Raw genomic sequence first — 288358 nt, 5'->3', positions numbered from 1 at the left:
CAAGCTACACCTGTGCCCAGTTTTTTTTCCAACATTCAAGTGATAATGGACATAACCTTTGACCACATACTGGACACATAACATATTTGTCAAGTCACCCACATTTGTTGGATGTTACCCTCTTTTTAAAGAATTTTTTTTTTTTATTGGTTATTGATGAAAATTACAGTAGTACAGTACATGATTGAACGACACATTGCAGAATATTATCAAGAAATTACAAGTCACCATCAGTCAATAGCCTTCAAGACACATCCCCCAACAATCTTTCCTGTCTGTGCATTTCCATTTCTACCGTGGGTGACACACATATATCTCCCCTGTGTTTGTTCCAGCGGGACCACTTCCTATCCCTTTTCTTAGGGCATCCCCTTGCCTTGTAGACCTCCCTCTGTGCCAGCATACACTGGTCCATTTCTTTGCCCCACAAGGTGACACGAGGCAGGGTTTTGTCCCCCCAACCCTTAGCCACCTCTCTCTTTGCCATTGTGTAACCCAATGTAGTGAACTGTTGTTCGATTTCCGTTAGTTCTGTGGCCTCCCAAATGTTTAGCAGTCCTAGTCGTGGGGTGAGAATTATTTATTTTCCTACTGCAGTGGACATATGAGTTGTGGCTCCCTCCCCGAGGGGGTGTACCTTGGGGCACGTCCACAAGGTGTGGTAAAACGTGGCTTGCTGGCCACACCCCCTTTCACATCTATCGTCAGGTTTAGCCCTATTTTTGCCAAAACTGTCCCCGTTATGTATGAGCGGTGAAATATTCTAAGTTGGATCAGGCGTAATTTCTGAGTGATGGCCGCCTCACGTGGGGACATCAGGGCTGACTGCCATTCTTCATCCTATATAGGGCCTACATCATATTGCCAGCGCTCCCTGAGCTTCGAGAGGGTATCTGGAAGGTTGTTACTCAATTTTTTATAAGTTAAGGAAGTTGCCTTCAATCTAAGAGGTTCATCAAGCAGGCGGTCTTTCAGAGAGGAAGATTCTGGTATATCTGTAAAGGACGGAAAGGCTGCCTATAACGCGTGTCTGATTTGTAGGTATCGGTAAATTTCCCCCTGAGCCAATTGATACTTACCTTGGAACTCACTAAAGGTCAATATCGCCCCCTTTTTAATCAAATCTCCCACTGTAGACAGCCCAATGAGGTCCCATTTATCGCACCCGGCTGATATCCCAGCCTCTCCAACTTCTGAGCGAACCAAAGTGGCGTGGCTAACGATAATGTGTCTGTCCATCCCAGTCGAGACGTGACAATGCGCCAAATATCCAGCGTGTGCTTAGTCGGCCGAAAAAACTTCCCTTTATTTTTCTTATCGGTGGTGTACAGAGCACCCAAATAACCAGAACGGTCAGTCTGATATCCAGAGCATACGCTGGGTCATCTGGTGGGTAATATATCCAATGGTTGACAGTCACCAGATGCACCGCCCAGTAATAGCGCTGCAGGTCTGGGAGGGCTTTGTCCCAATCCTATCAACTTTTTGTCAGTTTCTGCCTAGCAAACCTAGGGTCCCTCCCATCCCATAGCAGCATGGTGATCTCACCCTCAACCGCTCTGAAATATGAATCTGGGACTTTGTAGGGGCAGTTGAGGAGAACGTAGAGGAAGCGAGGAAGGGCTACCATCTTAAAAAGCGTCGCCCTCCCCACCAGAGTCAAGGGTAGGGTCCTCCAATGCTTAACATCTGCACGCAATCTAGCCAGAGGCGGAGCCAAATTTGAGTCATAAAAACAGGCTGGGTCCAAGATAACAAAGACCCCTAGATATCGAAAACCATCAGTGGCTACCGTTATCACACTTTGTGCTGGGAGACGCGGCACCTCTCCTTTCAGCATGAAAAGGACTGACTTGCACCAGTTTATAGCAAACCCCGAGTATTTACCAAAGTTTGTGAATATTTCTACGACAACACTGATCGACCTATATGCAGACCCCCCAGGATGTAGCGGCATGAATTAGCAAATTTAGCGGCACAAAAATCGAAATTTAGCGGCACAAATATGGAAATTTAGCGGCAATTTTGCGGCATTTTATGTGGCCATTTTTCCTACAACAAACACAAATATCTTACTTTTTTTGTTATTTGAACATGAAGCACACGCACACACCCCCACACACATCTTCTACCATCTCTCTCCTTTCTACCCGCTCTCGTGCCCTCTTCTCTCTTCCCCTTCTGTTTCCTCACTCCCTCTTCTTCGACCGCTCTCTTCCTCCCTGTCCTCTCTCTCCATTCTCTCTCCCACATTTCTGTCTGTCTCCCTCTTTCGCTTTTCTCTATCTCTTTCTTATCACCCCTTTCTCCCCTCCCTCCCCTCCCTCCACACTCTCCCCCTCTCTCGCCCGCATCTCTTTCCTTCATGTCCCCTTCCTATCACCCACACCTTCTCTTTGCTTCTTCGCTCTCCCCATTTTCCAACTCCTCTCTCCTCCTTATCCTCTTTCCCTGCCTTACCTTCACCTCGGTTGTGCTTATCTCCTGCTTCTCTCTCGCTGCTCTCCCACCTCTCTTTCCCAATTATCTCTCTCGCTTTCTCTCCCACTCCTTTTTTCTCTCTCTCCTTACCCTGTCCCTCACTGACCTCTCTCCTTCTCACTCTCACTGATCTTTCTCACTGCCCTTTCTTTCCCTCTCTCTCCCTCATTCACCTCTATCCCTCCCTCTCTTTCTCACATCACTCGCTCTCTGATTCTCTTTCCTCTCTCTTCCCTTCTTTCTCCTCACCCCGTCCTCCATATGTCACACCCCATTTCCTTCTGTTTCTTTTTCCTTTCTCTCTCTCCCTCTCTCTGATTCCGTTTCCTCTTTCTCTCCCTCCACTCTCCTTTTCCTCACTACCCCCTAGCTCTGTATCTCTTACCCTCTCTCTCTCTTTCTCCTCAATTCCCCTTGTTCCCCTCACCCATCCTCTCCCTCCCTTCTCTCATTCTCACCCCCTCTCCCGCTCTCTGTTTCCCTTTCCTCTCTCCCTCCACTCTTTCCCCTCACTTCGGCCTCTCCCATTTTGTATCTCATACCCTCTCTCTTTATCCTCACTTCCTTCTCTTCCCCTCTCCCCTCCCCACCCCGCTCTGTAACTCACCCCCTCTTCTTGTTTCTCTTTCCTGTGTCTCTCCCTCCATTCTCTCTCCTCACCTCTCCCTGTTTTGTATCTCGTAACCACCCCCCCTTTCCATATGACAACTACTGCCTATCCCTCCCCCGGGTGCTACAAACTGCTTGCCAATGCTTAATGTTTCCAGCCTCATTTGCCACCCCTTACAAATGAGCTCCCAATATCACTCCTCCGATTGCCTCGCTTCTTAAATGGAGAAAAAAACACAAAAGCAGCTGTTCTGCCGTTCGAAGCCATCCTGGGTTTATTTAGGCGCTTCCATTACAACCTGGACGTGGACGCGCTGCTCGGAGCCGGAAGCTCGCCTGTTGGGCCAACAAAGGCTTTGTCTGCTCCCAGCAGGCGAGACGAGCAGCCGCGTTCATTATCACCCGCAGCATTATTAAGAATCCTCCATCAGGCCCCCTAATATCCGGCTGCAGAAGAGGGTGCAGTTAAAACCCTTGCTCTCAGTTAAATCACTACCGTACCTCATGCCTGCCTGAGAGCCTGCCGTGGTGCACCACGCGATCATGTGATGCATCTTTGCGACCTAGTCAGACCCCCCTCGACCTCCTCGCTCCTTCTCGCCGCAAAATCTAAGGCGTAAACGGCGTAAACGGCAAATTTCGCGGGCTTTTGCCCAAATATCGCGGCACTTCCACAGATCGGCCGATTTCGCGATTTTTTTGCAAATCGCGAAATCGCGATAAGCTGGAGGGTCTGTATATGGGTATGTCAAGTACAGAAGGATATCATCTGCAAAGAGCGATATGCGGTCTTCCACATCATTTGCCCAGCGCATGCCACGTACCAGCACGTCTCTATGTATCCAGGCCGCGAGTGGCTCCAGTACGAGGGAAAAGATCAGCGGGGATAACGGGCATCCCTGCCTCGTACCCCTACGAAGTTTGAACGTCCGGGAAGTAAAACCGTTCACTCTCACCTGTCCTAACACCCCTGTATATAAGAAGCGTATCCAAGCCACAAATTTGGGGCCTAGCCCTGCCCTTTGCAAAACCTCAAATAGATATGACCATTCTATGGAGTCGAACGCCATAGAGGCGCCAAGGGATAATATCGCCACGTCTTCTTCTATGTATGGTCGTCTAGCCAAGACGTTGTGTACCTTTCGCAAGTTGAGAGCCGTGTTACGCCCTGGCATAAAGCCAGACTGGTCTGGATGGACTAAAGGAGTGATAACCGTCGCTAATCTATTCGCCAAGACTTTCGCCAATATCTTCGTCTCCACATTTATCAATGAGATCGGCCTGTAGGAGCTACAATCGTCGCTCGGTTTTCCTTGTTTATAAATAACTACTATAGTGGCCAGGCGCTGGTCTATGGGCAGCTGGCCCCTCTTCAAACTCTCCTCATACATGGCTTACCCTCTTTTTACTGGCATTCACTCACCTATCAAACACAATGCCTCCATAGATTTTAAGGGGTTACCCTTTTCTTAAACCTTGAACACCTTCTGAAACAAAATGTGTGCTCTATTCATCTCAACAGGGCCACCCTGTTAAAGACTTAACATGACCCACTATTTTAAATCAAGAGTTTGACAGGTATCCATTTGCCGTGGATAAGACTTCCCCAGTCAGGCCCTAAGGATAGCTTGTTTCTCATTTTATATTGTTTGAAAACAGGGAATAGTCTCCCTCCCCATATCCTGTGGGGCAATCTAGATTTTAGCAAAGGGGAGTGTCTCTACCAGCAAGTATGGTGAGCAGTGACAGATTTTGGGCCCATTTCATCACATGGTCAGATCACGTTTTTGCTGATCGTCACAGGTTATCATTCGGACAAGTATGATATTGTTTTATAAAGTAAAATTAACTTTGTCACATATTATTTTCTGCTTAAGATATTACTTTATCTTCTTCTTGAAAACAACGAGTGTCTTGTATAAGTGATACAATTGGATGAGACAAGTGTGCCTTCATGGCCAAATAGAGCCTATCAACTTATTTCAGTAGAGTTTTTACGTCCTGGTGTAAGCCAGGGACCTACTGGGCACTTGTAATCTGCTGAAACATGTCAATGGATTTGAGATGTCAGAGTTAATAGTGACCCAGAACATCAACTCCAGTTTTTTAACCTTATCTTTGGGTTCCAGAATAAAAATGTCTCAGGATCCATCCATAGGACAATTTTAGCTACATGATTTCCCTACACCACTACTAAATAGCAAGTGCTCCCAGTTCACTGTTCAAGCCCACACTGACGATACATCACCAGTGTGCGACTCAGTGATGAAGCATGTCACAATGGTGGGTGAGGGTCTTTAAATTAAAAGAAAATATTTTTCTTCCTCTCTCTTTTTTAGGTCAAAGCCTACCAGACAGCACAGCTGTCTGGTTTGCTAACATCTTCTTGTGGGCATTCTCAAAGCTTCCCTGAAAATGAATTCCACCCATTGCATAGCAAATGCTTTGTGGTTTGTAACTCACATTTGCTTGCTTTCTATTTGCTGACTTTATTTGCTTTCGGCAGTCCAGCTTGAGTTTGTCTGTCCAGCGGTACAGTGCTTGTTTACCACTATAACCTTCCGAGTGCTCATTTTTTTATGTAAGCACGCCTTTAAATTTTGTTTGTATCTTTTCACATTTGCTGTGCATTCAAAAACAAAGGTCAAAAGTGAGCCTCTGTCTTCCAAAAGAGCTTGGACTTCACTTTTCTTTCTCTGACTTCAAAGTGAGAGAATTTATGTGACAATGTTGATGTGAAACTAAATATTTTTTAGCACACAACAAAATGAACTATACCCAAATTTCAGAATATATAAAAATTTTGAAGGTACAAGTTATGTTTTTTGTGTAAATTCTAAGGTCTCGTGGAGGCAAATATTGAAATATGATCAAAACACATCAACACACTAGATGATGACATTTCCTCACATTATTGTTTGTGCGCAGTAAAACTGTATGTCTGTGCAATTGTACTGGTAATTTCAATTGAAAATGTTTTGTCTGTAAATGCAGTGAGCTACCACACCATGCACACTCTGCATTATGCCACCCCACTCTGTACCACTCCACTCTGTAACACTCTAACCTATTTTATGCTCTTCTATTCTACAACACTCCAATCCACTCTATGACATGCCGCTCCATTCTATGACACTCCACTCCACAACATTCCAATCTACTCTACAACATGCAACTACACTCTACGCCCCTCCACTCTAAGACACTCTACACTCTACACCATGCCGCTCCACTCCAAGTCATTGTACTCTACACTATGCCACTCTCCTCCATGTCCCTCCATTGTACCCCACTCCAATCTACCACACTTCGTCCCAATCCACCCTACTTCACTTCACTAAAATATACCACAATATACCACACTCCAATCTACACCACTCTACTCCATCCAGTCTACCTCAATCTATCTCACTCCACTCTACCCTAATCTATCCCACTCTACTCCAATATACCACACTCCACTCTACACCAATCTGCCTCACTCCACTCTTATCTACACCATTCCAATCTACTCAAATCTACTCCACTCCACTCAATCTACCCCACTCCACTCAATTCTAGCCAAATCCCTCCTACTCCAATCTATCCCAATCCACTCCACTCCACTCCGAATCTACTCCAATCTACACCACTCCAGTCTACCCCAATCCACCCCATTCCACCCCAATCTAACCCACGCCACTCTAATCTACCCCGATTTACTACACTCCTCTCCAATCTACCAATACCACTTCAATCTACCCCACTCCACTTCAATCTACCCCACTTTGTTCTACCCTACTCAGCCTACCCCACTCCACTCTAATCTAACCCAACCTATACCACTCCAGTCTACCACACTCTACCCCACTCCAGTCTACTACAATCTACCCCACTACAGTCTACTACAATCTACCCCACTCCACTTCAATCTCCCCAGTTTACCCCACTGCAATCCGCCCAATCTACTCCAATATACCCCAGTCTACCCCACTCCACTCTATCCCAATTAACCCCCACTCCACTCTTCAACAATCTACCATTCCCCAATCTACCCAACTCAAATCTACCCTACTCCACTCCAAAATACACTTCTCCAATCCAATCTAATCCATCCACCTCAATCTACCCCATTCCACCCCACTCCAGTTTACCCCACACCACTCGACCCCAAGCTATATCACTTAAATCTACTCCACATCCATCTACCCTACTCCACTACAATCTATCCCAATTACCACACTGCATTCTACCCCAATCCACACCACTCCACTCTATCTCAAGCTACCCTACTTTACCTTATACTACACCAATCTACCCCACTCCACCCCAATGTACCCAACTCCACCCCATTCCACTCTACTGCAATCTACCCCACTCCACCCTAATCTACCCAACTCCACTCCATTCCAATCTACCCCAATCCACCCCACTTCAATCTACCCCAATGCACCACACTCCATCACAGTGCACCCCATTCCAATCTACCCAAATCCACCCCAATCTAACCCACCCACTCCTATCTACCCCACTCCACTCCATTCTTCCACAACCTACCCCACTCCACCCTTATCTACCTGACTAGACTCCACTCTAATCTACCCCGTTCCACTCCATTCTACTCCGTTCCACTCCACTATATTCCAATCCTCCCCAATCCACTCTACCCCACTCCTCTCCACTCTACTCCAATCCACTCTACCCCACTCTTCTCCACTCTACTCCAATCCACTCTACCCCAAACCACCATACTCCACTCTACCCCATTCGATTCTACCCCTCTCCAATGCACCCCAATCTACTCCAAACTACACCAATTTAACCTCTTCGCTGCAATCTACTACACTCCACTCCAGTCTGATCCTCTGCACTCCAATCTACCCCTCTGTAGTCCACTACAATCTACCCCAATCTATCACACTCCAGCATACCCCAATCTGCCCCACTCCCCTCTACCCCAATCTATCTCACTCCAATTAGCCCAATCTATCTCACCTCACCCCATGCCACTAACATTTAGCCATGCTAAACAGCAACCACACTGGTGTACAACATGGCTAAAACACATTGCCAAAGCCAATAGGTCTTGAATAGGCAAGATCTGTTGGCTTTACCTGTGCTTGTTTGTTTGTGTTATTATTCTTGGAGGGCATCTCTGTAGATCAGGATCACACCTCTCTTTTAAATTTTTTTGTGTATACTTAACCAATGGATACCACAGGCTGACCTGTCAACCCTTTCTGGATCCAGAATCGCCATTACCCGTATTTCCTGTAAACAGTGCCTGCTGTGGACTTCCTCACTGCTGCTCCTGGGCAGACCCCTTCAAGTGTATATCCTTGCTGCTTGTGATCAGTGCATGCCTTGGGCTATACCCCTTTTGCTCCCAAGAGAACATTTTAGACCACGTAACACTGGCTGCATATAATCAGTCCATGGTATAGCCTGCCCTAATGTCGCTTTTGGGTGGATCCAGTAGAAAATTTACCTCGGCTGTCTGTAACCAGTGCAGGCCTACTGTCCATGCCCTGAGTGTATTACATTATGCAGGGGTGGCAGCCAGCAGTGTTTTTGAAACATTAGTATCACTGGATCACAATGAGAGTGGTCTACAGGCCCTATCGGTGTAAAGTTCCACTGTAATGAAACCAAGAACCTTACATTGACATCCTGCGTGCATGTTGTGTGTGCGTGTGTGTGGAGTGCATGTGTGGCTCATGCATGGTAAAAGGACTCCGTATGTTGGGTGAGTCTGAGTACTGGGGCCAGTAGGACCCACTTCTTGCCCCTGGTTTAGCAAGGCACAAGATGGAGTAGGAGGATAGCTTCACTCAGAAAGTGGAGGTTTGCTGCCTGCATTCCTATGGTTGGAATATGGAGACCCAGACACTGAAGTGAAGAGGATGGAGACAGGCTCCCTTTAGACCTTATATGAGGGCCTTTTTAGTTAAGTACTGCAGATCAGTCCTTCCACAGCACTATTATTTGGTAGATGGTAGAGGGTGAGGGTTGGGACTAGAGCTTCTATTGTTCAAGGTGAAGGAGCTTCTAGGCAGGGCCTGCTCTTTTGTCTGTCTCTGATAACTGTTCCAGGAAGGCGGATGACAACCCAGTGCAAAGAGCTCACACCTTATTATGCCTAAATTGTGAATTCTTCTCATTGCAGCCAGTCTTAATTCTACCTTACGTGAGAGCCATCACTTTGCACAAAGGCTGTGTCTGAGGAACAGCTAGAAATTACATTTGAAAGAGAACCAACCTACATGAGGTCTGAAGCTTCAGGCAGTGGGCCACATCCCCTATCAGGAAATTGTGTATAAAGTGGGATCCAAACCACCCATTTTGCCGCACTTCTACTTTCTTCTTGACCAATGACTGGAGGGCTCCACAGAGCACTCAAGCAGGGCTGATGTCTTCCTGAAAGACAGTCTCCAAAAGGTCACGGAGTATCACTGTAGTTTAACATTTTCTGCTGGAGGAGTTGAGGGTCTGCTTAAGGAACCTAGAAGCCTGCCTGCTCAGAAAGTGATGAGACACTTCCTGGGCCCGCTCACAGCCACACCCGAGCACTTCACAGGTCTTTAAAAGACCTTGTGCATGTTAATGGGGCTTTGTTGTTGTTTGACCCCTTCTAAGAGCCCCTGCAGCTCGACTCTGCCGATTGCCTAAAGATTCAGCCCCCCCGCCACCCCCCGAAATTTTCTCTTAGCCCCCTACCCCCGAAATTTGACTCTAGTTGCGCCTCTGGCTGCATACACACAGCAAGCAACAGCAAGGAAACCACAGGGCGGAGCCTGCACTGGAGGACAAGCTATGCAGGTGAGCGGGTGAGCTCGATGTGCCTGCATGGGACTATTTATTTGAAAAAAAATGATAAAAACATTGAACTAGATTGCTCATCGAGTCAGCGATACCCTTTTAGCCATCCTCACGAGTCTAATCTTGCTGAATCCATAGAGGGCTATGGGTGGTAATACAGGGATCTTGAACCTAACCGAAGGAAGAGTGGTTGCCAGGAAGGTGGGGCAGGGTTTAGCGCTCCATTGTTGGAAAGCAGCTTACAACAGCCCTATGTATCATAGCCATGAGACTGTGTAGTATTTAGTACTGCTCCAGTACCTTCTTTTTCATGAAGTTCAAACGCTGGATGGACATTGTGGTATTGTGTCTGATGGTTGACTGTTGAGTTTTGTGATCTTGTCCTCCTCTCGACGTCCTTGAGGCCCAGTTTGTGGAGCCTTTGTAGGATGGATCCCAGGAAAGCAGAGGCAAATGGCTTCTGCTTGTTCAACCAATCGCAACAATACATTAATGTAAAATACCGTTGCAATCTCCTCTTTTTTCCAATACACACTTGGATGCAGCTACCTAAGACAGTATAAGAGCACAATTCTTGTCACTCATGCTCAGCAACAAAGTGTATCTTACATAGGCCACCCTGCAATTTAACACTCTCCCAGTCAAGCACTGTTTCACAGTGAAGCACACTATCCACCTTCTAATGTGACTGAAATCTGCCTCAGAGGTATGAAGTGCTATATAACTTCAATTACAACACAATTCCAGACGTAGGTGCTATTTGAGATTGAGAAACAGGTCAGATCATTTTATTTTCTCTATGTGCCCACTATATGTTACAAATCCCAGCCTGTAGATGTTTTTAGTAGCACATTGACGGCCCAATTATTTCAGCAAAAAAGTGTGTAATCTGTTATACAAAAAAAATTGGTATGACATTTGACTTGCATGCCTCAACTCTGCATTTTGTTGGCTCACTCTGCAATGGTTTATTTGTGGTTATTTACATTTCACGACAGGATAGTGACCAGGTGTTACCGTCTACCTAATCTCCATGTTTCCATATCTTTCAGCTTATCCTCACGCATGACATTTATTGAATTATCTACAAACCATTTCCACTAAAGCCTTCCACCTGTCATTCATTTTCGTGAGTTATCTGCATCAAGCAATCATCAGTGAGCATTCTGGAAATGGCTCCTTTCACTTTGAAAAAGACTCTAGAGTCTTCCTGAATATCCCAGCAAACAAGTTGTAACCATTGCCAGTTCGTGTACTGATTGGAACAGGGTTTCAGCAGCTACTAGCCAATCCGCATGGGGCTAAAGACGCTTTCAAGCCATTCAGTGCTTGGTTCCTAGGTTTAAAGTATTTTTTGTCCAAGAAATAGACTTTGGGCCTGATTATGAGTTTGGTGGTGTGGCAGCAGGACGCCATGCCAGCGCCCCGCTGCTACCCCGCCAAACTCGTACTGAGATCGACTACCATATTCCGAGTGGAATATAGATCGGGCGGTCCTGAATTCGTGGCGGTGTATGTAAGCCTTAGAAAGGCAGTGCCGTGGGACCGCCACAGGGTACTCCTGCATGGCATGGGCTGTTAAGTCCATACGGTGCAGGAACTGGGGGTGCATGCATATAGGGGGCACAACATGTGCCACCTAGCATGCATTCCCTGGCCCAGAGGTAACAGGGTCTCTGTAGGGGCCCCATTAGTTTCCTCACTGCCATACTTTTTCATGGCGGGCTCACCCCTATGAAAAAAGTGATGGTGAGGAAACTTGTAATATGCTTGACGGTGGCAGCTAATTTTAGCACCAGCACTAGTGAAAGCACAGAGGTAAACTGTATTGTTGCAAATACGATGGAGCTCTGCGTTTTGGAAATGTCGGAGCGTGGTGCTGACAAATTTGGCATATCCAGAGCTCTGGCATTTCCTTTCAAATATGCCCCACAGTCTTTACTGAGCACTGGAGTTAAAAGTGCAGTCTGAATTTTCTCTAGCATTTTCTTGCTTTGTAAGCACGGTTTTGATGTTGATTTGTACTTAAATTTCAGTATGCTTCCAGTATTATTTCACTATTAACGTTTTCTATTAATCTAGTCCTGAAAGTGACGTTGATTCATAAATCACATAGACAACATTGTAAGTATTTTGCCTCAAACTTCTCTGTATGCTTCAGTCATCGGATTCAGGCTATTGTGACTAGTGATCTCACGTCTGGATGATAATTATGCTCATTGACTGTGTGTACCTTAGAACCTTATACACAGACACCACCAAACAATCAGGAATGCTGTGACAACATTCGCTGTGAGCCACGGGACCAAATTACCCTATAATTTGTGGAATGCATTGGCTTCTTTTCACCCAAAGAGTATCTCTCAAGGCCCTTTGGGTTACCCACCAACAGTGCTTAATTTGAGCCTGTAGTTTCCGGTGATCGGCACTGGCACTCGGGGGCACATTATCAAGCATGGCGTTAACATTATCGCCTATCTAGCAGCAGAAAACTGATGCTAAAGCGGCGATAATGGGCTTGATAATATGCCGTAGAGAATTCCCATAGAAGCCCATGTTCACACCAGAACATGGCCTTCTATGGGAATACACAAGGGCGTATTATCCAGCCCATTATCGCCTCTTTAGCAGCAGTTTTCTGCTGCTAAAGCGGCGATAATGTTAACGCTGTTTCTTGATAGTATGCCCCTCAATTCTTAGCAACAGCGCTTGTAACAGTCTGCCACATGGTGGCGCTGTCTGCTAAATGTGGGTATGAGCACAACAACAGCTGTTTATTGATTGAATATAATTTAACAATCACTCATATGTGCCACCCAACCCATTCTTATAGCTTTGGGGGTCTTGAATATTATGAATTGTCACACTTGTGGGAGTGCAATGGTTAGTAGCTGTGTGGGTACTGTCATTAGCAGTGCTGGCAGAGGCAATGGACGGTGTACGCTGCCGTGTCCTCCTGATGAGGGCCCTTGAACTTACAGTTTTTCAAATTTCCACTGCCCACCAAGCCCTACATGGGAGAGTGAATTTCTCCAACCAAAGGATGTTACACATCTATTGGCCCAGGAGGAGCTGTCACTTAAAAGTCTGCCTCTGATGTGAAACCCCTAACAACAAAACGAGCTACCACTGACGCCTAGAAAGAGCAGAAATTAGGACTCCCCCTTCAATCTGAATTAGAATAACGATGAGCATTTTGTCTTCTCCAAAGCTCTCAATTTCTGGCTGTAGCTGTTTGCAGACTTCTGAAGACAATGCCTACCCATTGCATTCGGACCAGATATCTATCACCAAGGGGCTATTTATGAGAGCCCTGTGTCACTTTTGCACCACGTAAAGTGATACATGCATGACGCAGGGCTATCATTCTGATTTACGAATCCACAGAGAGCCACCCTGGGTGGCTTTGAGTGTCCTCATAAATCATGAGGAAGGCGAGGCAACACAAATCGCTGAGCCGCCTTACGCTGCACCCGGGAGGTGTTCCATGGGCGTTCCGATAGCTTTTGCCATGAAACACGTATGAAATTTGATGCTGCCCCAGATTTACAAAAACTTGGGGAAACACCAGATGCACAAGCCTCCCGTGGTGAGGCATAACGAGGAGAAATATGTTTATTTCTCCTTGTGTTTTTCTCTTTCTGTGTGTGCTGCATTATACAGCAGACATACAAAGAGGAAAGCACATTTTAGGATTGTTTTTGTGCAGGAAGGTTCCCTTTCCTGCACACAAACAATCCTGCATGCAACAGAGGCACCCTTGCACCATTGTTCATCGGTGCCTACATTGGCCCTAGGCTTCCAAAATTGCGTCAGCACACAGAGAAGGACAGGAATGCACCATATTGTATGTATGTATGTATGTATAGGCATTTATATAGCGCACTACTTACCCGGAGGGTCCCAAGGCGCTTCGACCGCTGCGAAACCCTTCCTGGCTTCCCTGAGAGATGGTCCCTTAATGGGTATCTCCAGGGTGAGACCAAGCATCCCCGGCGGTCTGGTGGGGCCGTTAGTGAAGATGAGGCAAGCTATTGCCCAGAGTTGCCAAGTGTGATCGCTGATCAGAGTGGGCACCGAAGCGAGAGAATTATCCAGCGACGGCTCGTGGAGGGAGTTACGGTGGGGCAGGAGGGCGGGGAGGGGGAGGGGCAGGGTGGAGGTTGCTAAAAACCGGCATATGGATAATTGCAGGTAAGTAAACAATTTAATTAATAAAACGAATTTCGTAGCTCGCACTGCATTGCATTTTGCGATGCAAGGCGCACTACGAAATTCGTTTTATTAATTAAATGGTTTACTTACCTGCAATTATCCATATGCCGGTTTTTAGCAACCTCCACCCTGCCCCTCCCCCTCCCCGCCCTCCTGCCCCACCGTAACTCCCTCCACGAGCCGTCGCTGGAATTATCGAGTCCGCTGACCCTGGTCCAGAAACCTGCCGCGCCGGGAATCGAACCCTGGTCCCGGCTCGTCCTCTGCTCTCGGGTCTGCCGCCTCTAACCAGTGAGCCACACTGCCCTGCACTGCCCTATGCCAAAATCCCATTAAATAAGCCCCCAAATGTGTCCAAAGCTACTTTTGTTAGCCGCGATTCCTATTTATTTTTAGCTGCGCTCACAACTCACAGTGCCACAATCTCAGGACATGACTGACAATCAAGGTGGCACCCAACAATGACTCAATCTTCACACGGCTGCACAAACATACAACTAGTGTACACATGCATAGCAAAGTGTACCCTCAAGATTACTTCCTTCACTTCTTCCATCTGCGATACACTGTGTCAAGTCTAAAGCAACATGACTGTAGCACTTCTCCAGCTGTCACTCAAACAGCATCCTTCACTCCACATTTAGTTGCACCAGCCAAAAACTGTGTTATTTATTTATTTTTAGTTTATATTACTTTTTGTAGGACGGAGTAGGCCTCAAAGGCGCCAAAGTGCTGTACAAAAACAGGGCCTGCAACACACTAGAAGTAGGTGCAGTGCAAAAACATATTTACAGACCGGCATGTATACATATAATATGACAATCAAAGGAGGTAAAACATGATGAGGCACATAAAGCATGAAAGAATAGGGATAGGTCCTTGACAGGTCCTTGCAAGGGCATTCCATCACAGTCTGTAACTCTGAGCCATGCTTATACAACAATTAAGGTGTAACAGCATAACAGATTGAGTCAGGACAGCTTGACAGGTAGAGATATGTGAGAGGTCCTTACATGCACAGAGGATTTTATGGTATTACTGTAGAAGATACAAGTCGTGATTAGGCATAGAAAAACATAGAATAGTCAGAATTAGCCAACAAGAAATAGCGAGTGGGTGTTTGCAGGGTGTATTAATGTGAAAATAAGAATATTAAAGCGGAGATTATAGGTCTATATCAGTGTCACAAGGTCACGATGAGCATAACTTCTTTAGACTAATTCTCAGTTGAGAAATGTTCAAGTGGACATTTGAAAATGTTATGAGGGGAGCTGTCCTCGGGGTTTGGGATAAAAGTGAGTTCCATATTTTGGGGACTGCTCCAGGCGAGGTCTGTTTCAATGGTTTGAGGCTTCAAGACTTAAAGCACTTTTGCTTCTGTAAGAGATAGCTCCCAGAGGGTATACAACGTTTAGCACGCATTTTTTACCACGCACTACCATTACAACGCAGGCATTACCACGCATACCATTACAACGCATTGCGCTGGGGGGCGCTCTAGGATAGGGAATAAGTTTAATTTTACATCCAACACCTTCCCTAGTGTCCACGGGGACTGGAGTTGGAATATAAAATTATACTTACCACTATCCAGCACCTCAAAGCGCTATGCGTTGTAACGGTATTCGTTGTAAATACCGCGTTGTAAAGGTATGCGTGGTAATAGTATGCGTGCTAATGTCATACATCCCTCCCAGAGTGATTTTTTTTATTTTTTTTATGAAAGGTATTTGTGTACATGGATTGCCTTATAGGTAAATCAGGAGGTAAACCTGTGGTAACATGTTTTGTGTAAAAGCCATTAGAGATCCTTTAGCAATAGGGTGGCTGTGGTCTTTACCACAAGTGGCAGCAACTGTGCAACTACCTTAGTGTTGCCTTTAGAAGTACAAGGCTGACTTAGGGAGGGCCGGTCAGCAGGGCACTTCCAGAGAGTGAGTATTCTATTAGGAATTTGGGTTTAAAAGGCGTTTACATTCATGGTTGGGTGTGAAGGATTTTCATTATGTTAGGTAGAGCTGTACATCTTTATCCAACTGAATAATGTATTCTTCTATGTCTGTGGTTCTTAGCCGTTTCTCGCCTGTGGACCCCCACACTGCAATATTATTGCTTTCTAAGCAGCTAAAGACCACCCTGAGTAGGCATCGCAGTCTCCCTGGAGGTCCCCGGACCACAGGTTATGAGCCAATCTAGATGAAGTCTCATACGACAGGCAAATCCCAAATATTTGGTTGTGTTTACAAATAACCGCCAGTTCACTCCCTGGGACAAGGAGGCAACCGTGTTTGTATTGCACATCATGTGAGGAGGAACCAAGTAAGAACTTCATTATAGAAGCGTTTCAGCTTAGTTCAAATTCAGACATCCACGTTTTGAATTTGTGTAGCCATGTTGAAAGAAACTGGACACCTTGAAGCAATTCCTTATTGGTGGCAGTGGTGCATGTGTGCTTGATAAAACCAATCTATTCATTTTTTCGAATTCTTCCACATATTTACATTCTTTAAGTGGACTCTTATATATATAAACGACCCCTGAAATAACATTTGAACTTTTTCAAAAAGTTAGAATTGAAAGTTTGCTAAACACAATGCGATTCTTTGCAACTTTTGTCTTCTGTCGACTGGGCAAAATACAACAGATATAGAAAAAAAAAGGTTCTCTGTCGGGATACATTCACCAATTCTTTCGTAGTTCGTTGTACCACAAAGTAAAATTAAACAGTGGACAGCCTGGCATTTAAAAATTAAAAAACAGAGATGAAGTGCAGTTGGATTTTCTGAAACTATAATAATGGTTCAAATGTCTAAATAAGTTGGTGTGTTGATATTATAGCACTTGCCCTATGCAAATATTTAAATGCCCTGTGACTGGGTTGTGGAAGTATTTGTACAATATTACTTGACATGGTTTGTTTTTGGATAAATGAGAATGGCTGCCCAATAAGATGACGTGATTATTGTTGATGTAATAATTGATGACTCTATCCCAACAGAGAACCTTTTTTCTAAATCAGTCGCAAGCTTCATTTGAAGTGGCATACATTCAGATGGGGGGGAGAATCATACATGTAAAAATATGATGTAATTTTGTAATACTGTTTTCAAGTGTAACGTTCTCTGTCGATTCATTATAACTTCACACTCTAGTTGCCTTTAACTGCTGCTAGTAGTGTGCATAAATACTTCCGGTAGGGCGGGACACTGCTCTTCTGACATGTCACATATCCCTGCCCTGTCCCATTTGAGATCTCACGCCTACTTCCAGCAGCCGCTTGAACAGTAACAAAAGAAACCAGCAACCGCCGGGGGTTCTTCCTGGTGTCTGGAGTAATGAGTTACAGACCACGGGCCCGGGACCCGGTTACTCATTCACCAGGTCTTTAATAAACTCCTCGAGGGCTGCACTAAATCAGCAACGGGGGGCTGGCGGAGCAGACCGACTCCATCCGGCCGCGGCCACTACAGAGGCCCCCAGCAGAACGTTTAATGGAGTTCACTTCCGGTTTCACACGCTGCAGCGTTCAACCGTCCAAAGTGTACTGCTGCCCATGCGTGCAGTGCAGAGCTGTGAGAGCCTCTGTACAGGCAGTGCCAAGGAGTGCTCGTGCACGCCATTTATACGCAGCTTCAAGTTCTTTTATATCTTGAAGCGAGAAGCCTCTGAACTGAAGTGCGCTGCTTAGAGCTGCCTCCTATATGCAGTGAGGCGCGGGAACGAGTAAATACAGTGAAGAGAGGTTTCATATGAACAAATGTTTTAAGGGGTATGATATGTGCAGTGCACAAAGGCAGGGAAGCAACTTGACCCAACCTTCGGGGAGGAAGGGAAGAGCTAACACTTCCAGCAAGTGTTGTGGGTCAAGAATTTCAAGCAATGCAGGCAGAGGTCTTTATAGCCAATATGAGCGAAAGAAGTGACAAGCTGAAGCTTTGCAGTTTAAACACATTGGACAACCCAATATGATTATGATTAAAAGTTTAAAGAAGGAGATCCAGACCAATTATACTTTCTTTGAAAATTGCACCACCAGCGGCACATGGGCAGCCGGATGCAGAGGTCAAAATCGGAGTTCTATCCAATGCTTTCCTAAGGAGACGGGGGTGCCTGGAGCCAAGATTTGGGGATAAGTTAAGCACGGGAGGCCACAAAGCAACACCAAACATACACCACCAGTGGCACCGTGCAGCTGGGTACAGGGTGCAAATTCGATGTCGGGCGCCCAATTCTTTTCAATAGGGATTCTTCTTTAGGCAAAGAGGCTACAGGCGTGGCACCAGAGGTTGCAGGAGAAAGACCACTGACAGCAGAGGTAAGTTGGGATGTAGGGGCACCATTGGTTCAGGTCACCAAGGCCCTGGGGCTTCGGGTGCAGGGGTGCCTTTCGACGTCAGAGTCTTCTTACCAGAGCCGGTCGTGGTTGGGGGAGCCTCTGGATTCACACTGGAGGCACCGTCATGGAGGTCAGGAGCGGTCATCCAATGCTGGACACGAGGTCAGGGTAGCTGGGGAGACTTCACTACAGAGGTGAACCACTCAGGGTGTGGATGTCAGGGGCAGAGTGGTGGTCAGAAGACACGGATCCGCATGGATCCGGGGTCTTTGGAGTAGGTTTTTTCTAGACAGGCCCACTGTCCACAGGAGATTGGAGCCTTTTTCGAAGGCAGCAGCCTACCCAGGGGTTTCAGAGTCACTGGCTGCAAGATAGGTCACAGGATTACAGAAGCTGGAGACAGGCCGATAAGGCTGGGGCCAAGGTAGTAGTTGTCTTTAATCTTTTCTGCAGGGTCATCTTATTTCTTCTTAGGTCATCATAGATCTGAGTTTCAGGTCTGGAGGAGCCACCTAAAAACTATTTTAGGGGAGAAGCAGGTAGAGCTAATGGGCAACTCACCTGGGGTGACTACAACCTCTATTAGGCAACCCTCCTGTGGGGGAAAAGGGGGGGCAATGACCTAGCCCTGATTTGAGGGTCTCCCCATTTTCAAGATGGCAGGACTGAAAGTTGTGCTTCACCTCGCCGCCCCCATCTTATGGGTGGGGTCGACAGAGGTGGGTACACCTCCTATTCTTTTGAATTTTTCACGCTGGTTTTCCCACCCAAAGTGGTGGTGTAACCCAGGGCTGCCATCTGCTGCTAGCAGGAGAGTCTGGGGTCACATTACAGAGGTGGCAGGCCTTTGAAGTTCCCCTCTCAAGGACTGGCCCATCCTAGTGGAGGAGGCATGACGCCTCCGCCCAGGATGTGCATTTTGTCTGCTCCCAGAGATCAGGGGCTCTCCGACCAGGGGTCTAGAAACATGTCTGGTGGCGGCTGGCTGCCTACAGCTGGTCAAAGGCAATGCCAGGGTTGGTAGGTTTTCAGGGAGCACCTCTGAGGTGCCCTCTGAGTACACGTACAATAAATTCCACACTGGCGTCAGTAAGAAGTAGCTTGGTACCAAACACTCCTATGTTAAGTGAAACCATCATGGTGCTGTGGAAATCAACTTGTTGAGTTTCCAGCCCATGTTCTCTCTGTGGCTACCCTGGCACTTACAATATTAGAATATGGACCCCGATATTGTAGGGGCATATCTGCTCATGCAGATATGCCCTCACCAGTGGTATAGTGCACCCTGCTTAAGGGTCTGTGAGGCCTGCTAGAGGGGTGACTTATCTATGCCTTCAGGCAGAGTGCCATGTCAACTTTATAATGCCCCCCCCCAGGGGCATGCAAGCTGCAAAGTCAATGGCATGGTACATGAGGGGGGGTCCCAGGGGTCGCTCTTCAGCTATTAGGCCCTAGGAACTCAAAGTAGCATTTACTATGGACTTATAGAGGGCAGATGACTCATTTACTGTTAAATGGATTTTAGAAGACCTGCAAAATACCCCAAATGCATCAGAGGCTTCAGCCCCTGCCCAGCCCTGAACACCATGGGGCATATTTACAAGGGCATTGCACCACTGGAGTGTCACTTTTTAGGATTCTCCGGTGGCGTTATGCCCTGCTCCCTATTTACAAAGCAGCGTTAAGCCACTTTGTGTGCCTTAATGCTGCTTTGTAAATATCGTACCCTTTCGTGCAGGTTTCTGTGTGAAAAGGGCATGCAATTGGTGTTGCTGAGGGTATTCCACCGCAACACCCATTGCTTTTTGACACTGCCCCATATTTACAAGGATGTGTAAATCTGAGCAGTGGCAAAAATGAAATGGCAGGTGTTAGATTCGCGCAAGAGGGAGAAATACATTTCTTTCTCCTTGTTTTTGCTCTTTCTATGAAGGAGCACATTGCCTTTAAAGATTGTTTATGTGCAGGAAGTTGTACCTTCCTGCACATAAACAATCATCCCTGCAACACAGGCACCCTTACACCATGGTGCAAGGATGTCTCTGTTGGCGCTAGGCAGCGCAAGGAGTAACAGAGGTGTGTCGTATTTTTGTAAATACGGCCATTCCCGCGTTTTTTAAAAAGACGTCGCGTGGCGCAGCTACTTTGCTTGCAGCGCCCAGCTGTACCATTTCTTTGTAAATATACCTCCTGTGTCCCCGAAGCTAACGCTGCACAACCTGGGTTACTGCAGACGATGGAGACGGTGGTGGGGGTGGCCTAAAGCCCTTTCAGTCCGATGGGCGCTGCGCCCCTGCAGAGAGTGCAGAAAAAAGGCCTCGCGCTCCCAGTGCTGATAGAGGCGTCATACATACAGCCCGCAAACGGAGCCCTTAGAAGTAAATGTAATATAGGCCTCTTTCATCAATCCTCAAATACACCATTCAACAGCCTGTCACCTCTGCTGGGCCTTCAGCCTGTTGGAATGTGCTGAAGTGGCACCTTCTCATTCCTCCTGTGACCCGGGACATCTTTGGCATATCCCGAACTCCCTAACCTGACCTGGAGTCCTCCAGCCCCGCCCCGCCGGACAGTCTGGGTGAAACCCTTCTAGAGTGCAAGGGTCTTGCCCTCTCTGCCCTGCCCAGCAGATAAGGGGAACCTGAGCTGTACCCATGCAGCCTTGCCAGCCCATCCCAGCAGGCATCTGCCTTGAATCACCAGCAACTCCACAAGTTAATAAGATAGCCCAGCGGGTTCGGCGGTCTTCAATCTGCACGCCAAGTAACGACTTGTTGTGCTCACTGTCGCCATTGCTGTTTTTAATGATCAAACATAAAAATATCCTATGTGCATAGGGGCGAAATCTTCCAGACAGTTTCCCTTAAATTGAGTACAAGTGAATGTATGTTGTTTTTAACAGTCTTGCACGGGCTGAACTTTATAGGAGTAATAAGAAATCCAAACTTGAATTTAAATCCAAAATTGTCTGTTGAAAGCCTTTTCAATAAACACAGCTAGGTTAGCACCCCATAACTGCCAAGTGACCCTCTTTAGCGTGACACTGTCAGCCATCTCTGTCCTAGCTAATAGGACTTTGCATGCTGGGATTTGCTTTTCCACATTTACAATGCGGGAAAGTTAAGAGTTAAAGACGAAAGAACACACCCGATAACGCCAAGTGCTGTGGAGTGAAAAGCTCACACTTCCTGAGGGTTTCATACATGACATGATGTCAAATGGCATCCATGAGCACGCATAGGGTCGGAATCTATAGCCAATGAGCATCAAATGGTGCAAAGAAGGGATAGATGTATTTTCGATTTTGAGCTAGAGTCTCACCTCATCTTATAAACAAGGTCACAATGGCCGCTACCTCACGCAGCAGAATTCTCCTACAGTGTCCGTGATCTGTCGGCCTGGTAATACCCACAACCATAGACACACGTTTGCAAGTGAAAGCAACAACGGACCAAGTAATTTGGCACATCTTTTTTTATTTATGTTTTGCATACGGGCAGGGCTTTAAGAGCAAATGGAAAAATGGGGAGCGGGATTGGGCTCTCAAAGGGGTGTGGGCTGTGTAATTAAGGGCGTGGCTTACAAATGTAAACTAAGGGGTATATTTACAAGCCCCCTCTTGTGTCGCTCTTGTGCCGCACACCGTGCTGCAATAGCGATGCAACTCAAAAATGAGATTTATCAAGCCATGCGAGGCCCCCTTGCATGGCCTTGAGTGGCTTCATAAATCTCGTGTAAAGCCACATAGTGTAAATCGCTGCAGTGACTTACTCTCTTCCTACACTACATCCATGGATTTTGACACTTCCCCAGATTTACCAGAAGTGATACACCTGGAATGCAGCAAAAACCTACATCTCCAGGCGCAACAAGGAGAAATATCTATATTTCTCCTTGTTTTTCCCTCTTTCTATTTGCGCTGGAGAAAGCACACATAGAAAGAGGAAAATGCCTCAGGGGACAATCCATCTCACAATGGAGGCATCTTTGTGCCATGGTGCAAGGGTGCCTGCCTGGGCACTAGGCAGCCAAAGTGGCGCCAGCGCAGGGGAAAAGGCAGAATGCATTGTATCCTATTAAATGCAGTGCATTCCTGCCCTATCCCTGCAGGGGCGGCTCCTCCACGTGGGCGGAGGAGAGTCGCCCCACTGCTTTATCGCAGGGCGAGAAGCAGAAACATAAAATGGTATTTTAAATACCATTTTATGTTTCTGCTTCTTGCACTGCAAGAAAGCAGAAGGGTATACCTGGTTGGGGGCAGGCGGGTGGGCGGTCCTGCAGGAGTCCAGGGGAGGAGTGGCTTGCCCACTCTGAGTGCACTGACTGTGTGGTCGGCTGCATGCAGCCTACAAAGAGAAAATGGCCTTCCCGTAGACGCCTGTGGGGTCGGCGTCCTAGCCAATCACAACGCTGCCATTGCAGCGTTGTGATTGGCTTAGGGGAGGGTGCCTTCTTCCTGTATAGAGAGGCGAGAGGTGACGCAACGCGACGTGGGACCGGAGGAGATGGTAAGTTTAATATATATATATTTTTTTAAATTAAATTAACACCCTCCCCGCACGACCCGCCCACCCATGAGGCTTGCCAGCCGTAACTGTTTCCCTGTCAAACAGTGTAGTGCAGAAAGGTGACATGCAGTGCTGCACTGTGGAACTATCTCGTAAATCGGGCCAGTGGCGTAGCTTTGCCTTTGGCTGTCTGTGTTGGCACCTGCATTTGCCGCCCCACGACGGCTGTAGGTAAGAGCAGGGGGTGCTGGTGATCCCTCGCACAGCTGCAGGTAGGAGCAGGGGAGAGAGTGGTGATCCCGGCGTTTTCCGCGACGACCGCAGGTAAGAGATGGGGTGGGGGAGGCCGCTGCCCCCAAGACTCGTGCTGCCCGGGGCAGACTGCTCCCCCCCTTGCTACGCCACCACATCTGGCCCTAAAGATCTGTACTTAGGTAGTTGCTTTTCCTGAAGGAGGATGCGCGTTGGCAGAAAGTTCCAAATCTCTGTGCCGTTGCTGGCAAGAGGAGTGCTTTAAATTCAATCTTTTCAAGAACTTGGAGGTTTAAAGGTGGAAGACGGGTTTACTTCATGAGGATCTGTGCCTTACACAAATGATCTGTTCATAATGCTTATGAGGTGCAGGGATCCCCTTTGGAGCGTGTTCACACCAAAATAAAGATGCCATAATAATTTAGAAAAGTTTGCTTGAGAGGCATTCATGGGGTATGCAGGTTTATTGTCTTATGGGTGAGGCTAACCGTTTTGTGGGTTGGTGTAAGAAAGTGGGTTTCTGTTGCAGTAACCCCCCAACTTTTTGCCTGATACCTGATGTACTTTTCCTTGGTGTCCCCTGTGTCCCTGCCAATCAGGTACCCGGGACCTGTGTTCCTTCCCTAAAAACTGTACTAAAGCCTAAACCCAATTGGCATCTCTGGCCACATGTCAGCCCCTGGTAAATGGTACCCTAGGTACTCAGGGCATTGTGACCAGAGAAGACCCCTAAGGGCTGCAGCACTGATTGTGCCACCCTTAGGGGCCCTGTACCCTGACACACACACACACACTGCCTTTGCAGGATGAGTGCCCTGGTGCAATACTGTAGTAATGGAGACTACACTGGAAGTAGGTTCAAGTTGATTTATTCACAAGAAGAACAGCTTAACAACCACAGGTAGCAGGAAATGTCTTCATACCCTCAGCCAGGCAGTAACTGTTACAATCAAGGGAAAACACTCTAAGCCCCACAGACCATTCTAAATGACATGATACCCTCAGCCAGGCAGTAACTGTTACAATCAAGGGAAAACACTCTAAGCCCCACAGACCATTCTAAATGACATGAAGTGATTCCAGATGACAGAGGGTCATGGAATGACATGGGAAGATTCTAGATGACATAAGGAATACCACAAATACTAAACAAAGAGTTGACATGGCACACATCCCTGTGTGCCATGGCCACAAACCCACTGCCCTGGCATACATCAGCCACCCCTCTAGCTGGGTGCCCTATGCCAGTGGTGTGGAAACCGGTGCATGAGCCCTGTGCCCCTACAGTACCCAGGGCCATTCCTGGGCACTGGAAGTGCAGTGATGCCATTAAGAGCATATGGTGTTGGGATGTTGTCATTACGAACTCCACAGCACCATAATGGCTACACTGAAGACTGACAAGTTTGATATCAAACTTCTCAGCACATTAAACCTACACTGATGCCAGTGTGGGATTTAATGAAAATGCACTACAGAGGCATCTTAGAGATGCCCCCTGAAAACCTAACCTACAATCCGCGTCTGGACTGAGAGGCTGCCAAGGTTGCCACACAGCAGACATGTTGCTGGACCCCTGGGTGGAGACTCTCTCCTGGGCCTGCAGTAATGCACATCCTGGGACGAGGTGCCAAGCCTCCTCCCCCAGGATGGACAGGGGAAGCTTCAAAGGCATTCCACCTTTGTGAGCCTCTCCAAACCACTTGCTGTACTCAGCAACTGGCCCCCTCGAGTTCTGACCCCCACTCTGGCGGGAAGTCTGGCGGGAAACCCTCCGTCAGGAAAGGGGGTGTGCCAGCCTGTGCCAACTGCACCTCTCAGGTGGGAGAGGCGAGGTGAAGCACGACTCTGGGCTACAACCATCTTGAGGATGGGGAGCCCTACCCACTCATAACTAGGCTCCTGCCCCCCTCCCACAGGAGAGGAGCAGGGTAGGGTGTGTACCCACCCCAGGAGAGGGACATATTGGTCCCTGCCCTCACCCTACCTGTAACGCCCCTAAATTTAGTATTTAGGGGCACCCTGAACATTCTTTCCTCAGATCCAGATTACGAAACAAGTAAGAAGAACAAGGAACAAGAAGACCTGCTGTGCAGCTGCTAAAAAGAGGAAGACACCAACTGATTTGGCCCCAGCCCTACAGGCCTGTCGTCCCTCGAACCTGCTCCTGCTAAACCCCGGCGCCTCCAGTGGTCATCAACCTCAAAAACCCTGGAGGACCTGACTGCCTTGTGACTCTGACCACCTGGGTCTCCCACGAGCAGTGGTACTGCTCAAAGCAAGTAACAAGCCCTGGCATCAGCCCGGAACCGCAAACCCTGCCCACTCTGTACCCGCCAAGCCTGGCCTGTGCTGGAGTGAATCAAGACCCTGAGTACATCCCCCCAATGATTCTGACCTGGAATCCAGTGCCCAAGGACCCTCCTCAACGAACCGACGACGCCTGCAGCCTCAGGACAAGGGACCCCTCCAACCGCGACCAGCAGGGGGTAAGATTTCCCGACCTCAAATGACACCCCTGCACCCGACGCCCCACGGCCCCCTGTGCCCAACTCTTGGGTGCCTACCTATCCTCCAAGATCCTAACTTACCCCTTGAAGTGTTGGTCGATCCTGAAGATCCTCCGTCCCTGAGCCTGCAGCCTTTGTTCCCTTTTCAAGATCTCCATTGAATAACATTGAGCGCCCAACGGATAAAAAAGCACCCTGCACCCAGCCTCCCGAGTGCCCCTGGCAGTGCAACCTTTGTCCTGATCTACTTCCCCATTTGCCCTGAGCAAGTGACCAGGAGCCCAGCTTCCACAGCCTCGTGGCCTGCTAGCCAGCAGCCACCAACCGAAGGCCTCTGCCTCACATTGGATAACATTGGGCCTAACTACCTCTGCATCCGGCTGCCCCAGTGCCGCTGAGGGTGTACCAACTGTACCTACATGTCCCAGGGAGACCCCTGAGTCTATGCCCAAAACTTTAACTCTGCCAGTCGAGTACTTACCCAAAAGCCGATAACTCACTTTTTTTCCATAGGGTAACATGGACTGGTTTCACTTGTAAATTCTTCTAAGTGTGGAGCTTTGAAACTTTAAAGTATTCATCTAAAATCAGCCGAACAAAGAATTCCGATTTACTCACCTGTTATTAGGAGAGACCTCAGTGCTGCATCTTTGAGCCCAGTACTGACCCTGAAAAGTAATTCTAACCGTACTTACCAGTAACCTGAATTTTCTTCCATAGGAAACTATTGACTGTTTTTCTGTGAAATTTCTTCTAAGTGTCGATTTTTGCAAACTACAAATATTCTTTAAAAATCGTACCAACTACCAAAACGTAATTACTTACCTGTTTTAGGTAGAGGTCCCAATGCTAAACCTAGGAGTCCAGCACTGGATTACAAAAGTAACGAGAACATACTTTATCTGCAATTTAAACTTCCTTCCATAGGATAACATTGGTCATTTCAGTAGAAAAAGTTTCTGTCAACTTTTAGAATACAATAAAATTCCTTAAAAATCACTACTGTAGCCAAAACACTTTTACATAACTTTTTACAGCTCACGTCCCAGGACTGAATATAGGATCCAGTCCTGTGGTTAGACAAGTAATCTACAAAGTAACTAAGTGCATTTAACAGAAATTCCCATTGAGCTCAATGTTGCATTGTGTTTGAAATTGTGTTGACCATTGCAACAAGCTGTAACTATTGCATTCAAAAAGTCCATTGCCTATTTGAGAAGCATTTAACTAAAGTAACTCATCCTGAGAAAATATATTTTGATACCTTGTTGGTTCTAAAATAAAACAACTATATATTTTGATACACAACAATTGGCCTAGAGTTCAGTTCTTGAGTGTGTGAGACCATTTGCTGACTGAGTCTGTACAACAAATGCTTTACACTGTCCTCTGATACTATCTTACTGCTCGACCAAGCTACCACTTTAGAGAGTAAGGTTATATCTAACTTTAGCCTCTGCCATACCTGTTATATGTTATATGTTATGTTCCAGTATATACAGAGCCACTTTCTTACAGTTGGCATGCCTCTAATTGCAGTCAGTTCATGAATGCCTGTATAGGTCAGAAGCGCTCATTTATTTTAGCGCCTGCTGTGTGCTGGACTGCTGAGTGAAGGAAAGCTTTAAGAGGTGTAAGTCAGACTGTAGGGATGCCTGCGAGTAGTGTATTCCCTTATTTAATCATGTGAAAATTGCTCGTACTACAATTTTTAGATACTTCCTATAATGAAAGTGCCTGCCGTTTTATGTGACTTTAAATTTAGAAATTTTGGCCATGGACTTGATGTGGGCATCAAGCTTGAATTTCGGACACATGATGAATCCTGAGGATTTGTTAGTGGTGGTGATTTGGGGCTCAATATCAATGCTGCTCAGCTGATCTTTCCAGGCGTGTAGGGCCCTTGTTTGGGAGAAAGGATGAGAAATTCAGATTTTTGTATAATGAGCTTCACCATCATCATCTTCATCCACAACTGTACATCATCAAGGCATGAAGTTAAAGTGTTTAGCCTATGTGCGTACTGCATATAGATGTGTAAAATACCTGAACAAACCAACACAAGTTAATTTGCATGTGAAAGATCTGAAGTGCTTGCTGAGGGCTCTCTGCCAGAGGTCTTCAGGAAGCAGCAGTCACATAACCTCAAAGAACAGCCCATTTCCACGCTCAGAGGACATGTCAATTTTTCCATAATGTGTCTCGATTCCTGACCAAGTGAATAGTTCTTGGACGAACACCAACTAAATTCTGGCCCAAAGGAAATCCTCTGAGCGTTCCAGCGGCTGCCTCATATTCATCAATCCTCTACCCGGCCATTCCCCAACATTGACGATGTATGGTCCACCGAGCCATATCCGAGATGGGACTGTCAGTGTCTTCTTGTGACAAGTGTGCTGGGTCCTTGGTATGCGATGAAAGCTGAGCATTCAAAGCCTTCTTGACTTTCCAGGGTAGTTTGATCAAGCAGTTATGGCCCATCTTTTGCAGGACTGGTATTACAGTAAGGACAAAAGAAGACGGCTACTACATGGTGCCCCCACAATAGGGCACAATTAGGCACTGGGGGCATATTTACAAGGAAGTGTCATAGCACAGAGCTGTGCCAAATTTGGCAGCACCGCGGTCCGTTAATTCCAAAACGCAGGGAGGTTCTGTATTTACAACAATATGGCGCACCCCTGTGTTTGAACTAGTTTTCCCTAGTGCTGGCCAAGACAGGCACCCTTGCACCATAGTGCAAGAATTCCTACATTGCAGTGAATGATTGTTTATGTGCAAGAAGATGTATTTTCCTGCACATAAACAATCAATAATGGGGATTTGTTACTTCTATGTGTGCTGCAGAAAGCAGCACATATAGAAAAAGTAAAACGAGGAGAATAAAGGTATTTCTCCTTGTTGTGTCATTCTAACACCTGTTATTTCATGGCGTTAGTTTTTGGCATTGTCTCAGATTTACACAACCTTGTAAATCTGGGCAGCGTCAAAATGCATGGGTGTTGCAGTGGAACGGCCTCAGCAACACTCAGTGCACACCCGTTTCACGCATAGTGATGCGTGCAAAGGGGCCTTATTTATAAGGCAGCGGTAAGGCTCTGAAAATGGATTAGCACTGCTTTGTAAATATGGAGAAGGGCATAGCGCCACCAGAACGTTGCTAAAAGTGACGTTCTGATGTGACTATCCCCATGTAAATATAGCCCCCAGGTTTAAAGATATGGTTTTAAAATTGACTTGTCAGTAGGGAAAACACTGAACAGACACAACGTTACTTTGGAGAGTGCTACACAAATTGTTGCAGCAAAGCTAAGCTGAGCAGACGCGTTTGTGAAAGTTGCGATCATTTTTAGCATCACATCATTAGTTACCCAAAGGACTGAATGACCAGGAAGGAAGGGTTATTACTTAGAAAAAGAAATAACACTTTAGTAACCTTTTAAAATCACCAACCAGAAAAAAAGGAAAACATACTGAAAATCAAATCACAATCACAAAAGGATATTTAAGTTACAACTTTAAATATAAGGTTCGCAACACTTTGCTGTTCACAAACCACTGGTCACAAAATATAGGGATTGCGATCTTCTTCGTTCATAGGAAACCAAATAGGCTATTTTTAATCTGTGCAGTTTCAGCACCACAGATAGCTCTTCGACTATCCTGAGTATATATATATATATATATATATATAAATATATATATATATATTTATATATATATATATATATATATATATATATATATATATATATATATATATATATATATATATATATATATATATATATATATATCCATACTAATATAAGTTCAAATTCAAGTTCAGGGATTTATATAGCGCACTACTCACCCAATGGGTCTCAAGGCGCTTGGGGGAGGGGGGGTTCAAATTTTTGTCGAATAGCCAGGTTTTAAGTTCTTTTCTGAAGGAGATGTGGTTTTGAGTAAGGCGGAGGTGAGTGGGGAGTGAGTTCCAGGTCTTGGCAGCCAGGAAGGAGAAGGATCTGCCACCCATGGTGGATTTTCGGATGCGCGGGACTGCGGCGAGGGCTTGATTGGACGATCTAAGTTGGCGGGTGGGTGTGTAGAAGGACAGTTCAGTGTTGAGGCATTCGGGTCCTAGTTTGTAGAGGGCCTTGTGTGCGTGGGTGAGAAGACGGAATGTAATTCTCTTGTTGACGGGAAGCCAGTGGAGGTCTTTTAGGTGTCCGGTGATGTGATCTTGGCGAGGGATGTCCAATATGAGTCTCGCTGATGAGTTTTGGATGCGTTCGAGTTTTTTCTGTAATTTTGCAGTGATTCCGGCGTATAGTGTGTTACCATAATCCAGTCGACTCGTGACCAGTGCGTGGGTGACAGTCTTTCTTGTTTCGAGGGGGATCCAGCGGAAGATCTTTTTGAGAATACGAAGTACGTTGAAGCAGGAGGATGAGACTGCGTTGACTTGTCTGGACATCGTAGAGAGAGGAGTCTAGGATGAAGCCCAGGTTGCGTGCGTGGTTTGTGGGTGTGGGTGCTGTGCCCAGAGCGGAAGGCCACCAAGAGTCGTCCCAGGCAGAGGGGGAGGATCCTAGGATGAGCACCTCCGTTTTGTCTGAGTTGAGTTTTAGGCGGCTATGTTTCATCCATTCAGCTACTTCTTTCATGCCTTCGTGAAGATTGGTTTTGGCGGTGTTAGGGTCTATGGTGAGGGAAAGGATTAACTGGGTGTCGTCGGCGTAAGAGATGATGTTAAGGTTGTGTTGACGCGCGATGGAGGCGAGTGGACTCATGTAAACGTTGAAGAGGGTGGGACTGAGTAATGATCCTTGTGGTACTCCACAGATGACTTCAGTGGCCTCTGAGTTGAAAGGGGGAAGTCGGACTCTTTGAGTTCTCCCGGCGAGGAATGAGATGATCCAGTCCAAGGCTTTTCCTTGTATGCCGATCTTGCTGAGGCGTTTTATAAGGGTGCTGTGGCAGACTGTGTCGAAGGCGGCGGAGAGGTCGAGTAGGATGAGGGCCACTGTTTCTCCGTTGTCCAGTAGCGTTCGGATGTCGTCTGTAGCTGCGATGAGGGCGGTTTCGGTGCTGTGTTTGGCTCGGAAGCCGGACTGTGAGGGGTCGAGGGAGTTGTTGGATTCAAGGAAGGCGGTGAGCTGGCTGTTGACGGCTTTCTCAATGACTTTGGCGGGGAAGGGGAGGAGGGATATGGGTCGGTAGTTTTTAAGTTCAGAGGGGTCTGCTGTGGGTTTCTTCAAGAGGGCGCTGAGTTCGGCGTGTTTCCAGCTTTCTGGGAAGGTGGCAGAGCTGAACGAGCAGTTGATGACATCACGGAGATGGGGTGCGATGATGGAGTCAGCTTTGTTGAAGATGTGGTGGGGGCAGGGGTCGGTTGGCGAGCCAGAGTGGATTGAGTTCATTAGGCGGATGGTGTCTTCGGTGGTGATTGGGTTCCAGGCGCTGAGGTTATTAGTTGGCGGTGTAGGATCTGAGGGGGGTGGGGAGGTTGTTCGCAGGGAGTGTTCTCGAAGCTGTTGTGAATGTCGGCAATTTTGTTGTAGAAGAAGGAGGATAACGCATCGCAGAGGTCTTGGGAGGGAGTGATGTCGTTAGATGCTGCGGCGGGGTTGGTGAATTCAAGCAAGCCGGGCCGACGACGGCTGAAATGCCAGAAACCGGTCCCCGGTAGCTTGTCTCCTTTCTGGTGAAGAATTGGCTTGGTAGTTTAGTCTGCCCTGTTCCCATGATGCACTGGGCTAGGGACAGACTGATTTGCATATAGCCAGGTTCTGAGCTGGGATGGTGCAGTGAGATAAATAACGGTGATGGATCAAGCCCTGATCTTTGGACTGGGTAAGAGTGGTCTGCTTAATTCAGACACTCTGTTCATCACCACCCCCTTTTCTGAATCGTTTTTGTTTTGGCCACTATAGGCGTGGCAGGGTATACTCAGACATGAGTCCCTTTCTCACTGCACCATCAGGATTCAAGCAAGCCGGGCCGACGACGGCTGAAATGCCAGAAACCGGTTCCCGGTAGCTTGTCTCCTTTCTGGTGAAGAATTGGCTTGGTAGTTTAGTCGGCCCTGTTCCCATGATGCACTGGGCCAGGGACAGACTGATTTGCATATAGCCAGGTTCTGAGCTGGGATGGTGCAGTGAGATAAATAGCGGTGATGGACCAAGCCCTGATCTTTGGACTGGGTAAGAGTGGTCTGCTTAATTCAGACACTCTGTTCATCACCACCCCCTTTTCTGAATCGTCGTTAGATGCTGCGGCGGGGTTGGTGAATTCTTTGACGATGTTGAAAAGTTCCTTGCTGTTGTGGGCGTTGTTGTCGAGATGATCCTTGAAAGCTGATTTCTTGGTGGATCGAATCAGTTGGTGGTGTTTTGAGGCGGGTAATCTCAGGAACCACAGCACCAACCACTACACCTAATACAGCGTTGGAAAGGGCAGTTGCAGCAGAAGGACATAGGCTATGCAGACGCCCACCATATAAATTTAAAAGGTAAAAGAACCGTGCCAGCAAAGTAGTCCCTTGTGGGCGTGTCTGCGTTGTGCTGTGGGCGTGTGCTGGGGGCGCGACAAACGCTGGGGGCGTGTGGTACGTTCTGCCCTTCATGCCATGTCTCATAGCGTGTGCTAATCCCACTCTGCTCCCTTTAAATACCCCTGCACCCCATAATCATAACCCACCCTTACTCCTTAAAATACCCCAACACCCTTAAACACTAACCCATCTTAACCCTATAAATATACCCTGTACCCCAAAACCCAAACCTATCTCTAAACCCTAAAAATACCCCTGTACCCCAAAACCCAAACCTAGCCCTTACCCCTATAAATACCCCTGTACCTCAAAACCCAAACCTAGCCCTGAACCCTAAAAATACCAAGGCACCCCAAAACCCAAACCTACCCCTGACCCCTAACATACCCCTGTACCCCAAAACCCAAAACTAGCCCTGAACCCTTAAAATACCCCTGTACCCCAAAATCCAAACCTACCCCTGAACCCTAAAAATACCCCTGTACCCCAAACCCCAAACCTAGCCCCGAACCCTAAAAATAACCCTGTACCCCAAAACCCAAACCTACCCCTGAACCCTAAAATACCCCTGTACCCAAAACCCAAACCTAGCCCTGAACCCTAAAAATACCCCTGTACCCCAAAACCCAAACCTAGCACTGAACCCTTAAAATACCCCTGTACCCCAAAACCCAAACCTACCCCTGAACCCTAAAAATACCCCTATAACACAAAACACAAGCCTAGCCCTCAACCCTAAAAATACCCCTGTACCCCAAAACCCATACCTATCCCTAAACCCTAAAACTACCCCTGTACCCCATAACCCAAAACAATATCTGAACCCTTATAATACCCAAACACCCCAAAACATATACCTCAGTACCCCAAAACATATATCCTATACCCATACTTACCTTATCCAAACATTTAAAAAAAACATGCTTTTACCATTCATGCATTTACAACGAATTTCGTTGTAAATGTATGTGTGGTAAAAGCATATAAAATGTAATACCATGCGTTATAATGGCATTGCGGAGTCATGGTACTTTAGTAATGAAAGCATGCGGAGTGATGGTATGCGGAAAGAAAGTTGCGGAATAAGCAGAGCTGCATGATGATTGGCTGTCAACTGTCTGTCAACACTCCAAACCAGGAAGTGTTGGAAGCCATCTTGTGCCTCTGTAGAACCGAGTCACAAGAAAACAGGGGAACAAAGGTGAAAACAAAGAAAAGGGGGCAGGGTAGAAAAACCTCACCCCCTAGGCCTGCTCAGGGGGTCCCATAAGGACCCCCAAGGCCCAAAAAAAAGTAATAAAAAAAAAAATCACGGGGTACGCGTACACTGCCGATCCCTCAAAAAAAATTAAGGCACCACTCTGCAAACGCGCCCCCTGGCGTGTTTACAGAGGGTGAACTAATTCCCCTTGCATATTGGGGTCCCTGGGGGCCAACTAGCCCACCAAGAACCTCCAGTGTGCACCAGGGAGCTGCATTGCAGAGAGGTGTAATGAGGCCACGGCCCTTTTTACTACACTCTGCAAAGCAGCTCCGTGGCACTTGCTGGAGGTACCCGGTGAGCTAGTTGGCCCCCAGGGACCCCCAGTATTCAAGGGAAATTACTTCCCCTTTTGCAAACGCACCAGGTGGCGCGTTTGCAGAGTGGTGCAGGGAGGGGGCAGGGCTTGAGGTGACGGATTGCACCACACTGCAAACGAGCCCCCCCCATGCGCGTTTGCAAAGGGAGAACTAATTCCCCTTAAATACTGGGGGTCCCTGGAGGGCAACTAGCCCACCAGGAACCTCCAGTGTGCGCCAGGGGGCTGGGTGGCAGAGAGGTGTAAAAAGGGGCATGGCCTATTTACACATCTCTGCAAGGCAGCCTCCTGGCACATTTACAGAGGGGAAACTAATTCCCCTTGCATATTGGGGTCCCTGGGGGTCAACTAGCCCACCTGGACACCTCAGTATGCAAGGGGACTTAATCCCCCAACTTAGAACGCGCTATGGGGCGCGTTTACACAGTGGTGAAGATAGGGGGCGGGGCTTGAGGTGATATGTGTGCAAACATGCCCTGTGGCGCGTTTTAAGTTGGGGAATTAATTCCTCTTCAATTCAGAGGTTCCCTAGGGGCCAACTAGTCCAACAGGTACCTCCATTAAGCGCCACGGACCTGCGTTGCAGCGTGTTGTAAAAAGGGGTCGTGCCCTCTGAACACCTCTCTGCAACACAGCTCCCTGGCGCATACTGGAGGTACCTGGTGGGCCCAAAGAGTCCGCCTCCCCCCATTCAAATCAGAGGCCACCGAAGTCATCTGCGGTGTACCACAAGGATCATCACTCAGTCCCACCCTCTTCAACGTTTACATGAGTCCCCTCGCATCCATCGCGCGACAACACAACCTCAACATCATCTCCTACGCAGACAACACCCAGCTGATCCTCTCCCTCACCAAAGACCCAAACACCGCCAAAACCAATCTACATGAAGGAATGAAACAAGTAGCCGAATGGATGAAGAACAGCCGTTTAAAACTAAACTCGGACAAAACGGAAGTCCTCATCTTAGGATCATCCCCCTCTGCCTGGGACGACTCATGGTGGCCACCGGCCCTGGGCACAGCACCCATACCCACAGATCACGCACGCAACCTGGGCTTCATCCTAGACTCCTCCCTCTCGATGACCAGACAAGTCAACTCCGTCTCATCTTCATGCTTCAACGTCCTTCGCATGCTCAAAAAAATCTTCAGTTGGATCCCCACCGAAACAAGAAAGACAGACACCCACGCACTGGTCACTAGCCGACTGGATTATGGAAACACCCTCTACGCCGGAACCACAGCCAAACTACAAAAAAAACTCCAACGCATCCAAAACGCCTCAGCCAGACTCATATTGGACATCCCCCATCAAGCTCACATTTCCGGTCACCTGAAAGACCTCCACTGGCTGCCCGTCAACAAGAGAATAGCGTTCCGTCTCCTCACCCACGCACACAAGGCCCTCTACGACCAAGGACCCGAATGCCTCAACACACGACTGTCCTTCTACACACCCACCCGCCATCTACGATCATCCAATCAAGCCCTCGCCGCAATTCCGCGCATCCATAGATCCACCATGGGAGGAAGATCCTTCTCCTACTTAGAGGCCAAAACCTGGAATTCTCTCCCCTCTCACCTCCGTCTTACACAAAACCACCTCTCCTTCAGAAAACAGCTAAATACATGGGTATTCGATAAGTAATGCACACACCCTCCCTCAAGCGCCTTGAGACCCTCTGGGTGAGTAGTGCGCTATACAAATCCCTGACCTTGAACTTGAACTGGTGGGCTAGTTGGCTCACAGGTGACCTCAGGATTGAAGAGGAATTAATTCCCCAATCTAAAATGCCCCACAGGGCGTGTTTGCACACATGTCACCTCAGGCCCCACCCCCTTCCTTCACTATTGAGCACAATATTCTTCTAAAATCAGCGGAACTACGAATTCCGATGTACCCACCTGTTATCACAAGAGACGACAGTGCTTCATCTTTGAGCCCAGTATGGACCCTGAAAAGTAAATCTAAGCGTACTTACCAGTAACTTGTATTTCCTTCCATAGGAATCTATTGTGTGGTTTTCACCAGAAAAGTTTCTAAGTGTCTATTTTTGAAACGTAGAAATATTCCTCTAAAATCCGCCGAACAACGAATTCCGATTTACTCACCTGTTATCAGGAGAGACCTCAGTGCTGCATCTTTCAGCCCACTACTAATCATTAAAAGTAATTCTAATCGTAGTTACAGTAACTTGTGTTTCCTTTCTAGGCTAACATTGACTGGTTTCACTTGGAAATTTTTCTAAGTGTGCAGTTTTGGAACTTAAAAAAATTCCTAAAAAATCATTCGAACTATGAATTCCGATTTACTCACCTGTTATCAGGAGATACCTCAGTGCTGCATCTTTCAGCTCACTACTATTCCTGAAAAGTAAATTTTACTGTTCTTACCTGTAACTTGAATTTCCTTCCATAGGATACCATTGCCTGCTATATAAAATATATATAAATTAAAAAAATATTTAAAAAAAAAATAAAGATATTACAGTTTCAATATTTTTAAAAACGCTCTTTTTCAATTTATATTAAAAATATGTAATGTAATTTCAAAAATAAAATATCTAAAAATAAATACTTTAAAACAATGTAGTAAATTAGTATAAAAAATATAACAATTAATACATTTAAAAATTATCATTTACAAAACCTTTGAAATTCACTGAAAAAACCATAGCTTTCAGCCACGTTATAGTTAGGAATTAGCATTTAAAAAACCTTAGAAATTCACTGAAAAAACCATAGGTTTCACAATTGTTATAGTTAGCTGAGCATTTCACTCATACAGAACCATTGAAATTCCCCCGTTATAGTTAGTTCAGCTAACTATAACTTGCACACCCGCAATGCACTGCTGATGATGTCACATATTACATCACTCATGACATGGTCGGTGACATCTTTCATGACATCACTGATGACATCCTAAATGACATCACTGATGACATCACTGATGACATCATCCTTGTGAAAGAGTGGCAGACCTCCTCTCACCCTAATATAACCTTTGATACACACATTCAAAAATAGAACCTAAAATGTTCAAAAAAATAGAGATACCATTACCAGTTAGAACAACCTATTCAGTAATTCCAAAATCTACATACACATCTACTCATTCACAAATAGTTCTATATAGTCACTCATACATGTACTCACTCATCATATGTACTCATACACATATACATCCTGTTACACACCTACACATATACATCCATTTACTTGCATATACAGCACTACACACACCACTACACCTATTTCTACAGAAACGTACACATACTTACTCTCTAAAACAATTAGTTATAGAAACACATACTTATTTATATAGGAACTCTTCAAATCTGTCACTGTCATATATCCTTACTTATATACATCAATACTCACATATACTAGTTTAAAACATATGTACTTACTCATAAAGACACTATTGAGGTAGTCATTTACTCACTAACACACCCATACACACCCTCTTCCACCCATACAGTTCTGCACACTTGCTGTCTTCAAAACACGTACAAACAGTGAGTCAGTCATTCATGCACCTGTGCGCTAAGTAATACCCCCATCAAACCATAAAGACACTCATTCTGATACTCAAAAAACCAACTAATAACCCATATAGACACTCATGTAGCTACTGACTAACCCATGCAGCCACTTATACACAAATTGAGACACTGATACAGATATTTACATATTTAAACATTATTCGCTAATACATGTATTCACTAAGATATACTTAATAAGTCAGTTATACAATCAATTTTACAAATAAAAACATTTAGACACTTATTTACCCATTTATTCTTCCATCGACCATTAAATATACATATATAAAAAATATTTATATTTCAGAAAGACACACATTCACTGGATGATGTCATCAGTGATGTCATTTGAGATGTCATCAGTGATGTCATCAGTGATGTCACTGACCATGTCATGAGTTATGTAATATGTGACGTCCCAGCTAACTATAACATGTGTGAAACCTATGGTTTTTTCAGTGTATTTTTAAGGTTTCTTAAATGCTAATTCCTAACTATAACGTGGCTGAAACCTACTTTTTTTTGAGTGAATATATATATATATATATATATATATATATATATATATATATATATATATATATATATATAAAATTTGGGAACCCAGGATATCTGAGTTGATAGCTCAGGATCCCCGAATTGTGGTCTGAAATATTCAAACTCCTGCCCGAAAGGACAGCCAACAAAGCAGAGTCAGTTGCCCGAAGCATTAAGTGTCCTTTTCTTGGATTGTTTGTTTCATCCAAGTAATCCTAATAGTCGGCTGGTCACAGAGACTATCTATTGGTTCAGAAGAATAGCCTCCTGGGGGTTTTAAGGATGCAGTTTAACCGTTGAAGGGAGTCAGATTCTGCTCTGACCATAAGATGAATTTGGGGTGTTAGCTTAGAAAGCAAATTGTATACAAAAGGCCTTTTAGCCCAGAGTGTTCAGCTCTGGACTTGGCTAGCTTTCGTGACAATTTTGTGCTGAGGTCTACACAACCATGTGGTGTCAGAATCCTCTCCTTAAACAAATTAGTGACATTTTTTGAAGCACTTACGCCGAGGTGCTCGGAAGATGCTTCTACTCATGCCACACTAAATGAAGGCTAGTTCATGGAGGAGGGGGCATGATGAAGGGGCCCATATAAAGGAAAGCCAATCTTGGAGCAAGGGCGAGCAGACCATCAGGCAGAATCATTACTTTCTTAGGACATAGAAAAAAACAAGAAGGATGAGACAGATGAACTGAACAGTGACAGAACATTGTGTTTGTAGATGCTTTCCTCAACTTGTGGGGCGACTGGAGGTGCAAGGCAGATGCTAAATCACTGGGTTGTGTTAGCAGGAGGCACTGCGAATGCTCCAGAAGAAAGTACTGAACCACTCGGAATAACTGTGGGAACTAATAGGACCGTAGGGCTGACTGAACCTCAGAACATTTATCCTTGTTAGTTTGGTGCATATTTCTTGCTCCTATTAGTTCCTGTATGGATAGGTGGTCATGTATTTACACTCTTGTTCACCACCTGCTCTCTGTCTGTCTGACTGCTCTCTTCTAGTTGGGGGTTTGACTCAAGAACATCTTTGGAAAAATGAGGATTGAGGGTAGCTCTTGTGACTTACTGCCAACAATTTGAGTGCACAGACAATTGAAATGCATGTTGGATTTTGTCATAGGCATGTGGTGTGTGTAAGTATTTGTTTCTCTGGTTCAATCAAAGCTTACGAGTGGTTGGTATGGTCCTGGTATATGGAAAATTGACTGGTTATCTGGCACACAGCACCGATAATCAGGTAACTACCGATTGACAACCACCATTTCACCTGCGAATTCTGACCAACGACATTAAATTCTACAATCTCATTGCTTGATAAAAATATGCGGAGTTGAATTGACTAATGATAGGAAGTTAAATGAAAGTGTAATAATAGACTTCATTCTGAATGAAATCGAACTGTGTTGATTTCTATTTTATAAATCTGCGTACTGAATTGCATGATGTATAACTATCCTATAATTAAATCACTAGTGACTGAAATTTTGGTTAAAAATGTGTTGTGTCCTGTACACTTATGAATGTTTTAGAGTTCCCCTAATAGATCACATACTTGTTGCGAAGTCAACTTGACGGTGCTGTAACAGAATATGGTTTTCAAAATAACATCTGAAACAAATATTATTTACAAAAATATTTCCCCTTTGGTCTTAATAATGGACAATCTACAGTGAATGGAACAATATGTTCATAAAAGATATTCTGTGTACGATATTTATGTCAGATGATATTCCTGTTACAATATACTTACATACAATCAGCTTACTCAGTCAACAAGCTAGAGGGTGCCCGAGCTCTTGTCTTTATATTTTCCAACATGTTTGGTGCATCGGCATATGGTTTTGTGGTTTAGGCAGTGGCGGTTGGCAGGGAACAGGGTGGCGGGGCGGGTGGTCGGGGAGAAAAAAATAAAATGAAAAAATCTACTTACCTTTTGCCAGCCGCCGTCTCTCCTCTTCGGTTCCTTCACACGCTGCACGGCCACCAGCTGTGTGTGTGCACCTCGCCTCGCTTCTGCCCGCAGCCTCGTTGAGCCTGCCTCACTGACCCCTGCCCCTCCGCCGCTTTTTCGTGTGCTGTATAACCTTTTTTCTCCCATCTGCCTTATTTGCCTTGTGTATCTTTTTTTCTGCCTCCTATTCGTTGTATTGCCTGTGTAATCTTTTTTTTGTCTCCCATTCGTATTATTTGCCTTGTCTTTACCAGTGCTGTCCCCCTGCACGCTGTTGTTCTAGCTTCTATTATTGTAACCCAGTCCCCCTGTGCCTGCCCGCCCCGCTCCCCGCTTCCCGCCGCCGTGCAAGCGGCCACGCCCCCTTTTCGTTTTGTGCCCTCCCCGCTCCCGCCTCCCAGCTGCTCCTTCCTCCCTCCCACTTCGCCATAAATGGCGACCGCGCGTACGTGCAGCGGGCGCGCCGATTGTGCGCCGAAGGTGCGCCAAAGGCAAGCCTGTCTGCGCCCGCCCGCGCCTGGACCGCGCCCAGCGCCAGGACGCCTGGCCCCCACCGACGCAAGACAACCCGACAAACCTACGACGCCGCCGCCCTCAACGCTCTCAATACCGGCCGAAGGCCCACCTGCTGCCGGGCCGCCCCGAAACGCTTCCACGGACCCTTCACCTGCACAACCTGCAAGTTCACCTGCCTCCGAACAGGCACCGCACCCGCCAAGCCAAACTCCAGCAGCGACCTCAAGTGCATCCTGCTCAACACCCGCTCTGTTCACAGACACGCCGTCGAGCTCTGGAACCTGCTCGACACAACCTCTCCAGACATCGCCTTCCTCACTGAAACATGGATGAACGCCTCCTCAGGCCCCGACATCGCCATCGCCATCCCGGATGGATACAAGATCATCAGGAGGGACCGCGTCAACCAGACCGGAGGAGGAATCGCCATTGTCCACAAGAACACCATCCGCATCACAATGACGCCGACGACACCTTCACCGCCGCCGAACACCTCCACTTACACTTCCAGATTTACACCAACCCAAAGACGACCCTCAGAGGCACCCTCATCTACAGACCCCCAGGACCACGCGCACACTTCAGCGAAGACATCACGGACTTCATCAGCCCACACGCCCTCCCCTCCGCCGACTACATCCTCCTAGGGGACCTCAACTTCCACCTGGAGAACCGCAAGGACCGCAACACCGTAACCCTGCTGGACAACCTCGCCAACCTCGGACTCAAGCAACTGGTCAACACCCCCACTCACCAAGCCTGCCACACACTCGATCCCATCTTCTCATCCAACAAGCACATCGCCTTCAGCCACTCCACCAGACTTCACTGAACCGACCACAGCTGCGTCCACTTCAGCTTCAAAAAAACCACCATCCACCACCACCCGCAACAGATCCCTTACAGAAGCTGGAGCAAGATCACCGCCGACCAGCTCACCACCTCCCTCAGCCAAAACCCACCGGCCAGCACACCGGACCCCAACGAAGCAGCCCACAACTTCACGCAGTGGCTGACCGCCTGCGCCAACTACCTCGCACCACTGAAGAACCCTCCCAGCAAATCCAGAAGCAAGAAGGCCCCCTGGTTCACTGATGAACTCAAGGACTCCAAGAAGACCTGCCGCACCCTCGAGAAAGCCTGGCTCCTCGACCGGACCACTGACAACATGACCGCCCTCAAACACGCGACCCGCAAGCACCACCAGCTCATCCGCACCACCAAGAAGAAATCACTAAAGGATCGACTGGACAACAACGCCCACGACAGCAAGGAACTCTTCAGCATCGTCAAGGAGTTCTCCAACTCCAGCACCGGCAACATCGACATCACCCCTTCAAAAGATCTCTGCGACTCACTCGCCTCATTCTTCCACCGCAAGATTGCCAACATCCACAACAGCTTCAGCGCACCATCCACGCACCCAACCGATGAACCAACGCACCCCACCGCCACCCTCCGCACCTGGACCACGGTGACCACCGAAGACACAGCCCGCGCGATGAACACCATCCACTCCGGATCCCCGACTGACCCCTGCCCCCACCACGTCTTCAACAAGGCCGACTCCACCATCGCACCCCAACTTCGAGACGTCATCAACACCTCCCTCGACACCGCCACCTTCCCGGAGAGCTGGAAGCACGCCGAGCTCGGCGCCCTACTGAAGAAACCAACAGCAGACCCCACCGACCTCAAGAACTTCCGCCCCATCTCGCTCCTCCCTTTTCCTGCCAAAGCCATCGAGAAGATCGTCAACATACAGCTTGCCGCCTTCCTCGAGACGAATGGATCCCTCGACCCCTCGCAGTCCGGTTTCAGAGCCAACCACAGCACCGAGACCGCCCTCATAGCAGCCACTGACGACATCCGAGCCCTGCTCAACAACGGGGAAACAGCGGCACTCATCCTCCTGGACCTCTCCGCAGCGTTCGACACTGTCTGCCACCGCACCCTAGTCCAACGCCTCAGCAACACCGGCATCCAAGAGAAGGCACTGAAGTGGATCATCTCATTCCTGGCTGGAAGAACACAGAGAGTCCGCCTCCCCCCATTTCGATCCGAGGCCACTGAAGTCATCTGCGGCATCCCGCAAGGATCATCACTCAGCCCCACCCTCTTCAACGTCTACATGAGACCTCTCGCCACCATCGCACGCCAACACAACCTCAATATCATCTCCTACGCCGACGACACCCAGCTGATCCTCTCCTTCACCAGAGACCCCGACACCGCCAGAACCAGCCTCCACGAAGGGATGAAAGACGTCGCTGAGTGGATGAAGAACAGCCACCTGAAACTGAACTCAGACAAGACGAAAATCCTCATCCTGGGACCATCACCCTCCGCCTGGGACGACTCCTGGTGGCCCCCAGCCCTGGGCACCACCCCCAAGCCTACAGACCACGCAAGCAACCTGGGATTCATCCTGGACTCCTCCCTCTCGATGACCAGACAAGTCAACGCCGTCTCCTCTTCATGCTTTCACACCCTCCGCATGCTCCGCAACATCTTCCGATGGATCCCGACCAAAACCAGGAAGACGGTCACCCAGGCCCTCGTCACCAGCTGACTGGACTACGGAAACACCCTCTACGCCGGAACCACAGCCAAGCTACAGAAAAGACTCCAACGCATCCAGAACGCCTCCGCCCGACTCATCCTGGACATCCCCCGACGCAACCACATCTCCGGCCACCTGAGGGACCTGCACTGGCTCCCCGTCAACAAGAGGATCAGCTTCAGGCTCCTCACCCACGCACACAAGTCACTCCACGACCTGGGCCCCAAGTACCTCAACGACCGCCTGACCTTCCACACGCCCATCCGCCAGCTTAGATCTGCCAGCCTCGCCCTCGCCGCCGTACCGCACATCCGAAGAACCACCGCCGGAGGCAGATCCTTCTCCTACCTGGCGACCAAGACATGGAACACCCTCCCCATCCACCTCCGGCTGACCCAGAACCACCTCTCCTTCAGGAAGCAACTGAAGACCTGGCTGTTCGAGCAGTAGCAAACCCCCTCCCCAAGCGCCTTGAGACCCTCCCGGTGAGTAGCGCGCTATACAAGTGTCATGATTAATTGATTGATTGCTTTCTCGTCTGCTTCGGTAGCGGAAGGAAACAGGTAGCACACAGGCTCCCGCCCCTAAGTCAATCACACCGCTACAATGCAGAGTTGTGAATGGTTTGAGCACAGTGGTTCGTGGCTCAGACGGGGAATGGGAGCCTGGGCATGTTCCTCATCAGGCTGTGTAATGCAGTCTGGTGGGGAACATGCAATTTGCACATGACTGTTTGGTCAGCACAAAAGGGTTGGACAAGCATTCATGCCAACTTAGGGAGTGCAAACCACTCCCCCCTGTGACCTCACTCACTCCCGCCCCATCCTAACCCGGCGCGTAGTGACAAACAAAATGTTAATAACAAAGTTATTATCATTTTATTTTTCTATGCACTAATCTTAAAGCAGAGGGGCGACGCTCCTGCGCCTTAGCGGAGGAACCACCACTGCATTTAGGGACTGCTGGAGTGTAGATACCTTGTAATAAGAGATAGAAATATATTTTTCGGTCTCTTCTAGTGACAAGCCTTGCACCTTACTTTCTAACCAGCTGATGTTTAGTAATAAGCAGTGTGTGCATCCAGTGAACAAAGCACTGCAATACGATAGTTTGTATGTGTGAAGGTCAATTAAGATGTTTGCGTTGCCAGTGGCAGCTGCTACCCAACGGGGTGGGTTGGCATGGCGGGGGGAAAGAATGACAAATAAATTGCACTTACCTGGGTATTGCTGCTGCCGCCGAAGCCGCTCCTATGTCCCTCTTCTTACAATAAAACAGGAGGCACCCAGGCTCCCAGACTCCCCTAGCCAATTACGACGCAGCTGTCATCAGCATAACAGCAGCGTCATGATTGGTCTGAGCACAATGGGTTTGCTCTCAGACAGGGACTGTGAGCCTTTGCATGTTCCCCACCCAAGCTGTGCAATACAGCCGAGTGGGGAACATGCGAAGGGCGCATGACAGTTTGGCCGGCTCAAGATGCATGCACACTTAGAAAGTGCCCGCCACTCCTCCTCCTGCTCTGAACAGCCCGGCCCTGCCCAGCCCCACGCCTAAGCCAGTACGAAAAAATAAAATGATAATGACATTGCATTATTATCATTTTATTTTTCCTTTTTGAACTGCTCTGAGAGCGGTGGGGCGACGCTCTTCCGCCTTAGCAGAGGAGCCACTGCTGGTTGCTGCAATGGAAGAACAGAGGCTATTGTTCGACCGGAGGTGGGTTGCGGCAGCAATCCAGTAAAAAAATACCCTTCTCTCTGCAAAATACTGCGTCATCAACAATGTCTGGTTGGGTCACATATGACATCATGGACTTGAAGACTCCAATGTAATGTCTGGTTGGGTCACTTATGACATTATGGACTCGAAGACCCTAACGTAATTCCTGGTTGGGTCACTTATGACATCATGAACTCGAAGACCCTAACGTAATGTCTGGTTGGGTCACATGACATCATGGACTCGAAGACCCTAACGCAGAGGTCTTCAAACTTTTTGATGCCGAGACCCCCTTGTAAAACCTTTTTAGGCGTAAGGACCCCCTTCCGACAAAAGATTCTAGAAACTGGTACTCCTCATCATAAACAACTATCGACAACCATAAATGCGCCTGTTAGACCTCATCACATCCATCCATCCATCATTCATCCACCCACACTTCCACACATCCATCCATCCTTCATCCATCTACCCTTTCCTCCTTCTATCCATACATCCATCCTTTACCTATCCACCCGTCCATCCACACACCCACCTTTTCACACATCCATCCATCCATCCATCATTCATCCATGCAACCTTTTATCCATCCATACATCCATCATCCATCCACCCTTTCATCCTTCCATCCATACATCCATCCTTTACCTATCCACCCGTCCATCCATTCATCATTCTTCCACCCACCTTTTCACACATCCATCCATCATTCATCCATGCAACCTTTTATCCATCCACCCTTTCATCCTTCCATCCATACATCCATCCTTCATCCATCCTCCCTTTCATTATTCCATCCATATATCAATCCACCCTTTCATCCATACATCCATCCTTCATCCACCCACCCTTTCATCCATCCATCCACCCACCCATCCATCATTCATCCCCCACCTTTTCACACATCCATCCATCATTCATCCATGCAACCTTTTATCCATCCATACATCCATCATCCATCCACCCTTTCATCCTTCCATCCATACATCCATCCTTTACCTATCCATTCGTCCATCCATCCACCCATCATTCTTCCACCCACCTTTTCACACATCCATCCATCATTCATCCATGCAACTTTTTATCCATCCATCCATCCATATATCCATCCTTCATCCATCCACCCTTTCATCCATACATCCATCCATCCTTCATCCATCCACCCTTTCATTATTCCATCCATATATCCAGCCACCCTTTCAACCATACATCTATCCCTCATCCACCCACCCTTTCATCCATCCATCCACCCATCCATCATTCACCCCCCACCTTTTCACACATCCATCCATCCATCATTCATCCATGCAACCTTTTATCCATCCATACATCCTTCATCCATCCACCTTTTCATCATTCCATCCATACATCCATCCTTTACCTATCCACCCGTCCATCCATCCACCCATCATTCTTCCACCCACCTTTTCACACATCCATCCATCATTCATCCATGCAACCTTTTATCCATCCATCCATCCATACATCCATCCTTCATCCATCCACCCTTTCATCCTTCCATCCATACATCCATCCTTCATCCATCCACCCTTTCATTATTCCATCCATATATCCATCCACCCTTTCATCCATACATCTATCCTTCATCCACCCACCCTTTCACCCATCCATCCACCCATCCATCATTCACCCCCCACCTTTTCACACATCCATCCATCCATCATTCATCCATGCAACCTTTTATCCATCCATACATCCTTCATCCATCCACCTTTTCATCCTTCCATCCATACATCCATCCTTTACCTATCCACCCGCCCATCCATCCACCCATCATTCTTCCACCCACCTTTTCACACATCCATCCATCATTCATCCATGCAACCTTTTATCCATCCATCCATCCATACATCCATCCTTCATCCATCCACCCTTTCATCCTTCCTTCCTTCCATCCATACATACATCCTTCATCCATCCACCCTTTCATTATTCCATCCATATATCCATCCACCCTTTCATCTATACATCCATCCTTCATCCACCCACCCTTTCATCCATCCATCCACCCACCCATCCATCATTCATCCCCCACTTTTTCACACATCCATCCATGCATCTCTGTGCCTCCCTGCTTGGGGGGGGGGGGGGGGTGGCAGCCGGCTGTGAAAACATCTCACCATGAAGAACAGACTCTCAGCCACATTTCTCCTGCACAGGCGCCAGGTATGAGGGCTCGTGGGACTTGAACCAATGATATGATTGTAATGTCCTTCTGCTGTCCTTCTGCTGTTTACTGTGTATTTGTAAAGCGCTCTGATACCTATGGGTTAAACTAGCGCTATATGAAACGTTAAAAGTAAAAATAAACCCACAGCTAAGTCCATTGAACTCAAAGGGCTACAGCCTCCTCCCCCACCCCCCTCCCCCCTCCAGCTCCTGTATGTCAGCCTGGCTGAAACAGCTTGGACACACACAAAGGCACACCAGAGTACTATCACAGGTCTTTAAAAGACCTTTACTTGTTAACGAGGCTTTGATGTTTTTCACACCTCGGTGTGAATTAGGCGGCCTCCGCCTTGAGCACCCTCGATCAGCCCGACGCCAGGAACTGCACTCTGGCAGAATCTGCGACCCCCTTCCCAGGACTCCACGACCCCCCTGGGGGTCGCGCCCCACAGATTGAAGACCTCTGCCCTAACGTAATGTCTGGTTGGGTCACTTATGACATAATTGACTGGATGGCCCTTACGTAATGTCTGGTGGGGTTACTTATGACATCATGGACTCGAAGACCCTAACGTAATTCCTGGTTGGGTCACTTATGACATCATGAACTCGAAGACCCTAACGTAATGTCTGGTTGGGTCACATGACATCATGGACTCGAAGACCCTAACGTAATGTCTGGTTGGGTCACTTATGACATAAGTGACTGGATGGCCCTTACGTAATGTCTGGTAGGGTTACTTATGACATCATGGACTGGAAGGCCCTAACATAATGTCTGGCTGGGTCACTTATGACATCATGGACTCGAAGACCCTATTGTAATGTCTTGTTGGGTCCCTTATGACATCAAGGACTGGAAGGCCCTTACGTAATGTCTGGTGGGGTTACTTATGACATCATGGACTGGAAGGTTCTTACATAATGTCTGGTTGGGTCACTTATGACATCATGGACTCGAAGACCCTATTACAATATCTGGTTGGGTCACTTATGACGTCATGGACTCGAAGACCCTATTGTAATGTGTACTTGGGTCCCTTATGACATCAAGGACAGGAAGGCCCTTACGTGATGTCTGGTGGGGTTACTTATGACATCATGGACTGGAAGGCCCTTACATAATGTCTGGTTGGGTCACTTATGACATCATGGACTCGAAGAACCTATTGCAATGTCTGTTTGGGTCACTTATGACGTCATGGACTCGAAGACCCTATTGTAATGTCTAGTTGGTTCCCTTATGACATCAAGGACAGGAAGGCCCTTACGTAATGTCTGGTGGGGTTACTTATGACATCATGGACTGGAAGGCCCTTACATAATGTCTGATTGGGTCACTTATGACATCATGGACTCGAAGACCCTATTGTAATGTCTGGTTGGGTCACTTATGACATCATGGACTCGAAGACCCTATTGTAATGTCTGGTTGGGTCCCTTATGACATCACGGACAGGAAGGCCCTTACGTAATGTCTGGTGGGGTTACTTATGACATCATGGACTGGAAGGCCCTTACATAATGTCTGGTTGGGTCACTTATGACATCATGGACTCGAAGACCCTATTGCAATGTCTGGTTTGGTCACTTATGACATCATGGACTTGAAGACCCTATTGTAATGCCTAGTTGGGTCCCTTATGACATCAAGGACTGGAAGGCCCTTACGTAATGTTTCGTGGGGTTACTTATGACATCATGGACTGGAAGGCCCTTACATAATGTCTGGTTGGGTCACTTATGACATAATGGACTCGAAGACCCTATTGCTATGTCTGGTTGGGTCACTTATGACATCATGGACTCGAAGACCCTATTGTAATGTCTAGTTGGGTCCCTTATGACATCAAGGACCGGAAGGCCCTTAGGTAATGTCTGGTGGGGTTACTTATGACATCATGCACTGGAAGGCCTTTACATAATGTCTGGTTGGGCCACATATGACATCATGGACTCGAAGACCCTATTGCAATGTCTGGTTGGGTCACTTATGACATCATGGACTCGAAGACCCTATTGTAAGGTCTAGTTGGGTCCCTTATGACATCAAGGACAGGAAGGCCCTTACGTAATGTCTGGTGGGGTTACTTATAACATCATGGACTGAAAGGCCCTAACATAATGTCTGGTTGGGTCACTGATGACATCATGGACTCGAAGACCCTATTGCAATGTCTGGTTGGATCACTTATGACATCATGGACTCGAAGACCCTATTGCAATGTCTGGTTGGGTCACTTATGACATCATGGACTCGAAGACCCTATTGCAATGTCTGGTTGGGTCACTTATGACATCATGGACTCGAAGACCCTATTGTAATGTCTAGTTGGGTCCCTTATGACATCAAGGACAGGAAGGCCAATACGTAATGTCTGGTGGGGTTACTTATAACATCATGGACGGGAAGGCCCTTACATAATGTCTGGTTGGGTCACTTATGACATCATGGACTCGAAGACCCTATTGCAATGTCTGGTTGGGTCACTTATGACATCATGGACTCGAAGACCCTATTGCAATGTCTGGTTGGGTCACTTATGACATCATGGACTCGAAGACCCTATTGTAATGTCTGGTTGGGTCCCTTATGACATCAAGGACAGGAAGGCCCTTACGTAATGTCTGGTGGGGTTACTTATGACATCATGGACTGGAAGGCCCTTACATAATGTCTGGTTGGGTCACTTATGACATCATGGACTCGAAGACCCTATTGCAATGTCTGGTTTGGTCACTTATGACATCATGGACTTGAAGACCCTATTGTAATGCCTAGTTGGGTCCCTTACGACATCAAGGACTGGAAGGCCCTTACGTAATGTTTCGTGGGGTTACTTATGACATCATGGACTGGAAGGCCCTTACATAATGTCTGGTTGGGTCACTTATGACATAATGGACTCGAAGACCCTATTGCTATGTCTGGTTGGGTCACTTATGACATCATGGACTCGAAGACCCTATTGTAATGTCTAGTTGGGTCCCTTATGACATCAAGGACCAGAAGGCCCTTAGGTAATGTCTGGTGGGGTTACTTATGACATCATGCACTGGAAAGCCTTTACATAATGTCTGGTTGGGCCACTTATGACATCATGGACTCGAATACCCTATTGTAATGTCTGGTTGGGTCACTTATGACATCATGGACTCGAAGACCCTATTGTAAGGTCTAGTTGGGTCCCTTATGACATCAAGGACAGGAAGGCCCTTACGTAATGTCTGGTGGGATTACTTATAACATCATGGACTGAAAGGCCCTAACATAATGTCTGGTTGGGTCACTGATGACATCATGGACTCGAAGACCCTATTGCAATGTCTGGTTGGATCACTTATGACATCATGGACTCGAAGACCCTATTGCAATGTCTGGTTGGGTCACTTATGACATCATGGACTCGAAGACCCTATTGCAATGTCTGGTTGGGGCACTTATGACATCAAGGACCAGAAGGCCCTTAGGTAATGTCTGGTGGGGTTACTTATGACATCATGCACTGGAAGGCCTTTACATAATGTCTGGTTGGGCCACTTATGACATCATGGACTCGAAGACCCTATTGCAATGTCTGGTTGGGTCACTTATGACATCATGGACCCGAAGACCCTATTGTAATGTCTAGTTGGGTCCCTTATGACATCAAGGACAGGAAGGCCCTTACGTAATGTCTGGTGGGGTTACTTATGACATCATGGACTGGAAGGCCCTTATATAATGTCTGGTTGGGTCACTTATGACATCATGGACTCGAAGACCCTATTGCAATGTCTGGTTGGGTCACTTATGACATCATGGACTCGAAGACCCTATTGCAATGTCTGGTTGGGTCACTTATGACATCATGGACTCGAAGACCCTATTGCAATGTCTGGTTGGGTCCCTTATAACATCAAGGACTGGAAGGCCAATACGTAATGTCTGGTTGGGTCACTTAAGACATCATTGACTGGAAGGCTTCTTTCATAATGCCTTATTAATAGTGATTTATGACTTAGTAATTTAGAGGCTTAATTATTTTTCCCCAGAACTCCTTTCAGTTAGAATGAGAAGCTGCGGTTCAGAGCGCCAGTGTTTCAATCCTCCTGCAGTAGCGCAGGAAAGGGGTGCGGTGGGTGCGGGCCGCCCCGGGTGTCATTACCGAGGGGGGTGACAAAATGGCAAAAATATGTGTTTTAAACGCATACTTTTGCAATTTTGTCAAGCCGGTGGTGACAAGAAATTTTCCGCGCCTGGTACCACCTGACCTTGCTACGCCTTGTCCTCATGGACCATGATTGCTTAAAAAAGTATAACTGATGGTCATATAAACTAGTTTAAAAAACATTAGGATTTTCAGACTTGGCTGAAGGTTGAGGTTCTGAGTAGCAGAGCCAGAAAACGTGTGCAGTGGCCGCCTGTGCCTCAGGCCGGCTGCCAAGGACCACCGTATTTGGTAGTGCGGAGGTGATCTGGCCCGCCGTTAATCGAGGAGGAATAATATTATGACTTTAAGCTGTAAACATGGCTATTCCAGACTTCTGACAATGTGTTTTTTCACTCTTTTATTTACTAAGCGGAGGAACTGCTACTACGAATCACTTGTAGCTTAAGGTGGAGGGGAGGTTAGTTTCGCTGATCTTTGGTGAGAACAAGATCTGGCAGATTCAGTACCGCAAGAAGAATACACGCATTGGCAAAGCCAATAGGTTGGCCTTGGCAAACCGGTGAATTTATGTACTTATTGTAAGCATGTGATAGCTATTGAAAATGGAAAATTAATAAAACAGTAATGAAACATAAAAAATGTGACAATGTCTAAAGGTGTGTGCATGCTGCAAAAAGACAAGTCAACGCTATGAATATATTTTTTTAAAGTACATGAAAGAAGAGCTCTACCTACGAGCCCGAGCACTGAAGTGAACAACTTTCTAGGTTTTCATGCACATGCACCAATGCAAAATCCCACAAATGTCTCAAGGCCAGAGCTAAAAGTAAATGACTGGGAATTTTAGGGTTTTATAAAATCTCATGATTCCAAGAAAGGTACTCTTAAAACAAGCTTTGGCAAAGGCTATAGGTCTTGCCAAACTAAGAGCTATTGTCTTTGCCAATGTCTTTTAGCCATGTTGTAATGCAGCATGGCTGCTGTTCAGCATGGCTTAAAATTAGTGGCGTAGTGTAGAGGAGAGTGGCATAGTGTGGAGTGTAGTGGCATAGTGTAGTGTAGACTGGAGCAGTTTACAATGGAGTAGCGTAGAGTGGAGTGGTCTAGTGTGGAGTGGCATAAAATGGAGTGGCATAGAGTGGAGTGGCGTAAAGTGGAGTGGAATAAAGTGAAGTGGCGTATAGTAGAGTAGGTTAAAGTAGAGTGAGATAGAGTAGAATGGCACAGAGTGGTGTAGAGTAGAGTGGCATACAGTAGAGTGGCATGAAGTAGAGTGGCGCAGAGTAGCATAGAGTAAAGTGGCGTAGAGTGACGTAAAGTGGAATGGGGTGGCATAGAGTGGCTTGACATAGAGTAAAGTGGTGTAAAATAGAGTAGAGTGGTGTGAAGTACAATGACATAGAGTGGCACAGAGGAGAGTGGCATAGAGAGTGGTATATTGTGAAGTGGCATAGAGTGCTTTAGAGAGGCACTGTGTGGAGTGGAGTGGCATTGAGTAGAGTGGTGTAGAGTACAGTCTAACAGTGTAGAGTGGCATACGGTGGAATGTAGTGGCATAGAATGGAGTGGCATGGAGCAGAGTGGTTTAGAGTGGCCTAGAGTAGAGTAGAGTTGCTTAAAGTGGAGTACGGTGTTGCAGAGTAGAGTAGTGTAGAGTTGAATGGCATAGAGTGGCATAGAGCAGAGTGGATTAGAGGAGAGTGTTATAGAGTGGAGTGGCATAGAATGGCATAGAGCAGCATTGAGTGGAGTGGCAGAGAGTAGAGTGGCATGGCATAGAGTAGAATGAAGTAGAGTGGTATGGAGTAGAGTTGCATAGAGTGGAATATCATCATGTAGAGTGGCATAGAGTGGTACAGTTATTGGTGTAAGTAAGTAACATTTAATTAGAGATGGCAGATAGGGTGAAAGCAACATAAATAAGAAATCGATTGCCTGTGTTAAAAGTAAGAAAGCACATTGCACATCCAGAAATTATACAAAACACTTATAAATTGAACACACTAATGTGCTGCAAAAACACGAGGAGGAACAAAGACAAGGAAGGGAAGCCTACGGAAGCTAAGCAATCAAAAGATTGCAAATGAGAGTGACAACAAAAACAGCTCATTTTATGCAGCAGGTGAATTGTAAAAAATATGAATCGCAAAACACAGTGCATATGCTGTGTAGTTGGGACTGAAAAACAAGCTAGGGTTTCCAAATAAATACTGTGCTGCCAGCAAAGAGCCCCACATTTCTGACAGGATGACTAAGGGCTTAATCCGTTCTATCAAAGGTAGTGTACACCCATCCAAAAATGTTCTGCTTTTTATCAGGAACTTTATAATCAGCCCTAAAATTTCAAAATGGTGGGGTCTCTGCAATACCTTCAGGGTTGTAGATTGCCTGCTCTGGAGGAGACGCATGCCTCATAAAGATATTAGACATAAGGACATTTTGCCAGCTTCTTTTTATTACCCTCAGGTAAGGAAGCAGGGGAAGACACCATTTCATTGGAATTTTACAAAGTATTTAAGAATTTATTTTATTTATTTATTTATTTTGAGAGTTTTATACAGCGTGAACTAGACCCTTGCAGGTGTCAGAGCGCTTTACAGGGTAGCGTCTTAGTTACATAAAAACAACGTCAATAGCATAAAGTTCACTGAAAGACAATGGAAATGTAGTCAGCCAATCAATGATACACAGTATATGATACAAAACAAAGCGTTCACTGAATAACAAGCATAATATATATACAATATCTAAGATCACTGGCTGGGCAGTGAACATTATAAAGTTCCAGGTGGAGGATACATGGGTCACCAAATGTTACTAGCCTCTGCTCAGGTGAATTTAGCCATGAGGAGTGATTTTACTTCTTTTTTGAAGAATGTAATAGATGGATTAAGTCTGGTTTCTGGGGGTAGAGCATTCCAATTCTGGGCGCCATCCCTGAAAATGTTCGGTTATACGTTTTTTTCTTGTTGAATCTTTGTGGTTTCAGTAGAAGGTTGTTAGCATTTCTTAAGGATCTAGCACCACAAGAGGACACCATTTTCCATGCCAGATAGTTGGGTGTATTGTGATGAATGGCTTTATGACTCATACATGCTATTTTCAAATGAATTCTGTCTTCAAAAGGTAGCCAATTAAGGGATTTTAGGTCAGGGGATATGTGGGAACTTGTTTTGGAGCCCGTGATAAGCCTCGTTGTGGCATTGATTGAAGCTCTTAGGGGGGGCGTTGCCGCTCTGGGCAGGCCACAGAGAGAGACACTACCGTAATCCACTCTCGAGATGACTAGAGCTTGAACTGCCAGTTTGAAGTCCTTATCCGGCAGAAAAGGTTTCATTTTTCTCAAAGTGTTTATCTGAAAGTTTGCTCCTTTTGTTGCGTTGCTAATGTGTAAGCATGGGCGGAAAATCCGTTTCGCTCGCGGATTTTGCGGATTTTCGGTAAATTCGCAATCCGCGAGATTCGCGAATCTCCCGCAAAATCCGCAAATCCGCGAGCAGCGGATTTTGCTCGCACTGTTCGCGTGAGTTCGCGGCTTCCCAGTACAACTTCGCGCCCCGCGAATAAGCGCTAAATTGCAGAAATACGATTTTAGCAAAACTGAAACTACTTACCAGGTTCAAAAGTTCAGGCTCATCATTAGTAGCCATTTCCTGTAGTGCTTCCTGAGGGGCCCCTCCAGAGTTCAGTTGCCAGTTGCAACTATTATGTGACCCTGCTCTGAACCTCAGAATAGTTACACATATGCCACAAAGGTCCTGAATTACAGCTAAGGGAGACAAGCAGGAGCCAGGCTGGAAGTTCAAATCCATTAATCAGCCCCTAATTCATTATTGTCAGTTGGGGCAGGGCAGGTGTTGTAACTAATTTTGCAACAATGAAAGCACTTAGCAAGTGCAAAAGATCACTAATCAGGAAGCACTAAGGAAGCAGGTGCCAGCTAAAAAAATATTCTGTGACACATTAATCAGCCCCAAATTGATTCAGGTCACTTGAGGCAGGGAAGGTGTGCTTGCGTTGCCACAATAATGTACACTGACTGGACAACCAGAGGGTGCTGTGATGAAACAGAGGGTGGCATGGGTGGGCCAGAGGGTGGCATGAGTAGTCAGAGAGTGGCAGTGGTGACAGAGAGTGGCAGTGATGAAGAAGAGTGTCCCAAACAGGCTGGACACGTAGAAACAACAAGTTCGCGAAACTTGCGACCCGACAGGTAAGTTCGCGTTTTGCGACATTGTACAAAACCCTCGCGAACTGGCAGAAACCCGCGCGAACACAAAAAAAAAAATCCGCAAATTCGCGAGAATTCGCGGATTTTGCGGATTGCGAGTTCGCAAATCCGCAAAATTCGCGATCGCGAGATTCGCAAAATTCGCCCATGCTTACTAATGTGTTTTTGCATGTTGAGGTTTATGTCCAGAGATATTCCCAGTGAATTTGCTGAATTAACTATGAGGGGTTGGCAGTTGAGGGCCGTAAGGTTTTTGATCCAGTCTTGCATTCTGGGTACTTGGGCAGGGGGAGCGATGAGGAGGAATTCGGTTTTGAGGGCATTCAATTTTAGATGATTTTCTGCCAGCCATGTCTGAGTTTTTCAGAGAATATTGTTGTGCGGCTTGATGTCATCTAGGGTATGGATCTTCATGTATAGTTGTGTGTCGTCAGCGTACATGTGGTATTGCACATTGGGTGAGTAGAGAATTTCAGTGAGGGGTTCCATGAAAAGATTGAACAATGTCGGAGATAATGCAGATCCTTGTGGGACTCCTAAAGTGACTGGAACCGGTTTGGACAGGGAGTGATTGACCTTGAATCGTTGTGATCTGTTTTGGAGGAACAAAGTAAACCAACTTAGAAATGATCCACCTAAACCCATTCTGTGTTTCAAAAGTTCTATCAAATTATCATGTTTGACAGTGTCAAAGGCCGAGGTAAGATCTAGCAAAATGAGTAAGCAGGTCCCGTTCTGATCTAGGATTTGTGGGGTGTCGTCAGTTATATGGGTCATGGCCGTTTCAATGCTGTGCCCTGCACAGAAACCTGATTGGTATTTGTTGAGTAGGTTACACTGTTCAATATGTCTTAGCAGCTGGAGGTGTACACATTTTTCTGAGAGTTTGGCCAGGGAAGGGATGTTGGATATAGGACGGTAATTGTTTAAATCTGCAGCGTCAGCTTCTTTAGAATGGGGGATATCTGCCCGGCCTTGAGAGTGTCTGGTATGCAACCTTGAAGTAAAGAGTTATTTATTATCTTAGTCCAGAGAGGTAGCAACAGCTGGGTGAAGGCTTTTACAAGGTTTGCTGTTAGAGGATCAACAAAGTGATTGGCAGGATTTAAGGCAGTGAGCATTTTGAGAATAGATTCTTCATTATGACATTGCCTCACCTTTTTTTAGTGTTATTCCGAATATAGAGGCTGGTGGTGAAGTACCTGGCTCTTGGAAGACAAAAATAAGATATTTTTTTAAATAAAAGTAAACCACCAGATGAATGAGGCTCATATCATCCTACATCTCTTATTAACACTGATGCAAAGGTATTTGCAAAGATTTTAGCAGTTTGGCTTGCTCCTCTTTTGTCTAACCTTGTTTTGCAACAACAGCATGATCTTATACCGGGCCTGGACACACTGGTCTTGTTAATACTGCTGTTGCTGCATTCGATGTAGCCGAAAAATCTGGTTTAAGAATCCGTTTGAGCCTTTTAGATGTTGAAAAGGCATTTGATTGTGTAGTGTGGGACTGCCTTTGGGAGACAATGGCAGCTTTTGGTATTGGTGACCGCTTTCGTAAATGAGTGCAATCATTATACAGGAACCCTAGACCTCCACTGGACTACACAGAGACATCTTCTATACCCTTTCAGATCTATCTTGCACCTGGCAGAGGTGTCCTTTATCACCTCTTCTATTTTCTCTATATATGGAGCCATATTTGGCTTCCTTCATTGGAATGACCAAATTCATCTCTGGTAACAGCGAACTTAAAATCACAGTGTATGCTGATGATGTGGCAATTTACTCCTACAATCCATGAGCCTCCGGCTTTCGGCTATATTCAATGACTCAGCTGGCAAAGCCTGGTCTCGCTATGGGGTTGAGCTTCTAGGGCACCTCTTTTGATCTTAATGGGTTCCATAACTTCCATTCATTTTCTGAGCTTCAGGCTTCTTTCGATCTTCTTCATTGTTTCTTCTTTAAGTACCTGCAGATTAGGGATATCTTTATGACTGGGTGGAAGCTTATAACTGCTCTGCTAGGTTATGAATGACTTTCTTTGCATAAAACATCAAAGAAATAATTAATTAGCGCAATCTATAGAGGGCTCTGCCAATACTGGGTCAACGATAGTCTTAGTCTAGCTGCTAAGTGGAGTACGGTTCTGTCTGAAGAAAATGTATCTATGTATACCATACCATACTAGACAACACTATGCCATACCAACCATGCTGTCCAATGACACACCATACCATATCATATTATACAACGACAGGCCATACCACAGCATACCATACCACCCACACTATGTAATCACAGGCCACACCATACCATACAATTATGCCATGCCATACACACTCATTTTTGGGGATCAGCACTTATTTTTAATGAGCAGAGAGCAAGAGCTGGAAAAATACACAAAGGCAAAAGAAGAAGGAATAGAAAGATGAAAAACCCATCACAAAGAGAGAAAGTAGGAACCCGAAAGAATCAGATAAAGAGAAAAGAGGTGTCTGGTAGTGGATTTAAGAAGTTGATGAAAGACTGCACAGCCTTGGTTTTCGGCGTGACATGCTGTGAGAAGATCCCACAGATACTTATTTGTCGTCCACTTGATGTAGGTCTGACTTGCACTCTTATAACAGAGGCCGCCTGTAGACTGGAGATTGGAATTCATGCAAGGTTTGCTGCTGCTTCATATTGAATTTTGCAGTTGCCAGAGACATATATGACAATTATTTGCTTGTTTATAAAATATTAGCAAATTGGAAAGACTGCACTTTATTGCTTGTAAATGTGTAGGCCTCAGGAACAAGGCAGCTTTGATAACAGCAGTTTTGTGGCAACATCCGTAAACTATGAACTTCATTATTAACTGTCTTAGCAGCAAGGCAGAGGGAAAGCAGGAGGGTTAAGAACACACTGCAAAGGTCTGTGTGTTAAACTGCTGTTCATTGATGCGAATGGCAGGGCTACCTCAGCATTTCATCTTTGTAAGGTTTATGAAAGTACTAATGAGTTTTATGAGGTTTATGTGCAGGAGAGTCTCAGAAGGAGACTGGTTTCTTCTTCAGTCCCACAGCACCAGGGGACATTAATGAAATCCACTTCCTGGATACCAGGAGGTGTCTGTTTCTGCACCAGAGGCACTCATGGTCACTAACTGACCAGTTTTCTACCGGCACCACCGGTATTTTAATGGTACTGTTGGGGCGAAAATAAACATAATCACCTAAATCAAATATTATTCAAACAACAAAAATAAATGGAAATCTCTTTAAATGTGTTCTAGAGCTGACTTAATGACCAATGACTAATAAATAAAGTAAAGAAGAACAGAAAAGTCATATTACAAATGAAAACATACACTTTTGTTTAAAGTCCTATTTAGTGTCACATCCAGGCATTTGCAGGCTAGTAAAACAACAACAATTTGCCAGTATTTTTCTTTAGGAAAGGTGGCAACGCTCGGGTCACTGTGGCAGCAAAGGGGCAAGCTCAAGAACCATTAAGGCTCCCTCATGCATCTAGATTGGTTGGGTTTAGGTCAAGTAGCAACTTCCATTTCAATAGGATCAGGTTAGGAACAGGGATGCGAGTCACTAATGTGCCGGAGGAAGAGGATGTGACATCATGCACCCTCTGAAACCAAATGATATCACAAAGTTGAATGCTTGTGGCCTTGCCCCATTGCTAGCCACTCGTACTTATTGCTGCTGAACTGGTGGAAGGGCTAGGAGACTAAAGAACAGAGTGTAGACTAAGATCCTGGGGTGGCAAGGGGGTGACCGTGTTACAAATTGAAAGCAAAGACAACATTTGTTACCTCTGGCTACCACTAGTAGACATCCATGATTATGAACTGTTCCTATTCCATTTTTATGGTCTGGATTGACAGCACAGCTGTCACCAGAAAATTATATCAGCATCACTAGAGATGGGCTTTGGCTCCAATCACATGTGCCAGCGCTATATAAAACTTCTAAAACAAATAAATATTGGGACCCAAAAGTACATGGTTTGATTGGGCAGAAGTGGTGTGCTTCCACAAAATAAGTGCACACCATTTATGCAGCTGGGAGCATTTATTTATTTATCCAGCTGCCTGAAGTCGAACTTTCAGGGGCACACACATGGAATTGTAAAGCTATAAAAGCGTCTTAGATAATTAGATAATTGATGGTGTGTTTCCCTGACAGTAGCACAGATGGGAGGAGGGCATGCATTAACCTACATGCATTTTAGGTCTGGCCTGACAGTGCAACTGCCACCTGACCTTTTATCCTACACCAATAGCACTCTACAGTTCTTTGCTTCTAAAGAAATACATATCTATTCCCATGCCATTTACTTCTAATTCTTCACATTATCATACAACATTCCTTTAAATACATACCTGTTGGCATTGCCAGTGCTTGTTTTTCTACTTTGGTGACCTCTCTGTTCCAATGGAGCAGACCAACAGAAAAATCTTGGTTCACAAAGGTTTGTTTCATTAGTATTCAAATACTGGTAAAAAATGTCTTACATCTGGAAATCCAAGAATAGGTGGCACCTACGCCTGGAGGGCATCAACCTAAGGTAGACTGGCCATTAATTGAAGGGAGCAAAGGTGCGCCTAGCTAACTTCCTTGGAAGTTACACATCTGGGCACCAGCTATTTTAGTGCATCACTACCACATGTGCTCTCTATCCTTCCTTGCGACTCCATAAGTACGGATTTGTCTTGGCAAAGACAACATCATACACTCCTGTGTCATTCACGTGTATTTCTGAACCTGGAGTGTCCTGCATCAGCTCTCTGTACCACTGTCTTGGATTCAAACAAAACAAGCAAACAATAGAATCTAAAAGACAAGCTTGTCAGTGCCTGTCTGTGGTTACAGTGGCATTCGTGGTTGTGTTTGTAGAGGGGGACGTGGTATGAGTTTGGAGATTAGGCTGCAGCCTAATCATGTCTAGGTTGTTGGTGACATCCCAGGCAGTCCTGGGATACATTATCAGAAACATGACCCAGAATGCTTTTATCAGCTAACGCGTCAACCACTGTAATTCATGAAAAGTTACAGACTAAAGCGCATACTTACTCTGTTGTTTCTCTATGCAGCACAATCAAGTAACTGAGCACACCTTTCAATATAGGCCTCAATGTGAGCTGAATCAGCATTAGCTGCAATTTCCCTAAATTAGTGAATCATGCTGGATTGAAAGTGATGGTAACTGTGTGTGGCTCACTGGTTAGAAGCGGCAGACCCTAAAGCAGAGGTCTGACCCGGGACCAGGGTTCAATTCCCGTCGCGGCAGGGTCTTGGGCTCAATGTCCACGGACTCGATAATTCTCGCCTCGGTGCCTACTCTAATCATGGGTCCCTCCCTGCAACTCTTGGAAATAGCTTGCTTAATCTCCACAACGGCCCGAAAGCTCTGGGATGCCTGGCTTCCCCTTGAGGGTGCCCAGTAGGGGGCATCTCACAGGGAAAGCCAGGAAGGGTTTCACAGCGGTATACAGCGCCAGGATGCCTGTCTGGTGATAGTGTGATTTACAATTATACACACACACACACCCACACACACACACACACACACACACTAAGAACCTCATCTACAAGAAAAAGATGCAGCGCAGTGCCGCAAGCCATTTAACTGCGCCATGCTGCGTTATTTTCAAAGCACAGAGGTGCTTATTATTAACAGCTATACAAATCATCCCTGTGGTTTACCCTGCACTGTCGCACAATTGGCAGCCATGCACCAGCGCAAGCACCCTTGCGGCATTTTGCAAGGGTGCCTGCACTGCTGCGATGATTGTTTTTGTGCAGGAAGGAAGATCTTCCTGCATACAAGCAACCATTAATGGCATTTTCCTCTTTCTATGCATGCTGCAGAATGCAGAACACATGGACAGAGGGAAAAAAGGAGAAATAAAAGTATTTCTCCTCGTTGCGCCATAGGATTCTGACGCATTCCCAGTTTTACAGAATGTTGTAAATCTGGGAACGCATCAAGTTCCGTGGATAGTGCGTGGGAACACCCACAGCAATACCCATGGAACGTCTCTTTCACACAAAGCAATGCGTAAAAGGGGCTCATATTTACAAGGCTACGAAAAGTCACGCAAGGTGACTATATGACCTTGTAAATATGTGCAAGCCCATTGCGCCGCCAGTGTGTCAAAAAAAGTGACGCACCAGCGGCACAATGGTCTTGTAAATAAGCCCCTAAATTCCTGCATGAAAATGCAAGCTCCTCACACCAGCAGGCAATGGGCTCCAACCTCATCACACTGTCTATACATGAGGCCCAAACTCATCCCACTGCCTGCTTACACAAAGGTCCTCATAATGAATATCTATGTACCCCAATACCCCACTTGAACTGCTAATGTTCCCCAAGATCATCAGGCTGTATGTATGTGTACAAAGCTCCTCACACTGTCTGTCTCTGTGTCCAAATTCTTCATAGTCGTTGTCCAACTGAAACAATCGCCTCACACTATCTTCATGCTCCAAGTCAACTACACTGTCTGCCAATGGCTTCCTGCTACTCCTGCTTTCTGCTTATGTTCCTCAAGCTAACCTCTCAGTATGCACAAGCTCATCTCACTGTGTATCTCTGTGCCCCAAAGTTGTCATACTTCCAGACCATATCTCTGCAATGCCTATGTGCCACCAGGCTCCACACATTTCCTCTTCATGTTACTCCGGGTTCCCACAATGCCCATCTATTTGTCCCAAGCTCCTTACATGTCTTTTCACCTGCTTCAAGTTTCTCATTCTATCAATGTGACAGAATCTTCCACTCACCTTCATGTTCTCCAAGCACCCAGCAACGACGAGAGCCTGAAAGTGGAACAGTGACTTTTGCTTATATTATCACATTGCTGTCATTGTAGTAAATCAAAAAGCATCTATCATGATTTGGTTGGATGACAAATTGGGCAACCTATCATGGAGCTTTTAAAGTCCCTGCAGTACAATACAAATATTTGTTAATATCGAAGATACATCAGAACTGACCAGTAACCCTGTGTGTGACAGGGCTTCAAAATATGATATTTATTGCCATCTTAAATTCACTCTAGAACAGATACACCGCATTGAATCCTCCTGGACTTTTCACTTTTTGGACTACATGGTCTATGGACTACTGCCAGGAGGAAGTCTCACTACCAGAGTCTCACTCACTGTAAGCTCTGGCAGTAATTTGATTCTAGCTTTTGAATCACCCTGATGGGCCAATTTAATTAATCTGCTGCCTAGCTGGAGGATCCTCACATCATAAAGCCCTTTGAAAATAGTCAGGCCTGGTCCTGGGAGAGGAAAGGTTATGGACAGAATCTGCATGGGCTGATTACTTTTCAAACTGCACCTGCCCAGGAAGGCTTAAACCCAGAGAAACCGAGAAAGGGAGCAAGACCTCAGGGGCCAGCCACAGGAGTGGCTGCCATTTGACATTTTGGAGAGAAGGGACCAGCCAGCTGTGGCAAGTAGAGGCAGGGATTAGGCTCTCAGAAAAAGTCTTTCCACTAACCACTTGATGGGACCATCTTGGAAATTTCAGAATGTTGTGCAGAAGTTTTGAGACAGTGAAGGAGTGATGATGTGTTAACTTAAGATTGGGCAAAGGTGGCTACCTCCTGGATCGATGAAAATGTGGGGGAGAAGCACACCTTTTCTATAAGTTTTAATATGATATATTTTTAACTTTTCTTTGTTCGTATTACTCATATGCGTGCAACAGTGGTAGCACGTTTGTCCTCACGTGCCTAATACTGAACCTTCCTACCTTGAGTGAAATCACACCCGACCACTGTGCACTGTTGCAAAACTATTTTAGTTTTATTCTCCAATTCTGATTTGATAATATATTTTCGAAATCATAAACAAATATAACATGTACAATTTTGTTTTCAACAAATCAATACATTGTTTTCATCATTTTTAGTTATTGACTGTTTACATTTTTTAACTCATTTAACAGCAGAACTGATGTTTTAAGAAAATTAACAGAAGGAAAGCATAACTGATTTTACAGACATATATATTCTGTTGCACTTTTTCAAAAGAATGCCTGATGCATTTCGAGCCTAAAGTGGCTCTTCTTCCGGGGCCTGAAATCTGAACAAATAAGACATATTTGTTAAATGAAAAACTGTCCGGCAGACAAGGGTCCAAAAGTTATGTGGTTAGATGTCTTTTCGTTCTAGTGCTCAAACTGAAAGAATGTGTGTTAAAAGTGATGGGAGACCTCCACCTATTTACCCGTGATCCCTGAAACTGTTAAAACTGACGATAGGGCTTACCCTCCTCGTGGTGACACTGAATCTTGCTCTAAAACGAGGGAAATAAACGATTTTGCACAACATAAAAACCTCTAACGAAAAAACGAGTCTGCACACAGCAAGTTACAACTTCAAAGTACGCTGCACTCACCCTCTACCTCATAATCTACCTTTCTCACAATTTATGAGAATCAAAAGAATTTGCTCGAACAATGCAGATCTTGAAAAACATTTGGATATTCAACAGAGAAAATACGAGGAAAGAAGATACCCTGAAGAAATATTGGTCAAAACAAGGGAACACATAAAGGCATGCAATAGAGAGACATGTCTTTGTCTCAAAATTCTCTACAAGCTCCCAAAAAATCTAAAATATAGTGAACCGACATTGGGCACTCCTGCAAAACAAAGGAGATTTCAGTGGAATTTTTGATCAAAAACCAATTTTTGCCTACACCAGGGCGAACAACCTGAAAGAACTAGTAAAAACAAAGTTGAAACAAAAACAGATTTCATCTTACAAAGGGATGAAAAGATGTGGAAATTGCGTACATTGCAACAATGTCATAGTAGGTACATCCTTACATCATTCACAAACGGGGAAAACCATACCATTATTTCATAATACAGATTGCAATTCAAACACTCTGATACATAAAGTGCCCATGCGGGAAACTTTACGTTGGTAAAACAGAGCGTAAATTAAAAGTGAGGATCACCGAACACAAAAGTATCATTAGAAATCAGTCCACCAAAAGTCCTCTAGCAGTGCACTGGATGGAGGCTAAGCATGGCATAGCCCAACTACAGTTTTCAGTACTAGAACAAGTTCAACATTTTGAAGGTACAGATCTTACTAGATCTCTCTTACAGAGAGAAATTTATTGGATAAAAAGGCTAGGAACACAGGATCCCAAAGGGTTAAATGAAAAAATTGATTTTTCATGTTTTCTATGACAATGTATATTGGTTTTTGCACCATGAAAAAATGTATGTAGTACTGGTTTCTCCGTTATGATTTCATGTTCAAAGAGTCTCATTATGAAACAAGTACTTTCACTTGCATCATCATTCTTTACCCCATTCCGACACACTGCATGTTTTTTCACGCATGTTTTTTTACTTTTCGTTTATTATGTTTGCGCCGCTTGGATAGAGTATTCTTGCGCCGCTTTAAACAGAGTAGCCATTGAACCATCGTGTGCTTTAAACTGTACAGATTCGCCGATCACGTGACCATAGAGTAGTGAGGAAGTAAGGCCAGGTTCGCCGTTCAGTCAACGTTCTAGTTTCTGGAAAACGGGAGGAAGCAAAGCGACTGATTGATTGGTCAAAGATCCCACATTAGGGGCGTAAAGATGGAGGTTACGTTCTTGCATTCAGCAGCTTGTTGTAAACACAGCGCCAGTCGAGACGGCAGAGAAGCAAGTGGAAGGAGCATTTAAGGTACACGACAAGCCCAGGGGGCTCAGCATTTTGCAGATAGATTCAGTTTTAGATCAGGCCCTCTAAGTTTGTGTTTAGCTTTTCCAGTAGAACCATCTGTTACAGCTAGGAAAACGGACAGACCAGTGATTTCTTACTCTGTTGACAAACAGGTTTTTAGATTTGGGGGTCTCTAGTTGGCACAGGTAGGTACTTGTGACAAATAGGTACCCTTGCCTCTGGTCAGGGTAAGGGGGTACACTCCTAAAATAACCCCCTGCTCACCCCCTTGGTAGCTTGGCACGAACAGACAGGCTTATCTCAGAGGCAGTGTGTAAAGCATTTGTGACCACATACAGTAACCCAGTGACAACACTACAGATGGACACTACACAAAGTTTTATATCAAAAATAAGTATACTTTATATACATTAAACACAAGACCATAAACGACAAAAATACACAACACTGTTATTTTAAGATGGTAGATTTAGCTTAGTTTAGTTCAGTTCTTCAGATGCGACACTTTGCGTCAATGTACCTTGCGATGCGTTGCGCTTCCACGCCAAGCAATGTCGCAGCGAGGGAAATGCGGCAAAGTTCAGGTGCAAAGAAATAAAGACGTAAAGATCTTCTAGATGCGGCACGCTTCTCCAGGGATGTGAGAAGTTCTCGGGTCGATGCGTGGACTGCAGCGATGACACCCTTATTCAGAAGCGCGACGGCAACTGCGACACTCTTCTCCCACGATGCATGAAGCTTCCGCACAATGTGACAACTACAGCGGCGACATCCATGATGCGATGGCAGCGGCGACATCCATGATGCGATGGCAGCAGCTCCGACGGCGGTGCGCTTCTCGGGGATGCGAGGCACTTTTCTTCTATGCGGTGCAGTGCGACAGTTCGAGCGGCAACGCCCTCGCTCAGAAGTGCGATGGCAGGCACAGCGATGGCGACACGCTCTGACCTCGTTGCTAGACTCTTCTCCTTGATGCGTGCAATATGACAGCTACAGCGGCGACACCCTCCTTCGGAGTTGCGACAGCAGCAGCCGCGACGGCGACACGCTTCCTCTGCGTTGCAAGACGCTTCTCTCGATGCAGTGCAATACGAAAGCTAAAGTGCTGACATTCACAATGCGACGGCAGCGACGGCGACACGCTTCTGCTTCGATGAGTCGCGCTTCCAGCTCCTTGCAAAGCGCAGTTCCTCAGAAGAACCAAAACAGCAGCAGGCATATCCACAAGAACTCTGGGGAGCTGGGGGTTGAAGTCTGTTGTCCCTGAGACTTCAGCAGGAGGCAAGCTCTTTTCCAAGCCCTTGGAGATCCTTCACAAGTTGAAAGCAAAGTAGACAACGTTCCTTTCTCCTTCCTTTGGCAGTAAGTCAACCACTGCAGGCCATTCCCCCAAGCAGCACTTCAGCTTGGGAATAGTCTCTCCTCAGTTTCTTCAGATTCCTCTCCTCAGTAAAGGTTTCTTCTTGTAGTCCAAAAGGGGTCTAATTTCATGGGATCAGGGTCCCAATATTTATACCCCAAAATCCTTTGTTCTCTGAGGGGAGGGGGGCCTTTGCCCAGTCCAAACCAGTTCTGAAGCACTCTGTTTACCAGACTTCTCCTTTACTTTCACAGTGCAGGGCAGAAAAATCAGACGCCCCACAGGAGGTGAGCCAGCATTGTGGAAGGCAAGTACAGCCCTGGAGCACTTTGTTGACAGGACTCCTTCTCTTCTTTCAGTGTGCAGGGCAGAGACATCAGCCGCTCCCCAGGAGGTGGAGCCAGCACTGTGGAAGGCAGGCACAGCCCTATTCAAGGTTCAGGTGCAACTCGTCCCTCCCATGTAGATGCAGATCTCTCTATTCACCACTGGGCTGACTTATCCTGTTTCTTGAAATCCCCCAGCCCTGTCACTCACAAAACCAGACAAAGGAATACACAACCTAGCAGAGGCAGGCTTTGGATAGTTTGACAAGCAAATACCTACTTTCTAAAAGTGGTATTTGCAAACACAGAATGTTAAAACCAACTTCACTAAAATATGCATTTCATCATTCTGAGTTCAGGCATACTAAACTCGAATTTCTACCATGTTCTCTGAATCAGTTAGAATTATAAAATGTAATCATTCTAACAGCCCATTCTGGCCTATGGAGAACAGGTAGCCTTGCAATAGTGAAAAACGAAAATGGCTTTAATTCACTATTAGGACATGCCACACACATCAGGGCTTTTCCAACCTTATACTTGCAATGCATCCTGCCCTTGGGCCTACAATAGGAGTGACTGATATGAAGAAAAGGGAAGGTTTAGGGACTGGCAAATGGGTGCACTTGCCCAGTCAGCTTGACAGTACCAGACTGCATGCAGGCTCTGCAATGGCAGACCTTAGACACATTTTACAAGGCTGCTTCTGTGGGTGGCACAACCAGTGCTGCAAGCCCACCAGCAGCATTTGGATTTACACGCCCTGGGCACACTCAGTGCACTAGACTAGGGTCTGACAAGTAAATCAAATAGCCAAACATGGAACCCCTGATTCATACATTAATTTACAATAGGAAGAGCATATGCACTTTAGCACTGGTCAGCAGTAATAAAGTGCCCAGAGTCATAAAATAGCCAACAACAGGTCAGAAAAAATAGAGGAGGAAGGCAAAATGTTCAGTGGTAACCCTGCAAAAAGGGCCAAGTCCAACACAGGTGCTTTGCAAGTGACTAAGAAACTGCATGACCTGGGGTATAAAGGCAGGGAGGGCACTCTGACCTAGGGTTGTCGGGAGGCACTGCTGAAAAAGACCTCCAGCCAGGAAGAAGTTGCCAGGCACTCAGACAGGAGACAGGCCCTGAGCAGGCAGCTACAGGGCCGAAAGGCTGTCCATGAACTCACTCTGATTGGAGTTAGAGCAGTGAAAAGGGAAACTAACAAAAGAATAAAGACTTTTAGAGGTGAAGAGGTTGCAGACCCAAAGTCCCGGGGGCTTAGCCTACACCAGGAGTCATTGGAGAGCAGAACCATTCAAAACAGGCTAATTGGGCCAGAGAGAACAGTGCAAGAAGATTGGCCCCATGAGGGAGCATAAGCCATCCTGCTCCCTAAACTCTTGGAACTCCCTGGGGACGGTTAAGGACCCAGGGGGAAAAATGGTAGGAAGGGGGTCACGTGGCATCACTCCTCATTTTCTTTATTTCGCCCCGGGCAATCCCCATTGCTCAGAACAACAAAATGGATTATGAAAGTGAGCACCACCAGGCTCTTTGACTAAAGTGCAGTTGGGGTCCTTCATCTCCCTGGGGACTGAAAGAGCAGCCTCGAGACTCCCGCGGCAGACCAAAGCCGTAGGAGTATAGATGGGTGCTTTCCCTAGCCCTCTAAGCCCATGTCTGAAAGGGAGTAGTGTTGGAATTGGCATTTTTAACAGGTGTATTTCCTGACTTTTTGCTATTTAGCTTCCTGTTTTTGACTCCGTTTTTGTTGGTTTAGTTTCCCTGTGCACTTTTTCACTGCTATTCTGTGCTAAAGTGCAAGTGCTCCTACTGTAAATTGCGCTATGATTGGCATATTTGATTTACTAGTAAATACCTAGTACAGTTAACTGCGTATGCCCAGGGCCTGTATATCAAATGCTACTAGTGGGCCTGCAGCACTGGTTGTGCCACCCACACAAGTAGCCTTTCAAAGGTACCTCAGACCTGCCACTGCAGTGCTTGCTGCAGTTTTAACTGCCATGTCGACCTGGCAAACTGTACCCACTTGCCAGGCCCACACCTTCCCTTTTCTTACATTTGGGCACCCCTCAGTTAGGACCAAGGTATCCCATGGGCTGGGGTGCAGTGTATTCGAAAGGTAGGACATGTAGCAGTGTGCTTTACATGTCCTGATAATGAAATACTGTGCATTTTGTTTTTCACTATTGACAGGCTGTCTGTCCTAAAGGTTAACATGGGAGCTGACGTGCAACATCTTACAAGTGTAACTTTCCATTTGGACAAGATAGAGAAATGGAGTTTAGGCTCTCTAAACTCAGAATTTACTAGCACATCTTTTAGTAAAGGTGGTTTTTAAATTGTGTTTGAAAATGCAACTTTTATAAAGTGACCATTTTCTTGCTTAACCATCCTGTATGCCTCTGCCTGTCTGTGTATTCGCCGTCTGGTTTTGGAGTGACAGGAGCTGGTGATGTGCATTCACACTAGACTGTCTTGTGGGGTTTTAGGTGTTTCACTAGCATCTTATTCTGTGTCTGCTCTGCACAATGCTGTCTCCACCTCCTGTAGTGAAGCTGGACTAGAGAGGATAGAACTGGTTTTTACTGAACTCCGAGACCTTTTGCCTAAAACCTTACAGGGAAAAGTAGCATAACTATTGAGACCCTGGCCCCATAACTTAAGAACTCATTTGGACTAAGGAACCTGTCAAGAATAAGAGCTGAATAAGCTGTGAGGAGGAAATGTCATGTCCGTTAGGTTAGTTCTATCATGTACATACCGATTACATACATTGCGCATCCACACAACATAACAGTATTACACAGGTGACCTTTTAACCAGTAGCTTACTTCTGTCTCTCTGATATCAGGCTCTTGGTACCATATCTTAATCCCTGTACCTGACGTTCACAAAACATGTCCCCAGGCACGGTAGATTTATTCTGTACAAGGGTCACCACTCTTTTCATTCATGGCCAACAGCCAGCTGCATATGATCATGTTTGTTTAGAAAAGTATTAGCAGGGGATTAGTAAATTTTTTCAAAACCTTGTGATTCTAGAAAAACCCTGGAGTGACCACTTTAGTATAAAAGACTCTCACTCCTCCTTACCAAGGCAGAGGAAGAATTCCTTCCAGGGTGGACCGAGACTCTGCAGGCTGATCCTTCAACAGGCAGAGACCTGACATCCTTTGCGCGGTGCCATCCTTGCCACAGAGACGGGGTCCTTCATTAAGAACCACCAAGTGAGGGGTTAGCAATTCCCTGGGGAATTTTTGGCTCCATTAGGCCCACTTACACATGCATGCTTCACCTACACATCTAGGCTAGGCACGGTTAGGTATGATATGCATCGTAGGAGTACGCCAATGCTATTGTTTAATGTAATATGCTTTTATTGATCTTATTAGCACTATGGTAGAAATGTATCTACTTTTTACAATATTGGTACTAGCGATTACATTTGTCTGATCCTGTCTTTTGATTGTTGCAGCTAACATGTTTCGTACTAGACTGACGCTTGAACAATAAATAATTATTGAAACCATTCCAATCGTCATTCTATGTATTCTGAGAAAATTAAGCATGTGTGACTGAGCGAAAGGTACTGTATTGTTTCCATGATACCTGAGGAATAAGGGTTGTCATGTTCAGTGGTTGCCAGAAACTACCTACCACAATGTATAGTACATGGGGGTGGTAGTGGCACTGTAGAGCTAGCAGGTCTAACGGCTGACTCATCCTGTGGGATTATCCATTGTCTGTCTGCACACCAAGCCCTCAGTTTAGGTAATACAAAAAGCGTAGGTCCTGGGGGGTCCTAGGAACTACCCAACAGAACTACCACTTTGCTGTGGTGGCCTGAAGTGGCTGCTTCTGTCTTGAGCAGTGAAAGAACTGGACAGGACTTTCTGAATTCTTATTTTCCTGAGTTTCTCCATGAGCTTGAGGTAGATCTTGCCTCCTATTCTCAGGAACAGCAAAGACTTCAAGTTCATCTGCTACGAGCACTGGGAACTGTGTGTTTTGTGCTGCAACAGAAGAAAAAGCAACCTGACGCCGTCAACAATGCTGCTGCCCGCTCCATGACCTGTTAACACCGCAGAGAGCCTCACCCCGCTTCACACTGCAACCCTAGTCTCACCGATGATGCTCCACACAGACATTGAAGCTGCGGCTTGGACCGTGGCCTGAGGGCACCGCTCATACTTTACTCTACAGACGGTCCCGTCCCACTTCGCAGCCTTGGCCTACCAATGCCAGTGTCATAGACTCCAGATCATCTACTGATGACAGCGCTTGAGCAATGACGATGAAGCTGCTTGCACTGTGACTTGCCAGCACCACAATGAGCATCACAGCACCGCAGCCCTGGCCTCACCAACGCTGCTGGATGCCGGAACCTACACCTGCTGACACCACCTCTTCGGAACTCGGCACAAGGTCCACAATGCCCTACAGTTACAAAGTACTGATTTTGGGTCTTCCCGATACCATAGCTGCCTCGCGACACCGCGGTCAGCCTGAACTGTTGGATTTGTTTGATCACGATGCCCCGGACTGAGCCATTAACTTTAAGAAACTGTACTTTAAGGTTTTTCTCGAAATATTCATATTTTGATCACTGTATGTTGGATTTTTATCTTTTTTTATCTTGTTTTACATAGCTAAATATTGGTTATTTTTCTAAAACTGGTGTGGTGTCCTTTTGTGGTGTTTTCATTATATTACTATGTGTTATGTGCAAATGCTTTACAAATTGCCTCGGAGATAAGCGTGACTGCTCATGCCAAGCTACCAAGCAGGTGATCAGGGGTTACTTTGCGACTGGAATCCACTCACCCTGACTAGAAGGAAGGGTCTCTACTTGGACAAGGTGCATACCAATACCAACTAAAGACCCCCATTTCTAACAAGCAGACACACCAGATCATCTGTTTTCACAAACGGGAAGCGCAAATGTGAAGAGGTGGGCAAGAGAACTGCTGTCTCCTTCGCCAGCACTGTGGAGTACAGCCAGATGCGAGGGTTCACTGGGCAGAACCTCAGCAATATCAGCCTCGATTGCCTGACTGGGACCAGATACCCAATATTTTAAAAAGCCACACACAAATGCAAGGAAAAAAGGAAAAGCCCACAGTTATAACAGAGTGCACTGTGTGCCAAACAGTTGAGCTGAACCCCACCTCCCATAAGCCATTGCAAAAGGCTGAAATTTTGCATATTTCTCTTGGTGGTGTCTCTGAGAAAGCATGTGCACCACCCACAAGTTGGAAATTGTTCTGGTGGCTACCAACAGGTGACCTGCAAACGGTTTTAGAAAATGTCCCTATCTTTCCCTTGGGGGTCTAATTAGTGACCCTTGGAGATATTTGTTTAGTTTGTAAGTGTTTTTGGAGGTTGTGTTTTTCTCTTGAAGCAGGGTGCAAACTCACTGTTCCTAGAAAGTTGGAGTGGAGAGGTAGCTTTAACTAGAGAGTTTCCCTCAGTCCAAGTGAGATCGCTTGAGAGGATCTGGATGGGGTTTAGTGAGGAAATTAATATTGGTCTCTATGGGGTGAGTGTAGCCCTTGAATTCCAGGGCAATTTTTCACAAATAATATTTAATATGCGTTCAGTGGATTTATTATTTTATCCCGTATGAATCCTGTATAAAGATACTACGATCCTCAGTAGTTTTAATGGTATAACAAGGAGCTGCTAGTTGGTGACGGCGTAGTGAAAGTGAATAAAGTGAACAAATAGTGTACAAGTGTTATATCCAAATATATACATGGGACTAATATGGATAGTATGATGTTATGCATGGCACCCGTAACACGAATGTTTGAGATCCACATTTAAATAATAAAAAACAGTCCACAGTAGAAATGTTGTCGACGTTTCGACCCTCAGTGCTAAAATAATTACAGACGGGTCATCATCAGGACGAAGTGTTGTAGGAGGCACCAAACTGACTGTGGCAGGAGTCCTACAGTCTTAGGTGTCTCTGATTCGATAAGGACACACATCTGCCTTATTACGAAAGACAAGCAGTTGATGTTAAGACAAAGAGATATAGGAAACGGAGTGAGAGTCAAGTTTTTTGTTCCCTATGCGCTAAATCATATGAGTAGAGTGTGTCATTATTCAAAGCAAGATTCTGATGATCTTGACAAAACAAGTGGCAAAAGAAGAGATACTCCCCTATGTCCGTGCCTGGGCGTGCGCCGCCTTAAGACATCGGTGGTGCAGTGCTTGGCAAACCAATGCACTCGAGCCTTATTCCTCAGCTGACCACTTTGGTGAGAGGCAAACACAATGTCAAAGTTGCAGGAAACGGCATTCTGATGCTTGGATATCATCTTACTACGTCGTCAGTTTTAGTGAGGAGATAATGTTGGTCAGACCCTCACTAGTGAGTTATTAGAATGAGTGGTAGGCGGTGTTTTAGAGGGAGCCAGTGCAATTTATACAAAGGAGCACTTGTGATGTCGTTGTTATCTCTCAATGTGGTGAGTTTTTTTTTGAGAAGTAGTATTTCATGTTAATGGATTTATGCGCTGAATAACGGCTGTGGGGTGAACATTGATGGGATGCTTCACAGCCTTGAAGAGGGCTTTTTCTTCAGTCTTTGCTTTCAGGAAAGTTTTGATCTCGTGAATGGGCTGCACTTTGTTAATGTGTTTTCTTTTAAATCTAGTTGAACAGCAACCCACGGTATGGCTTATGAGTAGTTCCTGTCAATCAGCAACTAGTGTGCCAAATGTCAAACAGCTTCGTTGGTCACTGAACTCACTAAACCTTGGTTTTCAGGGTTTTCCAAGATAGATTATTTAGTGCATTTACCAGCTGTGGTATCTGATCTTGTTTTAGCTGGGAATGCGTGTGATCAGGACTCCTGGGCGTCTTTCTAACACTGCATCTTCAGTTTCAGAGTTGTTTTAGCAAGCTGACTGCTCTGTGTGCTATTCCTCGGTTTCAATCACCTCGCTTGACCCACTGAAGCCAGGCAGGAGCTCATTCCCGCCTTTCACGTGTATTCAATTTTATGATCCATTATTTTTATTTGAGTAGATTAGTCTACAAATTACATCATTTGTTTTTAAACGTCTTTCGGTTGCACAAACGTCACCGCTATATTATGAAAGAAGGGTTGCTATGGTGATATAAGGATGATGATTTCCTATCTGAATAATAATCTATGTTTTGCTCGGGAGACAAACAACTATCCCAGACTTTAAAGATCCGCTATCAATGTTATATTAGGATAAACTAGAACTGTTGGGGCATCCGCCTCTCTTTAGAAATAAGAATAAAACACAATTCCACCCATCAGAGTGAATGTGACAAACAACACACCACCATCCAAAACACAGCATCTCCCAATACTCTAAGCTGCATCCTTACCATTCAAAACACAATCATCTCCCAATACTCCAAGCTGTGTCCTTACTATCCGGAGTTCAGCATCTTCAAATATTCCAAACTGAGTCCTTACCATCCAGAACGCAGCATCTACCAATACTCTAAGCAGGGTCCTTCCCATACAGAACACAGCATCTCGCAGTACTCCAAGCTGCGTCCTTACTGTCCAGAACACAGCATCTCCCAATACTCCAACCTGCATCCTTACCATCCAGAGCACAGCATCTCCCAGTACTGCAAGCTGCCTCCTTAACATCCAGAGCACAGCATCTCCCAACACTCCAAGCTGCATCCTTACTGTCCAGAACACAGCATTTCCCAATACTCCAACCTGCATCCTTACCATCCAGAGCACAGCATCTCCCAGTACTGCAAGCTGTATCCATACCACCCAGAACACAGCATCTCCCAATACTCCAAGCTGCGGTCTTACCATCCAGAGCACAGCATCTCCCAGTACTGCAAGCTGTATCCATACCACCCAGAACACAGCATCTCCCAATACTCCAAGCTGCGGTCTTACCATCCAGAACACAGCATCTCCCAGTACTGCAAGCTATAACACAGCATCTCCCAATACTCCAACCTTCATCCTTACCATCCAGAGCACAGCATCCCCCAGTACTGCAAGCTGTATCCATACCACCCAGAACACAGCATCTCCCAATACTCCAGGCTGCGGCCTTACCATCCAGAACACAGCATCTCCAGTACTTCAAGCTGCATCCTTACCACCCAGAACACAGTATTGCAAATACTCCAAGCTGCATCCTTATAATCTAGAGCACAGCATTTGCCAATACTCCAAGCTGCAACCTTACCATCCAGAGCACAGCATCTCCCAATACTTAAACCAGCATCCGTACCATCCTGAGCACAGCATCTACCAGTACTCCAACTGATGACTTACCATCCAGAAGACAGCATCTCCCAATACTCCAACGGCATCCTCACCATACAAAACACAGAATCTCTCAATACTCCAAGCTGCATACTTTTTTTTTTTTTTTTAAACTTAGTTTTTATTGCAGATGCACAGATATGAAAAGGGTGACAGCGGTAGCATAATTCAAGCATGTCAAATACATTCCGGATATATGTCTTACAGCCCCCAACGTTACATCGACATATAGTCCATAAAGCAGTCCGATTAAATCTTCGGGTTACACTCAGCGCATCCCCGCCTCAACATAAGCAGAGGGTGCAGTTATCATCTGGGCATCCACTTTTCTGTTTTATTTTAATTAAACTCCCCCCCCCCTCCCTCCCTCCCCAACAAGTTCAGATGTGAGTGCAACGTTAGCAAAACAACCGCTCAGTCAAGGTCGAACAGCACAAGCACAGTAGGGGCACCTACAGATCTCACCTACCCCGACTCCTCCCTCCTCCCGCCTTTCCTGAAGCCCATGGCCAGAGAAAACACTAGGCATGCATAGCGGAGTTGATATGTAGTGTCCCTTCCCATCAAGGTCTTCCCGCCGATCTCCCCCCTCCCCCAGCCCCAGGTCCTCCCACGGGTTCTCCCCCCCCAAGTCCACCATCGAGCCCATGGTAGTGCCGCCATTTTGACCAAACCTTTTTGAACTTATTCGGGCATCCCCTTGATTTGTACGTCACTCGCTCCGCCGCCATGTAGAGGTCTAATCCCATTCTCCATTCACCCACAGTGGGTATCGTCTCCGCCCCCCAATACTTGGCAATGTCACGTTTTGCCACTACCAGGGCCAATGTCAGGAACGTCAGTAAAGGTCGGGGGAGGTCTACATCATTGGTCATGCCCAATAGGGCCAGCTTAGGCTCTTGGTCGAGCGACACGGACAGGACCTCCTGCAGTTCGATGAAAATAAGTGTCCAGTAGGACTGTATTTTCACACAAGTCCACAATATGTGGAGGAAATCCCCACCCTCCTGCTGGCATCTCAGGCACCTATCGTCCGTTGTCTTCCCCATTTTAAATAACCGCACTCGGTCAAAGTACGTCCTATGGAGTACGTTATATTGAATCAGGCGCAGTCGAGATTTTATGGCCACCTCCCTTGGATGCATAAGGATTAAGTCCCAGTCAATGTCCTCCAGGTCTCCCACCTCTCGTTCCCAGACGGCCCTAAGCTTCACCAGATCCCCCAGCATGTTATTTGTGAGGGTTTTATACGTGAGCGACACGGCCTTGTGGGGTATCTGTTCCTGCAGCAGTCTGCCTTCTAGGGGTGCGTACTCCGGTAGGCCCTCAAGATTCAGAGCCTGTGCCCTCCATGCGTGGCGCAGTTGAACATACTTAAAAAATTGAGAGCGGTGGAGCCCATATTCTGTCCTTAAGGTGGCATAGGGTTTTAGCTCCCCTCTGGCGACGACATCTCCCACCGTGGAAATCCCAATGTCGTCCCACTGCTTGAATCCCTTAAGTTTGTGAAGTTCAGAGAGCCACGTGCAGTGCCAGAGTGGGGTCTGCCGGGTGGGTTTCCTATCCCAGCCCGTACGTCTCATCGCCATTTTCCAGGCCCGGAGAGTAATATGCGTGGCCGGGAGTAAGGAACGGCTCGCCGCGCCACCGTATAGGTAGGAAAGCATCGGGCGTGAGGCCAGTTTGGTGCGTTCCAATGCATACGTCGGGTGGTCTCCGGGGGCGTGGAGCCAATCGTTAATGGGGGACAGGTGCTCCGCCCAGTAGTACGCTTCAAGGTTTGGTAGGGAGATACCTCCACTGTATTGGTGGCGTTGCAGGGTGGTCAGTGCAATCCTCGGCTGCTTACCCAACCATATGAAAGATCTGAGGTCAGCATGCATTCTACGGAGGAGACTGTCTGGTATTTGATAGTATTCGTTCTGCAGGGCATACAAATATTTGGGTAGCACGATCATTTTGTACATCGCCGCCCTACCCAGGAGTGTCAGAGGAAGTTGGCGCCACCGGGCCATATCCGCCGCGGAGTTCACCAGTATTTTCTCAACATTTTTGAGAAGTGACCGGTGCCTATCCAGCGTGATGAACACTCCTAGATATTGGAAGCCGTCTGTGGATACCACCAGTCTGTCTGGGAGGTCCCCCTCACTCGCGTCCCCTTTGGGGTCAAAAAGGACGGATTTGTGCCAGTTTACTGCGTAGCCGGAGTGACTACCATATTCGTCCAGGTCTCGGAATAGTTCAGGCACAGAGGTTTGCGGGGCTGTGATATACAGGAGGACATCGTCCGCATACAGGGACAGTTTCTCCTCCGGGCTGTCCGCAGTAGTAAGGCGGAAGCCGGAAATCCTCTGATTTTGTCTGATTTTGGCCGCCAGTATCTCAATTGTCATCGTAAAGAGTAGCGGTGATAGGGGACACCCCTGCCTGGTGCCCCGTTGGATCAAGAATTCTCGAGAGAGTCTCCCGTTCACCCGCACTCTGGCTCGTGGGTTGGTGTACAGCAGGCGAACCCATCCAAGCTGCATACTTAATATCCAGAGCACAACATCTCCCAATACTCCAAGCTGCATCCTTACTATCCAGAGCACAGCATCTCCCAATACTCCAAGCTGCATCCTTATCATCCAGAGCACAGCATCTCTCAGGACTCCGAACTGCACCCTTACCATCCAGAGCACTGCATCTACCAGTACTCAAAGCTGCATCCTTACCATCCAAGGCACAGAATCTCCCAGTACTCCAACTGCATACTTACCATCCAGAACACAGTATCTCCCAATACTCCAAGCTGCTTCCTTACCATCCAGAACACAGCATGTCCCAATACTCCAAACTACATCCTTACCATCCAGAGCACAGCATCTCCCAATACTACAAGCTGCATCCTTACTGTCCAGAACACAGCATCTCCCAATACTCCAACCTGCATCCTGACCATCCAGAGCACAGCATCTCCCAGTACTGCAAGATGCAGCCATACCACCCAGAACACGGCATCTCCCAATACTTCAAGCTGTGGACTTACCATCCAGAACACAGCATCTCCAGTACTTCAAGCTGCATCCTTACCATCCAGAACACAGTATGGAAAATACTCCAAGCTGCATCCTTATCATCCAGAGCACGGCTTCTCCCAATACTCCAAGCTGCAACCTTACCATCCAACTCCAATAAAGAGAGGGTTTTTCCCAAGCAAACCCAGAAAGGACTGGGAAATGGCACAATCAAAACAAGAAATTCCTTTCTGTGTGTTTAAACTCTTGTGTTCAAATTAATTACAGAAAACCATTTGTTTAGACCAATTTCAAACTATACATAGCCTTATATAAACATTTTGACCACAACATAAACGTGTGTGTATCTTTGTAGTTTTTATTAAAAGAAGTTTAGGTTTAAAATAGATGCATATTTGTTCACAATACATTAAAATCAGTTACATATATTATTCACAGTGACAACATGATATTCAATTCTTATACAGTTTATATTCCATCAGTACATATTTCACAATACACATCATTCTAAAAAAGAATTTGTTGTACATAAAGGAAAGTCCGTATGTCGACACGTTTCGGTGCTTCGTTTTTATGGAACACCTTCCTTAGGACAGAATGATTTAAAAACATCAAATCTTCTTTTTCTTGTTAATATTAATCCTTCGGGTACCAGATGAGTATCCCTGGGGTCATAATAAATGAAGAACCTCAAATTCAATTCTCTATTTCATCAGAGAATTGGATGCATAGTGTGCCGTGCTTTACTTTAGACTACACTGGTCTTGCAATTCTCAGGCTTTATCAGTTCTCGCCTTTGATGGCAGGGGGGTATTTTTCCTACTCTGTTGTATCCCAATTTAATCCCTCTTTTGGCTTTAAGTGAATCCTGTATGCCTTTAGTGAATGAGGCAGCGGTTCTCCTTCCCGGTCTCCCTGGTTTCCCGAGTAAGACCTTACCATCCAAAACACAGCATCTCCCAATACTCCAAGCTGCATCCTTACCATCCAGAGCCCAGCATCTCCCAATACTCCAAGCTGCATCCTTACTATCCAGAGCACAGTATCTCTCAATACTCCAAGCTGCATCCTTATCATCCAGAGCACACCATCACTCAGGACTCTGAACTGCATCCTTACCATCCAGAGCACTGCATCTACCAGTCCTCAAAGCTGCATCCTTACCATCCAAAGCACAGCATCTCCTAGTACTCCCACTGCATACTTACCATCCAGAACCCAGCATCTCCCAATACTCTAAGCTGCTTCCTTACCATCCAGAACACAGAATATCCTAATACTCCAAACTACATCCCTACCATCCAGAACACAGCATCTCCCAATACTACAAGCTGTGTCCTTACTATCCGGAGCACAGCATCTCCCAATACTCCAAGCTGCGTCCTTACCATCCAGAACACAGCATTTCCCAATACTCCAAGTTGCATCCTTACCATCCAGAGCACAGCATCTCCCAACACTCAAAGCTGCATGCTTATCATCCAGTACACAGCATCTCCCAATACTCCAACCTGCATCCTTAAAATGCAGAGCACAGCATCTCCCAGTACTCTGAGATGCATCCTTACCACCCAGAACACAGCATCTCCCAATACTCTATGCTGCAGCCTTACCATCCAGAACACAGCATCTCCAGTACTCCAAGCTGCATCATTACCATCCAGAACATAGCATTGCAAATACTCCAAGCTGCGTCCTTACCATCCAGAGCACAGTATCTCCCAATACTGAGAGCTGCATCCTTACCATCCAGAGCACAGCATCTCCCAATACTCCAAGCTTCATCCTTACCATCCAGAACACAGCATCTTCCAATACCCCAAGTTGCATCCTTACCATCCAGAACACAGCATCTCCCAATACTCCAAGCCCCAACCTTACCATCCAAAACACAGCATATCCCAATACTCCAAGGTGCATTCTTACCATCCAGAGCACAGCATCTCCCAATACTCCGAGCTGCATCCTTACCATCCAGAGCACAGCATATCCCAGTACTCCGAGCTGCATCCTTACCATCCAGAGCACAGCCTCTACCAGTAGTCCAAGCTGCATCATTACCATCTAGAGCACAGTATCTCCTAGTACTCCAAATGCATACTTACCATCCAGAACACAGCATCTCCCAATACTTAAACCTGCATCCGTACCATCCTGAGCACAGCATCTACCAGTACTCCAACTGATGACTTACCATCCAGAAGACAGCATCTCCCAATACTCCAACGGCATCCTCACCATTCAAAACACAGCATCTCTCAATACTCCAACTGCATCCTTACCATACAGAACACAGCATCTCCCAATACTCCAAACTACATCCTTACCATTCAGAGCACAGCATCTCCCAATACTGCAAGCTGTATCCTTACTATCCGGAGCACAGCATATCCAAATATTCCAACCTGCATACTTACCACCCAGAACACAGCATCTCCCAATACTCTGAGCTGCGTCCTTATCATCCAGAACACAGCAACTCCCAATACTCCAAGCTGCATCCTTATCATCCAGAGCACAGCATCTCCCAACACTCCAAGCTGCATCCTTACCATCAAGAACAGATCATCTCCAGTACTCCAAGCTACATCCTTACCATCCAGACCACAAAATTGCAAATACTCTAAGCTGAGTCCTTACCACCCAGAGCACAGCATCTCCCAATACTCAGAGGTGCATCCTTACCATCCAGAGCACAGCATATCCCAGTACTCCGAGCTGCATCCTTACCATCCAGAACACAGCATCTCTAAAATACTCCAAGCTGCAACCTTACCTTTCAGGGCACAGCATCTCCCAGTACTCCGGGCTGCATCCTTACCGTCCAGAGCACAGCATCTACCAGTACTAAAAGCTGCATGCTTACCATCCAGAGCACAGCATCTCCCAATACTCCAACTGCATACTTACCATCCAGAACACAGCATCTTCCAATACTCCAAACTGCATCCTTACCATCTAGAACTCAGCATTTCCTAATACTCCAAACTACATCCTTACCATCCAGAGCACAGCATCTCCCAATACTACAAGCTGTGTCTTTACTATCTGGAACACAGCATCTTCCAATATTTCAAGCTGCGTCCTTACCATTCAGAACACAGCATCTCCCAATACTCCAAGCTGGGTCCTTACCATACAGAATACAGCATCTCCCAATACTCCAAGCTGCGTCCTTACCATCCAGAACACAGCATCTCCCAATACTCCAAGCCGCATCCTTACCAACCAGAGCACAGCAAATCCCAACACTCCAAGCTGCATCCTTACTGTCCAGAACACAGCCTCTCACAATACTCCAACCTGCATCTTTACCATCCAGAGCACAGCATCTCCCAGTACTCCAAGCTGCATCCTTACCGCACGGAACACAGCATCTCCCAATACTCCAAGCTGCGGCCTTACCATCCAGAGCACAGCATCTCCCAATACTCAAAGCTGCATTCTTACTATCTCAAACACAGCATCTCCCAATACCCCAAGCTGCATCCTTGCCATCCAGAACAGAGCATCTCCCAATACTCCAATCTGCAACCTTACCATCCAAAACACAACATCTTCCAGTACTCCAACTGCATGCTTACCATCCAGAACACTGCATCTCCCAGTACTTCAACATGCATCCTTACCATCTAGAGCACAGCATCTACCAGTACTCTAAGCTGCATCCTTACCATCCAGAGCACAGCATCTCCCAGTACTCCAACTGATTACTTGCCATCCAGTAAACAGCATCTCCCAATACTCCAACCGCATGCTCACCATCCAGAACATAGGATCTCTCAATACTCCAACTGCATCCTTCCCATCCAGAACACAGCATCTCCCAATGATCCAAACTACATCCTTACCATCCAGAGCACAGCATCTCCCAATAATGCAAGCTTTGTCCTTACTATCGGGAGCACAGTATCTCCCACTATTCCAAGCTAGATCCTTACCATCCAGAACACAGCATCTCCCAATACTCCAAGCTGAGTCCTTATCATTCAGAACACAGCAACTCCCAATACTCCAAGCTGTGACCTTATCATCCAGAACAAGGCATCTCCCAATACTCCAAGCTGCTTACTGCCCAGAACAGAGCATCTCCCAATACTCTAAGCTGCATCCTTACCTTCCAGACCCCAGCATCTCCAGTACTCCAAGCTGCATCCTTACAATCTAGAACACAAACTTGCCAATACTCCAAGCTGTATCCTTACCATCCAGAGTACAGCATCTCTCAATACTCAGAGCTGCATCCTTTCCCTCCATGGCACAGTATCTCGGAGTACTCCAAGCTGCATCCTTACCATCCAGAACACAGCATCTCCCAATAATCCAAGCTTTGTCCTTACTATCGGGAGCACAGTATCTCCCAATATTCCAAGCTAGATCCTTACCATCCAGAACACAGCATCTCCCAATACTCCAAGCTGCGTCCTTATCATCCAGTACACAGCATCTCCCAATACTCCAACCTGCATCCTTAAAATGCAGAGCACAGCATCTCCCAGTACTCTGAGATGCATCCTTACCACCCAGAACACAGCATCTCCCAATACTCTATGCTGCAGCCTTACCATCCAGAACACAGCATCTCCAGTACTCCAAGCTGCATCATTACCATCCAGAACATAGCATTGCAAATACTCCAAGCTGCGTCCTTACCATCCAGAGCACAGTATCTCCCAATACTGAGAGCTGCATCCTTACCATCCAGAGCACAGCATCTCCCAATACTCCAAGCTTCATCCTTACCATCCAGAACACAGCATCTTCCAATACCCCAAGTTGCATCCTTACCATCCAGAACACAGCATCTCCCAATACTCCAAGCCCCAACCTTACCATCCAAAACACAGCATATCCCAATACTCCAAGGTGCATTCTTACCATCCAGAGCACAGCATCTCCCAATACTCCGAGCTGCATCCTTACCATCCAGAGCACAGCATATCCCAGTACTCCGAGCTGCATCCTTACCATCCAGAGCACAGCCTCTACCAGTAGTCCAAGCTGCATCATTACCATCTAGAGCACAGTATCTCCTAGTACTCCAAATGCATACTTACCATCCAGAACACAGCATCTCCCAATACTTAAACCTGCATCCGTACCATCCTGAGCACAGCATCTACCAGTACTCCAACTGATGACTTACCATCCAGAAGACAGCATCTCCCAATACTCCAACGGCATCCTCACCATTCAAAACACAGCATCTCTCAATACTCCAACTGCATCCTTACCATACAGAACACAGCATCTCCCAATACTCCAAACTACATCCTTACCATTCAGAGCACAGCATCTCCCAATACTGCAAGCTGTATCCTTACTATCCGGAGCACAGCATATCCAAATATTCCAACCTGCATACTTACCACCCAGAACACAGCATCTCCCAATACTCTGAGCTGCGTCCTTATCATCCAGAACACAGCAACTCCCAATACTCCAAGCTGCATCCTTATCATCCAGAGCACAGCATCTCCCAACACTCCAAGCTGCATCCTTACCATCAAGAACAGATCATCTCCAGTACTCCAAGCTACATCCTTACCATCCAGACCACAAAATTGCAAATACTCTAAGCTGAGTCCTTACCACCCAGAGCACAGCATCTCCCAATACTCAGAGGTGCATCCTTACCATCCAGAGCACAGCATATCCCAGTACTCCGAGCTGCATCCTTACCATCCAGAACACAGCATCTCTAAAATACTCCAAGCTGCAACCTTACCTTTCAGGGCACAGCATCTCCCAGTACTCCGGGCTGCATCCTTACCGTCCAGAGCACAGCATCTACCAGTACTAAAAGCTGCATGCTTACCATCCAGAGCACAGCATCTCCCAATACTCCAACTGCATACTTACCATCCAGAACACAGCATCTTCCAATACTCCAAACTGCATCCTTACCATCTAGAACTCAGCATTTCCTAATACTCCAAACTACATCCTTACCATCCAGAGCACAGCATCTCCCAATACTACAAGCTGTGTCTTTACTATCTGGAACACAGCATCTTCCAATATTTCAAGCTGCGTCCTTACCATTCAGAACACAGCATCTCCCAATACTCCAAGCTGGGTCCTTACCATACAGAATACAGCATCTCCCAATACTCCAAGCTGCGTCCTTACCATCCAGAACACAGCATCTCCCAATACTCCAAGCCGCATCCTTACCAACCAGAGCACAGCAAATCCCAACACTCCAAGCTGCATCCTTACTGTCCAGAACACAGCCTCTCACAATACTCCAACCTGCATCTTTACCATCCAGAGCACAGCATCTCCCAGTACTCCAAGCTGCATCCTTACCGCACGGAACACAGCATCTCCCAATACTCCAAGCTGCGGCCTTACCATCCAGAGCACAGCATCTCCCAATACTCAAAGCTGCATTCTTACTATCTCAAACACAGCATCTCCCAATACCCCAAGCTGCATCCTTGCCATCCAGAACAGAGCATCTCCCAATACTCCAATCTGCAACCTTACCATCCAAAACACAACATCTTCCAGTACTCCAACTGCATGCTTACCATCCAGAACACTGCATCTCCCAGTACTTCAACATGCATCCTTACCATCTAGAGCACAGCATCTACCAGTACTCTAAGCTGCATCCTTACCATCCAGAGCACAGCATCTCCCAGTACTCCAACTGATTACTTGCCATCCAGTAAACAGCATCTCCCAATACTCCAACCGCATGCTCACCATCCAGAACATAGGATCTCTCAATACTCCAACTGCATCCTTCCCATCCAGAACACAGCATCTCCCAATGATCCAAACTACATCCTTACCATCCAGAGCACAGCATCTCCCAATAATGCAAGCTTTGTCCTTACTATCGGGAGCACAGTATCTCCCACTATTCCAAGCTAGATCCTTACCATCCAGAACACAGCATCTCCCAATACTCCAAGCTGAGTCCTTATCATTCAGAACACAGCAACTCCCAATACTCCAAGCTGTGACCTTATCATCCAGAACAAGGCATCTCCCAATACTCCAAGCTGCTTACTGCCCAGAACAGAGCATCTCCCAATACTCTAAGCTGCATCCTTACCTTCCAGACCCCAGCATCTCCAGTACTCCAAGCTGCATCCTTACAATCTAGAACACAAACTTGCCAATACTCCAAGCTGTATCCTTACCATCCAGAGTACAGCATCTCTCAATACTCAGAGCTGCATCCTTTCCCTCCATGGCACAGTATCTCGGAGTACTCCAAGCTGCATCCTTACCATCCAGAACACAGCATCTCCCAATACCCCAAGCTGCATCCTTGCCATCCAGAACACAGCATCTCCCAATACTCCAATCTGCAACCTTACCATCCTGAACACTGCATCTCCCAATACTTCAACCTGCATCCTTACCATCCAGAGCACAGTATCTACCAGTACTCCAAGCTGCATCCTTACCATCCAGAGCACAGCATCTCCCAGTACTCCAACAGATTACTTGCCATCCAGAAAACAGCATCTCCCAATACTCCAACCGCATGCTCACCATCCAGAACATAGCATCTCTCAATACTCCAACTGCATCCTTCCCATCCAGAGCACAGCATCTCCCAATGATCCAAACTACATCCTTACCATCCAGAGCACAGCATCTCCCAATAATCCAAGCTTTGTCCTTACTATCGGGAGCACAGTATCTCCCAATATTCCAAGCTAGATCCTTACCATCCAGAACACAGCATCTCCCAATACTCCAAGCTGCGTCCTTATCATCCAGAACATAGCAACTCCCAATACTCCAAGCTGTGACCTTATCATCCAGAACACAGCATCTCCCAATACTCCAAGCTGCTTACTGCCCAGAACACAGCATCTCCCAAAACTCTAAGCTGCATCCTTACCATCCAGACCCCAGCATCTCCAGTACTCCAAGCTGCATCCTTACCATCCAGAACACAAACTTGCCAATACTCCAAGCTGTATCCTTGCCATCCAGAGTACAGCATCTCTCAATACTCCAAGATGTATCCTTACCATCCAGAGCACAGCATCTCCCAATACTCTGAGCTGCCTCTTCACCATCCAGAACACAGCATCTCCAGTACTCCAAGCTGCATCCTTACAGTCCAGATCACAGCATCGCCCAACACTCCAAGCTGCATCTGAACCGTCCAGAACACAGCATCTCCCAACACTCCAAGCTGTATCTTTACCATCAAGAGCACAGCATCTCCCAATACCGCAAGCTGCAACCTTACCACCCAGAGCACATCCTCTCCCAATACCCCAAGCTGCAACCTTAACATCCAGAACACAGCATCTCCCAATACCCCAAGCTGAATCCTTGCCATCCAGAACACAGCATCTCCCAATACTCCAATCTGCAACCTTACCATCCAGAGCACACCATCTCTCAGGACTCTGAACTGCAGCCTTACCATCCAGAGCACTGCATCTACCAGTACTCAAAACTGCATCCTTACCATCCAGAGCAAAGCATCTCCCAGTACTCCAACAGATTACTTGCCATCCAGAAAAAAGCATCTCCCAATACTCCAACTGCATGCTCACCATCCAGAACATAGCATCTCTCAATACTCCAACTGCATCCTTCCCATCCAGAGCACAGCATCTCCCAATGATCCAAACTACATCATTACCATCCAGAGCACAGCATCTCCCAATAATCCAAGCTTTGTCCTTACTATCGGGAGCACAGTATCTCCCAATATTCCAAGCTAGATCCTTACCATCCAGAACACAGCATCTCCCAATACTCCAAGCTGCGTCCTTATCATCCAGAACATAGCAACTCCCAATACTCCAAGCTGTGACCTTATCATCCAGAACACAGCATCTCCCAATACTCCAAGCTGCAACCTTACCACCCAGAGCACAACCTCTCCCTATACTCCAAGCTGCATCCTTAACATCCAGAGCCGAGCATCTCCCAATACTCCAAGCTGCATCCTTACTATCCAGAGCACAGCATCTCCCAATACTCCAAGCTGCATCCTTATCATCCAGAGCACACCATCTCTCAATACTCCAAGCTGTATCCTTACCATCCAGAGCACAGCATCTCCCAATACTCTGAGCTGCCTCCTCACCATCCAGAACACAGCATCTCCAGTACTCCAAGATGCATCCTTACAGTCCAGATCATAGCATCGCCCAACACTCCAAGCTGCATCTGAACCGTCCAGAACACAGCATCGCCCAACACTCCAAGCTGTATCTTTACCATCCAGAGCACAGCATCTCCCAATACTCCAAGCTGCAACCTTACCACCCAGAGCACAACCTCTCCCTATACTCCAAGCTGCATCCTTAACATCCAGAGCCCAGCATCTCCCAATACTCTAAGCTGCATCCTTACTATCCAGAGCACAGCATCTCCCAATACTCCAAGCTGCATCCTTATCATCCAGAGCACACCATCTCTCAGGACTCTGAACTGCATCCTTACCATCCAGAGCACTGCATCTACCAGTACTCAAAGCTGCATCCTTACCATCCAAAGCACAGCATCTCCCAGTACTCCCACTGCATACTTCCCTTCCAGAACCCAGCATCTCCCAATACTCCAAGCTGCTTCCTTACCATCCAGAACACAGAATGTCCCAATACTCCAAACTACATCCTTACCATCCAGAACACAGCATCTCCCAATACTACAAGCAGGGTCCTTACCATCCAGAACACAGCACCTCCCTATACTCCAAGCTGCATCCTTACCATCCAGAGCACAGCATCTCCCAACACTCAAAGCTGCATCCTTATCGTCCAGAGCACAGCATCTCCCAATACTCCAACCTGCATCCTTAAAATGCAGAGCACAGCATCTCCCAGTACTCTAAGATGCATCCTTACTACCCAGAGCACAGCCTCTCCCAATACTCTATGCTGTGGCCTTACGATCCAGAACACAGCATCTAAAGTACTCCAAGCTGCATCCTTACCATCCAGAACATAGCATTGCAAATACTCCACGCTGCGTCCTTACCATCCAGAGCACAGTATCTCATAAATACTGAGAGCTGCATCCTTACCAACCAGAGCACAGCATCTCCCAATACTCCAAGCTGCATCCTTACCATCCAGAACACAGCATCTTCCAATACCCCAAGTTGCATCTTTACCATCCAGAACACAGCATCTCCCAATACTCCAAGCCCCAACCTTACCATCCAAAACACAGCATATCCCAATACTCCAAGCTGCATCCTTACCATCCAGAGCACAGCATCTCCCAAGACTCCGAGCTGCATCTTTACCATCCAGAGCACAGCATATCCCAGTACTCCGAGCTGCATCCTTCACATCCAGAGCACAGCCTCTACCAGTAGTCCAAGCTGCATCATTATCATCTAGAGCACAGCATCTCCTAGTACACCAAATGCATACTTTCCATCCTGAACACAGCATCTCCCAATACTTCCACCTGCATCCGTACCATCCTGAGCACAGCATCTACCAGTACTCCAACTGATGACTTACCATCCAGAAGACAGCATCTCCCAATACTCCAACGGCATCCTCACCATTCAAAACACAGCATCTCTCAATACTCCAACTGCATCCTTACCATACAGAACACAGCATCTCCCAATACTCCAAACTACATCCTTACAATTCAGAGCACAGCATCTCCCAATACTGCAAGCTGTGTCCTTACTATCCGGAGCACAGCATATCCAAATATTCCAACCAGCATACTTACCACCAAGAACACAGCATCTCCCAATACTCTGAGCTGCGTCCTTATCATCCAGAACACAGCAACTCCCAATACTCCAAGCGGCATCCTTATCATCCAGAGCACAGCATCTCCCAACACTCCAAGCTGCATCCCTACTGTCCAGAACACAGCATCTCCCAAAACTCCAAGCTGCATCCTTACCGCCCAGAACACAGCATCTCCCAATACTCCAATCTGCATCCTTACCATCCAGAACACATCATCTCCAGTACTCCAAGCTTGTATGGTAAGGTTGGGGCTTGGAGTATTGGGAGATGCTGTGTTCTGGATGGTAAGGATGCAACTTGGGGTATTGGAAGATGCTGTGTTCTGGATGGTAAGGATGCAGCTTGGAGTATTGGGAGATGCTGTGCTCTGGATGGTAAGGATGCAGCGTGGAGTATTTGCAATGCTATGTTCTGGATGGTAAGGATGCAGCTTGGAGTACTTTAGATGCTGTGTTCTGGATGGTAAGGCCGCGGCATAGAGTATTGGGAGAGGCTGTGTTCTGGGTAGTAAGGATGCATCTTAGAGTACTGGGAGATGCTGTGCTCAGCATTTTAAGGATGCAGGTTGGAGTATTGGGAGATGCTGTGTTCTGGACAATAAGGATGCACGTTTGAGTGTTGGGAGATGCTGTGCTCTGGATGGTAAGGATGCAGCTTGGAGTATTGGGAGGTGCTGTGTTCTGGATGGTAAGGACGCAGCTTGTAGTATTGGGAGATGCTGTGTTCTGGATGGTAAGGATGTAGTTTGGAGTATTGGAACATTCTGTGTTCTGGATGTTAAGGAAGCAGCATGGAGTATTGGGAGATGCTGGGTTCTGGATGGTAAGTATGCAGTGGGAGTACTGGGAGATGCTGTGCTTTGGATGGTAAGGATGCAGCTTTGAGTACTGGTAGATGCAGTGCTCTGGATGGTAAGGATGCAGTTCAGAGTCCTGAGAGATGGTGTGCTCTGGATGATAAGGATGCAGCTTGGAGTATTGGGAGATGCTGTGCTCTGGATAGTAATGATGCAGCTTGGAGTATTGGGAGATGCTGGGCTCTGGATGGTAAGGATGCAGCTTGGAGTATAGGGAGAGGCTGTGCTCTGGGTGGTAAGGTTGCAGCTTGCGGTATTGGGAGATGCTGTGCTCTGGATGGTACAGATACAGCTTGGAGTGTTGGGAGATGCTGTGTTCTGGACAGTTCAGATGCAGCTTGGAGTGTTGGGCGATGCTGTGATCTGGACTGTAAGGATGCAGCTTGGAGTACTGGAGATGCTGTGTTCTGGATGGCGAGGAGGCGGCTCAGAGTATTGGGAGATGCTGTGCTCTGGATGGTAAGGATACAGCTTGGAGTATTGAGAGATGCTGTACTCTGGATGGCAAGGATACAGCTTGGAGTATTGGCAAGTTTGTTCTGGATGGTAAGGATGCAGCTTGGAGTACTGGAGATGCTGGGGTCTGGATGGTAAGGATGCAGCATAGAGATTTGGGAGATGCTGTGTTCTGGGCAGTAAGCAGCTTGGAGTATTGGGAGATGCTGTGTTCTGGATGATAAGGTCACAGCTTGGAGTATTGGGAGTTGCTATGTTCTGGATGATAAGGACGCAGCTTGGAGTATTGGGAGATGCTGTGTTCTGGATGGTAAGGATCTAGCTTGGAATATTGGGAGATACTGTGCTCCCGATAGTAAGGACAAAGCTTGGATTATTGGGAGATGCTGTGCTCTGGATGGTAAGGATGTAGTTTGGATCATTGGGAGATGCTGTGCTCTGGATGGGAAGGATGCAGTTGGAGTATTGAGAGATGCTATGTTTTGGATGGTGAGCATGCGGTTGGAGTATTGGGAGATGCTGTTTTCTGGATGGCAAGTAATCTGTTGGAGTACTGGGAGATGCTGTGCTCTGGATGGTAAGGATGCAGCTTGGAGTACTGGTAGATACTGTGCTCTAGATGGTAAGGATGCAGGTTGAAGTATTGGGAGATGCAGTGTTCTGGATGGTAAGGTTGCAGATTGGAGTATTGGGAGATGCTGTGTTCTGGATGGCAAGGATGCAGCTTGGGGTATTGGGAGATGCTGTGTTCTGGATGTTAAGGATGCAGCTTGGGGTATTGGGAGATGTTGTGTTCTGGATGGTAAGGATGCAGCTTGGAGTACTGGGAGATACTGTGCCATGGAGGGAAAGGATGCAGCTCTGAGTAATGAGAGATGCTGTACTCTGGATGGTAAGGATGCAGCTTGGAGTATTGGCAAGTTTGTGTTCTGGATGGTAAGGATGCAGCTTGGAGTACTGGAGATGCTGGGGTCTGGAAGGTAAGGATGCAGCTTAGAGTATTGGGAGATGCTCTGTTCTGGGCAGTAAGCAGCTTGGAGTATTGGGAGATGCCTTGTTCTGGATGATAAGGTCACAGCTTGGAGTATTGGGAGTTGCTGTGTTCTGGATGATAAGGACGCAGCTTGGAGTATTGAGAGATGCTGTGTTCTGGATGGTAAGGATCTAGCTTGGAATATTGGGAGATACTGTGCTCCCGATAGTAAGGACAAAGCTTGGATTATTGGGCGATGCTGTGCTCTGGATGGTAAGGATGTAGTTTGGATCATTGGGAGATGCTGTGTTCTGGATGGGAAGGATGCAGTTGGAGTATTGAGAGATCCTATGTTCTGGATGGTGAGAATGCGGTTGGAGTATTGGGAGATGCTGTTTACTGGATGGCAAGTAATCAGTTGGAGTACTGGGAGATGCTGTGCTCTGGATGGTAAGGATGCAGCTTGGAGTACTGGTAGATGCTGTGCTCTGGATGGTAAGGATGCATGTTGAAGTATTGGGAGATGCAGTGTTCCGGATGTTAAGCATGCAGTTGGAGTACTGGGAGATGTTGTGTTTTGGATGGTAAGGATGCAGCTTGGGGTAGTGGGAGATGCTGTGTTTGGGATAGTAAGGATGCAGCTTTGAGTATTGGGAGATGCTGTGCTCTGGATGGTAAGGCCGCAGCTTGGAGTATTGGGAGATGCTGTGTTCCGTGCGGTAAGGATGCAGCTTGGAGTACTGGGAGATGCTGTGCTCTGTATGGTAAGAATGCAGGTTGGAGTATTGTGAGAGGCTGTGTTCTGGACAGTAAGGATGCAGCTTGGAGTGTTGGGATTTGCTGTGCTCTAGTTGGTAAGGATGCGGCTTGGAGTATTGGGAGATGCTGTGTTCTGGATGGTAAGGATGCAGCTTGGAGTATTGGGAGATGCTGTATTCTGTATGGTAAGGACCCAGCTTGGAGTATTGGGAGATGCTGTGTTCTGAATGGTAAGGACACAGCTTGAAATATTGGAAGATGCTGTGTTCCAGATAGTAAAGGCACCGCTCGTAGTATTGGGAGATGCTGTGCTCTGGATGGTAAGGATGTAGTTTGTAGTATTAGGAGATGCTGTGTTCTAGATGGTAAGGATGCAGTTTGGAGTATTGGAAGATGCTGTGTTCTGGATGGCAAGTATGCAGTTGGAGTAGTGGGAGATGCTGTGCTCTGGATGGTAAGCATGCAGCTTTTAGTACTGGTAGATGCTGTGCTCTGGACGGTAAGGATGCAGCCCGGAGTACTGGGAGATGCTGTGCTCTGGATGATAAGGATGCAGCTTGGTGTGTTCGGAGATGCTGTGCTCTGGATGGGAAATATGCAGCTTGGAGTATAGGGAGATGCTCTGCTCTGAAAGGTAAGTTTGCAGCTTGGAGTATTTTAGAGATGCTGTGTTCTGGATGGTAAGGATGCATCTTGGGATATTGGGAGATTCTGTGCTCTGGATGGTAAGGATGCAGCTCTGAGTATTGGGAGATGCTGTGCTCTGGGTGGTAAGGACGCAGCTTAGAGTATTTGCAATGTTGTGTTCTGGATGGTAAGGATGCAGCTTGGAGTACTGGAGATGATGTGTTCTGGATGGTAAGGATGCAGCTTGGAGTATTGGGAGTTGCTGTGTTCTGGATGATAAGGACGCAGCTCAGAGTATTGGGAGATGCTGTGTTCTGGGTGGTAAGTATGCAGGTTGGAATATTTGGATATGCTGTGCTACGGATAGTAAGGACACAGCTTGCAGTATTGGGAGATGCTGTGCTCTGAATGGTAAGGATGTAGTTTGGAGTATTGGGAGATGCTGTGTTCTGTATGGTAAGGATGCAGTTGGAGTATTGAGAGATGCTGTGTTTTGAATGGTGAGGATGCCGTTGGAGTATTGGGAGATGCTGTCTTCTGGATGGTAAGTCATCAGTTGGAGTACTGGTAGATGCTGTGCTCAGGATGGTACGGATGCAGGTTTAAGTATTGGGAGATGCTGTGTTCTGGATGGTAAGTATGCATTTAGAGTACTAGGAGATGCTGTGCTCTAGATGGTAATGATGCAGCTTGGACTACTGGTAGAGGCTGTGCTCTGGATGGTAAGGATGCAGCTCGGAGTACTGGGATATGCTGTGCTCTGGATGGTAAGGATGCAGCTCGGAGTATTGGGAGATGCTGTGCTCTGGATGGTAAGGATTCAGCTTGGAGTATTGGGAGATGCCAGCTTGAGGTATTGGGATATGCTGTGTTTTGGATGGTAAGGTTGGGGCTCCCAATCTCCCAATACTACAAGCTGTGTCTTTACTATCTGGAACACAGCATCTTCCAATATTCCAAGCTGCGTCCTTACCACACAGAATACAGCATCTCCCAATACTCCAAGCTGGGTCCTTACCATACAGAATACAGCATCTCCCAATACTCCAAGCTGCGTCCTTACCTTCCAGAACACAGCATCTCCCAATACTCCAAGCCGCATCCTTACCAACCAGAGCACAGCAAATCCCAACACTCCAATCTGTATCCTTACTGTCCAGAACACAGCCTCTCACAATACTCCAACCTGCATCCTTACCATCCAGAGCACAGCATCTCCCAGTACTCCAAGCTGCATCCTTACCGCACGGAACACAACATCTCCCAATACTCCAAGCTGCGGCCTTACCATCCAGAGCACAGCATCTCCCAATACTCAAAGCTGCATCCTTACTATCCCAAACACAGCATCTCTCAATACCCCAAGCCGCAGCCTTGCCATCCAGAACAGAGCATCTCCCAATACTCCAGTCTGCAACCTTACCATCCAAAACACAACATCTCCCAGTACTCCGACTGCATGCTTACCATCCAGAACACTGCATCTTCCAATACTTCAACATGCATCCTTACCATCCAGAGCACAGCATCTACCAGTACTCCAATCTGCATCCTTACCATCCAGAGCACAGCATCTCCCAGTACTCCAACTGATTACTTGCCATCCAGTAAACAGCATCTCCCAATACTCCAACCGCATGCTCACCATCCAGAACATAGGATCTCTCAATACTCCAACTGCATCCTTCCCATCCAGAACACAGCATCTCCCAATGATCCAAACTACATCCTTACCATCCAGAGCACAGCATCTCCCAATAATCCAAGCTTTGTCCTTACTATCGGGAGCACAGTATCTCCCAATATTCCAAGCTAGATCCTTACCATCCAGAACACAGCATCTCCCAATACTCCAAGCTGCGTCCTTATCATCCAGAACACAGCAACTCCCAATACTCCAAGCTGTGACCTTATCATCCATAACAAGGCATCTCCCAATACTCCAAGCTGCTTACTGCCCAGAACAGAGCATCTCCCAATACTCTAAGCTGCATCCTTACCTTCCAGACCCCAGCATCTCCAGTACTCCAAGCTGCATCCTTACCATCCAGAACACAAACTTGCCAATACTCCAAGCTGTATCCTTACCATCCAGAGTACAGCATCTCTCAATACTCAGAGCAGCATCCTTTCCCTCCATGGCACAGTATCTCCCAGTACTCCAAGCTGCATCCTTACCATTCAGAACACAACATCTCCCAATACCCCAAGCTGCAACCTTAACATCCAGAACACAGCATCTCCCAATACCCCAAGCTGCATCCTTGCCATCCAGAACACAGCATCTCCCAATACTCCAATCTGCAACCTTACCATCCAGAACACTGCATCTCCCAATACTTCAACCTGCATCCTTACCATCCAGAGCACAGTATCTACCAGTACTCCAAGCTGCATCCTTACCATCCAGAGCACAGAATTTCCCAGTACTCCAACAGATTACTTGCCATCCAGTAAACAGCATCTCCCAATACTCCAACCGCATGCTCACCATCCAGAACATAGGATCTCTCAATACTCCAACTGCATCCTTCCCATCCAGAACACAGCATCTCCCAATGATCCAAACTACATCCTTACCATCCAGAGCACAGCATCTCCCAATAATCCAAGCTTTGTCCTTACTATCGGGAGCACAGTATCTCCCAATATTCCAAGCTAGATCCTTACCATCCAGAACACAGCATCTCCCAATACTCCAAGCTGCGTCCTTATCATCCAGAACATAGCAACTCCCAATACTCCAAGCTGTGACCTTATCATCCAGAACACAGCATCTCCCAATACTCCAAGCTGCTTACTGCCCAGAACACAGCATCTCCCAAAACTCTAAGCTGCATCCTTACCATGCAGGCCCCAGCATCTCCAATACTCCAAGCTGCATCCTTACCATCCAGAACACATACTTGCCAATACTCCAAGCTGTATCCTTGCCATCCAGAGTACAGCATCTCTCAATACTCCAAGCTGTATCCTTACCATCCAGAGCACAGCATCTCCCAATACTCCAAGCTGCATCCTTACAGTCCAGATCACAACATCGCCCAACACTCCAAGCTGCATCTGAACCGTCCAGAACACAGCATCTCCCAACACACCAAGCTGCAACCTTACCACCCAGAGCACAGCCTCTCCCTATATTCCAAGCTGCATCCTTACCATCCAGAGCCCAGCATCTCCCAATACTCCAAGCTGCATCCTTACTATCCAGAGCACAGCATCTCCCAATACTCCAAGCTGCATCCTTATCATCCAGAGCACACCATCTCTCAGGACTCTGAACTGCATCCTTACCATCCAGAGCACTGCATCTACCAGTACTCAAAGCTGCATCCTTACTATCCAAAGCACAGCATCTCCCAGTACTCCCACTGCATACTTACCATCCAGAACCCAGCATCTCCCAATACTCCAAGCTGCTTCCTTAACATCCAGAACACAGAATGCCTTAATACTCCAAACTACATCCTTACCATCCAGAACACAGCATCTCCCAATGCTACAAGCTGCGTCCTTACCATCCAGAACACAGCACCTCCCAATACTCCAAGCTGCATGCTTACCATCCAGAGCACAGCATCTCCCAATACTCCAACCTGCCTCCTTAAAATGCTGGGCACAGCATCTCCCAGCACTCTAAGATGCATCCTTACTACCCAGAACACAGCCTCTCCCAATACTCTATGCTGCATCCTTACCATCCAGAGCACAGCATCTCCCAATACTCCAAGCTGCATTCTTACCATCCAGAACACAGCATCTTCCAATACCCTAAGTTGCATCCTTACCATCCAGAACACAGCATCTCCCAATACTCCGAGCTGCATCTTTACCATCCAGAGCACAGCATATCCCAGTACTCCGAGCTGCATCCTTACCATCCAGAGCACAGCCTCTACCAGTAGTCCAAGCTGCATCATTACCATCTGGAGCACAGCATCTCCTAGTACACCAAATGCATACTTTCCATCCTGAACACAGCATCTCCCAATACTCCAACGGCATCCTCACCATTCAAAACACAGCATCTCTTAATACTCCAACTGCATCCTTACCATACAGAACACAGCATCTCCCAATACTCCAAACTACATCCTTACAATTTAGAGCACAGCATCTCCCAATACTGCAAGCTGTGTCCTTACTATCCGGAGCACAGCATATCCAAATATTCCAACCTGCATACTTACCACCAAGAACACAGCATCTCCCAATACTCTGAGCTGCATCCTTATCATCCAGAACACAGCAACTCCCAACACTTCAAGCTGCATCCTTACCATCCAGAATACAGCATCTCGCAACACTCCAAGCTGTATCCTTACCATCCAGAGCACAGCATCTCCCAATACAGCAAGCTGCAGCCTAACCGCCCAGAGCACAGCATCTCCCTATACTCCAAGCTGCATCCTTACCATCCAGAGCACAGCATCTTGCAACACTCCAAGCTGCATCCTTAACATCCAGAACCAGGGCCGGACTGGCTACCGGGCATTTTGGCATGCTGCTGAGCCGGGGGCTGATTTTGTTGATGAAGACCTGCCTGTGCTGAACGAAATGTGTTTTGTTTTGTTTATTTGAAATCACACTCAGGTATTCATCAACGAAATTAACCCCCACCACAGTGACATCGGCCCCCAGCTCTGCAGCATGCCAAAACGCCCGGTAGCCAGTCTGGCCCTGTCCAGAACACAGCCTCTCCAAATACTCCAAGCTGCATCCTTACCATTCAGAGCACAACATCACCCAATAATTCAAGCTGGCATCTCCCAATACTCCAAGCTGCATCCTTACCGTCCAGAACACAGCACCTCCCAACACTCCAAGCCGCATCCTTACTATCCAGAAAACAGCATCTCCAGTACTCCAAGCTGCATCCTTACAGTCCAGAGCACGGGCATCTCCCAACACTCCAAGGTGTCTCCTTACCATCTAGAAAACTGCATCTCCCAACACTCCAAGCTGCCTCCTTACCATCCAGAGCACAGCATCACCCAATACTCCAAGCTGCATCCTTAACATCCAGACTACAGCATGTCCCAATACTCCAAGCAGCATCCTTTACACCCAAAACACAGCATCCCCCAATACCCTAAGCTGCATTCTTACCATTCAGAACACAGCATCTCCCAATACTCCAAACTGCATCCTTACCATTCAGAGCACTGCACCTCCCAATACTCCAAGCTATATCCTTACCATCCAGAGCACAACATCTCCCAATACTCTGAGCTGCATCCTCACCATCCAGAACACAGCATCTCCATTACTCCAAGCTGCATCTGAACCATCCAGAGCACAGCATCTCCCAACACTCCAAGCTGTATCCTTACCATCCAGAGCACAGCATCTCCCAATACTGCAAGCTGCAACCTTACCACCCAGAGCACAGCATCTCCCTATACTCCAAGCTGCATCCTTACCATCCAGAGCACAGAATCTTGCAACACTCCAAGCTGCATCCTTAACATCCAGAACCAGGGCTGGACTGGCTACCGGGCATTTTGCATGCTGCTAAGCTGGGGGCTGATTTTCTTGATGGGGACCTGCGTGTGCTGAATGAAATTCGTTTTGATTTGTTTATTTGAAATCACACTCAGGTATCCAGCAACGAAATTAACCCCCACCACAGTGACATCAGCCCCCAGCTCTGCAGCATGCCAAAACGCCCGGTAGCCAGTCTTGCCCTGTCCAGAACACAGCATCTCCATATACTCCAAGCTGCATCCTTACCATTCAGAGAACAACATCACCCAAAAATTCAAGCTGGCATCTCCCAATACTCCAAGCTGCATCCTTACCGTCCAGAGCACAGCACCTCCAAACACTCCAATCCGCATCCTTACCATCCAGAAAACAGCATCTCCAGCACTCCAAGCTGCATCCTTACAGTCCCGAGCACAGCATCTCCCAACACTCCAAGGTGTCTCCTTACCATCCAGAAAACAGCATCTCCCAACACTCCAAGCTGCCGCCTTACCATCCGGAGCACAGCATTTCCCAATACTGCAAGCTGCCTCCTTGCCATCCAGAGCACAGCATCACCCAATACTCCAAACTGCATCCTTACCATCCAGAGCACAGCATCTCAAATACTCCAAGCTGCATCCTTACCGTCCAGAGCACAGCACCTCCCAACACTCCAAGCTGCATCCTTACCATCCAGAAAACAGCATCTCCAGTACTCCAAGCAGAATTCTTACTGTCCAGAGCACAGCATCTCCCAACACTCCAAGGTGTTTCCCTACCATCCAGAAAACAGCATCTCCCAACACTCCAAGGTGTCTCTTACCATCCAGAACACAGCATCTCCCAACACTCCAAGCTGCCTCCTTGCCATCCAGAGCACATCATCACCCAATACTCCAAGCTGCATCCTTACCATCCAGACCACAGCATGTCCCAATACTCTGAGCTGCATCCTCACCGTCCAGAGCACAGCATCTCCAGTACTAAAAGCTGCATCTGAACCGTCCAGAACACAACATCTCCCAACACTCCAAGCTGTATCCTTACCACCCAGAGCACAGCATCTCCAGTACTACAAGCTGCATCTGAACCGTCCAGAACACAACATCTCCCAACACTCCAAGCTGTATTCTTACCATCCAGAGCACAGCATATCCCTATACTCCAAGCTGCATCCTTAACATCTAGAACCAGGGCCGTACTGGCTACCGGGCATTTTGGCATGCTGCTGAGCTGAGGGATGATTTTGTTGATGGGGACCTGCGTGTGCTGAATGAAATTCGTTTTGATTTGTTTATTTGAAATCACACTCAGGTATCCAGCAACTAAATTAACCCCCAACACAGTGGCATCAGCCCCCAGCTCTGCAGCATGCCAAAACGCCCGGTAGCCAGTCTGGCCCTGTCCAGAGCACAGCATCTCCATATACTCCAAGCTGCATCCTTACCATTCAGAGCACAACATCACCCAATAATTCAAGCTGGCATCTCCCAATACTCCAAGCTGCATCCTTACCGTCCAGAGCACAGCACCTCCCAACACTCCAAGCCGCATCCCTCCCATCCAGAAAACAGCATCTCCAGTACTCCAAGCTGCAACCTTACAGTCCAGAGCACAGCATCTCCCAACACTCCAAGGTGTCTCCTTACCATCCAGAAAACAGCATCTCCCAACACTCCAAGGTGTCTCCTTATCATCCCGAACACAGCATCTCCCAACACTCCAAGCTGCCTCCTTGCCATCCAGAGCACAGCATCTCCCAATATTGCAAGCTGCATCCTTACCATCCAGAGCACAGCATCTCCCAATACTCCATGCAGCATCCTTACCATCCAGAGCACTGCATCTCCCAACACTCCAAGCTGCATCCTTACCATTCAGAGCACAGCATCCCCCAATACTCCAAGCTGCTTCCTTACCATCCAGAGCACAGCATCTCCCAATACTCCAAGCTACATCTTCACTATTCAGAACACAGGACCTCCCAATACTCTAAGCTGCATCCTTACCATCCAGAGCACAGCATCTCCCAATACTCAGAGCTGCATCCTAACCATCCAGAGCACAGCATCTCCCAATACTCAGAGCTGCATCCTTACCATCCAGAGCACAGCATCTCCCAATACTCAGAGCTGCATCCTAACCATCCAGAGCACAGCATCTTCCAATAATCTAAGCTGCATCCTTACCATCCAGATCATAGCAACGCCCAGTACTCCAAGTTGCATCCTTACAGTCGAGAGCACAGCATCTCCCATCACTCCAAGCTGCATCCTTACCATCCAGAGCACAGCATCTCCCAGTACTCCAAGCTGCATCCTTACAATCCAGAGACCTGCATCTCCCAATACTCCAAGCTGGCATCTCCTAATACTCCAAGATGCATCCTTACCATTCAGCATCTCAGCAGGGCGGGTAACCCTTTGACGACCTTTGCGACCTTCCTCTGTTATCTATTGTTACAGTAACCCCCAAAAGCTGTCCACAGCCCAACACGGAATGAGGCAGAGGCCCTCAACAAGGCTTCAGGTTTGAGGCAGTGAGTGAGACAGTGAGTGAGTTGTTAGTTAGTTAGTTGGTTAGTTGGTTAGTTAGTTGGTTAGTTAGGAGTTCTAAAGTTAGTTAGTTAGTTGGTTAGTTAGATGGTTAGTTAGGATTTCTAAACAGTGCCACATGCCACCTTGGCCACATCAGAGCTCTATGAGAAAATATACATAAGTAATTTTAAAAGCATTTTCTTAGCCTCTTTTGAAAATGACAACAAAAGTCCTATTTTTAATGTAAAAACTAACATGCAAAAAACGTTGCCAACTATAGTTTGCAAATGTTGTTCTTGCAATAATTATGGGCAGTTCGCTAGAGAAAAACCTTTCAATTTCCCTTCCCTATTAAAGATTCTAAGCCAAATGTCTGTGTGGAGTAACGAACACCAGCCTTGTGACAAGGATGAAGAGAGAGCGGGGTCCTTTGAAAGCAGGCAGAGCAGTGATGTAGGAAGAGGTGGCCCTATGGAGAAACGAGCGAGGCCCACTGCACACATGCAGACTTAAAACAGGGGAGGTGCAGAAGAGCAAGGGTGGAAAAACAGGAACACAGGGGGATGCAAAACCCTTTAATGAATTGCTCTTCTGTCCACAATGGATGGTTCCGAAATTATGGAGGTGAGCTCATGCAAATGTATACTGCCTGTCAAGAAGCCTATCTTTCATGAAGAACAGGAAACGTAATTATTATTCTTAGGCCTAATGATCATCTGGTGCATAGGTGCCACATCATTTGCACAAATCCCCACTGAGACTACAGGAAGTGACGACACAGCATCATCCCCATGATCCCAGATCTTCTGATCTGAATTTCATATTTTTTTATTTCATCCATTCTAGCTACCTCCAGATCATGCAGGAAGCGCCCAGGTGCCTGGTTCAGGTACACTGTACTGAATCTTGCTTCATGAGAGGATTGCGCTCCCAGTGAGTGTGATCCCCAAGAGCTAATGTACCATTCTGAGACTAAGGCAGGCTGAGGCCCAGGCTCTGTCAGACATCAGATGAGCCCTATCTCCAGAGGAGGGGCACAGTTGTGGCTAGTTACCATTTTTAGATGATTAACTCCCTGAGGTGGGCCAGTGAAAAGAGTCGGCTTAGGTGATAAACTATGGAATGACAGAGACTGTTTCATTTTGTCCGCTGCCGCCAAGATGACCAGTTGTATTGCATCTTGCAGGCTTATTGAAGAGAACTGGACACCACCTACATGACAACATGTCCCCTAAGAGCGCGTGTACTCTTGCACCACCTACAGCCTACACCACCATATACTCCCAGTACTGTCCCCATATAACTTCACATCCTCCATTACCCCTTACAGAGCCTACATCTAACTCTACCCAAACCACTTGGACTCATCAATCCCGAATCTATATCATACATCACCATCTGCACTCTGCACAACCACCGACCCTTACCCAACAACGCCTCAGTGATACACCATCATCATGAAGTACACAGCCTTCACCACTTTCACACCATAGAATACCCTAATCGGACTACACAAGACAGCATCACCCTCACCCGACACCTACTGCACCCTATACCGCCCACACTATCAACATCCTGTATCCTACGTTACCACCTACATCCAACACCACCTGCATCCTACATCACCTACAATCTACACGCCTAAATCCTAAACCACACACAACCTATGTACCCTAGCCACCATAATTCACAGGCCTTCTGTACAACCTACACACCATACATCACACATTACCTGTACACCTGCTCACACAACATTATATACAACACCACATTTACTGCCACAAACACTACCATGTACCAACACATACATCCTACACCCAGACATTCAAATATTATGTAAAGATATGTATTGAAAGCAAGTGTTTTATTTTAACTCTTTCCAGTTTCCTTCAGTCCTTCACGGGCACAGGAGATTTTAAAGCTTGCTTAAAGTTCTTCTTTCATTACTATGATGCAGTAATGATTTCAGGATGGCCACAGGTCAGTGCTACTAAGCCAGGCAGTAATCAGCTGCAGCTGCCAGTTCAAGTCCTGTGTCCGGAACTGGGACTGGGTAATGTGTGAGGAAGCATCTCATGCAGTGTGGCCCACCCGGTAATGCTTGGATGTGGGGGATGGGGGAAAAGGACCGGTGCTGGCTCTACTGTTTACAGGAAGAATATGTTTCACAATAAAAACAAGCCTTGGTATTGGTTTCACCTCGTACTTAAACACTGACAAAAGCCATAAAAATGTATGCTTCAGGATTGCTTTGTTGATATAATGCATGGGTGAGATAAAGAACTAAGGGCATATTAGCAAGAACCTCGTTAAAATTATCGCCGTTTCCGCAAACGGCGATAATGGGCTTGCTAATATGCGTTATAGAATTCCAATAGAAGCTCAGGTTAGATGTCCTGCACATCTAACCTGGGCTTCTATTGGAATTCAATAATGCATATTAGCAAGCCCATTAGCGCCGTTTTAGTGGCAATTTCCTGCTGCTAAAATGGCGATAATTTTACACAGGTTCTTGCTCATATGCCCCTAAGGGGAAAATTATCAAGGGCTGGAGATAAAAATATTGCAGCTTTTGAGTCCATATTTGGGCGAAAAGCGGCAGTAATTTTATCGCATTATTTACAAGGACACTCTAGCGCATGTTTCCAAGCCTTAGCTCCCGTTGTCAGCACGCCTCACATCGCATTGTTAATGAGATGCAAAGTAGGCGTGTCTGACAAAACTCCATGAAAAAATATCGCGAAGGCAGCTTTGAGATATTTACAATGAGCCCAAACCCAGCGTAGCGATAAACATTATCATGCTATTACGCCTCTAACGCTGGATTGTAATGTCTCCTAAAAAGCAGAATTGGGCATACGATGGGAGGTGGATTCTGGGGTTACGACCACAGAGTCGTATCTACAAGGTTTTTGCCGCTTTTGGTTGGACAATCCTGGTTTTCCAGTGATGTTTGCCCATTTGTACGCTATCGCTGGAAATCTTATCGCCAATGCACTAAGCCTTGTTGATACAGAGATAGATTCGCGATAAGTTCCAGCGATAGCCGGCGATATAAAAAACGTGATAAGTGCGTGCAGCGATAATTATCGCTGCTGCTTGTTGATATGCCCCTAAATATGCTTTCAAGGAGTGTACATTTCAGATGTAAAATCGTTCTTTATGCATTCGAGGCGGGAGTATCCACACAATCTGTCAATAGAAAGAAGGTGAGACTAAAATACTTGTGCAGGCTGATTTTTGATGTTCTTGACAATGTCTCAAGAAAACGGCAAATGGTTTCTGAGCCACAAAAGCCAGCTGAGAAGATGGCTGAACCAAAGTCCCTTAGAGAATATAAAGAATACAATATGTTTGTCATGAGTGGTGCAGGCAAAATTACATGTTAGAATTCATGAATAAACACTCCAACCTGTCCTCCCACAGGGCAGAGCTAGAGACTGTTTTACTTGTCATTGGCCCTGACTGAAGGTGTGTAAATGATGTTATCCAACCAGACTTTAGCATCCCACAAAAGTTAAAGCGGGGATAGATGGTATTGCACGGTGAGCTCTGAAGTCTGACCTGAATTGCGCTGTGGATATGTAGTGTGTCACACCAGGCTCCGATGTCACACTAGAATTGAAGCAGAGTACTCGGGGCATATTGACAAGCCCCCTTCGCCACCAGTACGTCACTTTTTGTGACGTACTGGTGGTGTATTTCTCTGCCCCATATTTACAAGGACAAGAAAACCCACCCTGAGTGGCTTTTCCTGTCTTTGTAAATATGGTCCCTTTACACTTAGCACCTTGCATGAAAGGGGAGTTCCATGGGTGTTGCTGTGGGTGTTCCCACGCAACACCCATGGAACAAGACACATTTCCAGATTTACGAGGAATCGTAAATGTGGAAATGCGTGTGAATGAGTGTGAATGCTACGCCTCCCCAGGGGAGGCGTAGGGAGGCGCAACAAGGAGAAATGTTTTCATTTCTCCTCGTTTTTTCCTCTTTCAATGCGAGCTGCATTCTACAGCATACATTGAAAGAGGAAAATGCCTGTAGTGATTGCTTTTGTGCAGGTAAGTGACCCTTCCTGCACAAAACCAATCTCCCCATGATGCAGGCATCCTTGCACCATGATGCAAGGATGCCTGTGCAAGGCAGCTGTTTGTGCGCCAGTGCAGGGGAGAGCACAGAAATGAGACATATTATTGTAAATATGTCACTTTTACGTGCTTTGGAAGAGCCGCAGCGTGGAGCAACAAAAGGTGCTTGCGGTGCCACGATGCAGCACTTCCTTGTAAATCTGCCCCATGGTGATACCTTGTTACCTAGTGTGTTCTTATATCACACTAAATTTACACTGGGGTGTGTGGTGTTATCCCTCCAGTTTCCTAACGCATATCAGACTTGCAGTGCAGATCTATGTTGTTATCACTCCAGCTTCTGATGTCAATATGGAGTTGCAGGGCAGATAAATGGTGTTATTCCATAGGGCTCTGATGTCATATCTGTGTTTCGGTGCAGATAACATGGCGTTAGCCCATCAGGCTTTGATATTCTGCTTTGCAATGTAGATCCATAGTATTAGCCCATCCGGGCCTGATGCCTCATTGGTGTTGTAAAGAGGTGCGCTTTTATATCACATCCAGGTTGCAGCACTGTGGACTTGATGTTATCACTCTGGGCTCTGACGTCATACTGGAATTTCAGTGAGGGTACACGGTGTTATCTCTCTAGGCTCTGATGTCATACTGGAACTGCAGAGAAGTTACCTGTCATTCCCTCAGGCTCTGATATTACACCTGAGTAGAAGTGCAGAGAACTGGTGTTATCCAACTCGGCTCTGGGGACAACAGAGTTGCAGTGGGAGAACATGGTATTCCCCAGTGCAGTCTTACGACGGACCTGAGTTGTGGTGGGGGTACACGGTGTTGCCCAGTGCGGTCTTATGACGCACCTGAGTTGTGATGGGGTACATGGTGTTGCCCAGTGTGGTCTTATGATGCACCGAGTAGTGGTGGGGGTACATGGTGTTGTCCAGTACGGTCTTATGACGCACCTGAGTTGTGGTGTGGGTACATGGTGTTGCCCAGTGCGGTCTTATGATGCACCTGAGTTGTGGTGGGGGTACATGGTGTTGTCCAGTACGGTCTTATGACGCACCTGAGTTGTGGTGAGGGTACGTGGTGTTGCCCAGTTCGGTCTTATGACGCACCTGAGTTGTGGGTGGGGTACATGGTGTTGCCCAGTGCAGTCGAATGACGCACCTGAGTTGTGGTGGGGGTACATGGTCTTGACCAGTGCAGTCTTATGATGCCCCAGAGTTGTGGTGGGGGTACATGGTGTTATCCAGTGCGGTCGTATGACGCACCTGAGTTGTGGTGGGGGTACATGGTGTTGTCCAGTGCAGTCTTAAAACGCACTATAGTTGTGGTCGGGGTACATCGTGTTGCCCAGTGCGGTCTTATGACACACTGTGACCTGAGTTGTGGTGGGGGTACATGGTGTTGCCCAGTGCGGTCTTATGACACATCAGAGTTGTGGTAGGGGTACATGGTGTTGCCCAGTGCGGTCTTATGACGCACCTGAGTTGTGGTGTGGGTACATGGTGTTGCCCAGTGCGGTCTTATGATGCACCTGAGTTGTGGTGGGGGTACATGGTGTTGCCCAGTGCAGTCTTATGACGCACCTGAGTTGTGATGGGGGTACATGGTGTTGCCCAGTGCAGTCTTATGACACACATGAGTTGTGGTGGGGGTACATGGTGTTGCCCAGTGCGGTCTTATGACGCACCTGAGTTGTGATGGGGTACACGGTGTTGCCCAGTACGGTCTTATGACGCACCTGAGTTGTGATGGGGTACATTGTGTTGTCCAGTGCGTTCTTATGATGCACTATAGTTGTGGTGGAGGTACATGCTGTTGCCCAGTGCGGTCTTATGATACACCTGAGTTGTGGTGGGGGTACATGGTGTTGCCCAGTGCAGTCGAATGACGCACCTGAGTTGTGGTGGGGGTACATGGTCTTGCCCAGTGCAGTCTTATGACGCCCCAGAGTTGTGGTGGGGGTACATGGTGTTGCCCAGTGCGGTCTTATGACACACCTGAGTTGTGGTGGGGGTACATGGTGTTGCCCAGTGCGGTCTTATGACACATCAGAGTTGTGGTAGGGGTACATGGTGTTGCCCAGTGCGATCTTATGACGCACCTGAGTTGTGGTGTGGGTACATGGTGTTGCCCAGTGCGGTCTTATGATGCACCTGAGTTGTGGTGGGGGTACATGGTGTTGGCCAGTGCAGTCTTATGACACACGAGTTGTGGTGGTGGTACATGGTGTTGCCCAGTGCGGTCTTATGACGCACCTGAGTTGTGGTGGGGGTACATGGTGTTGACCAGTGCAGTCTTATGACACAATATAGTTCTGGTGCGGGTACATAGTGTTGCCCAGTGTGGTCTTCTGACGCACCTGAGTTGTGGTGGGGGTACATGGTGTTGCCCAGTGCGGTCTTATGACACATCAGAGTTGTGGTGGGGATACATGGTGTTGCCCAGTGTGGTCTTATGACGCACCTGAGTTGTGGTGTGGGTACATGGTGTTGCCCAGTGCAGTCTTATGACACATCTGAGTTGTGGTGTGGGTACATGGTGTTGGCCAGTGCAGTCTTATGACGCACCTGAGTTGTCGCGGAGGTACATGGTGTTGCCCAGTGCGGTCTTATGGCGCACTATAGTTGTGGTGGGGGTACATGGTGTTGCTCAGTGCAGTCTTATGACGCACTATAGTTGTGGTGGGGGTACATGGTGTTAAATAGTGCAGTCTTATGACACATCAGAGTTGTGGTAGGGGTACATGGTGTTGCCCAGTGCGGTCTTATGATGCACGTGAGTTGTGGTGGGGGTACATGATGTTGCCCAGTGCGGTCTTAAGATGCACCTGAGTTGTGGTGGGGGTACACGATGTTGCCCAGTGCAGTCTTATGACGCACCTGAGTTGTCGCGGAGGTACATGGTGTTGCCCAGTGCGGTCTTATGGCGCACTATAGTTGTGGTGGGGGTACATGGTGTTGCTCAGTGCAGTCTTATGACGCACTATAGTTGTGGTGGGAGTACATGGTGTTGCTCAGTGCAGTATTATGACACACAGGAGTTGTGGTGGGGGTACATGGTGTTGACCAGTGCACTCTTATGACGCACCTGAGTTGTGGTGGGGGTAAATGGTGTTGCCCATTGTGGTCTTATGACGCACCTGAGTTGTGGTGGGGGTACATGGTGTTGCCCAGTGCGGTCTTATGACGCACCTGAGTTGTGGTGTGGGTACATGGTGTTGCCCAAGGCAGTCTTATGACACACCAGAGTTGTGGTGGAGGTACATGCTGTTGCCCAGTGCGGTCTTATGACGCACCTGAGTTGTGGTGTGGGTACATGGTGTTACCCAGTGCGGTCTTATGACGCACCTGAGTTGTGGTGTGGGTACATGGTGTTGCCCAGTGCGGGCTTATGATGCACCCGAGTTGTGGTGGGGGTACATGTTGTTGCCCAGTGCGATGTTATGAAGCACCTGTTTTGTGGTGGGGTACATGGTGTTGCCTAGTGCGGTCTTATGATGCACCTGAGTTGTAGTGGCGGTACATGGTGTTGCCCAGTGTGGTCTTATGACACACCTGAATTGTGGTGGGGGTACATGGTGTTGCCCAGTGCAGTCTTATAACGCACCAGAATTGTGGTAGGGGTACATGGTTTCATCCCACTCAAGGCTCTAAGGTCACATTGAGTTACATGACTGATACATCATGTTATTCCATCAAATCTCTAAAGTCTTACTAGAGTTGCAATGCAGATATATGGATTTGCCCCTATCAGACTTTGATATCACACCGGAGCTGTGCTGCGGATATGTGGTGTAAACGGGTCAGCTGAATTGCTGGTGGGGTTAATTCAATACCAGATGGGGTAGTTATCAAGTGTATTCAGACGTTAGTGGATTTGAGGTTCTCTGTGCCATTTTATATATTATCTGACCCAAGAATGGATTCAAGAAGGTTTCCAACTAGCTGCACGATTCCCCTAAATCCCACATGTTGAGATATGCTGTTAGCGTGAGCCAAGCTTAGAATTTGGTAATGTCGGGTAAGATTCTGTTAATGGACCTTTTGAAGTGAAAAACTCATTTGAAGGCCCCCATCAGAGAGGCTTCTTTCACCCTGGATCTCTAGGGATCGGCTCAAATCTTCCAAGTACCCAGTAGACATTAAACACTCTCCTATTTAGATTGTAATACTAAGAAAAATGTTTACGCTTTACCTTCTTTATATTCCATTTCTTCAGCGTTCAGGAGCTTGGAGTAATCTCGCAATGAATGCTGGGTGTTACTTTTTCATTCATAAAGAGATGCTGCACTGGTCATGTTTTATGCTTGTAACCGAATCTCTATAAAATCTGTCGTTGGAGTCTCAGGCTGACATTCCTAGAAACCGACTGTAGTCTGTCTGAAGCAGCCTTTAAGATCTGTTTTATTGGAGAATCAAATAGCATTATATGTGTTGGTAGGAAATTTAGGTAAATATAGGTTCAGTCAATTGGGGGGTGGGGTTCGGACAAGGGACAGCCATTGCCCACTGGACTGCTGTGATTAGCAATTGGAATTTCTGTACTAGTGTACTAGTGGCCAGCCATACTCTAGGATATATCTGTTTTATTCACTCACTTTTTATACTTTAATCGCAGGAGTGGTTAAATGTATTTTAATATGTAAACAAACATTGTAAATGATTTATAATCGATACAATAAACTTTGTCACCAATTTGTGTTAACCCAGTATGATTTGTTGTCACACTGAAGTGCAGTGGTCTCTGGTCTGTTACCGAAGCTACATTGCAGACATACGGTCGTATGCCCTCGGGTTCTGACGTCACACCGGCGCTGCAGCGAAGCAGTGGATGTTCCTGCACACAGTGCGCACCAGTGGCTGCCAGACAGGGTCTGGAACGCATTAAAGGGCACGGGGCCGCTCTTCAATTACCCAATTAGTTCCAGGCTGGCTTCCAAAGCCCGCTGATGGCCTCTTCCTGGCGCTCCTTCCTGGTTCATTAGCTCCCGTCCTTTTGTCTTCGGCCACACTCTGGGTCCTGATTGCGCTCCTCTCCGGAGCATGTGCCGTGCAGATCGCAGGGATGGATCCAATTAGGAGCACAGGATCTAAGCAATTTTCTAGCAGACGTTTTATAAATGCATATTTCCCCTGCGGGATAAAAACGTGGCAGGTGATTCGTGGTCTCGTCGCCAATGTCGTGCCGTGAGATGAGAGACGGAGAGGCGGGAGGATCACCGGCTCACAGCACGAAACTTAGAAGTCCTATCCACTCAGACACCAGGGAGAGGGATCACCTGGTCTGGGATCAGCTGATCCCAGACCAGGTGATCCCTCTCCCTGGTGCCGCTGCACCATCACATCTGCGGCCTGGTGAGAAAGTTGACCGTTGGCGACGAGGTGTCCCTCCCTGCTTCAGAAATGAATTATGTGCTGTATTTTAAGCAAGCACAATTCCCCCACCATGGCCCCTGGTTGGGTAGTTTAATGGCAGCGGTGCAGTGTGTCCCTCACACCTCTTGCAGCGGTGCAGTTTGTCCCTCACACCACTTGCCCTCCTATTTTAATCAATTTAACATTTTGATTGTCCCTCTCTCCCATGTGTCATATTTCCTGCCCTTATTATTGGCCCCATTTCCAAACAATCATTCCTCTTAACTCTTTCACCTTTCCCGCCTCCCTCCACATTTATCCCCTCCTCTTTTTATACTTTAATATTCCAATTCTGATTCAGAATTAGTAAGGCTTTGAGTTGGTGCTACCACACCGCAAAATGACACAAAGCAGCACACACTGGTTGCTGTCCAGCAAAGGTGTTTGGCTCTGAAAAGGTGAACTTTTCTTAGCACAAAAATAGATTTGTCGTGCTTTGCATCAAGGGTGCGTTACTGGGCTGGATCAACGCAAATACCCATAGGTTTTGACACAAAGTCCAATCTACTGAGAGAGCCAGGCTGAGCTTTGAGTCAAAAACGAACACCTACGTGCAGCAGGCACACACAAGATATGTACCCCGGCACCCCTAATGTTTAGAATTCAAATTTATGACATTATCTAGTCAAGACTGACTAAATAATGTCATAATTTGAATTGTAAACTTTAGGAGTGCCGGGGTACATCTTGTTGTATATCAATTTCACAGGTCACCTCAATGGTCACTTGTGTTTTTTTGCACCTGAGGTAGTGTGGTGTTTTCTACCCTGAGTGGCACCACTTCATACTTTTTTGTTTCCTTTGTCTATTTGCTCCTTGTACTTAATAGCCCACTTGAATATGTTCAATCATTGATGTGCGACCTGTGTATCCACCACTACCGTCTTCTGACCTGGACAAGGAGATATGTGATAATTTCTCAAGAAAACGGACACATTGCATGTGTAATGCAGTGCACGGCACACATCCAATGCATGGGGTCCTTCTGAGTTTGTCTGTGCATTGGAACGTGTACTGTAATGTTCTTCCTCCAGTAGAAATCGTATGCTAGACAGTGAATACTCACCTCTGCACCATGGTGCGAAGCTGAGTGCAGCACAAGGCAGTCTGCTTGTGCACTAGCACAGGGGGGTGAGAGCAACAGCAAGCCAATATTTGTAGATACGGTGCTGTGTTGTGTTTACTCCCTGGTAGGGGTGGGGGTGGCGTAACGGCCTGAGCTGCCGACTTCGGGTCTGGAGGAAATAGGGCAGAGTCTCAGCATTGGCTCAACATTCTGGGATTCTGGGCAAGTCACTGAATGTCACCATTGCCCACAATTGAGCCCCTTGAAACCTTCACAGGTGATTTGCTGCGCTTTACAAATATGGATTTATTTGTGTAGCACAGCCAAATTGGATGCAGGTCTGCTTTGCTTAGTAAATTGGTTAATCTCGGCCTATGTTACGTAACAGGATTTGCTATGGAGTTTGCCAACTGATTATTTTTCTATTAAAAGCATGTTTGTATTAGCAAGTTAATATTATTTTTTTATTTGTTTTTTTATTTGTTTTTTTCTCTTATTTTTTTTTTAACAAATTATATTTCTGTTAATTTGTTTTCATACCAACAGGGTTTTCAATCATTTAGGCTTTTAGAAATTGATTTCTATAAATATGTTCTTCTGTAAAGTTACATACTACACATGCTATACCATTGATAGGTATGCCCTAGTCTTGCATAGTGACAGGTCTCACCTCCGCCTGTTCTGTGCCGTAGACATGAGAGAGCCATCTCACCTCAGAATGAACACTCCCACTCCTGTGGGGCTGGTGGCAGGTGGCCTGCATGACCAAAAGCTTGCGGCCTGCACATAAATCCTTAACAGATGATGAATGGCTTCTTATCAAAGTAGAAGAGCATTGAAGGCATCAATACCAGTGAGTCACATCCGTCAGATATGACAGGGTCTAAAGGGGATGTTGTGGCCATTCGAAGTACTGACAGGGTGGGCAAGATGATCACTGCAATCCGGCACCACTTTGGGTGCTGCTGGCATGTAAAGTTGGTTTCAGCCCCCGCAACGAAAATTGATTCATGATTGGGCACACACATTTGTGTCAGGTGACATGCACCTCTGTCCGTTACATTATTATATTTGTCTGATTATAAGTGAAGACTAGTTAACAACAATTTATAGAGATAAAAGTCCTTGCATGGTAAGGAAAGCTCTGACACCCAGCCTCGCTCAACTTTCTCCTTCCTGCCTTGTGCTTTTCCTTAGTGTGCTTGGAATTCTGGGAACGCATGAATGGGCCGTCATCTGTTGGATGATGCTCGAAAGCAAAGTGCCAGTCTTTTTTAGGCAGGCGAGGACACACATTGTACCTCCAACTTATAGTCATGGGTGGCCAGTGCACTCGCCCATCACGCAATGCAGAAGCCCTTAAGGATGTTGGCAGCTGATTCGAGCTCAGGGGCATATTCCTTTTTGCCTTTCACTTTTAGGAGAGCGAGGTGGCCTGCATCCCCCCTGTGCAAGCCCTCCAGCCCTAGCCCCCCATTGATGATACACTGGTGTTATGTGACTTGGCGAGAATGTGGAAAGTGAAATGTGTCCTCTGAAGGACAAAATGAAAGGGCAGAAAATGGAAATTCCCCTCCAAGGTGCCGCAAGCTGCCTGGGAACGAACAGCGGAAGCCGCACTCCCAGTAAGTGGAGAGCAGCCGGCCCTAGACTAGGAGGGCAACGAAATGGCCAGACTGACTGAATCTTGTATTGAGGTTGTCTCGAGAATGTGAGCCAGCCAGGATCCACCAGGACATTGCAGCCTTGTTAGCCAGAACTGACTTACACACATCCTGTGTGACCACAGGTTTGCAGCCACCCAGATACCATTCCAGGGCTGCGAGCTGCCTTCATCCGTAACCAACACTGTACAATCCCCACTGTGTGGGAGTCTGGATCTGCACTGTTTCAGGCTGAGAAGGACATAGCATGTTTAACGCCTCACCAGAGGGTTTAGAGGAGGGTCCTATCGGCTGTGGCAATTCCTGGGATATCACCCATTGGTGTTATAGTTGCATCCTATCATCATATTCAAGTTTTCTGATATCAAAATGGTGATCTTGTGGATCCAGTGAGTACTCATGTCTGAAGCCCGACAGTCCAGTTTTCAGATATGGCTCCTTGAAATAAATACTCCCAGTGACAGACTGTAAGTATCAGCCCGACTCCAGCATTGCTTGTCCTACGACCTTCAAACTGTGACCAGTTTCACCCACAGTTGCCCTAGACGCAGCCTATTAGATTCTGAGTCACCTCTTCTGATTGGATATCAATACTCTGTGCCAATGGTCTTATGGATATTTTATGTATTAGCTCGCTGTGGGGTCGTTTTTAGGTCTGGCCTGGTCACATACATACATACATGGGGAAATAAGTCAGTACTATTAAAGTACTTGCTCTCTCGCACTTTGAGTGAAGGCCTTTTTACCTGCATGCATGTCCATATCCGCCTAAAAAAGAAGTGCTTGCACGTCTGCCTAAAAAAATTTACTTGAGAGGAAGGTCTTGAGTACAGTACTTTACTTTGCCAATGTGTTTTTCTTTCATTACTTTATCCATTTTTTTCTCCTCCTTTTGTGCTTATGCCATCAGCTTAAAATATTCAAATCCAATAGTATCTATTCTTTGTCAATAAAAATCATATTTTACTGGGATGGTCATTAAAAATAAAAAAAAGAGTTTCTATACTTGGTCTGTACATCTTCCTGCTATGATGCAGCAATACAGTTTTTATTAAAATACTATGCAATTTTTGGGGGGGGTTAGTTGGTGGGTGTTACCAGGTTTTTTTTTTGTTTTTGTATGTTCTTATGTAGCACTCGATCACCTGGGGAGGTATCTCGGTGCTTGCCTTGGGAACCCGTCCTGGCTTTTCCCTGTGAGATAGCCCCTACAGGGCATCCCCAGGGTGGAAGCCAGGCATCCCGCCGCGGGGGGCCATTGTGGAGATTAAGCAAGCTTAATGCCCAGAGTTGCAGAGTGTGAACCCATGATTAGGTCAGGCACCAAAGCGAGAATTATCGAGTCCGTGGACGTTTGAGCTCAAGACCCTGCCGCGTCGGGAATTGAACCCTGGTAACGGGTCTGACCTCTGCTTCAGGGTCTGCCTGCTCTAACCAGTGAGCCACACTTCTCCACACAAAAGGTCATGACCCGATTATGAGTTGTGGCAAAAACCAAACCGGTGGTTTCACCCAAATACCACCTGGATCCAAGTAGTGTGTTGTGTGATTGGTTTTATGCTCTTTCCCTTATAGGTTTCAGGGGTAGTAGAATCCCCAGATGTAGTTTTCTGCATCATATATACTGAGAAAATAAGAACTCATCTTTGGCATTCTTTTCTTTTATTTGAAGTCGTGTGCAGGAAAAGAAAGACACCCGACACGTGTTTCGCCCGAAGGCCAACAAGCCAGGGCTTTCCCAATGCAGGAATTCTTATGCCGTTGTTGTGGAATATAAAAGAACGGTGCACAATAGAAAGCGTTAATCGCTCGGTCCAACTGTGGTCCAAATGCTCCTGGGAGCAGCCCTGGCTTGTTGGCCTTCGAGTGAAACACGTGTCGGCTGTCTTTCTTTTCCTGCACACGAATTCAAATAAAAGAAAAGAATGCCAAAGATGAGTTCTTATTTTCTCAGTATATATGATGCAGAAAACTAAATTTGGGTATTCTACTACCCCTGAAATCTGTATTGGGATGAGCATAAAACCAATCACAAAATGCACAATTCTTTGTTTTTTTCCAGCATATGGTTGACACACTTAGGTGGCTTGTTTTATTTCTTTCACCATTCTTTTTATCTTTGTAGCATATGCTTGCTATAAGTAAGTAAAAATAACAATTGCACCAGTTTGCCAAGACCATGCCTATTGGCTTTGCCAATCCTTGTTTTTAGGTCAGATAGTCCGTTGCTTGTAAACGGACGACTGTCACTTAAAGCAGCTAATCATGCGCCTTTGGTCATTTACGCGGTCTCTATCGAATGGCAACACATTTCAAGAAAAAATCCAATATATTTCTAGCGGGTTTCCCACCTAAAGCTTGTTTCTCCAGCAGACAGGTGATCTTTCTTTCCCTCTCGGCGTTTATTTTTCCTGCCGTGGGTCCGGTCCTTTTCCGCCCCACCCCTCAACCCAAGGACGTGGGGGGTGTTGGGAGGAGTCCCTCCCAGGTCTGAGGCCCGACAATTCTTTACTGTGCTCCGGCATCTGGCGGGAGGAAGTGACCGGCACTTTCCACTCTCGGCCGGTCCCAGGCGCGGGAGCCAGAGGGGGCTGGAGACGGGGGGGAGCTGGGAGAGCGGGAAGGAAGCTGGCGCTGCCGGGCTCTGTGCTGGGGTCCCGGCGGCAGGGAGCACGCGAGACACCGTCGGCTTTATTTGTCCAGACAGAGGACCCCCTAGACCTGCTGGAGAGTCAGGGAGATTGTAATAAAACTTCGAGACAGCGCCTGATACGGCATTGAGTGCTGCTGATTGGCCATTTAAGTAGAAAGTCTGAGAGGAGGGGGTACATCTATGCTGTGAGAAAGAAGTGTCACCGCGGTAACATCTTTGAGGCACGTTTAATAGGCCCAGCAGAGACCATCGCCCAGAGCCCTCTCCTCATCTCACTGTTCCTTGGTGCCCTCCTTCCCGAGGTCGCTAGAGGGCGCTGCTGCTTCCGGTGCATTTTGTTCTGCAAGCACGGGACACCCCGTGAGTTCTAGAGGTAAGTCTCAACTTCGAAGTATGCCAGCTTTTTTTTTGTGGACAAGAGATTTATCAGACACTTCTGAAGGTTAACACTTCACGCGGTCAATCATCCGAGTCCGCTGGGGTAGCGCCTTGAGGCTGCAGCAATGCTGCTGCTCTACTTGTGAAGCGACAGTACCACCAGCCATATTACTGCCGAGTATCCACACCAACAAAACTGTGGTGCAAGAATGTCGAGGGAGAGAAAGTAGCTAAAAGGAAGTGCATGTAGGGAAGAATACGTTCACTATTAATTCCCATAGGTGCCAACTGTCCCTTTTTTGCAAGGACTGTCCTGGCAAGTTGGAGACTGTCCCTGGTAATATTGTTGCAGAAACTGTTCCTCTTTATTACACGCAGGCACGCAAACAAGCACTTTCTATCTGCAGCAGCCCGGTGCTGCAGCTGCTAAGAGTCCCGGATATTGTTTTTCAAATCTTGACCTCTATGTATTCCTAAGTCCACATCTACTCACCTTGAAGATATATAGTACCGCGTAGGGATATATATGTGGCGCTAGGTATAGACAATTAAGACGAACCTGTTAATATTTTATTTCCGGTATTCTATCCCCGATATCGAGTCCTTCTCGGTAAAACTGCTATGCCTGCCATGGGACAATGGCCACACTTGTCAGCACTGTTATTCCACTTGTAATTAGAACAAGTCACTATTCTCAGCAGTGCTGCTATGCTTGTAATTGGAGCATGCCCACACTTCTCAACAGCGATGTTATCGTTGTAACTGGATAATGTTGTACTTCCTATCAGTAATGCTACTTGTGCAATGGGTCATGGCTCGCACTTCTCTTCAGGGCTGTCGTGCTTGTAATCATGTAATATATGCACTTCTTAATGAGGTGCTGTACTTGTAATTGAACAGGGTGCCCACGTCTCAGCGGGGCTGCAAAACTTGTAATGTCACAATAAGCTCACTTCTCAGCATGGCTGCTCTACTTGTAGTAGGGCAATTTAAAGCTGCTATTCTTGTAATGGGATAATTCTGTATGCGGGGCTGTCATATTTGTAAGATACAATATACACACTTCTGAATGGGGCTGCCATACTTGGACAGTATGCAGACGTGTCAAGAGCTGCAGGGCTGCTAAACATGTTATGGCACAATATGCACACTTCTCAGAAGGGCGCACTATGCATATTTTTGCTGTGGGCTGCTTTACTTGTAATAGGACAATGTTTGAGCTTCTCAGCAAAGTAGCTATACATTTAATGGACCAATGCCTGCCCTTGTCAGATGGGTGCTATCTAAACGTAAAAAGTGAACCCTTGCACAATTCTCACCATTGCTGATATAGTGGTGATCGCCTAATACGCAAACATTTCTGCGGCACTACTATACTTTTTATGGTGCCAAAGGGCCACACTGCTGTCATAGCAGGACAATACACCCCGTTGTATGACGTTACAACGCATACTTTTACAACGCATTTTTTACAACGCAACATCCATTACAACGCATTCCATTACAACGCATGCCATTACAACACATTTTTAAAAACTACCTTTACAACGCATTCCATTACAACGCATACTACTTTTACAACGCATACCATTACATTGCATGTATGGTAAGTATTGGATAGTGTAGGGGTAAAAATTACTATTCTAACTCCAGGGGTTGCAACAGTAGGGTAAGTGTTGGATAGTGTAGGGGTAACAATTACTATTTTAACTCCAGGGTGTGCAACAGTAGGGTAAGTGTTGGATAGTGTAGGGGTAAAAATTACTATTCTAACTCCAGGGGTTGCAACAGTAGGGTAAGTGTTGGATAGTGTAGGAGTAAAAATTACTATTCTAACTCCAGGGGGTGCAACAGTAGGGGAAGTGTTGGATAGTGTAGGGGTAAAAATTACTATTCTAACTCCAGGGGTTGCAACAGTAGGGTAAGTGTTGGATAGTGTAGGGGTAACAATTACTATTCTAACTCCAGGGTGTGCAACAGTAGGGGAAGTGTTGGATAGTGTAGGGGTAAAAATTACTATTCTAACTCCAGGGGTTGCAACAGTAGGGTAAGTGTTGGATAGTGTAAGGGTACTATGCGTTGTGATGGTATGCGTTGTAATGGTAGGCGTTGTAATGACTGGGTTGTAATGACATGCGTTATAGTGGTATGCGTTGTAGTGTCATGTGTTGTAATGGTTGCGTTGTAATGGCATGCGATGTAATGGATGTTGCATTGTAAAAGTTTTGTTGTAATGGTAGTGCGTTGTAACAGTTGTGTTGTAAAGGTTGTTTCACATACACGCGCACCTCAGCAGAGCTGCTATACATTTAAATGGACAGGAGGCGTTCTTCTGAGCAGAACAGCTACAGGTGTAATGGCACAGTACACTCACTGCTCAGTAGAGTTCTTCTACTTGTAAAAGGACACTGTTCTCAGCAGGTCTGGTATACTTCCTCAGAACAGTGAGCATACGTCTCAGCAGTGCTGCTATGCTTGTAATTGGATGTTGCCCTTGTAATCATTGCTGCTAGTCGTGTAATAGGACAATGTCAGCACTTCTCAGCAGAGCTGTTAAACTTGTAATGCCACAATATGCACATGTCCCAGAATCTCTGATTTACTTGTAATAGGCAATCAGTACACTTCTCAGTAATGCCTTCACTTCTGAAAAGAACTGCTGTTCTTGTAACTGGAGCATGTTAACACTTCCCAGGGGATCTGCTGTACTTCTAATTGCGCAATCTGCACACTCCTGAGTGGGGGTGCTGGACTTGTATTTGGCCTTAATGCACTTTCCTCAGCAGGGCTTTTAAACTTTCAGATGATACTCTTCAGACCGCTATACTTGTGATAGGGCAATGTGCAAGCTCCTCAGTAAAGCAGCCATACATGTAATGGACCAATGCCCGCAGTTGTCACTGAGGCTACTGCATAACTGTAAAAGTACACCTTTCACAAATCTTCTCACAGCTGCTTTATTTGTGATTGCCTAATACTCAGACTTTTCGGTGAGGCTTCTATACTTTTTATGCGGCCAAATGCCACGCCCTTGAGCAGAGCTGCAGTATTCATTGTGGGTCTATTACACACACCTCAGCAGGGTTGCTGTACTTGTTGTGGGCTATTACACACACCTCAGAGGAAGTGCTGTGCTTGTTGTGGGCTTTTACACACACCTCAGAGGAAGTGCTGTCCTTGTTGTGGGGCTATTACACTCGCCTCAGCGGAAGTGCTGTAGTTTTAAGAGAACAGGATGCACCTCTCAGCAGAGCTGCTATACATGTAATGGTACATTACGCGCACTACTCGGTAGAATTGGTATTGTTGTAAAGGGAAAATGCTCTCAGTGGCGCTCATACACTTGTAAAAGGACAGTACATACTTGTCAGCAATGCTGCTATACTTACACCTAGAAAATGCCACCTTCCTCAGCAATTCCGCTACACTTGTAATTGGATAAAGCCACACTTTTCAGCAGGACTGCTACAGCTGAACTTAGATGATGTCACCCTTCTGAGCAGCTCTGCTATACTTGGAATGGGTCTGGGCCCACTCTGCTGAGCCTAGGCGCCATGCTTATACTGGCACACAAAGAATACTTCTGAATGGGGCTCTATTTGTAAATTGGCAGTATGCAAGATTAGGAAAATCTTCCCATTTCTCCCTCTGGACTCTCGGAGGACGATCATTCATGCCCTTATTACCTCCCACTTGGATTATTCCAACAGCTTAAATGTGGGAGCACCGGCATATCTTATCAACCGGCTGCAGATTTTGCAGAATGCGGTTGCTAGGCTGATATGTAACATCCCTTATCGCCATTCAATTACCCCGCATCTGCGGAAACTCCACTGGCTCCCGGTGCCCTCCCGCATCCAGTTTAAGGCCCTGGACTTGTCCTTCAGGGCTCTGAAGGGTAAGGGACCAGTGTACCTTAGACAGAGGCTGGAGCTGGTGCACTCATCCCGAGCACTTAGATCTAACCACCTCTGCCGCCTATGCCCCCCCCCCCCCCCCCGTTTTCAACGCTCTAGAAAAGGGGGTAAAGCTTTTGCAGTGGTTACGGCCAAGCTCTGGAACAATCTACCGCTAAGTCTCCGAATTAATGAATCTGAATTTCTGTTTAGGTGCAACTTGAAGACCTGGCTGTTTTCCAACCATTAGCCTATATGTGTTTTTGCTGCTCAGCTGTCTACAGCGACGGGACACCCCAATTGGGGGTAGCTGCGTGCTTAACAAATTTCAATATTAATAATAATGCACACTTGATAGGCCCTTGTTATGAGGGGTCTTTTAATTCCAATGGAGCAGGTGACATCGGTTACCGCCCCATTGGAATTATAGGATTTAGGGGGCCTCATTTATGAAAAGTGTTGCATCGCTGTGTTAAAAGAGCGATGCAACACTTTTCAGTGTGCCCTCCTGGCAACACCTTGGATGCGCCATATTTACTGTACGGTGCTCCATGTCGCAAGGATTTACAGATCCGTCAGTATTCCTGAAGTATCTGCAGGCGCAAAAGTGGTGCATTGCTGGGGTATGTCTGAAAACAGTCACAACTCCAGCAATGTGTCCTTTCACATGGGGCAAGTGCCTGCGTCACCTTCGCCTGCTGTGAGGCAGGCGTAAGGATTTGATGCAGTGTCGTCCTGGAAGTGTCGCAGTGAAATCTCATAGATTTCACTGCATCACTTCTACGAGCCTTTTCTGCACCATAACACCCACCCTGCATACATTTTACCTGTCACAGGTATAATGTAGCGCAGGGATTTTCAAACTGACACATCTGCCTAGATGCGTCACTTTGTAAATATGGAGCAGTGTGGCCCATTTTTTACGCTGCTGCAGCGTCACATAAAGTGACGCAACAGCGGCGTAAGGGTCTCATAAATAACGCCCATGGTGTTTAGCAGATCTGCTTTTATTCATATCTCTGTTTGAAAGAAAAAAGACTTGTGGGGGGGATGAGAAATCACCGGTGGGGCTGGACCAAGACTTACTGATTACCCACTAACTCCTCATGTCTATGGGGACCCTGAGGGTCCCACTTGTAATGGCCTAGATTTCCTCCACCCCCAGAATTATTGGTAGGCCTGTATCTGTAACTTCAAGGGTGGTGAAACACCAACTACGTTCAGGGTCCCTTGTAATGAGGGCCCATGTAGGGTGGCGTACTCCTAGTGAACAATACCCGTGCTTCTCTGTATGGCTGTTGTACTTCGAAAGGCATAGCAAGCACGCTTCTGCAGGGCTGCCATGCTGTTGATGGTACTGTAGAAACACTTCTTAGAAGGACTCCATTGGCACAGTACGCACACTGCTCAGTATGACTGCTATGCTTGTCATAGGATAGTATGCACACTTCTCAGCAACGCTGCTATGCATATATTGGGCCAATGCCAACACCTCTGAAGAGAAAACATATCAATATATATGTGGGTTGCTACACTGGTAACTGCTCAACATTCAAGCTTTTCAGCTGGGCTGCTTCCTCAGCAGGGCTGCTAAAGGTGTAGGGGGCAGTGAACACAGTTCTCAGCCGGGCATACTGTACTGATGCGTATTTGTCTGGCACGGGACTTTTAACATTATTTTTTTGTAATTTCTGCACTACTTTTTATGTCCTGTTGAATACATTTTTTTGTGCTTTTCTGTGAAAACATATTGTCTAATGTAATACTATTGTTTGCCATCGCTACCTCCAGACTCATGTGCCATTTCGCTTCAAGGGTCTTCCTATGATGAAAATGATGTTGTGCATAGTGCCGCCCCTCTTCCCTTTAGAAACTGAAAACGATCTTTCACCCCCCTTACCTTTAATTTCTTGTAAATTGTCCAAGTTTAGTAACACAGCCTGTAATCATTTCTGGTTTTACTCATTGGATATGAGAGTCACGCTTTAAAAAGGGCAGTTTCAGACCCACTGCTGTAGAAATTGTTTGATTAAATTAATAACTACATGATGATGCATGTATAATTGATGTAAATCTCGCCCCTCCCGCACCCCAAGGGCTGCGGGGGTTATTGTTACGCCACTGCGCCTTACCCTCATGTGAGCTCAGGCCCTACCTGCCCCCTTCCTTGGCACAGGAAGTTGGGGAGCAAGGAACACTCCTTCCTGCCAGCCCAGAGGCTCTGCCCAGAGGCTGTGAAGTGACTTGGGAGCACCAAATGACAGTGAGGCCCTGTCACATCCGGGCACAGCGGTTCATTACTAGTACACCACATTACATGCCCTGGCCTTGATTATGAACCAGGTGGAGCAGCATTACCATATCAAATTCTGGATTTGTTTACATTTCACCGCTCCAACATCTCTATGCCAGTGATAGCAATTTGTTCTTTTTCCGGCATGGGGGTCATTTATGCCTCCACAACTGCAGTGCTGTTTAATCAAGCGCTGCCTTGCAGGGGTGAAGTGTCCCTCTGCATAATTAACGCGAGGCAAAGTCCTCATACCGGAATTCTGCCCTGTCTCATTCAGAGCGGGTATATGTTCCCACAACTGGTTTTCCTGAGCCTCACGCAACGTTTTTTTTGTTTTTGTCTGCAGGGATGCTCCCCCTGCCAGAACGTACCCTACTTTCCTCCCCTACTCCCCAAGCTACACTTCTCCCCAACAACACACTCTGAGGCTAAATCATACATTTATCACTTGGTCAGGGCAGATGCTAACGGCCACATGCATCAACCTATTTAGGAAGTGCAAACGGTGCGAATCGGTAAATTCGGCCGTTTGCGATTCCTAAATAGGTTTTTTGGATGCATCAATTATTTTTGGCAAAATCGCTATTTTTAGCAATTTCCAAAAATGCAATTGCTTTTAAGGAATCGCAAATTTGCGATTCCTTAAAAGCAATACATGATTGTTTTTAAAATTGCGAATTCGCAATTAGGGGGTGCAAATTACCACGAGGGTGAACCTCGTGGTAATTTGCGAAAAAGTATTAAAATGCTTAAATTAGCATTTTAAACACTGTCATGTTACAGACACACATGTCCTTAGGACATGTGTGTGTGAAACATGCACTTTAAAATATATTTCAGGGGTGCAGAGGGGGGTCCTTTGGACCCCCCCCTGCACCCATGGAATGCATTAACATTTTGCGAATCGCTAATTGAAATTCGCAAAATGTCAATGCCTTCCCATTTATTCCTATGGGCCTTTTGGCCCGCAGGAATAAATGGGAATTGCGAAATCGCAAATTAGAATTCGCATAATATTTGCGATTCGGTAAAAATTGCGATTTTTACCGAACAGCAAAAATTATGCGATTAAATTGTTGCATCCCGTTTTGCGATTCCCTAATTTTCGCAAATAAGGAATCGCAAAACCTTACATTGATGCATGTGGGGGTAAATGTTCACATTAAATCACATAAAATTATGAATTTTCTCAGATTGTACTACAGGTAAATCTGGTCCTTCACGGTAATTCCTCATTTCATGGTGCTTTACGTGCAATTCCACAATACTGGCACATATGTGCTGCATGGTTATGGTAAATTACCAACCCGCCATGACCATGCACCTCAGAACCAGGTCCTTTATGCTGTATCTCCTATTGTATAAAAATATGGTATAGGTGCTCAGCACTGGGCTTTCCACAGCAAAATATATGTAGCACATGATAGCTGTAGCTGTTAAACCACAACCTGCAGAGGGCTTCCGCCTGCTATGCTGGTCTGATAAGCGTCTAGCACAGGCAGGGACTACCTAAAGGACAGCTTCCAGTCCGGACACACACTCCAGTGCACTAGTGTATCATATTTTAGAAGAACCTATATAGCACTTAATACCCAGTGGTTAGTTTGTAAAAAATAAAATAAAGTGCCTGGGCTCTCCTCAGGAGGCAGCTTGCACCAGCCCATTTCTCCTGTTATCGCTGCCTAAAACAGAAGTAACTACTAACCATAAAAGTGGGGAAAGGATGTGGTGTAATGGCCTGAGCAGCTGACCCAGATACCAGCCTCGGCGTTGGTTCAACATCCTGTGATTCTGGGCAAATCATAACATAAGGCGCAACATGTGTATTTGTAAAGTGCACTTTTACCCCTAACATGGTACCTTGGTACTGAATAACAGATATTTATTGTTACCCAACTCAATTGTACTCATTTTATCAACCCCAGATGAAAGAAAGGCTGAGTGGACCCACTGGGATTTGAACCTGTGACTATGAGGTCATACACACGACCCAGCTGTGGATGCATTAGTCCACTGAGCCACCACAATGCGTCGTTAACTGGTGCTCTTGAAAAGCTCCGGTGTTGCTGATTAAGTGCAAGTGCTGAGCACCGGAACCCACTGGCTCAAATTAAGCACTGTTAATACCTACCACAGACCAACCGCCGAAGAGCATTTGTGCCTGAGTTGCACACTGTTCCATTGGGGCACCATGGCTAGAAGAATGCCTATTTGCTGTGTGGTCTACATGGGCAGTGTTTTGATGTTGTGCATGAGGACCAACGTTTTGCTTTTATCGTGGTTTGCCACTGTGCTTAGGCTGAAGCCAGAAAGAATGAGCGCTAGGACGCTCAAGAATAAAACTGAGAAATAGAATGGGGCACACGCGTGTCAGTGCACTCTTTCTATGTTGGGACTGCTTTCATATCACGGGCAGAGAAACCTCGGCCGGTGCTGCTGCATGAATTGAACTGCATGGGCGTGCTTTAAAATGTGTTAGAATAGCGTGATCCTGCAAGCATTCGCATGCCTGTCACCTTAGAGCAGGGCCACGGGTAATTATGCAGCAGGGGCCCACCAAATTATGCAGCATGGTTGACTTGATTATGTGGCAAGAAAAAGCAAATTATGCAGCATAATGCGGCACATGTTTTGATAGTATTACACATGGTAATGCTGTCTGGGCAAACATTTCACCTCGCAAGTGCCAGTTTAACAACCAAATACAGAAATAAGCAACTGAAAGTTCCCCCCTTAAAATTGGCAAAGGGCCTTGCACTGTGTATGAACATGTCACCACGTTTGTAGTAACTTAGTGACCAAGAAACAACATTTTTTTTGTAAAAATCTGCAGATTATGCAGTAGGTGGAGGATTATGCGGCAAATGCTGCAAATCCATAATTATACGGAAAAAATCTGGGGCTACGGAAGTGCATAATCCTTTGGCCCTGCCTTAGAGTGACCTTTGTCATACAACTGAAACCAACTTTTGTGTGTATTGTCCATTAGGGATGTTGGCTTCCTTTGACCACAATAGAGCTCTGGCACTCCCACAGGAGTGACTAAGAGCAACACGGGTGAAATGGACATTAGTCAAATGGTGGTAATATATAATGTAAGGAGATCTGACCACCAAGTGGCAGACTGGCAACACGCGCAACTGTGGATTCTGCCACCAGCTCTACTACCTTGTTCCTTCCAATGAGGGGTTGCAGGGCAGCCCATGTAACTAGGATTACACCACCAGTGTTTGTAAAGTCTCTGGGGGTCTCACCTAGCGGCAAGGCGTTCCCCTATCAAAGGGCAGTATGCAATCAACTGTGATGCATGTTCTCTGACCACACAGTGACAGATACATGTTTAGATGCGATGGGGATGCGCCATGCACAAAGTTTCTGGGAAAGGAAGTGGGAAGACAGGAAGTTGTAGGGTGGACCTTCCTGCATATATATATATATATACATATTTATTTCCTCTCATTCCTTCCCCCTCTAGTTCCGCTCCTGCTCCCCGTCACTTCCTCCTTCCTGTCTGCCCTTGTGGCACTTACCCTCCCCCAGGCTAGCCTTATTCCCGCCCATTCTTACATTATAGATTCACAAAAGGGGGTGGTGATGAACAGAGTGTCTGAATGGAGCAGACCACTCTTACCCAGTCCAAAGATCAGGGCTTGATCCATCACCGTTATTTATCTCACTGCCCCATCCCAGCTCAGAACCTGGCTATATGCAAATCAGTCTGTCCCTGGCCCAGTGCATCATGGGAACAGGGCAGACTAAACTACCAAGCCAATTCTTTACCAGAAAGGAGACAAGCTACCGGGGACCGGTTTCTGGCATTTCAGCCGTCTTCGGCCCGGCTTGCTTGAATCCTGATGGAGCAGTGAGAAAGGGACTCATGTCTGAGTATACCCTGCCACACCTATAGTGGCCAAAATCGATTCACAAAAGGGGGTGGTGATGAACAGAGTGTCTGAATGGAGCAGACCACTCTTACCCAGTCCAAAGATCAGGGCTTGATCCATCACCGTTATTTATCTCACTGCCCCATCCCAGCTCAGAACCTGGCTATATGCAAATCAGTCTGTCCCTGGCCCAGTGCATCATGGGAACAGGGCAGACTAAACTACCAAGCCAATTCTTTACCAGAAAGGAGACAAGCTACCGGGGACCGGTTTCTGGCATTTCAGCCGTCTTCGGCCCGGCTTGCTTGAATCCTGATGGAGCAGTGAGAAAGGGACTCATGTCTGAGTATACCCTGCCACACCTATAGTGGCCAAAATCGATTCACAAAAGGGGGTGGTGATGAACAGAGTGTCTGAATGGAGCAGACCACTCTTACCCAGTCCAAAGATCAGGGCTTGATCCATCACCGTTATTTATCTCACTGCCCCATCCCAGCTCAGAACCTGGCTATATGCAAATCAGTCTGTCCCTGGCCCAGTGCATCATGGGAACAGGGCAGACTAAACTACCAAGCCAATTCTTTACCAGAAAGGAGACAAGCTACCGGGGACCGGTTTCTGGCATTTCAGCCGTCTTCGGCCCGGCTTGCTTGAATCCTGATGGAGCAGTGAGAAAGGGACTCATGTCTGAGTATACCCTGCCACACCTATAGTGGCCAAAATCGATTCACAAAAGGGGGTGGTGATGAACAGAGTGTCTGAATGGAGCAGACCACTCTTACCCAGTCCAAAGATCAGGGCTTGATCCATCACCGTTATTTATCTCACTGCCCCATCCCAGCTCAGAACCTGGCTATATGCAAATCAGTCTGTCCCTGGCCCAGTGCATCATGGGAACAGGGCAGACTAAACTACCAAGCCAATTCTTTACCAGAAAGGAGACAAGCTACCGGGGACCGGTTTCTGGCATTTCAGCCGTCTTCGGCCCGGTTTGCTTGAATCCTGATGGAGCAGTGAGAAAGGGACTCATGTCTGAGTATACCCTGCCACACCTATAGTGGCCAAAATCGATTCACAAAAGGGGGTGGTGATGAACAGAGTGTCTGAATGGAGCAGACCACTCTTACCCAGTCCAAAGATCAGGGCTTGATCCATCACCGTTATTTATCTCACTGCCCCATCCCAGCTCAGAACCTGGCTATATGCAAATCAGTCTGTCCCTGGCCCAGTGCATCATGGGAACAGGGCAGACTAAACTACCAAGCCAATTCTTTACCAGAAAGGAGACAAGCTACCGGGGACCGGTTTCTGGCATTTCAGCCGTCTTCGGCCCGGCTTGCTTGAATCCTGATGGAGCAGTGAGAAAGGGACTCATGTCTGAGTATACCCTGCCACACCTATAGTGGCCAAAATCGATTCACAAAAGGGGGTGGTGATGAACAGAGTGTCTGAATGGAGCAGACCACTCTTACCCAGTCCAAAGATCAGGGCTTGATCCATCACCGTTATTTATCTCACTGCCCAATCCCAGCTCAGAACCTGGCTATATGCAAATCAGTCTGTCCCTGGCCCAGTGCATCATGGGAACAGGGCAGACTAAACTACCAAGCCAATTTTTTACCAGAAAGGAGACAAGCTACCGGGGACCGGTTTCTGGCATTTCAGCCGTCTTCGGCCCGGCTTGCTTGAATCCTGATTATAGACCCGGATTATTAGTCCGGTGAGATGACCGCAGGGAATCCGTCTGCCTGATCACAGCGGACCAAGCGGTCTATACAGGGCTTTAAGTGGGATGAAAAAACGGAGGGTCTCTCAAAGGGGCATGGCCAATGTAATTAAGTTAGTGGCTTAAAACACTTAATTTAAAGATCTGTGCTGGGCATAGTGTGCCGCCGACTTGTGTTTTGCTGTTTCTATCATTGCATCTAAATATGATACAACAGGTAACATCCTACCTACAACAAGTCAGGACTATTGGCTTTGTCAATGGTTGTTAGTTGCATTAGATAAATAAGCAGCAACTATGGCTTGTATATAATATTTAAAACGCTTCCACTAAAAGCCCTGGTGACACCACGACGATGTTGCTGCTCCTGAGTTTCAAAATGAGAAGGGAAATCCAGAGAGAAAATGACTCTCTTTAAAGGATTTCCCTTCCCCTACAACGCTCACCTGGCATGATGTCATGCCATAACTTAACAAGTGAGCAGTGTGAGCACGTGCACATTGATGTGCCTGCTGTCACTGCAGTCTGGAAAACAAGCATTTACAATGCAATGGTTTTGCCTTTGTTAAAGTTAGAGCTATTGGCATTGCTCTTGACATTATTTTTATTTATGTTTTTTTTAACATAAATAAATGGCATTGTCATTTACAATGCCAATAGCTTAATCTCTCGCAAATGCCACACACAAACACCCACACAGAGCCCCCCCACACACACACAGAGCTCCCCCACACACACCCACACAGAGCCCCCCACACACACACCCACACAGAGACCCCCACACACACAGCCACACAGAGCCCCCCCCACACACACAGCCACACAGAGCCCCCCACACACTGCGAGCCCCCCCACACACACTGCGAGCCCCCACACATTGCAGGCAACAGAGGCACGTAAACAGCTCTTAGGCGTAAGGCATTCTGAATCATAATTTGAGTAAGCTGAGGTGGGGTTGCTTTTGGAGAATTGTATGCTAGGAATGTCATTCTATTGTAGAAGACCAAGGCAAAAAAAAGTAGAAATAATATTTCAACAACAATAGAAAATGTAAGGGAAATATATTTGGAGTTTCAAGATCATAGTTCTGACCTATAGAGAGAATATTTCAACTAGGAAGTTAAGCTACTTTGTTTAAGGATATCCAATTCCCTAAATTAACACTTTAGAAAATACTGGAATAAATAAAGGAAAATCTGCAGAGCCAGTTGGATTTCCGGAAAAGATATACTAGTTATTAGAGGAATAATGAGTTACTGTAGTTCAAGAAGTTATAAACCAAAAATGGGAACATAAGGACGGGGACAACCATAAATGGTCAGAAGCTTCCATCCCCTTAATAACAGCAACTCAGAAATCCCATAAACTATAAGGCACGTAGACCAATCCGAACACAAGTCAAAGACCAAGATATTAGAACATGTGTTAAACATTTTTTTTACCTTGCACTGTTCTAGATAAATAAAAAGTGTGTCATTCCAAACAGATACCAAAGCCATGCCAGGATTGCTGCCACCAACCCCACTTTTACAGCTTGGTTACATCAGGTGGTCGATATCATCAAAGTCACCAAAGGTTACAACAGGGTCAAAAGGACTGACTTAAGGTAGCTGCAAAGAAGTTCTGTGAAATATGCAGACTGTATCAACAATAAGTCTGACTTACCTCCTAATTTCCAGACTTCGAAAGAAATAGTTCTTAAAATTGGTAATCTCTCAGGCCACTTCAACAAGCATGAGATGTCAGGGCGTATGATCTGGGTTCAAGTTGCATCCTGATGAGACAGGACCCAGAGTTGTTATCGTCTTTATTCTCATCAGACCAAATGATATATGTTAACTATGGTAGAATAAATTGCCATCATCGTTACGGCCCAAATGAAAGGCAAAAGTATATTCAATAAAATAATGATCTGTCCCAAGCTCAATTCCTTTTTCAAGAATAACCTTCTGGATGAAAATAACTAATATTTAAAGAAAGCACAATTCAGAAAGTTCATTTTGGCCTCAAAAGGAGTTAGGATGCCAAAGGAAGAAACTAATCAGAACTATATAACAAGCATTTGCAATTGAACAGGTCCGGCAATTGCAAGATCTAGAGCCATTGTCATTGACTCGCGCGGGGTGGGGGGGGGGGGACGGGACTTGGGGGGGTGGGGACGACGGGACTTGGGAGTGCGGGCGGCGGGGGGGGGGACTCGCGCGGGGGGTTAAAAAGTACATTTTTAAAAAATAAGAAACTCTCTTACCTCGTGAAACATCCCTGGCTTGTGTGCACAAGTAATCACACGCTGGGTAAGGACACCCTGCCAACGCTCGCCGCACAGACACGCCCAGAAGACACATGTGCAACTGCACAGCCCCCGCCAGAGTTTCCACCCGGGCCTGTAGAAGTTACACACACACACTCGACAGGAACTCGCACTTGTATGAGCAATACCCCCTCTTCCCCCCCCCCCAGAAGTTCTCTCAAGCGATAACAGGCTGTGTTAAATAAGTGTGAAAGAGGGAGGAAGGTGAACACTGACCTTTGAGCATTTCGATAACACGCATGTTTTTCTAGAGCACCCACTAACCCCTCCTCACCTTGATAATGGATCTCCTGGATCCGGCAGCCGCAGGCGGCGCACGTTTTCCTCCAAGTCTGATTCTCAATCTGCATGTTTGATCCTCTGCAGCCCCCCACCCCTCCACGTGCTTCATGTTTGATCCTCTGCAGCCCCACACCCCTGCACGTGCTTCCCGTATCCGCTGTAAGCACATATTCTTTTTCACCCTGTCCATTTAAACAGCTTGCTCCTCCCTCACAATTGAGGCACACGAGTGCATCTGTGCACGCAGCAGAGAGGCCAAGGACTGGTTGTGCAGGTAGGGGGGCGGGAACGGGGCCGGGGAGACACGGAGAGCGAGGCAGCGGTAGGGGGGCAGGAACTGGGAGCCGAGGCAGCGGTAGGGGGGCGGGAACGGGGCCGGGGAGACACGGAAGCAGAAAGGCGCGGAAACCTACCCCTGGCCATGGCCATCTCAGGTAAACTGCCTCTGGAGCCGCACACGTTTCCCAAAGTCCTAAAGCCATTACCCAAATAACCGTATTTGCACAATGAGAGCCATGAACTTTCAAGGAGAGCACAGCGGCGAAATGTGTGTTTACAAAGCCTCATGTAGAGCTGCCTATTGTCTGCTCGTTTATTGCACAGTAACGGTAGCTGTTAACTGCCCTTACTACTCACATCCTTGAAGTTCAGCGATATCCTGTACTTGCCAAGTTGTTTGGACTGTTTCTTTGCATTTTACAGGCATGTGTGGTTGTTAGTAATTTACACCTGTGTCAATTAGTCATTCGTCTTTTTTCACATTATAAGTATTTTCTATCCGTTATATCACTATAAGGGTATTCGGTCTATCACTATAAGGGTGCATTAATCTTTTTTGCGTAGTCTATCGCCTGTTTAGATCGCCACATTTTGGGGTATTTACACCTGACCTTGCAAGTCAATGTCCTTCTTTATTGTGGTGTGTTTTCCTGCGAAGCAAAAACATCTAAATAGACAATGTACTCTGAAATAGGTGCCTCCATGGCGCAAGTAAAATCTTGAACTCTTTGTGCAGGGAGGCCCGCAGTCCTCTGGGTTTCTGTGGTGTCCGCATTCACAGACAAGCATGTTATTCGAACAGGTACATGCCTTCTCACAAACATGTCTGAAAACAATTCATAGTTTGTACTGCTTTCAGAGTTCTATTCTCTTTTCCAAGTGTGTAAACGTGTGCACTACACGGACAGGCACGTTCTTAATTGTATACAACAGCACAGGTGGCAAGTGTTTTAATAAGTCAGAATCAGTGTCAACAAGTGTGGGGAGAGTGGGGGGCGCGGGGTTGACATATTTCTCTTCCTAATTCGGAGTCTTTAGGCAAGTTTACCTGGACGCTCTGCAGTCACCTGTACAAGAAAAGATTCAGCTCAAGTGATCGCTGGTAATATTCTCCAATTTACAACTGATCGCCATGATGCATCACAGCAAAGACTTTAGCATATAATTTGTTTTTTTATTGTTGTTGCACTCCATAAGAGTGCATGTGCTAGTGTGCTGTCTCCCCTTCTCCCCAGTCCTTAGTTGCACCGGCCTTCCTCACCACTCCCACGTCAAGGCTGTTTCCACCCGCCCGCTGCCCCCGTCAGAGCCCTTCAAATGCTTGCATTTTCCAAAGGTGCGAAATAAATATTTGATTGAAACCACCTCACAGGGGTGAGACAAGAGACACGGTGGTAATATTCTCCAATTTACAACTGATCGCCATGATGCATCACAGCAAAGACTTTAGCATATCATTTGTTTTTTTATTGTTGTTGCACTCCATAAGAGTGCATGTGCTAGCGTGCTGTGTCCCCTTCTCCCCAGTCCTTAGTTGCACCGGCCTTCCTCACCACTCCCACGTCAAGGCTGTTTCCACCCGCCCGCTGCCCCCGTCAGAGCCCTTCAAATGCTTGCATTTTCCAAAGGGGCGAAATAAATATATGATTGAAACCACCTCACAGGGATGAGACAAGAGACACGGGTGTGTGCGTGTGCGTGTGCATGCATGTGTGTCTCAGTGTGCACATATAGGCAGCGGTAGGGGGGCGGGAACGGGGCCGGGGAGACACAGAGAGCGAGGCAGCGGTAGGGGGGCGGGAACGGGGCCGGGGGGGCAGGAACGGGAGCCGAGGCAGCGGTAGGGGGGCAGGAACGGGGCCGGGGAGACACAGAGAGCGAGGCAGCGGTAGGGGGGCGGGAACTGGGAGCCGAGGCAGCGGTAGGGGGGCGGGAACGGGGCCGGGGAGACACAGAGAGCGAGGCAGCGGTAGGGGGAGGGAACTGGGAGCCGAGGCAGCGGTAGGGGGGCAGGAACGGGGCACAGGAAGGCGGGTGCCGGCTCAATGCCGGACCAGATTCGGGGGCGTTCCTGAGGGCTTTTGGCTGACGTAGCGTGACGTAGCCAAAAGCCAAAAAATCTCGGGAACGCCCCCGAATCTGGTCCGGCATTGACGGACAGGCCCGTCTTCCAATGGCTAGCCTCCATTTATGGAGCTAGCCAATGAAAGACGGGGGCCGTTCCTGTCTCCCGTACTATTCTCATTAGGTTTTCGCCTACGCGAAAAAGATGCACAGAGCGCATCTTTTCGCCAGGCAAAACCTAAAAACAGACCGCCTGTGCAAGGGCACAAAACAGATCCCGACAGAGACCCGTTTTGAGGCCCCCTTGAAACAATGGCCCGTGCTCAGACCTGGTGGGACCCGGCCCACATAAAGCCCTGGGCCCATATGCAAGAACACCAACCCAATTTTACTGGCCGGTAATTCCAGCACAGTGAATCGTAAGAAGCTCTGGCTGGAATATCGGCCGGCTGGGATTTCAACCTTGTAAAATCTCACGACGAGACTTTGGCTGCAATAACAAACAGCCAAGCCTGTCCCTGGCTCCAACCCAGGGGGTCAGCATTCACTACTCTCGTCTACCAGAGCTACTATCCACCCTTCACTTCCACACCGTTCCTCCTCTCACACTACACACAGAAGCCCTCACATGCATTTTCCCCATGCTTAGAGCATCCCTTGGAATGAGGAATATCATACATGATGATACCACGTGGTATACCTGTGTCAAAGGTGTAGTGTTGTGCTGGACACGTTCTAGTGTCTCAGCAGACACTTAGTTGGCCAGTCACTCCCTTGTGGAAGGGGACACACATGCATCCCCCACCCGTCCACCACAGGCGTCATGAGTGATGTGACCCTGCTAATAAAAGTGCCCGGGTGCACACGTTCATAGCCTTTTACCATTATCATACTATAGTGCCTGTGTGCCTCATTCGCAAGTATATGGGCATAGTGCCCACTACTTTACAAAAGGGGTTTACTGGTAATAAGTGGGATTTCACGCTGAGATACCGGCTGGGATCGGGAATTCTGGCCGCCAGGAATCTCAACGTGGAATTCCACCTAACTTGCAACAGGACCCACGGCACGAAGGTGCAGTCTTTGCAGTGGCCCTGCATATATATTCAATTTTACAATTACCCACTCAAGGGATACTTGTTATGTATTTGCTATAAAACACTTAAAAAGTAAAATTGTAGACTTCCTATTGGTTGAAATCCAGTACTTGCAATTCCGGGGAAGGATGTGATTTCTGTGGAGTACGGGAAACGAATCCCTCATGGGGATGACATTATTCCTTTCAGTTACAAGTTTTAAAACCACGGCTGATTGTATAATAACAGTAAATCCAGTGGCGGGACCAAAATTATGCGCCCCACTCCCTGTGCACAATGTGAAGGTCGGCCCCCGACTCTCTCCGTTATCTCGCAGATATTGTTGGTCCCTGGGCTGAATGCGCCCCCCCCCCCACCCCCTCCTCCCAATCCTCACCCCCCCCCCCCCTCCGCGAAGGGTTTGGGGAGTGGGTGGGGGGGAGAGGGGCGCTGAAGGATTACACCCCTCCCACCTCACTGATTGAGGGGGCCTACACCACCCCTCAGAGGAAAACATGTTTGGTATAATTAAATAAAAGAGTCCTTCAGGCCTAGCTGCACCGAAAGAGAACCAGGAAGAGACGACCACTCTGTAGCATGCGCAGACTCCTCTCTCTTTTCTGTCTTCTGTCTCTTTCTATCTTGTGCTGTCTTATCTGCCCTCTCTCCTATCTCTAGCCCTCTCTCTTCTGCATCCTTCCCGCTCTCTTGCTTGCCTTCTTCATTCTCTCACTGACCCTCTCACCTCTCTTCTGCGCTGTCCTTTTTTTCTGCTCTCTCCCATTTTCCTGTTGTTTCTTTCTCTTTATGGTCTGATCTTCGTTTGTCCCTCCTGTTCGTTCTCTCTATCTGGTGATGTCAATGTGCTCTGTTGTCTGTTTTTGTCTACCCCCCCCCCCCCCCCCATGCTTCTTTTGGCTTCCTCTCCCTCCTTCCATCTTCCCATAGCTCTACGCCGGTATTTTCCTCCTCTGTCTTTTATCTCTTCTTCCATCGTCTCTGTCTCTATCTCAGTGCCTCTATCCCTCCCTTCTTCCTTTCGTCCCCTCTCCACCCCGCTCTCTCGTTATTCATGCCTGTCTCCCTCGCGCACTCCCTCGTGCCCTATCTTTTGCGTGTTTTAATTTCGCCTCTCTCTTGCTTTCTTACCGCATCCCCCAACAATCTCTCTATTTGTTCCAAGTCCATATTTTTGGAGGCCAGTACTCCCACTTCGGGGCATTTCCTGAAACGAGAATATAATTTGCGTGTCCCCCACTGCGAGCCTCACGGGCGCGGGCGCCTGGACAGCCACAGAGACAAGAAGGAGACGGAAAAGGAATATCCCATTAACAACTGGGGAGTGCAGGAATGCGGACTCCTGTCTGAGGCCAGCAGCTGATGGATAGCTCGTCCAGTGGTATCCGCCATCAGTCCCAAAAGAGCAAGCTGCTGTTTTTTCTCATCATAACTGAAAGAAAAAACTTTGTGGGCCAGATGTACAACGTGATTTTGCATGCGTAAACGGGTTTGCGAACCCATTTGCGCATGCAAAATCGCTGTTGGCCATGTACAATTTCTAAATAGCGAGTCGCAATTTGTTTGCGATTTGCTATTTAGGGATTGCGAGTGGCAATTAGGAAGGGGCGTTCCCGTCCGAATTGTGTCCGCAATGTTATGTGTGTATGTTTTGTGACAGCAATTGTGGTCGCAAAACACTCGCAAATTACCACCCTCTTCAAGAGGTTGGTAATGCAGTCGCAATTTGGAACAGGTCCCCAGGGGACCCCTTCCTCTTTGTGACTGTTCTCTAAAAATATTTTTGGAGGGCTGGCAGCGATCCCAGGGACCACTGCCTGCCCTTAAAAAATGAAACGAAAACGTTTCATTTTTTTATTTTTAAATGCATCCAGTTTTCCTTTAAGGAAAGAGGGCTCGCTGAAAGCATTATATAAATAGACCTAATTATTGCTGCAGCACCCTGGCCAGCAATCTGGTTCAGTTCAGTGCCATCCAAACCCAGCAAAGAGGTAATAAAAGTACCACCTAGGTCCATCAAAGCATTTCAGTACAGCATCATCAAGCCAATCACAGAGTGTTACTGCAGCACGTTCTTTGATGCCAGATGCTGTTCAGAGATGCACCAGAGCCAGTTCCGCTGCTGCAAAGGTCCTCAGTTGAAAGTTTTACATTTAGATTTCTAAAAGCAAAAAGTTTGAAGCAAAAAGTAAGGTGGATAGTTCAACATCTTATGCAGACTATGGTACTGGAAATTAGTTTAAAAAGCAAGAGTTAGATTTTTGTTGTTGTAATTTCTCGAATTCTATATTTTGTTTGTAATGTTTGATAACCTTAACCGCACTCCTAACCATTATGCTAAACCCATTACTTACCCTCTGCTGTCATGTTCTCTAACACAGGGGCACTGGAATTATGTGATTTTTTGCTTGAAGTGTTTTTCTCATAATTATGGATTTGTCGCATTTCCCACATAATCTGCTTTAAAACATGTAGATTTTAACCCGAAAATTAGTTTCTAGTTAAAACATATCAAGAGTTACCAAACTCGCTAGCATGTGCTGCAGAGCGGTGGAGGTTGCTTTGCAAAGATTAAATGGTCACATTTCATGGAATTATTGCTGAATTTGGGTTTGAAACTGGTACTAATGAGTTGAAAACTTTGTTCAGTGTTAACATATAAAAATGGCAAAATAACGACAAAATACTATCACATTTTTTTTAATATGCAGCAATATTTGTGTTTTCCTACCTCATAATTAGTTCAAACTTGCTGTATAGTTTGGTCTTCCACTACAACATAATTCCAAAGGCAATGCCTAACACCAAGTGATACAAAAGGGGGTGGTGATGGACGGAGCATCTGAATCAATCAAACACACACACCCAGTCAAAAGATCTGGGTTTAATCCATCACCGTTCCTTAGCCCACTCTGCCACCCCAGTTCAGATATGGCTATATGCAAATCAGCTGAAGACGGCTGGAATGCCAGAAACCGATCCTCCGAAGCTTGTTTCCGGTCCAGGGAAGGCATGGCTTGACAGTTCGGGCTGGACTGTTCCCATGAGGCACAGGGTCAGACTGATTTGCATATAGCCATGTCTGAACTGGGGTGGCAGAGTGGGCTAAAGAACAGTGATGGATTAAACCCAGATCTTTTGACTGGGTGTGAGTGTTTGATTGGTTCAGATGCTCCATCCATTACCACCCCCTTTTGTACCGCTTTTGGCCACCATAAGTGTGGCAGGGTATGCTCAGACGTGAGTCCCTTGCTCACTTTGCCACTGGATTCAAGCAAGCTGGGCTGAAGACGGCTGGAATGCCAGAAACCGGTCCTTGGAAGCTTGTTTCTGGTCCAGGGAAGGCATGGCTTGGCAGTTCGGGCTGGACTGTTACCATGAGGCACAGGGTCAGACTGATTTGCATATACCACCCCCTTTTGTAACACCAAGTGAGACATTTTAACCCTAAATTTTACCCTATAACATACCCCATATCTAATCCTAATCTTAATACAATTTAACCCTCATCTTCATCCTCACTTTATCAATAAGCTAATCACAGTGTAAGGCTGAACCCTAACTTTTCTCATTTGGCAATCAAATTATGAAAGGGTTTATTAACAAAAGAAAAAAAAATGTTTGCGAATCACGGAGTCAACCGGTCAGTCCGGGGCGTAATTTGAGCCGACGGTTTCCTGTGCTCGGCACTGGCACTTAATTGTCACTTAATTGGCACTTGTGACAGTCTGTCACAAGGTGACACTGTCTGAGATGACAACAACAGTCAATCATTAATTCAATATACATTAAAAATGGCTATTACCTTCATCTCAAGACATTCATATAGCTTTGGGGTCTGGAATAGTCCGAATTGTCACACTTGCATTAGTGTGATGGTTAGCCGTTGTGTTGTTACTATCACTGGCAGCATGACAGGGGCATTGTGTGGGGCAAGTTGCAGTGGTGTCCTGACGAGAGCCCTGGCACTTACTTTCATACAAATTAAGCACTGCCAGCCTCACCTCTCAGTTGGGTCGGATTCTTCTTTAGGATAGCTGTGGTAGGGTGACCAGACATCCCGGATTTCCGCAGACAATCTCGGTTTTCAAAGGACTGTCCCAATACTTTCCTTAATTTTAAGCTTATTTGCCGATTTTGGAACAACGGTCAAGTCGTCCTGAAAGGTGTGCTCTCCTTAAGTAAATTGTTCCTTTTCAGGCAGCGCAGCAGGTCGGGTGCAGCAGATGGGGAGACAGAGTGGGGATGGAGGGCAGGGGGCTTAGGGTATTCAGGGTTATGGCATAGCTAATGATCTGTGTGTGTGTGTATATGTATGTGTGTGTATATACACATGCATATGTGTGTGTGTGTACACACACATTTACAAGACTACGCAAAATCGGGACAGGCCAGACATAAAGGTAAGGTTAAAGGCTTTAGTCCTACCTTTATGTCTGGCCTGTCCTGGTTTTCCTTTCTCAAAATCTGATCACCCTAAACTGTGGGCACAAAACCGCTGCTGCAGGGGCACACGCCAGCCTGGCTATCTTCTATACTACAGGATGGTCGCATCAACGCAGCCCTTTGGAACGGGGAGTGGGTGATTCTGTGTCCCCATAAGTGAGCAGAGAGCTGGCAGCTTCCCAGCCTATCTCAGGAGCGATGACAGCCACACTGAAGACAAGAGCCCGTTGAAGCCAGAGGATATGGCCGGGATTCTCACTTCCACCCCTAGTGATTGCTCTGGGATAAGGGCATCTGATGTGAGATAAAGACACTCCCCAGGCCTGAGGGCAGTGGGAGGGGCTCTTACCATCCCCCTTTACTGATCATATGACTCTCCAAGGATACAGGCCTCTGCCTCTGATGGAGCCCCGCCCTCGAGCTTCAACCGGAAGGGGAAGCTGCAGAATAAGGCATTGTACAGTTATGTTTGCCCAAATTGGGGTCGGCTGCGTGTTCAGAACCATATGCAACTGTGATATGTATTTACAGCCCTGGGGGAAATTCAGACCAGTGCTCAGACAGCCGGGCTATTTGTATACAGAACCGTGCCCCTTCTGAGACTGTACAGCTGGTTTATGCGTTTATTAGTCGATGGTACATTCCGAACCATTTATACTTGGAGTGTATATTATTTACATGAGTGTGGGACATTTGAAACCAGGTACAGTTGGGTTACAGGACTGCAGTACATACAGAACCGTTTATAGTTGGATTCTATGGGGCAGATATACCAGCCCCTTGCAACACTTTTACACCGCGTTACGTCACTTTTGTGTAAACAATGCACCGCGTTGTGACACATTTACAACGGGACGCATCTATGGAGATACGTCACGTTGTAAAGCCCTGCGCCACATTATAACTGTGCCACGTATAATGTATGCAGGGGGGGGCGTTCAAACGCAAGAAAGCCATGTAAAAGTGACGCTTTGAAATCTTCAAGATTTCACTGCGCCACTTCTATGACACCACTGCGTCCAAATCTTACGCCTGCTTGAAGCAGGCGTAAGGAATGACACAGCACAATAGGAATAGGCATTCCTGAGCATTGCTGGATTTGCATCATGTTTGCGACACAACTCCAGCAATGCGTTACCTTTACTCCAACAGGTGCGTGACGCATCTGTCATTCCTTGGGCCATGGTGCACTGCATTGTAAAGGCAACACATCCCTGGTGGCACAAGGTTTTTTTTGAGTGAATCAAGTAAACTGATGCATCTCTGCTATAACGCAGAGATGCATCCGTTTCTTGTAAATCTGCCCATATATCTTCATAGCTGCAGTGCCTTCAAAACTTTGTACAGTCGAGTTATGCGTATATAGGACATATAGGACATTGCTACATTCAGAACCATTTTAAGTGGGATTTTATGTTTACAGACATGTGTATTGACCATTCAGAAGCACGTACAGCTGTGTGTGGTATATGCGCAGAGCCCTGCGGTGCATTCAGAGCCACATACAGTTATGTGTGGTATGTGCTTAGAGCACTGCAGTAGATTCAGAGCCACGTACAGTTGTGTGTGGTGTGTGCTCAGAGTGATGTGGTACATTCAGAGCCATGTACAGCTGTGTGTGGCATGTGCTCAGAGCACTGCGGTACATTCAGAGCCACGTACAGTTGTGTGTGGCATGTGACCAGAGCACTGCGGTACATTCAGAGCCACGTACAGTTGTGTGTGGCATGTGACCAGAGCACTGCGGTACATTCAGAGCCACGTACAGTTGTGTGTGGCATGTGCTCAGAGTACTGCAGTACATTCAGAGCCATGCACAGTGGTGTATGGTATGTGCTCAGAGCATTGCAGTACATTCAGAGCCACGTACAGTCTTGTGTGGTATGTGGTTAGAGCACTGTGGTACATTCAGAGCCACGCACAGCTGTGTGTGGTATGTGCTTAGAGCACTGCGGTACATTCAGAGTCACACACAGCTGTGTGTGGGATGTGTTTGTGCGGTACATTCAGAGCCTCGCACAGTTGTGTGTGGTATGTGCTTAGAGCAATGTACATTCAGAGCCACGCACAGTTCTTTGTGGTATGTGCTCAGATCACTGCGGTACATTCAGAGCCGCATACAGTCATGTGTTGCATGTGCTCAGAGCACTGCAGTACATTCAGAGGCACGCACAGTGGTGTGTGGTATGTGCTCAGAGCATTGCGGTACATTCAGAGCCACGCATAGTGGTGTATTGTATGTGCTCAGAGCACTGCAGTACATTCAGAGCCACGCACAGTGGTGTGTGGTATGTGCTCAGAGCACTGCGGTACATTCAGAGCCACGCACAGTGGTGTATTGTATGTGCTCAGAGCACTGTGGTACATTCAGAGCCACGCACAGTGGTGTGTGGTATGTGCTTAGAGCACCGCAGTACATTCAGAGCCAGGCACAGTGGTGTGTGGTATGTGCTTAGAGCACTGCGGTACATTCAGAGCCAGGCATAGTGGTGTGTGGTATGTGCTCTGAGCACTGCGGTACATTCCGAGCCATGCACAGTGGTGTATGGTATGTGCTCAGAGCACTATGGTGCATTCAGAGCCATGCACAGTGGTGTCTGGTATGCGCTCAAAGCACTACGGTACATTCAGAGCCATGCACAGTGGAGTATGGTATGTGCTCAGAGCACTGTGGTACATTCAGAACCACGTACAGCTGCGTGTGGTATGTGCTTAGAGCACTGCGGTACATTCAGAGCCACGCACATCAGTGTATGGTATGTGCTCAGAGCACTGCGGTACATTCAGAGCCATGCACAGTGGTGTGTGGTATGTGCTCAGAGCACTGCGGCACATTCAGAGCCACACACAGTGTTGCGTGGTATGTGCTCAGAGCACTGCGGTACATACAGAGCCACTCATAGAGGTGTGTGGTATGTGCTTAGAGCACTGCGTTACATTCAGAGCCACGCACAGTGGTGCGTGGTATGTGCTCAGAGCACTGTGGTACATTCAGAGCCAAGCACAATGGTGTGTGGTATGTGCTTAGAGCACTGCGGTACATTCAGAGCCAGGCACAGTGGTGTCTGGTATGCGCTCAGAGCACTACGGTATATTCAGAACCACATACAGTGGAGTATGGTATGTGCTCAGAGCACTGCGGTACATTCAGAACCACGTAGAGCTGTGTATGGTATGTGCTCAGAGCACTGCGGCACATTCAGAGCCACGCACAGCGGCGTGTGGTATGTGCTCAGTGCCCTGCAGTACATTCAGAGCCACGCACAGTGGTGTATGGTATGTGCCCAGAGCACTGCGGTACATTCAGAGCCACGCACATTGGTGTGTGGTATGTAATCAGAGCACTGCAGTACATTCAGAGCCAAGCACAATGGTGTGTGGTATGTGCTCAGAGCACTGCGGTACATTCAGAGCCATGCACAGTGGTGTGTGGTATGTGCTCAGAGCACTGCAGTACATTCAGAGCCACGCACAGTGGTGTGTGGTATGTGCTCAGAGCACTGTGGTACATTCAGAGCCAAGCACAATGGTGTGTGGTATGTGCTTAGAGCACTGCGGTACATTCAGAGCCAGGCACAGTGGTGTCTGGTATGCGCTCAGAGCACTACGGTATATTCAGAGCCACATACAGTGGAGTATGGTATGTGCTCAGAGCACTGCGGTACATTCAGAACCACGTAGAGCTGTGTATGGTATGTGCTCAGAGCACTGCAGCACATTCAGAGCCACGCACAGCGGTGTGTTGTATGTGCTCAGTGCCCTGCAGTACATTCAGAGCCACGCACAGTGGTGTGTGGTATGTAATCAGAGCACTGCAGTACATTCAGAGCCAAGCACAATGGTGTGTGGTATGTGCTCAGAGCACTGCGGCACATTCAGAGCCATGCACAGTGGTGTGTGGTATGTGCTCAGAGCACTGCAGTACATTCGGAGCCATGCACAGTGGTGTGTGGTATGTGCTCAGAGCTCTGCGGCACATTCAGAGCCACGCACAGTGGTGTATGGTATGTGCCCAGAGCACTGCGGTACATTCAGAGCCACACACATCGGTGTGTGGTATGTGCTCAGAGCACTGCAGTACATTCAGAGCCATGTACATTGGTGTGTGGTATGTACTCAGAGTACTGCGGCACATTCAGAGCCATGCACAGTGGTGTGTGGTATGTGCTCAGAGCACTGCAGCACATTCAGAGCCAAGCACAGTGGTGTATGGTATGTGGTCAGAGCACTACGGTACATTCAGAGCCACGCACAGCTGGATCTGCACTTCCAAGTCTATGTATCCACTGGGGTTTGTGTTGCCTGTACCCTGAAGGCCAACACACTTGGATGTAGCATCCGCAGGGATGCACTAAGCCTTGGTTAGTGTCTACAGCAGTGAATGTTCAGCCTGTGGACTGCTGAGTGACCACTACACACTTGTAGGATATTTAGGTACAATGGTAGCACAGTGGACCCTGCATGCAAAGAATGGATATGTGGTGGAGATATTGTGATACTTTACACAGATTACAAAAAGGTGTGAAGTCAAGATATTGATGGATGTAGTGATGACGGAGAAGTAGGACATTGTTGTGTCAGGCGGGTGATTAGCCCAACCCGGGTAATGTTAATTGCTTCTGAGGGGTAGGCCACGTACGTGGATAGAAATGAATACAGGAGCCTGTTTGCTGTTTAACTCTCTGGCTTGGGCCTCCGTCGCCAACTGGTCGACTTGAGCACGCTCCGGGGCTTTTATTAATTGAGGGTCACATGACCCTTACGTCGCGACGTGACGAACACCGTCATCAGTCACGACATACCATTCCTCCCCAACAAGGATCAAAACAACACAGCAATAAAACTTGCAATAACCACATTAATTGTCTCTTCATAGTGTAACTCTGACCCCTAGGATACCAAAATCAGCACAGAGCCAAAACCAACATAGAACAGTCTTACGTGATGTAGTCTCTCAGTCTAGACGACGGTTCAGGATTTCTCCACAGCTGGTACTGAGATTGACCCCGTCCAGAGGATGGGATGGGATCATCTTCCGGAACCATCTCCCGGTAGCCATCTTCCGCCGGAACCGAAGAGCTCGCGCTCTCCACATCACAAGGACATTCAACCCAGGATTCATCCTGGTCCTCGGTGGCGCATTCATCCTCTACAGGGAGGTGTCCCAGGGCCCCACCATTACTGTCCACAGTCCCGGAAGCAGCCAAGTCTGATGTTGACGGTGCAAGGTGAAACTTCTTGAAATGGGACACTTTGCGGGTCACAACCTCCCGTCCTCTGGAAGCGATGACTCTGGTTCCTCTAATGCCCACCACAGTCCAAGGCATCTTTTCATAAGGCAGTCGGAATTTTCCAGTATGATGTCGATTTTTTAGCAACTCCAAGTCCCCTTCCTTGATCTGGTTCTCCTGCGCTTTTCGTCGGTGGCTTACTTGAGCATGATCCCTTTGTCGCCAAGCGTCAATGAGAGTTTGTATCCGGGCGTTTTGGCCGCCATGTCGGATGATGAGGTATTGAATCAGTGACCACTCGTCCCATCAATAAGTGTGCAGGGGCCACCCCCGTGGTGGTGTGGGTGTCTGCCGGTAACGGCAAAGGAATGTAAAGATAGCCAATTCTATGGAGTGGTTCTTGTCATGTGCAATTCTGATAACCTTATAGAGGGTTCTCATGAAACGTTCACTTCCCCATTGACTTGAGGCCAGCGAGGCGTGATCGGACAATGTTGTATGCCAACAGCTGTGAGATATGCTGCCAGTTCTTGCCCCTGGAATGGGGGCCCATTGTCAGTACGCAACTCATGAATCAATCCGTGGGTGGCTATGATCTTCTCTATCTTGGGTATCACCTTAGCAGCATTGGGAGATGTCACGATTTCCACCTCTGGGTATTTGGAATAGTCATCGATTACCACCAGGGTGTGTCGGCCATCAGGCAGGCTACCAAAATCCATGCTGGCACATGATCACGGGGACTGTGGCCGAGGCTCCGTAATGACTGGAGCAGGACGAGGCAGATCACCTGTGACTTGACACGCCGAGCAGGACCGGACAGCATTCTCCACCATCTCATCCATGAGGGAAAACCACACCTTGGTACGGAGCCTCGCCTTTGTTTTCACCATGCCCTGATGTCCCACATGGGCCAATTGTACACATCGGTCCGTTAGTGACGTGGGGATCACTTGACGATGCCCCCTTAACAAGCAACCAGTTGGGTCTTCAGTGAGTTCATCTTTCACATGGTGTAGGCTTTCCAGTATCCGCTAAGCTGGAGCCGTCAGAATTTTCCATCCTTCTTTGGCTCTGTGCCAGTTCACATTTTCAAGATCAGCTTGGCCCTCTGAAGGCATTCATCCTTGGCAGTAGCCTCAGACAGATCTTTCAGGGATAGGGGAATCGGACAGGACCGGTCCGTGATGCACCTCACATACTCCTCGATGTCATCGGCTTTCTTTCTTTATTTATCCGTGGCCGCTCTGGGATGCCGGGACAGGTAGTCCGCCAGATTCCGTGACCCCGGTTGGTATTCTACTCGACAGTTATAGTCTTGGAGTTGAAGCATCCACTTTTCAATTCTTGGGGGCGGCTTTGTGGATGTCCCTGCAAACAGAGCTACCAGCGGTTTGTGATCAGTGGTGACCACAATGGGTTTCCCATGAACATACAGGTGGAAATGACGACATCCCCAGTGTATGGCAATAGCCTCCTTCTCTATTTGAGAATAACGCTGTTCAGTCTTTGTGAGGGACCTGCTTGCAAACGCCACCGGAGCCCAATCTTCTTCCTGACGCTGTCTCTGTAAAAGCACTGCTCCAAGGCCTTGCGGGCCGGCATCAACGGAAATTTGGGTAATTCGCACTGGATCAAAAAAAGCCAATGTGGTCGCCTCAGAAAGGGCATCTTTGATGTCCTTAAAGGCTATGTCTTGAGGCGGACCCCACTTCCATGGAGTCGAATCTTTGGTCAGATCCTGTAGCGGCAACGTGAGGGTAGTCAGATCTTTGATAAATCTTCCGCAATAGTTAATCATGCCCAGGAAACTGCGCACTTCCGTTACACTCTTACGAGCAATGGCATTTTTGATGTCCCGCAATTTCTCGGGATCCGGTTTGACCCCCTCCGTGGGGAAAGTGTAGCCAAAGAACTGAAGCTTCTTCTTCAAGAATTCGCACTTCTCCCTATGTAACATGAGTCGAGGATCTCGGAGCCGTCGCAGTACCTGTTTGAGACGAGCATTGTGTTCCCGCAATGATTAGGCATGCACCACAATGTCGTCACTTACATTAATCACCCCCGGGATGTCGGTGATCAGCTCTTGTATGACATTCTGGAATACTTCTGCGGCGCTGGGCACTCCAAAACTCAGGCGCGTGTAGCGCCGCAAGCCCACATGAGTTGAGAATGTGGTTATGTTTCGTGACGCCTCGTCGAGGACCAGCTGGTGGTATCCTGACCGTAAATTGAGTTTGGAGAACCAGCATGCTCCAGCCATTTCTCCAATCAGATCGTCAATCTTGGGGGTTATATGGCGCTCACGCTTGATTGCGGTGTTTGGTAGGCGCATGTCCACGCATATCCTTACGGCACCAGGCTGCTTTGGTTTCCGCGTGACTACGATGGGTGATACCCACGGCGTGGGACCGATGACCCTTTCAATGATTCCGGTGGCCTCCAATTTCTTCAGTTCCAGCTCAACCTGGGGTCTTAAGTGAAATGCTATTCTACGATGTCGTAGTGCCACAGGTTGAACGGTAGGATCAATGTGCAGGTGGACTTCCTTCCCTTTGAACTTTCCTATGCCTTCAAATACTTCTGAGAACTCCTCAAGCAGATGCTGTATTGACTCATGATGTACGCTGAATGCAAATGTCACTACTCCCAGGTCTTCTGCAGCTCGACACCCCAAGAGCATGCCTTGGCCATCTTTAGTGACATATATATTGGTGTTAACAGTCTGATTTCCATGACTCACTGATGTTTTGAAACGTCCCAGAATCTTCAGAGGGGTGTCCTGGCCATACGCGAACACTGTAATGGCTGACGGTTGTAACTGAGGTATGGGACGCATTGTCCGGTGTAGGGCAGCGGCCATGATGTTGATGGTGGCCCCCGGTGTCAACCACCGCTATGACTTCATGAGCCCCTACCCGTATGTTACACTGGGGCAGGCGTCGCACTTTACGGGATGCAGTGCCAATCATATCCACCGTATGCACTACCCACTCCTCCTCATCGTCATCGTCCATGTCACTCAGCGATTTGTCTCCCTCTGGCACTGTGTTGATCACTTGACGTGGCTTGCGAAATTTCTTAGCTCTACACACCTTCTCAAAGAGATTGAAGCGTCCGCACCCTGAGCATCTTTTCGCTTTTGCTGGACACTCGGCTGGCTGGTGCGGCGGTCCGCCACAATATCCGCACGTTTTGGCCGTTGCCGTCATGACAGGACGGGCCCCTTTCTTGTTCCATTGCGTTGCAGGTTTAGCAGTTACAGCGTTTACCGGTTCCGTCTTCACAGGGGCTTGGAGTGCCGCCTCCATATGAGCTGTGCGGGCTTTGGACAGCTCTTTGGTATGTCCCAACGCTAGGATCTCGGCGAGAGGTTTTCCAGACTCCTCTAGGATGCGTTCTCGAAGCTTTGCAGATTCACACCCCTGGATTATCTGACCTCGTATTTCTTATGTCACGTCCTGGAAGCCGCACGTTGAGGCTAGGTTCTTCAGCCGGGCGTGGTACGTGTCCAGCTATTCCTTCGGTAGTTGCCGGGCCTGCCTGAAGATGAATCTCGCATAGTCCTGGTTAGCCATGGGCTCAAAATGCCTGTTGAGTGCATTGATTAACGAATGGTGGTACTTGGGAGTTGCTTCTACGAGTGTCTTCGTGATGTTGTCTATATCTTTACCCCCTAGGTGAAATAGCATCGCTCTTTTCTGATATTGGTGCAGTTTTGCTGCCTCAGAGAATATTTGCACTCGATCTACCCAGTCTTTCCATTTGGGCACAAGAGAGGATGGTGATCCCTCTACAATGAACGGCTCAATGGGTGGTATTTGCGCCATGCTGTCTGTTCAGGGATCCCAGACGCCGTCTCGCTTTGTGCACTTCGATGGGCAATTGCAGCTGTGTTAAAGAGTGTTCCCCCCCCCAGGGACTGCGTGCCGATGTTGTGATGATGTGGTCTTTACCAGAGGTGACCTGACGATGTTTATCCTGAGCCCCTTGTGAGCCCCTTGCTGATTATGGGCTGGTTCTCTCCGTGCTAAGGGTATGTTGGGCTTATACGCCTTGCTAATAGGCCTGAGCCAACTCCCATCCGTTCTGCGTGCAATTTTGGGTGTTTCACCGTGGTGGGCGTCTTCCGGTGTGCAGGGGGAGTGCGTGGTTTCAGCAGCGCTGCATGGGGGAATTAGCCTCTCCAGCCTGGGCAGTGTTGCAGAGATGTGAGTGTATCAGGCCTCGGGCCACACTGGCAGCCATTCCCGCTGCCCGACAGGTGTCTTCACTTGACCCCCAACCGCCTTCAGGGCCACACCTCCCATGAGGCCTCAGCGCAGCTGGCGGGGAATTGTGGTGCGCAGTTCTCATGTAGAGCGCATCGCACCACACCCTGGCGGCAGCGCCAGTGAAAGACGGGAGCGCACTGCCTCCGAGCTGGTGTACGGCGCCGTGCACACCAGCCGCGCCGCACCGCCGTACTCTCTTTCGGGCGAGCGGGGCTCCGCTAACAGCCTGGGCAGACTTTATGAGGCCCCCTATGCCGGCAATAGTTGGGGTTTCCGCAGTAGACGGCCTCACCTTGACAGGCCACGGGGCCTTCCGACGTCCGGCACTCCACTCGATGGTAGCAGCTACCGTGCACTGGGCGTCAGGGGTCAGCCGACCCGGGTTCTCGGGGCACGAGCGGCTCGCGGCCGTCACTCCAAGGTGCGAGGGCATGCCCACCCTCGTCGCCAGTTGTTGTTTTGGGCGGGTGATTAGCCCAAAACGGGTAGTGGTAATTTCTTTTGAGGGGTAGGCCACGCACGTGGATAGAAATGAATATAGGAGCCTGTTTGCTGTTTAACTCTCCGGCTTGGGCCTCCGTCGCCTACTGGTCGACGTGAGCACGCTCTGGGCTTTTATTAATTGAGGGTAACATGACCCTTACGTCGCGACGTGACGAACACCGTCATCAGTCACGACATAACAGACATCATTATGATACCTCTGACAGGGAACATTCTACTGCTACCATCTGGAAGCCGCCATTGCTCTGACCCTTCTCACCCTACACCCACCTCACTTCTCAGTTTGTACGCATGAGTGATGCTGTATGCGCAGTGATACGCTAACATGCTGGACCGCACCAATAGCGGCTTGCTATTGGCAGCATCTCCCTGTTTGCTGCAAATTACTCAGATTCATAGAATGCTCTAGCTCGCTTACAGATAGGCGATTTGTTAGAAGCACTGCATTTCTTTAAGAAATGCTGTTATGCAGAGAAATGTCCTTAATGCTTGTTCCATTTGGGATGGTAGGACTTCTTAGCAATTACAAACAATTTGTAACTATAAACATAGGGTTTTATTTACAATGATTTAGCTAGGGCAGCACCGCAAGTGTTTGTGTGGTGCTGCCCTACGACAAATCGAAAGGGCAGGAATGCACTGTATTTACGAGTTGCGGTGCATTCCTGTGCTTTCCTCCTGTGCTGGTGAACAATATGACGTTTTCCTGATGGGGTCTTGATGGGGTGTTCCTCTTTCTAATGCAGAATGCAGCACACAGGGAAAGAGGGAAAATCGAGGAGAAATAAACAAATTTCTCCATGTAACGCCTGCTCTAGGGAGGCGTGCAGTTTTGACGCATTCCCAAGTTTACAGATCCTTGTAAATCTGGGAATGTGTCAAAGCCCATGGGTATTTCATGTGAACACCCACCTCAATGCCCATGGAACGCCTCCCTGACACAGTGTACGGCAACGCAGCTACTTGCACCTCGTTGCCTTACACCATATCTATGAGGCAGTGAAAAGCCACGCAAAGTAGCTTTGCGTGGCCTTGTAGATATAGGTCTACACTCTGCGTCGCTGAAACATCATAAAAAGTGAGGCACCGGCAGCGCAAGGGCCGGACATTTTAGTGAGGACCTCTTCAATTATTTAAAAGTAAGTATATGAGAGATCCATGTCTCCATGCTTTGGTGGTGATCTTAAATGAAGCCATTGGCGATGATTCCAGGGCAGGCCTGTGAATCTAATCATGATTCCAGGGCAGGCCTGTGAATCTAATCATGCCTCCTGTTGGGGGGACTCTCCGAAATGGTTCCGGCGCCCTCGCTACAGACAGAGTTTAGTTTTGGAGAAAGTTTCAGGCAGCGGTGGACTGTTCAAAAGCGGGAAAGATGCCCGTCGCTCCAGGATCGTCCAGCGCATTTCAGTGTCAGTCAACAGGCACTGGGTCAGGAACACCCACTCAAATCCCAGGGGCAGCAATTCCAGGGTTTGAAAATTCCTGTTTCCGTACCCGACCGAAAATATGTGGTCTTGGGCAAATCACTTTATTTTCATGGCTCTTCGTTACGTGAACGAGGGATGTGTATGGAGTGAGTGAATGAACGCCAGCCACAACAGTGAAGATACACAGTCATTCCATGGCGCTAAAGCCATTCAGATTACACCCTTGGCCAGGGGAAAACAGCAATCTGACTACAAAATCTTCTGTAAAACTTCATGACTCGCACCACTGCTGGGCCCATTTGATTCTTGCTTTTGTAAGTGTAAATAGCAGTCCTTTGAAACAGATAGTGGAATGTGTGTGATGGGAAAAGAGACCACCACGAGGGGTTTTGGGAGTTTTAAAATATTCAAAAGATGCGTTGCAGTTTCAAGGAGGAATGAATGAGTCTCTTACATGCAGGAGAATCTGGTGACTTCACAGTCTCGCGGAATCTGATTTTGGCAACAAAGAATCTTACAGAATGGATGCAATCTGCGATCTCAAGAAATCCCTGAAGAAAAGCTTACATTCATGCCACCCATTGTCCATAGAAGTAGGAAATTAGGAGGTCCCTCGATCTGGACAGTGGATAGTAAACCAAGGCAGGAAAAATGTAACATGTGTATCCAGGGATGGGGAGCAAGAATTACAACAAAGATGTCAACTTGACCGATTGGGTTGCACAATCTGAAAGCTCCTAGGTGGCACCAATAATGGGTCAGAAAAGGTTAATGATTAGCATTTCACTAATAACTAGATATTTCGAAACAAAATGGGGCGATGATGTGACAGACAACATATCATCAAAGCTGGACATACCCTGAACTCAATTTTCTCAGATGACATATAAACAAACTTGAAGTTCAGTTGTAAATGTGGTGAGACTACACAATGAATTTTGTCATATTTCGAATATGACTCAAGCCCATACCCTCACAACAAACTAGAGGCCTCATCCTCCTGGGTCCCACACTTGATAAAATTAATTCAGCCCTCCTCCATAACTTGTATGGTAAAAGTCAATGGACAAATGGCCCACAGGGCTGCCTAAACCCCTCTCTTACCTCAATGTATCTGCGACACTGGACAAAACTGTCCCCTAAAAAAGAAAATACTAATATATGGAATCAATATGCCAAGAGTGGTGCAACGAGGAACGGTAATGAGATTAGAAGCAAAATACAAAAGAGAAGATACTCAGGATCCGTAGAGGGCAAGAAGGACATAATTTTTTTGTAAAATGTTTATTTTGCAGAATATCAGTTGAAACGGAAAGGGGGTGGGAACAGTAAGAGGGGAATCAGAAAAAGGGAGAAAGACCGGCGACATGTCGCCACTCAGCCCCACACAGGGGGCGCAGAAATAGGGAGGGTGCATGCAAAAAAGGAAGGGCGACATGGCTCCACAGTTCACAGGTAGCTGACAACAGTCCGATAAGCAACGGGGGAGTATCCACCCAGTGCAACATCCAGTCCAGCCCAAGTTCGTCCAGTGTCCAGCAGCCCTCCCTAGTCATAGCCGATCGTAGCGAGAGAGAGAAGAAAGAAAGGAAGAACACAAGATGATTACCCCAACTATCCCTCCACCCTCAACCCTCCCCAACATCACCCTCCCCCCGGTGGCGGCGACCAACAAACACACAGTGCCATGCATACATTCACGTATTCAGAGTTGGAAAAGATGAAGAGACCGCAGTGTCGGCGGACACACAGCCGAAGGCAAGCCTCGGGACAGAAATCTCACAAGCGAGCCCCAGTTGTATATGAAATTTTTAAATTTCCCCAGGAAGATGTCAGAGAGGCGTTCCATGCTCAACAGACGCCACAAACGGGCATGCCACAAGGAAAGAGCTGGGGCAGACGGGGACTTCCACGCAGCTGCCAGAGTCAACTTGGCCGCACCCAGACACAACCACATAACTCGCTTATCCGCTCTAGTCTGATGTTCAAGCAGCGGGTCCCTGAGCCCTAGTAGAACAAAGGCCATGGTGGCCGGGATCGGGTAACCCAGGATATCCTTTACGTGGGAGAGAATCTCAGCCCAGAATGGCTTGATGGCGGGACAATCCCACCATATATGGCTAAAGTCTCCTAACATCCCACAGCCCCGCCAACACCTATCTGAAGCAGTAGGAAATATACGGTGTAATTTAGAGGGGTACAAATACCAGTCAAAGACAAGTTTCATATGTGCTTCTCTGAGGTCAGTAGAGTGATTATGTGTTGTCACATCTCTCCATAAGGCCTGCCATTCAGTAGTAGAGATGTCCCTCCCCAGTGTGGCTTCCCAGTGGTCCTGATAACGCGGACGCGGTGCCACGGTAGAGTCTAACAGAAGTTTGTACAGGAAAGAAATCGTCCCCTTCATGGTGGAGGTGTGAAGAATGAAGGATTCAAATTTCGACAAGGGTCTGGTAGCCGCGTCTACTACGGCAGGCGACGTCGCCCAATGCAGGAGTTGGAGATGTCTGTAGCGTTCTGTCGGGAGGACGCCGTAGTCCCTCATGCAGTTGTGGAAAGTGAGGGGTTCGACGCCATGGAATAAATGGGTGAGGGATCGACAGCCACCCTCCCTCCAAGCATCAAAGGGGCCCTCCTCCAGGGCTGGGGTAAAAGCCGGGTTGAAATGAATCGGGGTGAAGGGGGACGGGAACGTGGTCCAGCGGTCATCACCGCTCACCGTGTCCCAAACCTTCAATACCGTGCTCGTGGGAGTGCTAATGTAGGCATTTTTTGGCCGGTCTGCTTTAGGCTTCCAGGCCAAGTCCCAGATGGAGCGACCCGTAACACTCCGATCCATGTGGAGCCAGTGCTTCTCCGATAGCCGCTGGGACCACTCTACTATGACCCTCAGTTGGGCGGCTTTGTAGTATAAATGCATGTCCGGAAAGCCAACCCCACCCTCCAGGCGTGGGCGCCGCAGGACCGAAAACGGGAGCCTTGCACGGCCACCCTGCCAGACATATTTCAGCATCATGGTCTTCAATCCGCGGAAGTAATCTAACCCTATCGGAATAGGCAAAGCCTGAAAGAGGTACAACAGTTTGGGAAGAAGCACCATTTTAAGAGCGTGTATCCTGCCCAGCCATGAGATGTATTTAGGCTTCCACCTTTCTAGTTCCGCCCTAATAGTAGAGAACATCGAAGGGAAGTTGGCTTGGAACAGGGCATGCACGGAGGGGGTCAATCGCACGCCCAGGTAAAGCAAGGACTCCGACGCCCAGGCGAGTGGGGTGAGCGGCCGGGTCAGCCGTACCTCCCCTGCCGACAGGGTCAGATTCAGGATATAGGATTTATCGAAATTGACCTTGAAGCCCGCCACCTCCTCGTAGACGGAGAGCACCGAGTGGACATGCGGGAGCGACAGCGCAGGTTCCCTGATAGACAACAGAACGTCATCCGCAAAGAGCGAGATCTTGTGCTGCTCTCCCGTGAAGGGAAGGCCCAAATCCTCTCATTGTCCCGTACCGCCATAGCCAATGGCTCAATACTAAGAGCAAAGAGAAGGGGCGAGAGGGGACATCCCTGGCGCGTCCCTCGGGAATGACGGAAACTCGGGGACCTATGGCCGTTGACCAACACTCGGGACATAGGGCCGCTGTAGTTGGCCTCAATCATCCTTATGAAGGAGGGCGAAAAACCAAAGGCCACCAGCGTCTTGTGCAAAAAACCCCAGTCGACGCGGTCGAAGGCCTTCTCCGCGTCGAGCCCTACTAACACTGCAGGCACGCGAAATCGTTCCGCCTTTTCGATGAGGTGTATAAGGACATAATTTTATGATTCTTAATATCCATAAATAAGGTTTTTTCTGCTATTAAAAAATATTATGACTAACATAGACATTTGAGAGCGGATAAGGGCCGGTATGTCCATATTGATGATGACTCTGGCTTGTTCTCCAGAAATGGAGGCTGCCTCCATTTTTTAGTTTTCTAGCATTCCTTAGCGATTGACAGTGGGTTTGACAGTAGCTTAGTGAGTTTTTTAAAGGTAAAAAAGTTATGTTTGCTATACTGCTACAGTAGATTCTGGTTGCCACCTTTCCTACAGAAAAATGGCTGCAATTGGTTTGGGTTTTGCTTTTCTGGACCATTGCTAGACCTGGCATCTTTTGGAATGTTTCCACTGTCTTTTTGCTTTCTTACCTTCTGTTTTCATGTTATGTTGGACTTTGTTTGGTTGGTTTAGTGCCTCTGTGCACTTTCTCACTGCTGTTCAGTGTTAAAGTACAAGTGCTTCTACTGTAAATTTTGTTTATGGATTGGTGTTTCCATGTTTGGCTTATTTGATTTACTACTAAGTCCCTAGTATAGTGCACTGTGTGTGCCCAGGACCTGCAAATCAAATGCTGCTAGTGGGTCGGCAACACCGATTGTGCGCACAAGCAGCCTTTCAAAGGTGTCAGACCTGCCACTGTAGTTTCTGCACACAGGTTTTTCTGTCCTGTCAACCTGGCAAGAGCCCCCACTTGCCAGACCTAACCTTCCCTTTTCTAACATATAAGGCACCCATCAGGTAGGCTCCGTGGGCAGGGTGCAGTGTATTGGAAAGGTAGGACATGTAATGGTGTGTGTGACATGTTCAGACAGTGAAATACTACCAAATAATTTTTTTCACTATTGACAGGTTATTTGTTTTTATAGGCTAATATGGGAGTTGCTTTGTAATATCTTACATGCCTTACTTCCCATTGGGACAAGATATAGAAATAGACTTTAGTATGCCTGAACTCAGGGTATTTTCTTGCCTAACCACTCTGTGTGCCTCTGCTGGTTTGTGAATTGACTGTCTGGTTTTGGAGTTACAGGGGCTGGTGATCTGCATTCACTGTAGACAGCCACAAGGGATGTTGAGAGGTGTCCTGCCTCTCCTGGGTACCTCATAGGGGTGCTGAATAGGCCTGGTCTGCATTTAGAGTGGTGGGAGGGGTTTTCACTAGCACCTTATTAGGTAGTGTCTCCTCTGCACAATGCTGTCTCCACCTCCTGTAGTGAAGCTGGGCCAGAAAGGGTAGAGCTAGTTTGGACTGGGCTCACATACCCTTGCCACAAAGAGGACAAAGAGAAAATGTGGTATGAATATTGGGGCGCGACCCCAGAACTTTAGAACTCTTTTGGATCAAGGAACCTGCCAAGAAGAGCTGGAGAAGTTGTGAGGAGGAACTACCACTTTGCTGTGTGCTTTCCTGTGTTGGCTTACAGTGGCTGCATCTATCTTGGGCAAAAAAGGACTGTATTGAAGTTTCTGCAACTTCTTTGTTTCATTTCTCCAAGGGCAAGAGATATAGCTCGCCCCCTGTTCAAGAAGTCTCACAAACTTCAAAGACTTCAAGTTCAACTGCTACCAACACTAGGAACTGTGTGTTTTGTGCTGCAAAAAAAGAAAAAGCATACTGACACCATCAATGATGCTGCTGCCAGCTCCGTGTTCTGAAGGCACCACTGCACTTCGCACCACAACCCTGGTCTCGCCAACGATGACGCCCGACACTGCCATCGAGTAACTGACCATTGGGCATGGCACTTTGCATCGCCTCACTTCACACTGCCGCCCTGGAATCACTGACAAAGCCTCTCCATGCCAGCATCGATGCTGCTACTTGCACTGTGGTTTGAGGGCACCACTTGTAAGTTACACGACGGACTGGTCCGTCCCACACAGCAGCCTTAGCTTACGGATGCCAGTGCCATCGACTCCAGTTCGTAAGCCGATGACAGCGCTTCAGCAACGATGACAACGCTGCCTACACTGTGACCTGCTATGATTGCAAAAAGCACCACCCCACTTTGCACTGCTCCACTGGTCTTACTGATATCGTTGGACGACTGTTACTGAGCCACTGCCTGCACTGCGCCCTGATGGCACAGCACGCCGTACTTTTCACCTCGGCCCCGACATCCACTGACCCCAGTGCTCCTTGCTTAAACCGCACGGAGTTCAATCTGAAACGTGTGTTATTTCAAGGGCCCGACGACTTCTGCACTGACCTCTGGAACTGACGCCTGCTGACGCAGGCTCTTCGAAGCTCACCATAAGGTCCCCGATACCCTGCATTTCTAAAGGTATTGTTTTGTGAAGCTTCCCTAAACCGTATCTGGCCCGCAAAACCGCGGTTGGCCAGAACCGTTTGGAATTGTTGTTCAAGACACTATGATAGCCTCAGACGGAGCTATCGACTTTAAGGAATTGTATTTTCAGTCTATTTTTGCTTATTGATATTTCTAAGAACTGTATGGTGGATTTTTTATTGTTATTAGTCTTGTGTTGCACAGATAAAATATTGGATATTTTTCAAAAACTGGTGTGGTGTCCTTTTGTAGTGTTGTCATTGTATTACTGCTGATTATGTGCAAATGCTTTACACACTGCCTCTGAGATGAGCGTGACTGCTCGTGCCAAGCTACCAAGGGCGTGAGCAGGGATTATTTCAGTAGTGTATACCCCTTACCCTGACTAGTAAGAATGATTCCTACTTGGCCAGGGTAAACCTCCTGCCAACTAGATACCTCTGCTTCTGACAACCTTCCAAGAGCTGATAGTAGAAAAAGAATCTGTATACAATTGTCAGAATTCTATTGTAGCATGGCAATCATCCCTAATTTTGCTCTTGTGATCATTCTGAAATGGCTTAAACCACTTTTAACTGATTTCTTTATGTGTGTGCAGTTTTGGGTTTTTGTTTCAGAAAGAATAAATACTAGATTTCTCTGCCGTTCCCAATATTTTTAACTGCCTGGACTTAAAAATACAGACTAGGCTGGTAACGAAACATTTTTATGTGAAACTAATAGTAAATTCATAACTTGGATATTTTTTTGTAGATGCTGCAGGATAGGCCAATAAAAGTAGATAGACATTTTTGTACAGTGAGTTGTGGGTCTCAGACAAGTCCAAACTAGGAAGAGAGCCACTACACTTAATACGCTGCTGTCACAGCTGGCATCCACTGCCTCTGTGCTCAGTGGTGTAGCAAGTCCGTATGCTGCCAATGGCGGCCCCTGCGTTTGCCACCCGTGGTGGACGAATGAAAGAGTTGCAGGGCTGGCGATTCCAGCCGCCGCAGCCCTGCGACAGCTGTAGGTAAGAGAGGGGAGGGGGAGGCCGCCACCCCCAAAACTCATGCCGCCCACAGCAGACCACTCTGCCCCTTGCTACGCCACTGTCTATGCTTCCATTATCAGCGGGCAAGAGAGTGAGCATGGAGCTCGACCAGTCCTTCCCAACCCTTCCAGGCTAACCTAGCACATGGCGGGGGGAAGAGCAAAAGAGTGTTCACCCCTGTGGTGGTCTTCATGTCCTTCTGTGCTCACTCCAGTATCTTCACAAGCACTACATTCACCCCTAAATCTACAGAAGGTTAAGGGGTGGTGCAGTGCTCAGCAATCCAAGTGCACTCAGTAGAGGCTCAGGATATTGAGCAGTTTGCTGAAGATAACATGGGGCTTCAGGTGCCTGTACTGCCAATGTTTAATCTTAAACAAGCGATATATTCAGCAACCTTGGAAATAGCCTGCACAACCTCTGCGAGTCTAAGTCAAAAAGTGGAACTACAAGGTTTAAATTCACAAATTGACCACCCCCCTCACCCAGGTAACACTGAACTCCAAAACAAACTGCCTGCCTTGCTATTCATTACTGCTAGACTAGCTCTTTGAGCCTGTGACTCCTCTTCCAAGCACTTCTCGCCTGTGATGTAAGAACAGGGCCAACGTGCTCACAAATAGAACAGCTCTCCCGTCCAGTGACGTAACAACTAGTCCGAAATAACACCAGGGACCTATCAGGTGGCCCTTCCCTTGAGGTCCAGTGGCTCTAACAACTAGGCCAGCTTATGACCCCAGTGACTCAGCAAATGGATAAACTCTAGTGTCCCAACACCTTAACCAGACCTCCACCTACTTGGAAGGTAAAGTAAGTTATTTGCGCAGAATCGCAGGATTTTGAGCCGATGACGAGATTCGCACCGCGTTCCTCACCTTCAAAGTCGACAGTTGCGGCTTTTAAGCCACATCTTCTTCCCCATTAAAACCGCTAGCGGGCATAAAAAGTTAAATCGCAAGTTAAAACGTGTATATACGTTATTGTATTCTTTCAAACAGTTTCACTAACCGAGGTGTATTGAAAGATGGCGACCTTGCATGCACTAATTTGAGGGAGTTTTCACTAATAGACTGTGGGACGGTGGTTGAGCTTATTTATCAATTAATAAAGGTTTAGCAGTTCCCTCGGATGTACGAAACCAGAAAGCCTTCACAACCAGTGTGCATGTGCTTACTTATGCTTCAGTAATGGAGCAGCACTATTGTGTCCTGAGCGCTAGGCCCACCAAAAGTCAGCATTGGTTTCACTAAAGACCATGTTCAACAAGCAAAAGGGTTGGGAGTGGCGACGGCGGCAACGGCCCACGTGTGGTGCGGGCACACTTGGGAGAGTGAGCAGCTCATCTGTTTTTAATTATCGCGCCCGCTTCTGGACACGATAATTGAAAACAGATGTGGCCCGTGCGCGTGACCGCAAACCTTAGGCCGTGGGCAGTTACATTGGCTGGGAAGGCGGGACATGCGCCTGCCTTTACCCAATTGCGTGCTGTCTTTTTTTAAAGGCGCTCGCAAAGGCCAATGAAAATAATGCTGAAAAATCCACACAAGCACGAACTTCTGAAAAGTGGAGTTCAGCAGCAAGATGCCGTATCTTTAGAGCAGCGCATGCGCGCTGCGCTAAGGCTCGACCTAAAAGGGACTGAACCAAACTTCCAACTTAATGTTTTACCAACTTCAAGACTAACATTCCGTTCAGGTGGCTTAGCAAATGAAGCATCTTTTCAAGTGGACAATACATCCATCCTGTGTTTTAACATCTCAACCTGGAATACATTGGAGTATCTTGACTGTGCTGTGCCATATGTTCAGCCCAGTGACTTTGTAGCTGACCACTTCTTTACTACAGGGACCTAATTTTAACCAGAGACTTTTTAAGGCACGGGCAAAGTAATAATTGCCCAGGGCCCCCACCTTACAAAGGTCTATTTCAACCACAACCTTTAACATATAATTTAATATTATTCTATGGAATCAATTAGCAGAAAAGGGGTAAAAAAAAAATTCTTGTTCCTGACAGGGGTCCCCAATATATTTATTTGCCCGGGGCCCTCAACATCCTTGAAACAACACTGACTTTTACTGTCTCACAGCCTGGCTGCAGCCACTTTACTCAGCACGGTAGCACCAAACATTGACATGCATCCATACAAATCTAAACTTGGTAAAAGATAGGCACAGCCTAGAGATGTGTACTTCGTAATGACAGCTTCTTAAAGGCCACGTCCAATTTGCATCATCAACCAGACCTTATGAGCCCGACCGAGTAAGAAAAATAATTACAAACAAAAATCTGTTTTCCTGGGAAGACACTTCAATAAACGAACCCCCTGAGGGTGTGTCCGCTCAGCTGGACGATTCAGCCCAGGAAGCAATTTTGCAGGAGCCAAACTCTTGGCTAGTGTCAGGAGAATAACATTTGGAGGAAATGTTTTTCTTCCTGTGTGTATTTTTAGCCGTGCACTTGCAGAAGGGAGCGGGACAGAGCAGATGCTGTGTGTGTTGTTGAATTGGCTGCAGTGTTGCTGTGCGGTTGAGTGAAAGGCCACACCTAACTGTGTTAGTCTAGCTGCCAAATGGTGTTCATCGTTACAAGCATCATTTAGAATTAGGCATAGTTGAGGCCCTTATTCTATCAATAAGCCAGTGTTTTCGAGGGCCCAATGTACCGCTGAATGATGATGTGCCCCTGTTTAATTTGCTTCTCTCCCCCAAACCAACACTGTCGCTTTGCTAAAAGAAGTATATGAGTGGCAGTAGGATGAAACTTCTTTTTGGTTCCAATAAAGTGGTCTACCATCAAGGGCTTTGGAATTATGCGGCATGAGATGAACAAATTATGCGGCTGGGTTGACAAAATTATGCAGCACGAAAAAGCACATTATGCGGTGTAACACAGCACATTTTTGGATAGTACTACTTCATTATTTTTACATTTTTAGACGTGTTAACACTGTCTGGACATTTGTTGCATCTTAGTTTATCATCCAAACATGGCAATACTCAACAAAAATTGAGAAGTCAACTTTTGCCAAGGACAGTCAACTGTGCTGCAACACGGGTTGCTGTGATTTTACTAACGTTTGACCCGTTTGAGCTAGAAACAATTTTTTTGTTAAAATCAGCAAATTATGCAGCAGATGATGAATTATGTGGCAAATGCGACAGACCCATAATTATGCAAAAAAACACTGCAGCTGCACAATCGCATAATTCCAGTGGCCCGGTCTTCTGTATAATCATTTTCATTTAGTAGTGTGCTCCCTAGAGGTAATAGCAGGAGGGACTGAGTTCTCCTAAGGGCAGTATTTATCTAGAAATCTAACTCTCCAAGTGAAGTGACAGGCTGATGCTGAGGCTTGCTCAAGTGATGACCGGTCCACCTTTCAGGCACTACTAGGCAGATGCCTTAAGGCTTCATTGCAACAGGGCATCAGATTTTAAAAACAAGCATTGGCAACGCCAATAGGCGTCGCCTTTGCGGACTAATGGTTTTGCTACTGTTTTTGGGCAATGTTGTATAGAATCTACAAAAATCTTTTTTTGCAAATGTTGTGCATCATTGGCCAAAAGAAAAGATAATCACACGCTTATGTAATGAACTATGCACAGATGTATGCACACTCGTATGACACCTTTTTATTTTTTTGCCAAATCAGTATGAATCAGTAAAAAAAATGAAATTGGAGTAGTGTGAAAGCGATTTACCACCAATGAGAACATCCAGCTGAAATTGTACATAAAAAATAAAATCAATGGTAAATTATATAACAAAACATGTTGAAGGAATAATAATTGAAACATTCATTATAAACCAAACAGCAGAATGCCAGAAATGTTACGATCAAACACTCCAGTTTGAAATACAAAGTTAAAGCATATAAATTGTGAAAATCCCAATGTCAAAAGTTCATTTTCTAAACCTTGAAGCCATATGGCTTCTCTTGGAAGCCTGAAACAAGCAACACATTTAAAAGCAGTGCACGTTCTGTTATGTCTAGAGAACGTGCAGAAATGCACATACGGAATCAATATATTAAGAATGTCTGGTACAGGCGTCAGATAAAATGTCACAACGTGTTTGCTGACCCACGTGACTAAAAGAAAACATAAATTAACAATAATAACCAGTGAACTAGCAAGCCTGCATTTTTTTTTTTTACAACTAGGTGTGGAAGGAGTGTGAAAGGAGCAGGGACTTTTAACCAAGTATTATCTCCTGATACACTACCATGGAAGAGAGTTTGGGAACATTTTGCAGACCACTGTATGAATTTTTAACAAAGCTCTCGTACTAATACCTCATCACTACAGTGGATTGGGGTAGGTTAATTTGGACCTGCTGCTTGATGTTGGTATATTGTGTGAGACAAGCAGTTCTGAGCAAGCTGAAGTTTGCTAATTGTATTGTATTGTATTGTAATTGCATTTATATAGCTCTTACGAGGCGTCAAATCGCTTTTTCAGCGAGTAGCACACTACTCCGGGACCCATAAAGGATTAGTGTTGAATTAGTATAGTGAAATATGAAAGTAATTAAAGTGGTGGATATATTAGTGAGTTAATTTGATTGAGACAAGTTGGGTAGGGGTAGAAAAGGGAAAGGGTTTGCATTTATTTAACCCTTGTAACCCTGATGGGGTGTTGAAGTGCTTTATTGGCAAGCAGCAGCTACTCCCGAACCTAGAAAGGATTAGTGTTGAAAATTAGTATAGTGAAATATTAAAGTAGTTTGAGTGGCGTATGTATTATTCAGTTGGAAAGAGAAAGGTAGCGGAGGGATAGAAGATGGAAAAAGGTTTGCATTTATATAATGCTTGCTTACCTCTGATGAGGTGTTGAAGCACTTTTTTGGCAAGTACCCATAAAGGATTAGTGGTGAATTAGTATAGTGGAATATGAAATTTGAGAAATGAACATGTTAGTCTGTTATTTTGATTGACAAGGATAGTGGAGGGATAGGATAGTGAAGGATTTTGATTTGTTTTTCTTTTTCATTTTTGGGAGGTCATAGCAGTAGGAGGAGGCTTTTGGATGAGTAAAAAGGGGTTCTGGAGGGAAAGAGTCAAAGGGAAGAGTTTAGAAAGGTTTGTTTTGGGGATTGGTATTGTAAAAGAGGTGTCAGATGATGCAAGGTGTGTTAGAGTAAGGGAGAGTCTAGAAAGGGTTTTTTGGGGATCAAAGTAGTGGTAGGGGGTTTGGAATAAATGAGAGAGTGGGTGTAGGGGATATATTGATAGATGTATAGGGTGAGAAATAGGGTAGTACATTGGAATGAGTAGTAGAAAGAAGTTTGGAATGAGTCAGAGAGTTATATTGAGAGAAGTATAGGGTGAGAAATAGGGTAGTGCATTGGATATGCTGAATTAGAAGAAAGTAATAAATATATCGATCCATAAGTACATTGAAAGTATATAGATGCATAAAGGAGGTAGGTATATGTAGATTAAAGATGTTGATAGAGGTACAAGATGAGAAATAGGCTAGTGCATTGGATATGCTTTTCAGGAGGAAAGTAACAAACACACAGATCCAAGTACATGGAAGGTACATATATGCACAATGGAAGACCAAAGACCACAATGTAGACCAAAGACGCACCAGATAAACTCCGGTTTTCAAGTGTTATGGTACTTTAATTTAAAAAAAATGTTTTTAACATAATTATTCCACAAGTTTATACAAAGCAATACACAAAGATAGGTACATATGAATAGTAAAAATAAATGATTACATACAGAGGGATATGCTGTAAATTTCTGTTTGCGTATGGTGCTTATGTGGGGAAAAGACAATTCTTGAGTAGTTTTCTGAAGATAAGGTGGCTGTCCACGGATCTTATTTTGGGGGTAAAGAGTTCCATAGTTTGGCCGCTAAACAGAGAAGGATGGGCCACCCATGGTTTTTTTCTTGTATCTTGAGATTTTGAGGTGAGGTTGCCATTTTAGAGCGGAGGTTCCTTTGTTGAATGTGTTTGGTGATTTTATTCCTGATGAAGAGCGGTCCCATTCCATGAATTGCTTTGTGGGTGATACAAAACAGCTTGAACGGGGATCTTCTGGTAACGGTAACCAATGCAGGGCTTTCAAGGCAGGTGAGACGTGGTCTCACGGTTTGATATGCAAGAGTAGTTGTTACTGGGGGCCACTATTGCACCACCACTGCAGAACCAGCCCTCATGAAGGAAGTGACCCAATTAGGGCCACCCGGGTCACTCGCGACCATCTCAGCCTTCCATACAAATGAAGAGTCGGTCAGACAGTAGAGAATACAAACCAAAGTTGTTATTAGTAATACACTCGAGCGTAGCCTGACCTGACCAGCCTCCTTAGAATGCTGTAAAGCAGAGGTCTTCAAAACTTTTGTAGGCCAAGCCCCCCCATCTAAACCTTTTTACACATCAAGCCCCCCCCCCACCGCCACCACCACCACCTGACAAAAAAAGTTCTGGAAGCTGGCACTCTGCATCATTGATGGTCATTCCCTCCTGCAGAGCCCAGGTCGTATTGTGCAAATAATATTAAATAAAGGTAGAGTGTTTAGTAAACTGAAGTTTTGGTAGTCCATGTGCTTATTCTATAGTTCAAATGAAAAATCTCCAAGAAAACAATTAGCACAAAAAATTACATTGGAGCTTTCTTTTTCACATATAACACAAAATATCGGATAGATTAGCCAAAACACTCCCAAAACACAGGTGTGGGAGTGCATGTTTTTCTCCACAGAGACAATGCGTGGCTGGATTCTTGCTTCTGCCATACTTAGGTTGAGCTTCCAGTCTTGAGCAGTGCCTTGAAACAGGAGTGCTCACAACATTTTTTAATATATTTTTTGCAGTTTTATATAGTGCGAACATGACCCAAAGGTATTGGAGCGCTTTACAGGAGCATCTTTTACATTACACAAGCACACATTAATTTTTTGTAAGCACAGGGAAATTAAGTAATTTGCCCAGAATCACAGGATGCTGATCATACATCAAGAATCGAACCTGGTTTCCCAGCTCTACAGTCATCAGCTCTGGCTGTTGTGCCACATCCTTGCCCCAAAGCAAGATATCCAAAAAAGAAGTTTGACAAAACATGCTTTCTGACACAATTGAAAAATCCATGATTATGTGGAGTACGGCCAGGTGTTGCCGTGCCTTCGGTTTTAGACGTCACATGGCTCGAGGAGAGCTCCTGTGGGCAGTCTCCCCTGTGAGCTGTCCCATTTCAATCCCAGACCTCCCTGCAAGTTTCAACAGCAGCTAGGGCCATGGGTTCTGATTGCATTGCTAAACACTGATAATCCGTAGTCCCCCTTTGTCACTCACCTCCACGCAGACATGGCTGAAGAGCATGGGTACATGAGGCAGGACCCAACAGTGAGATATGTTATGAACACAGATTTTATCACCATGTGAGAATTGACGGTATCTGAATTGGTGGCGGCAGCCATGTCAAAGGCCTTAAAAAACAAACAGTACCTCCTGTCTGACCAGTTTCGACTTGGAAAAGGACGCAGTTCAGACACACCCTGTGGGTGCAGGATGGTCCCCAAAGTGTGGATCAGAGATAAGAGAAATCCGGAAAAAAGGCATACTCTTTTGACAAGTTTCAGTTACGAAGACCAGAGGGATGAGGTAGCTGCTGGGCCCAGTGGTGTATTTTGACCAGATAAGGGTGCCGCCCTTAAAGGGGCTTCTGACTAAGACCCGGGGATACAAATGCCTTCACATCAGGTGTGCAACGCCCATAGGGCTCAAAGGACTTCGTCATGTGTGTCAGCCCGGGTACAGGCACAGACAGTTTTGGAGCTGCCAGCTGCACCCAAGTACTTCACAGGTCTTTAAAATACCATTCTGCATTAACAAGGTTTTGTGTTTTTTTCACCCCTTCTTAGAGCCCATGCATGTCTACTCTTCCTATTCCTGGAAGAATTAGCCTCCCCAAATGTTGCGCCTCTGGCTTCTGACCTCTGACCTGTGACTCCAGACACTCTCAGCCAAATCCCCAGCAGCTGGAGCTGCAGCAGCCTGGGCTGAGACACATGACTTGCGAAGGTGAAGTGGTGGGGTGAAGTGTACGCCCCCCCCCCCCCCAGGGGGGTGCGCCCCACACTTTGAAGACCTATGCTGTAGAGCAGAGGTCTTCAAACTTTTTTGCTCTGAGCCCCCCTTAGCAAAATCTTTTGAAGTGAGGCCCCCCCTCCAAAACTATATTGCAAAGATTTGGATAGTAGGAGGAGGGATGATCGTAGATGGCAGCGATCATGAGATAATTTTTGGGGTACTCGTCTGCAGTTTGTAATCCACACTAGATGCAAGCTTATAAAAAAGCAACAGCATCAAACAAGAACAGAATTGAGAAAAAAAACTACTGCCCATAATTGCCGTGCTGTGGGGCCCAATGTACTCCACCTGCTGCACTAATGATGGTGGGGTACTGAGAAGCAGGCTATATCCTCTTCTTTCACTCCTTCCCCACCATGTGTGACCATCATTTCAATCTTCAAACAAGGCTGGTTTGTTATTGGACGAAAATGAGCTGCTGCACACTGCTCCCCCACCCATTTTTTAGTGCCAAGGGCGCCATCTGCCCTAATGATATGAAGGAAAATAAACCCCTTTGCCCACTTAGTATTGCAAAACATTCATAATTATGATTGAGTGGGCCCCTGTGTAAAAGTGTCACTGTGCCTGTTTCACCAATTATAGGTACTGCCTTACTGATGCCTCTTATGTTTACTAACATGGGCTCCCATCTCACACCATCCCTCCCTCTCCCATGTCTCATCATCCATCTCCCTCTCTGATGCCCAAATCAAGGTATCTCCTCTGCTTAATTTTCCCCTCCCGTGGGCCATTATTTTACGGCTCAAAGAAACACCGGCCCAGCAAGTACTCCCTGCAACTGCAGCACCAATATTACCCACAGCTCTCTGAAGCAGGCCATCTTCTCTGCCTAATAAACAGGGCTTTTACATTTAGGCCAGATGCCCAAAGCAGGCTTTCTGCTTACTCGTGCGATAAAAACAATGAAAAAAGCACATTTGGCTCCCTCTGCCCCCCTGTTGCTTAGGCCCTGTTCCGTGCGTGCTCAACACTGGTGACTTGGGCCCTAATGCTAACAAGGAACATGCACCCATGTTCTTTTTCATAGGAAGACTGCCATGACTGGTGTCCGGTGCCCACTCACACATGGTGTGGAGGGCTCCCGTGCTAAGAAACCTGTAATAGGGAACTAAAGAAGAAACATGCCTTCTCACCAAGGTGCCTGCTACCTGAAAGAAATGTGTGCAACAGTTAACCACCACATTTAAAGGCTGCTTTGGAGTCAGTGTAGCTTTTAATGCAGTCACTCAGCTTAGTGGTGGCAAATATTTATTCTGAGATGTTATATATGTGTCTGTTAAAAGGAGTGCACTCTTTAAATGGACACTTATTCAAATATTTTCACTAGACATAATCTGAATGCTTATTGCTAAAAGGTGTATTTTAAAAGCACTTATTTTATATAGGGGTCCCCTCTGCAAACTACAAGCAGCCCCCCCCACCCCAACGCTCCAGACCCAGTCCGGAGCTCTCAGGCCACAGGCCTGCCAAGTGCCGGTGGGGGACCTCGAAGCTCGGGCCCCGCACCGACATGTTTGCAGGGGCTTGTTTACGCCACTGGTACTCAGAGCTTTGCTAGTTCTTGACTGTCCTTGCATTTGATACGATTATGTAAAAAGTTGACAGCCAGACACATATTTGTAATTAACCTTCTACATATACAGCACTCTCTTACACATACATGCATGCACACACACAAGCACCTCCTCTTGCACACAGTAAATAACACTTACAATTATGTAGATTTCTCTGAGACACGCATAAGCAGGCAGAGATTTTAAATAACCCTGCTACATACATAGCTCTCTTTCATACACACCAACACCTGCAATCACAATGAAACCGAACCAGAATACATAACTTTCAACAGTAAAGTGCAAGTAAAATTCGAAGAAAAAAACACACACTTCCTTCACTGGAATACAGAGGAGAACAATCCAACCCTTAAAAGAGAAATTAATAATTCCTTAGCGCAGTTTAAATATTTTATCAATGGGCAGGCACAAAGGAGGGGAAAACACTCTCATATGGGTGCAATCAGATTTTTAAATACTGGTCCTAGAACCTGTGAGAAAAGCAATATTCCATCATGTAATGCAATTGCTTTCGATGTTTAACTTACAGCGTTATGCAGTCAATTTAAAAATGCTGCGCCAAAGCAACTAACGCTTTCCAGGCATATACTAAGCATGTCCTAATTAATGATGTGCTCCTCAAGTAAGATGAAAACTTTGCAATGCTCCATCTTTGCCTCTATTTTACAGGAAACAGCCCTCTTCGTAAAACAGAAAACACAATAACTCGTCACCATTGAAACAGACATCTATAAATGACTGTATGAACACCACACTGCCCTCACTTTGCACTGTAACTGCTTCATGTAAGTGAAGACAGCCTGGAAACGCGCCTTTCCCGCTTCCAGGCTAGCTTCATTTACATGTAATTGCAGGCCCATTTGCACCCCCCTGGGAACACATCCACGCCCCCTCAGGGGGGCGCGCCCCACAGTTTGAAGACCTCTGCTGTAGAGGGACTGATCCCCGTCCACACTGTAGCATAAAATATACATTTACAACATCTCTAAAGACACGCCCAGGCTGGAATTTTCCAGCCTGGGCACTAATGAACAAAGAGAGTATGGAAAGACAAGCTACCATCTTGAGAATGGGTACATGCTATCTTAGTTTCAAGGTTACTCTGCCCATGCCCGTTTCTCGGTGAGAGGGAGTAGGGCTTACCTAAAAGGAAAGGCATGCAGAGACAGAAAGATCTATTCATTAGTATAGTGAAACTCAACCTTGAATATGATAATGAGAAACAATCCAGGCTGCTTTCTGCTGAGGCAAACATAATGTGAAGGAAGCTCATTTTCGATCATAGTACAAAATGACGGCTGAATACAAAATGGTGCTGCAAATTCTAACTTTACTCGCACAATGTTAATAGGAGTTGGCTAGACGCATTCTCAGTCCAACAGACCCTCCTTTTAGCATTTGCTAACAATTTTGTCTAATGCTAGGAGGGCTATAAATACTCACAGAATAAGAAAATCATTAGCACATGATAATACTCACACTCTTAATATTCAAAAATGCCCTCGTCTATTGACATCAAACCATGGACAGCCTGCATCATCATGATCGAAGACTCAGCATCATGTATTGGGGCTTTCGGTGTAGGTTTGCAACACAATAAGCACAGCAAGCAGGAAGGTAATGTACGCATAGACAACATGTAAAGATAACACCCGCAATTGCTATTAAAAAAAAAAGGAATTTTCCATCACCGGGTTGTTATTAAACCCCAGAACCAATCAGAAAGACTCCAGGTACCATTCTCCAGGTGGATGTCAGATGCGAGCCTATGCAGCTTCTGTATAGCAGTATATACATTCGGAGCATGGTCCGGTATGTAAACACAGCAACTACTTCCAATGATGCGACAAGCCCCTCCCCGATCAGCAAGGATGACGCCTAACACCATCCTGTTCTGAAGGACAACAAGCCTCGTAGCCTGGAGCTCAGCTGTAATATTTGTCAAAATCCCTGCTGTGGTATTAATGACCCCTTCCACAACTCTGCTGAGCCTGCAAATGTTAAGGCTATTAAACATAGGGCCACAAAAGAGTAAAATACCCTTCATAGAATCAGTAAACTGCTGCAGTGTAGTATCTGTCTGGTCTGTGTCTTCTGTGTTAGTTACCCTTTTAATTCAGAACAAATGGGCACTCCTACGTTGCAGCCGGTGGTCACTATGATAATTGGACGGTGCTATATAGACTGGGGGAAGGAGAAAAGAAAGATAGTAGACACCTGACCATCCTCTAGGAAGCCACACATAAGCTTGAGATCTGCAAACAAAGTAAATATTATGCAGTGGGAGCAGAGGCGGACTATTGCTCGTGCTCCATGTGTAAGTATAGTTGCAATTACTCTGACCCAATTTTACTGTGCCTACCCCATGAACACAAACTCTAGCTGTTCTGTTGACTACTGGCATCGATATTACCTCATCATGAGTAATATTGTGCATATGAAATGAACAAGAATATTCAGTGACAATAAATTCCTGAAAATCCAACATTTAATTTTGAAGCCAAGTTAAATTTTTCTCTTTTTCATATACATTCATGCAGGCTGTAGGGGATAATGTATCAGGGGTCCCCTGTTCACCTGGGGAAAATCCTTGGTCGACAAGTATATATTTTAACACTGTGAGAATATCAGCAGATGTCATATTCATAGTACAAGAATGATAATGGATGTATACCATAGAGAACAACTCAAACCAGCCCTCACAGCTGCCAAATAAGACATGGGCAGCGACAAGAGGCTGTCACTTTTATGTGTAACAGAAGGGAGCAGGCCACAGATCTAACAATTTGTGACATTCAATGTGTCGTGTGCTTGGTGGAGTGTTTGCAAAAATACATTATCTACGTAGGATTTCGGTGTTCTCCTTTATGAGGGGCTGAGGTAATAAACATATGTTCAGGGGGAACAGGCGTTGTACCAATCAAAGAGTGCACAGGTTATTTCTTTTCAAGAAACCATACTATTCCAAGTACTGCGAAGAGGGATATTAGGGCAATTACCACAAACCCTATTTTACTCTTTGTAGACCAACTGGACCAACTGGACCAACCAGACTCACTTGGCCCAACACAAGGAGTTGCAAATGGCTGTTCCTCCTTCATAATGGGGTGGCCAAAAGGATACATTGTGATCAGAGGAAAGGACATGTGATGGAGCCAATGACAAGAAAATGACAAGGGGCAAATGTTCCCAGTGTCCTTCAGAGCCTCACTGGTAGCCTCATATTTTTCATCAGTTGTCGCTGTTGAGCATCGGCAGTGGAGCTATCAGACCAGCTCTTGAAGTATCCCACGTTGCTCAGGATGAGGTGCCCCCCCCCTCCTTAGGGAAGCACACTCCATTGATCCTGTCCAATGTCTGAACAATGCACCAATCTTGTCTCTCGCTATGCTACTGTGGCCCGACTTATCGAGTCCATCCCTACTAATCTAACTTTCTCTTTGGTGCACTGTTCCTCCGTCGAGGCCGCAAATTGTACCTAGCTACTCCAGGGACAGAGGGGTCTGCAAACAGGGGCTGAGACTCAGAGGGGCAAATGGACTAGGGCTCAAGCATAGATGGACCAGCAGACTGGGGCTTCTGGATGGCTCTGATCTCAGGTGTGACTGTTTGGTACAATGCTGCATCACTTTCACTCTCTGTTTGTCCCACATCAGCCGAGCATCAGAGAAAGGAACAAAACGAGGCACCTTCTCCGATTCGGAGTCACCCATTCCATCAAAAACCCACTGATCATAGGGCAACGGAGGGCACCCTCTGGCAATGGTAAGAATGGATCCAGTTCTTACGGCCGAGCACCTTTAGTGCCGTGCGAGTTGCGAGGAGGACCTGGGTAGGCCCCTTCCAGCGCAGCTCTAATCTGCCTTTCCTCTGAAAATTCTTTACCAGGACGTAGTCCCCAGGCAGGATATTGTGTCCTGGCCCCTCAGGAGCTGGTAGTAGGGCTTCATGGATCTGTTGGCGAATAGAACGCAAGCTTTAAGTCAACTCATATAAGTAATCCACAAGTAAAGGGTTTCCTATCTCAAAAAACCATCAAGGTCGCAGGAAGCCCCAATTATCCAAACACGACCTCGTACCTGATAATCCTGTCCTAGAGTGAGCTGTAGCTCTTGTAGACAAAAGCGCTAATGGTAAAGCATCGGGCCACTGCAATCCTGTGCTCTCTTTAATCTTTGCCAGTTTCAGTTTGAGAGTACCATTGTACTTCTCAACCAAACCGGCTGACTGGAGGTGGTTTGCAGCATGGAATTTCTGCTTGATGTGCAAACCGTTGCACACCAGCTGGATAACGTTTGAACTGAAATGACTTCCATTGTCACTCCAAATCAAACGTGGCAAACCGAATCGTGGGAAGAACTCCTTTAGGAGTGCCTACGCTGTCACCATGTCTGTGTTCTCTTTTGTGGGGTAAGCCTCAATCCATTTACTGAAGGCACATAGAACTACTAACATATATTTCAGATCGTTCCATTTCGATGAAATCCATCTGGAGAACCTCTAAAGAGATAAAAAGGGGTGCAAAGTTACCAGGGGGTGTAGGGGTACCTTTTCCAGGATTATACATCACGCATACCATACAGTACTTTATGTAAGTGAGCAGCAGCTTTGGGAATGTTATTCTTCTGCCATACAGTATCAAACAGTTTACAGATGCCTTTCACACTAATGTGGGTTGGCCCATGCACCATAGTGACCACAGGGAGGACATATGCATCTGGTAACATCCATCTCTGTTTTCCTGACTTATCCGTCCAACACCAATCTTCATCTAAGCATACTGTGCTTTCCTGCCATACTGCTAACTCCTCCATTGTTGCCTCACTTTGGATTTCTTTCACATTGTCTAGAGCATTGTTCTTCAATCTGTGGGGCGCGCCCCCCTGGGGGGGCGCGACACCATCCCAGGGGGGGGCGCGCTCTGCACTGTAAAATCCTACCTTTGTACTGTGCTACGATCGAAAGTCGTGCCCCATTTCAAATGGGGATTTTTGATAGGAGAACTCATGTGACACTTCACTCACCTGTCCCCCTCACTGCTCAATATGTAGTGTCACTCAAGCAAGCCCATCACTAACCATACTTTCATTCGTCCCACTCTGCACTTACATCCGCACCTAAATTCATATGGTCACCTCACTAACCCTGCAGTCACTCCTCTCACCTCACTCTCACGCTGATGCATCGCTCACTGTGCACTCACATGCGCACTCGTGCCACCCACACAGCGCAGAGGGATAATGTGCCTGCTACAAAGAACGTGTACCATGAAGATCAAAGAGCTGAGTCTGAGTAAACTGTTAGTAGGGCTATAAAAAAATGAAATGTTTGTCAGAAAGGTGCTATAGAGAATGCGGTGCACTGTTGGGTAGTGGTAGTGATGGAATTCATGGAGGAGGAGGAAATGGGAGAGGGGGTGCCAAAAATACTATTGCACTGTGTGCGACTAGTGCTATGGGCATACCTGGCTAAGAGTGTTAGCCCCCCGCATATTTCAGGGGGCCCCTTGATAGAGACAGCTCTGTTTTTGCCCTGATGGCCTGGAATAATTCCCAAACAGATTCTTGTGAATACTATATTTTTTCCATTTCTTTTGAATGTGATTGATGTGGGAGAGTCTTACTATTTGCAGAGAAATGTGTTTGTTTCATGCAACAACCATAAAAAAGTTGTTTTACTTCAAAAGAGGCCCTCACAAATGAGAAATTGGAGGATTTCACATATATTATTCGTTGTAAAATTAGTGAATGTGAAGCACAACCTGAGAACGGCAGTAGAAAAAATCCATCCACAGATTGACTGCCTCAATGGTGAAAAATACGCACATCTGTCACATTAATGTTGGTGGTGTTATTATCAATCTAGGTCTTGTGTAAAATAAAGCATCCTAGTAAAAAGAATTTGCTCACATTTTATCTTGAAAATTGTTTTTGAGCTTTGTAAAAAACCTCTGTCATTTTACCACACCCACTCAAAAACCTGCAGTTTACTAGACAGTCTTATTGTGTTGAACATTGTTTGTCAGATATGGCCCGGGATATGTGGGTGGCGGTCGAATATGTAGTGTGCAAGATTCCAGAAATTTCTGTCAGGTGGTGGGGGGGCCCGACATCTAAAAGAATTCAGATGGGGGGCTCAACCTACTAAAGTTTGAAGACCTCTGGTCTAGAGTGTCCTCAAACATGGTGGCCTCAGGTACCCACTTGGCAGGTCCCGCTACAAACATCTTTTCATCTTTGTTCAAACTGTCTCCTTAGCTGTCTGGTCTGTAAATGCATTTCCCCTTTCCACATCATCAGTAATTGCCTTGTGGGCCCTGCACTTTACTATAGCCAATTTCTTAAGAAGTGTCAAGGCGGACAGAAGCCCATGTATAAGAGGGCTATGCTGAATGACAAGCCCACTGAGCTGTCTAATTGGCTACTGCCTTTTTCTCTTCATCTCCTACATCCGATCGTATCAATATCTGCCCCAGTCGCTCCCTAGCAGTTGCTCAGTCACCGTTCCCCACTTCCCGTAAAGGTGTCACGCTACCCAGTACCGTCGGGGAATGAAGGACAAGGGAAGGAATAGTGACAGAAGGAACAGGCACTAAAGTCACCAACGGCTGTGTCATGGGCGTTAGGGTTGGGGAGAGAAGTGACGCCAACATAATAGGCATAGCAGGGAGACCAACAGTTATTGCAGGTGCAGAAGGTGAAGCCACAGAAACTGCAGGAAGCGCGGCGGCCAAAGCTGCTGGGTCAGAAACAGAAGAAACAGGAGCAACAAGGGCAGAAGGGACAGACAACTGAGGTTGCAGTACAGCAGCGTATATTCTCTGCGGTTGTAGCGAGGCGGAGGTTGGGTGTCTAACAAGTCCTCCAAGTCCCTAACCACATGGGACTTTTCACATTGCAATTGAAACCTCCTTTCAGCACACTCTATCCCCTTCTCAGTCCTCTCTTTATCATATGCAACAGCTTTCTGAGTCACTGTCTGCACCCTTCCCTTCCGGGCCTCCTTTTCTGCTTTTATTTGTCTCTGTTTAGCTACCTTTTGCCAAGTTCTGATGGAATCAAGCATTGACTGCCTACTTCTCTTGGCAAACAATTTATCCTGCAGGAAAATATGCTTTTGTTCATCAAAGGTGCCTGTCAGTGGCCACTGCAACTCAGCATTGTCTCTCGTATATTTGAGCCATAATGTAATAAACATAATAGGGCCAAGGCCGTGTTTCAAATACATCTTAAAATTAGGCATGCCTTCCGGAGGTGCAGGCTGACTCTCTTCAATTTGGGCATCACAGAACAACAACGACAACTCACACAACAGAGTTTACTCAAGCAAGGCATTTTTCCAAACAAAACGTTCACTATTTATGCTGAGCAGATATTTGCAAATAACTTACCAAGTTGGTCCTCAGACCTCACCAAATCCAAATCAAAGTGTTACCATGTTCATAAAGAACCCAAACAAATTCAAGCGATTGTCCAAAAACGATCCTCAAACCGCACCAAACACAAACCAAAGTGGCACCATAGCTACAAACAAAACCAAAGCAAACTCACCTGGTGCACACAGGTCAAACAAAGTTATTCTCCACTGCCGACTCATCGGACCAAACGGTCAAATCCAACGGTTTCGCCTTTCAGGACCCCTAGTCGGGATGACCACTGGGCGAGGCACAGCCAAACCGTCAAACACCCAGTAACAAAACGGCTCCCACCACTGCTAAACCAGCCCAATCCTTCCAGCCTCCTGGGGAAACACCTGATGCCCACTACGGCCAATCCGGCCCTGGCTTGAATAACCCTTAAATACAGAACAGCCCTGTAACTGTAATGTAACTAGGTACCTCTAAAGTGCGCTACTACTCCACAGAGTGTCCCGGCGCTGAAAGGACCACGAGACAGGCAAGTGTACACTCAAGCAGGACGGTATAGATCTAGTTTTGGAATAGCCAACTTTTTAAGTTTTCTCTAAAAACAAGGAGATCCTGCATTTGTCTAAGAGAAAGTGTCAGGCTGTTCCATAGCCGGGATGCCACCACTTGGAAGGATCGACCACCCATACGGGAATGGCAAAGCTTAGGGTTGGTCGACAAGAGCTGTACTGAGGACCTCAGGGTCTGTTGTGGGGCATAGTTCTGTTTCCTTTTCTTGATACAGGGGGCCCCTATATTATGAAGGGCCTTAAAGACTAAAACTAGAGCTTTAAAACGGATCCCCTGCCGGACCGGAAGCCAGTGCAAGGATCTCAAGTGAGGGGTCATTCAAGCCCTGGGACCTACCATAAGAATAGCCCTGGCCACAGTATTCTGGACCACCTGCAGGTGACCCAGTGGATAGTCAAGGAGGCCCAGGTACATGACATTGATGTAGTCCAGCCTCGACACAAGCAGGGCCTGGACTACAGTCTTCTTGTGCATGACCGGGAGCAGTGCAAGAAAATTCTTTAGCATTTTCAATAGCCCAAAGCAGGTGCCAGCCACAGTTTGAATCTGGGCCTTCATGGACAGGTCAGCGTCTAGCTTAACCCCAAGGTTCTTCACAGTGGTAACTGAGTTTGCCGTGGGGGGCACAGCCTGTGGCCATCATTGGCGCCATGCTTCGCAAACATTCCGTGGTGACTATATTTTCATGTTTCTCCACGACCTTGAGAAAGAAGGGCAACAGTGATATTGGCCAGTAATTGCTGGCTACCAATGGATCAGCAGCAGGTTTCTTTAATAGAGGGAGAATTTTTGTGTGTTTCCAACTCTCTGGCATTAGCCCTTCATGCAGGGAGGTGTTCAAGACCAAGTTGACGGTTGAGTTAATCACCTCAGCTATGGATGCCAGTATTTTAGATGGGCAAAGGTCAGAAGGTGAACCGGATTTAAGAGTTTTTATTATCTTCAGATATTTATCCAAAGAGATAGAAGGGAACTGCATGAGGGGAAAACTTAAATTAGGGTTAGCGCGGGGAGCAGGCCTGTGTTTTCTTCCATCGCCTGGGACAGCGCCTTCAAAGAATCTTGGATGATTTTGATTTTGTCGTAAAAATAGCGAGCCAGATGATTAGTCTAGTTGCTAGGAGTAAGAGGGCTGTCCATAGCATTAGGGGATGAAAAGTCTTTTATGATTTAAAAGGTTCTTTGCTTTTGCTCCCAACCTGTTCAACTTTGGAGGAAAGAAAGAGTTTCTTTGTGAGGTAAATCCTGATTGGATATGGGTCTACAACTCTCTCCCTGTGCCTTTCAGATCATCAGCCATAGCCACCTGTTGAGGTAAGCCCTGGCTATTTATTTATAACTCTGCAGATCTGTTCTTACCTGCCTTTCTTTGTCAGATTAAGAGTTGTAAATTTATGAGACAGCTGCATTTTCTCCAACAAAAGTTATCCTATATAAATAATCATTAACCCAGTAAACACTCTGGGATGGAGACCTCAACCAAAGAGAAGCTAGTCCCATTTTCTGTTGAACAATACCTTACTGTTGTTAGGTAGACCCTCACTCACCCTATTGGGGTCATGCCTTCATACTTTTTGTTGAAGAGATTTTCTACAGGGAGGTTGTATCCTATACCCTTACCTTTCAACTCCCCTCGTCCGTCACCAGCACCCAGGAGCAATAGATTGATATCTATTGCTACCAGTTGTGTGGATATACCTGTTATTACAACCTGGTTTAAAAGTCCTTGTTAGTAAGAAAAACATATCTAACTGTCCTGCATTCAGATTTTCAGACAATGCTGAAGCTCTTCTGTTACAAATCCATGCTGAATTAGTCACTCCACATGTCCTTCTAATAAAATTACAAATAGCCAAAAGGATCAATCTTCATTAATCCATGAAAGGGTGATGCTGCACGTGTAGCATTTATTAAAGCCCATTGTATAATTTAGGGCAGCTTTCCAACTGTGCATAGGTGCTAGAAATCATAAGTCTCAAATCTCTTAGAGAACGTGAAAATATGTTGCGGTAAAAGGTTTGGTAAGTGTTAATTTCTCAAGGAAAACTGTGGATTCCAGGGGTATCCCAGTTACAATATGTTACAGAAAGATAGAGCGATATACAGAGAAAAGACGCTCCCTATGACTATCATGTGAGTTACGTGTTTGTTTATGTTTTCATCACATTTTTCTTTGGTGTTTGCCTCGAACCATTTACATTAACTGCTTAACCGTGGCGGCAATTCGGACTTCAATAATGCAAGAGCCACAAGGAAAGTTCTCGCCTATGAAGTATTTTTTTTTTTAAATGCAAAAGAAAATGGGCGTTTTACCGTGCAGAATATTCAGCTTGAGTGTCTTATCGCCTGCAACCTGCAAAAGATGACGCATTTTACATTCACTAATGTTGATTTTCAGGGAGTGATGTATATAAACAAAATGACATTCAATAGAACAATGGCTGCTACACCAAAAAGAAAAATACCTCGACATTGAACACATATTAAGGCTGAGAGTACTGGAGTGAAGATGCAATAAAATATGGGCGACAGGTAACAAAGCTGAACATGCACGCACAGAGAGGAGGAATGAACATAAAAAATAGTCCTCCAGAGGAACAGATAAACAACGAAAGCGTAAAGATTCAGTACTTTTGGCTCTGTACTGTGTGAGGATACAAATGACAATAACAGACCCTCCAGGATATTGTGGCATGGATTAGCAAATTCAGCGGCACAAATATGGAAATTAAGCGGCACAAATATGGAAATTTAGCGACACAAATATGGAAATTTAGCTGCAATGTTGCTGCACTTTATGTTACATTTTCAGCCTGAAACTGGTTTCGCAGAGTATTCCACTTTGAATTAGGCATGTTTAAAGTGTATGTAGCTATACAGAAGCAACGCTCCAGTCCTAAACTCATAGCAGGGAGCTGTATTTCCCCTGAGATGTTCTAGCGCCCATGTATGCACCCCTGCTGGGGCACCACTGCCTACTGGATCCATGGTCAGAGGCCCGGCACTTATTATTTTACAAACTAAGCACCAGTACCCCATATCCGCACTGAACTTGCAGTGGCTTATAATGGAATTCACCTGAGGGATGACTTTCTCGTTATTCCTATGGCCCTAACTAACAAGTCCTCCAAACAGCTCATGCAGGGAGTGGTGAACACCAAAACAATATTGACAAACAGTGCTTGTTTTCCACTTGTGGATGGCATGATCAAAGCCATGGTGAGATAATGTGTGGTTTACCTAGTTGCAGGGCCGCCAGATCCACTTGCCCTTCTCCTCAGAGAAGATATATCATACCATCCGTGGTCCAGGAGAGTGCAAGTTTTGGCTGTCTCCCAAATGAGAGATATTTCCTAGTTATTGTTGATGACCACTCCAAATAACCCAAAGTGGAAACGGTATCAACCATGTCAAGAGAATAAGTCACCCCCAGACTGGAAAAGATATGTGCAGCTCAGATTCTTGAAAGCACTGCAACAGTTGGCCCCCGTTCCAGAGTCAAGAGGTCGCAAATTACCTCAGATCAATTGAAGTATGATATATCAGTATCACTTCTCGATGGCCCATGGCAAAGTTAAATATTTGTGCATACTGTGTCCTTCACCTTGCGTATACTGCTGGACCCATATTTGAACGGGCACAGTATTCTTTCATGAGGTAGAACCAAAACTCTGCCCATTAGAACACTGGGCACCTCAGCAACAGAAGTACGGTGGATGAAATCAAACCACATAAACTGATCGAGGCATCTCTGTCAGACTGTTGCAGCAACAATGTCCACACGCTCACCAGTTGTTGCGCTTATGCCTGTGATGCTAACCTAGGTGCTCCAGTGCTAGTGAAAGACCTGCACACTGGGAGCAAGTTCACATTCCTTTGAACCTCTGGGCATTATCAGGCATAAAGGGAACTCTAGAGACAGCAAGCAAAAATAAGGACGTTGTTAATTGACAAACTGTCCTCGAACCTAGCCTCTCCTGCGAAACCCTATATAAACAGGAGTAAGCCTCTTTGCCCTTCTAATTCTGTTCCTGCCAAGAGGCCCTGTTACTTAACTTTGAGAATCTCTAAATGACATGTGTGGGATAATCGCATTCCAAGAGTCCACTTCCAGTCAGATGTGAATCTACAACCCGAGATGTTATTTGCTGCTCTCTCAGAGACAGTGGAACTTTGTGTGCTGAAACCAGACATGCCCTCAACGTTCTTAGTGGTTCATCTTTTCCACTATGTTTAAACTAGTGCATTTCTCTGTCATCACTTTTTGGAGTAGTCCCAGGGCAATCAAGGGTTATTAGGCTCAGCTTGTGTGCATCATAGCTGTTTACCACTGGTGTCTGAGGGATTAACTGTACTATCAGACAAGAAAAAGTGAGCGCTTCAACGAGATGGCCACATGAGGTCCTCTAATTCTTTAAAAGTTAGGAATAGAGAGGTGAAAATATCTGTTTTCACAGCCCTTCGTCAAAAAAAAAATCCGAAATTTTCGCGGCCCGTTTTGTAAAAATCACTGCATTTTGACAAAACTGCCGATTTCGGGATTTTTTAGCAAATCGCAAAATCCTGGAGAGTCTGAATAAGGGAGGACAATGAAGAAGGATTAGCCATTAGCAAGCAAGCCTTTTTGTTGGACAATCTAAATGACAAATTAAAAGGTAATGGGCGACCGTTTCGACCACAAAGTGAATACACCATGTCTCGAAGAGACAGTGCATGCGCTGCCTAGGCTTGACATAAAAATGTGGCACTGGCAGTGTTGGGATTTGAACCAGTGAAGTGCTGCTCTCTTGACTAAAGCAGTCACTGCTGTGCCATCATGGCTGCCATAAATACATTTTTGGTGCATATTGTGATATAACCATAGCTTTAAAAGAAATGTCTTTTAAACAAGTGATGCAGCTGCATGTCACCATCACTATAACTTCCCCGCCCTTCAGCCTATACAGAGACGGAGTTATTAAATCAATGGCAGTCTTTAATAACAAGCATCCATGTGATGTGAATTTACGATTAAACGACTTCCTGAAACCAGTCCTTAAAGATTCCACAACAGCATGTCAAATAAAGATTTCTGTGTCCCAGAGAGGCTATGCACTGCGAACAGAAGTAATGATTGATCAGAGCCCTAGTAAAAATAGATGAACGCTCACTGCAGCCATCAGCGATCACAGCATTAACTTCTATGCAATGAAAACATAAAATCATGATCGGGGTAGTATCAGCAAGAACCTTATTACTCAAGTAACCAAGCCTTTGAACACTGAAAAAAGGATAGTGCATTAATCTTGACAGCATTGCTTTCGTAGAAGACAGCCAAGATAGCAAACACCGGAGCACTATGGGGCATATTACCAACAACTAGCAATAATTATCGCTATGTTGGCTTAGCAGCAATATTTTTATCGCCGAGCTGCGGCGATTTTTATCGCTTAGGAACCTTGCTATTATCAAGGTTTATCTCCTAAGCGATAAAAATCGGCCGAAATGCATGAATATCGCTGAAAAGGCAGCGATATTCATGCATTACCAAGCTAATGCTCTTAGCCATGTTATCCACCTACCATTGGATAACATGGCTAAGAACTGCTCAGGGGCAGGTGTTAGCTTTTGGAGATATTCGCGCTTAGCGTGATTATTTCCAAAAGTTTGTAATAGGAGATAGCGATGTTAGCGACTGTTTCCAGTCGCTAACATCTTGGCACGTCCACTTTGCATGTCATTAGTGATAAATATCACTGACATGCAAAGTGGGGCCCAAGATGGTCGCTATCTCCTACTAGCTGTCTCTAAGTGGTGTTAGTGACAGCTAGGTAATAGGGAGATAATTTTATCTCCGCTTTCTTGGCTTTTAAAGCCAAAAAAGCAGAGATAAACCCCCTTGATAATATGCCCCTATGTCTCAGTACAGATGCAGCATGCGCCTACACAAGCTAAATGAAAATAATCATCAAGGACATTGAGGGGCAAGAGAAATGCCTGAAATAAAAAACACAGATAAATAAGATGGGTGGGTTGAAGATAAACCAACAAGAACGATGGGGAGTGGGTGTTTAATAATCAACAAAAAAAGGCAGGGTTGGAGCGGGTAAAGCAGCGTGAAAAGGGTGGTGGTAGGGGATAATGCAACACTCACGAGTGGGAAGGAAGCGATAAAGCAACATGAAAAATGGGTGGGTGGGGGTTATGATGACAATTGGACAACGGGTGGGTTGGGAAGATAAACACACACAACAATAAAGAAGCATCATCAACAATAAGGAAACGTAAACAGCCTAAGAGGAGAGGGATAAAGAAACACGGACAAAGGAAACAGTACCTGAATTACAGCACAATTAGAGGAGGAACACTAATTAGGATGAATCAATCTGTGCTTTGTCTATGCGCCACAGAAGAAGCAGGAAGTGATGCTGAGACACAAGCTGGCCAATTAGGAGGCAGCAAAATAGAGTGACAGTTAAGCCAATGAATGGTAAGTAGTGGGTGGTCTGCGAGCCCCTAATTGGTCACAATACGTCTTGAAAGCGAGAGCGCATGCTCAAGCAGTGCATTTACTGTCACAGGCGAGACCTAAAAAAGGCCTCAAAAATAGCACTTTTTCTGGGAGGTAGTGTAAAAAATTCAAAATATAATTGTGCAAGGGGTTCCCAAAATCTTTGCACATCAACAAAACCCTTTCTTCAGGACCTGGGTAGGTGTTACTATTGCCTCAATACAAGAGGAGGATTTGTTGATGATAAAAGTATTCAACAACAAAACTGCTCCAACCGACGTCAACTATCTCAACTTCAAACCTATTTTTGCCTTGGACATTATTCTCTAGAAATGTTTGAAAAAGGCAAAGAAATCCTGGAAGATTATCCCGAGCCTGAACATGGTCAAGATCTGGCTGGACCTTGTCTGGGAAAATGTCCACTAAGATGATCCGACTATTTCCCCTTTTTTTAGGCTTCGTATTGTGCCTTCGCCCCAGCTTGAGCTGCCCGTATTCAGAATGCTGCTGAGTTAACCATTATTTTAATAAAGACTACAGAGTCAAATAGTGTCAGTTTAGGTCCCCTTATGTCGCAGGTTTCATTCTGAAAGCCCTGCTAAAATTTAAGTGGATGCTCTTCATGCTCTCATCTACATTGCACGGGTCCCTTTAAGGCTAGAGAACAAACATGGAGCTCCTCCCACAAAAGCTGCCATTGGAGGGGGTAATGGTAAACCAGGATCTTGCAGCAGACTGGCCTATGGTGGAATATGAGCTGCCAACAGTCTGTAAGAAAGTGGTGAGGCAGAATCGGTCAGATGCCAGACCTCTGGCAGACTGGCAGCACTAAGGAAGAGTCAGTCCTATGTCAAGCAAAGAATGTACTTGACTTAGCCCTTAACACCTATTAGAGGCATTAGCATAAAAAAGCATTGGAAAAGCCAGTAGAGCTGGCTTTAATGTTACAAAGCATGTAAACACAATACTTCGTAAATCTTCTTTACAGGTGTTTACAGCTCGTTATCACATTAAAGCCAGCTCTATTGGCTTTGTCAATGCTGGTAAAAATAAGTATAAAAAAATATTGCTTGCAGAAGATAAATAATTGATAATTACAAACAGAGTGGTGATTGACAGTACTTTTGAGAAGTAAAACATGCCCTCATGCATTTCAATAACAGTACTCCCAGACCTGCCAACTCACCCGGTGCCACCATATGTCAGACAATATCATCTCACATAGCTGATGTCCAGTAAGGGGTGTGAAATCACCACAGGACATCAGTGGTAGCATCAGCAAGCTTTTTGGGGGGATTGGGGGGGCGAGGGGAGCTGGGAGGTTTGTGGCAAGAGGGGGCAGAAGTACTTTGTGTAGACTGCACTAATAAGTATGCATTATTTAAGGTCAGCACGAAACTTAAACATTTACTTATGATTGTAAATTGACACACTTTGCACCCCACTCACTTCTTTATTGCTTTTCTTAACGCTGTGATCGATTTTATTTAAATCCCAACAATTGTTTATTTCTCTGAATTTGTTCATTATGATGTTAGAATGCCGGGGTACCTAGATCGGTGGGTTAATGTTTAAAGGGGTGATATTTGGTACCTATTACTATGGGTTTCAAGTCACAAAACTGCCTCGGGGGGTCATTTTAAGGTTTTGGACTTGTTGTATTACCTGGATTAACTATTTTGTGGGTGAGATCCCGGGCTAATGCTACAAATGAAATGCAAAAAAAATCAAGCCACTTGAACCATTGGGATTGCTGAAGAGTGAGGCTGTGCACTGAGCTGTAATAACCACACCAATGAATGAGATTTAAGAGGTTTTGTCAGAGACACTCAGGAATACCAAAGCTGTAATAATCACACCAATGAATGAGATTTAAGAGGTTTTGTCAGAGACACCCAGGAATACCAAAGCTCGCCGTTATTTCATCTTCAAGGTTTATACAATATTTTAAAAATAAGTGATCTCAATTAGAGGTTGTCGGAGGGGTCACTCTCGCCACAATATGGTGAAAGTGATATCTATCACATTTTGAGGGAGTATCCTATTCGTCCAAATGAGACCCTAAAAAAAGAAAAACACCGTGGCTGTCAGGAACGCACAAATAAAAACACACCACTCTTAGGCAAACAAACTGTAAAAAGAAAATAGTACGGAGATTGCTATTCTCTGCTAACCACATAATTGCAGGGGCGGCTGGTGACATTTGAAAGTGGTGGGGCGTAAACTAATTTGCATATTGCACCGCAGCGATCGAGCGCAGTGAGCGAGCCCGAACCACCTTGCATCCATCCATACATCATTCATGCATCCACCCATCCATCCATCCACTCACCCACCCTGCATACATCATTCATTCATGCATCCACCCATCCATCCATCCACCCAACCATCCTGCATCCATACATCATTCATTCATGCACCCATCCATCCACCCATCCATCCATCATGCATCCACCCATCATGCATGCATCCATCCATACATCATTCATGCATCCACCCATCCATCCATCCACCCAACCATCCTGGATCCATACATCATTCATTCATGCACCCATCCATCCATCATGCATCCACCCATCATGCATGCATCCATCCATACATCATTCATGCATCCATCCACCCACCCATCCATCCACCCACCCACCCACCCATCCATCCACCCACCCATCCTGCATCCATACATCATTCATTCATGCACCCACCCATCCATCCATCCACCCATCCATCATGCATCCACCCATCATGCATGCATCCACCCATCCATCCTGCATCCATACATCATTCATTCATGCATCCACCCACCCATCCATCCTGCATCCTTCATTCATGCATCCATCCACCCATCATGCATGCATCCATCCATGCACCCATCCACCCACCCATCCACCGAACAATCATTAATGCACCCACCCTGCATCCATCCATCATTCATGTATTTACACATTTCTGCAGCAGATGCTTTAACACACTGAACTATCGCAAGCCATTTGTGCAAGCTAAACACCGAAAAACACACTCTTACCTTGCTGCCGGTCCCGCACACGTCACAGGCTCACAGCGCCCCTGGCCAATCCTGGCGCCAGGGGCACAGGTACCCTCTCGCCCGCAGCACGCCCATTAGGGCTCCTGATGGGCATGCGCAACGCCGCCAAAACACAAGTACGCATGCGTGGGCACAGGTAAAAATTCACCCTCCGTCCCCACGCATGCGTACTTGTGTTGCCGTTTGTACATTATCATGTCAATGAATCAACATGACGCCCGCCCGGCGGTCTGACGTCATGTTGATTCATTGACATGATTGTCATGAGGGAGCTGCGGGCGGCGTTAGGCAGGGGGGGCTACGCCCCCACGCCCCAATGGACGAACCGCGCCTGCATAATTGTAAGGTCGCATTTAAGCAAAAGGCCAAATCTGGTCCCTTGTCCACAGTGACACTGCGCCTCAGTGGCAGTGTGGGGAGTGCAGCCTGTGAGTCCAGTTGCTTACAATCCCACGTGCTTCCTGCCGAAGCCTCGCTGTTCGCTGATTGGACGGGGTGGGATTTGTAGCTCTATTCATGACCAATGGCTCACTGCCAACGGCGAAGGCGCGTTTCCGTCTTCCGTTTGCGGGCCCTCGCCCCTGGGCCTCTGTCTGAGCCGCGAGCGCTGCTTCTTACTTCCCAAGCGTGCTGAATAGACCCACACTCAAAGAGCTTTGTCCAGCTAAACAAACCCAAGCAGTGTGCCCTCGATTTAGATTCAAGGGCTGTGCCCAGCCGAGTGCTCATGGCAACGGCCCTTCAGAGGGCGCCTGAGAACGGTGGCCTTGTGTGTACGTCCAGCCCCACAAATGGCATAGAAATGGTAATTTAGGGGGTGAATTGTGACCACGCTCGTCTCGTACATCTGCAGAAGTAAAGATACAGGATACCCGAGAGAGTCCATTGAATGTTTCAGATAAAGTGGCTTGAGTAGAGTGGCCCCACAGAGGTGCTCAGGGGCTGAACTACCATGTTGACGTGTGTGGTCTGCTGCAAAGCCTTATATTTTGGGGTCTCTTGAGTAGGAAGTGCCCTTGGACTGTTTTGCAGCACCAGCCACTCTTTGCAGTTAGCAGCAGTTACAAATGGTTCTTTGGTTCTTTTCTGCTGCAGGTTTTTTGTGTCTATGCTCCCCCTTTCAGATGCCGCACCACCCATCATATGTTTGCAGTCGCCAGGCGCTGGAGTCAAAGCAGGTTGAAGCCTGGCATGTAAAGCTTTGGTGATTCTTCAAAAAGGACAGTGGCACAGTATCTTGATGTCATGGGACTCCAGTATCTGCAGCAGCTCTTTCTCGCCAAGTAAAGCCTGTGCCAGGCAGAGGCAACAAATTACTCTGATCATCTCTCTTGCTCAGCTAACAAGCAGGAGATGGATGTGTTTCAAGCAGCCAACTCTGATTCAAGCAGAGCCTTTGGTGTAGGGCCACACAGAAGGTTCATAGACAAGAATGGAGAACTGTGTAGGATATTGGCGATGTAGCGTAGCCCCCGTAGATAAGTGGTGAACGAAGCAGAACCACAAGGATCAGCACATGAGCCTGTCCTTTGCAGTCCCCATTACCAGACAGAACGCAAAAGACATGCAACCATGGAAACCCGAGAAGCATTAGAAACTAAAAGGTGAGATTCACCCAAGCAACATGATTGGCTTGGAATAAGATTCAATACAGAGAAAAACAAAGTCGAACATTTGCAATGGCATAACCCTCATGAGCAGAGCAAGGCTGGGCCTGAACAATTTCGTTTTATGCAAGCAAAATCCCACTTATATCTAAATTATTGGGTTTTGCGTATTTCACATCAGTTTTTCTTCTCTTCTGCATATGCTTTTGATGTAATTTCTTCACACAGGAGAGTGGTACTAGTAAAAAATGTTTCGCAGGAACGGCCAAGTGGATGTGGGATGCATCCGCACGAACTGTGCCAGCAACATTCACAGCATACCTTTAGAAGTGCTTTAGAGAAACATTGAGCAAGTACCTTGTCTGACTTTCATACACACACACAAGCATTCCATGCATACAATTTATATCCAGACTGTGGCCTAATTATATTTCAGAAAACTAAACTTATTATGCATGGAAAAGAAATCACAATATCACTAACTCCTATAAAAGAGAAGCTTTCTCACAGCCAGTAAGTCTCAGATTTTAAAGGCCAAGCTATTGTTAAAGAGTAAAAAGGGCAAGAGAAAGCAAGGAAACGCATTCACTCCAAAACATATTAAAAACAAGCCTTTGCTAAGCCAAAAGGTCTTGGCTACGGGACGAGATCTATTGGCTTTGTCAATGTTTAGTCATCTTGCACAGCAGTACGGCTGTGGTGCAGCATAACAGAATTTTTTTTTAAAGTACTAATATTTGGCCAGCAAGGCCGGACAGGAATGAAAAATGGCCCTGGCAATTAAGTCGGACCCGCCACGGGGAGGCGTGCTGGTGGGAAACACTGCTGCTGCTTTTGGTATAGGGACCCGATATTTCAGCACTGCTGCAAAACCGTCCCCCTGTACCAAAAATGGCCCCCAAGGTTCAAAACTGGCCCCACTCTTCCGGCCTACCGGGAAAACGCCCAGTGCCCGTTACGGCCAGTCCAGCCCTGGTGGCCAGTACTGGCTGCATCGGAACACATTTTTTTGTATTGGTGGTGCGAAGGAGGGTGCAATGAAAGGCAACATAGACAACATAAGGGGTGGGAATAAAGGGCTATGACACAGTAAGCAGTATTCGCATCATAGCGTTTTTTGTTTGTTATGGAGGGTGGGTGTCAAGCAGCAACACGCACGAGGACGGAGATAGGATAGGTGGGACAAGCAACACAGACTCAGAGGGAAGGTGTGGGAAAGCGATACGAACGAGGGAGAAAGGGACATTGGCAGCTCATCCTCTAAGGCAGAGGAGTGTCACCTCACTGTGTATCAGCAGTGTAACTAAGGAACAAAACATTGATAATTATCTGATGTTATTATCATTTTATTGCTTACATCTGCTTTGCAGGTGGTGGGTGGGGCTGCTCTCAGAGTAGGGCAGGGGGGGAGTTGCTTGCCAACTCCTAAGTGCGCAATGATGCTTTGACCAGCCTTCTCGGACCTGCCAAACTGTCAAGCGCACTTTGCATGTTGTCCATGCAGGCTGCAGTACAGCCTGCATGGAGAACATGCCCAAACCCCCAGTTCGGTCTGAGGGCCACGCCACGACACTCAGACATATTAAAATGCTGCATTGCAGCGTTGTAATTGGTCTGGGTAGCCTCGCAGTGCTTCTTGGTTCAGCCGAGTCCGACAGAGGAGAGACACGGGACGCGGCGGTAAGGTAAGTGGTTTTCTTTTTTTTTTTTCTTTTACATCCTCCCCACCACCCCGATCAGTGCCAGCTGCCACTGGAAAGGGAGGGAGGGGCAAGCTAGACAGACAAGTAAGCATAGGAGGAACAAGGAGGAAAGAAAAGTACACGAGGGAGCCAACTGAAAAATATGCACCCTGGTAAAGTGCTTAAACACAAAGAAAAAAGCAGCATCTAAAAAAATATTCAGTGGAAGGACACAAGTAATACATCCATGCTCCAAGGGTGGGACAAACACCGGAAGAGGAAGCAAGCTTATGGCAGCTGAACAATAAGAAGCAAGCAAATGAGAGTAACAATAAAACCAACTAATGCTAAGCAATGGGTTGTCTCTAAGCCCACTGTTAGAAAGCAAAAGGTGTTGACGGATGCACTGTCTAGGAGAGATCTAAAAAGAGTCCCTTCAAGTAGGGGCGTCGCTTTAGAAGCTACAGCAGGTGGGGGAGGGGTTCTTTATAGACCTCTTCTGTCTGCTGCTCAGCAGACTAAAGCTCATAAATAACACTTTAAAGAAATACAGCCACAATAGAAGAGCAAGTTACAGCACAGAAAAACAAAAGATGTGAAAATAGGAAATGGAAAGAAGGAATGAATACTGAATAGAAGAAAGAGTGAAAGGAAGGAAGGACTGATTTATGTGTGAGTGGATCAATGAGTGGCTGGATGAAAGAGTGGATAGATGGATGAGTTGGTGAAAGGATGAGTTAATGGATAGTTGGATGGACAGTTGAAAGGAGGGTAGAGTAAAAGGATGCATGGATAGGTGGAGGGCCAGGCAAAAAGATGGCAGAGAATTGGGATGGACAGGTTGAAGGGTATGCGAAAGGATGGTAGGGTAAAGGACAGATGGGTGAATAAATGGGTGAAAGGACGCATGAATGGATGGCAGAAAAGATGGATGGATTGATGGATGGATAGCAGAGTAGATGAATGGGTGACAGAGTGGATGAATGGAGGACAGAGATGATGGATGGGGGATGGATGAATGCATAGGTGGCAGAGTGGATGGATGTGTGGGTGGATGGTAGAGTGGATGGACTTATGCAGAGTAGATGGATGAATGAACTGAGGAAAGAGAATAATAGATGAAAAATTCAATGAATAACAGAATGTAAAGGCGAATTTGTGGATATCAGTGGGTGGATGGAAGAGTGAAAGGATGAATGGATGGACGGAAGAAACAAGGGAGCTCTTCTAGGGTGGGGTCACTTGCCTCACCTGCTTGGTGCCATCTGAGCTTTTATTTCAAAGTGGCGAGTATTTTAATTTTCTGGCTGCTAACTAGCTTTCAAGTAGTCTGTTAAAAAATACAATGCAGTCAGAACACTGTGCAACCAATACAGGAGTGGGGAAGAAAGCCAGCCAATCAAGGGCAGACAACTGAGATAGACAACAAAGCCATCCAGTCATGAGTAAGGGGCGGACCAAAGCCCTCTCCAAGTGTATGCCATGTATTAGAAACAATGGGTTTACCTACAGACAGCTGCTGCTGGCAAGGAAGTGGGTAACAGACACCATTTTGCCAGAGAGGGGTACTAGATATACACTCAGGCCCGGACTGGCCTTTGCGGGCACCGGGCAATCCCCAGGTGCGCCGCAAGGGTGGGGACTGGTTTTGGGCCCCTGGGGGCCGTTTTTATTACAGAGCCGTAAATCCGCCCTGTAACAAAATCGGCCGAAAAGCGGCCCTGGCAAAGGGCTCGGTCGCACCCCCCTCCCCTCCTCCGGGTGGGGGGGAAAGGAGGGCCGGCCGTGCTCTTTGCCAGGGCCGGTTTTGGCTCCCAGTCCGGCCCTGTATACACTATTTCAAAAAAATACTTCTAAGTATCCGAACGTTGTGACATGCAGTGTGGAGGACCGAGGGCTGTTGGAGTGCGCTGGGAGCTGCCTGACCATGGACTCCAGTGAAGGGAAGGTCGTTGAAGCAGCTCTCGCCCCCATCATGCCCTTCGGTGTCCCTGGCAGTGGTCCAGGCACTGGCTTCTGGGATATATTGGCAGGAACAGAAAGTGAACTGGAGTCTTTAAGTGCCAGGTTCTTTATCTGAAGTGTTCACTCTTTGCCATTACCTTCACCTCTCCTCAGCAGCTAGGGTGTTGTTTAAGATAACCTAAGGGTGGGACAAGGGATTGACCCTGTGATGTCATCAGAGGACACGAGGTGCATAATGTCATTTCCTGTCCCCGTGGGCTTTGATCAATCAGCATCCATGGGCACAGGGTACAATGATCTCTGTATCTAAATCAGCGGTGAGATGCCTCCCCGTTGGTAAGGGGGTGAGGTGTTTGCATCTCCAGATTGTTTAAAATATATTATTGAGCTAGGGGAAGCAAAACACGAAGATGGGGCAAAGACGGGTCTGTACCAGAAATATTCTAAAGAAAGATGAACACCCTACCTGTACAGACAGGTGGGCATTGCAGAGGCAGCCCTGAGAGCTAATCGCAGTGCACTTTGTAAACACATTTCTGCATGCATTTGTCTTTAGAGGTTTTTTTATTTTATTTTCCAGTTTTATAGAGCGCGAACTTGACCCCAAGGTATATGAGCGCTTTACACGAGCACCAGTTACGTCACACAAGGGCACATTAATTTCTTGGTAGTCATGGAAAGATTAAGTGATTTGCCCAGAATCACAGGATGCTGAGCTGACACCAGGCACGAACCTGGTTTACCAGCGTCAAAGTTGGCAGATCTGGCCGTTAGGCCTCATCCCCTCCCAAGGCTCGCAGGTGCTCAAGCATGCTCGATTAGCATCCGACCCCCCGCACCCACACCTCCGAAACCCCTCTCGAAAGAAAAATGGTGAGGAACTTTTTCAGAGCACAATAACGGGCAGAGGCAGGACCAGCAGTGGCCTGGGGGAGCCACATGGAGCGGTGCTAGCGCCAGAGCACAGACCGCTAGTCCGGGACTCATTACAACAGGCCATGTGGTGAACTCCATCTGAGTCAGACAGGCTATTTCCGTGATGACTGCTGGTTGGCGAAGAGGTGGCTCATTTCCCAGCAACTTCCCCGCAAAACCACCCTTTGCGTGTGGCAGTAAAAACGGACATCCGTTTGCAGAGCCCCCGCACAGAGATAAATGGCTGGATGATCAGTCATAACTCACCTCTCGCATTCCTGAGTGTTTTCCACGGACAGAGTGCGCATGCTCATGTACAAGCTCGCACATACACGAATTTGCACTCGCGCACGTGCGCTTACACCTACCCATGCGCACCTGCGTGCACTCACACAGACCTCTTCACTCACACAGCCTTCTCTCTCTTTCTGTAAGGACTCGCCACTAATAAATTGTCCCTGGGACGTGTTTTGGCCCAAACTGTCAATCTTACTTATGGCCTGGTTACCAGTGCTCTGATAATTAGGTTGATCTGATTTTTCAAATAAAAAAACAGGGCATTTAGCAAAAATAGAAGGACTACAATTTAGCATCAACCGAGCGCACAGAATGAGGGCGCCCATGAGCTAGAATTACAGAAGAGACACTAAGAAAATTAATAAAAATGAAATTTTTTAAGGCAGTGTCATGCCCTTTAATTAAATTGCGGTCATATAACAGCTGATAAATATCCCTGCTTTTGAAAACATTAAAATGCACCTCTCACTATTTTCAGTCAACCCTCTCTGAAAACCGGGACATGAGCTAAATTTCCTGAAATCTGTCAGGACAGTTGGTGGGAAACCAGGACTGTCCCGGCAAACCCAGGACACCTGGTCACCCTACTGATAATCCCAGTGGCGGCTCCTCCGCCAAGGCGGAGGAGCGTCGCCTCACTGCTTTTAAGCAGTGTAAATAAAGGAAACATTAAATGATAACTCAAAGTTATTATCATTTTATGTTTCCGTGCTGCTTTCCCCTCCGGGGCCGGCCAAACAATCATGCGCACTTTGCATGTTCGCCATGCAGGCTGCCTTACAGCCTGCGTGGAGAAAATACCCAGACCCCCAGTGCTCGTCTGAGCGCAGAACTACAGCACACAGACCAATCACAACACTGCATTGCACCAATGTGATTGATCAGGGGATTCTGGGTACTTACCAATCATAACACTGTATTGCAGCATTGCGATTGGTCAGGGGAGCCTGGGAGCTTCATAATTCATGTTCGGCTGAGTCCTGCCGCGTAGGAGAGACACAGTGGCGATAAGGTAAGTTATTTATTTATTTTACATCCGCCCGCCACCCCCAATCGGTGCCGGCCGCCACTGGATAATCCCTTGGGCCGAGAAGCAATAATCCCGGGTCAGGAAAATAACAGCGATTATTTACTAGTATAACGAAAGTCGAGGGTTCCCCCTTGCAAACTAGATGGAGGCCCCCCTTCTGAACTCAGTCAGGAGCTCTCTGGCTAGGGTACTGTGCTGAGGAGACCCCTCTGAATCGTGGAGGCACCCCCACCCCGCAAGGGCTATGGGGCCTATGTGACGCCACTGCAACTATTCCAGGACACTCGCCAGGAGGCATTTAGTGGTGATTCACAAACTCTCACTCCATTCTTCCTGGTTACAGTCGTTATGTCCCGGCCCTATGGTTGCAGAGTCAGGCCGAGTCAGGCAGAGTCAGGCAGAGCCGGGAGTTTGGGTGTTCCTATGTAACTTGTCCAAATGTATATATCTACTGGGGGAGAGAGTGGGCCGCATTTTAAGAACGAGAATGATTGTTCTAGATAACTTGTCTGGGCGGGGGACTCAAGCCATTATGCAATGTCTGGATCAAGGAAGTGGTGCAGTAGTCAGGGGCTTCTTGCAAGGACGGGGGCAAGAACATTGCTTGCAGAGTGCCACATTTAGAAGCCCTCTAGGAGGAGATACCTCCAAACACAGCAGATGCTAGTACAGATATGTGGGTTTCCGGTACAGTAGTTTATGAGGGAAACATCTGACAGGCGACGAATACCTAACATATGCCAACAAAAGAAGACTTATAGGCAAAGACACTGGAATTATGTGACAACAGAAGGAAAATTATGTGGCATGGTTGACTAAACTGAAGGGCAAGAAAGGCAAATTGTTTAGCTTAATACAGAACATTTGCGGCTGTATTACTTTATTAATCTTTACAACTGTCGGGCAAAGCTGTCATCTGATTAGTATTAGTAAACACAGCAATAAGCAACGAAACGTTGACCAGTCAACCTTTGAGAAAGGTCGTCTACCTCGTGGGAAAACATTTTAAAACAATTTTTCTGAGCAGGAAACATTTGTTTTTTTGTTAAAATCTTCAAATGATGCAGCTCATGATGGATTATGCGGCAAATGGTTCAAATGCAGAATTGCGCAGAAAACGCCACGGCCGCATAATTCAGTGGTCCTTTTCTGGATATGAGGGTTGAATCCCCAGTGTTCCTGAAGGTCCCCTCTCCGTTGAGAATAGGGGCCTTCGGATCCGGTAAAGTATTTATAGTGTCTGAAGCAGCTCCAAGATTAGAGGATAAATAAGCACTTTTGGCAGCAGAAACGCAGCGAGGAAGCTGTCCAAAAACGCGCGAGGAGGTCGAATATGAAATCCAGATGATGGCGCCTGGCGTCGACGCAGCTTCGCAGACAATGCTTGGACCAATGGCCAACGACCTGACGGTTCTGCTGGGAAACCCGAATCCATTGCTGCCCCCTCTGGCCTGCACATGCCCCGGGCGGGGAGGGGGGGGGGGTGGGAGGCGGTGATGGGGGAGGGAACCTTGAATGAGCCCAGTCAAGCTTGGCTTCATATATGTGTACATTAAGGGGAAAAATCCATTTCGAGGGGTCTGAACTTCATGCATGTTAAGAGGGCTACGCACCTGGATGTTGATTTACTAAGACGCTAGGGGTAACATCAATCACGTCACAGGTTTGACCCCTTGCACCACCCGTAGCCCTTTAGCAGCCTTCTGTTTGGTGTTTAGGGGCCAGGGGAAGGACACCGAGTGGAAAATACAGCGCCGTTTACTTCCTGTTCCTGCTTCCTTCGTGACCCTTCAGTCCGAGGGCAGCAAGACGAGTGCCAGAGACACTGAGTGAAAGCCAGGGGCACCAGCGGCTCCTCCAGGCCAAATTCTCCATTGCCAGAACCCTCTTAACTCCTGATACTCGATTGGCCCCTGTTCTGGCCCTCTCTGGCGCTCAGTGCATGGCGAGGCACAAACCATTGAAACAATGGATGCCCTGCTTATTGTATCACGGACCAAACCATTTGAAAAAAACCTATAATATTTAAAATCATTTATAACATTTATAATCAATCATTACTCCTACCTGCCAGATACTAGTAGTGCAGCGCCGCAGTTTTGCTGTTTCTAAACACTGTAAATAATAGACATTTTTTCCTTGTGAAATTTGCTCTCCAAGAGGCAGGTTCCCGTGTGGGGCACCTAGATTGTTCGGTACCCTGAGGGCATCAACGATCAGTACTCTGTGATACCAAGACGTGTGAGTACCAGTGGGAGGCCAGCAGCTGTGGCTTGCCAAACATGTAGGTACCTCAAGGGCGCCGGGAATGATGGACACCAATTGAGGTCCATGAAGGAGAGGTGAGGATGGGTCACGGAGGTTACAGTACCCTCGTCTCTGCGGGGAGGGTCCTTTCCTCTCTATTTGTCATGATATTACGCACCCTTGCTGTCCCACGAGTAACCTCTCAGATTGCCATAGGGTCATTCACCCCAATCTGCCCCAGAGGCACCTTTAGGAGACTCCGCATCTACTGCCCACTCTGAGTGAGCTGTGGATACCTATCATTCTCGGCACTGTCCTTTTACCCTAGCGTTACTGGGTCCTCACTGTACCATAGGGGCTCCTCTCCCTGCCTGCCTTGTTACGTTTTTTGACGTCACAGTGTCCCATCACCAGAAGTTCATTGTGTCGCTACCAGTACATGGTCTCTGCTCCCTGCTCTGATGATCCAGGCTGGCTGAGGGTACACATGCTACAGTTATATTTCAACTAATTAGAATGTGAGGCCCACTTTAATAGCCCTCTCAACTAGCCATGGGTTTTAGGATAGCCGTGTCATTTAGAGTGAAGAGATTTTTGGACAGGAGGTGATCTGTACCCACTGGATCAACTATCAGAGGCAGAAGGAAGCCCCCAGAGCACCAGGAGCTGTGTCTCCACAGAAAAACTGCCCAAAGGGCCTGTCTTTGTTCAGGGAGAGCTAATAACACAAAATAAGAAGGAGGAGGGCCATAATGTGTTGTGGCATCCAGGTTGCACAGGTATGTAAAGCGAGCTGTAATTCGTTGACCTCTCTCAAGGAGAGTCTTTGCAAAGGATGTACCTGAGGTAACTGTGCATGGTCAGTGCAATGATGATGCACAGGCCCCAGGCACATGTATCCAGCAAAGCTAAAGCCCTGCTTACTTTTAATGAGTCAGTAGCCAAACTGGATGTACCGGAGAGGAGGCAATGCAATCTAAGGACTGCTGAGCGCAACATAGGAGTAGCAACGGGTCCTCCTTCTAGTGGGCCCTCAATACCACCCAAACCATGTTTAATTCATTTACCTTCTCTTTTTGGTCATTGTGGTTTACACAACCGTAACCTCAGGGAGACAAAGGTGGGGATTTTACTTACCCCACATCATACGTTCAGCTCGAAATTCTATCTCATTTTCAGTATTTTAATCTGCTACACCGAGCTCTCCAGCAGTTTATGCATTTTGAGTAGTTTTGTTAAATTGACGTGTTCTTTAGTGGTGTGCCATCAAGGTATACCGATACCAGGTAGGCGTATGGGTTAGTGAGATTCATGGAGATGACGATCGCAAGGGGGCATAGCTACCATTAATGCAGTAGCCATAGTCTCACCAGGGCAAAAGGAGCCCAACACACTACAATTATGAATGTATTCTAGTACTCAGTTTTGGGTATGTATGTATGTATGTATAGGCATTTATATAGCGCACTACTTACCCGGAGGGTCCCAAGGCGCTTCGACCGCTGCAAAACCCTTCCTGGGTTCCCTGAGAGATGGTCCCTTAATGGGTATCTCCAGGATGAGACCAGGCATCCCGGCGGTCTGGTGGGGCCGTTAGTGAAGATGAGGCAAGCTAATGCCCAGAGTTGCCGAGTGTGATCGCTGATCAAAGTGGGCACCGAGGCAAGAGAATTATCAAGTCCGCTGACCCTGGTCGGGAGATGTCGGGTGTCTCACTTGTGCTCATGTGTTTGGACCCAGGGCACCCATTCTCGGAAACTGGGTTAGCACAAATTATGTCAGTTTCAAGGTGGCATGTTCTGTGGGAGAATTCTTCCAACCCTCGAGTGACTACACTTAAAACGTCAAGAACTGTCCAACTTCCTCAGCCCACTTTCCACCATGTGATTCCCAACTCTTTCCAGTTGAGCATGAAAAGAGCGAAACGTTTTCTGGACCATTTGTAGACGAGCAAACAGACACAGGGAAAGTTTAAGAGTTTGGCCCTACAAACTCTGCCAGAAACATGACAAACGTTACAAACATGGTGGATGTCCTGTCTGCTGTATTACAAGTACCATTGACTATAACACACTTGTAATATGGTGGACAAGATAATCGCCACTTTGTGAGGAATAACCAGCATTTCCAACTTGAAATAGGGACTAAAGTCTTTCCCATATGTTTGATCTGAATAGGATCATCCATGCAACCATGAGAGGGACTGAGTACACCAATCAGAGAACACTTTGTCATTCAGCCCGGTTTAGAACCTCCTCAGCGACCGCCTGGGGGTCTAGCGCTCTACCATGACCCCAATGTGACATGCAGAGCTCTAAAAACACCACAATTATGTGATTGGCCTAAGTGATAACCAATCTCGAATCATAGAACACATGACGTACACATTTACTAAATCCTGGCCAGGGACCAGGGTGATAGCACATGGCAATGGATCGAGGAAAGCGCAACAGGGGGCCATATTTCTTTACATCTTTTGCCCATCTTTAGTCTAAAGAAGGGAATTTTTTTAAAGCCAAATACTAAGTAGATGATTATATCTTTGGCCAAAAACAAGACATTGTTATTTATAATCGCGTTGGTCAATCTGTTTAACAAACTTTATAAAAGTACAAAACAATCTTGTGAATATGTTTTCAATGTGTCTTTAATATCAAGATCCTTTGTATCAGCGTATTCTGTAAAAAGGACTTTAAAATTAAAAATAGAATACTGTCAACGTGCCGCGATACATTGTCCCGTGTGAGATGCCAATTGCTGAAGTAAAGTGTTTGGCTGTTAATTTTTCTGAATCATATTTTGAGGAACACCGCCTTTGGCATTCGGTTTTAAATAGGTGACTATAACCTTGCTTGTCTGAAACGTATAGCTGAATTATGGCGAACACCAGCCAATCCAGGGTGCATATTCCCAAGGGCCTTATCGCCGCTTTAGCCGGAATTTTTCTCGCTAAAGCGGCGATAATTTTATCGCCCTATTACCTAGCTGTCGCTAACACCAGTTAGCGACAGCTAGTAGGAGATAGTGATCATCCTGGGGCCCACTTTGCATGTCAGCGATATCTATCGCTAATGACATGCAAAGTGGGCGTGCCAAGATGTTAGCGACTGTAAACAGTCGCTAACATCACTATCTCCTATTACCTACAATGGCGTACTTTTGGAAATATTTGCGCTAAGCGCAAATATCTCCAAAAGCTAACGCCTGCCCAGAGCAGTTCTTAGCCATGTTATCCAATGGTAGGTGGATAACATGGCTAAGAGCATTAGCTCGGTAATGCATGAATATCGCTGACTTTTCAGCGATATTCATGCATTTCGGCCGATTTTTATCGCTTTTGAGATAAACCTTGATAATAGCAAGGTTTATCTGCGATAAAAATCGGCGGTGCTCGGCGATAATAATATTGCCGCTAACCTTGTTAAGCGATAATTATCGCTTAATCTTGGTAATATGCTCCCAAATTTTTGGGTAATTGTGCAGCTGTTTTAACCATTAATAAGGCATTCTGCCACATTTTCATTCTTGAGTTCTTTGGTGCAGACCTAAGATCGGCATCAATCGACTGTTGAGTTGTTAGTTGGTTAGTGGTATGCGAGGTTAGTAGAATGTTTAGTTTTGGAGCGGGCTGTTAACAAATGAACTATGGTGCCCCCATTTGGATTCCGTTTGGTGAGCACAGTGCAAAAAACAAAAGACCCGTTTAGTGATATTTCTCGTGGGGCTGGTGCCATTCCTTTCATTGCCGGGCTCTGAGAGGCCCGAATCTGCTGCTTGTGATGGAAGGAATGCTTTGTACATGTGCAGCGGAGATAAGTTGTGCTCTGCATGCCAAGAACAATCTCTTGAAGCTCGCCTCCCTTCTCGGCTCGTGTCAAGAGATGGATGTGTGTGACGGCCAAGAAGCAGGAAAAGTCTCACCCAAAGGGCGCATATCCAGCACGTGTTTATGCTGGGTCCGCTTTGAGCTTCTTCAAAAAAACTCTCTTTTTAGTATTGATGTCAATCTAATAGTCAGCGTCTGAACATTTCAAAAGCCTGTCAGCATCCAATGCCAAGAGCAAAAGGTAACATAAACAAGAGGCCCAGGAGACAGGTCAGGTGCAGCACCTGATGCGGGGAATATAGAGAGTGTGTGTGTGAGCTGGAACGCCTGATGCTGAAGTGTGTGTGTCTCTCTGTGTTTACAGCTGGCTCTTCAACTGACCGGAGCTGCTCTCCCCCACCCCCCCACCCCCCGTGCCTTGAGACTCTGTAGGACAGAGGTCTTCAAACTTTTTCAATCAATCAATGCATTTGTAAAGAGCACTACTTACCCGTGAGGGTCTCAAGGCGCTGTGTGTGTGTGTGTGTGTGTGGGGGGGGGGGGGGGGGGGGTTAACAAATTAATTTCTCTCATTGGTGTGCTTATACTGTTTATCCAGTGAATCACAGTGGGTTTAAGATTAGTAACTGTAATGCAGTGATTATTTGAATCAAGGGAATATTTTCTATGTTTTTGGTGTAGTACCTCTTTTCCCTTGGTTGAACTAGGGGTCCCTCTCATATTTTTGTGAGTGTAAAAAGTTGTTACTCAGTGGGAAATGCACTGTAGTATATAGTTAATGCACTGCAGACGTCTGTGTGTAACCAGAGAGCCACAGAAGTAAATCTCAATTGGTGCAGTGGAGAATAGTGATGTGTATTTGTAGTGCTACGAGGTCCCAGCCTGTGACAGAAAGAACTGTGAATAGGGAAGTCATTATTTTATACTTGCATTACATGCAGTGTAAGATAGAATGTTGCAAAATGTGCAAATAGTTTTACTTTAAGATGGGGCTTCTAAAATGTAGATTTTAGGAATACCAGAGTGTATGTAATGCATTTCTTTCCTCCATAACTGTCCCATCACAACTCTTTAGGGGTACTATGGGCTGTGTAAATGCAGTTAAAATGAAAAGCAAGCACTTCCCAGCCCAGTTGTTAACTTTTTGCACTTCTTCAAAAAAACAAATCTTTATGATCACATTTGATCAATTAAAGCCAGAACCACTCCCAAGCATCATTTACACTTGCAGATTATCTGATAAGGCACATTTGCATTTCCTTCAGGCAAGCAGCTGATAACCATCTAAATTAGCCAGCTCTTTTTTCCCAAAAGTGAAGCTGGGGAACAGATTGAAGACCTCTGCTATAGGGTGAGTAGCGCACTTGATTGATTGATTGACAGCTGGTTCAGAGGTGTGTGTGTCATGTAGATAATTTGCAAAATAAGTGTTAGTATATGTTTGTGCATGCCTCTGTGTGTGTCTGTATATATCTGGTGCGTTTGTGTCAGGTATAGTACCCGATACAGAAGTGTATCGGGTACTATACCTTATACGTGTGTGTCCATCAAAGTGTGTGTGTGTGTGTGCACATCTGTTTGTACTTCTGTGTTTCTCTGTGTGTACATCTGGTGCTGAGGCGTGTGTGTCATGTAGATCATTTGCTGAAGTTTAGTGTGTGTGTGTACGTGTCTGTGCATGCCTCTCTGTGTGCGTCTGTGTACATCTGGTGCTGAGGTGTGTGTCTGGTACAATACCCAATGGAGAAGTACATGTATGTGTGTGTCCATCATGGTGTGTGTGTGTTGCAGAATGCACAATGCAGAGGTGTGTGTTTGTATGTCAGACAAAGCGCCAAGTGCAGAGGTGTGCGTGTGTATACATCCACTCTCTCATTTATCCCAAACCCCATACCACTGCTAGGATCGCCAAAATAACCCTTTCTAGACTTTCTCCTACTCTACCCCTCCTTGCATCATCTGACACCTCTTTTTACTATACCGATCCTCTAAAACAAACCTTTCTAAACTCTTCCCTCTGACTCCTCCCCTCCAAAACTCCTTTTTACTCATCCAAAAGCCTCTTCCTAGTGCTAAGACCTATAAAAAATAAAAATCCTTCACTCTTTTATCTCTCCACTATCCTTTTCAATCAAAATTAACAGACTAACATGTTCACTTCTCAAATTCAATATTCAACTATACTAATATACTACCCAAATAACTGAATAACATATCTACTACTCAAATTACTTCATATTTTTTTACCATACTAATTTTCAACACTAATCCTTTATGGGTTCCGGAGTGGCGTGCTACTCGCCAGAAAAGCGCTTCAACACCCTTTAGGGGTAACAAGTGCTATATGAATGCAAATCTTTCTTCCCCTTTTATCTCTCCGCTATCCTTCTCACTCCAAGTAACTGACTAATATCCACCACTGAAATGACTTCATATTTCACCATATTAATTCACCACTAATCCTTTATAGGCTTCCTTGAATAGCGTGCGTCAACAAGCGCTATATAAATACAAACCTTTGTCCTCTTCTATCCTTCTGCTATCATTCCAAATCCAAATAACTGACTAACCTATCCACCACTTAAATGTACTTGCATGTTTCACTATACTAATTCACTACTTATCCTCTATGGGTCCCGGAGTAGCGTGCTATTCACCGAAAAAGCGATTTGACGCCTCGTCAGGGGTAGTAAGCGCTATATAAATGCAATTACAATTACAATTACAATTACCTGTGTGTGCATGTCAGGCGAACACCTTATGCAGAGGTGTATGTGTGAGGCATACCCAACACATGCATCGGTTTGTGTGCGCGGAGCTGAGGCAGAACTCCTGGGCCTGTATTATCATAAGAACGGACTTCCACTGTTTCTGCCATGGCGCACATTAAAACAGGTGCACCGGGCGCACACAAGGAAAGTGCACCCTATTATGGTGAATGTGCTGCTTCAGGACAGCCACAAACTTGCACTGCCCCGGGGCGGTGCATTCAACTGAAATATGGAGCGATTGATTCAGAGTTGCTCCATGTTTCACATTGCAGGCTGCATCCGCCTGCACTTTCAAGAGGGATTAGAGATCACCTTGTAGGTGGGTGCAGTGAGTGCACCCGCCTGCAATCGGATATCTGGGGAGGTCAATGGGGAATCCCCTTTATCACCTGCAGAGGGCTGCTTTAAGAGGCAAACTGAAAGTGTGCCATCTTTTTGTGTCACACTTAAAAGCATGTTTGCCTCCACGCCTGCATCCATAATACAGCGTGGGCACAGATAAAAAGTGATTCCCTCATTTAGGAGGGGTCACATCCCCATGCAAATTAGGGAACACCTTCTAATGGCAGCGCTGGCACTTCATGTGCACCAGCACAATCAGTATTACAGAAGGGGCTGGACAGGCATCTTTGGTCCCATCTGTAATACCAAAGTGCCAAGGGGGTGCACAAAGCAGGCACACATGCCTGTTGCGCCCCCGGGTGCCCTTTCTGTTATACAGTCCCAGATGTTGAGATGTGTATGTTTTAAGATAATTCTGCCAGTCTTGTGTGGCAGGCAAAGTGACACCATGTTTCTGGAATTATTCTTTCTATGTGTGAAAATCACCCATAATCAATAAGGGAGAGCAGAAATAAAACCAATACATCTTTTCAGTTTGTAGTAAGAGTACAGCTTCCTTTCCTTCCATATCTCAATTCTTGCATGCTTCTCCATATCTTCTCTGTGTTACAATCCTCCACCTGCCTACCTTGATCTCCTCCCTTGATTCCTTCTTTTTTGTATTATTTTATTTCATCCTCCTGCCTTCCCCCCTTCATTTCCCCCTTTCTTCATCAACCCCCTTCTCGTTTTTCAGGCTTTCAATGCCTTCTTTATTCGCCCCTTACCTTCTTCCCTTCTTTTTACCCCTCACTTCTTCTTTCTTTAGGTCTTGTCTACAGACAACTTTTAGCTATAAGTTTGGTACTGCTTACCATTTGTTAGTTTTATTGCCACTCACATTTGCTTGCTTCTTATTCAATGCTTTCCTTCCTCTTCTTGTGTTTGTCTCTCCCCTAAAGCAAAGTCTCTTTGCCATTGTTTTGATCGACTGATTTGAAAACTTCCACTGCTCACATTTAGGGATCTATCTTATAATAAGCACATCATGAGAATGGCTACGGTTCATTGATCTTAATTGTGTTGTGCTCCACTCACTCAAAACCAGCCCCTGCCCATTACTTCCTCATCACCCACCCCCAATCCGCTCCTCCAGCACTGCCCTACCTGGTGTGGTACTTGTACATTTTTGGAAGGGCCAGGCAAACTGCAATTTGCTGCTATGGTTACTCCTTGTTGTATACAGTGCTTTTGTGTACCTCTATTGCTACCTCACTTTCACCCCGTCTTCGCTGTTTCCCCCATCCCATGCGTCCTCTCACTGCACACTTTATTTATTTATTTTGGGAGGGCCCAAAAGCAGCCATTTGCTGCTAGGCCACTCCGCTACACTAAGAGCGTTTTCGCACAAATAAAACTTTTTTGTTTTTTTAATTTACTGACATAAGTAGTGTCTGCCATCTCAGATAATAATAGAGAACAATACCCATATGGAGCAAAAGTTTAGTCTATTAAATCAAACCAAAGAGTTTTGTGTACAGCAGACACGCAGAACTCACATATTTGAAGGAACTCTCATGTGTGATATGTAAAAAAAAAGGCAGTGGAGTGAAATCAAATATTTGCCCAGGATCCTATAATTTGAGAACAGTTTATGGGTTAAGAGCATTACAGTTAGGTCAAGTCAGTTATTTAAGTCTCTAGACATGCAGGTCTGGTAACCTTTTTAAGGCCTGCAAATATTTTAAAAAATCTTCAGTATGAGCATTATGAACTCTCCTTGTTATGTTGACGTCAGTGTGGTATGTGCCATGAGGGCATTCCAGTCTTCTGTGACAATGATTACATTTGTAGATTCTCCACCAACTTTGAAACTCCTCAAGCCTCCAGAAAAATAGTTACATGAGCCCACTCATGGAGCCTGAAATGGCTTTGGGCGGGATCCCCCAAAGATGGCAATATGTGTAATATTTGTGTAGGCTAAGGAAACAAAGATCCTGACCAGTTTCTACACCTTAACACGAGGACTTACAGAAGGCAATGCTTTGGATATTCATACTGTGTATAAGTCAAAATAATAAATATGTTTTCCTTTCAAGAGAAGTTATGATTGTGGTGTGGAGCAATTTTATTACTGCTGTATTATTGTGACTGTTAGGAACTGTTATTTAACAGCTGGTTATCGAATATATTACTTTCTTATGTTATATGAAACAACCCAGCATACACTATGTTGCATCATAATATAATTTTAAACAAAACCTATAGGGGCTGTGCTGTATTGGGATAGGTTTGGTTGGGTGTGGGTTGTACTTAGTTATATTGCTTTGCATTGTGATGTCTTTGGCCATACTGCTATAATGTATTATGCTGATCCGAGGTGTGATTAGTTTGGTTCTGTCATTTTGTCCTGTTTTGTTCAGTGTCTTTTACTATGCAAGAATACCTTATGTTGTACTGTAAGGTGTTTATTTGGTTCTCTTGGTTTGAGGGGTATTTTATCAGGTTGGTTTGTTCTCAGCTGGTTTGGATTGAGGTGTGTTATGTTGTCTTGGGCCGGATTGGATTATCAAGCTTGGTTACTATTGTGTTGGGTTTTATTGTTTTGTTTTGTGTTGTGCTATGTTGTTTTGCACTGTGCTTTGATAGGCTTGCAGTGTTGCATTTGTGTTGCCAATATGTTAGAGAACACTGTGCTCACTCAGTTGTGCTGTGATACTTTGCTTTTAATTATGATGTGTAGTGTTGGCCGGTCTTTCTTATTCTGTTGCATTTTGTTGTGTTGAGTGTGGTTATTCCACGTCACGTGATGTGTTGAATTGGTTTGTCTTCTTGGAGTGTGTTGTGTATTGTATTGCGTTTTGTGTGGTTGTAGTGTGCCTGACTAGTTTTAAAGGAAGCTTTCAATCCCTGACAATTGCACTTTCAATTACTCAAAATATTTAATTGTGTTTAAAGTATTAACATTTAACTCTACGTGGGGCTTTTACTAAAAGGTGTGTCAAACAATCTACCCATTGGGAAATTTCTATGTGGCTTAGTGAGTTCTCCTCCTTCCTGTGTTCTTAAAAGGCCAGTATGGCCAATTATGAACATGGCTGTGTTCTTTTTAGGGCTTGTTGTATTTCTCTTTACAATTTATGCCGTTTTGTCTACAGGCAGACATTGCCTATCTCTGTTGTTTTATGTAGGTGACGAATTTCTTTTGGAAATTGTCATTTGACATACTTTTCCAGTGGCACCCGCTGTTCAATGTGATATCACACGAGTGAGGGAAAGTTTTCAGTGTGATGTTACAGCAGTAAGAGCAGCTCCTAGAGTGACAGCTCAGCAGTAAGGGCATGTAATTAGTATGAAGTCATTGTAGCAGTAAGACCTCTCAGGCTGATGTAGCTACAGTAATGACTGCTCTCAGTGTGATGTCACTCCTGCTAGTATAATTCTCACTGAGATGACCCGGCACTAAGGACTTCTTTTGCTGTGCTGTCGCTGCAGTAAAGGCAGCTCTTCGGATTGAGGGGTGAAAGGCTGTTGTGTAGCGTAGATGTGAAAACCTACTTACTTGTCATTTTAACTATTCTGACTGGATGTGTTTTCTGGTGCAAGAGACCCACATCATGTTATGTTATGTTATGCAGATTTGCAGAGCATACTATCACCCGGGAGGGTATCCTGGTGCTGAACGTGATCCCTGCAGGATTATGGCGTGTTAATCGGTGACAAAGTATTAGATTGAGCTGTGTTTTTTAGTGGATCACCCAACGTGGTGCTTCCTTTAGTGTAAGTGGCTACAATTAACATACCCTGGCTATGACACTAGTAATGATGGTGGCAACTGATTTTAGGAGTGCGGGCGGCCTATTTAACCTGAGCCTCACTTTGGCAATTGCCTACTGGTAAACGTATATAGTAGGTTGAGCTGGAATGCATTGTTCCTCCCGGTTACATATAGCAAGTCCAAGTGAGCGCATAGGTACATAAGAGGCGAGATTCCGATGTGGGGAATGTCCTCTATGTAGAAAACCTCTAAGGTTGCAGGGTGCTCCATAAAGTTAGTAGTAGGCGGAAGTCATTGTCTCCCCTTCTCTAGCCTGTTCTCCTGGACTACTCTTTCAGATCCCACTCCCTCTGGAATATGCTGTTAAAGTAAAGGGCACTGTCCGTCTTTCAATACAAGCTCCTATGACGGACCTTTTGTACTCTGACTGGAAATTAGAATCAGTCCGAGGAGGTTAAGACGTGACCTGGAAAAGAGAGAGAGCAACATCAAGACTAACAGCCTGTTTTAGATATTGGTGGATGGGTTACTCTGCCGCAAACGTGACAGATAAGCTGGCTGTCTTTTTACACGTGTATTATATTCTATGGCACTTGTAATACGGTGGACAGGATATCCATCACATTTATGAAGGAGCACCTATACACCAATCTCTAAATTAGCCTCTAAGACTTTGAATATGTGGCCTGGATAAATAGCACATCCCTCGTAGAAAGGAGCCCTGAGGCTGAAGCTCCATCTTGAATTTTGTGCCGAGCAGAAACTGCTTACCTGAAACAAAGAAGTGGCAAAGTGGTGGTTTACTCCCATCCACATGTATGCCGTGGAGAGAAGGCTACCTGAAAGAGAAATGCAGGCTGCAGGGATTGGTTCCCCCAAACGGTTGGGTTGAACATTGATTTTGATTAGCCATTTTAAGATGTCAGGTGTACCCAAGACTGAATGAAAGTGGCTGCATCTTGCGTATCCAGTGTTCACCTACTGTGCACTGAATTCCCTACATGCGTATAGAGAAAGGATTGAATCATTTACAGAACTCATAGCTGTCTTTCTTTAATGAGTTCGGACCAACTCCCTATTACTACGGAGAAAATCTATGTTGCTGAACTTTTCTGTAGAGGTGATAGACAGCCTTTTATTCTTAGAACCTGCCTTGCAAATCCAGAGCTTGAAATCTAATGTGTGGGTACAGCCATGGTCCATAAGGTGGCTAGCACTGTAACATGCTACAAGACCAAGCATGATGCTTGGCAGCCCCGCCCAGCCCAACCAGAACCCAAGCAGTTCACACGCTGAAGTACTGTAGTCTCAAGGTAAACATGCGACCCTGGAACAGGCACACCGTGAGGCACACCATGAGGCAGCATTCACTGCCATGAGACGAGCATTGTTCATCATAAGGACCCACCAAGAGACACCCCTGGAGATGGCCTGTAAGCGTTGTGAAGCTGACAACTTTCACACGTTGCCAGTATGTGACTCTGTGAATGGGCCACTCACAGGGTCAACTGTGAAATGGCCCACCACAATTTTGAGCCTCTGCTTTCTCCAGCAGACATAAGGTCAGGTGTAACCCTCCAAAGTGGTCCATCACACCCAAGGACCCACAGTAACCCAGCTCAAGGATGTACTTATGTGTTGCCGCCCTTGGAATGAAGAGTACAAACTGCAAAGACACTGTATCCTTTTATGCATCAGTGACCATCCTTGAAGCCAATAGGATTCCAAACGCAGCCTTCTTCTCCAACCAGCACTCTGGCACGGTCTGTTCCAAGTGACATCCCTACAGCATACCTCCCACTGCTGTTACACTGTATTTATTTTATTTAAGAAGTTTTATATAGTGCTGGCTCCACACAGGGGTATCAGAGCGCTTTAAATTGGTATGTTGATCTTAAAAGAATATATAACAGTTGTTTCAAATGCAGCATTCATACATTGTGGAATAAAAAGCATATTGAGTACTATAGACTAATTGACGAAAAAAGATGACGTAACAAATTATAAAACATTACACAGGGGTTGGGCTCAATGGTCGGAATAAATCTGGCGTGGTTGAGCGTGTGAGAATGGTAGGATGGGGGATGATAGGATGGGGAGAGGGTGGAAACAGGGTGGAGAAGGTTTGGGAAGGGGATGTATCGGACAGAGGGGGAGACGGTAGGGGTGTTAGGGAAGAGGTAGAGAATCGCATGTACAGTAACCGAGGGAGTATGTACCCCAATTTTTGTTGAGCAGGTGTATTTTAAGGTCGTTTTTGAAATTGATGGAAGAGGGGTTACCTCGAAGATCTTTTGGGAGGCCATTCCAGATGCTGGGGGCCTTACCAGAGAAGGAGCGGGATGGAGAGGCTTTTTCTTTTAAAAAGAGGGTATATGAGGAGAAGAGAGTCAGTGCTTCTCAGCAGGCGGGCACAGCTTGGTTTGTTGAGTTTGTTTGAGAGATAGAGCGGGGTCTTTTGATAGAGGGCTTTGTGCGTAATGCAGGCAATTTTAAAGGAGGATCTGCCTTCGATGGGAAGCCATTCAAAGGTCCTTGAAGGCAGGTGAGATGTAGTCGAAACGTTTACAGTCGGTTGTTAGCCTGGCTGCTAGGTTGAGAACAGATTTGAGTGGGGCAAGGTGATCTTTGGGAGTTCCGGAGAGTAAAGCGTTTCCATAGTCAATTTTCGAGAGGACTAGAGACTGGACAACTGATTTGAAATCTTCCACTGGAATGAAAGGTTTGAGTTTTTTGAGATGTCGGAGTGTGAAGAGTGCTCCCTTTGCCGAATTTTTTATATGGGATATCGCCCTGCCCCTCCCCCCCCCTTCCCCCCTTCTCTTCACCTCTGCCACTTATAACTTACGTTTTCTCTACTCTCTAAAAGTACTCTGTCCTCCAGACTGTGTATCTTGAGTTCTCAGAACTGAAAATGAAATTGGGTACTACACCCGTTATTTCTTGTAAATAAAATGTAAACTTATCACAGATCTGTTTGCTAAAATACACCATACACCTTGGAAATGTGCCTTATAAATTAATATGAAATGTATTTAATTTCTTAATGAAAACGGCACAATTGGGAACCCTGTGTGGAATTTAACACGGAGTCTCTCTTCCTTTTTTATTTCTTTGCTACCTACTTTAACTGCAAAATGTCCGTGGTGGTCATGTGACCAAGAGCCCGTTGGCTCAAAACGCGTTTGCCCAATAAACAAACCTTGAACGTACCTGGCTGGTGTGGCTTGTCATCTCTTCGGTAAACAAGCAGATTAAGTATATATATATATATATATATATATATATATATATATATATATATATATATATATATATATACTAGCAGCCTGTCCCGACGTTGTCCGGGAGCAATTACGCTTCAGGGCCCCCGCCCGCCCCGACGTTGTCCGTGGGTCCCCCGGAGCCTTCCTCTATATATTGCAGTATTATACCTCTATGTTTACTTTGTACGCTTTTGTAGCAGCCTGTCCCGACGTTGTCCGAGAGCAGTTAGGCTTTTCCGGAGCCTTCCTCCATTTATTGCAGTATTATACCTCTATGTTTACTTTGTACGCTTTTGTAACCTGCACACGTAACTTTTTCCTCCTGTAATGCACCGTTTGGCTCACTTTTTTAATGCTCCGTTTGCTTCCTTTTGCTACATGCACACGTCACTTTTTCCTCCTATACCTCTATATTTACTTTCTACGCTTTTGTAACCTGCACACGTAACTTTTTCCTCCTGTAATGCACCATTTGGCTCACTTTTGTAATGCTCCGTTTGCTTCCTCTTGCTCACGATGTACGCTTTTGTAACCTGCACACGTAACTTTTTCCTCCAGTAATGCACCGTTTGGCTCACTTTTGTAATGCTCCCTTTGCTTGCTCTTGCTCAAGATTTTCATTATTGCTTCATTTTTCCGCCGCTCACCGCTCCTAAATAAATAAATAAATAACCTGCCTCATCCGCCACTCACTGCTCCTCCCCGACTGTCCGTCGCTCCTCACCGCCTGTCCGCCGCTCCTCACCGCCTGTCCGCCGTTCCTCACTGCTCCTCCCCGCGCCATGTCCGCCGGTCCTCCCTGCGCTCCTGGACGCCGCTCCTCCCTGCGCTCCTCACGTCAGGCACGCACGTCGCGGCCAGCGCTTCTTCCAAGGGACTACTTTTTTTTCGGTAAATTTTTTAAATAACGTATATTTATTAAGTTTATATAGCCTATGTCCATCTGCACACCCTGACGATTACAACGATGTATCGGGTGTGTGGATTGGCGCTGTGGTTCTTGAGTTTACCCGCCTCAAAGGTTCAAAGTTCTTCCTTTATAATAGTTGTATAGATATATACTGTAGAGCTGTCATTTCTGCCCCCTGCCTCTCCTGACCCAGGGGGCCGAACACCACATAACACGTGAAGCCCCGGGGGCACTAAACTCACACAAAAGATTCGAACTTTACACTACACACCCAAACATGAGCACCAGATGAAATTAGGCTAGGTGCTTGATTGATCCTAGGTTAAATGTATATAATAGTAATCCTAATTTCCTGCACGTCCCGCCCCCTTTCTCCCTACCACTTCGCATGGGTGTCAATATTTTATTTACTGTGAATTCTCCAAGTAAATCAATGCTGTAGAGCTTCTAAATGTAACTGTGCATGTTTAATTAGTATGATATAAGCCTTATTTATTTTATCAAAAAGAATAACACCGGTTAGACGATGGATTTTCTGTGAGTGGTCCTTGTTTTGCCTGGTCTGGAAGTTCCACCCCTAAACCAGCCACTACGAATAAGCCTTGACTGTTCGGGTACCCCATGCAGACCTGCCAACCAACTCACAGGGTTCCACCGTGTGTCATACGATTTCAGCTCCCTTTACACGGTCCAGCTGTAAAACAAACTGTGGATTTCAGCCCCTTATGAGAGGCAGTAGGCAGCTGTTGTCCATTAAGAGGTGTGAAAACACCCCAGGACATGGCGACAGCCCCAACCACCCTTTTTATTGTATTTTGTTTTTTTGCTGGACTTGGTGAGGGGCAGAAAGCCCAGGGCACAAGTCGTAAAAAAAAAAAGAAGTGAGGGGTCGCTGTCACCGGAAGTGACGTCACAAAAGGAAGTGACGTCACTAAAGGTGCCGAGCTCCTCGTCCCAGAGAGGCCAAAGAGTGAAGTCCAGCTGTTTGCAGGGGGGATGGCGTCCCCCCGGTAAAATAAGTGGGGGGACGCCGTCCACCCGCGTGGTACCCCGACTCGAGCCCTGAGAATGCCTATTGGGTAGCGTTCAACATAAAGGCTCCGCCCCTCCTCACATGAGTGTCAGGCAGCTCTAATGATGTTGGCAGTCACTGCACTTAAGACTGACCCCAGTATGAGGGCACTGCACTCCTGCTCCCACTGTGGTGTTGTTTCAGTCAAGTGAGTTCTCGGGGTGCTGCCACTGCACCAACGACAGCTCCCAGGGCAGCTTCAGCATTTAAACTACGAATGCACTGTGGCCACATTTCCTTACAAAATAGAACAGGCCACGAAAATCGAATCAGTGTAATATTCTGCAAGGGACACAAGAGGGTCAGCAGTGTGTACATACTGGCTCCTCCCACCCGCCAACCCCTCCCCCAATCTAATAAAGTCTGCTCCATCAAGCACGCGTCTGATTCCATATGCCACTCACTGAAACGCAAACCTCCTGTAACGTCTTTAATTAAAACGAAGGAAACCGCGAGAAATAGTTTAATACATTCCCCAGCTGTTTATCTAACTTTGAGGAATGTGCTAAAGATAAATAACAACTTCAAATTGGAATGCGCCCATAATTCCCTGCCATATTGAAATACTTATATCCCAGACATATTAGATTTATCATCTAAAAGTAAGTGCTTCCGCAGAAGACTTGACACTTGCAATAAATCCATGTCTATCATGTTTAGTGACTTCGGTTACATGTGCTGAACCAAATCTGTTTTTATAAATGATACGTGTAAGAAATGTGGCAGTATTTACATTTATAATGTACATAAACGACTGGTGTGTCAGAAATGGAATCCACTCGAAATTACAAAATCTGAAAGAAAATCACTGAAAAGTGAATCAATTATGCAATACTGCCATAAAAATGATTCCGCTGCAAAGCGCCGAACCAGGAAAGGAATCTAATACATATATTACTGCATCAAGGATGGGCCTGGTACAGATTACTACATTAATAAAATTAATAATTGCAGATTACTGCGACTTTCAGAAAAGGAATCTGGTGAAAATTACTCTACCAGGAAAGGAATCAGTGACACACTATGGAAGAAAAAAGCTTTGAGGCATAAGAAAGCATCAGTGAGTAGATCAGTTATAGATTCTTGCATCAGGAAAAAGATCAGGTATGCAAATCTTCGACTTAAATGCAATTGATTACAGATTAGTTATTCAAAAAGAGACATGCATTTATTTTCTTTAGATGGTGATCATATAACAAACATTATACATTACAGTATGCAGTACAATAGGTAATCGGGGTGGCTCCTTGGTGCTTTGTCTGGACTGACATCATCACCACCTGGAAATATCTTGTGTCGCCTCTTCAGGCGTACAAAGCACAGGATAAATGTAGCCCAGGACACTACAGTGCTACACAATTAAATAAGATTGTGGCGTGGCCATTCAAACATGGATTAAGCTTTCGAAACCTCTCTCAGATATAAGGTTTCTGAGAGACGTCCACAATCCAACTTTCTATTTATTTTTTTGGGGGGAGAGGGGTTTGTAAAGTACAGTTTACCACCAAGAGGTAGCCGTATAGCGTTTTGGGAAGGTATATGAGGTTGATTCTTGGTGGCGTCTGTCTTGCAAAAACAAAAAGAAATGTAGCCTCTACCTGAAAGGTATCCTTCCACCAGTCTTGAGGGACACATTTTCCAAGGTTTGTAAATGTGGTAGAAAGGGTTGGCGATCTCTAAAACTTTCAAAATAAAAAAATAAAAAAATGCTGTTCATTGAGCGAACCTACCAGTTAGATTGTTGGATGCAGAGGGAGGGGTATAACGAGCAGTAAATGGTAGTCTTTGCCACCTACGCGGATAAAGATTCCAGTGTACAAATGTGGATAACTAAACATAGGGGTCGATTAGGATCGCGGACGGACTTGAGTCCGTCCGCGACCCCAGAGTATGAGGGAACGTCCGCATGGGCTGCGGCGTTCCCTCATGTGCGATTAGGATGTGACCGCCACCCTGGCGGTCACATCCTGGATATTTAACATTGCGGCGGGTGCTGCTTGAAGCAACACCCGCCGCAATGTTAAAAGTGCATGTGTAACATTTACATGCACAAAGCGGCAGGCACCGCGCGGTGCCTGCCGCATTGTGCATGTAAATGCTGGGGGGTACCATAGGTACCCCCCATGTGCACCCCCCACCCCCCAACACCCTGGGGGCCCGCAACGGGCCCCCAAAATCAAAAGTACACATGCTTTTCCACGGCGGAAAAAGCGCCGCGGAAAAGCATGTTTTCAAATGCTACCTAATTTGGCCGGCGGTGTCTGATAGACACTGCCAGCCAAATGAGAGCTTTTCCGCCGCGGTTGTAATCCGACCGCGGCGGAAAAGCAGCGGACAGAAACCAAGACCCACCAGCCATCGTAATGTGGCGGTGGGTCTTTGGTGAGCCCGCAATGGATTTTCCGCCTCCTCCGGGCCGGAGGTGGCTTCCGCCGGCCCGGAGGTGGCGGAAAATCCTCCATCCTGATCGGCCCCATAGTGCTTTAAATGTCAATGAGTAGACCGCACAAGGAGGATCCTAAAAATAATTCTGTAGGCCTCACCTGGAGTATTGAGTCAAACTCCAGAGCTTGAACTGGAGTATTGCAGGGGCAGCTCCTCCATTTGAACGGAGGAGCGTCGCCCACTTAAAAATTCCCAGAGATTAAAAATAAAATGGTTATTAATAACCATTTTATTTTTCATCACCCTTCCTGAGCCGATTGTCAGGACGGGGGCGGGGCCACTGCTGAGTGATAGCAGCAGGGAGGTGGGAGGAGTGGTATAGCACTGTTTAAAGTGCGCATGTCGTTTGACCAGCCGTCTTGCGACGGCCAGCCACAAATGCGTATCGTAAACAGCTCTAACCCAGCTGTCTTAAGACAGCTAGGTTAGAGCAAGCCAAAGCCTCCAGAGCACTGTGGGGTGTCGAGTGAGGCCGCACCCACCAATCCTAGGGCTGCTCTCATGCTGGTGAGAGCAGCCCTAGGATTGGCCAAGAGAGTTACTGCATCTGGTTCCTGTTTCGAAAGAAGAGGTCCGTATGGAATGAGGACGTTGCCGAGTTCAGGTAAGTTTTTTAAAAATATATTATTTTAAGCACGCGCAGACCGCCCCTCGTCCTAGACGCCAGACGCCACTTGGAGTACTGCATTAATTTCCAAAGCGCCCCACCCCTTCATGCTACGTTCTGAAGGATTCATCTGAGGTACTATGTTCTGTTATGATGACCATATAGACAATATTGGGGCATATTATCAAGGAACTGCGTTAAAATTATCGCTGTTTTAGCGGCAGGAAACTGCCGCTAAAACGGTGATAATGGCCTTGATAATATGCCACAGAGAATTCCAATAGGAGCCCATGTTAACACCAGAACATGGGCTTCTATTGGAATTCTCAAGGGTGTATTATGAAGTCCATTATCTCCGCTTTAGCGGCAGTTTCCTGCCACTAAAGCAGCGATAATTTTAACGCCGTTCTTGATAATATGCCCTGTTGGACAGGCCACATGAAGGGCCGCTCTCCCCCGGCCCGACCAGGCCCGAGCCCAGTCACGCAAGTACCACACACCACCATTGCACGTCCTCCGTCCCCTCAGGGACCCCTGCCTTCGAACATATCAACCTCGTGGGCCCGATCCACTGCTGGCCCGCGCGCCCATCCGGGACGCCATCTTGGACACTCCACCACGAGGCCGCCTGGCCCCCGATCGACCTCAACCCTGGGCCTAGCCAGGCCTCAGACATCCCGGCACCACCATCCACCCAGGAGGTGAGCGGGCTACTTGGCAAGTCAATGGGAGAAAGAGGTGTCGATGGCTCTCCCCCGCCAAGTGCCGCTCGGCCATCGCCTCCCCGGGCGCTGGCTCCACCCCCCTGCTGGGTGTCGGGACACCCTCATCCCGGACCTCCCGACCTCCAGGTGCGAGGGTCCGGACATCAAAGAACATCAGCCCTATAACTGGGGCAGCTCCAGAGCAGGAGGGCAGTTGTATCTTGGAGTCGAGAGACGCAAAGAAGAACTCATCCTTGACGGACTACTGGCGCTGCCGTAGCTCTGCCTTGTGCACCTTAGCCTTGCCTGCTGGCGCTGCCGCAACCTTCGTAACCTTCCGATCCTTCATCGTCGTCGGGACCTGCTGGCGTGGCCGCGGACCGTTTGCAACCATCATCTCATCGGGACCTGCTGGCTCCGCCGCGGACCGTCGTTTCCTTCGTCCATCTCGGGACCTGCTGGCTTCGCCGCGACCCGATCATCTAGAACGCCGAGCTCGAGGATTGAGAGCTATTTCCACCTTTTGGTAACAAGACTGTCCCGCTACCCTTTTCCCAAACCAGAGACCAGAATCGAGGGGACCCCTGAGTCCAGACCTCCTTGTATCATTCCATCGTACTTAAAGAATTGCCTATAAAGTCTCGTTGAACTTTACCCTTGTGTGGTGTCCGTCTGTGGGGGGGAAGTTACTTGTCTGTACGATCGCTGGAGACGGCTCTCCCCGGAGACCTCTCCCCTTATCCTCGGCCGACCCTCCCGGTCCGTCTAACATTGGTGGCCAGCGGCGCGATCCGAATCACCGCATAATCGTACAGAGAGTAGCTCACCCCACGACGAAATCACGATGACGACTAAAGAAAGCGGAGCAACCGAGAAATTCCAGATGGAGAAATTGGACGAGTACAGCCACCGTGAACTAAAACAATTCTGCATCGAACTAGGTATCGCTACCACCGGACTAAGTACCAAAGACGATTTTAAGCATGCCCTAGAATCTTGGGCAGAAACCGGGGCTGCCGGAACCCCTGATCAAAGCATCGCAGCAAAAACCACCCCGGCCCCTGAAGAGCGAAGAACGGGTCTCTCGCAAGACGAGATCCAAGAACGAGAAAAAACCCGACTACACGAGCTGGAAATGGCCCGGCTCAAAATGGACATTGAACTTAAGTTGGCCGAACAAAAAATCAACTTAGAGCACCTGCGTCTCCGAGAAGAAAGAGAGGAGAAACAGAGACAAAGGGAGCTCGAGGAAAAGAGACTGGCATATGAACACGAGCGAAAACTAGCTGAGATCGACCTACGCAAGCAGAATAAAGAAATAGGGGTGTCCGAGCAACCCCACACCCCAGGGGCAACAGAGAAAAAAGTACACATCCCCAAGGATGTCGTTCGAGAATACTTCAGAGAGGACGACATCCAGCAATGGTTTAAGGCCTATGAAATCGCTATGACTGCACACCGGATCGATAGAAGCGATTGGGGAGCCGGTCTATGGGGGAGATTCCTCAATGAGGGCCGCGACGCCCTACTACAGCTCCCGGACCACCAGATGACCTCCTATGACCATATGAAAGCTGCACTCCTCACTCGCTATGGCCTCACACCCGAGATGTACCGTCAGAGGTTCCGAGACTGCACCCGCATCCCGGGTACAACTTGGGTGGACTATGTAAACTACTTTAGCCGAGCCTTCGAGGGCTGGATCAAAGGAAGCAAGGTCACAACCTACGAACAACTGTTCAATCTTATGGTATGGGAGCACCTGTCGAACAATTGCTTCATTGAACTCCGCCAGCACCTCCTCGACAGCAAGTTAACGGATCCCCGGCAGCTCGCAGCCGAAGCTGACCGGTGGGAAATCACCAGAGTGGGCCGGAATGGGTCCTACGAACAGAACCGGAACAACAACGGTCAGCACCGTCCCCGAGGAGGAGGAGGGGGCCAAGGACGAGGAAGAGACAACGCCCCGGTCGCCCCCGCGACCAGCACCACCCCCCCGGCCAACCGGGGCAGCACCCCGGCGCGACCGGGATACCGAGCCAATGTTACGTGCCATCGATGCCAACGAGTCGGCCACTATGCAAACGACCCAAACTGCCCCCAGTACCAGAGCCCAAGACCCCGCCAAGTAGCAGCTGCTGCTCTGGGGGAGGAACAGATCTCAGAGGAACAAGAGGAATATGAACAGGAACATCAAGAATGGGAGCCAGCCGCCATGGCTCTAGCCTGCTTAGGGGGGAAAGACATGGTCCCGCGGGTCCCCCTACCCGCTAACACCCAGAAGTACAGCCAATGGGTGAGCATCAATGGACGCCGGGCCGAAGCCCTTCGTGACACCGGGGCCAGTGTAACAGCCGTCCGCTGTCACCTGGTGACCCCAGAACAGTATCTACCAAACATTCTCTGCCCTGTACGTTCCGCCGATAACTCGGAAAGTCTGTGCCGGATGGCCTGCGTCCCCTTCGAGTGGGGAGGGGTCACCGGCATGTTGAAGGTAACGGTCCGAGACGATGCCCCCGTAGACTGCCTCCTGGGGAATGACCTTGAAAGCTCTCCGTGGGCAGCCGTAGAACGAAGAGAACACCTGGGGATGTTAGGCGTCCCGGACTGGGCGTGTGTCACCACCCGGTCCATGGCCGCCCGTGCCAACCCCCGCCCAGAGGAACCCGAATGGCCGGCGCCGCCGCCTCCGGTCGCCCCGGCCGAAACCACCGACCGTGACGTCCCCCCAGACCTCGCTAACCTCGACCAGTGGCCTCAAGAGGGGGGGCCCACGCAAGAACAATTTCGCCAAGAACAGAAGACCTGTCCCTCCCTCGAGGGACTCCGCCAGCAAGCGCTCGCCCAAAGAGCAGGGGATACCTCCGGAACACACTGGATCTACTGGGACAATGATCTGCTGTACAATGAGCAAAGAATCGCGGAGCTGGGGGCCAGCCGAGTACTAGTGGTGCCCCTCCGTTTTAGAGACTTTCTGCTAAACCTGGCCCACGATGTCCCCCTGGCGGGACACCTGGGTCAAGATAAAACCTACAGTCGTCTGGTGACCCACTTCTTCTGGCCCAAAATGAGGAACGATGTACACCAGCATTGCCGATCTTGCCCCACGTGCCAAGCCAGTGGAAAGAGCGGCCGCAAACTAAAAGCCCCCCTGCAACCTTTTCCCGTGGTCACCACCCCGTTCGAGAGGGTCGGGATCGACATCGTGGGGCCCCTGGACCCGCGTACAAAACAAGGCCATCGATTCATCCTGGTGCTAGTGGACCACGCCACCCGCTACCCCGAGGCTGTTCCCCTGCGAACTGTGACAGCCCCGGTAGTCGGCCGGGCCCTAATGGGGATCTTCTCCCGTGTGGGCTTCCCCCGAGAAGTCGTCAGCGACAGAGGCACGAACTTTATTTCTAAATATATGAAGTCCCTCTGGCAACAGTGCGGGGTTACCTACCGATTCACGACCCCCTATCACCCTCAAGGAAACGGACTCGTTGAGCGGTTCAACCGCACGCTCAAAGGGATGATCGGGGGGTTGGAAGAGCCCCTCCGTCGCCAGTGGGATGTGCTGCTGCCGTGCCTCCTCTTCGCATATCGAGAGGTCCCCCAGAAGTCCCTGGGCTTCAGCCCGTTTGAACTGCTGTATGGACACCCAGTACGGGGGCCGCTCAGCCTAGTCAAGGAAGGCTGGGAGATGCCCCCTCTCAAGAACCCACCAGATGTTTTCCGGTACCTCCTAACCCTCCGCAACCAGACCCGGCGGTTCAGAGAGCTGGCAAAAGCCAACCTAGAGGCCAGTCAAGAGGACATGAAAAAGTGGTATGACCGGAATGCCTCCTCCATCGAATTTGAACCTGGGCAACAGGTATGGGTGATGTCCCCCACCGAACCCTGCGCCCTGCAAGACAAGTGGACGGGGCCCTTCAAAGTAGTCGAGCGCAAGGGTCCTGCCACCTATCTCATCGACATGGAATCTTCCCGGAACCCCCTCCGGGTCCTCCACGCTAACAGACTGAAGCCCCACTTTGTGCGTTCAGAACTCAGCCTCCTGATGGCCACAGACAATGGGGCTGAAGAAGACTCCGAGCCCCTCCCTGACCTCCTACGGACTCGGGAGAAAGACGGCTCCGTGGATGGGGTCCGACTCTCAGAGGCCCTCACCCAAGAGCAACGCCAGGAGTGTCGAGCCCTCCTATCACAGTTCGCCAGCCTGTTCTCCCTCACCCCAGGTGTCACTTCCTGGTGTGTACACGATGTGGACACGGGGGACAGCCCCCCTATCCGCCACCGGGCCTACCGCGTGCCAGATCGGGTACGGGCCTGCGTCCAGGAAGAGGTAGCAAAAATGCTCACGCTCGGGGTCATCGAGCCCTCAGACAGCCCCTGGGCCAGCCCGGTAGTACTGGTCCCCAAAGCGGCCGCCCCAGGCACCACACCGGAACTCCGGTTCTGCGTTGACTACCGGGGCTTGAATGCGGTCACCCGAACAGACGCACATCCCATCCCCCGGGCAGATGAACTAATTGACCGCATGGGAGCTGCCCGCTACCTCAGTATTTTTGACCTGACGGCGGGCTACTGGCAAATCGGCCTCACACCCCGGGCCCAAGAACGTTCTGCCTTTTCCACCCCCGATGGCCATTACCATTTCAAGGTCATGCCCTTCGGCATGAAGAATGCCCCCGCAACATTTCAGCGGCTCGTCAATCAGGTCCTGGCGGGGCTCGAAGGGTTCAGCGCCGCCTACCTAGACGACATCGCTGTATACAGCCACCATTGGCCCGAGCACCTCCACCACCTCCGAGCAGTGCTACAAGCCCTTCAGCAGGCCGGCCTCACGATCAAGGCCAGCAAATGTCAAATTGGTCAAGGGTCTGTAACCTACCTCGGACACCAGGTGGGAAGCGGCCTGGTGGCCCCTCTGCAGCTCAAAATTGCCGCCATCCAGTCCTGGCAGCCCCCCATCACCCAGACCGAGGTACGAGCCTTCCTGGGCCTCACGGGCTATTACCGAAGGTTTGTGAAAGACTATGGTACTATAGTGGGGCCCCTCACAGAACTTACGTCCAAAAATCAACCCAAGAAAGTCAACTGGACCGCAGATTGTCAAACAGCATTCGAACAATTGAAAGCCGCCATGTGTTCCGCCCCTGTGCTCCAGGCCCCCGACTACAGCAGGGAGTTCCTCGTCCAGACGGATGCCTCCGACCATGGCGTTGGGGCAGTCCTGTCTCAAGTGAACACCGAAGGCCTTGATCAGCCCGTGGCCTTCATCAGCAGACGACTCCTACCACGAGAGCAACGCTGGAGCACCATAGAGAGGGAGGCCTTCGCTGTGGTATGGGCCCTTAAGAAGCTCCGGCCCTACCTCTTTGGCACACACTTTCGGGTGCAGACCGACCACCGACCCCTGCAGTGGCTGATGCAGATGCGGGGGGAAAACCCGAAGTTACTACGTTGGTCCATCTCCCTGCAGGGGATGGACTTCACTGTTGAACACCGGCCTGGGCCAGATCACGCCAACGCAGATGGCCTGTCCCGGTTTTTCCGCCTCGACGAGGAGAGTCCCCAAGAGGATGGGTAACTCTCCCCGCCTTCAGCTGGGGGGGACGCATGTTGGACAGGCCACATGAAGGGCCGCTCTCCCCCGGCCCGACCAGGCCCGAGCCCAGTCACGCAAGTACCACACACCACCATTGCACGTCCTCCGTCCCCTCAGGGACCCCTGCCTTCGAACATATCAACCTCGTGGGCCCGATCCACTGCTGGCCCGCGCGCCCATCCGGGACGCCATCTTGGACACTCCACCACGAGGCCGCCTGGCCCCCGATCGACCTCAACCCTGGGCCTAGCCAGGCCTCAGACATCCCGGCACCACCATCCACCCAGGAGGTGAGCGGGCTACTTGGCAAGTCAATGGGAGAAAGAGGTGTCGATGGCTCTCCCCCGCCAAGTGCCGCTCGGCCATCGCCTCCCCGGGCGCTGGCTCCACCCCCCTGCTGGGTGTCGGGACACCCTCATCCCGGACCTCCCGACCTCCAGGTGCGAGGGTCCGGACATCAAAGAACATCAGCCCTATAACTGGGGCAGCTCCAGAGCAGGAGGGCAGTTGTATCTTGGAGTCGAGAGACGCAAAGAAGAACTCATCCTTGACGGACTACTGGCGCTGCCGTAGCTCTGCCTTGTGCACCTTAGCCTTGCCTGCTGGCGCTGCCGCAACCTTCGTAACCTTCCGATCCTTCATCGTCGTCGGGACCTGCTGGCGTGGCCGCGGACCGTTTGCAACCATCATCTCATCGGGACCTGCTGGCTCCGCCGCGGACCGTCGTTTCCTTCGTCCATCTCGGGACCTGCTGGCTTCGCCGCGACCCGATCATCTAGAACGCCGAGCTCGAGGATTGAGAGCTATTTCCACCTTTTGGTAACAAGACTGTCCCGCTACCCTTTTCCCAAACCAGAGACCAGAATCGAGGGGACCCCTGAGTCCAGACCTCCTTGTATCATTCCATCGTACTTAAAGAATTGCCTATAAAGTCTCGTTGAACTTTACCCTTGTGTGGTGTCCGTCTGTGGGGGGGAAGTTACTTGTCTGTACGATCGCTGGAGACGGCTCTCCCCGGAGACCTCTCCCCTTATCCTCGGCCGACCCTCCCGGTCCGTCTAACATGCCCCATTGTTCTTCATTCTGGATACCGGGTCAGAAGTATTCACTCCATTTCTATATTTCATTCTTGACAGCTATTCTTAGCCTGTGATGCTCCTTTTGAAATATTGTGCTCATGTTCTGTAGGCCCCCTATGATATTGAACTCAATTCGGCATCCCCTTCTGAAGTAATTCATCCAGGTCCATAGGCCACACTTGTAGCACTGTGTCTGGTTCAAGAGAATTGGCGTTAGCTCTGGGTGCCATTTGTTTTCTTTATTTCGTTAGCATATGTGACCTTTCTAGTACACAGAATAACAATTTCGTTACCCAGGGCAATAGTCTGTTGTGGAGGATGACGTGGAGAGTTCTGGAGGCCTCCTCTGGCGCACTGTCACCAATTTTGATGGCTTTTTATGGTCACAGTCACAGAAGGTTGAAGACAGAGCAGAAAGAGACCAGAGAAGAGCGAATTACCAAGGAGGTGTATTTTATTAATATGGACGGCTGTCTTTCTGAAAGGCAGAATTGTCTTTCAAACCTTGAAAACACACAGACTTGGTCAAGAATAATACGTATACAATAACACCCAGATCTAGAGGCGCAAGTAGAGTCAAATTTCGGGGGCGGGGGTTAATAAAAATTTCGGGGGGACTCATTTTTCCAGCAACAGGCAGAGTGGAGATGCAGCGGGCTTTAAGAAGGGGTGACAAAAACAACAAAGCCTCTTTAACTAGTAAATATTCTTTTAAAGACCTGTGAAGTACTCGGGTGCGGCTGCAATAAGAGGGACGCCAGACCAGCCAGCCCACAGCAGCTCAAAAACCGTCTGTGTGTGTGCCTGGGAAGCTAACACACACGATGGGGAAGGGGGGGGGGGGGGCTAGTAGGGGTGGAGGGTTGGGGGGGGGGTTCTAAAGCCCTTTGAGCCCTATGGGCGTTGCACACCTGCCCAGATTATTTCAAAGTCTTTATAGTCGACAAAAATGGAAGCAGGTCCGTTTGTTGTAGATGATTCCATGGTCCAACTCTGTTTGCACATATAGAAGACAGTTGTCAAAGTTGGACCATCAAATCATCTACTATAAACGGACCTGCTTCCATTTTTGCAGTCTACATAGACTTTGAAGTGCTCTGGGTGTTATTGTATTTGTGTTATATGAGGAACTTTGTTGGCATGGTGTTTGTAGCCTATTGAGCACTATTGGCGTTACTTTGTTGGACCTATGTATTCTTTACTTGGTTAAGTGCAGAATATCTATGCCACTACCACCAATTTTTGTTTAAGAATATTACGTGCCAATTCCAGCAATCAAACATAGACCTCCATTCTGCCTGAGGAGGTTAGGAGGGATGTTTCAGACAATGAATGAGTGAAGGGAGCACATAGAAGTGAACAGCTTTCTGGGCCCGACCTTGATCTCTCTCCCCCGGCGCAGCCGAGCACAGCGCTCTCGCCGGCCGGGAGATCGCGGAACCGCCATCTTGGGGGGAGGCAGGGTAGCGCTCCAGCTCCTGGATGCCTCCCACCCTCCTCCCACCGCTAGTTGGATACGGATATGAAGAAGGGACCATCCCGTCCGCACAGCGGGCGCGCCGGACCCGCGCCCAGCTCCAGAACCCCTGCTTCACACACCCCAAAAATTTCCTGGACCTCGGATCAATTGCTACTCCTTCGTCCTGGTACATGCATCCCCTTAACTTGCTGTAATCCTCCTAGCCTGGAATCAACGGCATATTCCTGCTCACACTGCAACTTCACTCTCCCTGTGGTGTCAAAAACTTCCCAACTGCCCTTGATTGCAAATGGCCTACCCCCGACCATTTTAAAAGCAGCATTAATTAATTGCAGATCTCTTCCGGCTCACGCCTCTGACATCTGGCTATCACTTGACACCCACAAATGGGACTTATTGTTTCTCACTGAAACTTGGATTAAAGATTCTTCCAAACCAGACATTAACCTTGCTACTCCCCCGGTTACTGTTTCGTTGGCATTAATCGTGATAACTCCAAGCCCGGTGGGGGTCTTGCGGTAATTGCTAAATCTCATTTTAAACTAAATCTCACTAAAATTCCCAATCACGTCCTTAATGAAGCCGCTTATTTTACGGTCACGGACACCGCCAGTACCATCTGTGCAGGCATACTGGTCTACAACCCCCCCGCTGCGACCTCCTCCTCTCTAAATGCTTTGACGCATTCTATTGCAGACTTTTCTCTTAAACACCCCCATTTTACAGTATTGGGAGATTTTAATCTTTATATCCTTCTTCTTCTTCTTTAATCTTTTAATCCTTCTTGCACACAAGCCTCTTCCTTTCTAGAAACTTTACAAGGACTCACCATGCCCCAATTAGTCATAGGCCCGACTCACATAGCAGGCCACACTCTTGATCTCATCTTTTCTAATCATCTTGGCATTTCCACCCTTCCCCCCACTCCCATGACTTGGACTGACCACTTTCTTATTCCATTCACCATCACAGCTCCCTCCCCTCCCCCTCCCACCTCCCTTAACAGAGACAGGGGTCGTGAATGGACCAAAGTCACCTGTGATTCCTTGAAAACCCATCTTCATTTTCAACTTAATCAGCTGGAAGACCTCGACATAGAAACTCTTAGATTTAATTCGACCCTCTCCGCTGCTCTCGATTCTGTTTCCCCTCTTGTTCCACTTACTTCCTCCAGATCACGTCCCTCTGCCCCCTGGTTTTCCCCCCTGCTTCGTGAGGAAAAAAGCAAGTGCAAGCAGTTGGAGCGCAAATGGAGACAGGATTATGACCCTTTAGCCAAGCTGACCTATAAATCTGCCCGGAACAAATTTCTCAAGTTGAAACGCTCTACAATGAGAGCCTACTTCTCCAATCTCATTCAACAGGCGCAGAATTCTTCTAAAACTCTCTTCTCCATCGTGAAAGACTTTGTAAACCCCCCTGCCTCGAAATCCCAATGCATCCCCACCCAAGATCTGTGTAATGGTCTCTCAGATTACTTTCAGGACAAAATAGTCAAACTCTCTTCCTCCTTTGCTTCGGCCCCTCCTAACCATCTTGCAGACATTTCATGCTCCATCCCCTGCTCCTTCAACTCCTTTAGTGAGCTGACCCCGGACCTAGCGCAGTCTCTGCTACACAACGTTAAGTCTGGTTCCCCTTTGGACCCAGTCCCGGCTAAAGTCATGGGCATTCTTGCCCCTATTCTAGTAAACCCGCTTCTCTCCATCTGGAATTCCTCCCTGATACGCGGTCAGTTCCCCTCAGTGTGGAAACAGGCTAGGCTAATCCCCATTCTGAAAAAACCTGGTGCTGACCCCTTGCAATTTAGCAACTACCGGCCCATATCGCTCCTGCCCAAACCTGCCAAGATACTGGAGAAAGTGGTACAGAAACATTTGGCGCAGTATCTAGAATCTAACCAGCTTTTACACGACTCCCAGTCCGGCTTTAGAACCGGCTATAGTACTGAGACGGCGCTGCTAGAAGTCTCTGAGATCATCAGCGAATCAGTGGATAGGGGCGAGGAGGCCATGTTGGTCCTCCTCGACCTATCCGCTGCATTTGATACTGTATCCCATAATATACTTGCCACCCGTCTACAACAGCTAGGGGTCGGTGGGACAGTGCTGGCCTGGACTAAATCTTTCCTGTCCAGTCAGTCTCAGAGGGTTACGATGCACCCATTTGTATCTGAGGACAAACCCCTACTGTGCGGAGTGCCCCAGGGCTCTGCTTTGAGCCCTTTATTGTTTAACGCTTATGTGGCTCCTCTTGCCAAGGTAGTAGAGTCCTGGGGTGTCAGGGTGGTCTCTTACGCTGATGATACTCAGCTTGTTTTTTCTTTTAGAGACCATTCTGACTCCCTCTTTTCCAACTTTAGAAACTGCCTTGGCAATATCTGCACTTGGATGTCAGACAATCACCTTGCCCTCAATACCGACAAAACGGAGGGTTTTTTTTCAGCAAGAAATCTCCTCCCCCGGCAATTCTTTGGTGGCCTACCGTTTGAATCCTCCACCCATTCCTGTTCAGGCCGCCCGCAATCTTGGCTTTACCTTTGACAATTCTTTGTCTGGAAGTGCCCAAGTCAACAAAGTTGTAGGGGCTTGTTTTTCCAAACTGCGCATGATTAGGAAGATTTTCCCCTACCTCCCTCAATCATCTCGCAAAACAGTTGTCCAGGCACTTATCACCACCCATCTAGACTATGCTAATAGTCTATATGCAGGTGCCCCCTTATACCTAATTGACCGCCTGCAAATTGTCCAGAACGCGGCAGCCCGGCTCATTGGTAATATTCCTGCTCGCACCTCGGTTAGAGCCTACCGGGATGAGCTTCACTGGCTCCCCATAGCCCGACGCATCGATTTAAAAATTTTTACCCTGACATTCCGTGCAATCCATGGAATTGGCCCGCTCTATCTGAGAAAACGCCTCAAGATTTCTTCTTCAGTTAGACACCTGAGATCCAACAGTCTCCGTCTACTGATGGTGCCAAGATTTAGGCTTTCTCGTAGTGGTGGCAGATCTTTCACCGTCACTGCTGCCAAGCTCTGGAATAGCCTTCCTCTTGACCTCAGGTTCACTGAATCCGAGCCAGCCTTTCGTCGCAAACTTAAGACCTGGTTGTTCACTAAACGTTAGGTCTTCTGTATTTTCCTCTCTCTCATTCGGATTTGAGCCTGGTTACTCTCTTTGGGAACTCTCACGTAATCTTAGCGCCGGGACACCTCCGCCGGAGGTAGCCGTGCGCTTTACAAGCTTCTAAATAAATAAATAAATAAATACATGACTGGTATATGAAGAAAAAGCAACAAAAGAAGATAACATCTGTTTCTCTGGTGGAGGGCAGGTAGACAAGGGAATATTTATATTTTAAAGAATCATTTTAACTAATGTGAATATTTCCCCACCCCTCTTTCAAAATCATGGGCGTGCATTTAGTTTATCTCAAAATGTCAGGACTCTAGGACAGGCCATGGGAAAAAACAGGTCTTTCCTGGCTTATATGGGATACCTGGTCTGTTGTTGACAGAATGTCATAAACAGAAATATTGTCAAGAAAAATATTCCCAAAAAATATCAAGAACACAAATAAAAGCTTTACATACCTTGCATGTAAAGCCAAAAATATAGACAACAAAAAATATAGACAACCACAATAGTGTCAGAAATGTATTAAGCACATCAAAGTTTAATGATTAGAAACTATAGGGCCTTATTACGAGTATGGCAGTCCTGGGACCGCCGTACTCATGGTGCCGGTCAGACCACCACTAACCGTCCGCCCTAGTACCAGTGTGGCGGTGGGACCAAAACAAGACCGTCACCTCCGCTGGGATCAAGGATCCCGCTGCAGCAGCGGTCTGACAATGGCCTGAATATGGTTGGGGTGCTGATTCAGCCACCGCAGAGCATATTCTGACCTGCATATCCACTGCCATTTTCATGGCAGGGACCGCACAATGAAAAGAGTGGCGAACATGCAGGTAAGGTGGACATAGCAGGGCCGCTGGCCAATTCTGGGCCCTGGGGTTCATGCGGGGGCACATGTTGTTCCCCTCTGGAATTGCACCCTTGTTCCAGCACAGTGTGGCATGCATGACATGGTGCATGCCCCCCATGCAGGAACATGCTGCAGTCTCTCTCACTGCGGCAGTATGCTTGTTAGGTTCTCCTTTGAGCCTAACATACCACCGCCGTGAGACTGCTGCAGCACTATTCACCCACCCTGGATTAAAGTCATAATCTGGCAGTCTTCCTGGGACTGCGGCAGTCCCAGCCAAACTGCCAAAGTCGAAATACGCACCTATAGTAACTTTAAAACCAGTTATAACTTTGAAGAAAAAAATTAAATGTTAAAAACTGTACTTATAATATACAAAATATAAATAAGTATAACTTACAAACATAAAAAACATACATTAAATAAACACTAAAAATAGCATAACCTTTAAAAAGTGTTACTTATGAGTACATAAATCATAAAAATACCATTAATAATTATAATGACAAACACTAGATTTCAAAATATTTTTAAAATCTGATACTGCTAAAGATCATTGGTAAAGCCAATAGGTTGGACTTGTTTTATGTACATGCATATTACTGTGTGATATGTCTGGATGCAATACAGAAAGCTCACAGAAAGGCACCAAAATACGTGATGGGTAGTATAATGTGGTAAGCACAGGATTTTAATTTACACGTTTTAAGTCATGCCTTTCATTATAGAGGCCACCCCTTTTGGAAAGGAATCCTAGTTCTGCATCTTAGGCCAAGCCACTGTTTTCATACCACTTCCAGCCTGGCCTATAGTGCTCAAGGTCTGGGTTCCTCTGCAGCCCTCTCCAGGTGGCCTGGTGCTCCCTGGCTCATTCCTCAACTCCATCCCTTCAACAGCTTTGTGCCAGCGTTTGGTGGTCTCTGATAGTGATTGGACGTAATACATGTCAACAGTTCACCACTTTTTTTTTTCTTTCAAAATTTGCTTTAGGTGCTCCCTATATATTAAGAATTATCTCCAGTGTGCCAATGCCAGAATGTTGCCATAGGTACCACCCTATGTCAAGAATGATATACAATGTGACAGTAGAAGAATTTTTCCATAGATGCTGCCCATCCATCATGGGTGACCAATATGTCAAAAATTACCTACAATATTTGAGAACCAGTACTTTTTCATGGTTTGCTCAAGCAACCAGACCTTCCAACCCCAAAATGCCATGGTTATCAAGTATAACATCCATTATGCCAGCACCAGCATTTTGCCATAGTTGTCCCCGTATGCAAAACATTACTTCCAGTAGGACAGGCCTGCATTTTTCAACTGGTGTTCTCCTTGATGCCAAGAATTACCGCCAACATACCAGTGACAGCAAGTTACCCTGGGTGCCCTATAATCCATTAATTATCTTGAGTAACCATGGCCAGCAGCAAATTCACAAGCATAAAGAATACTTACAACAACACTCTCACTCCCTTTCGCATTCACTTCTCTCCCTGTCACTTGATCTAACTGGCTCTCTCACTGATTCTGACTCATACTTCCTCCCACTCACACACAAATGTATCCATAGACTCACTGATTCTCACTGCCATTCACAAACACACACTCACCCTTTGACAACCATTCACCTTCACTCACAGCTACTGGTGTACAGTAGGTCTGATTTAAACTCCTGGTGTACAGGCGTTTTGCTTTAGTAAATAGTTTTCAGTAAACTCCTCATGCCTCTTGTGCAACTGTACCTGCTGCTCCATTGATAGCAGCACCCTGACTCACTCCCACTCATCCTTACATTCTTCCCCTCACTCACTCTAACTCACACTCCTTTACTCACTCCCTCTCCTTTGCTTTCAGTTTTTCATAATTATTAAGAAAAACGGGGGTGACCCTGTGTCCCTCAGAACCTGGGTAATCAATGGTTAAATAAAGAGTGGTTCTGTCGGGTGACAACACAAATGATTTACGAATGCTATTCAATGCAATCTACAACAAGCATTTACAATGCAATGGTTTCGCCTTTGGAAAAGTTAGAGTTATTGGCATCGTAAATGACAAAATTTGTATTTATGTGTTGGTTTTGAAAACAGATAAATAAATGGCATTGTCATTTACATTGCCATTAGCTTAATCTCTGCAGTCACTCTGCACTCTCTAGCACTCCCTAGCACTCCCTGCTCGCTCTGCATTCTCAAGCACTCCCTAGAACTCCCTACTCACTCTGCACTCTCTAGCACTCCCTAGCACTCCCTACTCACTCTGCACTCTCTAGCACTCCCTAGCACTCCCTACTCACTCTGCACTCTGCACTCCCTATGCACTCTGCACTCCCTATGCACTCTGCACTCCCTATGTACTCTGCACTCCCTATGCACTCTGCACTCCCTATGCACTCCCTATGCACTCCCTATGCACTCTGCACTCCCTATGCACTCTGCACTCCCTATGCACTCCCTATGCACTCCCTATGCACTCTGCACTCCCTATGCACTCTGCACTCCCTATGCACTCTGCACTCCCTATGCACGCTGCACTCCCTATGCACTCTGCACTCCCTATGCACTCCCTATGCATTCTGCACTCCCTATGCACTCTGCACTCCCTATGCACTCTGCACTCTGCACTCCCTATGCATGCTGCACTCCCTATGCACTCTGCACTCCCTATGCACTCTGCACTCCCTATGCACTCTGCACTCCCTATGCACTCTGCACTCTGCACTCCCTATGCACTCTGCACTCTGCGCTCCCTATGCACTCTGCACTCTGCGCTCCCTATGCACTCTGCTCTCTGTGCTCCCTATGCACTCTGCACTCCCTATGCACTCTGCACTCCCTATGCACTCTGCACTCCCTATGCACTCTGAACTCCCTATGCACTCTGCACTTCCTATGCACTCTGCACTCCCTATGCACTCTGCACTCCCTATGCACTCTGCACTCCCTATGCACTCTGCACTCCCTATGCACTCTGCACTCTGCACTCCCTATGCACTCTGCACTCCCTATGCACTCTGCACTCCCTATGCACTCTGCACTCTGCACTCCCTATGCACTCTGCACTCCCTATGCACTCTGCACTCTCTATGCACTCTGCACTCTGCACTCCCTATGCACTCTGCACTCCCTATGCACTCTGCACTCTGCACTCCCTATGCACTCTGCACTCCCTATGCACTCTGCACTCCCTATGCACTCTGCACTCCCTATACACTCTGCACTCCCTAATCACTCTGCACTCTGCACTCCCTATGCACTCCCTATGCACTATGCACTCCCTATGCACTCTGCACTCCCTATGCACTCTGCACTCCCTATGCACTCTGCACTCCCTATGCACTCTGCACTCCCTATGCACTCTGCACTCCCTATGCAGTCCGCACGCTGCACTCCCTATGCACTCTGCACTCACTATGCACTCTGCACTCTGCAATCCCTATCTACTCTGCACTCTGCACTCCCTATGCACTCTGAACTCCCTATGCACTCTGCACTCTGCACTCCATATGCACTCTGCACTCTGCACTCCCTATGCACTCTGCACTCTGCACTCCCTATGCACTCTGCACTCCCTATGCACTCTGCACTCCCTATGCACTCTGCACTCCCTATGCAGTCTGCACTCCCTATGCACTCTGCACTCCCTATGCACTCTGCACTCTGCACTCCCTATGCACTCTGCACTCTGCACTCCCTATGCACTCTGCACTCTGCACTCCCTATGCACTCTGCACTCCCTATGCACTCTGCACTCCCTATGCACTATGCACTCTGCACTCTGCACTCCCTATGCACTCTGCACTCCCTATGCACTCATTTCCAGTTGTTTTCTCAGCTTTAATTATTTCAAGCACGAAATACTCATTTGATTTCTCGGACCACGGGATGCGGAAAGCTCGGTGGTTTAACACACTTTAGTTGTTTGTGTCACAGCGCGTGAGTCACACATGACGACTCAGCCTTTCAGCCTTTCATCCTTCAGGGCTAGATAACATGAGTATCAAAGTCACGAGATGCGTTATAAGTCTATTTTCTTTTAAAACAACAGGAGGCTCTTCCAGCGGGAAGGTGGCGGGCAGGCACACGGACAGCGGGAGGGGGGCGGGCAGGCACACAGACAGCGGGAGGGGGCGGGAACGGACAGCGGGAGGGGGGCGGGAGCGGGGACACGAACAGCGGGAGGGGGGGCCTGTATGAGTGATGTACGTTCCTCTCAGACAGGTGGCCTTGCAAGCTGTGCAGCCAGTGGCATTCGGTGCAGGCGGCCAGGGCCAGTAGAATACACGGTAATGTGCGCCTTGAGAGCCCTTCAGGCTCCGTCTGTATTGATCCTCCTGGCCGCAGGAAAAACATGAAGCACACGGACAGGGGTGGGGGGGGCGGGAACGGACAGCGGGAGGGGGGGTTCGGGAAGGCTTCCTCCGTTGGCGGTCGGCCGCGGAATGGCCAAAACAAACCTGGACAACAACAAAAAATAAACCCCGCCCACGGCCGCGATGACGATGCGAAAAGGGTGGAGAGGGAAGAAATTGCAGGAACGCCCACGAATCTGGTCCGGCCATGACGGACAGATCTCTGTTCCAATGGCTAGCCTCCATTTATGGAGCTAGCCAATGGAACAGAGGGGCGGATTCCCAAGCCACTCTAGTTCTCATTAGGTTTTCACCTGCGTGAAAAGCTGCTTGCGCAGCTTTCACTTAGGCGAAACCTAAAAAGGAAAGGAAGAAACCACCCTCTGACAAAAGCAAAGTAAAATCAGGTTCTTACAATGAATGAAAAGAAAACCTGTACTCGACTTGTTGTATTTTTTATTTTTATCTGAATTAAATTCATTCAAATTGATTTTCTATACAATCAATACAGTGACTGTCAATATAATAATTGAAGTGCAAACAAGTGACAATAGTGAAAAGTGATCACATGATAAAAACGATATGTACAATAATGATGTATTCCAATACAATCAATATATACAAATATATACAAGTTTATATTTCCTAAAGGCCATCCGCTAATGCGATTTTCCAGAATCCTATTTATTTATTTCAGTTCGCTAGAATTCTAGAATTGTTGGTCCTGTGAAGAAATGTCGACGTTTCGACCCTTCGGCGCCTGTGTTTAAGGTCGCGGCTGGTCTTTCTCAAGACAAATGTACAAGGCACGACTGTCCTAAAATCCAAGTAAGTGTGAATCGCCTGGACCAGGAATGGCACAGAGTCCTTTAATCAGGAGCTGTGTAAAAATCGCGCCATGGTGATACGGCACGGCTGCTAATACGACGGCAGCAAACAGTCAGCTGACTGTTTGCAGCCTTGTACATTTGGCTTGAGAAAGACCCGCACTGCAAAAAAACGATGGATTTAGGCCCAGATCTTTGTACTGGGGTGAATGTAAGACATTGTTCTGCATTCTGTCCATCAACTGTGTTTTTTGCAATGTTCACCCCGAGTGGGCTGGGTATGCTCAGACGTGAGTCCCAGGCTCTCCACATCACTGGAGTCAAGCTATCTAGGCTGAAGAAGGCTGATAGCCAGAAACCGGTCCTTGGATGCTTGATTCCGGTCTAGGAAAGACATGGCTTGGTATTTCGGACTGGACTGTTCCCATGAGGCACAGGGTCAGAGCTGATTTGCATATAGCCATTGTCTGACCTAGGGTGGTGTGGAGTGCAAAAAAACGATGGATTTAGACCCAGATCTTTGTACTGGGGTGAATGTAAGACATTGTTCTGCATTCTGTCCATCAACTGTGTTTTTTGCAATTTTCACCCCGAGTGGGCTGGGTATGCTCAGACGTGAGTCCCAGGCTCTCCACATCACTGGAGTCAAGCTATCCAGGCTGAAGAAGGCTGATAGCCAGAAACCGGTCTTTGGCTGCTTGATTCCGGTCTAGGAAAGACATGGCTTGGTTGTTCGGGCTGGACTGTTCCCATGAGGCACAGGGTCAAGGCTGATTTGCATATAGCCAGTGTCTGACCTAGGGTGGTGTGGAGTGCAAAAAACGATGGATTTAGGCCCAGATCTTTGTACTGGGGTGAATGTAAGACATTGTTCTGCATTCTGTCCATCAACTGTGTTTTTTGCAAGTTAAAATAGTTAGCAGTCTGGACAGAGGACATTTTGAAGACCCTCCCAGGTGGCAGGCCTGCACCCTGAATCCCTTTAGAGGAGCTGCAACTGTCATAGCTATGCTTCTATTTCACCTCCTACAGAGCCTGGTGCCCACACAGCCTGCTGTCCCAAAGTCCTGCTTTCCTATCCCATAGCCGGGTGATCCCATGCCCTGTCATACCATAGCTAGGCTGCTAACTGATCAGTGCCCAATCTCCTGTTCCTTCCCAAAGCCCAGTCCCCTCACAGCTCTCTACCCCAATGGCCGCTCTCTCCCATTGCCAATGCAAACAGGCTCGAATGCCATCATATCCCTATACTCATGCCCACTGACACATTTACATCAGAGTCTGCTGCCCCATAGCCCAATATCTCTACGCCGCTGTCTGGTTTTCTAAAGACACCTTGGGCACATTTGGAAAGCTGACATAGAACTGCATTCCGTCCATACCTGACCATTGACTTTGTGGTTTGTAACTCACATTTTCTGGCTTTCTATTTGGTGACTTTAATTGTTTTAAGCTGTCCAACTTGAGTTTGTCACTCTCGTTGCCTAAACCTTGTTTACTGTATTCTTCCATGAACTCGCTTTAAATATTGTTCCTATATTGTCACATTTGCTATGCATTCAAAGATAGAGGTCAATGTCAAGCTGTCTTCCAAGGAAGCTTGGTGTTTACTTTTCTTTCTCTGACTTAGAAGCGGGAGAATGTATGTGGCAATCCTGCTGAGTACCCATGTAAGATGAGAGGGTGGAGGGTTTGCTTTTCTTCTAGTGCACAACAAAAAAATGAAGTGTGCTGATGTTTCAGAATATATCAGAATTAGTGCAAATGAAGCACATTTTTTTGTAATTCTGCAGTGTGATGGAAACAGAGATTTAAACATGATCAAAACACATCAAAACACTAAATGATGACATTTGCGGACATTATAATTTGTGTGCAGTGAAAGTGTATTTCAGTGCAAATTTAATGGTGATTTCAATTGAAAATGTGTTGTCTGTAATGGCATTGTGCTACCACACCAGGCATACTGCACACTACGCCGCTCCACCCCATTCTATGCCCTTCACTCTTTGCCACACCACTCCACTCTACAACATTCCACTCCACGACACTCCACTCTATGACATGCCACTCCAATCTACACCACTCACTCCATGACACAACATGCCACTCTACTCTATGCCCTTCCACTCCACACCACTTAACCCACTCTACTATACCACTCTCTAATCTACCCCACTCCACTCCAATGTATCCCAATATACCCCACTCCACTTTTCTAAAATCCACCCCAATCTACCCCAGTCTACCCCACTCCAATTTAACTGATGCCACTCCAATCCACCCCACTCAATCCTACCCCACCCTACTGCAACCCAATCTATCCTACTACAATTTCCCCCACTCTGCCCCACTGTCATCTACCCCATCCCACTCTACCCCCCTCCAACTCATCCCACTCACCTCCAATCCACCTAGTCCACTCCAGTCTATTCCACTCTGAATTACCCCACTTTAATCACCCCTCTTCAGTCTACCCCACTCCAGTAAACCTCACTGTGTCCCAATCTACCCCACCCCACTTCAATCTACCCCAACCACTCGACCTACATTCAATCTACCCAGCACCACTAAAATGACCCATTCTCCAATCTACCCCACTCCACTCCATCCTAATCTACCCCTCTCCACTTCACTATAATCTACACCAATCCACTCCAATCTGCCCCACTCCACCCTAATCTACCCCCTTTGCCTCCTGTCCAATCTACCCCAATCCACTCTTTCCCAGTCTATCTCACTCAACTCCAATCTAGACTCCACTCTAATCTATCCAACTCCACTCTACTCCAATCTACCCCAATCCACCCTATCTACCCCACTACACTCTATCCCAATCTACTACACTCCATTCCACTCTACTAATCTAACCCATTCAACTTTACTCCAATCTGCCAGATGCCACTCAAATCTACCCCACTTCATTCAAATTTAACCTACTCCACCCAACTCCCTCACACTTCCCCACTCCAATCTACGCTACCCCAAACTAACCCAATCAACCTCTACTCTATTCCATTCTACCCTACTATAATCCACCCAATCGACTCCACTCCACCCCAGTCTACTGCACACCACTCAAATCTACCCCACTGTGCTTGAATCTACCCAGTCTAGCCCACTCCACTCCCACCCACTCTAATCTACTCCACTCCAATCTACCCCAATTCACCCCACTCCAATCCACTCTACCTGACTCCAATCTATCTCACTCAACTCTACTCCACTCCAATTTACCCAACTCTAAGTTATTCCACTCCATTCCAATTCACCCCACTCCAAACGTCACTGCAATATATCCAACTTCTCTAGGGTCTAGTCTAGCCCACTCCACTCTACCCCACTCCACCGCAATCTTCCGCAATCCACCACAGTCTACCCCACTCCAATCTACCCCAATCTGCCTCATTCCACTCCAGTCTACTGCACTTCAATCCACCCAATCTACCCCATTTCACTCCAATCTACCACACTTCGCAAATCAACACCACTCCAATCTAATCCACTCCACCCCATTCCAATCTACCACACCCCCATTCCAATCTACCCCACTCCACTCTACCCCAATCCATCCTACTCCAATCTACTTCACTCTAATCTATCCAAGTTCACCCTACTCCACCCCACTGCAATCTACCCCACCCACCCCACTCTACTCCGATCCACCCCACTGCAATCTACCCCACTCTAATCAACCCATTCCAAACAGCCCTCTTCAATCTACCACACTGCAGTCCACCCAATCTACCCCACTCCACTCTTCCCCAATCAATCTCACCCCACTCCAGCTCGACTCCACTCCAATCTATCCAACTCCACTTTACCACACTCCACTCTACCACACTCTACTCTAATCTACCCCACTCTACACCACTCCACCCCACCCGACTGCAATCTACCACATCCCATTCTGCCCCACGCACTCTACCACACTCCAGATCAACCCACTCTACTCCAATCTATCTCACTTCACCCCACTCCAAACTACCCCACTCAATCATCCATTTACAATCTACCCCACTCCAATCTCCCCACTCCATTCCAATCTACCCTACTCTAATCCACCCAATCTACCCCACTTCACTTTTCCACAGTCTAGCTACTTGACTCCACATCAATCTATCCAACTCCACTCCATCCCAGGCCACTCCAATCTACAGCACTCCATTCCGCTCTCCCCAATCTACCCCACTCCACTTCACTCTAATATGGTACACAGTCTAAATATTGATTCCTAATTGTCGACCTACACAAATATTGAGTTGGAAATATCGAAGGTACAGAATTTCGATGTCAAGAATATCGTTGGACAGAATATCGACCCTTAGGTAAGTATTATCTAATTTATTTATATCGATGTAAGTAATATCGAAGTTAGTAATATCGATAGCATATATATCGATGTAACTAATTTCGATGTTACTAATATCGATATTTGTATTATTTTTATGTATTTAATTATGTATGTGTAATATGTTTTTGTTAAGTATTTTAATTTTTTTAAATTATATGTGTATTATTTTTATATATTAATAATGTTATTTTTAAGTAAATTTTATGTTTTAATACCGGAGCGGGTTGTGGGTTTATAGGGGAATAGGGTGGGAAGTAATTAAAATATACTTAATTAATTAATAATTTTTAGGAATTATAAATTAATTTTAATCAATTTTTGTTTTTATTTCTGTAGCGGGTTGTGGGTTTATAGGGGAATTAGGTGGGAAGTAAATTAATTGTAATTAATTATTGATTTATAATTTTTTTTGTTATGGATAATTATATTATTTATAATTAATTATTAATTGGCAATTAATTATTTAAATTGATAATTTTATTTATTGGTAATTAATGTTTTTAATTGTTATTTAATTTTTTTAATTGGTCATTCATGTTTGTAATTGGGAAATAATTTTTTTAATTGGTAATTAATTATTTAATTGGTAAATAATTTTGTTAATTGGCAATTAATATTTTTAATTGGTAATTAATTCTTATTAATTAGAAAATAATTGTAATTAATTGGTCATCAATGTTTTATAAAAATTATTATTTGGTATAAAAAATAATTTTATTGTTTAATAATTTTTTATTGTGAATTAATTTTAAATAATATTTTTTTGTAATGAAAAATATTTTATTGTTTAATATTTATTATTTGGTGAGTAATATTTATTAATTAATATTTATTGGTATTTGTTGGTAATTTATTGTTAATTAATTATTCAAATGTCATTTCTTTTAATAATTATTAATTGTTTGTAAATGATGTAGATTTATTTTAAAATTTAATTATACATTATTTTAAATATAAAAATTATTTATAAGTATGTTATATTTAAATTCTCCGCTATCCAACGCTTTCCCTACTGTTGCACCCTTTGGAGTTGGAATAGTAATTTTTACCCCTACGCTATCCAACGCTTTCCCTACTGTTGCACTCTTTGGAGTTGGAATAGTAATTTTTACCCCTACACTATTTCCTTACTGTTGCACCCTCCAATTTACCCCTTTCCACTCTACCCTAACCCAACCAAATCCACTCCAATTCACCCGAATATATCCCACTCCGCTCTACCCCATTATATCCCACTCCACCCCAATCTACCTCAATCTAACCTACCCTATGTATTCCACTCCAATCTTCCCTACTACAATCTATCCAACTCTAATCTACCCCAATCAACTCCAGTTTACCCCATTGCACCCAGTCTACCCCTTCCCAATCTACCCCAATGTAATCTATCCCACTCCAACCTACCACACTAATTTACCCAATTCCCCCACTCCAATCTACCACAATCCACACCACTCCAACCTACCCCAATCCACCCCACTCCATTCTACCCCACTCTACCCCACTCCACTCTGCCCCAATCTACCCCACTCCAATCTACCCCACCCCACTCCAGGCCATGCCACTACATTTTTGTCATGCTGAACAGCTGCCACAATGATGTACAGCATGGCTAAAACCAGTGGTGGTTAGTGCATGTAAGTGCAGTGGGGCGGGGGTGGAGAGGGGTGAAAGTAACATATGACAGGATAAGGCATATAAAATAAATAAATAAGTAAAACCAATGCAGCGAGCGCAAGGCAAGTGGTTTTAATTATTTATTTATTTTATATTCCTTAGCCTGTCATATGTCACTTTTACCCTTCCCCACCCCGGTACCACTGCGCTTACTTGCACGGACCGCCACTAAAACACTTTGCCAAAGCAAATAGCTCCTGCGTAGGAGAGACCTATTGGATTTGCCAATGCGTGTTTAGTTGAGACATTTGAAATTCATATCCCCCTCCTCCAAATTTCACTAAGCTACACTGGTGCTTAGCCCACAACATAGTGCCCTCTTAGCTAGGGTGACCATGCATCCCGGAATTGCCAGGACCATCCCGGTTTTTCATCAGTTGTCCTCGCAGATTTCGGGGAAATTGGCGTGTCTCGATTTTTTGAGAGGGTAAAATGAAAACAGTGAGACACACTTTTTTAGGTGTTCCAAAGCAGGGCTAGTTAGCAGCTGTTGTGAGTAAGCAATTTAATTAACAGGTATGATGCTGGTTTTAAAAATGACATTTAATTTATTTTCTTAGAGCCTCTTATGTGTTTCTATGAGAATGAGCCTGTCACTTTTTTGATGTAAAATTGTAGTCCTTCCACTATTTGTGAGAAATGTCCGGTTTTGGGGTCGGAGGATCTGGTCACCCTTTCCACTGAGTGCCAGGGTGCCCACCATAGCACTGTACTTTAAAGCATGCTGGCCCCAAGGCCCAGTCGCGCCACAGACGTGTTGCTGCATATCCCGGATCACCCTCCCATCTCTCCCTGGAAGTCAGCACGGCGTGCGATCTCTACCGTCCCTCCCTTCAACCCCCGCTTCCCCCAACCGCGAAATTCGCAGGCCGGTAGCCAACACTCCCCGGAATATCCCCTGCCCGGTGCCCGCACGGCCCCCTGTGGCGGTCCTCACAGGGATGCCGGACGGATGCCTGGTGTGCAGATGGATGTGCACACGCCCCGCCCCCCGCTCCGCCCCTCTCTGAGGCTCCGCCCCCGGGCACCGAGGAGGAAGCAGCAGAGTTTGGGAGCCCTGTGGAGCAGCCGGAGCGGTGCCCGATACCTGCCTGGTAAGGACGTTCTGCCCTCGCGCCTTCGTTCTCGGGAGCTTGGGAGTCAGAGAGGGTCCTTCACGCGACACCAGTTGCATCCACTCGGTGGCCTGGGAGGAGAGATGGATGGACGGGGACTAGGGAAGGGGCCAGGAAAAGGGACCGAGGAGAGGATGCGAAGAAGGGGTAAGAGAGGACGCAGGCTAGATAAATAAATGAGTGAGACGGATGGAATGAGAGAAAGGGCGGGGAAGAAGTAGGGGGAGAGGAATAGGTGTGAAGGGGGGGGGGGGGCGAGTGGGGTGCGTGTAGTTTTACTTTCTCCCCTGACTGCCCGGATGGCTCCTCCAGGATCGTGCAGGCTGCAGCCCTGTTGTGGAACAGTTTGACATCCAGTATCCGTTCCATGCCATTCACGCGTTAGATCTGATGGCGAATTGTGGCTGCATTTCAGTGATCAAAAGACACTTCCCGGAACGCCAACAATGAATAATTTGTCACATGCGATCTTTAATCTTGGCTGGAGCCTGTCCGCCTGCCTCCCGTGGGCCCCCGTCGGTGCGCCTACCTCTCGCCCCCTCACCCCGTCTCAATGTTGCATTGTCTTCAGTGAGCTGGATCACGGCGCCTGCGGGCGCGCGAGAAATGATTTACCAGGTACACGCCCCGCGTTAACCGTTTTCAGGCGCTCCCGATTCCCAGCCGAGCGACTGATGCCAAGTAGGAGGTAGGAGAAGGGAAAAGTGCTGTGTGCCCCAAGATAACACAATGTGCCAGCGGCTGACCGGGGACTTGGGAGCCCAAACTTCCTGTCTTGGAAGCATTCACCGGTGCCTCAAGGCGTTGTAGCCACTCACAATTAACAGTTTAATAGCGAGAATGTTTTAAAGGCTCACTTAGTGGTTTGTTAATTATATCGTCTGCATACGTTTAGTGGCTCGCAGGAATGTAGCGCTAAAGTCAGCAGTGCTTGCAGTTCAAGCTGTTGGATGCCTCCATGTCACGGAGTGGGGTGGAGGGGCAGGGGCGCGTTAATGAGCCACTCCGGGATTTGTGCGCTGTAATCTGGTACTTGAGTCTGACGGGCCATTTGAAGTGACAACAGACACGTCTGGGCTGTTTCTCAGGGTCTCTGCGTCAGAGATCCATTGATTACACACGCCTGAAACCCTGGCCAGGCCTCTGTGACTTTAGATTGACAGCCATGGGAAATATACACCGAGGACTGGCATGGTGCCCCCAACATAGCTGCCAACTGGCTCCATGTCACAGATGTAACTTTCAGCCCGTCCTGGTATTTCCATCAGTAGCACTAAGCATGATGGGAGTTGTAGGCTAATCTTTGTAACAGGAAAAGGTAAAATTGACAAGTCCCGCCCAGCGTGCTAGAGTTGTCAGCTGGGAGACCAGGAGTGTAAGAGTCTCACTTGACAACACTGGTGTAACTAACACTGGCACGCGACTGCACAACTAAAACAAACTTTACACACATATGACAAAAGGGCATTAGTGCTGTTGCTCTGGCTAATCGGAGGTCAGATTGAAACGGGGTGCCGTAGACTTCTTTCTGTGTTTTTGGATCAAAGTGTACTGCAGCAAGATCGTACATCGTGACAGCGGGTGAGCTACGATTGGCGGCCCAATCTTCAAACCTCAAGCAATAACAACAAATCATGAATGAAAAATCCTTCATGAATAAGGTCCTTGTCTGTAATGGAAAGAACAGGCTGGATTAAATGTGCCCAGATAAATCCCCAGTAGTTCGAACTAATTAAAGCATTCCTTTATTTTATGCTTCTAGCCCAATAATCGGGCTCACCTTCAGCCACTGCAGAGTTTTTGTCTGAGACCCCCTTGGATTCTCGGACGTGTATATTCACTTTTCCCAACATGGATGCGGACCTACAAGTGTGTACGCTGTTGGATTAAAAACCAACTCTTAAAGCGCCGCTGACGGTAAGTGGCCATTTGGCGGTTCCGTCGCTGAGCCCGCACAGAACACGGAGAACAACTCACTCTTGCCGACCGCTGACTTTGATGAGCCGGGTTCAAGCGGTGGCTTCCAACGATCTTACTTACAGACCGATTTTGGTGTCGTTTTAACCATTCTGGGGGCGGGCGAGGTACCCCGCATCAAAATATGAATGTGAAAAATGTCCTGTTAACTCGGGACACTCGCTCACATTCAGTGAAACTTAGATCAGCAGAGCGATTCAACGCGTCGCCTCGTCAGAGGTAGTAAGCGCTAGATAAATGCCAAGCAAAACCATAATGTCCATCCGAGGAAAGTTGGGGGTAGGGCGAAGCAGTTGGAGATAGGGGAGGACAGAAAAGCCTTTCGGGGGTGGGCGTGGAGGCCGGATCTACCCAGACAGCGAGCGGGGTAGCGGCCCTGGGGCCGGGAGTGCCAGGGCAGGCCAGGGCTTGAGCGCACTCAGGCAGGCAGGGTGGGGTCGTGGCCGGCACAGGGCGCCCCAGGCCCGGGCTCTTTTGTTGTGCACGGCACGTGCGTCTAACTGACGAGCCTCCCTGTTTCCTGAAGAATCACATTATTATAGGAATCACCTGGGCAGAGGGCACGCAGTTGTGCCCAGGGTACCCCGGAGCAGCAAACAATTGGCGACGAGGGCTCGCAGTGAATGCACGTTCCGTCTGCGTCGACTAGGGACCCTCGGCCCAGACCCAGAGAAGGGGAGCCGTGATCTGAAGCACTGTGACCCAGTGATGACCCTGGTCAGTGGGCACAACAAAGATCCCGAGTGGAGGCCCTAGGGGCTGCCGGATCTTGCATTATTGACCTTGATGGGCATCACTATTGTTTCTGCGTTATTATCTTGGTTGGAATCACTGCTGACTGTGCATTATCAGTCTCAGTAGGGATCACAGCTGACTGTGCATTATCAATCTCGGTAGGGATCACAGCTGACTGTGCATTATCAGTCTCGGTAGGGATTGCTGCTGACTGTGCATTATCAGTTTTGGTAGGGATCCATGCTGACTGCATTATCAGTTTTGGTAGGTGTCACTGCTGACTGCATTATCAGTCTCAGTAGTGATTGCTGTTGACTGTGCATTATCAGTTTTAGTAGGTATCGCTGACTGCATTATCAGTTCTGGTAGGGTTCGCTGACTGTTCATTATCAGTTTTGGGAGGGATCACTGCTGACTGTGCATTACCACTTTTGGTAGGGATTGCTGACTGTGCATTATCACTTTTGGTAGGGATCGCTAACTATGCATTATTACTTTTGGTAGGGATCCCTGCTGACTGTGCATTATCAGCTTTGGTAGGGATCGCTGACTGTGCATTATCAGTTTTGGTATGGATCGCTGACTGTGCTTTATAACTTTTGGTAGGGGTCGCTGACTGTGCTTTATTACTTTTGGTAGGGATCCCTGCTGACTGTGCATTATTACTTTTGGTAGGGATCGCTGACTGTGCATTATCACTTTTAGTAGGGATCGCTGACTGTGCATTAACACATTTGGTAGGGATCCCTGCTGACTATGCATTATCATTTTTTGCAGGGATCGCTGGCTGTGAATTATCACTTTTAGTAGGATTCGCTGACTGTGCATTATCATTTTTGTCAGGGATCGCTGGCTGTGCATTATCACTTTTAGTAGGGATCGCTGACTGTGCATTATCATTTTGGCAGGGATCGCTGGCTGTGCATTATCACTTTTAGTAGGGATCGCTGACTGTGCATTATCATTTTTGGCAGGGATCGCTGACTGTGCATTATTACTTTTGGTAGCGATCACTGACTGGGCATTATCACTTTTAGTAGGGATCGCTGACTGTGCATTATCATTTTTGGCAGGGATCGCTGACTGTGCATTATTACTTTTGGTAGCGATCACTGACTGGGCATTATCACTTTTAGTAGGGATCGCTAACTGTGCATTATCAGTTTTGGTAGGGACCGCTGACTATGCATTCTCATTTTTGGCAGGGATCGCTGGCTGTGCATTATCAGTTGGTAGGGATCGCTGGCTGTGCATTATCACTTTTGGTAGGGATCGCTGACTTTGCATTATCACTTTTTGTAGGGATCCCTGCTGACTGTGCATTATCACTTTGGTAGGGATCCCTGCTGACTGTGCATTATTACTTTTGGTAGGGATCGCTGACTGTGCATTATCACTTTTAGTAGGGATCGCTGAGTGTGCATTAACACATTTGGTAGGGATCACCGCTGACTGTGTATTATCACTTTTGTAGGGATCCCTGCTGACTGTACATTATCGGTTTTGGTAGGGATCGCTGACTGTGCATTATCACTTTTAGTAGGGATCGCTGACTGTACCTTCGTGGCCTCGGAGACTGCAATGACGTCACAGGCCCTGACCTAACTCGTCTCTGGGCGCATTATTCAGGCAAAAGCCCCCATGCTCCTGGGCGTTTGTAGGGGGATGTCTGGGGCGTAACTGTACTTGGTAAGGCACTCACAGAAGTATTTCCCGCATATGTTGCATACAGGTGCACAGACATACACACTGAGTGAAGCCCGGTGCTATCTGGAGGTGAAGGCATGCACACGCACATCATTGCCATGGCCTGGGACAGTCTTAACCCCCCTCACAGTCGTCCTGAACTTGGGCTACCTGACTGCGCTTACTACTATCGTCTCTAAGCGCTTGTAAACTACAGGTCTCACTGAGCCATTGACTTGAGATCATGTTAACCTTTGAACTCATGATCTACGTCAGTACGTACATTCCACGGGTTTTGGGTGCGTGCCTTCTCCTCTCCTGAGTGCCTATTTGCATTAAGACCCTACATTCAGAATCCAAGCAGGGTTACTGTGTGTGTTGTAAATCACGTGGAAATCTATTGTTTCGCTGTTGTTCTGTGCCCTGAAGAAGGCTAGTGTGTGGAAAATAAACGACGCATGGCGTAGTTTCTGCACATGCTGTATATGATGAAAGAGTCACTTCGAGGGCCCTCGGTATTAGTTTCCTTTTTTGGGAGCATAAGAATGCAGCGTCAACCAGCTGCTTATGCAGCTTGGTGTGTGCATAGGCGTGGAGTGCGGGACAGGAGTGTTTTCTGAAGGGGGGGGGGGCACATGTTTGACACCTGACGCCTGCGCTCCAGTGCCTTCACTTGGGGCAGCTTGCGACCTTGCCCCAGCCCCGGGGGTATTCGCGGCAGCCCTTCCTTCTGAGGCGTCCAAATGTTCAGATCAGAAGTGAAAGTTGACGGCTCTCCTGTCTGGGTCTGCCCAGACAACTGTTCCACTGACACTCGCGAGCCACAGATGCTGCTGATCGCCCGGGGACAAGGATGAGCTCACGCAGATCCAGGCAGGAATGAACCGGAAACCCACTTTCAGCAAGAGAGCTGACCCTTGGTGGCCCCAGGAAGTCACGAGGATGTCAAGGGCAGGTCCTGGCCACAGTGCACAAGGACAGCTGTGCATGGTGATGCCACAGTGCACAACGACAGCTGTGCATGGTGATGACACTGGCCACAGATCACAAGGCCAGCTGTGCATAGTGATGTCTCTGGCCACAGTGCACAAGGCCAGCAGTGCACGGTGATGCCACATGCGTGTTTGTTCGAGTACACGGCTGTCGAGTGCAGGAAGAAACGAAGTTTGCCTAATGCTATCAAGATGACCTGCATAACATACCATTGACCCAAATGAAAAAAGAAGGACGCAAGGCTGAAAAGTAATACATTGGAAGTGAGAGGAAGCTACTTCCAAGACGAAACTTATACCTTCATCATTCACTTGAAAAAAATAGGAAACGAGCATCGGAAACAAGGACAAACACGAGTGAGAACACTGAGTACACGTGAATAATAGAAGAAAAGCACCAAATGAGAGCGAGCTACGTTGAAGAATACAAGATTACACCGTGGTCCAGCCCCGAGGATAATCCCTTAACGTGGAGGGGGATTGGAAACGCGTCGGCGTTTTCCTTGTCCGTTTACGAGGGATCCACATTGAGTGGGACTCATGTGAGTGAGGGCGTAACCCCCAGAGAGTACCAAAAAAAGATCTACTCCCCCGTAGCGAGTCTGTCGTTGTGCGTTATAAGACAAAGAAGTGAAAATAGTTGTAGCACAGGCAGGCTGTTTGTCTATAATATTGACCCGTGTAATGACAAGATTTACAAAAGAATGGTTACAGTGATATGGTTTTAATGTTGTTGTTTATTTATTTATTTTTGCATATACTTTTGTTATTGGATAAGAAAATGATGTTCTGAAGAATGAAATGTGTGACCTCGAATGCATTAAGTATGAACAAGTGTTGTTTAAAGGTTATTGCAATAAGGTACAATTGTTAAAGTAAGATACAGTGACTAAATGTATTGTATTTCTAATCTGCTGATTAAATATGCAGGATATTGAACTGGAGGCTAGGTGATTTCTATTTTTACAGTCATTTAGTAAGTCCTACCGGGCCTCCATAATGGACGTAAGCCCTATGGTATAAAACAGTGCACAAGACCAGCAGTGCATAGTAATGCCCCTGGCCGCAGCGTACAAGGCCAGCAGGGCATGGTGATGCCCCTGGCCACAGTGCACAAGGCCAGTTGTGCATGTTGATGACAGTGACCATAGTGCACGAGAGGCCACAGCGCACAAGGCCATCTGTGCACAGTGATACCCCTGCCCCCAAGCCCCCATTTGCCATCACCTCTCTGAGGACATGGAGAGCAGACACAGCTGAGCCTGTCCGATGGAGAGGCGAGAGGAGGCAAGCACAGGATACGGCTCCTTTTCTTCGTCTTCTCTTCCTGTCCTTCCTTTAGTAAGAATGCTTCTAGTCGCAGGAAGCTTAGCTCATCCGTTCATCCCTCCAAGCCTGGCAAAAATACATTGCATTTGGAAATAAATATACCCATTGTTGAAGTGCCAGAAGACAATTTTAGTTTGTAGCAGACTCAGCTGCTCCTCAGCACTCTGTAGGTGCCGAGAGAGCCGGATGTCCTATGCAAGCAAATAACGTGTTGTGACATCATGCTCCTCTCTCAATCAATCAGAGGTTAGTAAAGCAGTGAGGTTCTCAAGGCGCTGAGGGAGGGAAGGGCTGCTGATCCGTCTGGCACTGGGGTTCAGTCGAAGAGCCAGGTCGTGAGATCCTTCTGAATTGGGTCAGCGTCGGAGATTGCCTGAGGTGGAGAGGCCTTGGCCAGTCTTGGCGGCAAAGTAGGAGAAGGATCTTCCTCTGGTTCTGGTCTTATGGATCCATGGGACGGTGGCCAGGGCCAGTTGGGCGGAGCGGAGGTGTTTGGTGTGTACGCGGAATGAGAGGCTGTGGTTCATATTTGCTGGTTCTGCGTTGTGGAGGGCTTTGTAAGCGTGCATGAGGAGCTTGAAAGTGATTATATTTTTGTGTGGGAGCCCGTGGAGATCTCTATGCCCTCTTTCCTTCTTTGCTTCATCCTGTTCTCCATGCTTCCCTCCCATGTCCTCCCTCGTGTGTTACCCTGCAGCTCTTCGCATGGGTCTCAGCGTGGCGGGAGCATCATTCCATGCGACTGATGTGGTAAAGCAACATCACACATAGTGGCATTAGCAATTAATTCGAAATATAAGAGCCATTCATATTAAGTTCATATGAAGGAACAAACAGTATTATTAAAGGACATTGAGGAGAACCGGCTTTAGAAAATGTTAGTAATAGAAGTTGTTTAATAGTTATAGATAGTAAACCTAAGGTACTTATGCACCGTTTTGTCTGTCATCCTCTGGGCTGTGTGTGTTAGACATGCTTACAGCACTGTTGTCAATCAGACCTGGTGGATTTGGGTCTGCCCATTTCAGTCATTGAATTTCTTCCATGTTCATCCATTGCCTTGATACTTTGACAATCACCTCTTGGCTCAGCCCAGTATCTTATTCATCTCTCACCTAATGCTATTTGCCATCTGGATGTATCATTTCCCCTTCTCTCAAGTGCTTGCAATTCACTGCATGGGGGGCTACTTTACAACTGTAGTCCGGTGTCTCTAATGTGCTATTACTGCCTTCCTTGAGCTAAAAGCAGTGCTTAATTTGAGCCAGTGGTGTAAGGGGGAAAGCACGGCCACTTAAATGTCCACACTGGTGCTTGTGACCGACTGCCACAAGGTGGCGCTGTCTATATACATTACAAGTGACTATTAGCTGCAGCCCAAGGCTTTGGAGACCTGAAATAGGCCGAATTGTCCCACTTGTAGGAGTGTGATGATCTGTAGTAGTAGTGTTACTAATATTGGCAGCATGGCAAAGGCAATGGACAGTGCAGGCTGCAGCGGCCTCCTGACGAGGGCCTTGGCACTTTGTTTTTTTTACAAATTAAGCACTGGCTAAGAGGAGTGTTACGGTGTATCCACCTCCGTCTACCAAGTCACCCCTTCATACAGTGGTTGCCGTAGCTTCCAATCCCTGTAGCTGTGCACAGAAGACGACTGAAAAGAGGGAGGGAGGACAGGATGATTTCAGTTGAATGGAAACGACAAAAGCCCCAACGCTTCCTATAACGACGCTGTGAAAGACTAACAGATATCAGTGCTTAGCCTGTACTTAGGCCGGACCGAGATTCACCAGGCCTACTGCCCACACAGATCTCACGGACCTTGGCTCTTATCAAGGAGGCCATAACCCATCCACAACCACGAACGATCGGCGGTACTGACGCACGGTTGTTACCACTCCAGACGAACACACCTGATCGGAATCCCACCACGAGACCACAGGACATGGCTTTAGAAAGCACAATTCTCTCCAGCCGTTCCACCAAACTAAGATCGCCCTGAAGAAGTTTATTGTTAATGAACGAAACGTGTTGGCTGGAACTCAGTTTTGCCGGATGACTTTGAAAATAAAGAACTCATTTTTTTTACACAACTTTATAAGTGAATATACTTATTGTACGGACCACCTGGGTACTGCACCACTCCAAATTCTGGTGAAGAAGTTACTATTACCCATTTGTGGTGTGCGCTCTAGCCTATCGGCGCATACGGCATGACGCGTGCGCCGTAGGCTAGAGCGTCATTGGCGCGCATGCGCAGGAGAGAGTGAGAAACGGCGCGAAGGGGAAAAAACGGGAGCTGGCGACCGGAGCAGTCGGATGTTAGACGCTCGGCGCCCTTAGCTTGTTACCTTGATGTTATAACTAAATAAACGTGGACCTGTTCACCCACTACCAGTGTCAGAGCATCGTGTGGGAAATTTGCATACTTTACAGTGGCGACGAGGCTGGGACCCGGACTCCACCGGGCACAAGACGACAGCAAGGGAATTACTCCCCACACCCACGAGCCAGTAAAGGCACAGGAACGACAAGGAGAGCAAGGGCGTGGCAGCAGCGCAACAGCACGACCAGAGTCAAGCCAACAACAAAAAAAAAAAAAAAAAAAAAAACCAGGTCAGTGTGGCCCAAGACTCCAAAAGCCCCCAGGCAGCAACCTGGCAACCAAGGGAGATACCCCCGAGCCAGAGGAAGGGGGGAGGACTGCGCAGGCAGCGCACTCTTCGAGGGACAATACCCCAGGTAGCCCAAGGGGCCAAGGAGACACGGCAGGCAGCGCAGGAGTGCCCGGGGTACCCACCAATAGGACCCAGGAAGAAGGTGTAGCCAGAATGGCAAATCAGGCATCGGCCCTAATGGCACCAGTCCCATTCCTTACCAGGCCAGGGGAACCCCAACTAAAATGGGAAGACTGGAAGGAATATTTTCTAAATTACATCGAAGCCCTAGAAGACGAGAGTGAAGGGGAATACAAGCCGGAAAGGAAGAAGAGGCTTCTGCTCCACAACTTAGGCCCAGAGGGGGTCAGAGTGTTCAAGAACCTAGTGCCCAAAGAGAGGGGCGCGGAGGAGACGGACGTCTTTGTGAACGCATTGGACGACCTGGACAGCCATTACCGCCCAGCAGTCTGCGTCTCAATAGACCGCTATAACTTCCAACAGAGGAAACAAGAGGCGGGAGAATCCATCGACGACTATGTAGCAGCCCTCCGCAGGTTGGCCATCACGTGTAGATATGGAAATCTACAGGATGAATACATAAAAGACCAAATAGTGATGCACACCACCAGCAGAGCAGTCCAAGACAAGCTATGGGCAATGAATGAAACCACATTGAAAGAAGTAGTGGCGATGGTCAAAAAGGCGGAAATGTCGAAGAGAGGCGCGGACGCGGCGAAAAGAGAAAGCGGGCCCAGACAGATGATCAACAAGATAGATGAAGCGCCGCAATCCAGTAAACCCAAAAGCACGCACGGAGACTCGAAGAAGGACACAAGAGGACAGGTGAAGCAGATGCCTCGCCCCAGCCCGGGAGCGAAATTTGCGTGCTACAGATGCGGCAGTGCAGCGCACGCTGCCCAGGATAGGCGCTGCCCTGCGTTTCGCGCCAGGTGCTCATTCTGCGGGTTGACTGGGCACTTTGAGAAGGTCTGTCGAAGGAAAGGATCGAAATCCACGGTCAAGTGCATCGACTCGGCCACGGCCAACGTCAGTGAAGAGGATGAGCAGGAAGAGGATGACCTAGTGTTATGCATTGAGGATCAAGTGCTGGACGTATCCGGGAAGCGCAGGGACAAACCCCGCACCCACATGCACATAGGAGGCATCAAGGTATATGTGGCTGTGGATTCGGGATCCCCATGGACCATAATACAAAGATCGATATGGGAAGAGGACTTCGCGCCAGTGCTAGGTCCCGACCTGGAGCCGCCGGACATCAGACCCATCTCGTACACGGAAAATTCCATTCCATTGGTAGGATGCAAGGACTTGGTGTTTGAATTTAGAGGACGGTCAGCCACATGCACCCTGTACGTAGCGGAAAAGGGCCCATCCGTGCTAGGATGGAGAGACGCAGGTGCCCTAGGCATCGTTCTCAACCCCGGAGGGAAAGAACAGATCCTGCTGACGGACGAATGGCCCCTCTCGAGGGAGGAGGATTGGAAAGCAGCATACCCTAAGGTATTTGAGGGTACGGTTGGAAAACTGGACAAATTCGTGCACAAGATGATCCTGAAGGAGGGAGCAGTTCCGGTAGTACACAAAGTACGGAACATACCGATCTCCACAAGTGAGGCAGTGCGCCAGGAACTACAGAAGCTAGAAGAGCTGGAGATCATCGAGCCAGTCGACAGTGCAGAATGGCTATCGCCCTTGGTGGTAGGTAAAAAGCCTAATGGGAAGGTCCGGCTCTGTGTGGACCTGAGGGAGCTCAACAAAAACCTCATAGTGGAGAGGTTCCCGCTCCCCAGAATTGAAGAGATGCTAGCCAGGACAAAAGGCATTACCCACTTTTCCACCATAGACCTCACGTCTGCATACTACCAGATAGAACTCCACCCGTCGAGCAGGAAGTACACAGCGTTCATAACGCCCTTTGGATGCTACCAATTCAAAAGAATGCCCTTCGGCCTGGCATCCGCTGCGGCCGTTTTCCAGAAGTTGATGCACAGGTTGTTTAAGGACATCGCGGGGGTGCAATACTTCCAGGATGACATCTTAGTGATGGGCTCCAACAAAAGTGACCACGACGAGAAACTACATAAAGTTCTGAAGGTGCTGCAAGGCAAAGGAATGACGGCGGAGTGGAGCAAGTGCAGAATCGGATCACGCACGGTGACCTACCTAGGGCACGAGATAGGAACACGAGGAATCTCGCCGAAGGAGCAGAACGTGAAGGCGATAAAGGATGCCAAGGCCCCATCCACCAAAGAGGAAGTGCGGTCATTCCTAGGAATGGCCGAGTATTACAGCAGGTTTGTTAGACATTTTGCCACAAGAACACACAGGATGAGGCAACTGACCAGGCACAATACAAAATTCGAATGGGATAAGGAAGCCCAGGCCGAATTCGAAGCCATTAAAGACTGTATCAGCCATGCCATTCCCCTGCAGGGATTCGCCCCCACAGAAAAGTCCATAGTTACAACGGACGCCAGTGACAAGGGCTTGGGGGCTGTCTTGGCGCAGGAGAGGGAAGACGGAACAAGAGAAACCATCAGTTTTGCATCCCGGGCGCTGTCCCCGACGGAGCAGAGGTACAGCGTGATCGAAAAGGAGATGCTGGCGGTCACGTGGGCGTTGAGCAAATTTCGCCAGTTCATATGGGGCACGAGATTCAGGCTCCAGACAGACCACAAGCCACTCATCAAAGTATTGACGTCATCGGGTCATGACACAGCCACTCCGAGAATCGCAAAAATGACCCTGAAATTGCTGGATTTCACATACGATGTGGAATATCTCCCAGGTACGCAGAACAGGGTGGCTGATTACCTCAGCCGGGCAGCGGCCATGGAGGAAGCACCGGAGGAGTCTTTGGACACAGAGGAGATGGTCGCCAGCATGGAGGATCATGAGTCGTCCATCAGTGTGCAGGAATGGCGAGCAGCATATGAACTCGACGAGGAGAAGATGGAGATTAAGAAACATCTCACGTCGGGGTGGCCGGATAAGAAGAAGCTAACAGAGGGGGTCCGCCGCTTCTACGAGATGAGAGAAGAGTTGTCCCTGAGTGACTCGGGAATCTTCTTGTACAGAGGAGAGAGAGTTGTGCCCCCAGTGACGCTGATACCCCGACTCCTGAAGGTGCTTCACGAGGGGCATCTGGGCATTGTGAAAACTAAGGCTTTGGTCAAGCAAATGTATTGGTGGCCAGGAATGGATGCCCACATCGAAAGACAGGTGCGGGAATGTGAACAATGCCAAGGTGCGGACAAAGTGCTACGCCCACTCCGACCTGCATTAGGGAAATTCGACACCCCACATGGCCCATGGGAAGAAGTGGCCATAGATATCCTTGGGCCCATCCTGGACAACAGAGGCGTCAATAAGTACATATGTGTGGTGATAGACAAGTATTCCAAGTGGCCAGAAGCTGACATACAAGAGTCGATGGACACAGACACGATCTTGAAGTTTCTGACAGGGCTCTTCCTCAGGGAAGGAATACCCAAAACCATCCTCAGTGACAACGGACCGCAATTCGTGTCAGATAAGTGGGAGAAATACATGAAGAGGAACGGAATCGAAGTGAGACACACGGCCGTATACCATCCAGCGTGCAATGGCCAGGTCGAAAGGTTCAATAGAGTGCTCATGGGCTCCATTCAGGCAGCTATATCGCAAGGAAAGGACTGGGAAGTAGAAATGATGAACATGATATGGGCCTACAGGATAACGCCCTCAGTAGTGGGATACAGTCCGTTCCAAGTGTTAAGAGGACGGCATCCCTTCACACGGGACAACGTGGCATGGAGGGAGAAGACCATCACCAGCAAATGGTCCCCGGCCGTGGTGCAACACAATCTGGAAAAGGCCCAGAAGATGTATGCAGCAAACTATAACAAACGACGTGGCACTAAAGACACAGAGCTAGAAGAAGGGGAGTGGGTGAGGATCAAACTCCCTACGTTACAGAGGAAGGGAGAAAGCAAATTCAGCCCGCCGCTACAAGTCAAGGAGGTGCGGGGCAGGGCGGCCCTCCTCAGTGATGGCAGAGTCTGGTCGCAGGATCGAATGGCCAGGGTCAACAAAATCCTAGTCTGGCCCAAGACTGAGGAAATCGAGAGAAGCTTGGATCACCAGGAGGCTTTCCCGCTCCCGGAGTGCGGCGCAGACGACCGAGAGGAAGACGTAAGGGAGGACCATGAAGAAGCAGTATTGAGAGCCAGGCCTAATGACGGAGAAGCAAGACAAGTGAGTGCGGAGCCAAGAACAGGCGGGAGTGAAACTGAGGTGTCCCAAGGAGAGACAGCGGTGAGAGAGAACATGCCGGTAAGACACACCCGCAGCGGAAGGGCAGTTGTAGTGCCCTCCCGTTATAATGACTTTGTGATGAATGGACACTAGAATGGTGCCAGCCCCCCCGGGCGCCCCACTTAGACAATGGACACTGTTGGAGGACATTCACCCTGGGGAGGAAAAGTTATGTTCAGTAGTGTGTAAAGGGGGGAGATATGTGGTGTGCGCTCTAGCCTATCGGCGCATACGGCATGACGCGTGCGCCGTAGGCTAGAGCGTCATTGGCGCGCATGCGCAGGAGAGAGTGAGAAACGGCGCGAAGGGGAAAAAACGGGAGCTGGCGACCGGAGCAGTCGGATGTTAGACGCTCGGCGCCCTTAGCTTGTTACCTTGATGTTATAACTAAATAAACGTGGACCTGTTCACCCACTACCAGTGTCAGAGCATCGTGTGGGAAATTTGCATACTTTACACCATTGTAACCAGTTTTTTTATTTTATTATTTTTTAATGACCCTACAACGATGGATGGCTGCACTTGCCTTTACAGGATTCAAACTTGTGACTTGCGCAGCACCGCAGATCGAGCCATTTTCCTGGTGGTGGCAAACATTTGGGTATGAGGTCAAGACAAGTGCCCTGCGTGCTACTTAGGCTGCCTGGCCACGGCCTGGGCAGCTTCTTCACATCAGCAGTGCTGGATTCGGAAGGAGGGGCTTCTCTGTGACCCCGCGCCTCCTCTTCACCTGCTGCTCTGCGGAGTGCAACCAAGCACGTGCACAGATGCTGGTATTTCTAAGTCCATGGTGCACGCTGCAACCATTTTTTGTCATACATTTGTTAATTTTTTTGTGATTGTTTTGTATAGGAGCGGCACGTGGCAGGAATGCCTTTGATGGCCCTGGGCATCCTAGGGTACACATTGGCGGGAGTAAGCTGAGCTTTCCCCCTTCGGTGTGTGTGCCTCATTCCCCCAGAGGGGCACTTAAGGGGAAATCCACTGAAGGTCAGGGTGGATAGAAGTGACCCTCGCTGGGTGGGGTGGTGCCTGATCCCTCCTGACCCGGGGAAGGGTTGGAAGTGTCATCTTAAGGGTTTCTCTGGGATCCCGGGCAATATATCGTTCGGAACAACTTTGGATTGTATTACCCCTTTTACGCTATTTCAAGACTGCAATAAGGAATTAGGATTTATAGTTAAAGCTGCAAAAACGGTGTCATTCAAAACCAACTCAAATGCGTCTTGGCTGGAGCCCTAAGAATCCTACCGATGGCACTTGGCGAAGAGATAAAGAGGCTGAGGTAGACCAACCGAGGGAGAGGTATAACGGGGGAAATAGACAACGGTGGAGAAATCCCATTCGGTCTCGGGGCCTTTAGAAGGTGTGCGCCCTAGGCAATTGCCCACTTGGCCTATGCCTTAAAACGCCCCTGAGGGTTGGGCCCAGAGAGGAATGCCCTAAAGGCAGATGTTTTTGGCTCATCTTGAAAGACAGGAAGCTGTCGGTGCGCCCTGCTCGGGGTCCAGGCGGTTCCATCATCAGATTTCTTGCACCATGATGAATTTACCCACATGTTTTTTATCGCTTGACCTGAACTCTGCAACGTGATCTGCAGTTACTGAATAGGAAAGGGCAGGAGGCAGCTTGTGAGAGGCGAGTCTCTGCAAGTATTGCGTTCCGGGCCCTGGAGTGCCTCGTGCATAAGACACTGGGGCTAGAAGTGGCTTCCTGCTTCGCCAGAAGCCAATGGTGTGCACTCCTCTTAAACTTTGATGAGGAGCACCCCAGTGAGGAGTGCCATAAATAATAATTGTACCTGACAAACTCCTCATCCTCTGGGTTCCAGTCTTACAAGTTAAGCCCATTGAAATGGGGCACAGCATGCAGATGTGGAAGTTTTCTGCACCAAAATCCATACGTCACTGCATGTTCAGCCCCCCCCCTACAGTAAATGTCATCAGCAGGTTTCATCTGCTGAGAGGCACCTGGGGAAATTGTGGGGGTGCAGACTTGATTGCACCTGGTAATTGCTAGGTGTGGTAAACGCCACACGACTGGAAACTCTGATCCAATTAAATAGCGTTTGGTTACGAATTTGCCTGAAATAATGTGAATGAATAGGCAGATTGCCCAATAATTATCAGGCATTAAGGCCCTCCCTCTTGATACATTTCGGCAGGGTTGACCGGCCGAAATGAATGTGTCCATGGTAAACTGCGGATGTGCGAGTTTAGCTGCCAAACTCTTTACATTCTGATGTGTGCTTTACTAGTAATCATTGGACTCACCGGAAGTATATGGGGCGCTCGCAATGGGTGCCCACATGTCGATGCCTCAGGGAAATCATGGAGGGGACTGGAGAGAAAATGATACGATACAAGTACAAGGGGGGCACAAACAGGAGGGGTTATTTGCTATTTCAGTTTTAATATCTTGACGACATTGGCATGTCATTGTCTCAGTCTTGTGTTTATAATGTTATGTAAGTGCATAAATAAAGGATTGGAAAATAAAATAAAAGACGGCTCAGGTCGGTTCCCTCGGGCGCCTGGTGACGCTCTGGCAGCCCGTCACGTCTCGCCGTGCCCTCCTACAAAGGCAGGGTCCTTCCCGGCCTACTTTCTGTTTTCCCATAGTCCCTCTTGCATTCCAATGAAAAGATTCCCTTTCACGCGGCCGCTGCAACTGGAAGGCGCGAGCTTCACAAACAGAGACAGTGTTTGAGGCGCCATCCTGACAAACGTACTCCTCCTCTGACTGACAGGTAATATAAATCAGTCAATATGTGTTCTCAAACACCGAGTTGTCTTGCTTCGCCTCCATGCGGGCCCCACGGGGGCAGCAAAAACAATGGGAATTTCATGCATTTGTCTGAAGCGCATTGCAACATCCACTATTAATTCTAGCAGCTGTTTCCGTACAGATGTCACATACCCTCTCATGTCGTGAATGACCCCTGAAGGTAGTCCTGGCTTTTATTTATGACGGCACTTGAACGTAACACCGAAATGCCTGGGGTAGCGGAAGTGACTTCACACGTCATTTGACCTCCACTTTCACGCACTTACACATACACACACATTCACACATACACTCACACATAAACACCCACAACATGCATTTAAAATCATTTTTTACTTACCTCAGCTGCCATGGAAGGGCATTTTCCAGCTTATTGTACTCCATTTTTATTACACTATTAGTGAATAATATATTTTGTTTGTTTACTATTGGTGTAGTAAAAAATTGACAGAAAATAAAGAGAGTGAAGCCCCAGATTACCTAGCACTGATTTTGCCACCTCTGAGGACAGGGGTCGGAAAGGCAGTGCTAGGGGTAGTAAAGGGCAAGCCAGGGGTCGCAGCTACAACTCCTGGCGACCCCTAAATGACATCCATCATTGCGCATGGTGAGATATGTCGTAGGACTATGAGTCACAGAACACAGTTTTAAAATTATTTTGATATTTAACAGAAACTCCTAACAATACAGGAGCTTATTCACAAGAAACTGACGCATCGCTGCGTTAAAGCAGCAATGCACTAGTTTCCTTGTGCCTGCAAGAGAAACCCTTCCGCCACCATGGATGGGCTGTATTTATAATACAGCACACTATGGCGCAAGGATGGACAGATGCATCAGAAATTCGTACTCATCTGTCGGCACAAAACCTACGCATTGCTAGCGTTGTGTCATAAAACGGACACAACTCCAGCAATGCATGGGGGATGCCTATTCTTATTGCACTGCATCACTCCTTACGCCAGCTCCAAGCAGGCTTAAGGTTTTGACGCAGTGACGTCCTAGAAATGGTGCAGTGAAATCTTGTAGATTTGACTGCGTCCCTTCTACGAGGCTCTCTGGCATAGGAATGCCCGCCCTGCATACATTATACCTGACACAGGTATTGTGGCGCAGGGGTTTACAAGGTGACTCATCTGCCTCGACACGTCACTTTGTAAATAGAGTGCAACTGGTGCATTGTTTAAGCTGCGTCACAAAAAGTGACACAACGGCAGCGCGAAAGTGTCACAAGTGGATTGTAAATAAGCCCCACACAGTGTTAGAAACCTTTGCTAAGTGTTAATGTGTGAGCAAAACAGTTTAGTTTTTTGTATAAATCTCAACTAATTTATGGTGACCAGATTTCCGAAACGAAAAACTGAATAGGCCACTGTCATGGAAAAATACCCTAGACTGGCAGGGAAACTACATCGAAAAAGAACTTTTACAGTACATCCCTTGATATGTAAGGCATATAATATGTCAAATTTCGCTCTTGGACATAACGGCGATTTAAGGAGGGGCTGATTGTTTTCCCCCATTTTTACATAAAACTGATCTCTGTCCAAATTTAAAGGCCCCTCTTGTGCAGGTCCAGCTCTCTACCGTATGACTGGGACCAGTGAAGGAAATGAAAAGATGGAGAAGTCTCACTCAGCGTTTCGGTGTACTTGCTTCCCACTGAATAGTTTGCATCCTTAAGGGCTTATTTACAAACCCGTTGCAACACTTTTGTGCATCCGTTGTGTCACTTTTTGTGACTACGGCGTCAACAATGCACCAGGTTGCGCCCTATTTACAAAGTGACACATCTAGACAGATGTGTTCCCTTGTAAACTCCTGCAGCACATTAAACCAGCATCAGGTATAAAGTTTTCAGGGTGGGCGTTGCCACGCCAGAAAGCCTCGTAGAAGTGATGCCATGAAATCTAGAAGATTTCACAATGCCACGTCTTGGACGCCACTGCTTCAAATTCTTACACCTGCTTGGAGCAGGCATAAGGAGTGGCGCAGTGCAATAAGAATATGCCTCCCCATGCATTGCTGGAGTTGCGTCAGCCTTAGGACACAACTCCTGCAATGGCTGGGTTTTGCACCGACAGATACGTCAGAATTTCTGACGCATCTGTCAATCCTTGCACTGTGGTGCGCCTTATGGTAAATACTGCGCATCCATGGTGGCGCAAGGGTTTCTCTCACAGGCGCAAGGAAACTAGTGCATCGTTGCTTTAACGCAGCGACGTGTCAGTTTCTTGTAAATAAGCCTCTTAATGAGAAATGCCACCACACGTCCTATCTTTTGGAAATGTGCAGGTGCTGGAATCTGACCGTTGAAAAGCAGAGAGCAGGAGCCTCTTGCACCATGGTGCTCCTCAGTTCCACGACAAGGCCTCTATTGTACATTATGCCCTCTGGCCCATGCTGGTCCCACTGCTCTGCCCCCCCACCTCCCAGTCATAAGGTCCACACAATACAATACCATTCACTACAATGCAATACAATACAATTTGTAAAGCGTGCAGCTGCTTCCAAAGAAGCGTCCCAACACTAGCATGCACTCCTCGTCCCTTGCAATGTCTCTCCTGCACCATTTACTCAAATGAGGGACACACATCCTTCAACAAAAGGCAAATGACTACATTCCACACAAAGCATAGGCGATTGCATAAATACATGGGCAGTCTCATATAAGACTTTTGCCTTAGAAGTGAAGTCACTCCAATCGCATATGTGATTCATATGAAGATGTGGCTGGCTTGTGATTTCAGGCCTGCTGTTATAGAAACACAAAGACAGAGGCTTAGAGTGGCTAAAGAACAGGGAGATTTGTGGAATGGCTGGTGCCTCTTGAAGATCTGTGCCAATCAAGGAGAAGCTTCTTTTCATGGGCACTATCCTATCAAGAACTTTACCCTCTGATGCAGCTTTATTCCTTTCCCTACCTACAATGTCCGACTGATGAATAGTAAAGAACCAAATCCCCAGTACCTTCTTGTACTTTGCACTGTATCCTAGTTCATGGTACAGCCAGTGGGCTGAGGTAAGACATTGCTTTAATATCCACATTTCTCCTTTTTTCCAGGTGCAGTGGTTCCGCCTTCACGCAAAGAACGGGCAAGGCAAGATGGACACGCACAAGAAAGAGATGGAGCTGCTCAGCAACAGCATTGCAGCCTACGCTCACATAAGGGGTACGTTTCAGGGCAGTGGGGTACAGAACATCCTGGGTTGTGTTATTGTATGAACAATGATACTCGGGTTGAAACAAGCAGTTAAGGCATCGGCCAATCAGGTTATTCCATTTTAATAAGACTTCAGAAATAGACATGGAAGTTAAAATCAGGCCTGCTAAAGGCTGTACAAACCATTGATGACCATTGTACATTAATGCAAAAACAACAGGTGATGGAGAACAATGTCATACATTCACCCCTGTACAGAGATCTGGGACTAAATCCATCGTTTTTTTGCTCACCATGCCATTCCAGTTTGAACCCAGCCATATGCAAATCAGTCTTGGCCCTGTGCCCCATGGGCACAGTCCAGCCCGAACTGCCAAGCCAGGTCCTCCATGGACTGGAAACAAGCATCCAAGGACCGGTTTCGGGCATTCATGACATCAATGAGGTTGTGCGTGGGGTGGAAGTTAAAGATAAGGTGAGGAATGGGACCACTTTTGATCCAAAATACAGGTAGACATTCTGTTGACTCTCAATTTATCAGTTAATATCAGCACCCTTGTGGAAGATCACACCAGTGACCCTTTTAAAAATTATGCTCATGTGAAGTCCTCACCTGAATATGAAATTGTGGGGCAAAGAGCTTTTGTCCCTCTGATTATCATGTAAGGCCCGTTTCATCCATGTCTGAAAGTGTAAGAGCAGGCATGACACTCGTGTTCCAGATGGATTTGGTGTTCCCTACCTAATTCCTGGAAGTGCAGGACATACATTAAAGCACTCAATGTGCATCCAATAAGTTCCATGCCACATATGGAAGCTGTAGCTGAATACTCCTGAGATGGTGCCCGCACCCGCCAATCGAGGAATAGGATCACAGATATTATGCCATAACGTTTTAGGCAACATTTCCTCACATATATATTTGAATAAAATGATAAATGTCCAAATTGTAATGTAATATATCAAGAGCTTTGTCATGATATAAATATATTTATAAAAATCACTGTAAGTCAACAGTTAATTTTTCATTATTAATATTAGGAGACATTTTACATTTTACTACAGAATATAAGCTATTTCGCTCCATGCTAGCTGGATACCTGTCACAGTGTAGTAGCATGGATCTTCGAATGCGTATTTTACTGTGTAGTGACGTACAACATTTTACTTTAGCTGGAGACATTTCACATTAAAACGGCTGAAGATATTTCACTTCAAAATATTTACAAACTTTTCATAGCAAGACTGCAAATAAAACTGTAAAGATCTTTGAAACATTTCACAGTAAGATATTTTGATGCTGTTAAATAGATATATTTCACAAAAAACAGCTGACTATCTTTGACTATATATCAAGAGGAATTATTTTAATTTAGAATATAAACAGATATTTTGTTTAAAACAGTAGCGAACGTTAGATTGCCATATTTTAAAAATACTAGATATACCATATCTGAACCATATAACTGTTCAATGTTGGTTTCAGCTAGCTCACAGTACCGCAGTTAAACTCCTAAACCTCCAGAGTTGTAGATGCTGTCAATAACTGCAAACATGACAGCTCTTATTAACATGGAATTTGTGGAAACAGATATAACCCTTTTATTTGCCACTTTTGCATGCCCAAAGTTTTACAAAGAAAAGAAGCAATAATACAATTTCAGATGTTTATTAAAAAGGTCTAATGCTTGTAAGTAAACATGAACTGCGATTATCAGACAGATGAAACACTTCATTGTTAAAAGCATTTTTAGAATGGTGAAAAACACAAAACAGTTCAATCATGGTAATTGTTCCTAATGTTGCTCCTATCTATCGATAATACTCCTACTCAAATAAGAGCTTGATGAAAGTATCCTTCTGCCAGACCTGGTTGGAATGATCTAACCCCATACCTTGGTGTAATGTTTCAGGAAGCCAGCCTCAGGGCATTGCCAAATGCACACAGTCTGGGTGTGCAAGACTGCACACACCTCTGCTTGCTCAGCTATTTTCCTTCTAAGGATGAATGTTAGGATGAATGTCGGGGTCTGCGGGGCTTTGTCTCATCCACAGCTGTCTGCTGCATTCATGATAACTCCAGTGCGTAGTGCCTCCCACTGACTACAACGTGGGCACTGTTTATATAATAAGACACCAGTCTTATCATATTCTGCCAGAGACCCAGAATAACAACTTTACTTAGTCCCAAGGGAAAGAGTTGTTTCCTAAAAGCCCTTAATAGAGAAAGGAATTCATGTTCCATTATGTGTCCCCGGAACTAACAGTGTAGACTACATAGAACAACGTCTACTAAAAAAAAATGGGTAATGCCTACTAAAAATAAATGGGTGTGTAGCATTTTCTCTAGTTAGTCAAAAGCATGCTAAAAACCACCATCTTAAAAAGAGGCTAAGTTTAAAAGGAAAACTAAAATGGAGACTAAATATAATCCTATAACACAGGGAATACATCAGAATTCGGCAAATGTCTAATTTGTGCTATTTAAGGTGTACATATGGCTATTCACTCTAAATAGAATGTATGGGACATATGCAAATTTGACATCTTCCAAACTCTAAAGCCATTACCTGCCCCATCAGGTAACACTTGAAAATTTCCACTAAAATGTTAGGAAATGTTAGACTGTAAATAATAAGATACTTTATGTAAAATAACATGCATAAAATGTACTCAGAATTACCCTAAACTAACAGCAGGTATGCCATTATTAAAAGCTCCAACTTATTACAAGATAATTAATTTTAATTTACATTACATTTTTGGTGCCACTGGCAAGAAACATTAAATAACAAACACATTCTTGCACATGATACTTATTTTCATTATTCATTTTGGCTGATGCAGGGTCAAAGAATGCTATAATCAGTTGAAATTTGACATATTTGAATTTACATGAATCTGAATTTAGTTTATGATGGTGGGTGTTGGGAAAGAAATTCTGTAGCAACGAACATGAATTTATGTAAACTTTGGAGCCCAACAGCTTAGATGGGTGTAATATGCAATTAACGGAAACATTTAGGGCAAACTACAAGAAACAGGTTTTATAGTTTTGTAACTGTAAATGCCAGCTAATAAATGACGAAAGAGTAGCTCAACTTACACATGTAAACATCTGAAAAACACTGTAGTCTGGGCCATTTCGTTTTTTTTATACACAGAATGTGCTCACTCTGGTGGGAGAATGGTGGGGTTTTCACATATGATGTATTGCAGCAATTCTGGTATTTTGATAACAGTTACTAACACGTATGGCTGTAGTGATTAGAATGACTTCTTTTCTCCTGCAGACTAAGATTGGGCTGTTCCATGTTTCAAAAAGGGTTTACAAAATCTTGAAACATCTTCTTCTCTTTTTTCTCTTTTAGACAACCCTGAAAGTTTTGGTCTCTATTTTGTCCTTGGTGTCTGCTTTGGGCTGGTGTTAACCCTCTGCTTGCTGGTCATCCGCATTTCTTGCCAGCCTCGCACTCACACGCTCCCGGCCAAGCCTCGGAAGAGCTTGAAGGACTACAGCAAGGAGGAAGAGTGTGCTGGCATGCAACCACATGAGGAGGAAGAAGAAAGTGACAACAACGATGAGGCTGAACCACTGAATCTCACGGCGGATATCCCCCTGGTGAACCACAGTCCCTCCAATGATGGGACTTTAACAGTCAATGTGTTCACATCTGCTGAAGAATTGGAACGTGCCCAGAGACTGGAGGAGCGGGAACGCATTATCCGGGAGATATGGAGGAACGGTCAGCCAGACATTTTGGGCACAGGCACCGGCACCATTGGCCGTGTCCATTATTATTGAACCACTGGCTACAGGAAGTACCTCTTTCATTCATCCAATGGTGCCTTTGGAGTCCCTGATCTGTGATCAAGAAAAGCTGCTAAGTCAGGATGCAGTTACCTCCACTGCGAATGGTTTCCTGCAGGCAGATTTTATGCGGCTCAGAGAGGGAAGGGTATTTGTGCAATTTTGCTGATGAACAGTAACCACGGGTGCAGACATGAAACCCTAACACTCACTGTCTTTCTCTTGCAGACAGCAAGCAATTAAGACAAAGAAAGGGTGTCTCTAAGTGTTGCCCAATTGTTGATTTGTTCATCTGCATCGACATCTTCACCCAACAGCAGATCACAAACTTTGCTTCATCGGAAGCGTTTGTTGTATACAACTGTAGTCATTTATTGAAAACCAGACTCCTGAACTAAGCAGGCAGATTGGAAAGTATGCCAGGCTGTATCTGACTGCCCAGGGTGACCACCATTGGCAAGGAAAGGCAAGTTTGCCATTTTGGAAAACAACATTGACACGTTTGACTTTCTCTCACAAGGAAGACTTAAGCTTGGAAAATGTCATTGGGCTTGCTCCAGGTTGTGCAATAATACATTCCAGAATGCGTTTCTTCTAGAAAATGAACCCTAGTGCCTTTCTGGTGACCCTCAATTTGTAATGTGGTCCCCGGTCTTGTATTTTTCATAAGCAATTGTAGAAATCCAGCCTGTGGGGTTGTTTTTTTAGCTCAGATCCCCACAAAGTCTAAACACACACATATACACTCAAGACTATGGTACTGTACTTTATGAAGAGCCAGACTAAAGGAAAATGTGCACCAGGAAAAAAGACCTTCCATGTTGGGTACAGAGAAATGATGTCTATGGTTGAAAATGGAGCTTCATTTATTTCAATGAGTCGGAGTGGGTAGAAAGTTGATTTTGCACTTTGGAAAAATGTTCATGGAAAGGCTCTGGTAGCCTAATCTTCCGGGGGAATATTGTCCATACAGTAAGGATTTTATTACTTATAGTTGTGGGTAGAGTGCAGCCCAGACCAACTCTAGAGAAGCATGCAAAAGAGGCGGCATTATGGAGAGGTGTGACAAAGGCCAAACAAAGGGGATTATGCATTAGGCAGAAATGGAACAATCCAAATTGTGCAAACACTGTAGAATGTGGATACCGAAAGACACTGCTGGTCTGGAGTCAGAAGTGGAGATTTTTAAAAGCCAAGTGCTCTTACAAGGCCTTCAGCCTGGGGCATGTGCATTCATATGTCAGCTGACGTGGGACTTGCTCTATCACCCACACAGGCTGGTCACAGGCACCACACTGCCAGGAAATCGGGTCCTCCCCTGCTGACCACTTTACAATTATGGAGCAATCTTGTGACCATGTCAAACAGTTAACCAGCAACTCGTGTTTCCTGTTTATATTTTATAAAATGCTTTCCTAGTCTTATTTAGAAGAGTATTATTCAAGTTTGGCTTAGTTTTCTAAATGTGTCGATGTGGATGAATCACAACCCGCTGACAAGATTTGTGCAGGGCATTTACATAGTGAGACAGGTCTTCTCCCAAGTGCCAAGTTGCCAAGTGTTTTTTGCACACTTTGCATTGATTGCAAAGATGTTCACATTGCCACATTGTCGTTAATTTTTTTTTTATTCCTGCAACAATTTGTACCTTGTTTTGTTAGTGTCAAGCAAATATCCATATCCCTAACAAAATGGTTCTGTCTAAGATATATTTTGCAGAATACATATAGTGTTTTTGTCCACACAGCACCACAATGCAGAGATAGAATCGGCAAAAGGTTCCCATGCATAATTTTTCCAGCCTGGCTGGGACTGATTAAAAAACAAACTATTTTGTTATTTTAGTACCAAACAGTGCAAAGAAGAGTTCATAAAGGTGAAGCCAAAAAGGATATTTTGCTAACTCAGCAAAAGGTGAAAATCAAAAAATTTGAAAAACTTAGCTCCAAGAAACTTGCTGATTTTCTTTGACCAGGCAGCGAAAACAGAGCTTTTAATATATGCATCTGTTTTCATGGGACGGAGTGAAGATGTTATTGGGTTCATGCAGAAAACTCAAATGCAGAAGTGAACGAGCCTTCAGAAATTCATATTTCTGACGTGGGTTCTGCATGCCAACGGAATACTTGCTTTTAACTCAGTTCTGCCACTATCACCCTATACACTCACAGCAAATACTTTCCACATAATCCTAAATATTATTGAATGATAAAAAAATAATACCACATATCTAAAAAACTAAAAAGGCAACTTCAAGTCGCTGCAGACAGGTAAACATACACAAGTAGGAAGTGGGTAGGAGAGGAAATGATCAAAATAAGAGCTAAAAGGACAGACGGCACAATTCTCAGGTGTGGAACCTGGGGACCGTGGCTCTAGTCCTGGCTTCCAATCTTCACCACACTGAGTGATCATGGCCAAGACACTTGGTGCCTGTGTTATTACAGCTGTCAGAAAATAAGAATACTTACAAACTACAGCAGTATATCCTACAAAAACTGGGCCTGCACTAAAAAGGTGAGGGTTGAGCAATCTTTTAGGCGCATTTATTTTTGCACATAAATTTAGTTTTTCTGTTTTCTTTCTACTAAAATCCACATAGCTTCTGTTTAAGCAAGTATGCCACTGCATCATCTCTCTATTATTCACAGGTTTGTTAGAATGCCATATCTTGGTGCATTATGAAGTCAGTGTCATATCAAGGACTCTCGTCAGGGTGCAACCGGTATCCTCACCCCATGGAAGGAAGTGCAATTTCTGATAGGACTCTTACTTGCCGAGCGTGCCTTGGTTCAAACAGATATGGACATTTTCTGCACTTTGTAATGATGTTTTATTTTAGGTTGTCATGTATGTTGTTGAGTGTTAAACGGATTGCTGATGTAAGCGCTGTATTTTAAAATGTACCTCTGGCAGCTTCTTTGGCAAAGGGGTTGATCTGGTGCTTTTAAAAGAAAAAATATAGTAACATTTTTGAAACATTGTGGTGTGGTATTTATTTCTACTCTGCGTTATGAAGTCCAGTGAGACTGCTGCATTTAGGCGGTATTCCCCCCACCATGATTTTTCACTTGTCCTTTAATGGCTTTACCCCTGTCCTTTCACATTGTCAGAAAGGGTAGGCGGGTGGATGACATTAAAAGTTTTGCGGATGTCCATGAGTGCAGGAGCTCTTTCAGCCAAAAGAACAGCTGCCTCCTGAAGAGCCAGGCACTTCCTCAATTGCAAAATATAATCTTTTTTTCAACAGCATTTTTTAAAAAGATTTCTCCAAAGAGATCCTTTGCTCAATAAAAGTACTAGATTGCCAGTAATAATGAGTGTAATTTTAAAAGTAAGATTGCCAGTAATAATGAATGTAATTTTAAAAATAACAGATTGCCAGTAATAATGAATGTCATTTTAAAAATAACAGATTGACAGTAATAATGAATGTCATTTTAAAAGTAACAGATTGCCAGTAATAATGAATGTCATTTTATTCGTTGTGAAGGGAATGGGGACTTTAACTTATCCACGCCATATCAGGTTCAAGCTTAGCCCAGTTCCTCACATTTGTACCCTAGCACCAACCCACCTAGCTTCGTTTCCTTGTTTTCCCAGCCTCCCACCAGAGACTGATATAGCTAATGGCTTTGCCTGACCTTAATATGGCCACGACGGCGGTGTTGGCTCATCCGCTGCACACCGCGCCCACACTACTGTTTAACATGTCCATGTGAGCAGTGACAGCTGACAATGATGTCTTACCTCTTCACTGAAGAGAATCGACTTTAAACGTTTATAACAAAAAAAGTCCTACCTCCAGTTCAGTCGTGCTGTTGCATGCACCATTACAGAACAAGAATGGAATGGGTTTACTTTATTTCACCTATGTAGGTTCCATATTATTGCTCGACTCATAATAACGTGATTACTTTGTATGTATTTTGAAGAGAGCTGAACCGAAAAATAGTAGTATGTTTGGCTTGCGAAAGAAAGGATTATGTGTGCTGAAAGCCCATAGCCTGAAGGTATTCTAAAAAGCCAAAGGTCAGCCCAGGCAGACGCTCTTTGAAAGAGTTTGGTATCTCGATGCTGGCGCGTGACAAGCTCGTGCACAGTCAGCAGGTTTACTTTCTAAATGAATGGCTTGGCATAATGGGAGTCACAGGGTATGAGGGGATGTCTGCCGCCTAATGTTTCTACAAAGCCTCCCTGTACCACTGAACAGACAAACAACCAAAGAAACGGGAGTCAACTTTGTGAGAGAACGAATTCAATTCAGTGCAAACTGCGTTTTGTGACTGCATGTAAGGCTGGAGATTGTTTTTTCAGTATATTTTTGTAGCAAATATGTTTTAATGCAAGATCACTTTTTTGTCATTGCTTATATGCGGTACTTCTGACTTTTTCAAACATTGTTGTTTGTTCATAATTTGTCCATTGTTTGTTCATGCACGGCTGATGGGGGGGGGGGGGGAGGGTGGAGAGGGAGTGATCATGCGAGTCTTCTCATAGCAAACTATGCTAAATGAATAACGTTTAGGTGTGTATTTAAATTTCTACGACAGGCATTATACAATAAAGTTGCTGGGTTTGACTGGAAAGGCAACTTCCCCGCGTGGTCTGCCACCCAAAAGAGGGATTTCATGTGGTAAAGAGGATGGGATTTACACTCCTTATTCTTTCTAACTTATGCCTCTTTGCCAAGACTTCCAACCAGTGGCTATTGCTTCCAACAGTGGGTGTTTAAAAAACAGGCACCAGTTCAAACAGGAGCTCCACAGATACCAGCTCCTCCGTAGACAGACTTGCTTTCAGGGTGATAATGGGTGAAAAAACAAAAAAAAAACAATATGTGGTGTGGCCCTCATCAGGAAGCCACCACAGTTTGCACCATATATTGCCACCATACTTGCACAACTTCTATTTATCACACTGCTGCAAGTGTGACAGTTCAGACTGTTCGAGGCCGCCAAAGCTTTAAGAATGGCTCGGGTGGTAGGTATTTGTAGTTTTGAATGTATATTGACTGAACATAAACCTGTTTTTTCTGCTCATCTTTAAATTACACAAACATGTGAAAGGTGTCATAAGTGCAGGTTCCGGCAATTAAGTGCCGGTGCCGGCAAGTATGTGCCAGTGTCGAGCACCGGAACCCACTGGCTCAAATTAGGCACTGGGTATTTCCCTGGTACATACATTTCTCAGTTGCGGATGACGCCTGGCTAGAGTCAGTCAAAGTTATATGTCAAAATATCAAACACAAAAATATTGACTTACAACCATTTACAGTGCAAAATATGAACTAGTACAATGTGGTCATTGTAAGCATGCACTAGAGGGTGTAGATATACTAGTCTAAGTGGTCTTCTTACCTAGACAATATTGTACAAGCAGGTATCTTGCGTACATATTGCTGCAGACTGACATTTAAAAAGGGACATTGTGGTGGCACACTGTCAGTCACCTGTCAAACTGATATATAATGGAATAGCCTCTTTTTTCAACCTTAGAAACAAAAAACAAACATTAATGAACCAGCTTTTGATCGGTGCCTAATAATAAGTGTTGGACCTTGCACTATAACGGTCCCATAAGGTTACAGACAAATAGTATATAAAGGGCGCCATTTGTTATTTTTAGTAGAAAAACATTTGTGTTCTGCGTTCTGTGTTGACGATCTATGTGTAGTTATGGGTGCCCCACAGTCAGAAAGAGCCAAGGCTGAGTAGAGTCTGTATCACTGCATAGATGTCATGAACACATGAACGCATGTATGTAGTAAACCACAAGGAAAGAGAAGAGCCTCTGCTGAGGGAGGCCAGGGAGGAAAGGGCTTACAGAGATCAGGGGGAATATGGTTTTGTAATTCAGAATACATGTACAAAAGTACAGGTAGTATGTAAGTCATGTACTAAAGATCCCCGTAAGAGATAAAACTAGGAAACAGGAATCATCATAACAAGCCAGCAGGAAAGGCTAGTTTATTAGTTGGAGCTTGGCAGCTAATCTATCGGGCCGATGCACTGTTAACAGTTCTTTAACCCATTTACCGCGGCGGACATTCCGTTGCGGTGCGGGCGTTCTGAAGGGTGGGCGGGCTGCATCGGCCAACGGTCGTCCTCAGCACCAGGGAGGAAGTGCGTTGGCCAACGCGAGCATTGAACGGGTTAAAATATACATAGAGTAGGCTTTGACTCAACCGATAGGAGTATTCCTTTCTCACTTCATGCTTTCGGCTATTCGCTGTATCATTCCATCTTTCAGGACATGCTTCTGCTGGGGTGCCTGAAGAGCTATCTAGCATCTGAAAAGTACACTCAATGATCATGCTGTTTGTCATATTCAATTCTTTATGTCATATGTGCCTTCTATATAGAAAACAATCCTTTTTTCTACCATTTTCCCAGCACTGGCAAAGCCAATATTGCAAGCTTTAATGAGGTAAATATAATCTTTGCCTGCAGAGCATCTAAAAATCATTAGTGAGTGCCTTTGTTTGTTTGCATTTGCACATTAACCCCTCCCCTGCTGATGACGGAACCACTCCGTCATCAGCTGCGGTGGCGCTGTGCTGATGACGGAGCGGTTCCGTCATGGCCCGGCCGCCGCGCCTGCGCGGCGCGTTCTGTTGAGCGGGGCGGGCCATGACGGAACCGCTCTGTCATGAGCACAGCTCAACAGTGGCTGGTGACGGAGCGGTTCTGTCACCAGCATGCGGCTGCCGCACGGCCGCCCCGCCCTGTTAGCGCTGCGGCGGAATAGCCACCGCAGCGAAAGGGTTAAAGGCAGATTTTGGCTTTGTCAATGACAATCTGAATTGAGGTGAGCAGACAGACTGAGAAGATTAGCTTTATTCGAGGTAAGGCACATCCTTCTGTAAAATGTAAATTGATACTTGTATAGTGCACAACTCACCCGCAATGGTCTCAAGGCGCTTATACGAATACCGCTGTGGAACCCATCCTGGCTTTCCCTGTGAGGCGTCCACTCCTGGGCACCCCCAAGGTGGAGGCCAGGCATCCTTAGCGTTGTGGGAGCCGTTGTGGAGATTAAGCAAGCTATTGCCCAGAGTTGCAGAGTGAGACTCCATGATTGGAATAGGCACCGAGGCGAGAATTATCAGGTCCGTGGAATTTTTGAGCCTAAGACCCGCCGAGGCGGGGAATTGAACCCTGGTCCCGGGCCAGACCTCTGCACCAGGGTCTGCCGCTCTAACCATTGAGCCACACTTCTCCACTTCTTCTGGGGAATAGACCAATGGGTGTCCATAAAGAAAGGGATCACGTGCCTGTTCCATGGAGTTAGCACAGATCCTGTGTATGCAAAGTGTAACACTGTGGCTGCTGACTTTTGGCTCTAGAAATTCAAGTCCCATTTGGAAGTCCACTTCTCTGAATACAGGGGCCACCCAATGTGGAGTCTGCTACAGAGTTCTTGGCGATAGCACAGTGGGGAAGCACTAAAGCTATAGGACCTGGATCCCCAGCAGGCTCCCCGCTCCCTCCTGATAACTTGCCAACCCACATTAAAATCATCGACAGAGATTTTCGTGGGTGTAAAAGGGCCATGTTTAATATTTAACATTTCATAAACATGACAAGGCATTTCAAATTCATCATTTACAGTTATCAACACAATTTTATTATTGACTTTCCAGATCTTCTTCAGCAAGATTCTAATCCTCCGGCACTAAGGGGCCTTCCAGCTCGCATCTTCCATGCAGAACATCCACGCAAGGTGCAACCCACCTGCGCACATGAGGAGTGGTCCCCCAACCTCTGATCCTTGTCCGCCCCCTCCAGGGGCCCACCCTCTGACCACCAGGCTGACCTGGGACCCAGGAGGCTCGTAACCTGTCGCCCTAGCCTCCCCAGCCGGGGCCATATTTTACAGCGGAGAGCTTACCGTCTCCCCCCTCAGTGCTGGCCTAGGGAGTACGCAAGGCGGCCTCCCGTCCATTCCGTCGGTCAATTTTACTGTTCAGAGGTCTTTTCTACCGCAACACGCCCCTCCAACCTATTGAGCTACAGGGACGGGTGTGTGGGAGTTTAAAACTTAAAATGAGGGACGAGGGAGACGCTTCTGGGGGCCTACAACTGGACGGTGTAGCAGAAGATGAAGAGATTGGGGTCCCTGCCGTAGGAACCTAAATAGGTCCCCAGGCCCCGCCCAACCGGAAGTGCGTCGCCTCTTGCTGCCCCGGAAGTACTAAGCGGCCGGTCGCCCCACTTGGGGCCGGCCGGCCGCCCAAAGTCTAGATGAGGTAGGGGCGGGGGCCGGGGGGCCTGGTCCTAAGTGCGCACTTCACGATGCTCGCGCTTGGCATATGGTGTTATAAAAAGTTTAACAGCAACATTGTCAGAGTGGAAGAAGCCCTGGACTGAATGTGCCTGAATTAAATGGGTTATGCAATGGACACTGGGGGTGCAAAGTTGTTTTAGGTGTTTTTTTTGCAATGTTTGCAAAGGTCCCTCGAAAATTTTATATTTTAGTGAAGGTTGCAGAATTTTCACTTTGCCACATTTGGGTGAAAATCAGAACTTTCGCAGCATTTTATGTTGCATATATCCTTTTGTTCTTCATAAGCTATACTTTGCAGAAATCAGTTACTGCTAAAGGTAAGCTTGATGGAAAGGTTTGCAATCATTTTATAGCAGGGCTGGGTTTGATTAGGGAGGGAATTTTCTTGGACTTAAGTGAAACATATCTATCGCTGGACAGAAAAATGTTGCATGGGCAAAGGCAAAGAAAACCAAGAAAACTCTTAAGCTTGACGAAGGGCAAGAAAATCAGGATTGTCTATGCAGGTGAAAAACGTCTCGCGCCTTAACAGATATCTATTTGCTGGTGTAAGCAGTAAAACAGTTGCTCTCTTCAAGGTGCATCTTAGAGGCACACAAGGAGAAGGAGGACGAGAGACATTGACTCGAGTTTTCAAGGAGATCTGTTTGTATGACTCAATGTGTGATCCTTGACAGCAAGAGTTGGCTGATGGCTGCAATTGTTTCAAAATGACCATAGGAATCTTTGCAAGTGGCTGTTTTCCTGTATTTTCTCGACGGCGATCCTTTTTTTTGCATTCTCCTATTCTATAAGGATCCAAGAGGCCATCTTGGTGAGCAAGAGGGAGCATTTTGCAGCTGGTGTCTATCAGCTTAACTTTAGAAACAAGCAGGGGAATTGGCACCCAAAAATTTGATATGTATTAATTACGACAATGACTCTTTCTTTAAAGAGGTGTGGAAATTGCCAATATTGCCTGCCCAAAACTCACTAGGGCCACCTACAGGTAAGTAACAGCATGGCAGCTTGCATTTATAAACTTTGACCTCTAGAGTTACTGCCTTTGCTCTGCGGCAGACAGTAATGTCCACTTAGGAGCCCAGATTTCATTACAGTAGCAGGTGCAATGGCACACTGACCCCTAATTTTGCTCACTTTTACTACACTACCTGGGGCAGGGGGACTGGTTTTCTTGGCATACATTAGGGCCACCAGAAACTTGCTATTTATACTGTGTCTACGAAGCATACAGGTTGAGTGGCCACTCATCAGCTTGCTGCTAATTACTGTTACTCCAGAAATACACTAGCCCATTACTTTCCATAACTCCCTTCCAGTTACTTCTCTCTGCAGAATGCACAGTTGAGTCTTTGCGCCTTGCGTTGTGCTTGATGGTACATGTGTAGTTGACATAGCAACTCGAACAATGACTAGTTTGATCAGTAGCTTACAGCACCAGGGCAAAGTTCGCTAATCACTCCACATGGTGTAAATCCAAAGTATGATCCGCAATACAAAACACTGTTGTTCCTGGTCTCAGGCCAGCTCTGCCGTTTTAACTCCGAGACCGCCTGTGCTAAATGAAAACAGATACATAGGTACCAGAAGGGCCTGTGCCATTCACCCAACTCACCGCACGCTTAACGAAAACCAGTTGTCAAAACACTTGCTGCCTGCAAATGCATTCAAAGTTGTGTTTTTAAAAATTGAGGTGGATTAAGGACCTGGCTGCATCCTGCTGAGAAATGTAGACATTGGTATAAAATGTTATGCTTCTCACCCCTCTGCCACCCCCCAACTCAAATGAATAAACAGGCAATGTTCCCGGGAGTACATTCCGCAAAGTTAGACCCTGGTCCACCTGAACAGCTGGAAATCAAACCGCAGGCCATGGAACGAATCCATGCTACATGCCTTGGTCATGTGTGGCCTGTTGGCAGTTAGTTACCATGCATGTTACATTCCCACAGAGATGGGTCATTTACAAGCATCTCAATGAGGGGGAGCCAGTAGCAGGAGCTGTTAACCTGGCCTGCCCTTCATTGTTCCTGGTTCTACCCTTGAAAACCCTGCAATCACTTACTATACTTTCCATAGTTTTTCCCTCAGATATTTCCATAGGTTCTCATCAGCAAATAGGAGGCTGTTGAGTTGCTAAGGGTGGGACAAGGGGCCATGCATATGACGGCAACAGGAGTGACGGCGTGCGTGATATCACGTCAAATGCCACTGGTGTTCTAGCAACTGGACATCCATTGCGAACTGCTTAAAGCCATGTCCTTCCGTGACCTTGTCAGGACATTGGACTATGCTGGCTATTCCAGTACCTTCTGAGACCTTTCCAGACCAATGGAGCATGATGAACTGCTAGCAGCCATGTTTGGAGTGCATGAGTGAACAGAGGAATGGACTGGGAGTCACAAGAGAGCTATTCAAAATGTTTTCATTTCAAGCCTATATTCTACCAAGAAAGCATAGCGAATTGGTCTAAAAGGGACATGGTGGTTGCAACTAGAACCCTGTCAAAGGAAAACATCACGAAAATGAGGCAAATACTCAATATTTATTTAAAGCTTTTTAAAGTGCAGGCCCTGTACACGTGACATCAATCAAAGCACTTTACAAGTAAGATAGAAATGACTGTATACATTGTGCTAACTCCAACACTTTACGTACTGACACAAATAGTAGATAGAATACTCAGAATAAAAAGACAACAAACAAAAACACCACCAAATACTTTTGATTGCTTTTACACCTTATAAATATCATATTTTTAGTGGAGTATATTTCTTCATAGTCGACTCCTTTTCTGAAACATCAAGAGGAAACTTCTATCGAATCTTTACAATAGCAAATGGAGTACCTCTCTAGTCAAGAAATGGAGAGATCAATCTAATATGTGATTCTAGTGCTGGTTATTCAAGGCTGGAGTGCTCTTGGGATCCCTGAGCCACCACTGGCAAACCTGAGCCACACAGCACCCTTTCTTAGAAATTCAGCACTTGACGTAGAGTAGACTATACGTCAGTGTTACACAAACTGCTATTATACATACAATTTCATCCAGCTTGGCTTGAAAGTAGGGAGATGGATTGGTTTCTACTATTCTTGGTCCTACAGGTATTAGTGTGTGAGCTAAGGGCCAGAAGTCTGAACAGTATGTAAAAATGTTTTACGACCGAAAAACTGTCACAAAACATTCATACCCCTTTAAGACTGTTTAAAAATATATTTATTAAGACCAGGCAGTGGTACTCTCAAAACATAAAAAAGAAACATTTCATTTTTTTAAATTCATCCTGTTTTCCTTTACGTAAAAAGGGCTGCATTACAAAAAAAAGACTGCCTTATTTAAAAGCAATCAGAGACATGGTGGTCTTTTGGACCCCTGCAGGCCGTCATCCCTGTGATAGCAGCGAATCCTAGTGTATCACAAATTGCAACCTACTTCATTAATATTTATGAGGTAGGTCTACATGCAACTCACTGGAAATCACTAATTAGGAAATAAGGGCAAGATATAACTTTAGTACATCAGCAATAGCAGTTAGTAAAATATCGCTATTTGGTAATCAGCATTTTTAATGTTCGTGCATCTGGCCCAGAGTTCTATGTTTACCCATACCCCTACTAATAGGATTTGTGACTGTTCATGTTGACTTCCAGCTTGAGTCATTGTGCATACTTTGCACTAACATGCTTGGGATGTGAAAAGGCTCTGTGTGTATGACTTCTGTTTGGACTGGTTTGGAAACTCATAAGTACAGAACCCGGCAGCTTTGATGCTGAAATAAGCTTCTGACCTCAAGAATATTATTCCCATCATCTTGGGGCTGCATCACTATATTCGGCACCCAACGTAAGCAGGTCAGTTTAGGCTTTAAAGCGCTCTGCAAGGTGTGTCGAAATTTCTATTATATCTATTTATGGGATCATCATCTTGACCAGAAATGCTGCCCAGAGTTTACTTCGAAGTGGTACTTTTCAGTGCAGTGTATCAAATCCCAAAAGGCAAGGAGGAGGAGGGGTTCCAATACAACATTTGCTTATACTCTAGGCTCGGTACACCACAGAGTAGATATGATCTGCCTTCTCCATGTGGTGCTGGCTGGGAAGGAACAGTTGGTAGTGGGGGCAGAGCACTGCAGTAGGAGAAGGTGGTTTCTGAGAGCGTATCTGGTTGTTGGGTGGCTGCATTTGCTGGAGTTCATTGGATTCGGATGGTCGATAGGGAGTCCAGGAGTTGATCCTGGAGGTCGCATTTGGTGTAACATGTCCAGATCCGGAGAACTCAGCATTGTTTAGAGTCGTAAAGGCCATGCGTACTGTGTGTCCAGTTCAGGAGAAATCATTGGCTGCACCGTATACAGTCCTAGTTTAGTTGCAGAGACCGCATTGGTTGCTGTGTACAGATCTGGTAGCCATGACCACTGCAAGTCGAGTTATGGAGATCTCATTCGGTGCACTGTGTATGGGTCTGGAGTCCAGGACTACAGTGTCTAGTTATGGAAACCTCATTGGATGCCACTGTTTACAGTTCTGAAGAACATGAGTAGTGTGTGCCCAAAGCACGGAACCTCATAGCGAACACTGTGCACGGTTCTGGAGGCCATTAGTGCCGTGTCGACTTCTGGAGATTCCATCAGATGCACTGTGTATGATTCTGGAGGCCAAGAGTACTGCTAGTCCAGTTCTGGATTCTGTTGTGTTGCGGGCCCTAGGCCCGCATGGTGCATTCAAGGCCGACACTGGCACTAATGTTAGGGTGAAGGTATTGGCCCGGACACATTATTATTATTAGCAGGATCACCTGACCGGTGATGCCTGTATTTGATGGGTGTGGGGGTGTGTATAAGGACTGCTCCCAGGGAGGGGGACTGCCTCATGACGTGTCCAGCAGGACTCTACATTCCTCCCAAAATCCAAAAGGGAAACAAACAAAGTCCAACCTGGCGAAACAAACAAAATCATAACTGGATACCACATAGTTGCGGAGGTAAATCAGCAGGATAGTAGTTGACACATGGGTTGATGAAGCTCGATGCCCCAGGACTTCTCCGCTCACCTTCATAATTCAATCTGAGCAGTTCAGGACATGAAAGCTGGTTTAGAGACGTCAGGGGCATTCTGGGAACATATCGGATGAATAATGTCCATAGTCGGGAGGTGGTCCACTCTGCTGACCTCAGGACGACCTGTGGTCGGCATCAAGGATTCAAAACATGGTGCATCAGGCGCATTGTCAGAGCCCATCGCAAAGCATTCATTCTAACACATTATTTGAAGATGTTGTTTGGCTCATTGAAGGCAGTTGTGTTGTGCTGCAACCTTTTGGATTTTCCTCTGAAAGGCCCACTCCCTCCTGTAATCGCTCAGTGGGGCAGTGTCAAGCCCATCTCTCATGCTTGTGGAAGACTCTGGGATGGGCTGCCATGGGGCTGCATGTGGTCTGTGTTGGGGTTGCATGTGTGCCACATCTAGGCCACTGTAGGACAGCCAAAGAGCCACTGCCTAGTCACTTGTGCAACCACAGTAGTTGGTGGTTTCTGGACAAGGCACGCTCTCTCCCCTGGGATAAGATGCAGGTTGGGTGAGCAGGTAGTCGCTGGTTAACTGACTCTTCAGAATGTCACTGGTACTTCCTATTTGTAGGTATGAAAATGGTGTTGGACTCCTCTCTGGTTATTCAATGCTCTGTGGGTGGTGGGGGTGATGATGCAATAGGACTAGACTGGCATGCTGTGGGTGTCAGTCATGTGGGTAACTTGTATGATCTGGGGCAACTACTTTCCTTGATGATTGAAGGCATTCTTTCTTGGGTCGCTGAGCAACTTGGAGTGATGGTGGCCAGGTGTTTTCATTCTTCCTTTGTGGAGGCATCTGCATTCTTGTGCCTGGATGTTTTGGGTTGCTGAGCCATCGGCGACTGTGTCTGGACAGATAATATGGGAAGCATGGGGGGAGAGACTCAGTTTGTGCATGTTTGCAGCTTACTCCGTTCTCCCGCTGTGGTGTTACCAGGCCGTCCTCATTTCACCTCGGTGACTTGCTGCTTATGTGTCTAATCACACTCCATCAGCAGCTTGGTTTCTCTCAGGCGTACCTTTCAGACCTCTCTTGATTGTCTCTCCTGGGCTTGGATGGTTGTCAGGTTTCCCAATGTGAATCGGCTGATCACACTTCCTTCTTGGCGCTTCAGCTTGCAGCTTCTTTCCTATGATGCTGTTGAGATTTTTCAATGTTCAAGACCCTTCTTTTGGATGCAGAGGCATTCACCATCTTCAGGAGTGTGCAGGACGGTGAGATTCCTAGTTGCTGGAGTATCATTTCCTTTTTGGTGCAGTGACATTCACCTTCTTCAGGACCTCACAGTGGTTGGCTGTGTCTATAGTCCGGCCTCAGGTGTTGGGCTCTAACTTGGTGATGATCAGGGCAGTCACTGATCCCGATCTCCTCTTCTTGAGTGCTGTGTGGCGTCCAGTCACATGTCGAATTTGCCCTCTTCTGGGTGCTTCTTGGAACTGCTACTCCGGGGTGTTCCCTCTTCTGGGATCTTCTTCCGTGGGCAGTAGGGAGCTATGGTTCTGTCTCCTTTCTCTGGGTGGAGCAGGGTTTGCACCTTGACGTGTTGCTGTCATCAGGCATGGTGAGAGGGGTAGGTGCACAGTGTGCCTTGAGGGTGCAGAGCGATATGGTCCTTTTCCCGGGACCCCAGTTGTGGCATTGTGTACTTCTGTCCACCCTTTGTTCCAACTGCACTTTCCTTGGATCTTCTCCCGCCTAGGCTTTGTCCATCTGGCAGTCTTGGATAACCAACGTGGTGTCTCCGGGGTCCACCGTCTCTTTAATGGGTTGTACTGGGTGGTTGGCACTTTGTGATCTAGGTGCTTCCTGGGATGCTTCTATGTCTCCATCGTGCGGAGATGGAGTCAAGTGATTTTCTTCCTCCTGCTGCTTGGCAACTCTGATCCTCTTTTCATCCCAGGGGGGCTGGGCTTTTTGTATTCTGGGTCACTGAGGCTGGCTCTCCCTTCGCCAGTATGTCATTTGCCCCCACCCCCTCCTCATCTCAGTGAGAGCAGGCTATGGTGTTCTTCACTGGTTCTGGTTTGCTGGTAGCTACAGTCTTTGCTGTTGCCAGTTATGTCCTGTGGGCTGCCGTAGGATTGGTCAACCCTTATGTCTCTTCTTGGCGACAACAGCGAGCTTGGAATCTGGTAGTGGGCTGAGAGACTGCACACAGTACTCTCTGGGGTGGTTGCTCTTGTTTTGCCTGTATTGCACCCTTTGGCATGCATGCCCTCTATTGGGTGCCAATCGGGCACTTCTTCAGTTTTGGTGTCACATGTACAGGATCACTACTTTTACTGTTCCCGACCATCAGTGTGCTGCTCTTTTGTGGACGAGAAATGTCTCTCCATCCGCACCTCTTTGCCAGGCGGTCACCAGATGGCATGCAGTGTGCTCAGCTTTCTTCTCAAAGTGGCAGTAGGTGGCCACTAGGGGGCATGCAGTGCTCCTTAGCACCCATCTTGGCTCTTCCCCGGCTCAGCCTCTGTTGCAGCGCGGTAGATTGGGAGTTGTTCCTGCTGCAACATGCACTCATTGAGTTTTGCGGGCACTGTGAGGCCTCTCTCTCCCTCTCACTGAGCCTTACTCCTCTTGTGGGTCTCCGCTGGGTGCTCTCTTCTCTTAGTGCATTTATTTATTTATTTATTTAAGAGTTTTATATAGCGCTGGCCAGACTCAAAGGTATCGGAGCGCTTTACAACAATTAACATGAGTCAATCGAACACCAAAAATAACAATATTAACAAATCGATTCATGACAAATCCAGTTCAGGGATGGGGAACAAAGGAGCGAGGCATGAGGTAGGTGATGTGGATGCCTTCTTATCAAAGTGAGTATATACTGCACTGGGCAAGGTTCTACGATAAGCTGCAGGTATCAATTCGGAAAAGTTCAGTTGAGGAAGAGGTCTTTGAGCTGGCTTTTGAACTTTATTAGGATATGGTTGCAAAACTTGCATTAACATTGTTAACATTAACAAATAACATCAAACTTCATAAATCTAACACTCCCATTCCTCTCGTAACCCTTCACACTGAACGCCCTCGTGCCTTGTTTCAATCTTCCCTCTTCCACTCGCTGAGATCCTTCCATATACCCAGACTCTCCTACATTTTTCCTACCAAACACCTTCAAATGAAACTCCTTCCTGCTTGACGAAATCCTGCACACCATCTTTTGCCAGCTATGCTTCCCCCGAGGGGGTGGATATGCCTGCATGTGACTCTCCACCTCCCAGGATACCACCTACATCCGGCAACCTCTTAGCATGTAGGGCAGGTGGGTGATCCATGCAAAAAAAAAAATCCGGACTAATTTATAGCTAAACAAACAACCTGCCCCTTCCCCTACCTAAACCTATCCATGTCTGAATCCTGTTTTCCCACAGGAAGCACCCAGGGGGGAAGACTAGTCCGCCACTGTCGCTTTCCCAGAGGGCCATCATTCTTGTGCTGGGAGAGAGAGGAGGAGACTCTGTTTGCTCTGCAAGATGCCAACTGTCTTGCCCTCCTCCGTGGGTGTGGCTGGCTGCTACTAGGTGGCGCACAGTGCTCTTCGCGCCTGTGATGGGCTTCATGGCAGCCATGGAAGCTACAAGGGGGAAGGAGACGTTACAGCTGGGTACCTTACCTAGATATCTCCCGTCAGCTTTCCTCCTACCTGGCGTCCCCTAAGCAGCAGTGATGCTTTCAGTCTGTCTGGTGAGCTGTCTCCCTGGTACAGCAGCAGTGATTGTCAGTCTTGAGCACCTCATCTGTTGGAGGTAGGTGGTTGCTCAAAACGATGGTTTTGCTGGGTGACGACGGGGTCGAGGCGTAATATGTCACCTTCCAACCGGTTACTGAAGGCTCCTGGCTCGCTCTCTTTTACTTAGGGTCGGTGCAGCAGTAGGATTGATGCTTGTCTACTGCTGTCATGGCTGAGATGGGCAGCAAGCAGGGTCTGGTCCGCCTTGTCGTCAGTGTAGTGTTCTGGGCTCTAGGCCTGCATGGTGCATTCAAGGATGACAAAGATACTAATGTTGGGGGTAGGTAACTGGTCTCAGACATGTGCGCCCCGGTCCTCTTATTAGCAGGGTCACCTGACCAGTGACGTCAGTAATGGATGGGTGTGGGCTGGGTATGAGAACTGCCCCCAGGGAAGGGGCTGCCTCCTGACGTGGGCGAATCATTTAAACCTCAGGTCCCAGGAGGAGCTCAGGAATGTGAGCATGGGTGGAGGGATTCAACCCAAAGAGCAACATTTTTGGGTGAAAGAACAGCTTGAACTAGAGGTCATGATTCGAGGCTGGATCAGGGTCGGATTGGTAAGGCGGGCACTCGAGCAATAGACCGGTGTCGGAGTTGCAGCTGCTGGCAAATTTTTCAGCCAGCACGGTGGCCTATCTGGGCTGTATCTCTGCTGTTCAGATACTGCCAGTGGGCACCTGAGCGACCTTTCCAGAGGCAGATGGGCTTCCATGACCTCCCTTATTCCAAAGGGTCGGATGTGTCATTCCCAGACTTTCACTGGACCTTCCCATTAATATATGCAGACTGAGCAGGGGCAGGGGGCCTGAGCAGAAGTGGCCTCACTTATATTCATGTGTGGTTCACCTTTGTAAACCAATCTGTGAACAGAGAGGCCTGCCAAGATTTGCATTTTTTTTAAATCTCAGTGAAGTTAAGTAAACATGCCTCTTTTAGCGAATCTCCCCCACCCTTCTTTTCATAATACATAAAACACTGAAGCAGTGTTCTGCAAAGAAGCGCAAACCTCAAATGCGGGCCACTTTTTTTTAGGGTGCTGGGGCCTATTGTTGATCCCAATCCAACACTGGGCTGGATGGAGTTGAAAAGGAGGCTCGGAAGTGACACTATAATTATGAAATGACTTTCAAAGGCAAGGTCACCCAGAGCAGCCAACATCCTCTCCCGCCGATGGTGGAGGGACAAAAAGAGTAAATGTGACTATGATAGTAGCCAGAATCGAGTGGGTGACGCCGGTCTAACGTAGGATGGTGGGGCAGACTGGAAACAGCTGGCAGGGATGGCGGGGCAGACTGGAAACAGCTGGCAGGGGGTTGTCTTCCAATATATTCGACTTCCGACTTGACAAAGGTTCACTGGAGGAAGCGGAGGAGAGGCGTCCTCGATAAGGAAAGGCAGCGCGAGGCTCCAGGAGACGCCGTCGGTGATAAGGGAACAGGGAAATTCAAATAACCCGGCGGGCTGGGGGGAGGTGGGGGGAGGAGGGGGGGAGAGGAAGGGGAGTTCTCAAGTACACAGAACCCCTCCTTCTTCAGCACACACTGAGCTCAGCTTCTTATCGGGTCACCCAGCAGTCACTTTGAAACCTGCCGCCCTCGGGGTAGGTAAGCAGCAGACAGCCGGGATAAAGGCGCTGTTATCAGCCTTTCTCTCCCAGAGTGAGTTTCACTCGTTTACACACACAACGGGGCAGAGAATGTCGTCTGAAAGGGACGCTGCGACTTTTCAAACAGGTGCCCCGGAAATGGCGGGGTGGTCGCAAGTCAGCCTGGGTCAGAAGCCCTATTTCAAACGGTGGTTTTCCTCCTAGAAAGTCAGGTGCCATGGTGTTAATGGTGTGCAATTCCGCGCCCCTGTGTTTATGTAAATGCACATGCTAAGGACATATACACTTAACTCAGAATGTCCCCGAGTAAGTTCTCAAGCTGCTGAAAGTAGGGTGACCAACTTGCATGGGTGCAAATTCAGGACGGCGAGTGTAAAAATTCAGGACAAAGGGTCAAAATTCAGGACAAAAATTTAGGACAAAAGGTCAAAATTCAGGACAAAACTTCGGGACAAAAAAGTTTTACAGACGCTTCAGAGGAGGTCGCGCAATAGTATATAAGTAAGTAAATAGACAACCACTTAAGTACAAGTCAAAATAAGTTTATATTAGGTTGAGACAATCATGCACTTCACGGTTTTGGATAGGACAGAATCTTCCATTTCATACTGTAACTTAAGTTAATATATATTTCTCGCCACAACATTCTTGAAGTTTCATAGCACTGTAAATAAGAAGTGCTACTCTCAATCAACCAGATGAAGCTGATTTCATCAACCCCAGGACGAAAGGCTGAATCAGAATGCTCAAGAGAATGTGACACACGGGTCTCTACAGAAGCCACATTAACCCACTGAAGATGTCTCACTAGCTTTTCACAAAACAGAACAAAGAACTGAAAACGACAATTGGTCTGGGTTTAATGTGGTGCCACACACAGCAGTAGCACATCCGAGGGAGACTCTTGAGAAGGACCCAGCAGGAGTGGACAGGGAGGGCTATGGTTGTAAAGTAATTCTGTAAGCACTGGAGGGGAGGCGGACGGAAACACCAAAACAGCCAATAGCATTAAGAGAGAGAGAGGAATACTTCTCTGGGCTGTACCAAGACATAATTGACAAAATCTCACGCTAATGCCTAAAGGAGATTGCTCAAAGAAAGCCGATGGTTGTAACAGAAAGACCCAAAACCCACTCTATGAATATTGTTAGGAAAGTGCAGGTTCGACAGCTGTGTTATGAAAACCGAGACCTAAAAATAGATTAAGCGCAGAAACAATTTTTTCAATTTCAGGGAGATTTGAGACAATGTTTATCAATTTCAAGAGAGGATGTAGCCTAACGACTAGAGCTCTAAGCTGGGGAACGGGGTTCGATTCTCGGCATCAAGGACGCTGAACATCCTGTGAATCTGAGCAAATCACTTAATCTCCCCGTGCCTCACAAAAAATACATGTGTCCGTCTGTAACTAAACGGATGCTCATTTAAAGCGCTCTGATGCCTTCTAGTCAAGTTTGCGCTATATAAAACAAAAAAGGAAAGGAGTCTTTTGAAAACATTTCGTGGAGCGGGTGGGATATTTCAGACTCTTACAAGGAGACTGCCCTCACCACTTGTAGACCTGCAGGCAGCCTACCCTGACCTGCAGCCTACCCTGACCTGCAGCCTACCCTGACCTGCAGGCAGCCTACCCTGACCTGCAGCCTACCCTGACCTGCAGGCAGCCTACCCTGACTTGCAGCCTACCCTGACCTGCAGCCTACCCTGACCTGCAGGCAGCCTACCCTGACCTGCAGCCTACCCTGACCTGCAGGCAGCCTACCCTGACCTGCAGCCTACCCTGACCTGCAGGCTGTCTACCCTTGATTGCAGGCAGCCTACCCTGACCTGCAGCCTACCCTGACCTGCAGGCTGTCTACCCTTGATTGCAGGCAGCCTACCCTGACCTGCAGGCAGCCTACCCTGGTCTGGCTCCTCACCTCCTCTTCCCAACAGGGGTTGGCGGGAGAGGGGGGAGGTGCAGGAACAGAACTGCTGCCTCAGCTGCTAAGGACAGGGCCATCTGTTTTCCTTAACTCACAGAGTGCCAGAAGACCCCAGGATGGAATTTTCGGTTCATGTTTTATTGCAGCTAAACTCCCTCGCTGGCGTTGACAGAACTGAAGTTTTCCTGTTTAACGAGAGCCAGGCGGCCCGAGGGCTGCTTTCAGTCTGCAGTCCTGACTGGGGTCTGTCAGGAGAGGAGGCGCTGGGCCGCAGAGGGACTGACAGGAGGAGGCCTAGCACTACAATTCTCACTGCAGTGATCAAGGAAAGAGGAAAATGGCGCTTTTTCGAGCAGCGTCGAATGATGCTGCTCAAAATAGATTTATATAATAAAGACCTGCAAATGGGACCGAGGTACACTGGTCTTGGACCACCCGACATTCCCTCCCCCGATGGAACGTTCACGATAACGGGGCTCCAGCGTACGTTTGACGCACTTTTAATCCATTCTCGGAGGAGACCATAGAAGAAAGCCTCATTTAGGACCAAAAAGAAACACACTGGCCCATATTTAGTAAAACCTTGCGTGGGCGCTCGCATGAACAACAACCATGGCAACAACAATCAACTTTCAGGCGCAAACGTTTTTTGCACTGGAAGTTTACCATCGCACAGAGCAAACATCGCTTTCTGTTAATTTATGCAAAGGTGGCGAGTCTGGGGTAAAATATGGCAAAGCCCAGAGGTTTTGGCGCTAGGCCAGGCCTACTAACTAATGTGATCTGGCTTTGCACCTAATGCTAACACCAAAGGAAACCAGTCAAATGGTGCATCATCTGATACACATATATGAAGCGTGTGTGTGCTTTAAATGAAAACACACATCACCCATGTCTAGCCCATATTCTGTTGTCTGCACATAGGAACTTCTACCAGAGGGTGTACATCGAGTACAAATCCTACACTAGACCCTGCTGGCTTCCTTTAGCACCTCAGTTTAAGGCCGAGAATCATGCAAAACAGCATTATAAGCCTGAGCATCGCCAATAACATAATCAGCGGCCGATTGTGGTGCCACCCTATTTTTTGTTATCCTTCTGCGATGCAGCGCTTACATTTTTCAGGAAGTGCTCCATTACCTGAAATAGTAAATCTAGCCCAAGTGCTGTTAGTGGTGGCACTTCCTCCCGGGGCATAAAATATAATACTATATATATGCAAAATGGAACCATGTCATCAATTTCCTTTGCTGTCTAAAGATTAGCATTATGGATTCAGAGACTAGTAGTTTATTTGTTTCACTATGATAAGCACGGGCCTATGAGGGCCTGAATGTGACACATTAAAAATCAGATCTGAATGGAGATGACCCTCTTTAGACGGGGATAGTGGGCAGGCTCTATGCTAGGAGATTCCCAGGATATTTCAAGGGTGATAGACATTATATTATTCTGCGCTATATTATGTTTTACATTATGCTATATATGCTGCATTATGTTGACTTACATTATGTTATGGGCCTCTTCATAGAACTTTACTACCTGGATGTCATTTAGGGGCTGCCAGGGGTCGCAGCTGTTTTATTTATTTATTTATTTTCAAAGTTTTATATAGCGCTAGCTTAACCCGTAGGTATCAGAGCGCTTTACATGCACACAGTCAACAGCAGAAGGACATTACATTACATAGTAGGTCAGCAGTAAGGAAGCAATCCAAAGAAAAAAATACAGCATGGGAAATAAATATGCAGTGCAGCAGAGGGGGCAAGAGCAATAAAAAGAAACAGGTGAGAATGACATAGTCTGGTCACCCACTATCCTTGAATGTCCAGGGAGAGAGGAGACAACCCGTGCACCCCTCACTCCCCTGCCTCCCTGCTGCCTTTGATGCTTCACACCTGAACCCCATGAAAACCCTTACTCCCCTGCCTCCCTGCTGCCATTGATGCATCATACCTGAACCCTGTGTATCCCTCACTCCCCTGCTGCCTTGATGCTTCATACATGAACCCCGTGCAAATCTCACCCCCTGTTTCCCTGCGGCCATTGATTCCTCCTATCTGAACCCTGTGTATCCCTCACTCCCCTGCCTCCCTGCTGCCTTGATGCTTCATACATGAACCCCATGCATCCCTCACTCCCCTGCTGACCTTGATGCTTCATACCTGAACCCCGTGCATCCCTCACTCCCCTGCTTCCCTGCTGCCATTGATTCCTCCTACCTGAACCCCATGCATTCCTCGCTCCCCTGCCTCCCTGCTGCCCTTGATGCCTCCTACCTGAACCCTGTGCATCCCTCACTCCCCTGCCTCCCTGCTGCTCTTGATGCTTCACACCTGAACCCCGTGCATCCCTCACTCCCCTGCTGCCCTTGATGCTTCATACCTGAACCCTGTGCATCCCTCACTCCCCTGCTTCCCCGCTGCCATTGATTCCTCCTACCTGAACCCTGTGCATCCCTCACTCCCCTGCCTCCCTGCTGCCCTTGATGCCTCCTATCCGAACCCCGTGCATACCTCACTCCCCTGCCTCCCTGCTGCCCTTGATGCTTCACACCTGAGCCCTGTGCATCCCTCACTCCTCTGCCTCCCTGCTGCCCTTGATGCCTCCTACCTGAACCCTGTGCATACCTCACTCCCCTGCCTCCCTGCTGCCCTTGATGCCTCCTACCTGAACCCCGTGCATCCCTCACTCCCCTGCTGCCCTTGATGCCTCCTACCTGAACCCCGTGCATCCCTCACTCCCCTGCCTCCCTGCCTCCCTGCTGCCCTTGATGCTTCACACCTGAACCCTGTGCACCCCTCACTCCCCTACTGCCCTTGATGCCTCCTACCTGAACCCCATGCATCCCTCACTCCCCTGCCTCCCTGCTGCCCTTGATGCCTCCTACATGAACCCCGTGCATCCCTCACTCCCCTGCCTCCCTGCTGCCCTTGATGCTTCCTACATGAACCCTGTGCATCCCTCACTCCCCTGCTTCCCTGCTGCCATTGATTCCTCCTACCCAAACCCCATGCATCCCTCATTCCCCTGCCTCCCTGCTGCCCTTGATGCTTCACACCTGAACCCTGTGCATCCCTCACTCCTCTGCCTCCCTGCTGCCGTTGATGCCTCCTACCTGAACCCCGTGCATACCTCACTCCCCTGTTTCCCTGCGGCCATTGATTCCTCCTATCTGAACCCTGTGTATCCCTCACTCCCCTGCCTCCCTGCTGCCTTGATGCTTCATACATGAACCCCGTGCATCCCTCACTCCCCTGCTGCCCTTGATGCTTCATACCTGAACCCCGTGCATCCCTCACTCCCCTGCTTCCCTGCTGCCATTGATTCCTCCTACCTGAACCCCATGCATCCCTCACTCCCCTGCCTCCCTGCTGCCCTTGATGCTTAACACCTGACCCCTGAGCATCCCTCACTCCTCTGCCTCCCTGCTGCTCTTGATGCCTCCTACTTGAACCCCGTGCATCCCTCACTCCTCTGCCTCCATGCTGCTCTTGATGCCTCCTACCTGAACCCCGTGCATCCCTCACTCCTCTGCCTCCATGCTGCTCTTGATGCCTCCTACCTGAACCCCGTGCATCCCTCACTCCTCTGCCTCCCTGCTGCTCTTGATGCCTCCTACCTGAACCCCGTGCATCCCTCACTCCTCTGCCTCCATGCTGCTCTTGATGCCTCCTACCTGAACCCCGTGCATACCCCACTCCCCTGCCTCCCTGCTGCTCTTGATGCCTCCTACCTGAACCCCGTGCATCCCTCACCCCTGTTTCCATAATGTCCATAATGTCGCCTTCTTATACCTCGTGAATTCTTCACCCCTGTGCCTCCCTGCTGCCCCTGATGGCTCCTTGCTGTACCCCATGCATCCTTCACTTCCATGCCTCCCTGCTGCCCTTCATACCTACTTGTAGTACCTCGTAGATCCTTCACCCCTGTTCCTCCCTGCTGCCCTTGATGGCTCCCTGCTGTACCCCATGCACCCTTCTCTCCCCTGCCTCCCTGCTGCCCTTGATGCTTCACACCTGAGCCCTGTGCACCCCTCACTCCCCTGCTGCCCTTGATGCCTCCTACCTGAACCCCGTGCATCCCTCACTCCCCTGCCTCCCTGCTGCTCTTGATGCCTCCTACCTGAACCCCGTGCATCCCTTACTCCCCTGCCTCCCTGCGGCCCTTGATGCCTCCTACCTGAACCCCATGCATACCTCACTCCCCTGCCTCCCTGCTGCCCTTGATGCTTCACACCTGAACCCCGTGCATCCCTCACTCCCCTGCCTCCCTGCTGCCCTTGATGCCTCCTACCTGAACCCCGTGCATCCCTCACTCCCCTGCCCCCCTGCTGCCCTTGATGCTTCACACCTGAACCCTGTGCATCCCTCACTCCCCTGCCTCCCTGCTGCCCTTGATGCCTCCTACCTGAACCCTGTGCATCGCTCACTTCCCTGCTCCCTGCTGCCCTTGATGCCTCCTACCTGAACCCCGTGCATCCCTCACTCCCCTGCCTCGCTGCTGCCCTTGATGCCTCCTATCTGAACCCTGTGCATCTATCACTCCCCTGCCTCCCTGCTGCTCTTGATGCCTCCCACCTGAACCCCGTGCATCCCTCACTCCCCTGCCTCCCTGCTGCCCTTCATGCCTCCTACCTGAACCCTGTGCATCCCTCACTTCCCTGCTGCCCTTGATGCCTCCTGCCTGAACCCCATGCATACCTCACTCCCCTGCCTCCCTGCTGCCCTTGATGCCTCCTATCTGAACCCTGTGCATCCCTCACTCCCCTGCCTCCCTGCTGCCCTTGATGCTTAACACCTGAACCCTGTGCATCCCTCACTCCCCTGCCTCCCTGCTGCCCTTGATGCCTCCTACCTGATCCCCATGCATACCTCACTTCCCTGCCTCCCTGCTGCCCTTGATGCTTCACACCTGAACCCCATGCATCCCTCACTCCCCTGCCTCCCTGCTGCCCTTGATGCCTCCTACCTGAACCCCATGCATCCCTCACTCCCATGCCTCCCTGCTGCCCTTGATGCTCCTACCTGAACCCCATGCATCCCTCACTCCCCTGCCTCCCTGCTGCCCTTGATGCCTCCTACCTGAACCCCATGCATACCTCACTCCCCTGCCTCCCTGCTGCCCTTGATGCCTCCTACCTGAACCCCATGCATCCCTCACTCCCCTGCCTCCCTGCTGCCCTTGATGCCTCCTACCTGAACCCCGTGCATCCCTCACTCCCCTGCCTCCCTGCTGCCCTTGATGCCTCCTACCTGAACCCTGTGCATCCCTCACTCCCCTGCCTCCCTGCTGCCCTTGATGCCTCCTACCTGAACCCCATGCATCCCTCACTTCCCTGCTCCCTGCTGCCCTTGATACCTCCTACCTGAACCCCGTGCATCCCTCACCCCTGTGTCCATAATGTCGCCTTCTTATACCCCGTGAATTCTTCACCCCTGTGCCTCCCTGCTGCCCCTGATGGCTCCTTGCTGTACCCCATGCATCCTTCACTTCCATGCCTCCCTGCTGCCCTTCATACCTACTTGTAGTATCTCGTAGATCCTTCACCCCTGTTCCTCCCTGCTGCCCTTGATGGCTCCCTGCTGTACCCCATGCATCCTTCACTCCCATGCCTCGCTGCTGCCCTTGATGCTTCACACCTGAACCCTGTGCACCCCTCACTCCCCTGCTGCCCTTGATGCCTCCTACCTGAACCCCGTGCATCCCTCACTCCCCTGCCTCCCTGCTGCCCTTGATGCCTCCTACCTGAACCCCACGCATACCTCACTCCCCTGCCTCCCCGCTGCCCTTGATGCTTCACACCTGAACCCTGTGCATCCCTCACTCCCCTGCTGCCCTTGATGCCTCCTACCTGAACCCCGTGCATCCCTCACTCCCCTGCCTCGCTGCTGCCCTTGATGCCTCCTATCTGAACCCTGTGCATCTATCACTCCCCTGCCTCCCTGCTGCTCTTGATGCCTCCTACCTCAACCCCGTGCATCCCTCACTCCCCTGCCTCCCTGCTGCCCTTCATGCCTCCTACCTGAACCCTGTGCATCCCTCACTTCCCTGCTGCCCTTGATGCCTCCTACCTGAACCCCATGCATCCCTCACTCCTCTGCCTCCCTGCTGCCCTTGATGCCTCCTGTCTGAACCCCATGCATACCTCACTCCCCTGCCTCCCTCCTGACCTTGATGCCTCCTACCTGAACCCCATGCATCCCTCACTCCCCAGCCTCCCTGCTGCCCTTGATGCCTCCTATCTGAACCCCGTGCATCCCTCACTCCCCTGCCTCCCTGCTGCCCTTGATGCCTCCTATCTGAACCCCGTGCATCCCTCACTCCCCTGCCTCCCTGCTGCCCTTGATGCTTAACACCTGACCCCTGAGCATCCCTCACTCCTCTTCCTCCCTGCTGCTCTTGATGCCTCCTACCTAAACCCCGTGCATACCTCACTCCCCTGCCTCCCTGCTGCTCTTGATGCCTCCTACCTGAACCCCGTGCATCCCTCACTCCTCTGCCTCCCTGCTGCTCTTGATGCCTCCTACCTGAACCCCGTGCATACCTCACTCCCCTGCCTCCCTGCTGCTCTTGATGCCTCCTACCTGAACCCCGTGCATCCCTCACTCCTCTGCCTCCCTGCTGCTCTTGATGCCTCCTACCTGAACCCCGTGCATACCTCACTCCCCTGCCTCCCTGCTGCCCTTGATGCTTCATACCTGAACCCTGTGCATCCCTCACTC

The 288358-nt window shown here is 47.1% G+C and overlaps 1 protein-coding gene across 3 annotated transcripts; it reads left to right on the top strand.

Annotated features, from left to right (window-relative positions):
* Positions 1-115113: 115113 nt before the first annotated feature.
* On the top strand, positions 115114-263987 carry EVA1B (eva-1 homolog B). 3 transcript variants are annotated; one of them, XM_086956465.1, is made up of 3 exons: positions 115114-115629; positions 257098-257206; positions 260569-263987. In XM_086956465.1, the coding sequence occupies exons 2-3, from the start codon at positions 257140-257142 to the stop codon at positions 261000-261002; spliced, it is 501 nt and encodes a 166-aa protein (XP_086812591.1). In that variant the 5' UTR covers positions 115114-115629; positions 257098-257139; the 3' UTR covers positions 261003-263987. The 3 variants fall into 3 exon arrangements, with proteins under 3 accessions (XP_086812591.1, XP_086812593.1, XP_086812592.1); XM_086956467.1 differs by lacking the exon at positions 115114-115629 and adding an exon at positions 237441-237529; XM_086956466.1 differs by lacking the exon at positions 115114-115629 and adding an exon at positions 237474-237697.
* Positions 263988-288358: the final 24371 nt, after the last annotated feature.

This window comes from Lissotriton vulgaris, chromosome 2_1 (genome assembly GCF_964263255.1).
Source record: "Lissotriton vulgaris chromosome 2_1, aLisVul1.2, whole genome shotgun sequence".
Lineage (NCBI taxonomy): Eukaryota > Metazoa > Chordata > Amphibia > Caudata > Salamandridae > Lissotriton > Lissotriton vulgaris.
The sequence above is the reverse complement of the archived record's forward strand: the minus strand, read 5'-3'. Positions and strand labels throughout refer to the sequence as shown.

Excerpts from the sequence above, each read along its gene's own strand:
- EVA1B (XM_086956465.1), top strand. The coding sequence starts at position 257,140 with ATGGACACGCACAAGAAAGAGATGGAGCTGCTCAGCAACAGCATTGCA. Across the intron at positions 257,207-260,568 it reads AGCCTACGCTCACATAAGGG|ACAACCCTGAAAGTTTTGGT; the intron begins GTACGTTTCAGG and ends TTTCTCTTTTAG.